The sequence below is a fragment of the Natrix helvetica genome (assembly GCF_964273705.1).
Source record: "Natrix helvetica genome assembly, chromosome: 10".
NCBI lineage: Eukaryota > Metazoa > Chordata > Lepidosauria > Squamata > Natricidae > Natrix > Natrix helvetica.
The window spans coordinates 1854853-2141094 of record NC_138561.1 but is presented as its reverse complement, the minus strand read 5'-3'; the positions used below and the strand labels follow the sequence as shown (position 1 = coordinate 2141094).

General features: G+C 44.7%; 8 protein-coding genes across 12 annotated transcripts in view; 6 read left to right on the top strand and 2 right to left on the bottom strand.

Moving 5' to 3' along the window:
* The first annotated feature begins 12058 nt into the window (after nucleotides 1–12058).
* LSM14A (LSM14A mRNA processing body assembly factor) lies at nucleotides 12059–35491 on the top strand. 2 transcript variants are annotated; one of them, XM_081963006.1, is made up of 10 exons: nucleotides 12060–12310; nucleotides 21323–21486; nucleotides 23174–23306; nucleotides 23700–23819; nucleotides 25623–25793; nucleotides 27056–27121; nucleotides 27859–28035; nucleotides 29221–29383; nucleotides 30497–30737; nucleotides 33730–35491. In XM_081963006.1, exons 1-10 carry the CDS (start codon nucleotides 12190–12192, stop codon nucleotides 33751–33753), a joined length of 1380 nt encoding a protein of 459 aa, XP_081819132.1. In that variant the 5' UTR covers nucleotides 12060–12189; the 3' UTR covers nucleotides 33754–35491. The 2 variants fall into 2 exon arrangements, with proteins under 2 accessions (XP_081819133.1, XP_081819132.1); XM_081963007.1 differs by lacking the exon at nucleotides 23700–23819 and having other exon boundaries at nucleotides 12059–12310.
* Nucleotides 35492–36520: 1029 nt separating this feature from the next.
* On the top strand, nucleotides 36521–47477 carry PDCD2L (programmed cell death 2 like). Its single transcript, XM_081963008.1, has 7 exons — nucleotides 36521–36685; nucleotides 37228–37391; nucleotides 38616–38685; nucleotides 41361–41719; nucleotides 42167–42280; nucleotides 44170–44321; nucleotides 46822–47477. The coding sequence occupies exons 1-7, from the start codon at nucleotides 36575–36577 to the stop codon at nucleotides 46950–46952; spliced, it is 1101 nt and encodes a 366-aa protein (XP_081819134.1). The 5' UTR covers nucleotides 36521–36574; the 3' UTR covers nucleotides 46953–47477.
* A 2675-nt stretch (nucleotides 47478–50152) lies between these two features.
* UBA2 (ubiquitin like modifier activating enzyme 2) lies at nucleotides 50153–68316 on the top strand. Of its 2 annotated transcripts, none has more exons than XM_081963578.1 (17): nucleotides 50153–50360; nucleotides 54146–54229; nucleotides 55054–55124; nucleotides 55875–55939; nucleotides 57794–57894; nucleotides 58000–58121; nucleotides 59333–59400; nucleotides 60357–60478; nucleotides 61569–61668; nucleotides 64370–64530; nucleotides 64804–64897; nucleotides 64988–65100; nucleotides 65177–65332; nucleotides 65499–65595; nucleotides 66537–66642; nucleotides 66855–66982; nucleotides 67400–68316. In XM_081963578.1, the coding sequence occupies exons 1-17, from the start codon at nucleotides 50214–50216 to the stop codon at nucleotides 67585–67587; spliced, it is 1923 nt and encodes a 640-aa protein (XP_081819704.1). In that variant the 5' UTR covers nucleotides 50153–50213; the 3' UTR covers nucleotides 67588–68316. The 2 variants fall into 2 exon arrangements, with proteins under 2 accessions (XP_081819704.1, XP_081819705.1); XM_081963579.1 differs by lacking the exon at nucleotides 50153–50360 and adding an exon at nucleotides 50567–50676.
* A 9120-nt stretch (nucleotides 68317–77436) lies between these two features.
* WTIP (WT1 interacting protein) lies at nucleotides 77437–143104 on the top strand. Its single transcript, XM_081963644.1, has 9 exons — nucleotides 77437–78384; nucleotides 95730–95831; nucleotides 118426–118493; nucleotides 130999–131061; nucleotides 136988–137118; nucleotides 137703–137754; nucleotides 138436–138504; nucleotides 138779–141699; nucleotides 141808–143104. Exons 1-8 carry the CDS (start codon nucleotides 77562–77564, stop codon nucleotides 138929–138931), a joined length of 1461 nt encoding a protein of 486 aa, XP_081819770.1. The 5' UTR covers nucleotides 77437–77561; the 3' UTR covers nucleotides 138932–141699; nucleotides 141808–143104.
* A 4564-nt stretch (nucleotides 143105–147668) lies between these two features.
* GPI (glucose-6-phosphate isomerase) lies at nucleotides 147669–170059 on the bottom strand. The gene is made up of 18 exons (XM_081963643.1): nucleotides 169900–170059; nucleotides 166459–166549; nucleotides 165555–165623; nucleotides 162799–162918; nucleotides 162075–162158; nucleotides 161838–161984; nucleotides 159700–159771; nucleotides 155644–155688; nucleotides 155480–155533; nucleotides 154114–154174; nucleotides 153036–153079; nucleotides 152562–152714; nucleotides 152170–152299; nucleotides 151660–151736; nucleotides 150505–150633; nucleotides 149085–149160; nucleotides 148914–148980; nucleotides 147669–148164 (listed from the first exon to the last, which is right to left on the bottom strand). The coding sequence occupies exons 1-18, from the start codon at nucleotides 170016–170018 to the stop codon at nucleotides 148041–148043; spliced, it is 1662 nt and encodes a 553-aa protein (XP_081819769.1). The 5' UTR covers nucleotides 170019–170059; the 3' UTR covers nucleotides 147669–148040.
* Nucleotides 170060–179158: 9099 nt separating this feature from the next.
* GARRE1 (granule associated Rac and RHOG effector 1) lies at nucleotides 179159–255818 on the top strand. The gene is made up of 14 exons (XM_081963426.1): nucleotides 179159–179342; nucleotides 213123–214390; nucleotides 237441–237647; nucleotides 239176–239322; nucleotides 239478–239573; nucleotides 239669–239830; nucleotides 245058–245216; nucleotides 246419–246516; nucleotides 246868–246993; nucleotides 248020–249035; nucleotides 249633–249798; nucleotides 250215–250349; nucleotides 252426–252504; nucleotides 253399–255818. The coding sequence occupies exons 2-14, from the start codon at nucleotides 213908–213910 to the stop codon at nucleotides 253708–253710; spliced, it is 3186 nt and encodes a 1061-aa protein (XP_081819552.1). The 5' UTR covers nucleotides 179159–179342; nucleotides 213123–213907; the 3' UTR covers nucleotides 253711–255818.
* Nucleotides 255819–264544: 8726 nt separating this feature from the next.
* SS18L2 (SS18 like 2) lies at nucleotides 264545–266774 on the bottom strand. Its single transcript, XM_081963114.1, has 3 exons — nucleotides 266621–266774; nucleotides 265760–265836; nucleotides 264545–265135 (listed from the first exon to the last, which is right to left on the bottom strand). The coding sequence occupies exons 1-3, from the start codon at nucleotides 266687–266689 to the stop codon at nucleotides 265042–265044; spliced, it is 240 nt and encodes a 79-aa protein (XP_081819240.1). The 5' UTR covers nucleotides 266690–266774; the 3' UTR covers nucleotides 264545–265041.
* A 1836-nt stretch (nucleotides 266775–268610) lies between these two features.
* KATNB1 (katanin regulatory subunit B1) overlaps nucleotides 268611–286242 on the top strand; it is a 25226-nt gene continuing 7594 nt past the window's right edge. Inside the window, exons 1-14 of one of the 3 annotated variants that reach the window (XM_081963003.1) lie at nucleotides 268611–268749; nucleotides 269006–269207; nucleotides 269456–269586; nucleotides 274023–274140; nucleotides 276030–276130; nucleotides 276758–276799; nucleotides 277344–277427; nucleotides 277566–277681; nucleotides 283294–283365; nucleotides 283539–283689; nucleotides 283983–284170; nucleotides 284270–284400; nucleotides 284870–284920; nucleotides 285610–285686. In XM_081963003.1, coding sequence (XP_081819129.1) covers nucleotides 269168–269207; nucleotides 269456–269586; nucleotides 274023–274140; nucleotides 276030–276130; nucleotides 276758–276799; nucleotides 277344–277427; nucleotides 277566–277681; nucleotides 283294–283365; nucleotides 283539–283689; nucleotides 283983–284170; nucleotides 284270–284400; nucleotides 284870–284920; nucleotides 285610–285686 — 1302 coding nt within the window. In that variant the 5' untranslated portion in view covers nucleotides 268611–268749; nucleotides 269006–269167. The other 2 variants (XM_081963005.1, XM_081963004.1) reach the window with 2 other exon arrangements.

Sequence of the window (286242 nt, the reverse complement as noted above, 5' to 3'; positions counted from 1 at the left end):
CCACGACTATCATGGAAACCTGGTTCCCCTCGTGGGGCAAGGCACGTTCACCGTCCGCTACAAGCGGATCACCAAGAAGCTGCAGGCAATCGTGGTGCAGGACAACCTCCAGAGCCTTTTTGGACTAGACTGGTTTCAGGCTCTAGGAATGGTCGTGGCTGAAGTCAATGCCCTAGACGAAGCAGGCCAAGCACCAACCACTGCCACCCCCGGGAACGCTGCAGAAACCATTTTTAGGGAGTTCGAGGACGTTTTTGCCTCCGGTCTGGGTGAGTACAAGGGGGACCCCATATCGTTTAGCCTAGACCCCAATGTGGCCCCAATTCGGCTCAAACCCAGGAGAGTGCCTTTCGCCCTCCGACCGAAAATTGACCAAGAAATAGACAAACTGGTGAGCCAGGGGATCCTCAAACCAGTTGATCACGCCTGCTGGGAAACGCCAATAGTGACTCCGGTCAAGCCTGATGGGTCTATCAGATTGTGTGCCGATTACAAATGCACAATCAACAAGGGGTTGCAGCAAAGTGCGTACTCCGTACCCGTAGTCCAACATCTGTTGCATTCCCTCGGCCCGGGGAAAATATTTGCAAAACTGGACTTGGCAGAGGCGTACCAGCAGCTGCCAGTAGATGGCGCTACCGTGGAGTCCCAGACCATTGTAATGCACAGGGGGGCGTTCAAGTGCAACCGCCTACAATTCGGAGTTAGTATCGCCCCGGGGCTGTTCCAAAGTATCATGGAACGACTGTTGCAGGGGATACCAGGAGTCGTCCCCTATTTTGACAACATATTGGTATCCGCCGCAAACGAAGCGCAACTTTTAAAAAGAGTTTGCGCTGTATTGGACAGAATCTGATCGAAGGCCCTCCGTTTAAAAAAGGAAAAGTGCAAAATAAACGTACCCAGGGTGGAGTTATTAGGCTACATGATCGATGGCTCCGGGATTCACCCGACCAACCAGAAAACCAGGGCCATTAGGGAAGCCCCCACTCCAAAAAATCAGACCGAGCTCCAGGCGTTCCTCAGACTCCTTAACTTTTATAGCATGTTCCTCAAGCAGAAAGCGACGGTTGCTGAACCACTGCACCGTCTGCTAGCGAAGAACACGGAGTGGACTGGGGGAAAGCCGAAGCCAAGGCGTTCGCCGCAGTGAAGGGACTTTTATCAGCAGACTCCTTCCTGGTCCAATACAGTCAAACCCTGCCACTGGTGCTGACCTGCGACGCATCCCCCTTTGGAGTTGGCGCTGTCCTAAGCCACCGGATGCCGAATGGCACGAAAGCCCCCATCACATTCTATTCAAGGACGCTGTCCGCCACCAAACGGAACTACAGTCAGCTGGACTGGGAAGCGCTGGCCGCAGTGGCGGGGGTAAAGCGGTTCCACAAATACCTGTACGGCAGGGACTTCAACCTGGTGACAGACCACAAGCCGCTACTGGGACTACTGGCTGGAGACCGCCCGACCCCGGTGTCACTCTCCCCCCGCATGACCCATCTTCCTGGCAGCATACTCATACCAGCTCATCCACCATCCGGGCACCACGTTGGGGCACGCAGACGCACTGAGTCGATGCCCCCTACCGGAGCTGCTCATCGACCCAACATCCAAGGCTGTGGTACTCCTGATCGACTGCCTAGACCTGTAGGTTACTCTCAGTTTACTGATAATTCAAATGCTGAACCAAGAAATGATCTATCCCACCAGTTTCATGTACACGTTGATTGTTGAATACAGAAAATAGCAAATGCCATTAAAAAGGCCATTAAAAAGCTTTAAAAAAAACAACCTTGGAAATTATTGTGACTAACAGGTGCAAATCACACCTCTTCTTTGTCTTAGACTACACCTGGCCACAGCTTAGCAGTAAAGCAGGAGCAGTTCTCGCTGGGCACAGTCTGAGGTCATTAATCTCCATTAAGGCCACAGCTGCAGCTGTTCTTTCTGATGGGCAGCAGCTAATCAATTTGCTTGAAAATGTATCTTACCTGTCCAGAAAAGAAGAAGAAAAGAGGCAAATAAGAATTGACTGGGGGGAGGGAGGACCAGGTGGAGCGTAATTGAATTTGATTTGCAAACATTTTGTAGATGCCATACTGTTCTGTTCGGCTCCTTGTGAAGATGGAACCTCAGTTCTACTCTGGAGGGACTGACTTCGGATTATAAATATATGCAAGCAAATTCATATTGTGTGTTATATTTTATGGTGGGACAGAGATGAAGAAGTCCAGGTCTCAAATTTTATTTGTTTACTTACTAATCAATGAGATTTACAGGCAAACGAATCTATTTAAATTTAGGTTTCATATCCTTATGAATGAGTACTTGAATGTCTTTCCCCCAAATGCTGGGTTGGTCTTTGTGGCTGTCACTGACTTAGATATAAAAGGACTCTGAAAAATGAATGGCAACAGAAGAGGAGAAAATCAGTGGAGCTTCCCACCAAGACCTGTTTTCCATTATCAAAAGACTATAGTAAGGCCGCAACAAATTTCACTCCAGGCTAAAACAAGAATGTTACCATTAAGTATACTGCAGCTGTCAACCAAAAGTTACATTGTTATTGAAAATATGATATCTATGAAACAAAAAACTAAATAAATAAGAATAATGGGATATATTGCTTAATAAAAATGGAAAACTTATATTTGGAATTTTTTATTCCATTTTTTTAGGGGGGGAAAAAACCCAAAACTAATATACCAAAGAAAAATAATGTAAAAACACTGCCCTCTAGTGTTGAATTTAATTACAACGAAAGAGTTATAAAGGGTTTCTACTTTTTTTTAAAAAAATGCAAAAACTTTTCTCTTTAACCTGAAATAACTAGTCTCAGGGAAACGGGGCTTGGTTTTCTGTTCCAGATCATGGGTAAGAGTAAGAAAAGGTCTCGCCCTATAGCAGCCATTTTGGGGAGGAGATCTCTGGTTCTCCTTTTTTCTGACTCTTCTGCGAACCTCTCAGGTAAACTGCCTGAGTAAAGGCATGGATGGTTGCTGGAACAGGAGAGGGAGCTGTGCCACTGGTGGGGGGGGGGAAGTGGCTGCAATAGAGTCTGGCAAATGGGAGCATTGGAGCTGACATATTCCGCATCTTGGTTTCCAAGCCATGCTGGTACCAGAGGAGCACGTCCATTCAATATTGTCAGCTCTCTCCCTCCCTCCCTCCCTCCTTCCTTCCTTCCTTCCTTCCTTCCTTCTCTCTCTCAAATTTTTGATGATTGACCACATTAATGTTAGGCACAAAGAATCAGGATCACTCATAAAGCTGCAGCATGCATTATTCAGACCTCTACACGAGACTCTGGTCAAGTATCAGTCAGGACTAAACTAACACTACAGGCGAGCCAACAGAATTCAAGGAAGGTTGTGCTTGGATATCTCGTGGCACCACAAGGACTCCACACTTCTGCCAGTTGTTTTTTTTTTTTTTTTGATGTTGCTAAGACTACAGATGGTCATTGAGAATGTTTGATCAGCTCCTGAAAGATAACTTCTCTTGATTAAATATGCACCCTGAAAGTTCTCTTGAAATATTTGTGTCTTTCTATGGAGATCCTTTTGATTACTGAAAAAATATCCAAATTTCTACTGCCAGTTCAGTAGGGTAAAACTGCCCTGTGGCTCTTCTGTCATTTTATTTGTACTTCTGTACAGAATTAATATATTATATTAATCTTTATTCAAAGGTGCACATGTTTTAATGAAGCTTCAAAAATGTTGTTGTTTAAAATCTCAAAAATATGTAATTAAATGTCTGTAAGTAAAAGCAATGTTCCAGTCCATGGGTGTTGCTGTATAGAAAACTGTTGCGTACTACAGTACATCTCTGCAAGAGTGAAAATTATAAAAAATATAACCTTGATAACAAATCAAAGGAACACAAGTCAAAAGGCATCAGAAAGGAATCCAATGTGTTTTCCTTTGGCTGCAAAATATGTTATGGCAACATGCAGCCTAAGAATCCTAGTCAGAACAGGAAGAATAAAAGAAATCCTCCGAGACCTGTCAGGCAAAAAAAAAGAAAAAGAATAAAAATAAAAGGGTAAAGAAAGGGCAGAAAAATAAAGATATCTTACAAAAAGGAATCATGAATCTTTACATGAAACACCCAAAACAATAAAGTTTCCAAGTTTTTGTTTATCATAATTTTAGTTTTGGATAATTATAACATTTCTTCTAGAAGCAATACTTTTAGGCACCAGGTGCCCTTCTGGGATTTTTCCCCCCCAAAACCACCTGAAAACTAAAAGGATGAGCAAATCTCATGTTTTAATTTTAATTTTTTAAATATTTTTTTTATTTTCAAACACAAACACACAAAACATATAACATAAAAACCTCTTCAACTGCATACAGTGTGTCGATTGGTTACAAGGTCTTTCTGCGTCCTTTCCATAGTCATCACTTGAGCTTTATCAAAAATCACATTGTCAATCAAATATATCTGCATACATCATTATTATACTTCATTTGTTTGCTTATCACTATTGTTTCTCCATTTTAAACAAGGTATTTTAAATATGTATCCATTTATATTATCACGATTCATCACATCATCTTCAATATATCCAATAATAAAGAATTTTTATATCCTATTCTAAATCATTCTATTATTTTAGCATTGATAACATTCTCTAATAATTTTCAATTCCATGTTTTTTCCATTATTAGTATCATCAATTCAATATACATGTATACAAATTGTTATAATTGTTAAACATCCATTAAGCATAGCTATTATTACATCCTTTTTATATGAAACATGTTAAATTTGAAGTAAATTTATATTATGGCATTTTATTACATCATCCTGAAATCATCCAAGGATATTACATCTTTATTTCTATATTCTATATAGAATTATTTATCTTTTATAAGAAGGCTTTTCAACATCATCTCCATCATCCTCACTTACACTTTCTATAAAATTTCATATTATCAATCTAGTATATGTAAATGCTTTATTTCATTATTAATAATTTATTTGGCTATAACTATTATTACTTTGTCTTATAAATAGTACTCAAAATTTGAATACATTTAACTAAGTTTTATTGCGACATTTCATTTCATGATCTTGTACCCTTCCAGAAATAGTGCAGTCCAATATATCTTGCCATTTGCAGAATCTGCATTCTAAGTGTTTTCTTGATAAGTCTTATGTGGACTTCTCTTGACAACTTGTTATTCATTGCATATCTTATAAAGATTCGAAACCCTCTATCTGTTCCTTTCATCAGCTTGACTTTTGTTATTGCTGGTGCTTCTGCCAAAATTACTCTTATTATTTCTGCCAAATTTTCTCCCCTTTCTTCATCTATATTTTGACATCTGAGATAGAGTTCCAGTTCATCAATCTCTCTTTTCTGTATTTCGCACTTATCATTTCCCTCCACTCTCGATTTGCTGTCAGTGTCAACAATTTTCTTATCACTTTCATATGTCTCTATGGTTTTTTTGAACTCAGTCCTCAAATTTCATCATTGCTTTTAAGTATTCTCAACTCTTCCCTCCGTACTTTCTGTATTTTGATCTATAATTTCAAGTCTCTTTTCAATTCTCTCTGTGATTATTAAGCTTTTTGAATTTCTAGCATAATTCTTTGCAATGTTAGTCCCTTTTTTCTTCATATTGGGCCATTTTTCCAGGTTATAGCCATTGCCATTAAAACATCCAAGGCTTTTGATAGATTTCAAACAAATTCAGTAAAGTTTTTCAGGTCAAAGCTTTCTCTTTCCTTCAAAGAAACACCTGTATAGCCACTGACCCTTTCAGTAAACAAAGCCAATAGCTTTGTATTATCAGATGTTACCAAACCTCTAGCCTCTAGATGGCAGTGTTACATTCTTTCCCTCTGTTTTTGCCTCTTTTTCTAAACTCTGAACTCCGGAACAGAAGAAAAAAAAAGTTTAAAGGTTACGATCTGGCTGAGCTTTGCGAGTAAATAAACTTTTAATCCACAAGTACGAAAAATGGAAGAAGTATAGAGGAAGAAGGGGAAAAAAAGACCAGTCCAGTTTAAAAGTAAGAGGCATTTGTAAAAAGTCCATCCATAGAAAACAAACAAAATTAAAGTGAAAAAGATAACACGATAGTTTTAAACCAGTGCTAATTCGCCCCTTACTTCCTTCTGTCTTCAATTTTATTTTAACTAAGTCTTTTGGGTTTTCTCTTCTCTAATAAGGATTTTTCTCACCATTTCAACACACTGTCTCTCCTGTTCTGCTTCCGTTTCAGGGGACCGTCCCAAACTTCTGCAGCCATTTTGACTCTCTTGTAGCCGGCAAAAAGAGCTTTCTCCTGCATCAATCAGGGACTTTGCGATGTCCCTGAGATCAGCAGAACATGCTCTTCTCGATCACCATTCCTTCAGAACGGTTTAGATCCAAAAAGGACCATCCAGCAACAGAGATATCGACAGCAATCCTGGAGCCCCAAGATTGCATGTCATGTCGTTGTGACGTCAAACCCCGCCTTTCATGTTTTAATTTTAATTTTGTTTTAAATTAGATCATCAAATCTTTTATGTTCTTGTCTGAAACTGCAAGGTATCATACAAGCGTCTCGTAAGATTTAAAAGAAGCGTGAAAGGTATTACATTTGGGGGGTCCATAGATGTCATCTTTTCCCAGTCTTGTTCTTTCGTTGTGTGCCCAAAACATTACCCAAAATCCCCAAGTGAAAGTCTCCACTCCATTATTGTTGTTTTAATATGACTGTACACCGCCCCGAGTCCCTTCTGGGAGAGGGCACGGTTTATAAATTAAATAAAAGTAAAGTAAAGTAAAAGTCCATTCCTGGCTTGGCTCAATAATCTTGCAAGATAGAATGAAGAGCTGCAGCCTAGAGAACGGTCTGATAAATAAAAGTCTGAGGGAGACGTGTGGGTGAAGAAAGTTCTCAGAAGCCACAGAACCTAGTTTTTGGAGAGTAAACATAAAGGATAAGAGAGGTACTTTCAAGCCAAGGGCAGAAAAATGGCTGCTACCAGTTGGGAAAGAGTGTGCAACGGTGCACAAGTGGTAGAAAGAGGTATGGTATGAGGATGGTGCTATTACCTGAAGCAAGGGTGTGTGAGGGTATCGGGGGGGGGGGGAGATGTAGCACAAGCATAGGAGGACTGGGAGAAATTTGCAACTTGTGATTTATGAAATTTCACAAGCAACTTGTGATTTATGCTGCTGGCTTCCCTACAGCTTTGCTTGTGAAAAGCTGGCAGGTAATAGCAATAGCACTTAAGACTTATATACCATTTCACAGTACTTCACAGCCCTCTCTAAGCGGTTTACAGAGTCAGCCTCTTGCCCCCAACAATCTGGGTCCTCATTTTACCGACCTTTGAAGGATGGAAGACTGAGTCAACCTTGAGCCTGGTGAGATTTGAACTGCCAAATTGCAGGCAGCTGGCAGAAGTAGCCTGCAGTACTGCACTCTAACCACTGTGCCACCGTGGCTCATAAAGGTGAAGGTAGCAAATCACAATCATGTGACCATGGAACCAAGCATCAAGATCATGATCATGATTGTGGGATGCTACAACAACTGGAGGTTAAAAAACCAGTATCCAACATAGTCGTAAGTTCAAATATTAACTGAGGACTACCTTTAACCAGCACAGTACAGGGAACAGTACAGACCTCCTATATTACTGTACAGTTAGTTTATGAGGGAATTGGGGAACCAGCAAACTAAATACCCACTTTTCGTACTGCAAACTAGACTGGCTGTAACTGGAGAGATTGCTGCAGATGATTGAGTGGGATTTTGAGAGGCCAAATCTACAATGCCTCATCTTGCAATGTAATATGATTTTTTTCAGATTCATTTATAGTGAAGCAATGAAAGCAGAGACACTCTGAACACCTTGAATGCTTTCCCCCCTATTTCTCCCCACCATGGCTAAACAGCTGTGGGTGAGATAAACTCTCAACCACCTTGTGGTTCTTGATGCTTCTCTTTGTATCTATTCCTTTCCACAACATCTCATCTTTGTACATCTTAAGATTTTAAAACCTCTTTGAAAGGGAACCTGCAAGCACCAAGAAATGAGCAAAACAATTACAGCTAGTTCTTGACTTATGACCATAATTGAGCCCAACATTTCTGTTGCTAAGCGAGACATTTGTTAAGCACATTTTGTTCCATTTTATTATTTTTCTTGCCACAGTTGTTAAATGAATCACTGTAGCTGTGAAGTTAGGTTGTTAAGTGAATCTCGCTTTCCCACTGACTTTGCTTGTCAGAAGGTCACAAAAGGTGATCACATGACCCAGGAACTATGCAACTATCATAGATATGAGTCAGTTGCCAAGCATCTGAATTTTGATCACGTAACTATGGGGATGCTGCCACAGCTGTCAGTGTGAAAAACGCTCATGCCATTTTTTTTCCAGTGCCATTGTAACTTTGAATAGTCACTAAATGAACTGTTGTAAGTGAAGTCAACACGTGTTTGTCAAAAACAGATCATGCCAGACAAATCTTATTGCATTATTTGACAAAGTGACTAAATTAGCGGATCAGGGAAATACTGCAGACAGAGTTTACTTAGATTTCTGTAAGGCATTTGACCGAGAAGACCACAGCCTATTTTTTCGTAAAGTACAAAAAAACCCAGGTTAGATAGCATCACCACCAGATGGATTCGTAACTGGCTGACCAACCGCATTCAGTATGTAATCCTCAATGGAGTTACATCTACATTTGGGGGACTGATGCAGGGGGTTCCTCAAAGTTCTCTCTTGGGCCCAGAACACTTCAACTTCTTCATCAACAATTTAGATGAGGGAATATAAAGGGAACTCATCAAACTTGCAAACGACACCAAGCTGTGGGGAATAGACAACACTTTGACAAGACTTGAATATTGGGCCCTGTCCAACAGTGGTTAGAAAAGTAAAACCTTACGTTTAGGCAAGAAAGACCAAATGCAGAGTCATAAAATAGGCAGTACCTAAATGCATTAACAGAGGGACAGATAGCATCGGGGTCACAAGAAGCAATAGTACCACTCTATACTACGCTAGTCACACTTGGAATACTGCATCCAATCCTGGGTCACTACAATACAAAAAAAATGCTGAAGCCCTAGGAAGAGAACAGCAACAAAAATGATAAAGGGTCTAGCGCAGGGGTGTCCAAAGTTGGGAACTTTAAGACTTGTGGACTTCAACTCCCAGCTGGCTGGGGAATTCTGGGAGTTGAAGTCCACAAGTCTTAAAGTTCCCAACTTTGGACACCCCTGCTCTAGAGGCTAAACCTATCAACATATGACGAACGATTGCAGGAACTGGATATACCTAGTCCAACAAAGAGAAGGACTAGGGGTGATATGATAGCAGTCTTCTAATATCTGAGGGACTGTCACAGAGAAGGCTCGACTTATTCTCCAAGGTACCGGAGGGCAGGATAAGAAGTAACAGATTGAAGAGTATCAAAGAGAGCTCCAACCTAGAAAATTCCTGTCAGTGGGACCAATTAATCAGTGGAACGACTTGCTTCCAGGAGTTGTGGGTGCTCTCTCACTGGAGGTTTTTAAGAAGAGATTGAACAGCTATTTGTCTGAAATATAGGATCTTCCGCTCGAGCAGGGGGGTGGGCTAGAAGACTTCCAAGGTCCCTTTCAAATCTGTTGTTCTATGATTCTAATATTCACCCAAGTACTTTCAAAAAAGCTTTAATCCTTGGTATGATGTTTCTAATTACTACCCTAGGTGTAGTAATTAGAACATAGACTACAGAATCATAGGGGCTGGAAGGCACCTCAGAGGTCATCTAGTCCACCCCCTGCTCAAGGCAGGAGCTTTATACAATCCCAGTGAGAAAAGGTCATCCAGTCTATTTTTGAAAAGCTGCAGCGATGGAACACTCACAACTCCAGTAGGTGAGCGGTTCCATTGATTAATTATTCTGTCAGGAAATTTGTTTTCTTGTTTCTATTTTTGGTGATTTAAAAAAAAACCATGAATAAATATGAAAATCAATTTCATCTCTATAATTCCAGAAGAACCAGGTCCTTTTCAGAACATCAAAAGTATTCATGGAAGGAAGTTGCCACTAGATGGTAGCAGTTAACACACAATATTGTGAGGAAAGTCTATGTGCAGGAGGATTCTGGGGGGCATCTGATGAGGGTACCCTACATATTAGATTGGAGTCCGAAACCCCTTTTACATATGACATTCATATTGCACCAAGCCATGGATTATTTTAAAAACAGTTGCTTTAATAAGTTCCCATTATGATTATTTTTTTCCTTTTCATTAAGCATTTTAAAGGAATATGTGGTGTGAAAAAGATTTTAAAAGAAAAGCAAAATAATTACGGGATAGTGGGGTTAATTTTTCTTACGCAATATTGTAATTTAGTTTGTTTTCTTATAGACTATGGCTTGTTGGGCGTGGCTTGGTGGACATGGCAGGGGAAGGATACTGCAAAATCCCCATTCCCTCCCCACTCTGGGGCCAGCCAGAGGTGGCATTTGCCGGTTCTCCGAACTACTCAACATTTCCGCTACCGGTTCTCCAGAACCTGTCAGAACCTGCTGGATTTCACCCCTGCAACTACCTTAACAATGCAGTGCTATGTTTCAAAATTAGTAAACAAATAAGGGTGGGGTGGGAGTGGGCCTGCAGGTGGGTGCTGTGGAAGAGCATGGAGTGTTGGGATGAGCAGGTCGGGGAGAGGGGTTGTGGAATACAGCAGGCATGCAAGGGGGTGTTATGGTCCAGTAAGGTGAAGGTGCATAAAATAATGGGGCAAAGGCCATCATGAAGCCGTTTGGAAAGAAATTTAGAACAGGCACTTCTTCACACTATTTATTCGTTTATTTGCCATGTCAGGGGTGTCCAAACTTGGCAACTTTAAGACTTGTGGACTTCAACTCCCAGAATTCCCCAGCCAGCTGGCTGGGGAATTCTGGGAGTTGAAGTCCACAAGTCTTAAAGTTGCCAAGTTTGGACACCCCTGACAAATGTGTATAAAGCCGTCCATCCCATGATTGTGTAGCTTACATCAAAACACTTCCTCCTAATCGATCGGTGCAAATCCATTCCCTGGAGGCTCCCACTGGTTGGGGGCCACTGGTCTACTGGGAATGAATTTGCACCGATCGATTAGGAGGAAGAGTTTTGATGTACGCTACGCAATCATGGGATGGACGGCTTTATACACATATGGCAAATAAACGAATAAATAGTGTGAAGAAGTGCCTGTTCTAAATTTCTTTCCAAATGGGCCGCAGCGCCATAGACAACTTTGAAGGTCCCAAAGGTGCTTTTTCAGGAGGCAACTGGACTTCCTTGTTTTTTTTCTTTGAAGACGTTTCGCTTCTCCTCCAAGAAGCTTCTTCAGCTCAGACTGGATGGTGGGGAAGGGAAGGATTGATACTCCTTGCAGACATTGGCGTCCTTTTTAGAGACTCCTTGAGGCCACTTGGAGGTTCCTCTGTGTCATCTCTTTCAGCCCCGCTGCTCTCCTCCCACAGGCTGCACCCCAGAACTCCCCATATTCAGAGGTAAAGGCCGGGGTCGAGAGGCCTGGCTCGGAGCCGCCCCCAGCCTCCTCAGGCCCTCCAGGCGCCCCGAGACAGATCGAACCCCCCACCCCGCCCCGGTCCGCCACGCGCCAGCTGACAGGGTTTCTCCCGCTTTACGACTCGGCTCTCCTGAGGCAAAATCTCCCCGCGGATAGCGTGGCCTCCTCCTCCTCTTCGCCCTGCTTCTCTGGGCGCTAGAAGGTCCGGCGCCCCCGCGAAATTCAGCCGGGCCCTTAGAGGACGAGCCGGGAGGAGGCCGGCCTGCTTAAGGGGACCGCGAAGCCCGGGACAGACATGCTCTTTCGGGCCGGGTCTGCGAGGGCAACACGAAGACCGTCGTGGCGGCGGAGGCCTGGAGAGGCCGCGCCTTCCCGAGCATCCTGCACACCACCGGCCGGGCAACCGATACGATCCCGGCTGGACTACAACTCCCAACATTCGTAGCGATGGCCTCCCGATCTCCCCGTCCCGCGTTCTCCGTTTTCTCCGCGGCTCTCGCGAGAGGTGGCTCCTCTTTCCCGGCATCCATTTCGTGGCGCTGGTGAAGGCGGCGGCCGCCATATTGGGAGCGTTGGGGCGGCTGGAGCCCGGAGGCCGCTGTCGCGGAGAGAGGAAGCGGAGCGGGAGGCGGCGAGCGAGGTCGGCGGCGCCATGAGTGGGGGCACGCCGTACATCGGCAGCAAGATCAGCCTCATCTCCAAGGCCGAGATCCGCTACGAGGGCATCCTCTACACCATCGACACCGAGAACTCTACCGTGGCCCTCGCCAAGGGTGAGGCGCGGAGCGGGCTCCGTGGGCCGGGCGCTATTCGGGCTTCCCGGGGCCTCCTTGGCGGGAGCGAGAGATGCGGGGCCGCCAAGCCCTTGCTTGCCCCCCAGGGGGACCCCTCCCTCTCCCCCCCCGTTTCCCCTGGTGGGAGTGGGGGGCTTTTGGCAGCCGCCCAAACGTTTCCTCTGGAGAGGGAAATAAGAACGGCTTTTGGCCCGTTGAAATGGTCCCTTTGCCTTCTGTGGTTGACGCCACGGTTCCCTGGCTTAAGCGCCAGCCGCCTTTGCAACGTTGAATAAAAACAGGTTTTGGGTGCTTCAGAACCGTATTATTTACAAAAATGAGCACTGACAGGGTACTTTGGACGTTGCTTGTTTTCAGAGATATTTTTCCCTACTTTTAATGATCCTTTCCTGGATCATTTCAGTGCTTGATCTTGTTTCTGCTTCCACTTCACATTATTGTTTGTTGAGTTTCATCCCTTTTGCTGCCTTTTAAAGAAAAGAATGCTCACTGATTCAGTCTTTAGATATTCTTAGGGTGGATAGAATAACAAACATCTTATGGATAAATATTTCTGTTCTGCTTTTCACTCCTCCCCGTTTTACTGTATGAAATACTTAGCGTCACTTTTTGGAGAGAATTCTTTGGTAGAACATGTGTTATTCATTTCAGAAGCCTTTTCAGCCCTCCAACATCTTCAGGTAGACATTCCCAGATTAATGTCTGAAGTTGGACATGAACATTGGGATCTTAGCTGTACCTAAGGAAGCTGTCAATCCAACAGCCCCTGTATGGGGCACTGGGACTCTTGCTGGAGGTAGTGATGTGAGTTGTACTTCCAAGTACAAGAACTATTAGTTTTGAATTTGGGGTTGATATCGACACTGTGAGGTAGACATAGCAAGCAGCAGACTGGCCTGAAAAAGAGAACTTGGGTCACTTCCCCAGGAAACATTAAATGAAGTCAAAATTTGATTGCAGGCAAAACATCTTGACTAAGTAAGCAAACTCTGCTTACCCAAATTATAGGACCCACAGTACAGTGTCCGACTGAAGCTTTGTAAAGGGAGGCCTGATGTTTAAACTGCTGCTGCAGGCAGAAGGTACGAAAGATGGTTCAGCTGAGCCTGTAAAAAGTTAGCCAGACATAGTCTGATTCACAGTATAACAGCTTCCGTAGTAATTCACATTTTCCAATTGTTAACAATTCTTTTCTAAATATACCGAAAAGTGGTTTTTCTCAGTACAGAATTTCTGTATTTGGCTGGTCATCTTGGTTGTAAGATATTTTTAAGTCTGGTCAGTATCTAAAAACGGTGTTAGCTTTTCATTGTGAAAGCATGTATAATATGCCAACATCAATTCCTCAAATTGCATTGGCCGATAAGCTAGTAACACGATTGTGATGGGGGTGGTTTCTATAACAATGGCAGCTGGAACTGATGAACTGCCACTGTAAGTGGGAAATGGTAACATGATTGTTCCCCTTATGGCCACGTCACTTAGCAGAGTTGCCCATCTGATGTTCTTGCTTGTGAGTTCTGGGTGGGACAATCCTGGAAAACTGGATCTGTAAAATTAGAAATCCCTCTTGTCCTTGATGGTTGTGTACAGATTGGGACAGGGCTACAGTTTTGGGCTTGTGCTTTTTTATGTAGATGCTACATTTAGGTTGTCTGATGTTTGGTAGATTTGATTAGAGACTTACCAGATTTCACAAATCATTTGGCTACACTGTTGAGATGTGGATAATAGAATAGTTTAGGGAATTGATTGTCTTCTATTTCACAGTATATTCTGACGTGATTTATTATGGTGTTTTAAAGGATTCAATTTGTCAGTCAGAATTTGAGATTTGGATTGTAAAATTGAATCGATGATCAAGAACAATTTGCAGAAAATTAACAACATGGAAATACTAAATAGCAGTTAAAATATTTCTGGGCAGTCGTGTGTTGCGTGTTGCGTCTCTTTGTGTATATAGGTAGTCCTCGAATTATTACCGTAGTTGGGGCTGGATTTTTAATCACTAAGCGATGCAGTCAAAATGCAAAGTCCCATGAACGCATTGCTTAGTGACTGCAATCCTGGCATTCCCCATTGCTGTCCTTAATCAAATTCCACCCATCATTAACCAAGGGTCCACCCCAGTCCAAGCCATTTCAGGCTTGGTCCCTCCCAGCCCCAAGCCTCAGTAAGGAAAAAGACTGCTTCTAATTGCCCCACCTGTCTCCCCCCCTCCCCCATCTCTGCCCTTTTGGGTGTCCTGCACCCTGCCTTGCAGTGCAAGCAGCGCCCTAAGTGTAAGGCTCTGGGGCTGCCTGCCACACTGTTGCTCAGTCGCTTCTGGTGTGCTGTGACTCTGAGGCTGCAAGAAGCCCTCAACCACAGTTTGAAGACCAGTTGCTGCAGCTGCACAGTGCAAAGTCAACCGTGGGATGCCACAGTGCATTGGCAGCGCAAAGCCACAGCAGCATTAGCCCTGTCTCCGCTACAGTCAGTCTGCCCACCCCAGGTCCCTGCCATTCCATTGGCCCAGCTGATCTTCCTGCTCCTGTTGCTGTCAAGGCATGCCCAGCCTGGCCTTTCATGAGACAATTGCTGGCCATCTTACCCAGGTCCTGTGAGGAAACTGCCGTTTGCAACCTTGGGAAGAAAACCTTATGGGGCTGACAGTTACATTATTAAGGACCTGTGATGACTCCCCCGGATGCTTCTCCAGACATATCTCCGGATGTCAGCTCGAAGGCACATCTGGAGTGGAGTTGGTCAATGGCTCCAAGCAACCGTCTGAGAAGGATTTGGCTGAAACAGAGCTGCAGCAGGACAGCCCTCAGATGGGGAAAGCATGCAGCTGGAACCGGCCAGTGATGGGGAGGAGGAACTGCCTTCTGCACTGATCCAAGAACACGGAGGGCAGAGAAAAGGCAGGAGCAGAGAAGGTCAGCCCGACTACTCGTGAGGAGGTAGCCGAGGCTCTTCTTGATGGGCTGCACCAGAAGCTGCCTATTTAGCACAGCGGACAGATGGGAGCCATGCTGGGAACAACATGTCCATTTCCTAGCTGTGGGTTCTCCGGTTGTTGTGATTCCTGCCTTGCTTTGGATTGACATCGTGCCTTGTGAACTTTGGGCCTTTCTTGCCTTGTGAAGTTGCCTCTTGTCTTGTGGATTTAATTTTGCCTGCTTATTTTGGTTGGGACATTTTCAAGTGCCCTGTGGACTCCTTGGCCATTGCTCTGTGGACTAGCATTGGTCTGCTTGTGACTGGACTTCATTGGGACAGTTCTGGGTTTTTGGTTGTGTGTGTGTGGGATAGCACAGGACTAGGCATGGCATCATCAGTGGGAGCAGGAAAATGGTGTCAGTGGGAGCAGGAAAATGGTGAAGGGCAGCAGGGGCTGCAGAGTTCAGGGAGCTAAAAGGGTATAGATGGGGGAGATATGTAGGTGGGAGGAGTTGTGACCATAGGTGCGGATGAGCTCTCAAGCATCCAAATTTTGGTCACTTGATCATGAGATGCTGTAACATCTGTGACTGCAGAGACCGGACATGTCTCTTTATTCAGCAATTTAGTGACGAACTACCTGTAACGTTTGGGTGAGGAGCAGTTGCCACAGCATGTGGGTAGTCCTCAACTGATCATCATTATGTTGTTTTAACCTTTTAGTTGTAGATGTGGACTTCTAAGTGTTTATCTACTGAAGTCAAAGGCAAAGCTGTGTGCTTAGTTTCTGAAATAAGGATCGCTTTGTTTAAGGATTACAATTTGAATCCGTACTATGTGACTAAACACAGATAGAAGTAGAACAGCTTGACCGATACAGAATGGGCACCGGCATCTGATGCTTTGCTAGCTAAGCTAGAAAATGAACAAGGATTTTTTTTGCCAAGCTTCAGACATCCAGGGCTGGAGCAGTCAAGAACAGTTATGTAGTATCTTACAAAATCGCAAAAAACAGTAAGCCATTTTTCGATGGGGAGTTTATCAAAGAGTGTTGGGTGGACTCTACAGCGCTACTGTGTTCCAAGAAGAAAGAGGTATCTGAGAATGTGCCCCTCTCCAATGAACCGTAACTAAAAAGATTGAGGGCATTGCAGGAAATCTGGAGTTTCAGCTGCCAAACAAAGCAGACAATTTTGACTTTTTCTCCTTGGCTTTGGATGAGAGCCTGGACAGGACACAGCTGCCAGAGCCTGACTTGACTCAGCATCTTCCAGTCCTGTGAGGCGCTTATTTACATTTGATTCCTAATTTCCAGTTGACCTCACACAGGCCAGGCAGGGACAGCCAGAGGGCTGGATGTGGCCTGGGGGACTATACAATGGCCAAATCATGAGAATTGTGCAGTTTCTTTTAAGCCAAATGGAGGCCAACATTCTTACTCGCTTGCCAGCGCTAAAGGAAGCCACACCAGATACTCGTGTTATTAAGTGCACTGTGTGGTGAGTTTCCAAGGCAATTTCAAACCTTCAGAATAGTTGAGAATGAAATGCACTTGACTTTTTCCTCCCTTAACCTGCAGTCTGGATAATACACCCAGCTATGTTCAGCTCAGATTCATTGACCTGCCGTTTGAGAGCACTTTTATGTCAGCATCACTGCTGGGTTTTTACTCTCCAAGAGGAGAACTTTCCATACATGAGGAGGCATGCGCAGAAGATGTTAATTCTCTTTGGATCTACCTGTGAACAAACATTCTCGGTGATGAAGTTCAACAAATCCAGATATAGATCTTCTCTCACTGATGGTCACCTGTCAGCTGTCCTTCGCATATCAACCTCAGACATTCAACCAGACTTCAGTGCCCCTGTTCCATCCCAAGACAGACTGGATTTTTCTCACTCAACGAGAAAAAACAGCTGAAAAACATCAAAAGCACTTACTGCTTTTTGTATAAAGTTAATTAATTGCAGGTCTTTTAACATACTGCAGAGCATATACATTTTTAGTATTGGGGTATTTTTTTGGTGAAGATTAGCAATTTGTTATGTTGAAAATAAAATGATACAATGATTGATGTTTTTACTATTTTTTACTGCTGTAATTTGAGATGCGCCACATTTTCATAGCCTAATCGGAGTCTGTATTCTTACCAATAGCGGCTAACTAAAACCATATAATTTACTGCTTTTTATAAAACAAATTAATATTAAGCAGAATTAAGTTCAGCCTATTGGTCCGGCCCTCCAAAACAGTCTCAGTTTGTTATGTGGTCTGTTGGGGAAATTAATTGCCCATCCCTGTTCTATAAAGACTTTCCCCCACACACAATACAAGTAGTTTTTCTTTAGTGACTGCCTCATTTAGCAATGGCAATTAAAGCAATGATGAAAAAGAAACTGGTCTCTCGCATTTTGGAACTTGGCAGCCCAGTAAAGCAGAGGAAAAGCGAAGTAAGGATCATAAGCATAGTCATGGCCTTGCTTGACAGTCAAGTTGCCAGTCCCACATTGTGATTGCTAAATATGGGCTACTTCTTGTTCTGAATCAAGTTTGTGGATCTAAATGGCACTTCAGGTGTTTCTGCAAGGAGTGTAGTTGACCTGCTTTTTCTCTAAACCAACAGAAGCATTGAAGAGTGGACAATACTGACATCCCTAGCCTACTACTCCCAGATGTTCCACCTCTATATCTATATCGACTGTTTGTTTTAAATTTAATTTAAAAGGAAAGATTAAAAATATTGGCACTGTAGGAAAATAAAATTATATCCACGTGAAAAGGCAGGTAGCTTGCAAGCCTCCTTTTTTTTGTAGCCTTGAAATATATTTTATTATTATTAATAATAATAATAATAATAATAATAATAATAATAATAATAATAATAATAATAATAATAATAATATTTGATTAGCCGCAACCCTCTCCCGAAGGACTCGGGGCGGCGTACAATCAAAACGGATAAAAATACACATAAGACAAACATATATACAAAAAGAACAGAGACATATACATATGTGCATGGAGGAGAGTTGACTTATAAGTGAAAGACAGTTAAAAACACAATTTAAAATCCCCTTAAATAAAATTACTAAATTAAAAAACCCATCAGGAGCGATACGAAGTTATGGTTGAGCCAGGCCAGCTATTTGGAAAAGGTGGGTCTTGAGCTTGACACGGAAGGAGCGGAGGTCAGTAGTGGTCCTAATATCCGGGGGGAGGTCATTCCACAGGGCTGGGCCCGCCACAGAGAAGGCTCTGTTCCTAGGCGCTGCCCCATGGCACTGTCTGGTGGACGGCACCTGGAGAAGTCCCTCTCTGTGCGAGCGGATGGGTCGTAGGGATGTATGGGGCAGAATACAATCCCGCAGGTAACTAGGTCCTGAGCCATGGAGCGCTTTAAAGATCGTAATCAAGACCTTGAAACGCACTCGATAGACCACAGGAAGCCAGTGCAGCTCGCGCAGGAGAGGTGTCACATGGGAGTACTTAGTACTCCCCATAATCACCCGCGCGGCCGCATTCTGGACCAACTGCAGTCTCCGAGTGCATTTCAAGGGAAGCCCCATGTAGAGAGCGTTACAGTAGTCCAGGCGAGATGTCACCAGCGCATGGGTGACAGTGCGTAGGGCGTCCCGGTCCAATAGGGGGCGCAATTGGTGCACCAGGCGAACCTGGTGGAACGCCCCCCTGGCCACGGCTGTCACATGTTCATCCATGGACAGCCTGGCATCTAGGAGGACGCCGAAATTGCGCGCCCGCTCCACGGGGGCGAGTTGAATGCCCCCAATGGCCAGGGATGGAATTATCTGGTTGAACCGGGGAGCCGGAACCCACAGCCACTCCGTCTTGGAAGGGTTGAGCCTGAGTCGGTTGTCATCCATCCAGACCCGTACGGCTTCCACACACCGGGACATCACTTCGACGGCCTCGTTGGGGTGGTTCGGGGTGGAAATGTACAGCTGAGTATCATCAGCGTACAGATGATATCCCACCCCGAAACCACGGATGATCTCACCCAGCGGCTTCATCTATGTGTTGAACAGGAGTGGCGAGAGGACTGACCCCTGTGGCACCCCACAAGTCAGGGGGCATAGGGTTGACCTCTGCTCCCCTGCCAACACACGTTGCGTCCGGCCAGAGAGGTAGGAGCCGAACCACCGCAAAACGGTGCCCCGGACCCCCAACCCCTCCAGTCGGTGCAACAGGATACCATGGTCGATGGTATCAAAAGCCGCCGAGAGGTCTAATAGGACCAGGATAGAGGAACAGCCCCTATCTCTGGCCCTCCAGAGATCATCTACCAACGCGACCAAGGCCGTCTCTGTGCTGTGCCCAGGGCGAAAGCCGGACTGGCGCGGGTCTAGATAATCATTCTCCTCCAGATGTCGTGGAAACTGAGAAGCCACCACACTCTCTACAACCTTCGCCAAAAAGGGAAGGTTGGAGACAGGACGATAATTGGCCAGCTCCGTAGGGCCCAGGGAAGGCTTCTTGAGCAAGGGTCTCACCACTGCCTCTTTCAAGGCGGCCGGGAGAGACCCCTCACCCAACGAAGCGTTCACTAGGCCCAGGAGCCAGTCGCGTGTAACCTCCCAGGATGCCAGTACAAGCCAGGAGGGACACGGGTCCAGTAAACATGTGGTAGGTCGCAGTCGTCCACGCAATCTGTCCAAATCCTCGATGACAACCAAGTCAAACTCCTCCCAAAAAGGTTTCTCAAGACTCGCCACTGGCGTCTCGACTGGGCCACTGAAGGGGACCCAATCCTTCCGGATTTGAGCGACTTTATCCTGCAGATATTTCCCAAACTCCTCTGCCCTACCCTGTAGAGGGGCCTCCCGCGGCCTCTGAAACAGAAGGGAGCGGGACACCCGAAACAGGGCGGCAGGGCGGTTCTCTGCGGATGCAATGAGAGCGGCACAATATTGACGTTTGGCCGTTCTCAATGCCACTAGGTACGTCTTTTAAACAGGCTCTGCTCTTATCTCAAGCTACTATTAATTAAAATGTTTGGTATTCTGAATATTTTTCAGCTATTCCTTTCTTTGAAGCTGTTCTTAATTTTCTCTTTAGGGTATCACTGTTTTAGTAAGAATTTGTTTAGTTTGAACAGTGTTTTCTGATAGAATCTCCAGATAGAGTGGCGGGAGATGTTAAGCGGGGGCCACGCTTAGAGTCCTTGCACTGCAGAAAGCAGCACACACCTGACCTCTAGAATCTCTCAAAGCCTAACTGGCCGTTCCACAGGGAGTGATGAGATTCTTGTAACTCAGGTGAATAATGATAAAGCTTCTGCTTGAGACTACACTGAAGGGCTCTGGTTGCTCATATCTGATGAACCATTGGTAGCTAGGCATGATGTGATAGATTTTTGTAGATTCATCATCACTGCAAATGCTGAAATAAATAAGACATTCTTTCAGATTGAGATGCCTCTATTTAGCTCGCCTGTATTTTTGAGAAATCATGTTCATTTGAGAACATTGGCATAGTAGACCAAATGTATGAGTAATATTGCTCTAGGATGTGCTTAGAGCAAGCATGTCCAACCTGCAGCCACTGCATGCAACCCTGGGCAGCTAGTAATGCTGCAAAACAAGATGGTAAACTTTAACATTAATATGTGATTTATGTACATTAACTATTGTTCAAAACGATTCTTCACTCAGTGCAGTTGGACACCCGTGGCTTAGAGCAGGGGTGTCAAACTCAAGGCCCGGGGGCCGCATCCGTCCTGTGGGGTGCTTAGATCTAGCTTACGCGGCTGCCCTGGAAACAGTGAAAGACCGAATTGAGGTGCTTCTGCCAGTGAAAATGGGCTCCTGGGCTCCGTTTTCAGCCACCGGGACCTCCTGCAACCCTCTGCCAGTGAAAACGGACAGGAGTGATGTCGAGCTGGACACACCAACCTGGCCAGCCCCCCCTCCCCCCAAAGATCAAACAACCCTAACATGCCCCTCAATTAAATCGAGTTTGACACCCCTGGCTTAAAGCAAATACTTCAATGATTCAAATTCTGGAATTGCTTGCATATAACATTGATATAAAATTGTTTTGTTTCTGCAGTTTGTTCATTTGGAACTGAAGACAGGCCCACTGATCGGCCTATACCACCTCGTGATGAAGTATTCGAATACATTATATTCCGTGGAAGTGATATTAAGGATTTAACTGTTTGTGAACCTCCTAAACCACAGTGTTCTCTTCCCCAAGATCCAGCAATTGTTCAGGTATCACACTATAACACACTGAGTTTTATGAGAGTCGGGTCTAATTGTGAAAAGTGTGTGTGCGCGCATTAAAGTGCATTGAATGTTACTGTACATAAATATTTGCTGAATATTTCCCTGAATTTGAGAGAAAAACACCCAATACCTTTGCCTAATGGATTTTTCACGTCCCTCTATCCCAGTGTTTCTCAACCTTGGCAACTTGAAGATGTCCGGACTTCAACTCCCAGAATTCCCCAGCCAGTTGCTGACTGGGGAATTCTGGGAGTTGAAGTCCGGACATCTTCAAGTTGCCAAGGTTGAGAAACACTGCTCTATCCCCAAGAATAGAACTACAAATACTTGAGGCAAAGTGAAAGGCATTTGTTAAGGGAATGGGCAAGTCTTTATATAAGGTACAGAAATAAATGATACATACACTTTATATATGCAAAGCAACAAATCAAACAAATAACTGGTGTGCAATCAAGGCTTTTGTTTTGTTAAACATGAAAAAAGGTAGAAATCCTTAAAGTATGTTATATCTCTTCCTTTTGCCCTTGGAGGTTTGTTTCTTTAACACTTGCAGCTTTAATAAAGGACTTCAGAGGACACTTCTATTGTTTGGTTGCTGAAAAGGCTAGATTTTATACATCAAAGGAAATGGCTTTGGCTCAAAGGAAACACATGATTTCCTAAACTTTAAAAAGAGGCATGGATGCTGATTATTGCTAATTTATAAAATTGCTAATAAAGCTTAAATTTCATATAACAATTACCAACAGGATATCATGAATCTTAAATAATTATTATTAGTAAAATGATCAAGGTCAGTATCTAATATGTAGTCCTTGACTTACACCTGGTCATTAATGACTATTTACAGTCACGACAGTTTCAGAATGGGTTCAGTAAGGCACTTCTGACCAGTGTAAAACACTATGCTGTTACCTACTTCCCATCACATGGACGCATTTCAGGTGTCTGACAGCCTGCTTGCATTTACAACCAGTTGCCAAGTGCCCTGCAATCAGGTGATCGCCATTTGGAATCTTCTCTGCCAGTTTTCCCAAAAAGTCAATGGGAAGCCAGCAGGGAATGTTGCAAGTGGAGAGGGCATTAAATTTGAAGCCTCTTCCTCCAATGCTTTGAGGGATTTCCCCTCCCCTCTGGGCAGGGAGGGGAAATCCTCCTGCACACTAGAGGAATGGACCTCAAATCAGGTGAAAAACTAACAAGCTCCATGGTTCAGAGCCTTTGAACAATGTTCTTTCCACATCTCCATAGGGGAAAACACTAGCAAATGCCTTAGCAAGTGTTTATAAATCAACAACGCATGTGCAAATGATGCGAGAAAAACCTCACTCGCCATGCTGCTAGAATAACAAAACATAGAACAAGAGGGAGTGGCCAACATAACTTTAAGAGTTTTAGTGGACATAGCCTCGTATTCAGGTTGAAGTCATTGTTATTCCATATTTTATTATCTTAATGGCTGATGAGTTGATGAAAATTAAAATTATGTATGTATCCAATGAATTTTTATGAATGCACAATTGCATTTCCTGCACGCCCCTGATTGTGAAGACTTAAAAGAAGAACCTCTTTTGTTCTTATTGCTGATTTCTAGAAAACAGCACAAAATCTCTCTTGGGGCTCCATTTTACTCTTGTCTTGATGAGTCTCTTCCAAATATTGTTTTCTTCAGTCTTCTCTAGGATCATCTTCTACTTCTTCATTCCAGTCTGTGGGATCTTATGGTCCTTTCGGCAGAATGCCAGCCTACAGTCAGTTTAGTCCAAGCCCCTTAGTGAGTCAGCAGTTCGGGGCTGTTGGTGTTGGTAAGCTGCATTGTTTTTTTTTTTCTTCAACAAGCAAAAGAGATGTTTGCACAGTAGAGCAGAAGTCTTCAACCTTGGCAACTTTAAGACTTGTGTACTTCAACTCCCAGAATTCCTCAGCCAGTGAACCTTTGCTGGCTGAGGTACTCTGGGAGTTGAAGTACACAAAGTCTTAAAGTTGTCAATGTTGGAGATCCCTGTAGTAGAAGGGTCTTATGGGCAAACAGAGGGATGCCTGTAGCTCTTTGAGCTGCTCCCTTTTGGATGAGTTGTGCTTCTGAGTAGCCTTCAAGGGCAATCCCATATAGAGCTCACTACACATAGCCAACACCCAAGGTGTCTGAGTAACTTCATCTGTTAAAAAAAAATGGTTTTTTTTTTATCTTGATGCAGGAAATTCATTAACATCGTTTGGGACAGAAACTCCAGCGAGTACTAGCTTGTCCCAAAACAGTGCAGTTGGTTCCACTTTTACCACAGATTCAAGATCACTAAAAACACAGCTCTCTCAAGGTAGAGAATTAATCCTTTCACATTCCTTATAATTGTTATGTATTCCACAATGTAACAGGTGTTCTATAAACCAGGGGTCTCCAACCTTGGCAACTTTAAAACTTGTGGACTTCAACTCCCAGAATTCCTCAGCCAGGGAAGCTGAGACAAAGAAGCCTCATTAAGTAGTTAAGTGGAAAGTAGTTGGGGGGGGGGGAGCAGGAGACCGGTGGCAGGCAACCACTTTTCGGGAGAATGAATGTTTCTGGGTCCCTGACTCTGCAAAAGAGGATGGGTGCCTGAATCTGCACAATATTATAGCACCCAGGAATGTCCATTCTCCCCATGAAAAACATTCCCCCAGCCAACTCTCCTCTCCCTTCTTCAAAAGCAAAGAAGCAGGGAAACGAGAGAAGATAGAGGTTTGCAAAGTAAGCGAGTCCTTGTTGCAAGAAGGGAGGGAGGAGGTATCTTAGTGAGTTGGGGAGGTCTTGAGGGTCTGTTCTATCACTAGGACCCCCATGGTCTTCCCCACCCTGAGATATCTCATGGGCACATTGGTATTGTTGAATTGTGAGCTCTTAGGAAAGTAACTCCTTGTGTGTTGGAAACAACTATTTCCAGTGGCGAAAACAGGACAAAGCAAATGGGGGAAAATAGTTTCCTTTGTTATATTTCCAGTCTGAATTAGACCATGGCAGGGTCCCTACAGAAGAGCTCTTTTAAGGATCATCATGTATTAATAGAAAAGCTACTAACTTAGTTCTGTTCTTAAATGCTAAAGCTGTTGCACATAAAAACAGAGGAGCTCTGATCAACTATCAGAGCCATCATTTTGACAGTTTTGCTGTACTGTAGTCTCCCCATGAAATGCAAGCATGGAACAAACTGAGCCTGGTTTGTTCTTTTTTTTAAGTGGCCACAAACTACTAGCAAAAGTGGTGTTTGAGTACAAGGCAAGGAATGTTTCTCCTTTTGCATTTGAGCATCCAAGAAGGGACAGGAAAGACAAAAAGAAAGGAAGAGGGGAAGAGAGCAAGGAAGCAAAAAGAATGGAAGATGGGAAGGAAGACAAAAGAATGAAGAGGGAAGGAAAAAGAAGGGACGGAAGGAGATTATAATGAGAGGGAGTGAGGGTGTGATGTAAACCCTGCCTTAGCACTTGATCACCAGCAGCACTGCTGCCTTTTACCATCCCCTTGTCTCTTCCTCCTGACCTCTCCTGGTGATCTCCCATCCTATCACTGAGGATGCTTTGGTTACAAAGCCAAGCCTCGTAAGGAGAGGAAGTGGGCCTCCCTCTGACCCACATACTTTGCCCTCCTGCACACAGCATGGGCAACCAAGGAGAGCGAGGACAGCAGCCGTGGGAGCTGGCCACGCCCACCCTAGCCCCCGAAGTCAACCACAATTGCTCCCTCGTTGAAATTGAGTTTGACACCCCTGGACTAACAGATGACCTGAGTGCTGCATGTGTTGCTCTCAAACTTACAAAGTATGAGCCAAGGTTAGAAAAATTATCAGCATACATACAACAGTAGAAGTCACATTAATCAAAAGCATGCCAAATGCAAACGTTTATCTTTCAATAAAAAGGTGTTTGCATCATTAAAAGCGCTGTTATTGTGGGGGGGGGGAGGTTCAGAGAAAAGACGTTAATGTATGAGATGTTTTTCTAAACTAAAACATCTTTATTCAGGTTAAATTGCCGTGTTGGCACTCTGAGATAAATAAGTGGGTTTGGGATGCGGTTTTGGCATTGAGTCTCTAAAAGATTTGCCATGACTGGCCTAAGCTAATACTGTATTCCTGCTTCTGTTTCAGCTCGGTCCACCCCGCCTCCCTTAGATCACTTGAGAAAGAGTCCAACTCTGGAACAAGCAGTGCAAACTGCCCATTTACCTGCCTCAGTCTCAGTTGGGAGAAGCTCTATTTCAAACCGACCACTTGGATCTATCAACCAAAAGACATTAGATCACCAGGATCACAGGAGAGGTTAGAATATGACTTTAGCATGATATTGCTGCAACATTGTGTTTTAGACATTTTGGTCTTTTTATTAGTCTTTTGAAAGTCCATGTAATTGAATCTTGATTTATCTTATGTGCTAAAGTGGAATAGATATTATCTGCCTGCAGATAAATGTCAGGCCTTGAGATAAAATGATAGGGGCCTCTTTCTGTCTTGTATCTGGGGAGATACCTCTGGCAGCAGAGAAGTCTGTTCTGTGGTGGATTCCAGCTTGGAAAAAATTGTCCTTTTGTTCTGGGGTGTATGCAGAGCAGAAAACTTAACGGTTCTTAATCAGGAAACAAACCCATCACATTCTGAGAGTTCCACTAAACCTTTAGAGTCAGCCAGAGTTTGGCAGAAATGAAACCAGGATACTTTGATTCTTCCCAAGCCCCAGATGAGACAAAGCCTGATATGGGGCGAGGAGGGCAAGGCTGGCACACACTATCATGTTTCTCTCCTCAGGAGCTAAGAGCGCAACATCTCTCACCTGCCCCCATGGCAGTGGCTTCCAACCCTGACCTTCCCAGCACCTTTCTTTCTGCCTCTTCAGCCACTGCTGCTGTATCAGTGCAGTCCATCCCACCAACCTTGACCTTTCTACTGCCAACATACAGGTAGTCCTTGCTTAAAGACAGTAGTTGGGGACAGAATAGTCATCCCTAAGCAGTGGGGTTCAACGGACCATGCCACTTAGCGATGGCAATCAGCAGGCCCCCGTCACTAAGCAAGGACCTCATGTGATCCCAGCTTCCCCATTGCCTTTGCCTGTGGGAAATCATCAGGGAAGGTCACAAACCACAGTGATGAGACACTGTGATGGGTGGAATCCAGGCTCATTGCTAAGCACCGGAACTGTGATCATGTAACCACAGGGGCTCTGCGACGGCCATAATCCTGAGGACCATTCCTAAGTACCACTCATTCAGCACCATCAAATGGCCAGGGAGCAAATGGTTGTTAAATGAGGACCCCTTGCACTTTATGCAGAAACCAAAGCATACCCTGACCCTGTCTGTTCTGTTCAGGGGTCAAATGGCACAGGTCCTGTTTCAGCTATGGACCACTTCAAATGTGCACAGAAAACCTTGTACATCTGCATTTGAAGCCGTGAACAAGACGGCTTTCTAGCGAACCCCAACTGCATTGCTATCAATTCTGTGGTTTTGTGCTAAACAGAATTATTCATCTTTTTTATTGTAAGTATTTATTATAAGTATTATTTGCATTTCCTCTATTTCTAGCTGAAGCACAGAAGATAACAAGATGCGAAGCAGAACATCTAAGAAATGAAAACAAGCGACAAATAGGTAAACGGAAATCTCTGTTGAAAATAAATCATTCTGCCACAGGGTGGGCTAAACTACGATGCCATAAAAGTTCTTCCCAGCTTTAAAGGTTTGAGATTATAAGAATACCCCCCCCCCCATTTTCTATTTCCTTTGGACATGAGACAACTGGATAGAACATCTTGCATTATATCCCTGAATACAGAGAAGGTGGCTTGTTTCAGCCAGTGCTGATTGGAACAAACCAGGACCAGAGTGGATCTTAGTTCTGATCCCCAAACAGCTAGCTCCTTATTCAGACATTACAAGGATGTTGTTTGTGAAAGAGAAAAAGCAACTTCTTCCCTCTCCTGAGAGATTTGGAGGGGGGAGGGGGGCTTGCTCACAAGCTTGCTTTCTGAGGATACTTAATATGTTTTCATCACTGATGACTTTTGAGTTTGTGTGCAAGTATGCAAATATTTTTGATGCTGAAATGATTGAGTAAAACAATCTTCAGTCTTATAAAACACATTAATTCAGGATTTCTGTGACTTTTTATGCTAATTAATCCAAAATAAAACATTCAGTATGTCTTCAGTAAACTGATCTTATCTGGTGACATCAGATATCCGTTGTTTCACATGACTAGTATTGGCAAACAGAACCTTGCCCATGGGTCAACGTTGGATGTCATTTCAGGATGTTTACCAAAACCTGAACGTCTGTGGTGCCTTTAGACCCTGTTTTTGTTGTTGTTGTTGTTGTTGTTGTTGCAGTTCCAGGCGCACCTCCACGGAGGAGCCGGGGAGGTCATCGGGGAGGCAGAGGAAGGTTTGGTGTTAGGCGAGATGTTCCCATGAAGTTTGAGAAGGATTTTGACTTTGAAAGTGCAAATGCACAGTTTAATAAAGATGAAATAGATCGTGAATTTCATAATAAGCTAAAACTGAAAGGTAAGTGATGAACATAACTTTATTTTTATTTTTATAAGGCTTACTGACTGGAGTTAAGTGTAATGGGTGTTTTTGTTGAAGAGAGGTTTCATTCAAAGTCTTTTGAGTTTTCTCCTACATAATTACTACCTAGTTACTTGCGGGATCGCATCCTGCCCCATACATCCCTACGACCAATCCGCTCTCACAGAGAGGGACTCCTCCGGGTGCCGTCCACTAAGCAGTGCCAAAGGGCGGTGCCCAGGAGCAGGGCCTTCTCTGTGATGGGCCCAGCCCTCTGGAATGACCTCCCCCCCGACATTAGGATTACTACCGACCTCCGCTCCTTCCGTACAAAACTCAAGACCCACCTTTTCCAACTAGCTGGCCTGGCTCAACTATAGTTCTATCTCTAATCCTCCTGGCAATTTTAAACTTTTTACACTTTAAAATTTTAAATCGGGGTATTTTAATTTTTAACCTTATTATTATTGTTGTTTTATGTATTGTAACAATTGTTGTGACTTTATACCTCCTCCGTGTAATGTCTAATCGTGTAACAGGTGATTTATTTATTGTACGCGGCCCCGAGTCCCTTCGTGGAGAGGGAGCGGCTAACAAGTCTAATAAATAATAATAATAATAATAATAATAATAATAATAATAATAATTATTATTATTATTATTATTATTATTATTATTATTATTATTATTATTATTATTATTATTATTATTATTATTATTATTTTCCTTTTCCCTAAAGTAATTAGCAAAGTTGTCTTGCATTCTAAAATGCAACTGTACTTATGCACCAGATTTAAGTAGCCAAATAGTCTGAATGAATAGAATGTAATTATACAGTTTCCAGGGGGGGTCAGTTCATACCAATCATGCTTAGGTTAGATTGAAAATCATCACGGCATCCTTATTTCAAGTGGTTTGATTCTAAATGTAACTAAATCTGGATCTAGCTGATTGTCCTGGTGTAACTTTAGTTTTTGCTATTTACTGGAATGTGGTAAGAGTACAAGAAGAAACAGAAAATTAAAAGAGCTATTTTGTGTTTCTTCTTCTTCCCAATCATTGAACTGTTCTGCTCCAAAGCAGCTGCATCAGGCAGCGATGGTGAATTTAAATGGTTATCTGCCTTTTATTTTCCTAGAATGGTCATTGAGGATGGTCATTTTCCCCCTCTTGATTTTCTAGAGGATAAGCCTGAGAAACCTGTGAATGGGGAAGATAAAGGCGATTCAGGTGTTGACACCCAAAACAGTGAAGGAAATGCAGATGATGAGGACCCACTTGGACCCAATTGCTACTATGACAAAACCAAGTCTTTCTTTGACAACATTTCCTGTGACGACAACAGGTACCAAGTTTTTTCTGAGCAAGCTACACATGGCATTCCTTTGACCCTAACAGGTAGCGTGCCTGGGCTAGAATTTTGCATGGGAATAGAGAACGGAAGTTTCTTTTTCACATTAAGCAGAATGAAGGCAGTAAATGAACTGGACTAATCCATCATGTAGGTGGGGGCAACTTCTGATTGCAGTGTCTGCAATTAAAATGATTTCTATCATGCAAATACTAATAGCTTGTTTTATAAGTATAATCTTTCTTCTGCATTCAGGCATGCCACAGTTCATTCTACCCTACTCATTTTGCTGCAAGACATATGAGCCATAGATAGAGACTTCGAGTGTCGGGCTTGTCCCGATTTGAGCATTTAGGAAAGAAAGACTCTCAACTCCATTTTTGAAGTGATAAAGGTTTAGTTTTACTAAAGTCAAGTGGTTACAGCATAAGCAAAGTTGGATCTGAATATTCCCATGCAAAACTGACATTTTTCCCTCTTCCCTGGCCCTCCCCCGGTGTCCAATGATATTTGGTGCCTCTTTGGTGGAGTTTCGCAGTCCGTTCTCATGGTTCTGTCCTTGATTGGCCGGTCTATTCCGGATTGACACTTCTGGTTCTTATCACCCTGTCATTTCCCCCTCCTATTTCCCCAATCTCTCCCCCTCTGCATTTTATGGAAGGATGCCAGCAAAGCAGGGTATGCAGTGCAGACCTGGCACTGAGATTCAAACTTCTGCTAAAATCAGGCAGGTTCTCTCAAAATCCATGGCTGAGGCAGTGGACAAGTTTGTTTCATCATTTTTCTCTTGCAGAAAGGTGCAAACCATTTTTAAAAAAACATTAGAGAAATTTCTAAGCACCGCATCAGTTTATCAACAGTTTAATGAATTCCTTCTGATCTCCGTTCTCTCCCAAGTGGAACTTAATGAAGATGTTGGCATTTGTAAATCCACCTCTGAGTGTCCACTACTAAAGGTTTGAGAAAGGGGTTACATAATATGCTACAATAGACTTTTTACTTTCCATTTTGCTAACTAACCCTGGCATTTCTAGTAGTCATTTGCTGGACGCATCTTTTTAGGAAGACATTGGTCATAATTTGAAGCAACAGCAACATTTCTTTCAGAAACCGAAGACCAAACTGGGCAGAGGAAAGAAGACTGAATGCAGAGACGTTTGGCCTTCCACTGCGTTCAAACCGTGGTCGGGGGGGATTCAGAGGCAGAGGGGGAAGTGGAGGAGCTGGTGGCTTCCGGGCAGGTAGAGGACGTGGAAACACAAGAGGACCCTTCAATGCTCCTCGGGGTTTTCGTGGTGGATTTAGAGGTGGCCGTGGTGGCAGGGAGTTCGCGGATTTTGAATATAGGGTAAGGCACTTACCAATATTACTTTATTACTAATAATAGTATCTGTAAATTGCTAATTATAGTGCTACTTAACCAAACTAAAATACTTTAGATAATTCACTCACTTTTTTTCTTTAATTATGGTACCATAAGAACCATGGTGGCACAGTGGTTAGAGTGCAGTACTGCAGGCTACTTCTTTTTTGTTTTGAATTTTTTTTATTGTTTTAATTAAACAAAAACACACAAAAAGAATCATTGTTCATTACATCTTGTAGAAAGCATGTCGATTGGTTACAAATAGATTTCGTGCGTTACTACCATAATCATTATTTATACTTCCTTCATAGTGAATTGTACATTTTAAATAAAAAATCTTTATGTATTTTACTATCAATGTACCATCATTCTCATTTGACTAGAATTATTTAAACGTGCTTTTATCTAGAATCATTTGTATTTTAAGACACAACCACCTATTGGCATTCATTAGCTATTTCAATAAACCTCCAATAATTACCCTTTTATAACATATTCCTTTCCCCCCCCCCCCCAACTCACTGTTCAAGGCTTATATCTAATGGCTTTTACCAATTTTACACGTGTAGAAATCATTAAACATTAACATTTCCTTGTTGTTATAGTTATCTAAATTTTTTTTACTATTTATATCACATCTCTCATCCAACCCAAGAAAGATTACATCTTTATAGCAAAATCTAAACAAAAAATTATTAGTAAAATTGATACATCTTTTTTCCAGGTCCCAATTTGTAGTTTATATCCAAATTGCTTTTACTAGTTGAAATTACTATTTCATTATTATTATCATAATGAATTATTTGTTAACGAATAAACATTTAAAGAAACATTCTAAAAACATCTACAAAATCCTACTTGTTAATCACCCAAAATTAACTAGGTTTTTAATTATCAACATTATCAGCCTATATCTGTCCAGTAACAAAACAATTTTATCTCTTTTGCCAGTTGTTGCGTCAATTCTCTTATTAACTTCTTTATAAGTTTTTTAAAAACTTCTCTCCACACTTTTTTGCTTAAAAGATCTCTCATATAGTCTGGTTACCCTTGACCTAGTGTTGAATTTAACATATCTTTGATTATCAGACGTATTTCTGAAGCTGTTTCTCATCTTAATTCCATCATCAAATCCATATCTTGACAAGAGGGATAGAGCTCCAGATTAGCAAATTCACTTTTCCATATTCCCTTCTTTCCACTTTCACTCATGAATGTTCCATTAGTAAGTTCATCTGTTATCTTTATCTTCTATATCTTCATTCTCTTCTTTAATTTTTGGGGCTCCAACCCCTTCATCTTTTGCTGTGCAAGACAATAGTCTATCTAACTTCTTATCAAATCTCTCAAATTCTTCCAATATATTTTGAATTCCATCCAAAAAATCCTGGAAACCTAGGGTTTCCTCATCTGCATATTGATACATATTCCCCAAAAGAGAAGAAAGAGTCTAAAATCCATTGCCACTCTTGCCTTCAATGTCTCTTTTGTGTATAAAAGTACTTTTATTTTGAATTTATTTAAACACAAGATTCTTTTAATTTTTTCAAAAATGAAGGGTTCTATCTTTTTCTTTTCTTTTCCTTCTCTTGCCCAAAATATTTTACAAAGACACCTGCAAAAGAACAGTCTGTGTCCTTGAGTCCTTATCAGTCTCCGCAAGTAAGCTGCAAACCCTCCAGTTACAATGTCAGTAGAATCAAAGGACAAAGGATACATTGTTTCAAAGAAGAAAAAAACAAGTTCTGGCTTCCGAATGGCAGATTCAACTTTCTCTTATTCGTTTCAAGCTTAAAGAAAACAAAAGTCTCTAAATGTCTTTAATAAAATTTAGTAAGCAATAGAAGGAAGGATTATTAAAATAAAAAAGGTTTTGGTTCAGCCAAAAAATAAGGTAGCAAAGAATACAAGAAAAAAAATCAATTCATTCACTTAAGAGGAGAAATGGAAAGCGTTACAATCACTTCAATCCACAAAACATTGTTGCAAAGTAAAAGGGAAAAAAAACTTTCTAAGGCAGTCCAATAGAGATAAATTTTGCCGCCTTATTCTTTTGCTTAAAGGACTAATTTATCTTCAAAAAAGGATTTTCTTTGGGCACTCATTCTCAAAGAAAAAATCTCACCAGATGGACTCACTTTCATTGCCTTCTTTCTGGAGACTGCCTGTAGACTGGCAGACAGCCTGGAGACTGCCTGTTTACCGCCGGCTTGGAGAGCTTCCCTTGAGTCAATCAGGGACTTTGCGGTCCCTGAGACCAGCAAGGATTTGTCTCCCTGTTCACCGCTTCTATGGGACGGTTTAGGTCCATATGGACCGTGCAGTGGTAAAAGTATCAACGGCGGTCTCGGACAATCGAGACTGCGCGTTGTCTCATCGCAATGTTGGCTCCTCCAGAAGGCTACTTCTGTTGACTGCCGGCTGCCTGCAATTTGGCAGTTCGAATCTCACCACACTCAAGGTTGACTCAGCCTTTCATCCTTCTGATGTTGGTAAAATGAAGACATACATACATCCATCATACATACATACATACATACATACATACATACATACATACATACATACATACAAATAATAAATGGGCTACAAATTTATGGTGAAGTTTCCTTTTTATCAAGTCAGACCACTTCTCTGTCTAACATCATTAGCTATACTTCCCAGCAATAGCAAGGAATTTTCCATCTCTACCAGGCAATAAATTGGGACTTTTCACAGCGCTAAAGGAAGAGGCATGGCTTATTGTTCTATTCCATTCATATTTTGATTTACAGTAGTTATCATTATTGTAGGAGCTTATTTCAGTTATAGCTGGCAGGGTCTAGTAATGAAACTCATTTATTCATTTTGAAAATTTGATGACAAGTTTATTATTTATCAAATTTGTATGGCTGCCCATCTTTCAAAATGTTGATCAAATTTACTTTATACCAGCTTAAACTAAAAGTAATGTTAATCTTGTATTGCTTTTTAGAAAGACAACAAAGTTGCAGCATAATCTACAAGGAATTTGAAAGCAGGTGGACTTGCTGATCTTCATGGTACCAAGAATGTGTTGGTTTTTGCAAAGAATTATGTTCATTTGCTGTTAAAACTTCACCAGCACTAGTGTTTGTTTTTAATTTCAAAGGAGCAGTAACCTTTTTTGAAAATATGGCCATCTTCAAAAACAAGAATATTAAATATATTTGAGATAGAAAACTTAAATAATTTCTTACAAATAGTTAAAAGTATAAAGCAGTACTTCAGTGGAGTTTTAGTATTTTTTTTCATTACAGAAAGGGTTTTTTGAATTAAAATTGTATTTTATAATTGCTGCAGGCTATAAAGACAATTGTATGCAGAAGGCCGTCAGTACTGTGAGTGTGTTGATCCAGTGAAGGTTGTATTTGAAATCCTATAATCTCTTTTCAGATAGTTGTAATTTTTGTCAAATAGGATGCTGGGCAGTAAAAAAAATTGGTTTGTCAGTAAATAAAGTATAAACATGGAAAATGCTGTTTCTTAGGCAAAGGAAGCTTTTTATAGTTGTATAATTCCATGATTATCCCATTGCCAAAGAAACACTAGGGATTTTGTATAGCTGTATAAAAAGCAACTAATTTTTTAAGAATAAACATTTTTAAGTCTACAAAACTGCCGTGTTGAAATGCTAAACACATGTTTGGAGGGTTTCTTTCTAGCTTTTCAGCTTTAAATTTGTTTGTTTTTATATTTTGACTACCAATAAATATTTGAAATGTTCTTCCATTATTCAGAAGGATTAAAATATTTCTCTTGCAAGAAATCCATTTTCTAGTTTTTGGTCTTGCTGTTGGATTGGACCACACTAAGGGACTATTTAGATAAAGATAAACCTTTAACACTTTATGCAGTTTGCAGGTCATGTTACGATAGTAAGTGAAAAAAGAGCCAGTTACTGACTTCTTGTTCCTGTTGATGTGCCTGGAATAAAAATGAAATGTTTCCATGTGCTGATTCTTAAAATGTTGTTTTGTATTGTTGGCATACTTGGAGACATTGACTGTTCATTTTTACCCCAGTATCACTAGGGTGATTTTGCTTGGAGTAACTGAGGTTAATTCTGAATAGCTAGTTATGACTTATTTTGCTATTAAGTTATAATTAGATACAGATCTTTAATAATTTGTATTTTTATGTATATCTGAAAGCCGCAAGAATAAAGGGATCCAAAGATTAAAATATTTTATCTAATTTGCTGAATTTTTGTTCATTTTCCTTCGTGTTCAGTAGTGATAAAATGTGGATAAATGCACTGTTAGCAAATGGGAATATTCAAGTGATAGAATGGTAATTTTATATTTTTTGTATAGCACTATAAGGAAGTATTTTGTAATTCATTTCCATATGAGGTCAAGTAGAATTAGATACGATTGTTTAGTAATATTCTGCATGTTAACGCCTTTTTGGAATCCACAAATCATGATACTGAACAGTTTGGAGGAGACTTTTTAGAGAAGGCAAGTGCTGTATTGTTGCAATAACTATGTATACTGTATAAGGTGTCCCAAACTTATTTAAACCAGATAAATTGTAAATACCAATGAAACATTATGAAGGTATGATTTGGGTTCGATTTACCCATCAGTTATTTGAGTTTACTAATTGGGGTGTACTGTACGCCAACGAACAGCAGCATGACATCCCTTCAGTGTATCTTGCTACGGAAAAGTGGGCCTTATTTTAAGCCAGAATAAAACCATTCAATAAGAAAAGTAATCTTTGTGAAGTTTCTTTACAGCTCAATCATATTTCAGACATAGATATTTGGGCCACTTCTTTTGGCTCACTTGTTTTAAGTCCACAGTTTTGCCATATAAAGTTTTATCAATTACACCTACAGCCTCACAGCTTTGGATGGAAACATGCTTGGTATTAATTTTAGCCAGGCTAAATTTTAAATTTTTGATCACTTTCTTATATTACATCTTACTGGTCCACATTCTTCTATTACCATTCAATGTCAAAAGAACAGAGAATAGGTTTGCCGTATCAGGATCATCTAATACAAGGGTCTCCAAACTTAGGAACTTTAAGACTTGTGGACTTCAACTCCCAGAATTCCCAATTTCTGCTTTTGAAAACCTTTTGACTCGGCCCATAAAAAGCGCAAGAATGCTCCCTCTCGTCCCACGGATGCCGTTTCTGCACATTCATATTTAAAAAGACGATTGTGGGCCGCACAATCAAAGATTGGATGCCTGCCTTGCATTGTAGGAAGGCAGATGCTGTTCAATTGCCAATGCTTAGCAGGGACCTTAATCTCAAAATGGGACATGATTTCAATTTGCCTCTTAAACCGACGCCTGCCTGAAATTAGGAAAAAGGGGGATTCCTTTTTTTTGTTCTTCCTGGCTTCACCTGCGAGGGCTGCGGGAAAGGGGGCTCCCCCGCTTGTTGTCTTTAGCAGCGACGGAGGCGGAATTCCCGTAGCCGCAGCCGGTCAGGAAGATGACGCGGCGCTCGCCCGCTGCAGCATTTATATCCGCGGCAAGCCCATCCCCCCTGCCCCTTCCCATCCGGGAGGCAGTGCCCCGCACCTCCCCCGGAGAAAGCGAGTCTTTCCCAGCCGAGCTCGGTCTCTTTCCTGCCTGCCCTAATTCCTCGGCCGGCGGCCCAAGCAGCTTCCCTCCCGCACGAGAAGCTCACCGGCGCCCTTTCGCCCCAGCAGCCCGGCTTCTGCCTGGAAAGGGACAGCTTTGTGCGTCCACATTTGGCCGCCCTCGGCTGCCGTCTCCGGAAGTGGGGTCGCTTCCGGTCGTCCTGCCGCTTCCGCCACGTGGGGGGCCCCAGGCGCCATGGCGGCCGCTCCGGCCCGAGTGCTGCTGGGGCTGCGCGACGCCGCCATCCCGCCGGGCAGCGATGGGCTCCCGTCGCAGGGCACCCCCAGCAAGCTGGGCGGGTCTCCGGTGGGTTGGGGACCCGGAGCCGTTCCGCTGGGCGCCGCCGCCTCTTCCTCCAGGCGGTCTGGGTGGGAGCCCCGGCTGGCAGCGCTGGGCTCGGTCGGGCGAGGCATGGAGGGGCTCTGCCGTCCCTCTGCAGGCGCCGCAGTTCAGCCGCGCCTCCTCGCTCTTGCCCAGGTGCTGGGGGTGGCGAGGCGGCCGCTGGAACGGGACGCCCTGCCGGTCCCGCCTCTTTCTCGGAGCGCCAGGAGGAGGCGCCGAGTGGGGTAGCCGCGTGTCCTCCGTGGGTTGGAAACCATCGGCCGAAATGGGCCTCGCCAGCTCTATGGCGCTGGGCCGTTGGGGGGAAGCGGGTCGCCGGCAGCCCAGCCTTTACAGGGTATCCGCAGGTGTTAGACCAGCTGGCTGGAGGCCGGGCTAAGCAGCACCCCTGGGCGCTTTCTGTGGCCCTGCTTGGCAACAGGAAGGAAGGAAGGAATGAATGAAGGAAGGAAAAAAATCCTCTATTGAAGGTTAAACAACGCCAGGTTCTTTTTCTTTTCTCCTAGGATTGGAGGCTCTCGGTCCCTGTGATCCACCCGTCCTGTGAGGTTTGCGGGGCTGGTTTGCTGCACGTGGTGCAAATCTATTGTCCCCTTGAAGCCTCCCAGTACCACCGGGTCATCAATGTATTTGCTTGTGCCAGGAAAAGCTGCTGGGGGAATTCTGAAAGGTGGTTTGGGTTTTATCTCGGCTTTTGAGGGGCAGAACCTCTTGTGCTTAAGTGAAATCTGTGCACATAACTAAGAAGTAATGCAATGTAATACTTCATTCTGTCAAGTTCTTAATATTTTCTGCGGTCTCCAAAAGTGGACCCTTCCTATTGCAAGAGTTTGCAAGAGAGATATGGATGAGCACCTTCCTTGTATGCCAAAGACCTCAAGTGGCAAAGAATATTCCAGAGCTCCTGCTATTTGGTTCAGGGACCCCAGCAAATGATAAATATTGTTTACAGGTTCAGCAACTATTAGAAGTTGTGACACTGTTGAACAAGTGGCACGTGCAACTGGTCCTTGAAGTTCCAGCTGTCACTTAAGGTGATTGCAGCATCCAAGAGTCACATGATCATCATTTGCAACCTTCCCCATGGCTTCCCACAATCAAAGTCAATGGGGAAACCGGCAAAGAAGGTCATAAATCACTCCCATAAGCCACTTCCCCCTGCCTTCTCTCCCTATTGTACATTTGCCTGGCCAAGCTTGTGCAGCACTCCTGTCTGCCCACATGCTGTAACACTTACCTGCCAACTCGCCTTGTGAGCCAACTGGGACTTGAGATTTCCTGCCAGCTTCTCCACTGATTTTGCTTGTGGGAAGTTTCAAGTCTTGGCCAGGTGAGATCCTTGCTTTAACAAACAGTATTTATATGTGATCTACATTATATGGGGGGGGGGGGGATTTCTTTGTATAAAACTTTTTCAATAAAAATTAAAAAAAAAAACAATCCCCATCCTCATTTAACAATGGCAGCTGAGACTGTGGGAATTGCAATTGCTGAGTGATGAAGTTACATGATTTGATTTATGATGGAAATTACCATCATTAAGTAAGAACTGCCTGTATGGCTTAGTATGCTGTGTAAACCCAGCCATTGTAATTTATAACCCATAGTTTATTTTTTACTTGTTGGGGTAATCTGTGGTAATAAAGCAAACTGTATGTTGCGTGAATATTGTGCAAAGCAAAATAGACTATAACCTGTTTTAGAATTGGGTGGCATCCTGCATTAGTTCACCCAGTGAGAACATGGCAGAAAAGGAATACAAATCAGAAATTTCTTGATTTATGCAGGTTACTTTTTTGCCTTAAACTATCAAATCTAGTAAAGTTACTGTGAAGTAACTTTGTTAGCATTAATTTGTGTCACTTTTGCTATTGTCTGTACCATGTTTTTAAAGCTGGAAGGTGTTACGATCCCAGTATTTGCAAATCCCAAGAAAAGAAATACAAGACTGCAGACGGAAGCAGGTAACATGGGTCACAGAGAATATATTCTATAACTAGTTGCATGTGGCCAGGTCAGTTTTCTAACTGGAGGAACTTCTTATGTAGAAGAACAAGCCTTTGCGTTAAGAAGTTCACGTTAGAATTGGGGCATTTAATGGCTACTGAACTAGTCGCTGAAGTAGTCTTAAGTATCAGTGAAACATAGGGAGAGAGAATATTATATACATTAGTCTGTTGAAACACAAGGGTTGCTTGCAACATTCTACAAGATAATATGTGTAGTCTTCATCAGAATATATTTATTATATCTGTGCACTTTGCCTCAATATAGCTACTGTATATAGCTCAGTAGAGTTATATGGAATATTAATGGGAAGACTAATGTGCCTTTTTACATCAACTTCCCAGTCTGGATGCAAGGGCAGGCAAGCATTCTCTGTGAAGCAGAAGTATTCTGCTATGTGTTTGGTTATAATAGGATGAAAAATGTTCAAATTGTTTAAAAAAACATGCCTAATTTATTCTTTTTCTTCAAGTTTGTTTCTTAATGTGGTGCCTGCTCCAGTTGGGATTGGCATATTTCACTCTTGGGGGATATCCTTTATTTGCTGAAACAATTCAGAGAGAGTTTAAGAAAAAAGGAATCGATGGTTCCTTTCCATGCAACCTCTTGCCATCCCAGCTCCACCACAGGTCATTGACAAGGGTAATGAAGGCAGTCTCAAAACACAAAACCCATCCTTAAATTTACAATCCATTAGAGTTTCTCTCCAGAATATCATTAAATTTGAGGGGTCCTTGGCACTCACTCAGCTTGGTGGTTTTCTTGAAGGTGTTTCATTATCCAAACTAGGTAACATCCTCTGCTAGTAGAGAGTGGATTTTGCTTTTGTTTTGCAGTGATGGAAGTGGTCTTGGAGGTTCTTTGGTTGGGCTGTTTCCTGGCAGCTTCTTGTTTGGAGTATTAACTTAACTTTATTCAATTTCTAGACCGCCCCTCTCTCAAAAGAGACTCGGGGCGGTGTACAGTCATATTAAAATAATTGAACAATAAATATACATGGTATAAATACAAAATAAATAAATATAGGACTGGAGGAGGTAGTAATGATTCACTGTACAATTTAGTTAAGTTAGATTAAAATTTTAAAAATTATAAAAACATTTACCCTAAAAACTATCCCAAAATAAAATATCCGCCAGGAGGTAAGAGTAGAACTATAAGTGGGCCAGGCCGGCTAATCAGAACAGGTGAGTCTTAAGTTTTTGTCGGAAGGAGCGGAAGTCGGTAATAGTTCTAATATCGGGGGGGAGGTCATTCCAGAGGGTTGGGCCCATCACAGAGAAGGCTCTACTCCTAGGCGCCGCCCGTTGGCATTGCTTGGTGGACGGCACCCGGAGGAGTCCCTCCCTGTGAGAGCGAATTGGTCGCAGGGATGTATGTGGTAGGATGCGATCCCGCAGGTAGCTAGGTCCTGTGCCATGGAGCGCTTTAAAGATGGTGATCAACACCTTGAAACGCACCTGAAAAACCACAGGCAGCCAGTGCAGCTCGCGCAGGAGAGGTGTTATGTGGGAGTACCTAGTAATCCCCATGATGGCCCGCGCGGCCGCATATTGTTTATTTCTTGATGGTTGGTTGGTCTGATGTTAATCTTGGCATTAATCTTGGCTCATCTGGCTGTTGATTGCTGACAGGAAGCTGTTTGGTCTTTTTGTTCCCTTTTTGGCTTGTTTATTGTCTCTTTTGCACAGTATTAGACTTTTATGTCTTATGTGTCTATCAATGGCCAATTTGTGAAAACGCCAATGGTCTGAACACCCAAGGAGAAGTCAGATGCCATGATGAAAACTCTTTAATTTCACAAAATATGGACAGACTAACCACAGTTTCAGCTGGAGAACTGTGACCATCCTAGACCAAGCCAAGTCCAAAAATGCTACAGAATTCCGGGAAGCCTGGCACTCTTAACAAATTGGCCACCAAGAGTCACATGAGCAACATACTATGCAAAAGAGGCGATCAATAAGCCAAAGGGAAAAAAAGACCAAAACACCTTCCAATCAGCAATCAGATGAGCCATGTTCAATGCAAAGATTAACATCAGACCATGATGAAGAAGTAATCAGTACCCCAATCAAAGAACTGACAAATAAGCTAACAGTAAACAGCCTAACCAAAGAAACTCCCAAGACCATTTCCACCAACGCTGATGGGACAAGCTGCTAGAATACAAATTGAGAGCAGATCCGATTCCTTACTAGCACTGATGTTGTTACCTAGGTTGGATAATAAAAAATCTTCATGAAAAGTTCAGAGAGCATCAAGTACCCCTCATTTCAGCCCCAAGCTGCAAATATTCTTTAGCATTTTAAATTGTCTGTTTCTATAGTCGTGTGTTCAATTTCAAAGATGTTTTCAGCTGTGCAAAATCCCGACTCTTCCCTAAAAGGAGCATAAAGAGGTGCAGCTCTGTTCTGCAGGCAGAAGGGTCCAACCAGATATATTTATTAGTTAAGTTTATATAGCTGCCCATCTCAATATGGCTCACATTGGAATGAACAAATAATATAAAAATATTCTGACTCCTCAAAGTCTGGGAAAGTCTCCAGCTGGATGGATTCAAGCAACTGCTTTATAACTGCTTGGGTCTGGTTTCTTCATAAGTCACTTCTGCATCCCTTGGTTTGATTAGGAGCAAGAATGGACACAAGCAGCCACCGACTGGTGCCCTGGAGCAGATGATTGGGGAGAAAACGGTGAAGAGGCACCTTCTGAGCTGTGTGGGACTTTCCACTCTGTTCCCAGAGAAACACAATGTGCAGCTCTATTGCAGAGGATGAGCCTGGGAAAGAACACAGGGGATTTTGGTGACGTGACTCAGGAAGAGCCAATCAAGCCCTCCAGCTGTGCCCAGGAGTTCCAGCCCTACTACATCAGTGTAGTGGAGGAAGAAGACTATCTCTGTTGGGAGGACCTGGAGGATGCTCAGAGGCTTCTGAAGGAGTATCAGCAGAGGGAGGATGTGGATATGGAACACCTGATGTCAGCAAGGTGAGGCTTGAGTCTGAAGGTTTTCTCTGGATTGCGAAGAGTGGCTGGGAAATTGGTACCAAGCAACAGACAGGTCTGCAGGTGTGGAGAATGAACAGCATAGAACCGAATATATTCAAGAGACTTGCTGTTTAAATATTTATAGTTTTCTATTCTAGGCTTCAAAGCGGCTCACAAAAGCACAGACCATTCAGATAATAAAATACAAATGTAAAAATGATCAGGATCAGCCGTAAAGTCAGCAGCATAAAAGAGCATAGATAAATCCTCCTCCAGGTAGGATAAACCAGGCACAGCTTCAACCCTGCTGGCAAGGCTTTTAACCACATCCTGTGGCTATCCCAGTCCATAGTTTCCACTTTCTCTTCACTAGAAAACACTTCTGAGTTGGTTACTAATGCAGTAATACTGTGATTGGTGTAATATCAGTGTCTCCCTTATGCTTAGTTACACCCCTGATGGTTCTGGTGAGAAGTATGAGAAGAGTGAAGCTGAAAAGAGAAACCAGATATTCTACAAATTCATGAAAAGAATTTCCTCCTGCCAGGAACAGATCTTAAGGTAGGTTAGGCCCATTTATTTCGCTTCTGTCTATTAAAAAACAGATTGTGTTTGGAAATAAGCTAGAATTTAGAATATCTTTGAGCCTTGCTGTCAACTGTCCCACGCAGTTCATTCAGCAAATAAGGACTCCTGGGCTGGCTTCATTTTCCAAGAATACAATTTACTGAGCTGACCATGGATACAGAAATAGCAAAGCTAATTTAACGGATTCCCACACAAATAGCATAATTAAATCCCCCCCCCCCAAATCCCACAGTCATTTTATTTCCTCCAATCCACTATGTTCATTTTGTTGGGGTAACGGACTGAACTTTCCCAGCTGGTTGACCTCGAGGTGCTGGCTGTCAGACTGGCCCCAGCTTTGCTCCTAGGAAAGCATGACCTTTGGCTCCATAGCTGTAGAGGAAAGGCACTGAGACAAGCGCTGAGGAAAATCTGCATGAAAATTACATTTTGAAAGCAATCCCCATGTCCCAAATCCTTTCCCCCCTTCGGGAGAAGTCCAATCAGGTATCGTTCCAATGTTTTGCCTCTGGCAGGGTTGTAAATTCCTTTCCCAGAGTCGGTGGCCTTGAAGGCAGGAAGATAGCTCAGTTTGACACCTCTAGTTCCTTATTTCCCACAGCATTCCTTCACACCTCCAGATCCCTTCTCTTCCCCAACACAAACACACACACACGGTTGTGGCAGTTGCTAGCCAGTTTCAAAGAAAGCGAAGTGTTTTATATACCTGCTGTAAGCATTAAAGTATGAAGAAAAAGCAGTGGCTGCCAATGGGGATGTTGCATTGAATTTTGGGGTCACCCTTTCTGAGCAGATTCCCTGCTGATATGGGAGGCACCATGGGGCCCCTTCAAGTAAAAATTAAAAACAGTTGGCTCTGATGAACTGAACAAAACTAAAAGGTGGACCTATCCTAGTCCGAAGCAAAAACTTTTCTCTATGTGTCCTTGTAAAGTCCGTGTAACATTAAATCAAGATCAGAGATTTCAAATAATGCAGGGATTCCAAACTTGGGAACTGCTGGCTGGGGAATTCTGGGAGTTGAAGTCCACAAGTCTTAAAGTTCCCAAGTTTGGACACCCCTGAAATAATGTATAAGCTAAAAATTTGGCAATTTCTGTAGGATAAAATTTTCTCCATTGATCTCTCTTGGTTCATCCAGCTGTGCTGTAACGCTGCAGTGTCTGTTATTGTTTTATAACAATATGCCATGAAATACAATGACGGTGGAATACAGGTAGTCCTCAACTTACGGCCACAATTGGACCCAAAATTTATGTTGCTAAGTGAGACATGTGTTAAGTGAGTTTGGCTCCATTTTATGACCTTTTTAATGACCATTTTATGAATTTTGATCACATGACATAGGGATGGTGCAAGAGTCATAAGTGTGAAAAAAAGGTCCTCACTTTTTTCAGGGCCATTGTAAGTTTGAATGGTCACTAAGAGAACTGTTGTAAGTCGAGGACTACCTGTATTATTAAACCAAGTATCTGAAAAGATGGGAATGGGTGTTTGGGGATTGGGGGAGGTCCGGAAGGGCCATGGTGGCCCAGTGGTTAGAAGGCAGTGTTGCAGGCAAACTCTAAACACAGCCTAGAGTTCAATCCTATCTGGGCTCAAGGTTGACTCAGCCTTCCGTCCTTCTGAGGTCGGTAAAATGAGGATTGTTGGGGAATATACGCTGACATTTGTAAACTGCTCAGAGAGTGCTGTAAAACACTATGGAGCGAGCAGAATATAAATCAAAGTACCACGGCTATTCTATTGCTACTGCTATCGTAAGTATTCTTACTGTATTCTTTGTTTAGCTGCCTAGGGAGAGCTTTTTCCCTAAATGGAAGCTTGGGGTAATAATAGGTTTGGGACCTTTTGCCTCTTAGATACTCCTGGAATGGCCAACCTTTATTTATAACCCACCCACCTGCAGACTTCCAGACAAGAGTCCCACCCTGTAATAACTGCAAAAGTAAGAGAATCTTTGAATTCCAACTGATGCCAACCCTAGTCAACATGCTGAAGACCAGAGAAAATGGTAGGCAGCCTGGATTAAGATTTTGGCTTGCAATTAATTAATTGGGGGAGCTTTTCCTCCTTTCTGTGGTGTAAATAGGGAAGAGAGGCTGGGTAGAAAACTGGAGGCTCTACTTCACAATGGATGGCTGTTCTGCTAATTCCTGCCTACATGCTGCTTCTGTTTGCAAATGCCTTGTCAATCTGGTTTGGCTGTTCCATTACTCCTACAGATTTCTATTACAATAATTATTTTTCCCCGCACACACTTGGACAAAACCTGCCAGACTAGCTAATCATTGAGATGCTAACAGTTTGCGGGCAATAAAGTCCCATGGAGATTTAACTTCCAGATCCTTGCAATTCAGAAGGTGCAGTCATATCCCATCTCTTAAGTACCAGTATCCCGGCCTCTATCTGAGACCTTTCAGGCTTCTTGCAAGCATATTCTTGTTTTGCTTGAAGCCTTTCTTAGTTTCCTTTTGCTCTTTGTAAATTATTTATAGGATAGCTAGGAATTTAGATAAATGTAGCAATATTTACAGCTGGTCGGGGTTTCTCAAATCAATATTAGGAAGGCAGGAAGGGCCAGTGGAACCCCCTGCTCTGTGAAGACTATGCTCTGCCTCTTTTTGATAAAGTTGCTTGGGGGATCCCATGGAAGTGACTGAGTAGAGATTCAATTGGTTGGTCCTGAAAAAGTGGGCGAGGTCCTTGCAGCTGGCCCAGCTGTGGTCTGGGTGGTCATGGCTTCCCAGGAGGTGGACCATGGGTTGGTGCAGATGGTGGTTAATGCCTCTTTGGAAGAAGCTGTGGTTCTCCCTGTTCTCACAAGGTCATCTTTGTGGATCTGAATATATTGGACATTTGTCCAAGACTCCCAGCTTCTGACAAGTTAAACTGCCTTGGCGTCTGGGTATAATTTCCGGAGCTGCTTTTCATCATTGAAATCCATCTTGACGTAGGATCTGGTTATCTGAGGGACTACGCCTCCCCTTCTGGTTTCAGTATGTTGAGGCAGAGGAGCTGCATTCAGGTGACCTTTTATTAAATGTTACCATCTTGTGGGACACAGGAAACAGGCCCTGGCTGTCTTGCCCTGAACCACTGGAACAGCGATTCCAGAAGTACAGATGGCGTGCATCTCTTAAGAGTTCTGAAGAGTTCTTAAACCTGGTTTGGGGTTAGTGTGTTTGGGGGGAGGGGGCGGAATGCTGTCGTGCTGTGTTTTGTTTTTAACTTCTCACCAGGTTTTGCAAGCTGCCCAGAGTCTGTTGGAGTAGGTGGCCATAACACATTCAACGAATTACATGCATACATCGACAGAATCCCACTCGGATGCCTCTGCTGTATCTGGAGGCTGGAGTGGTCTGGGTGGAGAGGTGCAACGTGGGGGAGAGGGCTGCTGTAGAATTTGGGACTCATAGCTGCAGTTGAAGAGCAGGTGACAGTCATGCCCACGGGGCCTTGGCATGAATTCACGTTGTGCTCCGGTTGTGTCCACTGCTTGATTGGGAGTCCTGACTCTTATTGTGGCCGTCTCTCATTGGAACTACTGCAAAGTGAAACCACCTGGAAATTTCAAGAGGTCCAAAATGCAGCAGCAGCACATGCAATTCTGAGCAGCCTGGCTCAGTAGGGTCACAACAGGGAGCTTCCTATTGCAGCCCAATTTGCACCAGCGTCCCATTTCTTTCCAGGTGCTGGGCGTCATTTTTGAAGCCCTGCATGGCAGAGGGCCCAGGGGGGTTGAGGGATCAATCAGCTCTCCTTGATGACCACCTACCAGTCCCACTAGATTGGATAAGGTGGGCTTGCTCTAGCTCCGTAATGTGGAGCCATATTTGCCAGCATGGCGGCCCTCAGCTTCGGCGTGCATGTGTGCACTGGCCAGCTGATTTTCGGCCTTCCGGTGGTCCAGAAGAAGCCATTTTCGCCCTCCCAGGCTTCAGGAAAACTTCCAGAGCCTGGGAAGGGCAAAAATCAGGCCCAGCGGGTCAGACCTGGGCCTCTCTTTCGCCCTCCCCAGGCTCAGGAGGTTTTCCTGAAGCCTGGGGAGGGCAAAAACTCTCCCCCTGCGCTGGGAGGGCTGCACGTGTGAGGGGCAGTCATGTGCACATGCACAGGTGGGAAGGCACACATGCACACAAAATGGCACACAGACACACAATTTTGCACACCTTTAGAAAAAGGTTAGCCATCACTGCTCTAGGTCTCTTCTCCTAAGTGTAATTTGATAGGATCTAGGAAGGGAGCATTCTCTGTAACCATGCCTACCCTCTCCCCTGAAATACGGAGGGCTCAGTCCCTCCTCAGTCCCTCTGTTAAGACTTCTCTCTTCCCTCAGGTGTTGGGGGGGGCACTTTTTGAGAGACTACTGTTATGATGCCAATCGTGGGGAGGTTGAATTTTAATCTTGTGTTTTTATTGTTCCTCTGTTAGAAGGGCGTTAAATTATCTTTTTACATGCATTTGTGATGAGGGCAATAACCCTGAAAAGGCTCTTCTTCTTCTTTTGGCAGATACATCAATAGAATTTGGAACTGCAGTAGTATACACGTGTGAGAAAAGTTGTTGGGCAACAGGTTGTTCTTCACCCTTGGAAGAATTTATTTTCGTACAAGAAGATCCAGACCAGAGATTGTTTAAATAGATTCTGTTTAGTTCTTTGACTGAAGGCACACAAGAAGAGTGAAGCAGATATGAAGCCCTGTAGTTTGTCCAAAAGAGAAATGTTGGCTTCCACTGGTCCTACCTGCCTAACCTTGTCCAGGCTAAAATGCGCACCCATGCATGGCTCTGTAAAGCCCTTTATGTTGGATTTCTGCATCTTCCCACTACAGCTGGGCTGACCATTCTGAGAAGCAGCTATTTGTTCCCAATTTCCTGAAGGTCATGGGTGTAGTCCTGGAGGCACTGCCTTTTTGCTGTTGGAGTCCAGAAGGAATGGCCTTAACAGGTTCATTTCTCTCTCACACATTTGGTCTGCCTTTCAGAACAAGCTTTTCCAGGCAGCTTTTGAGACCTGCTTTCCTATGTTGGGCCTGGGTTTTATTGTATTTTTCGGAGTATGAGACGCACCAAGATTTTGAAGAGGCAAATTTTAAAAAAAAGTTTTTGCACTCTGCAGACCTCCCAAAAATGACCTGATTTTTGTGAAAACGGGCCTGTTTTTTGTTTTAAAAAAATGGCATGCATAGCCTTTAGGAGGCTTATAGAGTGCTCCTGGAGGCTGGAGGGGGGGACAAGCAAAAATGGCCTGTTTTTCACTTATTTTTGCCCTCCCCAGCCCACAGAGCACTCTGGAAGCCTCCTAAACGCTATGGCATGGCCCCATTTGCAAAGGGGGCGGGGTTTCGGGAGGCCAAAAATGCTGTATTCAGTGTATAAGACAGGGGTGTCCAAACTTGGGAACTTTAAGACTTGTGGACTTCAACTTCCAGAATTCCCCAGCCAGCATGGGTGGCTGGGGAATTCTAGGAGTTGAAGTCCACAAGTCTTAAAGTTTCCAAGTTTGGACACCCCTGGTATAAGATGTACCCAGATTTTCACTCTCTCTTTGGGGGAAAAAGGTGTGTCTTATACTCAGAAAAATACAGTAATTATATTTATCATATCATAATACTGTATATTCCTATCTTGTCAGCTACCGAGTTATATAACTGCAACATGCTATAAATTTGATTAACAAATACTGTGACTGTTGTAACGATTCCATGTATTTTTTACTCTTACTGTAAGTGGGGGTGGGGGTATGGGTATTATGGGTGTAGTTCCATTCTCACCCTTATAGGTGGGATGGGTTTTCCTCAACCTCCGGTCTCCACCAAAGGTGGTTTCTGCAGTGTCTGGACAGAGAGTTCTAATCTCATTTTTGGGATTGTTAGAGCCACCCCCAGCTTAGGAATCACAGCCCTGAGTGCTCCTTCTACTTTGGCCTTGACTATCCACATCCTCTTTGGTTCCTCTTTCGGGTCCTGGTATTTCTCCAGGTTCTCATAAACGCCACTGTCCTTTGCGTGTAGTCCACTATCACAGTGTCTGTTTGGTTGGCCTGTGTATCTGCCAGTGTGCCGGTACTTCTTTAAATCCAAGATTTCTTTTTATATAAAATATAAAGTACAAAAAACAAATTAAGGGCGGGAAAGGGAAGGGCAGAATGGGGTTTTCAGGAAATCCCATGACCAGTCTGGCATCACCAAGACGTTTTGGGAAACCCCCGAGGTATTGAGCCTGGTGAAATTCCGCCCTCAGATAAAATGGCCTTGAAGATGTCAGCATCTTCCGAAGTGCTCTGCTCTTCTCCTGCTCCAAATCAACCGTTTCTCCCCTCCCCAAATTCCCCCCATAGAAACATGAACAGCTTAGCTAAGGTGTGGGCAGAAGGAAGAGGAGAAAGAGAATTACAGCCCTACTAAAGGGAAGGGCTTTTGACTATCCAGGTAGTCCTCACTTAGTGACTTCTTGTTCAGCAACCGTTTGAAGTTACAACAGTGCTCAACAAGAAGACTTCTGGCCGGTCCTTGAAGTTGTGGCTCTTGCAGTGTCCCCACAGTCACAGGATTGCGATTGGGGCACTTGGCCCACAGTTCCAATGGTCACAGCTTCCCACAGTCACATCCTCACCCCTTGTGATCTTCACTGCCAGATTCCCATAAGTCAGGGGTGTCCAAACTTGGGAACTTTAAGACTTGTGGACTTCAACTCCCAGAATTCCCCAGCCAGCATGGCTGGCTGGGGAATTCTGGGAGTTGAAGTCCACAAGTCTTAAAGTTCCCAAGTTTGGACACCCCTGCCATAAGTCAAGTCAATGAGGAAACCAGCCACCCCTGACGTTGTGCTTAATGACTGCACAGGATTCCTTCACCACCACAAGCTGAACTGTCATTGTACACCGAAGACCGCATTTAATTTCGTTGTACAAGGTGCCATGACAATAAAAGTAAACTAAACTAAATGGACCTAAAACCCTCACGGGGGTCATCAGGTGTTCAGCAGAGCGAGCGGCAGGAGGGGAGAGCCCGTCGTGGCGTCTAGTCGTTCTGGCAGGCGATGCATAGGAATCGTTATCCAAACTGCCCGGAGGGCATTGAAACCAAGGCAGCGGCTATAATAAACCACGATCTCGCCGGAGAAGTCGCCAGAAACTGCGCTGCCTTCGCCAAACTCCAAGGGCTCCAGGTTTCCCGGGGGGAAAAGCGCCGCTGCTCCTGCCTGGAATCGCTTCCCTTTCGGAGGAGGAAGGAGGGAGAGGGGGGGCATGCGGCTTTGCACCCCCTCCCCAACCGACCGCCTAGCGGAGGACTCAGCCGCCTTCGGAGCTGCCCCTCCTGCTGCCCCTCCCCCCACGCCTGCCTGCCTGCCGGGACCTTCCCAGCGTCCCCAGTCTGGGCGGCTGCGGCGGAGGGGCGCCCGGGGGATCCTGGGCCGAGAGTGCTGCGGCAAAGGGAGGAAGCCTTGCGATGCGGTTGCCCAGAGCCGACGCCGCCTTGCAGCCTTCAGGGAGACCTGCCTGGGCATCGGACGGGGCGGCTTCTCCGGCGGATGCCGCCTGCGCCTCTGCGGCTTCCAAAGCTCGGCTGGAGGCGGAGAAGAGGCCGGGCGAGCGGGCAGGCTTCCTGCTGCCGAGCCTTCCGGCCGGTTGGCATAAAGCAGCGCGGGGCCCCTCCAGCCGGGCGCCCTTCTCCGCGCTGCGGGCAGCCGGGGCAGAGAGCCGGCGAAGGGCGAAGGGAGACGCGCCGTCGCCTGCCGGCCACTAGGGGCAGCCGCGCAGCCAGGGCCGCGGCCGCTCTGGGAATGCGCTTCCCGCTCTACGGTGACGGTCGCCGGAGGCGGCCTGAGGAGCGGCGCATGCGCGGCGCCTGGCTGGAGTCCCTCGCCGTCCCTTTTTCCCGCCCGCTTCCTCAGTGCTGGGATGGCGGCGGCGGCGGCAGTCCTAGCCCTGCAAGGGGAGCTGGCCCAGGCCGTGGCTTCCGCGCGGGTGCTGGTGGTGGGCGCCGGCGGCATCGGCTGCGAGCTCCTCAAGGACCTGGTGCTCACCGGCTTCGCCCACATCGACGTGGTGAGGCCTGGGAAGCGCGCGGGCGGGCGTGGGGGGGAGGGGCAGGCGCTCGCGCGGCTTGGCGCCTTCGGGCTGCCCGCGTCACACACACACACACACACACACACACACACACGGGAGGGGCGGGGCTTGATGGCGGCACGCGAAGGGAGCATCTCCGCCGGCTGTGCGCGCGCAGGCCTCCCGGCGGGCTCTCTGAGGGGAAAAAAGGCGGCCGAGGGGCTCCGGCGGAAAGATGCGCGAGGCTGCGGCCGAGGGTCCCCGTGAAAGCAGCCCTCCGGGGCCCCGCAGAGCATTCCAGCAGGGACGCTGGAAGGTGGGAAGCTGCGAGCGGTGTCCGGTGGGAACCGGCCTCCCTTGCAGCAGAACTGGGGGGGGGGGAGGGCTGACCCTCCCTCCCTCTCGGCAACTGCCCTGATACCCTTCCCTCCCCCCGAGGGATTTGGAGCCCGTCCCACAAGGCTTTTGCAGCCGTTCCACCTCACAAGGCAGTCCTTGTCTCCCGGTGTGGTGGCTGCTGACGGTGGAGCCTCCCCGTAAGAGAGCAGGCTACTTTTAGAGCAGCGTTTCTCAACCTTGGTAACTTTTAAGTCCTGTCCACAGGACTTAAAATCGCCAAGGTTGAGAAAGAACTGCTTTAGAGCCTGGAAAGAAACAGCAAAGAAAAATAGCGAGTTCTTTCATGATGGATTTTCCCTTGGGCTTCTGCCGGGGAGTTGGATGAGTGGTTTGTATTTTGATTGCAGCGCTTCTGTTCCTATCTGGAGTCTTACTGTGTTTATTCACTGGGTACTTAAGAGATCTTATGAAAGTTTGTGGAAGATAACTAACTTTGTTATAAATAAACCCGTTTGCCTGGATTAGCACATTGCAATTAACATTAACACAACATTAACACAGAGACCTCCCCCCCCCCCAAAGTTAAAACTAGTGGAACATAATATGTTGTGTGAATGCATTTAATGGCTCTTTATACTTAGTTTGCCTGTGGTTGCTGTAAGATTGTCAGTTCATAATTGAGCTTTCCCCCCCCCCCCTCTTCAAAATATATTCCCTGCAAAGTTGAAGGGTCAAGTGTTTTGTTTTTTTGCAAAACTCCTTAAGATTGGGAAGAGTCCTTTTCAGTGTTTGTGTACTGTGTCTTTGGTAGCACCTAATTGTAAAAATAATAGTGAATTAATGTTTTCACAGAAGGACTTGGGATATGCTGGAAATATAAAATACTTAAAATTTCAAACTTTAATATAAAGAAAGAATACAAAAACTCTGGAGGATTTCAAATAATATTTTCAGACATCCATAAATAAAACTCCTATATTTCTAGCTTAGATAAGTGTACTTTTGCAGCTGTATGGGCTGGGTACAGGTAAAAAAAAAATTCTGCTAATAAAGCTTAGTTTAGCTAAGTTTTATTGCTTAATGTCATCCTATAATTTGACCTCACCAGGAGATAATTTATAATTATTAAGTTTGTATATTGTTTTATTGTGGTCTGTACACCGCCCCGAGTCCCTTTGGGGAGAGGGGGCGATCTATAAATTAAATAAATTAAATTAAATAATGGTAGAACAGGCAACAGAACTGATTTTATTTTATAATGCAAAGTAAAATAAACTATTACTTGTTGATTATTGCAAAGTAAAAGCTTGGTAATAGAAGTATCTATATTTTTAATATGCATTAGGTTGGATACAGGTTTAATTATGCTCGGAGCAAATCCACTGATACTTTGATTAGCTCAAGTCTCACTGATTTCAATTCTTCTTCTTTAAGTATTACTAAACATGGACCCAGTTCATTCTGTTTGCATTCCAATAATTGTGGGATTATCAAAGCACCTATATGAAGCTTTGAACATACAAAGAAGAGACCCATTTGACACTCATGAATGTATAAGATTATTGTGCACATAGCAGACAATATTCTGTGAGATATATTCTTTTCTGAACTTGGACTGCTAATTGAAGCAGGCAGTTGAAAAGAATTGAGAATTGATTGAGAAATACTACCGTGTTTCCCCGAAAATAAGACAGGGTCTTATATTTTTTTGACCCACGAAATATGGCCTTGGGCTTATTAAAGGGGGAGGGCGTATTAGTTTTCAGGTGCAGGAAGCAGCAAGCCCACCAACCCCACCCTCTCCGTCCCACCATCTGCTTGCCCGTTCTCAATGGCCCAAGTTCTCCTTCGCCTGCCCTGGTTGCTGCTCTGGCCTTGCGGTGGGGGGAGGGGCTCTTCCTGGCAGAACGAACGAACACACACACACCCTCCCCCTCCAAGGCAGTCACATCCCTTCACTAACTTGCTTTCTAGCTCCATTCTCCGCTCCACGTGCACGACAAGAAAAGTAGACTGTGTGCCTATGGTAAAAAAAATACCAGAAAATATCTTCCAAGTTCTTGGGGGAAAAAAAAGACCTCGCGAAGTTGGAAGTAGTCCCACAAACTACTTTTCTTGCCCTGCACATTGGGAGGGGGGTGTTAGGGATCTCTTTCTCACACACACATACACACCATCCTTTCCTTGGGAGCTCTGCACAGACGCAGAGAAGGCTTCGGATAGAGCATTTGTGGGATGTGCGTCTGCGCTGAGATCCCAAGGAAAGAACGATTGCCAGGAAAAGGGGGGGGGGGATTTTGCCTGAGCTGAGCTTCCGAACAGGATAAGAGGAAGGAAAATCTCCCCTCCCCATTTTCAAGCCGTTCGCAAAAATGCCTCATTCCGAGCCTTCAATCCTGGAATATGCTGAAGGCTCGAAATGGAATGTTTTTGGAAACCGTTTGAAAATATGGAGGGGGATATTCCTGCCTCTCCCCCTGTTCTGAAGGTCACAGACTGAAAACAGGATAAGAGACAAAAATCCTCCCTCCCACATGCCTTCAATCCTGCAATCCTGGATAATGTGAAGGCTTGGAATGTGGTGTTTTTCAAACACCTTGAAAATGGGGAGGGGGGATTTCGTCTCTTATCCTGTTCTCAGTCTGTGCTGACCTTCAGAACGGGGAGAGACAGGAATATCTCCCTCCCCATTTTCAAGCCTGGTGAAACTCCTCTTTGAAAGGACGATCTGCAGGTGGAGGGGGAGATTTCCTGCACTTCGGCAGCTGCGTCTCCTCAAACGGCTTCTTCCAATGTCCTAGGTGTATTGATTTCCATGCCTTCTTTTCCTGCTCCGTGGACGGAATTGCGAGCTGACTGTCACCGTTAGGCAAGGAGGGCATGAGGCATTTGGGTTGTGTTGCTTGGCGTCCGGCTTCTTTTCCAGCCGCAATTGGCTGCAAAAGTGACGGGTGTTTGCTGGAGGCAGAGGCCTGAACAGCACCTGCAAATCAGCTGTTTTGTGAATGGAGCGACCCAGCTGATCTGATTAAGGGGCCAAGAAGCCCTAAGGTGACCGGGGAAGGGAAGGGCTGCCCCCTGTTCTGGCTAAACCCACCCCTTCACTAGGGCTTATTTTTGGGGGAGGGTTTATATTTTTGCCCACCACGAAAATCTGGCATGGCCTTAGTTTCAGGACATGTCGTATTTTCAGGGAAACACAGTATTTCTTAATTTAATAATGTGTATTCCACAATGACCCAAATCCAGATTGGTGTTCAGCTTCTAACATGAAATAGTAGTATCTAGCTACATTTTTGGAGAGGACTGAGGTGAAAGCCAAGGGGTGGTCTATCTCTCTGTGTCCTTCCGCATTCAATGATTACAGAGCTTGATCTCTGATATGCATAAAATATGCTTTTGTTAATTCATCTGAATAAATCTGGTAACAATTACTATATTTCTAGATTGATCTGGATACCATTGATGTCAGTAATCTCAACAGGCAGTTCTTGTTTCAAAAGAAGCATGTCGGGCGATCAAAAGCTCAGGTAAGATGAATCCTAAGTATATGTCATTTCTTATATTTTTCAGCTAATTAAAATTATTCACCATTTATATCCTCCCTCCCTCTCTTAGGAAATCATTTTAATTTGTTCCTCCCCATTTTTCATTGGACAACAGTTCCTTAAATATTCATTAATTTTATTCAATTTTGTGGCTTCCCAACTCACATATTGCAGCCTTTGGTTAAAAGCAAGTAAACAAGAAATATTAAAAATTTAAAAAGCAGACAAAAAATTACACCTCCAAAGCCAACAAGATCTGGGCACTAAGTAAAATCATAACTTGTTTAGGACTTAGAGCAGAGGTCCCCAATCCCCGAGCCGTGGCCCAGTATTGGGATGCAGCCAGTTCAGAACTGGGCTGGGCAAGCGGCAGAGGAGGGTGCATGCGTAGCTCCATTTGCATGAGCAGCAGGTGCCTCTATTATTTCATATATCTGTTAATAAGAATGTAGTCCAATATAGCTGACCCACTAGTTCCTTCCTCTACCTTTTGGATAATAAAGTTGTCATTCTACCACTTCTGCCAGTGATCTTTGCAGTGCCTCTCTTTCTCTCACCCTCTTCCACACAAATCTTCATGTAGCAACTATTTTGCTTAATGACCAAATCACTGGAAAGGACTGCCATCACTAAGTAACAAGAGGGTGTATATACGCCAATCTTCTGCTTTTCATCTCGGTTTGGTTTGTGTCTGCCTATTCGTCTTGTAGAATTATTAAAAAGCCATAAGGTCATTTCGACTTACTGTATAAAATTTAGATTTCATTGGTTCTTGAGTATCAATATATTTTCTTGATCTCTTGCAGGTTGCCAAGGAAAGTGTGCTACAATTTCACCAGCAAGCTAATATTATTGCTTATCATGACAGCATTATGAAGTATGCCTGGTTCTTCTTAAGATTCTTAGTGCTTTTATTGTCTTAGCCTTTATTGTCATTGAACATCATGTATACAACGAAATTGGTTTTAACCTCATTGATGCAATTCATGACAAAAAATACAAACAACATAAATAGTATAAAGAATAAGACACCAGGAGCTCAAAGCTGCAGCATCTACCCACGCAGCCATCTTGGAACCGGGTGCTTTTTTAAAAAATTTTTTGTTTTTTTGGAAATAATTTCTGTTTGTTACACACACAACTGGATTTCTTCCATAACTTGAGGGATTGTAATATATCAGACAATTTGGATTTTCTTTTTCTACTTAATTCTGATTTAGTAACAGAATACCTGATAGCTACTGAAACCTCATCATCAGCTGTACAAATTCCAAACAAAGACATATTTCACTAGACATCTGCCTAGATAATAATGCGGTCAATTTTATTCAGAAAATAAAATGTTTTTGTTTGGATCCTAACTAACTTTTGCTTAAAGAAAGAGGTTGTGGAAAGAGCAGCAATCTTCTATCAATTGGCTTTCCAGCTAATTAAAATAAAATAAATTGAAATAAAACATTTTTCTTCAAACCGTTTTGATATACTAACTGAAAGAAAGTATTTTTGAATTATTTTTTAACCAGTAGAATTACAAACTTAGCGATGTGATGTTTGGAAAAGATTTTATTCATAAAGGTTTCGCTTCACACGCTTAATTAAAACAGATATATGTGCTCTTTTTCTGCAGCGCTGATTATAACGTGGAGTTTTTTCGACAGTTCACCCTAGTAATGAATGCCTTAGATAACAGAGGTGAGAAATCTCTCTGCATCTTACATTTTTAACTGGGTCCCCCACACAAACACTCAAATAACCTCCAATGTCTCTTTCAATGTATTTCATAATAAGATGGGATGCATAGATAAACATGAGAGCAATATTTAAGAATTCATGTTAAATGCTCTGATTGCAAACTGCTATTTTAATGGTTGCTCAGTGATTAAAGTGAAGAATATCCTCTTGTAGAGGGCATAGGGAATGGCCTTGAAGGACAGAACGGCTCAGGCAGTAGTCAGAAACTAATTTGAGAAAACATCAGACAAGCCCCTCCCTAAAGAGCTGTGGTGGTGATGGTGGCGCAGTGGTTAGAATGCAGTACTGCAGGATTTTATTTTTATTTATTTCTTGGATTTCTAGACCGCCCCCTCTCCCAAAAAGGGACTCCGGGCGGTGTACAGTCAATGCAGATAAAAATACAATCATAAAACAATTAAATGCATTTGGATGGAGGAGATAGGCTGTACAAGAAATAAATATATTCTAAAACCCTAAAAACATCCCCAATTAAAAACCCAAACCCAATTAAAATAAATCCCCGGGAGGTAAAACTAAGAAAGTGCCAGGCCAGCTGATTGAAATAGGTGAGTCTTTAACTTTTGACGGAAGGAACGGAGGTCGGTGGTGGTTCGAATGTCGGGGGGGAGGTCATTCCAGAGGGTTGGGCCCATCACAGAGAAGGACCTACTCCTAGGTGTCGCCTGCTGACACTGCCTAGCGGACGGCACCAGGAGGAGTCCCTCCCTGTGTGAGCGAATAGGATACGTCTGCTGACTCTCATCTGCTTGCAGTTCTGCAGTTCACATCTCACCAGGCTCAGTGGGGACTCGGATTGTCAAGGGCAATAAACCGACTCTGTAAACCACTTTAGAGAGACCTGTAAAGCACTGTGAAACGGTCTATAAGTCTCTTCCTCTGGATTGTGTTGCTTCTTGTCAGGCCCCCTTTCTTGGAATGTGCTCCCTCTTTTCTAGAAACTGTTACGCTACTGTGGTCCATCACGCTAACCCTTCCATAGGCCCCAGCCCTCAACATTAGCCTAAGTTAGAATAATGAAGTTGGAAGGGACCTTGGAGGTCTTCTAGTCCAACCCCCTGTTTGAGCAGGAGACCCTATACCAGTGATGGCTCACCTTTTTTGGCTCGTGTGCCAAAAGCGGGGGGGAGTGCAGGGTTGTCGTGCATGGGCGTGCCACAACCTTAATGCCATGTGTGCGACCCCAGCGCACATGTGCGTGTCCTCTCCACCCCACACCATCCCCGCTTTTGGCGTGCTTTTTTTGCCCTCCCCAGGCTCCAGAAGCTTTCTAGGAGCCCGAGGAGAGCGAAAACAGCCTTCCCCACCCTCCCCAGAGACCCTCCGGAGGCTTCAGGAGCTTCCCTGAAGCCTCCAGAGGGTGAAAAACGGCCTCAAAAGAAGGCCGAAGTGAGCTGGCGCTCTGGCTAACAAATGGTGCCATAGGTTGGCCATCATGGCCCTATACCATTCCAAACAAATGGTTCTTCAGTCTTCTTGAAAAACCTCCAGTGATGGGTCACATACAACTTCTGGAGGCAAGCTGTTTCATTGATTAATTGTTCTCACTGTCAGGAAGTGTGTCCTTAATTCTAAGTTAGATCTCTTCTTTTGATAATGTTCTTGCCCTGCCCTCAGGTACTTTGGAGAATAGGCTGACCTCTTCCCTGAAGCCCCTTAAATATTGGAAGACAGCTATTATAGTCAGGTCTGTCTCGTAGGACTAACATCACTGTACTTTCGGGATAAATATGGCAGTATTGAACCTAGCACTTTTGGTTCTTGGAAGTCAGTAATGGTCATCTCTTTACCCAGCTGCCCGTAACCACGTGAACAGGATGTGTTTGGCTGCTGATATCCCTCTTATAGAAAGTGGAACCGCAGGCTATCTTGGGCAAGTCACCGTTATCAAAAAGGTAAGACATTGTCTTACTGGTCTCTGCTGCTGCAGCATTACAATCCTCAAAATGTATCAATACTCACTCTGCAGTAATGTTTTGTTCTGATTTTTTCTTCAATAGGGAGTGACAGAGTGTTATGAATGTCATCCTAAACCAACCCAGAAAACGTTTCCAGGCTGCACCATTCGGAATACTCCTTCTGAACCCATCCACTGCATTGTGTGGGCAAAGTATTTATTCAAGTAAGCTGCCTCTCTTGAAAGGAAAAATGCCATTCTCCTGTGGCAAACTTCAGAAGAGCTCTGCTACTCTCTGCTCGTAACTTCTTGAGCTGGGGTTCCTTATCTGGTTTATATTGATTTATCGGCTAGGACTATTGTGTGGATGACCCCATCTTATAGAAGAAACCTGGACGTACAAATCGTTACAGTTAACATGCTGTGAATGTAAACACAAGGAAGACACGTTGCCCTGTCCTTCTCAGTTGCAGCTGCCACCAGTGCCTGTTTTCTGTGAAAACCTCTCTGACATTTTTGTAGTAATTCTTCAGTGATTCTTTTTTTAACATTTGCATTGAGTGATGAATACCAAGAACACTATAACCAGCAGGGCCCTTTTGGATAAATTCCAGTAGTTGCAGTTTGGTACATTTGGCCTTGAGAAGACAACTCTGAAAAGGATACAGGGACACTTGTGAAACTCCTCTAAGGATGACACACAGGACCAAAAGCTGTCTTTGTCACTGCATGAAATAATGGATTAAATTAGAGGAAAGCAAATTCCAACTGAATGCCAGTTAACAATAAATATATTTGAGGCTAGAGCTTGGAGGAGATAGTAGACTGCTATGTAAAAGAGGAAGGTTTACTACAGGTAATCCTTGACTTGTGACCACAATTGGAACTGAAATTTCAGTCACTAAGCAGACAATTGTTATGAGAGTCATCAGATGAGCAAACCTGATTTTACCAGTGCTTTTACTGCAGTTAAGCAGGTTGATAAGTGAATCACAGAGTCATTAAGCAAGTCCAACTTCCCCAATTGACTTTGCTTGTCCGTTGTCTGCTGAGAAGGTTGCAAATCGTGATCGCTCGACTACAAGGTGCTGCAACTGTTGTAAATGGAAGCTGGTTGCCAAGCACCCAAACCTCAGTTCTGACTCCGGGATGGTGCAATGCTTGTAACTTCAAGGGCGGGTCATAAGTCACTTTTTTCCGAGGCTGCCATAACTTGATCATTAAACTTACTATGGGGTTTCTCTCTCTCTCTCTCTCTCTCTCTCTCTCTAATTCTTAAAATAAACACTTGCCTGTGTGTCATAGTTGTTAAATTGGACTAAAGTCAGCAAACATTCCAATAAACCAAATGGATAATTGCTCTTCAAATGTTGTATTTGTAAATAAAAAAAATGTGTATGTGCATATTCACATCCTTCGTATGTTTGAACCCACAGCCAACTATTTGGAGAAGAAGACGCTGATCAAGAGGTGTCTCCTGATAGAGCTGATCCTGAAGCTTCTTGTAAGTGTGAAATTCTTCTTCGTTCTTGAGTAAATGAGCCCTTTACTCTGCCTGTCGGAGGCCAAGAACCTTTCACTGCTTCTCACCAGACTTTTCACCCAGAGGCCAGCCGAGCGTGTTCCATTCTCCTTGCCACAAAAGCATCACTCTCCGGACCATCCAAGTCTTAGCCCTTTCCTTAAAAGGGTTTGGATTAGAATAACTTTTTTGTCACTTTGATTGTACATTAATCGGCATACATTGAAAGGAAATTTAGTAGCATACAGATCTCAAGGGGTCACCACTTCCAATATATACTACATAAACATGACAAGATAATTACAAAATTATGCATATACCCACATATATTATTATATGACATAGAGAAACAACACCGTCTAGTTTGGATGCATACATGTACATGGCGAGAAAAACGAATCTTGCAAGTTTACCAGATGGGTGGCATAGGAAGCAAAGCTGTTACAGAATCTGGTAGTTGTGCTAGAAATACTTTGAAACCTCCTCCCAAAGGGGAGCAACAGAAGCAGATCGTGATGTGGGTGTGTGGTGTCTAAGAATGTATTGAGCTCTAAGCACATAGCACTTATAAACAGTACCCTGAATGACAGGAAGCGAGCTTTCTATAATCTCCACTGTCCTTACCACTCTCTGTATGGACTTTCTATCTGCAGCCACCAAATCAAACAATGATACACTTCGTTAAAATGCTCTCAATCATGCCTCTGTAGAAAGTGGCCAGATAGAAGGAGAAATATGATCTCTTCATCCAATGCAGGAAATGCAAAAAGTAACATGTCTTCAGAATATTTCATATGTCCAACCAACTTGGTAATCTGAATGATAACCCACAATCACCTGTGTGGGCTGTCTTCCTGAGAAGTACCTGCTCTTTGCCCAGTAAAAGATCTTGGGCAAAATATCCTAGTAATGAGTGTGAAATATTCCATTGTTGACAGGGGAGCCAGCAGAAGCGGAGGCTAGAGCAAGAGCCTCAAATGAGGATGGGGACATCAAGCGGGTTTCAACAAAGGAATGGGCTAAATCTACAGGCTATGATGCAGTTAAGCTTTTCACTAAGGTAGGGCAAGCTCTGTGTTTATATCTGTACAAGCTGAAGAAAAAGAGAACAGTGGACTTCTTTCCATGGGGCCTATTTGTATACTGGGAGGTAGTGAAGAAATTAAATGAAACACAGAACCACTATAGTCATCACTTTTTAATTTTAAAAAGTTGTACATTTTTAAAAATTTAAAATTGTAATGCACTTCAATGTACGCTATATTGCCAAAAGTATTCGCTCACCCATCCAAATAATCAGATTCAGTTGTGAGGGAATACTTTTGGCAATATAGTGTATGTATTAGTGATGTATCCTCTATACCTGGTGAATCTATATAGCCCAGCTTGGTTGCTGTGGGGCATTGCCAGTTTTGATCAGCTGCATTTAAGCTGTTTTGATCAGGGGCATTTAAGAGAAAGGAAGCTGTTTCCATACTGTAAAATGGGTCCCCAACCCCCGGGCCATGATGGGGTAGAGGCCTGCGGCCATGTACTCGCAGCTCCATTTGCACAAGTAGTGGGCGTGCACACGTGAAGCTATATTTGCCTTGCTCCCTTACTGTCCTCTTCCTCCTGCGCTGGTAAAGGAATGTGAAAACTCCAAAGGCTCCCAGCTGCATTCACACTCTTCATATTGTTTTAGAGAGAGTGCTGTTTTTCATGGTAACAGGCCATACATTTGAGAAGGGAAAGCTGCTAAAATAGCAAGAAGGTGGACAAATGTTTGTATCAGGACCATTTTTGGTCTGGGGGCCGTATTCTATACCCAAGGTGTGCAGTGGGATAAGGTGGGGATTGACATGACCTTTATTACATTTTTTAATGGGCCATTAGGCTACTTCAGTTTATGTTAAACCTTTAGCGTTCACAAATAGAATATAGCATGTTTACTAATTTTGCTGTCTTTATCAAAGTTACACAAGATTGCACTCAGCAATTTCAGATATTCCAGAAATTTACTATTATCAGCAAATGTCAAGATTCAGCATATCTTTGAAAGAGCTCTGTTGTAATATTCCCAATCAGCCCTAACCAGAGAGCTGTTAATATTTCTAACAAACAAGAACATCACTTAATATTAAGCTTCCTTTCCAAATCTGGTTTTCTAGCTTTTCAAAGATGATATCGGGTATCTGTTAACAATGGATAAGCTCTGGAGAAAAAGGAAACCACCTATTCCTCTGGACTGGAATGAAATACAAAATCAAGGTAAGCATTTTTAGATTAAGAGTTGAAAATAACTGAATCAGCCAAACAGTATTTCAATACTGGCCTCCAGCAGAACTGATCAGTGTATTTACATCATTTATTTAGTGCTGATTCCAGAATATTTGAAGGATGTGATCGTATCAATTTAAATTTGACAAGTTGCTCTTTAAATTTTTATGCCATCCAACTCCCAAAGGACTTTGAGTGGTAACAGATAAAAAACATCAAAAAAGAAAATACAATCATCTCATATACATGACTGGCTAGCACGCACAATTTCACAAAAACCAAACCATCAAAACAATTGAAAAACAAAACCATCAAAATACAACTAAACTGGTTAAAAACTATAAATAAAAATAAAATGTGGGAAAGTACCTTCCAAAACTTACAAGCAATTAAGTTTTGTGCGTTCCAAAACTTTAAAACATCTTGCAGCTTCATATTTTGATTGAATCCTTAGCTGAATGACAAGACCAGGTTGTCCATAAGGTCAGGTTGGAGCCAAATTCGCCTCATCAGGGATGATGTTCCACAGGAAAGATGCCATGACGGAAAAGGCTCTCCTCCTCTCGGGTTCTGCCAGATGAAGCTCCTCGGCAGGCACAATCCCCCATAGTGCCCTTCTGCTGGACTGGATGGTACAGGTGGACATAACCAGGAAGTGGCAGTCCCTCAGATAACCTGGCCTCGTGTTACGTAGGGCTTTACAGGTCACAACAAGGCACCTTGAATTGAACGTGGAAGAAGACAAGCAACCAAGGCAGATTGTGAAGCAGAGGGATGGCATCTACTGTTCTAGGGTCATACATCACTGCCCAAGCCATTGCATTTTGCACCAGCTGCAGCTTCTGGGTGCTCCTCAAAAGCAGCCCCCTGTGGAACACATTAGACTAGTCCACTTGGGAGGTGACCATGGCGTTAATGACTCCGGGTAGATTGCAAACTGCTATTGTTGCCCAGTGATCAAAGTGAGCAAGACCCTCTTGTAGAGAGCGTAGGGAATGGCCTTGACGGACAGAAAGAACTTCTGCTTGTGCAGTTGCACAGGAGCCCTCCTAGCAACACTTGCTCCTCATGCTGGAGTCATAAGGTCAAAAGGACCCCCAGATTGGACACTGGGTCTATTTGGAGTCGTGCCACCCCACCCAGCACCAAAGATGGCCTAGGTCTACAACTGACAGGCCCCAAAACAAAGTAACTTGGTCATGTCAAGGTTGAGCTGAAGCCTTTCTGTTCCCCACCCAAACTCACACAGCCTCCAGATCTTGAGAAAGCTCATCAACAGCACTGTTTAATTTGCCATGGGTGAAGTGGGGGCCCACGGAGTCATCCCCTCAACCAATGTTGACTGGAACCAGCCCCAGAGGAAATGGGAACTACCGTAAACAGTGTTTCCAGTCTCTCACCCATGGAGCTGGCTCAGAAGAATATAAATACAAACACAAATAAAACAAATAGAACAGAAAAGAAATCAGCATATATTAACATGAAATTTTATTGCATTCAGCTCTCAAAAGATAACCATTATACACACACACACACACACACACACGACACAGAAAAATGTTAACATCTAGTTTACATATACATGGCTGGAGGGGGTGGTGGAATCCTATGAATTTACAAGATGGATGGCATTAGGAACAGAGCCACCCAAATTAGGAACATTACAGAATCTAGCAATCATGCTATAGATACTTCGAAACCTCCTCCCAGAGGGGAGCAACCGAAACAGACCATGAAGTCGGTGTGTGCAGTCGCTAACAATGCTTTGCGCTCTAAGCACATAATATTTATAAGCAGTATCCTGAATAACGGGAATGAGCTTCCTATAATCTTCTTGGCTGTCGTTACTACTCTCTGTATGGACTTTCTATCTGATGCTCTGCTAACATCAAACCAAACAGTGATGGAGTTTGATAAAAATGTTCTCAATTGTGCCTCTGCAGAAAGTGGCCAGGGCAGAAGTAGAAAGATGCACTCTCCTCATTCATGCAAATGCTGGTTTGCACGCTTCGCTAAGCTTGCATACTTCCTCAATAGCACGATTGATGGTTTCAGAAGCCACTGAGAAATCAGAAAGCACAAGGGTAAATACACCACCTGCATCCTGATTTCACCCCAGGTCATCTATAATTGAAGTGTGACCAAAGCTGACTAAACACTAAATCCCAGCCTGAAACTGGACTGGAACAGATCTAGATGATTCATTTCCTCCAGGGTTCTCATCAGACTGACCACCACCTCAACAATCTTCCCACAAAGTTATCAAAAAACATTGATTGAAGGACTTCCTCAAGTTGATTGCATTTCACAAGTGCTGGTGTGAAAATGTTGAAAATGTTTGTGTTATAGATGTTATGTATAAAATACTAAATACAGTAAGGCTTCAAGTTAATGAACTTCAGAGCGGAGGGGTTTCAAATGAGGCAGTTGTGAAGATCACTTTTGGTTGCCTTCCCAGTGTTGGAACTGTTGTCCTTCGACTGTTTGAGGGTCCATTTTTCTCTGTCAGCAAAGAGGTTTGGATCACAGCAGAAACTAGGCTGTTGGCTTCAGACGTGCATTAGTTGTAGAGTTAGTGGAAGCCTCATTGTCCTAATGTACAAATAATACGTTTGATGTGAAATTGCATTCAGTTTAGAATGTTTTAAAGAACAATTTGCTCAGTGTTTCTTTTCTTCTTTTTCATCTGAAGACAACAACACGTCTAATCAGCAGAATGAATCTCCTTTGGGCCTCAAGGACCAGCAGGTTTTAGATGTAAAGAGCACTGCACATTTGTTCGCTAAGAGCATAGAGACCCTGAGAGTTCAACTGGCAGAAAAAGGTGATGGAGCTGAGCTTGTATGGGATAAGGTTAGTTCAGCAAATGATTGAGAGTCTGTTGAATGCAGAGGAGTAAACCAGCCTTCTACCTAAGAAGTAGCATTGCAAACTATTGAACAGAGCCAGGAAGTGCCATTCAAGATGAAACAAGAGTCCAAGGTTGACTTGAAGTCTGATAAATGGATCGAAACGTTCTTTCCTGGATAAATATATGAAACTGAAAAAAATGACCATATAGTTAACTTTATATTTCGTGATATATAGATATTTTCTTGTTAACCGAAGGTAGAATCTTGATTGCAGGATGAGCCTTCTGCCATGGATTTTGTCACTTCTGCTGCAAACCTCAGGATGCATATCTTTAGTATGAACATGAAGAGCAAATTTGATATTAAATGTAAGTTCTGGTTTCCCTGATTTTTAAAAATATTTTCTGTGCCAAATTTCCACATACAGGAAAAGCATATTATTTTTGCTTCCTTTTCAGCAATGGCAGGAAACATTATCCCAGCTATAGCTACTACCAATGCCATAATAGCTGGTCTGATAGTGCTAGAGGGACTAAAAATTCTCTCGGGAAAAATTGAGCAGTGCAGAGCGGTAAGTGTGGTGCAACTAAGTACTTTTCTCTTCTTCTGGCCCTCCTGAATACATGGTTTGTTTTCTCTTCTCTAAGATTTTCCTGAATAAACAACCTAACCCCAAAAAGAAGCTGCTTGTTCCATGTGCTCTGGACCCCCCCAATCCTAACTGCTATGTTTGTGCAAGTAAACCAGAAGTGACGGTGAAGCTTAATGTCTACAAAGTCACTGTTCTAACCCTGCAAGACAAGGTAAAGCAGCTGGGCTTTTTCCATTCAATTCCTGCTTGAACAGCGTTGATAGAATGCTCCTCCCCAGAATCTCTGCCCCAAGACTGATTTTTAACATTCTTGTTTTTAATTTAGAGAGAAAGGGAGAAAGAATCTTAGCATCTGAAAGTATATTTTTATCTAACAGATAGTTAAAGAGAAATTTAATATGGTAGCGCCTGACGTCCAAATAGAAGATGGAAAGGGAACTATTCTCATCTCTTCAGAAGAAGGAGAAACGGAAGGTATGAAATTAAAGCTAAAACCGGAGGGTGAATATATTAAAAAAAACATGAAGGAAAAAAACACTTCTCAACTCTCTATATGTTACATTTCATCAGTATTATTCTGTCCAAACTCCAATTCCGCCACAATGGAAACAAACACCTTATTTTTTTTTTCTGAGAAGCACATTACACTGTATTCTGGTTATAATTAATTTAACAAACATATTCTCTTCTCAATTCACCTTTGCAACTGAACTAACTCAAGGAAAAAATTGCTGCTTAGCCAGGTCATCATCCCTTATTTTCCTTTTCCAAGAAGCAAAAGAGAACGGGGGGGGGGGGGGGGGAGGGGCTGCCCTTCTTCAGCTACTTTTAAAGCAGGAAAAATTCATAAACACAAATGAAAGCATGGACGTTCCTTTTTTTCAATGGCTTCTTTGGGAATCCAATTCTCCTTGTGTGCTTGCTAGAAGTGTGAGATGCAAGGAAAACGGTATTTACGATGGGAAAAATGGAAGGGGATAAATGAGGATTGGACACTGACTCACCTGGACAAATATAGAAGTGGAAGAGATAAATGAAAGAGTCCATAGGAAAGAGTTCTGAAGTCCTTTTATCCTGAGCTGAACTATAAAGAGGAATGCATATTGGGCTGAAAGATGGCATGCTTGAAGTTAGAGATGGGGGTTGAGTAAGAATGTATGTTTAGTCACTGTTAAAGCAACTCTCTATGCGGACAAGGAAGAAGTAATTCTGAAAACACTGGCTTTGGTGCTTCCATAAAACCTTTCCTTTTTTTTGTCCATATTCTTTTCTCAAATATGGTACATGCATCTCTCTTTTTTTCCAGTCAGGTAAAAAACTGACTTTAATTCAATGTTTTACCAGCCTTAATTTTGTAGGTTGTTTTCATAAAACGTTGCATGTGTCCTTTCTCTGATTTCCTTTCTTGCTTACAGCAAATAACCACAAGATGTTGTCAGAATTTGGGATACGAAACGGCACTCGGCTACAAGCAGATGACTTTTTGCAGGATTATACCCTACTGATCAATGTGCTACACAGGTGAGGAAGGTCAAATCCAACTTTATGAGGCATTGCTGAAATCAGAATTCCAGCGGAAAGAATGACAGATATTTTGCTTGTAGAGAGATCAAATCTGTGGCCTTTCTTGGCCAATTACTGGAACCTAGAGGAGGTTCAGAAACACGTCTTCTCATTAACCATGCGGCAATGCCCATATAGAAGCTTATTCTTGTCTGTATCTTTCTGAGCAGCGAAGACCTTGCAAAAGATTTGGAATTTGAGGTTGTTGGCGATGAAATCATTGGTCCCAAATCAGAACCGTCCACCAAAAATATCACCAATGGAAGTGATGATGGAGTTCAGCCTTCAACATCTACAGGTAAGAAAAAACAATATTGCTGATGTATTTTGGAAGTTTTGGCAGTCATGTTGCACGTTGAAATGGAAGCTGTTTGAAGAGAACTAATTGTTTTGTACATTTTTTAATATTCTTTAAAATACACAGATTTTACTTAATCCTCTGAATAAGGATTACACCAATTTCTTTCCTACTAGGCTGGTCTTGTCCTCACAATCATATGTCGTCTTCTCTCCTTGGCCAGACATTTTAGGAATTAAAGTGGTTTAACAATTCACATCCTTCACTGCAAATGTCAGGTTGTGACATATTCATAAAAGATTGTTCTCGAACAGCAGAAAGTACTGATAGAAATAAAACCGCAGATTCTTGCGGTAAACTTGCATTTTAAAGAACTGTAAAAGCCAGTTTGCTCTATGATGCTTCTTTCTTTTCCAGCTCATGATGATGATGATGATGATGATGTTATGATTGTTGAGACTGAAGAAGGTCCATCAAACAATGCCGATGACACAGAAGCTAAGAACCGCAAGAGGAAGCTTGATGACAAAGAATACACTGGTGCGAAAAGAATGCGATCCGAGCTGCCAGATGACAAACAGGATGATGTGATAGCCCTGGACTGAGGGCTGCCGTGCCGGAGGGTGTGCCAAAAGGCCAATGGAAGGGAGGTGTGAATAGCTGTATCAGCCCGAATTGCAGAATCTCTGCCATTGTCATTCCGTCATATTTCGATCTTCCCCAGTATGCTATTTGAAATGTACTGGATTATCTTATCCACTCAAGCACAGTCACAAAAATTAAGCAGAATGTTCGAAAGCTGAATTGATAAAGGAAAACAAAGGAACCCCAGATTAGTGAAGAGTTTATCAATTGGTAAATTTTCAGAACATTTCAATTCTGGCTTAAAAAAACATTTCTTAGCCTAGTTCTTGCAATTTGTCACACCTTCAGAACTAAATTTGAAACTGAAGGTGAGCTGTGTTTCAAGTAGTCGTTGGACACCATGTAAATTACTGTAAAACAATTTACTCAGTCAGCTGGTAGTGCCTGCTGTGTGAAAAATGGATGTTGGTGTAGTGTTAGAGTTTCAGATTATTTATATAGGATGTTATGTAAAACTTAACTGCTACTCTACCAGCCATCTAATGGACCAAGTAGATACACTAGCTGTAAACTACATCTGTTTGCACAGACCATCTCTGTGCTGACCTGAGGATTTGTAAAGTGACTTCATAATACTGTACTAACTTTGATCTTAAGCATCCACAAATATATTGCAGGGCTTTTGAAAAATATTCTTTGTTGGTATTGAAAAGGGAGGGGTTTTTTAAATAAAAATTTTTGTCACTGATTGTCAGAAAAAAATCATTATTTGCCATGAGAGCATTTAAATCAACTTCTTGAAGTGATTTCACAATGACAAAAATGAATGTGACACCAAAAAGCAATTCCGTTTATCTCTTGGGAGATGGCAGATACAAGTAAGACTTCTCATCATTTTTCTCTCCCACTGTGTTCAAATCTTAGAATGAGAGTTCACACACACACACACATACATATGTAGATCTTGTTTACTAATTGCCTCATGCAACAACCATTTAAAATTATAGTGCTGAAAAAATATTTTGCAACCAAGGTTCTCATTTATCGCCTTTGCAGCATCTGTTACATACATGCCATTACAGTCAGTACACATTCTATACCTCATCATTTTTCCCCCTGCAGAGTGCAAATGTTAGAAAGGAAGGGACTAGAAGAGAGTAAACAGGCACATATGGGGAATACTCTAGGAAGAGGCACAAGCACATTCTTTTCAATATGTATTCTCCATTGCTTACTTTCTTCTAATCCCTTCCTCTCCAATGAAATGAAATACAAATATTAATTCCCTTCGTGCTAATTTCCCCAATATTAGGAGTAAGCATTACAAAGGGTAGAGACGTGGGAGGAAAGGAAAGCTGAAATAAAATTATAAGCATACTCGTGATTTTCCATTAGTAACCCTGTCAGCAATTTAGTTACTAATCCCAATTGTGGTCATTAAATGAAGAATACCTGCAACCTCTTCATGCTGGGGAAAGCTGTCCTTTATAGATGGCTTAAAACTCTACTTAAATGGTACCATTGCCACCTTAATTTAATAATCAGGAGAGAAGAAAGTGCTCCAGACCATCTATGACCTACAAAATGTGGTCAGAATGAAACTGCAACAACAGTAGGTCACAAGTTTATACAGGCCATGCTCCCTGACAGGAGTTGGAACAGATAAATATCCTGCTTCTCCTGTTTGTTGTGCCTTGTATAATCCCTCTTCGATCTCTCTCGTATACTACCCCATTAAAGTTAAATCTAGCCACCCAAAGTCACTCAAGTGTAAGACAGGCAGCATACAGATTTAATGATTAACAGTTGCTGTATCCCCATAACACGTTGCTACAGGCTATGACAATAGTTTGAGTTTCCAACATTCTAAATCGCAAACTACAGATACAGATCCATGGAGTTGGAAGGGATCTTGTAGGTCATCTAGTCCAACCTCCTGCCCAAACAAGAGGCCCTACCCCATTTCTGACAAAAGGCAGTCCAGTTGCTTCTTGAAAGCCTCCAGTGATGAAGCTCCCACAACTTCCGAAGGCAACTTCTGCTCCACTGGTTGATTGTTCTCACTGTCAGAAAAATTTCCAGGTTATAACCGGTACTCTGCAACGGGGCCGGGCGTCCACCTCGGGCACTCACGCTGCGCACGCCATCACCCTGCGATGCCCCAGCTGTTCGGCGGAGGTCACGCAGGCACTGTGTGTGCGTGCACAATTGGCCCATCTCCCTCAAAATGTAAGGAATGCAGGTGGGCCCAACGAGCCATCGTTCTGGTACGGGGCCGCTGCTCCCAGTACCAGGCAATACCGCCCGGAATCCACCACTGTTCCGTTCCTCTCAGTCCCTGGGGATGAGGGCAGAATCTGGCCTGCACATGGCTACCTGATGTGACTGAAGAAGCTGCACTCCATGAACGCACATGTGGAGCTTAATCTGCAGAGAGCTGAGAACTTGATTAACCTCCATTCTCCGTGTTTTTGTTAAAAGATTTGGATTTTAATAGACTTGTTGGGTGGATTAAATAAGTAAAGAGCAATCTTACTTCAGAATGACAGAATGTGAACTCCATCTCTTTAGCTGCCACCCTTACGTCAATGTCTCTAAAAGCCTTAAATCCCAGGGGATGGCTCCATCTATCTAGTCTTAGGTATTTATGGCATGTCAATCATAGCTGAATCTTCTGGCTGCTTATGCAGCTGGTGCTTGGCTGTATCAACATTCAACTATTGAAAGAATGGTAAGAATCTCAATTGTATTAAGGCTGGTTGGCAACAAAAATGGTATGCAAGTTATCACTGAAAGTCAGTAAAACAAAAAAGTATTTTTTTAGATTTGGGTCAACAATTCCTAAAATCCTGGGGAGAAAATTACTCCTCTCGTGTGCCCAGCCAGGACAGGTGGGAGATACGTCCTCCAGGTGAAAAAGGGTTGTTTGCATATCAATCACAAAACTTTTCTTGAATAGGTTTAGGATAGCAAAGTATATACATATGTAGACTTGGAGAATGCAATGGGCTTTTTCAGGGCTGTACTGTAATGACAGTCAGTGTGACTGACACAGTGGTCACCCACTCTTCAGCATCCAGAAAAGTTCAAAACCATCAGCAAAATATTTAAATCAAAACAATTAAATAGCAGATCAGCCTATCCTTACAAAAGCAGCCACTGTTACACTTCTTGCACAATCACAAAGTTAGAAGGAGACATTAAAGTCACTTGAGTCCAACTGCCTGTGTAAGCCACAAATCCCAATTAAAGCATCTGTCCAAATCTCCAAAGGTTTGAATACGTCCAGTGATGTCTGCCCACCATCTAGCCACGTCCACGATCCTGTTATACAGATTTTTCTAACTTGCAAAGTAAGGTTTCAAATTCTATAATTAAAACTTTTATATATTTGCTAAAGAAGAATAAGCACTTTTAGGCCACTCAGATAAATCTGAGCGGCTCAAGAAGTAAAACAGCACATTATCCTTGATTCTGCCCTCTTGATCCTTGGTCTTGTCCTTCTGTGTAGCATCCTTTTGGGTATTAGAAGAGGATCATCACGTTCTGTCTTTTTCTTAGAACTGAACTGATCCAGTGCTTCAAATATCCTTAGCTGGTGATCAGGTACAACATCCTTTTCACATGTACTACGTGATGTTAGCTGCGTTTTATAGCCACACATTTTATGTCATTTTCCTATGTGAAAAAATTTTCATCCGTCTGTTAAATTTAATTCTGCTATTTTACATTGATTTGTTTAACCAGAAGATGGCTTTCTTTCTTATCTTCCAGAATACTTACTATTCCTGCCAATGCTGCCTTCTGAATGCAATGATTAAGCATTCCTTCCCCCTCTCATGAAAATATCACACCATCTAGCACTACGCTCGGTGCATTGTTTCATATTTTTTTCAAGAAAGCTATTTATGGAGCCATTTAATCCAGGCATCGGGCATTATTTTCTCAAATGTTTTGCTTTGCAAGTTCCATGAAACTTTGGGTTGCTTAATTATAGTTTGCTGAGTAAATTTTCACAGCTAGGGTTAAGATGGGGGTTAAATCACATCACCTTAAACCATGAACTGTTTTATAAATCATAAGAATACTGTACATAGTACTTCGAACCAAAGCCAAGTAATCCATAGATTAGATTGTGTTTGGGGGGGGGGGGAGACATGGCAGGAGGGCTTCAGCCTGACCACAGTGGTTCTATGACTGGAATACCAACCTTTCTGGGTGTCAACAACATAAACATATTAAGTTTGGGGTGGTAAAGGCATCATGCTAGAAACCGGTGGTCATGAGTTCTAGTTCCACTGTGGACACAAAGCCAGCTAGGTGGTGACCTTGGGCTAGTCCCCCTCTCAGCTCCAGGAAGGAGGCAAAGGCAAATGGCTGCCAAAAACCTTGCTAAGAAAACGCCATCGATTTTCCAGCCAGTCCCCGGAGTTGGGACTGCCTCAAACAAGAGATCCAGTTTAGCATAGTAATGAAAGTGTTCCAACTAGAAGCCAGGTGGTTTTGCATTCTAATTCTGCCTTCGGCATGGGGGAATTTGATCCATCCCTCTCTCTCCACACAAACCTCACAATGTTGTAATTGTGGAGAACATAAGACAGAGTGTCAGGCTCAGGAGTCAGGAACAAGCCTGAAATAGAGCATTAAATAAAAAATAAAAGCAAATTATTAAACTAAGAATTATAATTCCAGACTTCAACAAACGGGCCCCTGCCACGTATCAACTGCCGATAAGAAAGACAAAAGTGTGTGCGTAGTGAATTTGGTACCGTTTCCCCGAAAATAAGACAGGGTCTTATTTTCTTTTGACACCCCCCCCAAAAAAAGCGCTTGTCCTTATTTTCGGGGAGATCTTGCTATTTTTGAGGCGCAGGAGGCGGTGAGCGTGGTCACCTCATGGCTGCTGCTACATTGCAATGTTTTGGGGGAGTGCTTATTTTAGCGCATGTGTTCAAAAGCCCAATTGGGCTTATTATCCGGGGAGATCTTTTTTTCAGGGAAACAGGGTAGTATCTGAAGTCAGCAGAATGGGTGAGAAACAACTGGAGAAAATCACAAAAAACAAAGATCTGCAAATAGAAGTGAACCGACCGGGGCAAAAGAAAGCAAAGAGAATACCAAGAGGGATAGGTGCCTTGGGTGCAATCCTAAAAATGAGCACAACTTGAGCACCATCCCCATTGACAAAATTCCCATCACTCAATTGCCAAAGGCAGATTTGGTGGGAATAGCTCCATCTAGTGACAAAACCTCTTAACACCATCCAACACCCAGATCTGCCTATCCCAGAATAGGTGAATAAAGATGCCAATCCAGATTAAACATCTGGCTATGTGATGCGCTATAATCATAAAAGGCACTGCCATGCCTCCAGAGAGGTGCTATCTTGACCTCCATGACACACTCCTTTGATGTAGTTTTGTAGGACTTGTGTTCTCTGAGGAAGATGGGAGCTATGACAGAGGTTCAATTATATTGGTCAGGTCTCACTGGAGCAGGGGTCTTCATTCTTGACAACTTTAAGCCTGGCGGACGTCAACTCCCAGAATTCCCCAGCCAGTGGGCTGGGGAATTATGGGAGTTGAGGTCTGCCAGGCTTAAAGTTGCCAAGAATGGAGACCCCTGCACTAGAGGAGCCAAAGAGTGTCTCTCCCATAAAAAAATATGGTGTTTTAAAATTTACAGAAATGTCTACTAAATCAGTCATCTCCCAGGTGAACAAAAACTGCACTAGGTGTTGGTAGCAAACAGGTTACAGGACTCAGGATTGTTGGCTGACCAACTAGGGCCAGCAGATACATAATTACTGGAAGAATAGGTGTTTATTTGTAGGTGATATTTGTATAATGCAAATATACATAGATTAAAAACAAAGAAATGATGATATATCAAATCAAGTCCAAAAAGAAGAGGATATTTGAAATGAATGGAATAACATCCAGAATCAGAAATAACAGAACAGAGGCTAGCTGATCGTTGTTGATTTATAACACTAAATAAATGTTATACATCGAACAGTTTGGCTTTGGGAATCCTTCAACCCTATCAATATACATTGTTTATCACAACTTGGAGAAGAACTAGTCACCCACCTAGAAAATGTTATTAGGACCCTGGTAAAACAAAAACAGGTGAGAAAAAGGAAAGAATTGGAAGATAAAATTCAAGCGTTAAAGACACACTCCAAAACCTCTGTGAACTTGGTCCATAATTTATTGAGCAAACAATTAAGCCAGGAAGAATTACGAACACTTCAACATGATGAGAGGTTGAACACAGGAGATGCCACACCAAGAGAAGCATTAACAGTCCATACTCAACAAAGTAGAGAAAGAAGAGCCAGAAAATCATGCCATCAGACAAAAAAAGTATTGGCCACGCTAGTCTCACACAAACCAAACACACGCAGCCCAACAGCAATGCATCCTGAAGGATCTGGGACAAGAGCAAATTATTATTTTAATAGCAGATAAGCGGCTCTCAACGGTGGTGATGAAACGAAGGCATTCGCCTTGCTTAATGGGGAAGGGCAATGCATTGCCTTACAGCCAGTGGCACACTTCTACAAGATGGTGGGTACTGGGCACCTCCCAGCACCTACTAGGTTGCCCAAGGCACCACTGCAAATAAAACTTGGAATACAGTCGTTGAATGGGGTGGTGGTCATTTGGGCGCCTTGCTTAATGACCACAACGACTTACAATTAAAATTCTGGACTCAATTGTGGTTGTAAGTCGAAGTTTACCTGAAAGGACCTGCTCCAGCTGGTCCCTTGGGAAAGTAACAGTCTTGACTCCATTGAATCGGATCAAAAGACCTTTTACTGGGAGGGTGTGGTTGCGCTAAAGTCAGGCAAAATCTGAAGAAGCCCACGCAAAGTACAAAGCAACATGATGCCACAAGGTTGTTTTGAGAATGCTGAGGTGCTAGGCAGATATCAGTTCACTCTCAAAGCACAACGGCCTTGGAACCAGACAGGAACCGGCTGGGATGGAGACTGCTCCGTCTCTGAAGACAATCCCCCTCCCTAATTCCCAAGCAGTTGCAGCAAAAGCATGGGAAAAATGCCAGCAAGTCATCCTCCCTGCCCCGCCCCCTCCCAACAGAATGATGTGGAGCTGACACTACCTGTAACCTGCAGAAAGGAAACAGACTTCCTCAGAAGGTGAGCAGAGTCAGGGGTAGGGTCTATCATGGATGCTGAAATGAAGATTGTTGTGCAAGGTGAAAGACTGTGGGAGATAATTAACAGAGTTGGAAGGGACCTTGTAGGTCATCTAGTCCAACCCTCTGCCCAAGCAGGAGACCCTGCACCATTTCTGACAGATGGCAGTCTAGTCTCTTCTTGAAAGCTTCCAGTGATGAAGCTCCCACAACTTCCGAAGGCAACTTCTGTTCCATGGGTTGATTTTTTTCACTTGTCAGAAAATTTCTCATTTCCAGGTTGAATCTCTCTGTGATCAGCCTCCATCCATTATTCCTTGTCTGGTCGTCAGGCGCCTTGGAAAATAGCTTGACCCCTTCTTCAGCCTGTCAAATGTTGGAACTCATGATCTCCAAGGTCTTCCAATCTTTATAGTTTATGAAAATCAGGATACTTTCCCCCTCTCCTACATGCATAGGTCTCAACTTACAACCACAACTGAGCCCAGTTGTTTGTTGAGTCATCATGGGACAAGACTCCAATTTATGACTCTTTTTACAATGGTGGTTAAGTAAGTCACTAATCACATGGCTTGTAAATCCAAATCCATCTTATCCAATAGGTGTTTTATGCCATTCGTTTTGCCGGAAAACAGCAAAAAAGTCACAAAATGCAATCATGTGACTGTGAGACAATTCAACCGGTCGTAAATGTGAACTGGTTGACAAGCCACCCAAAATCCAATCACCTGACCAGGAGACGGCTGAGGTCATTAACTTCAATGAGTAACTTTTTTGAGTCTGTCTTAATTTTGAATGGTTGTTAAGAAGTTCAGAAGATATAAATCAAGGATTATCTACATTTGGAGGTGAAAAGTTCACTGAGACTGAATCACTCTACATGCTTAGCCAACAGTTGGCTGATTGGCTGGGTTGGCCTTCCTTTCCCCTGCATCCAGATACTTCTGCTGCTGCCAACCAGGTTCCTGTCCCACCCAAATCACTTGCATCATTGTTTTGGCAAAAGAAATCCAATAGGAACGTGACATGCTACAGGTAACCCTCGTTGTAACAGCCATTCCTTCCACAATCATTGGGCGTTGAACTGGAAAAGTTGAACTGTTCCTCGAAGTTGTGGTTGTGGCAGCGCCCCCTGCAGTCACACGATCAAAATCTGGGCGCCAGGCAGTCCGCCTACATGTTCCACCACCGCATGTGCTTCAACTGCCATTCAACAGGCCCTGTTATATGGGGCTGGGGCCTGATTCTTGGCATTTGCATCTAATATGCATCCAGCTGCATCGAGGAGACACAACTCAAAGCAGCGGCTAGAAGGGGTGGCATTTCAGAGGCCGCCTGCCTTTCCTACTTTCTGCTCTTCTATCCCCAGAGCAACCTGGAGCCAGAACGAGAAGGCCAGCATTTTCCACCCTGCTCAGGGCCACTCTCAACACACACGGAAAAAGAGTTGAGAGCGACAAGGTTCTTTCCACTGCAGAACGTGCCTTTCTTGATGCAAGAGGCTTCTTGGGGATTAGGGGGCTGATGAGGATCGGAGTTCCAGAGCTCCTGTAGCAATCTGCTTTTCCTTAAAATCAAAGGCAAGGAGGATGCACAACACACAGACACCTCAGACAGAAAGGGTGCCCAGACTGGTCAGCTGTTATGGGAAAGCTGCACCAGCTCCGATTGCTTGTTCCTCTCCCCCAGGGGAGGGGGGGAGGGGAGCCTTCTGAGAGCCACTGCAAGCTGCTTGGGGGGCTGTGGTAAGAGAACACCCCCCCCTCCACTGCTCCCCAAGCCCAGGGCTGGTCCTCCGGGTCTCCCCCTGTCCTTTGGCCACCTCGGCTGGCAAGGCGGCTTCCAGGTGAGGAAAGGGCCTGAGGTGAGGCTGCCTCTTCTTCCTGGGCAGGCTCAGAATTTCCGACTTAGGATCGCTTTCTGGGGACTTTGAATGGAGCCTAATGGCCATGCATGGAAAGGAGATTCTCTGAGGGTCTCCGCCTCCAATACGCGCTACATAACCCTGACAAGATAAAGAAAGAAAGGAAGACACAGAAAACGATGGATCCTTACGGGAGAAGCCCCGCTCTGCCTCCTCCTTCCCCGGAGCCTGGGCTGCTGAGCGAGCGGGACAAGGCAGCGGAGGGGAAACTTCGCCTTCGGCCACTCAGAGGCGGGACCCTCCTGCGGGGGTCTCTGCTCTGGGCCCTCCCCAGCCCCGCAGGAGGGAAAGCCTCGGTCGGTCGGCCAGCCGCGGAGGCGAAGGATTCCACCGGCGCGAGTCCCGCAAAGGACCTCCTCCTGCTCGGACTTCCAGCCTTCGTTCCTGCCGGCCTCTGAAGCGGGCGCTGCGCTGGCACAAGCCCCCGCCCCCGCCCCCGCCCCCCCGCGTGCCGTCGGGCCAGACCCCGCCGGTCCAAGGCGGGCGGGGGGGGGGGAGAGCCGCAGGGGGTCCGAGGAGGGAACTGCCCCCCCTCGCCCGCGGAGGGAGGCGGGAGGGGCGGAGGGGGGGCGGGGTCCTGGCCACGCCCTCTCCCGGTTCAAGCCATTGTCTGGCTCCGCAGCGGAGCGCATTCCAGAGGGACGCAGCGCCCTCGGGCTCCTCCGCGCATTCTTGCCCCGCACAAAGAAGTTCCTCCGCCGCCGCCGCCGCCCGCACAAAGGAGGCGCCGTCGGGGGAGCGCCGGACGGGGCAGCGAGGAGCGGAGCGGCCGGGCGCGAGGCGGACCTTCCCGCGGCGCCTCCCCAGCGCGTGGCCGGGCGAGGCCGGGATGCCTGGCGGCGGCTCCTGGCATCGGGACGCGGGGCGGGCGCGGCGCTGAGCGGCCGGCCGGAGCGCGTGGAGCCCATGGCGGAGCCGGCGCTGCCCCAGGAGGGCGTCGGGCGGCGGCTGCGGCGTCGGGAGCAGCCGCTGAACGGGCCGCCGCCGCCCTACCCGTCGGGGGAGCCCGCCTGCCCGCCCCCGCGCGCCTCGCCCGGCGAGGAGGCCCCGCGCTCGGAGGTGGCGCTGCCCTGCTACAAGCGCTACTCGGCCGAGGGCTTCCCGCGCGGCAAGGCGGCCGGCGGGGCCAGTCCGCGTGGCTCGACGTGCTGCGGGCCGGCGTCGGGGAGCGGCGGCGCCCTGGCCAGCCCGCGCGGGAGCCTCTCGGCCGCCGAGGCGCCGCTCAGCCCGCGCTCCAGCTACGCCAGCACGGCCAGCGACGCCAGCAAGCCCTCCTCCAGCCCGCGCGCCAGCCTGGCCGGCTCCTCCGACGGCAGCAAGCCCAGCAGCGCCCGCACCAGCGGCATCAGCATGGGCTACGACCAGCGGCACGCCAGCCCGCGCTCCTCCGCCGAGCTGGAGGCCGCGGCCGGCCGGCCCCTGGCGCCGTCGGGCTTGGCCGGCGCCGCCTCCTCCCTGGCCAGCCCGCGCTCCAGCCTCTCCAGCCACAGCTCGCGCAGCTCCCGCGGCTCCATGGGCGCCTACCCGGAGCTGCCGGCTCCCTCGCCGCGGGCCTCGCTGCTCCCCGAGGAGGCGCCCCCGGCCGACGCCGAGCCCGCCAAGCTGCGCCTGCCCTGCCAGGTGACGCCGGCCCGGGAGAGCGGCCCCAGCCAGGTGGAGCGGCGGCTGGAGGCGCTGACGCTGGAGCTGGAGAAGGAGCTGGAGCTGCACGTGCGCAAGGAGTACTTCGGTGAGTGCGGGCCCGGGGGAGGCCGGGGGGCTCCGTGGGAACCTGGGCCGCTTGGCCCCTCCTCAGGCAGGGGCCCCCGGGCGCCCTCGGACCGTGGCGGGGTCGCCCGGGCAAGGAGGCCGCCTGGCGGTTTCAGATGCTGAGCCCACGCTCGATTCCCCTCCGCCGCCGCCGCCTCCTCCTCCCAGCTGCCCAATGGCTCCCCTGGCTTGGAGGGAGGGGACCGTCCTCCCCGCCTCTTCCAGTGGGTCAGGCGAAGATCAGCCAGGGGCTCCCTTCGCCCCCCAGGCGGAGCGAAGCCCCTTCCCTTCGGGTGGGAAGGTTTTTCTTTGTGCGGCCCCGACATTTTGTGACCTCCAATCTTCTGCTGCCGCCGCCGCTAGATTCTTTTGGAAGCGCCGGTGAGATGAGAAGGAGGCCTTTTCAGTCCCCCAAAGTGTCAGGTCATCCCTCCTTGGGGAGGGGGAGGGGGGAGGGAAGCCCCTCGGGTGTAGCTGCCTGGATTAGGGGCTCCAGAGGGAAAGAAGAGGGGGGCCTCCTCCCCCTTAGATCCCCCCCCCCCCAGTCTCTCAGCCAGAAATTAGAATTTGCTGGGATTCTTTTTCACGTAACAAGAACTACTTTGGGGGCTTCGGTTACTTTGCCCCAGTTGAGCAAAGAGGAGCTGCCTCGAGTTAAAACTGCAAGTTTGGAGCTGAGGGGTCTCAACTCCAGGCCCCCTTGAGAACCAGAAGGGCAGCTGCCTTGCCAAGAAGGCCTGAGGGGAGTCCCTTTCTGGGCCTTGCGAGTTTCCTGCAACATCTGGCCAGCTAGAGGTAGAAGTGGCCAACTGACAGATGGGGTGGCCCCTTTGCACCACCTGGCAGGAGTTTTGGCTGGTGTGCCGATCTCTCCATGGGGCAGCCATCTGGGGCCTTCCACTTCCAGAATTCCCAGCCATCAAGTATGGCCAGTAGGGAGAATCCTGGAAGCTTTAAGTCCACTTAAAACCCAGGTTGGGAAGCTGTTTGAATGCTGAAAATGCCCCAAGGAATCCAGGCAGGTTTTGGATGTGGCTACCTGTACTGCCAAGGGTATCCTTATAGTAGCCCCAAATCACACTTAATGGCATTTAGGGGAAGGAAGGCTAGAGATTTCTCATCTTTTAATTGGAAGAAGGCTTGCAGTTTTCCTTCATAATTTTCTTGTGCCTCTTCCAGGAGTTCCCTTCTAGTTTTTGGAGCTTCCACTTCTCCATGACAGAAAACGATTGCCGGTTTCCTTGGTGAAATGGAAGTCCGTGGTCCAGAAAGAGTTCTCCAGGTCTGCTTCTGAGTTGATGAAGTTTAGTGTTTCTGAGGTGTGAAATGAGAAGGATCCTCTCTGAAGGTCGGATCTTTGTCAGAAAAGACCAGGCGGTGCAAGTTTGGAGAGTTGCATGTCATGTCTTAGATTCATCAGCAGAAGTAGACTGTCAAAAGCAGAAGTCATACTCAAGTTACGTGTAGAATATTAGGCCTAGCTCTAGTGCAATATTGTAGGACAAACTGGACATAGAAGACAGAAACCAATAATCGGGAAAAAGAAAGAAAACAGTTGAAGGTATTTGATACCATTAGCCTGAGGAAGAGAAAATTCCAATGACCTTAGAGCAGACCTGGGTATTCTACGGCTTGTGGGCCACAACCGGCCCTTTGATGGTTCCTATGTGGCCTTTGGGCGCTGCCAGGGCAGGGAGAAGCACTATTGGTTCGACCCTCCACAACAGTCCCAGTTTCATATATGGCCCCTTGGGAAAATTCATTGCTCACTCCTGCCTTAGACTATCTAAAGCAGGGGTGTCCAAACTTGGGAACTTTAAGACTTGTGTGGACTTCAACCCCCAGTAGTCTTAAAGTTCCCAAGTTTGGACACCCCTTATCTAAAGGATTGCCATGTAGAATTTTGCAGCAGAATTCTGCAGAATTGTTTTAGAATTAGAAAATTCAGCTACATCTTACCAAAAAGTGGATCAGGAATAGCCATTCCATGATGGTATAAGCTTCCTCAGAATATTTCATGGGAAGGTCAGTGACCTAGAGTTTGGGGATCCCTGATTTTAGGTCCTCTGAGAGCCTTTTTAACTCTTCCATTCTATGTTTCTGGGAAGTTTCAATCTCTATATAAAGAACTTTTACAACCAGAAACATTTATTGCAAATGCAGTCAGTTTGGTGTAATAGTTGGACAGCAGGCTGGAACCCAGAAGAGTGTGAGTTCTAGTCCCTCATTAGGCACAAAGACAGCTGGGCAGCCTTAGGCCAGTCACTTTCTCTCAGCCCTGGGAAGGTGACAATGGCAAATCACTTCTGAAAAATCTTGGCAAGAAAACTGCATGGTCTTGGCCCGTAGTCTGCAAGAATCTGACAGGATTGAACGGAATTTAAAAGAAAAACCACACAGGCGAAACCCACAGGGATGGGTTTTAACAGTGCGGTCTCTTTGTAAAGCCTGAGTAATTTTAAAAAGCATGGTTCTACACTTTTCTTGTGCTGCTCAGAATTCCATCCTCCAGTTTAGAACCTTAGTATAATGATTGAAATAATACAAATATACGCATTATACTTTTCCTTTCAGGGAAAGCATAGAACATGGTGAGTCTTGGCTGTTGAAGCATTCTAAGAGCATTCTGTTGCCAAGTGCTGTGATCATATGATCATCATTTGCAATCTTCCCTATTGGCTGCCCCAGAGAATCAATAGCAGGGAAGTTTGCAAGTTGTTGGAATAAGTCTTCACCAACCATGTGCCCTCCTCCAATCCCTCTGGGTTTCGGCTGTCTACTAGCACACACACGCACACACACCTTGCTGCACTTTCCACTGACCTATGCACTCTCCCCGACCTGCATCTCTCTGACCCTCAAGTACCCTCCCTCAACCCTCCATTACTCACAAATTCTCCCCAATTTGCATTGTGCCTCTTTGTGTACCCTTGCTGGCTTGAAAATTCTAGGAGTTGGGAATTGCCAAGTTTGAAAAACACTGATGTAGACCAAGAAATCAACTTCATTTCAAGGCTAAAATTGTTTTTCTTAATTTTGGCCATAGTAACAGAATCTTACAAGTCTGACTATACTTTACTCTCTCTCTCTGCCCCACCCTGCCTGAGACTCATATTAATTAGGGAAGTATCTGTCTGCGTCTTTTGCCTATGTGATGGCGAACCTATGGCATGCGTGCCACAGGTGACACGCAGAGCCATTTGTCAGGGCACGCGAGGTGCTGCCCTGTCAGCTGGCCAGCCCACATGCACGTGCTGGCCAGCTGAGTTCACCATTTTTAAAAGCCATTTTTCACCCTCCCCAGGCTCCAGAGGCTTTATAGGAGCCTGGGGAGGGCAAAAAAGAGCCTCCCCCACCCCCCCAGAGGCCCTCCGGAGGGCTTCCCTGAAGCCTTTGGAACGCTTAAAACAACCCTCTGAGCAAACCGGAAATGACTTCCAGTTTGCTCGGAAATGACTTCTGGGTTGCTCGGAGGGTCGTTTTAAGCGTTCCGAAGGCGTCAGGGAAGCCTCCGGACGGTCCCTGAAGCCTCCGGAGGGCCTCCCGGGGGGGGGGGGGACGACGCTCTTTTCACCCTCCCCAGGCTCCTATAAAGCCTCTGGAGCCTGGGGAGGGCGAAAAAAGCATGTAAAAATGGGGGGTCGCGCCTGTTGTGCGCACATGCGCACTGAAGGTCGCGCATTGCATTATGGGTGCGGCACGCCCGCACACGACCCCCCCTGCGCTCCCCCCACTTGTGGCACACAAGCCAAAAAAGGTTCGCCATCGCTGGCCTATGCCTTCTTGTTTCGGACTTAAACCATGTTTTTCCCCTGGTCATTTTGGTAACAGATATGGTCCCCCCATGTTAAGGTCATCTGATTCCTTATTAATGCTCTTGTAAGTCAGCTAGCAGTGAAGAATATGGGAGAGCTGCCATAAGGCCCTGAGAGATACCGACACAGGAAAAAGAAACTTCTGCTTGCTACAGTTCTTCTGTATCAACCACACATTCTCATATTTAGAGTTCTAGTAATCTATGTTGCCACTAGGGGAACTTAGAAGAGGCCACCAAATCCACTATTTGGCTAGCTTGTTTTTCAGGTGCTATTTGAATGCATCCAGTGAAGGGAGTCCCTCCCCTCCTCGGTTTAATTCTTGCTAAACTTCTTTTAAGATTGTACAGGGATACAATCCAACTGAAAGCTACTTTCTTGTAATATTCACTCATATTCTGTGCCTTCTCTTGGGATTGATGGAGAGCAGGTTTTGACTTCTGTACAGTATTTTAGATATGGGAAGCCTTATTGTTTGAGATTTTCTCAAGGCTAAATACAGTCAGTTTGCTCAGTCTATACGCTTAAGACTTCGCTCCCAGTCTTCTTATCATTTGCATGCGCTCTTCTCTTTTTCTTGTACCTGTCAGGGTGGTAATTGAGTCAGAGACTAAAGGAGAATATAGTGGGGCTCTTACTCCCCAGGATCTTCAACCACATAATTAAATTGGGCTTTTTCACTGCTGGAATCCATTCCACATATATGTATATCACACTATTGTCTGTAAAACCCGAGTCCCTTTCGGGAGAGGGGGCGGTCTATAAATATGAATAATAAATAAATAAATAAATAAATCATCTATGCATGTATGTATCCACTTTGCACCTTAGTTCTGTACATCTGCATTTGATGTTATTTTTTGTTAATTGAAGCCTGTATTTCATACCGTTATTTTCAAACCATTCCTCTAATTTAGCTAATAAGTTTGAAGTTGCTAGTTATTTGTGAGTTTCCATGTATGTTCCACCCTTCCCATTAGTTTTAATATTTTTGTTTTTAGTTGCCAGAGGTTATTGAATATTCCTGTTCTGTACTCTCACTTTGCGGGTCATGTCCTTCTCTTGGCTTCTCCACTATTGTCTGTAAAACCTGTCGTATTTAGACCAGTTCATTTTCAATATATTCTGTAGCTCAAGGTTGAACTGTGACATTTTTGGTGCTCTCTGAGCTTGGTTGTTTGCTTGCATTGGTTCATTATTCAACTAAATAACGTAATCTGTGCATTGATGGTGTTACCTAGTCTGGTACTAAAATGTCTGCAAGCAAGCAACTAAACTCAGAGAGCATCAAGGATTCTCCAGTTCAATTTGTTTCTCATCCTTCTAAAACTTCATTTCCCTTTTTGAAGATTTGTTTTAGAACAGGGGTGTCCAAACTTGGCAACTTTAAGACTTGTGGACTTCAACTCCCAGAATTCCCCAGCCAGAGCTGGCTGGGGAATTCTGGGAGTTGAAGTCCACAAGTCTTAAAGTTGCCAAGTTTGGACACCCCTGTTTTAGAATATTTAGTCAGCAGTGGGATGACCCTTGGAAAATGCTATCAAATATTGGGCGGGGGTGGGTGGGGGAGGAATTCCAAGACTAACCCAGCCCTTGGGATTTCATTTAGCAACCAGTCCAAAGCTACTGTGTTTTCTTTGTGCCTTGAGATATTCCCCATCTGATTATTTTTTGTAATTTTTAAAACATTTGGATTGTCTTGCAAGGGAGCGACATCTTTGAAAGGACATCTTTGAAACAGATACCTGAGTATTAGTTTAAAAAAATCAAAGCAGCTACAAAAGAAAGCTTCCACTGTGATATGCATAGGAATATGTTTGTTGTAAATGAAAAATATTTCAGTTATTGGAATTCTCTAACCCTGTGTCTGTCTTCTCCATAAATTTTGCAGAATTGACTCATACTTGGAAGGAATTGCTTTCAATTTTATGCACCTGCCAAACAGCCTTAGAGATGTGCCATGCATGCATAAACCATATATGATATTTCCCGGTGCATTTTTATGATAGACACGGAATGCTGCATCTGTGTGCCACATTTTAAGAAGGATATTATAAATTGGAATGTGTCCATTTCGTGATGACCTAAAGATGGGGAGGCATCTGGAAATGACAGAAAGGGCTAAAAAAATTAGTCTGTAGAACAGTAAGATTAGACATGAAAGCCTGCTTTTGAAACAATGCTATGTAGAAGTGTCTTGTGGTTACTGTGGAGAAGGACTAGAACCAGGAGGAAGAAATTGCATGAAATAACAATTTCAATTCAACTTTGGGTGAAGCTTCCTAGAAATAACTGATATTGTAAGTTCTGATTTGCTTGAGGGAAATTAAAGAGGCTCTGTTGTCCCATCCAATAATGTGATTCTTGGAAGTTAGGTTACCAGATATGCTGCTGTGTTTGAAGATTTTTTTCCAAATGAAGACTTACTAAAATAAATGTTCATTAATGTTCATTATGTGAGCATGTTAGTGTAAGGTTGCACTAATTTCAGAAACGGAATTACCCGTTGGTAAGTTACTTTTTTACCCAGGCAGAATTTTCACACTGTAGTGCCTTGAGTTCAGGCTGGTTACAGCTAGTGCATTCCTCTAGAAGAGCGTAAGGGATCTTGTCCCCTACTGGTTGATCCTATGAAATTCCTGCTGCTCATGATTGTATGAGTAAATCTAAGTGAGCTGTCATAGTATTTGTACCTGGCTAAGAAACAGGGCTATAATAGTTGGTCTTCACTGTTAATTCGCTAGGTGGTTTTAGGAAAGTCACTGAAATTGTTGTTGTTGTTACTGGTAATAATACAATACAACACAACACAGAGGTCTTGTAAGAATTGCAGCTAAATATGTGAAGAGCTTTAATGTATGTTAATGTTTCTATAGTAAATTACAAAGATTAAGTAATTTTGTTATCTGAATAAGGGCATTTTGCTGGACTCAGATTGGGAGAATTCTGTCAATGCAGAAGAATGCCTCGGTTACTTTTTTCTATCAAAGGAGAAGAGACCTAATCTCTTAACTGGGGAGGTGGACGGGGTGGTGGTGATGGTGGTGGAGTATTCACTAGACACAGGAAATTACTGATATGTATGTAAACATGGTATTAATTGCATGTTCTCAAGATGTTTGGAGACTACAACTCCCAGCTTCCTCAAAATTGTGGGGATTGGAAAGCCAGGACTTCTGGATGGCGCTCACTTAGGAGAAATTCGGTGTTTAGAGTCACCAAGGGATCATCTTGATAAACTACGTCTTTATGGATCTCATAATTAGCTGATAAAATTCACTGTCATTGTGAAGTTACAGAGACAGCTTGGGTGGCTTGACTGTTCTAAATCCATGGTGGGCAGACACAATAACTGTACCAAATGACCTTGATGACTGAGGGTCTCCAAAGACATTTACAATAACTGCGCTTGATCGCAAACGTTCTCTACCTTGGAAAGCGCAGAGGTAGGTGCTAAAGGGGGAGAAAAGGAGCCTCATCTAAGGCCCTGTATAGGGGCACCTGAGCAGATGCCGCTAGGAGTGGGTGCCGGGTTTGCATAGTACACCAGCACTCTGTGAGGGGAGTGGGAGGGGCAGGGCATGGAAGGTAAGGCTGACCGAATCACTTTTTGTTGGTCTTTTTAATATGCTTGTCCCAAAAAGGGGGCTGTAGCTTCTCCATAGTGAGGGGAGGAGCATCCAGGATGGGTTGACCTTGTCCTCTCTTGATTGGACTGAGTCAGATAAGCTCTTTTAGCCACGCCTTGGTCACCAGGCTCCACCCAGTTATCGACTCAGTCCATCAACGGACTGCTGTGTTCATCCTGAGATCCTGAAGAAACTTAAAGGAAAAATTTTACATTGCTGCAAAAGCGATCGAAATTGCCTCCATACTGCCGGATCAATCACTAGAGGCTGAGGAAACCCCAGCGGGGGTAGAACGCCCACGCAGCAACTGCTAAGGCGGCGCACAGCCCAGGTCACAGAGCGAGACCCAGAGCACTGAGTGAGGACTCTCACCAAAGACAGGCAAGCAAGCTCCGCAGAGGCCTCTGCAGCAAGGGCAATGCCCAAGGAGGCTCTAAGGGCGCCGGAGCGCTCCACCGCTCCCCTCCGGTTGAGCGATGAACCGCGGCGCTTTAAAACGCCCCGGAGCGCCCTCGCTGCGTGGCAGCCTGCAAAGGCACAAGCCGCTTCCACGTGCTCCAGCAAAGAGGAGCTTTTGGAATTTGGAGCCGGGAGCCATTTTGAAACCACATGGTCCAAGATGGCGGCCCCCAGCAGCTCAGAGGAGGCCAGCAGGAGCCAAGCACTCAGTCCTGCAGCCAGCAACCACCAGAGGCACTGAGGAGCCCTTAAAAAGATTAGAAACCATCTTGGAGGCATCAACCAAGGGCGGGGGAGGCAAGGCAAAGGCCAAAAAGGAAGCATATCTCCACCAAGGGGGCTAAAGAGGCAGGCTGTGGATCCAAACCCCCCAAGCCTAGCTCCAAGTATGAAAGGCAGAGGCACCAAGCCTTGGAGCATATCGGCCACAAGGCCAGCAGCAGGAAGGACCACTCCCCTCCCTCGCCTGGAACCTGAGGAAAGATTACCAGGTTTCTCTTCACCTGGCAGGGCTGCAGAAGAGGACCCCTCCTTCCAGGTGAGGATTCCCTTCGACACCTCGGGCTTTGTCATCCTGTGTTCCGGCAACCTTGCTATCACAATTTATGCAAGCCCTATTCAATCCTTTTCTGAGTGCCTGACTAGCCAGCGAAGCCCAGACAGGGCAACGAGGCTCAGATTGCTTCTGAGGCTTTCCCTTTAAAGAAGGTCTTCCCTTTAAGGAAAAACTTTCCCTTTAAGGAAGAGAAAGGAAAGCAGCTGGAGGAGGGGGCCGCAAGGCTCTCAGCATGCTGCTGTTAACAGCAGGAGGCCACAGGAGAGAGTGGGGCATCTCTTAGTAGCACAAGCCACTTTTTCAAAGCCCTGACCGGCAGGGCTGTTGTATTTGCCGCGCAGCGCCATTTGAAAAGAAGGGGGAGGAGAGTCCCCATGTGGCCCAAGATGGCGGCCTCCTGCAGCTTGGAAGGCACAGGCAGGAATCAAGTCCTCGCTTCTAAAGCCGGCAGCCCCACTGGAAGGGCAGAAGAGCCTCCAATCAGGTTAGAGATTACCCCTGAAGGTCCATCCAAGGGTGGGGGCGGCAAGGCAAAGAGCAAAATGAAGCACACCTCCTCCAGGGCCGCTAAAGAGGCAAACTCCAGCTCCAATCCTCCCAAACCTGCCTCTAAATATGAAAGGCAGAGGCATAAATCCCTAGGGCGCATCTGCCAGAAGGCCATCAGCAAGAAGGCTCCCCCTGGTCTGGAGCCTGATGTGAACACAGAGGAGGATCCCTCCCAGCAAGTGAGGATTCCCATTGATACCTCAGGCATCTGGGGCTCTATCCAGGGATGGCAGTCTCCCTCACTACGGGACGTTCTCCTCAAGCCTCCCTTCTACCTCTGCAGGCATGGGGGTGGGGCAACCACCCGAGGCAGAACAGTGTAAAGATGAGGTTATTTTGAGCTCCCCTCGAGTAAAAGGGACATTGAAGTTGAATCCCAAACTCTGTTTGCAGTCTAACTGAAATCAGCTGCCGGGATTTCCCCCACTCCCTCATGGAGCAAAGAGGAACATCCCATTTCAGTGAGAAAGGCTGATTATCTCTCCTGAGATGAAGGACTCTGTTGTGATTAAGAAAATATGTTAAAAAGGGGGCAAGAGTTGCATGAGAAATGCAGCATCTACCACCTAGCTGATTCAATCTGCTCTGAAAAGCCTGTTTTTGTTCTTCTTTGATACACTGAGAAAGCAGATCCTGCAAAGTTAGAAAAGCATGTTTCCTCTCTCTCCTTGTTTGAAAGCAAGATCGACCTTGTTTCCATCTAATTGAGCTCCAGGAGAAGGGATCCAGGAATCACATGATAAAGCAACCCCACCCCTTCCCAACCTATGTAATCTGATCTGCTGTTGTTAAGGCCAAACACATGTGCCTTAACAAAGAAAGATTCCAAGCCTTACTCCTTAAGTGGTTGTAAAAGCCTCATGGAAAGATCTCCATGGAAATGAAACTTGAATGAGAAAGAGGTCAGCTAGCCCAGACCCGACCTCCCAAATCCTTTGAACTTTAATGATAAGTTGTCCTGACAACGAGGGGCAATAAAGATGCCCCAACCATCCCAACATCAGCTTACCTTGTGTGTGCAAAGCCTTCGGGCAGCCAAAGGGCCAAAAGGCAGATGTAGTTCAGCTGAAGAGATTGTTATGCTCTTGTGAATTGGCTACTATTGTTTATTTGGGAAGGGCTCAACCCCTATAGAAGTACCAAACCAGCCACGTCCAAGACGGATTCCGAGTTCGGGTAAAGACCTTTAGGAATTCCAAAATTGGAGAGTCAGCTTGACAAATTTAACCAGCAGAATAGCCTTGGCAACTAGAGCCGAGGTGGCACATGAGTTAGAGTGCAGTACTGCAGGCTACTTCAGCTGACTGCTAGCTGCAGTTTGGCAGTTCAAATCTCACTGGCTCAAGATTGACTCAGCCTTCCGTCCTTTAACAGCAAGGAAGGCGCCATTACCAATCACTCCAAACAGTAGGCACAAGCAGTGCCCACTAGTGGCTGCTCTACAAACTGCAATCCAATATTTCAGGCCAACACTTGCAACGGCTAGTGGCCGACAAGTGATGTGCGCCTGCATCTCCAAAGCATTGCATCATACCCTAGTGGCCAACTGGTGAACTGTACCTGCATCTCCAAAGCCCTGCAACGCACTCTAGTGGCTGACCAGTGAACTGCGTCTGTGTCTACTGAGTTTTGCAATGCATTCTAGTGGCTGACACGTGAACTGTGCCTGCATCTACAAAGTCTTGCAACACACCCTAGTGGCCGACAAGTGAATTGAACTCAAAAGAATTCATAATACATTCAAAAAAATTTCTGAGCTAATACTAGTCATATAATCATAGCAGCCTTCTAGCCATAGCAAAAGGGTCAGACAGGCTGGTCCCTATGCCTGAACCCACCACAAACTCAGAATGGGATGTCCGACTATGGGAAGTCGCAGAAGCACCTCAGATAGCCTATGACCTTAGACAGCATTCGCTGAAGGCAGAACATATAGCAGGGGTGGACAACGTCAGAGCCGACTGGCTCAGCCAGACCGAGGTGGACAATTCGGAGTGGAAGCTGCAGCCAGCAATCTTCGAGGTAATAAGTAATAAATAAAGGTTTGAAACTAAAATAAAGTCTAGAGTGGATGACACAGCGAGTTGGATAGAGTTCTTCGCCAATAACTGGGTGGAGCCTGGTGACCAAGGCGTGGCTAAAAGAGCTTATCTGACTCAGTCCAATCAAGAGAGGCTAAGTACCAACGCCCTGTTTCTTCATTCTTCAGATGCTCCAGAGCCTCTTTGAACAATTTTCCCAAGTGAAATAGCATCTGTTTAGTGGAGGGAAATGACCGCGATCTGCTGTACACAAACGTTCTCCTAAAGTACTAGAATTGTCCATAGGCCAAATTTTATTTTCAGTACATAACTTTGGCAAACAATGCAGCTGTGTTTTCTTCCAGTGACTCGGCAAATGCTCCTCTTTGTTCGTGTTCTCTGGTCTCATGTAATAAGTATTCCTTCTCGCCCCTTGCCAAGAGTTCCTTAATTCCATTCCTAAAATATAAGAGAACGTGCTAAATGTACACATGCACAATTTGCAAGTGGTGCTTTCTTACTTTATTACAAGAATCGGCATTTGCTTCTCGTGGAATTAGGGAACGTCTTTGGTTTCTGCAAGAGTTGCAGGGCTCATCCGAAGGACCAATTCATTTGGCACCAGTGACATTGAGCAAAGGCTCTTCTGTGGGTCTCCAGTGGAGGTGAAGGGATGGACCTGACAGGGTTTCCTCCCATCCCTCGGTCCCTGCTGGAAGTTGGGCAGCCCCCCTTTCACACCCACATTGGCTGAGTCAAATGGCTGTCAGGGAAGACGAAGGGAACAAATCCTACGAGATCAGGATTGGATGGCAATCCATCAAATCTTTTATTACAGTCACAGACCAGAATAAGGAAAGTGGGATAAATTGATAATTTTTAAAAAACAAAATGTTAAAACAAAATTTACACAAAAATTAGAAAAACCACATTTAAACAGTGTGCGTTTGTGTGTGTTTACATTTATAGAAAAATATGTGACTCGGGGGTTTGTATCCACCAGAAAGCTTTGTTTTCCCCAGCTTCCTCTCTCGCCACAATATATTGATCCAGGAAACATGGACTGTTCACTAACTTGATGTTAAATTCACTCATTCTCAATTGGGGCAGACCTGGAAGTTCTAGTCTCCCCTACTTTATGTGTCATATCAAGTCAAATCGTTTGCCATGGCAGCCTTAGTTCAATCCAGTCAATTGGTGATAAATGCTTATATGCCCCAGATATAAGGGATTGGAATAATAATACAAGGTTTAGAAAGCTCCTAGTCTAACTCCATGCAAAAAGCAGGAATCCATTACTACAGCATTTTCAATACAACAATATCAAGGGAAGCAATGTTGGCCTGTCCTAACCATTTGAAGGCCTTATTTCATGTTTATTTCTGTCCATGCTCAAACAGCAGTTCAAATAGTTGAAGAAATTTAATTTCTTATAATTTACCTGTTGGTTCGTATCCCACCTTTACAAATACCCTGATGTGGCAAACATATCCAGCACACCTTCCTCCTCCTATTTTCTCCACAATTATGACCCTGGGAGGCAAGGTGAGCAGAGAGGGAGAGTGGCTGAACCAAGGTCACCCTTTCATGGCTAAGGTGGGGCTTGAACTCACACAGTCTCTTGCTTTCTTGTCTGGTGCCTGGACCAAACTGGCTCCCACCATCTTTGTTTCCCACGTCTGGGTGTCCTTGTGTCCTCAGTGTCCTTCCTAAAACCCATTGCTGGATGCATATTCCAGGAACAATGACTTCTCTGGGCTTGGCCCTCTTCCACTCCTATCTCTGGCTTGATGCAGAACATTTGAGGTTCATGTGGTGAGGTCAACTAGTTCTGTACCTGTGTAATGGTGATACAGTCCTGCAAGGACTTGTCAGAGTGTGTTGCATTCCTTCTCTGAAATCACCTGCTTAATTATTTCATGGTTTTGCTCGGTATTTAGCCTGAAGACATGTATTTAGCCAGAATCTCTCTTGTCCCTTTTTTGGAAAATACAGTAGGAGCAATATTTGCCCATTACTAATCCCCCCATCAAAAGGGACATGGTGGCTCAGTGGCTAAGACGCTGAGCTTGTTGATCAGAAAGGTCGGCAGTTCGGCGGTTCAAATCCCTAGCACCGCGTAACGGAGTGAGCTCCTGTGACTTGTCCCAACTTCTGCCAACCTAGCAATCCGAAAGCATGTAAAAAATGCAAGTAGAAAAATAGGAATTACCTTTGGTGGGAAGGTAACAATGTTCTGTGCTCCTTCGACAGTTAGTTGTGCTGGCCACATGACCACAGAGACGTCTTCGGACAGCGCTGGCTCTTCGGCTTTGAAACGGAGATGAGCCCCGCCCCCTAGAGTTTGGAATGACTACCACATATATGCGAGGAAAACCTTTACCTAATCTCCCCATCATTTGTTTCTAACCTATCAGTTTTTCCAAGCAGTAGATCTTCCCTTATTTCATATGTACATCTTGTTTTGTTTTGTTTTTAAAGCTCCTTTTGTAACCATTTTTTAAAAAAAAGTCAACTCCTCCTTTTTTATATAAACTTGGTGCATGGGGCCAGAGGTGGGGGATTCTTTCATTTTTTAAATTAAAGTTGAATTCCAATAAAGAGCAAAGTTTACCAAGAGGCATACAACAGTGTTTATTTAAAAGAATGAAATGTTAATTTAACAATAGTCTGATGAAAAAGAATGTCTCCCTTACTCCCTCTTGATCATTCTGCCAAAATTTGGCCATAAAGCCACCCCTTCAGCTAATTTTGCCTGTGATTTGTGGGGGAAATCTTGCCCTCCAAATCAGCTGCCCCAATATTTTCCCTGCAGCTCACGGGTGCTGAAAAGGGCCAAATGTACACCCAGAAGTTGGCCTCTTCAAACCTGGAGCAACAGTGCAGAATCTGTGCCAACTCCGTCAGTAACTGAGCTGTCCCAGCTTCCCAAAGCAGCCCCTGTTGAAGGTGTCTGATGTGGCAAACCAAGGCCCTCCCAAGGTGCTTTCGGGGAAGAAGCAGGTCGAACCCCACCTGTTGGCTCCTAAACCAGAGCTTCTTTTCTTACATAATTTCTAGGGTGAATATTACATCCTGGAATACTGAAATCAAGAGACACAGGTTTTTATTTCCCCATAATTCTATCTAGGAATTGTACACTAAAAGTGTCTGTTTTTCCTTCTTGGATACAGATGGGGGAGGGAACATATACATCAAATTTGTGTTTAAGTGGCTTGGACAGATGTTGGCATAGGCTTATTCCAGGATTCCCTCCCAGCCCAAGTGTTTCGATCAGGCCTCACTACCCGGTTTCTACTTCCCCAGCTGTTGGGCCTTGCAGGGTTGGCAAGCCTTGGAGGCAGGGTAGAAAAAAGGAAAAAAAATGGATCCACAGCTGGGAATTCCTCCTGACAGCAAGTATGCCTGATTCCCAGTATTTTAAGAAAGGCAGCTAAAAATATTGTTCACCCACCTTTCTTAAGAGACGTGGACTCTAATCTCCTCTTCCCACCTCCCATCTTTCTTAAGAGGCAGCTCTCTTTCTCTGACCTGGTACTTTTAAAACGAGGGCAGCCTTCAAAAGCCCCTCTGCTCTCTCTCGGCCCCCTGGCTCTGAGCTGCAGCGTCATGTGAAGATGTAGTCGCCCCAGAGCCCCCCTGCACTCCAAGGCCCTGCTGGCCTTCACCATCTTCTGGGGCAGTTGAAGGTCTTAAGTGCGAGGGGGCTGCCAAGTGCCCAAATTTTGACCAGATGATTTGGGGGGGGGAGTGCTGCAACGGCTTTAACTGAGGGTGGTTGCAAGTCACTTTGTTCAGCGCCATCTTGACTTTGAACCATTGCTGAACAAATGGTCATAATTCGAGGTATTACCTGCAGCCATTTATTTCTTGGCCCCTGTCTGATGATCTCACTTTATTCCTTACTCTTAGGAAAGTGTTCTCAAGCAGCATCCATTTAACTTGAAAGTGTTATTTGTTGTCTCTGCTTCATTTTTATTAGATAATTTCTCATGGGTGTTTTTATCATGGTTTTTAAACTTTGGACTAGTTTTTTTTTTTTTTTTTTTTAGTGCTTAAAGTGATATACACGTGAAAGGCAAGATATCAGTTTCTACATATTTATGTGCTGCCTATCACACTAGAAAGCAGCTGTGGGTAGCTAAATGTATTTACATTATATTTATATATTTATATATAAATAAAAACGACAGTTGTAAAATATTTTCTTAGCTTTTGTGCACTCATGATGCAATGTCATCTGTTCATCCAAGGGATACGTATTTTGCATAAACTACGTCAGGAATAATTTCAATTATATTGATGACTTACATGCTGAATGTTCTAGAAAACACTTCTTTTGACCTGGCAGTCTTTTTCGGTGATTCCATTTTTTAATCAAATGCATTGCAGATATCAAGAACTTGCTAATAGTTGAAAGGTTGAGGAGGCAGATAAAACACAACAGGCTCTCGTACAACACTGTTTCCCAGGAGAGGAATATGCATGAATTGATTGAGGTGGGGTGGGGGGAGGCAAGAGCTGGCCATGTTTTATGAATGAGTTTGCAGAAAACAAGATGTTTCATTAAGGATGTTTGGGCTGAAACTCAGGGAAACAGTTTCTATTGTTCTGAAATGTTAACAAAGTCAGTTAGTCAGAGTTGTGCTCAGATTCTAAAAGTTGGAGGAGCGAAAAGCTGCCCAAAGACCTTGGAAGAATTGTTAGCATTATCAAGACACTTAATTCAAGGGATAAGGGGTTGAACTGAAACAGGGAAGATCAGTGCTTACTTTCTCTGTAGGGCTGAGCCCCAGTCCAAACACAAGGTAATATTTCCTTGGTGATTTTCTATAAATCAAAAATGGTATTTTTCATTTTGGGAAGTTATTTGCACAGAATTTTAAAATCTTCCCATTCCTTCTGAATTGTTAAAACTAGGTAATTGAATACCAACATTTTACTCCATTTGATTTACTCTTTTGAGATACCTTGTGCTCAATGTTGCTGCCATGTGATGATGTGAGTTCTCCTTTGCTTCCTTTCAGAAAGGTTAGGCAGTCACTGCCAAAGAACTTCCAATGGATCTTGTTTTGAGCAGAGAGTAGAGCAGAGGTCTTCCAAACTTGGCAACTTTAAGACTTGTGGACTTCAACTCACAGCATAGCATAGCTGGCTGGAGAATTCTGGGAGTTGAAGTCCACAAGTCTTAAAGTTGCCAAGTTTGAAGACCTCTGCTCAAAGCAGGAGTTACCAAGTTTGGGGACTCCTGGGGTGGAAGATGGGTTATATGACCTCTGTGGCCCTTCCAATTTGGTGGTTCTATTCTTCTCTTTATAACTAAAAGGACTTTCTTTCTAATCCCAGTTTTGCAATATGAGGAGTTATATTCCAATGTACAGGTGGCAAGAAAATATATTAGGAAGAGAACTAACGGATTATCCTCTCTGCCTCTGGTAATACTAGAACTTAGATTTTGCCTGTTTCCAGACAAATGAAATAAATCCATAAATAATGTAGTACCGTCTTCTGATATTTTTCAATAGGTTACTGCTATAATATTTCCTGGTGGGCTCTCATCCATATCCTAACTAGCTCCTACCAAGCTTTTGAGATCAGCCGAGATAGCCTAACAAACCACATATGCATAAGAGTTCTAACAAATCTCTGGGTAACCCCCCCCCAACCCCCCCCCTTAGTGTCATTGATGTGCAAATTCTGTTTTGAGCAGATAGGAAGAAGCAATACTGTATTTATCCAAAAGAAGAAAACCCCAAATTTAACCCCCCCTCCCCAAGGAAGAGTAAATAGAAAAAAGCTAATCAGAAGAAATTCCTGTCCAATGTCCAGTTTCCTTGGTCACTTAGGGCAGCCAACTCCAGTGAAAAGGGCTGCATGGAGTTCCCATTTGAAGCTACTCCCCCTTGTCCCCCAATGCCAAGAAAAAATAAATAATAAAAGCAATAGCTGGCAAGAAAATGACTGGCCTCTGAAATAAGCTACTCCTTGGCAACAATAACTGATTCCCATTTGAGTTTAACAGCAGTAATGGTCATTCATGCACAGAAGCACGTAAGTGTGAGCATGTTAATAATGCCCATCTCGCTCCTTCCAGCAGAGCAGGGAAAGATGGAAAGAAAAGGATGGGGACGAGGAAAAGAGTGAAGAAATTAGAAGTGTATCGCAGGGCATTTGCATCCCATGGCTCTTCTGATGTTTTCCTATCAATAAGAGACCTGCAGATTTCTAGTGGGGAGGGGTACCTGCAGACCATTAACAAGGTCTAACGTGCCTTCTGTTTTTTTTTCTCTCCAAAGGTATTTGTATCAAGTGTGGAAAGGGGGTATATGGGGCCAGCCAAGCTTGCCAGGCCATGGGGAACCTTTACCATACCAACTGCTTTACATGCTGCTCTTGTGGTAAGTTCCACATTTATACTTGGACAACGCCTATACAATTCTTGCGTCTCGTGCCCCCGTTAAAACTGAACCCTGCCAGCACTGATGGTTCAGTGTGAGATTTGATTCGTGCAAAAGCTCTGACCTGAGAATGAATGAAGGGTGAGGTCATTTAGAACAGTGTTTCTCAACCTTGGCGACTTTAAGCACATCTGGCTGGGGGATTCTGGGAGTTGAAGTCCACAGGACTTAAAGTCGCCAAGGTTGAGAAACATTGATTTAGAAGGTGTGCAAATGGGAGCGATGTGCAAAAGTTGTGATTTGGCCAGAAATGGAAAGGAATGCTAACTCTGGCGAGACAAGTAGCAATATATGTACCACAATATTTCACATTTTGTACTTTTGTGTGCCCAGTGAGAGAAGTACTAAGGAAGAGAGCTTACACCATGAAGTAAGAACGCAGGCTGAGTCGTCTTGCCATTGCTGTGGTGGTTAGGATGTGGGGCACTTTGGAATGGGCTGAACATGATCTGAAACAAGGACAGTCCTTATCAGGGCTGAATTATGAAGCTTAAAGAGAATGCAGAGAAACCTTCAAAGAATATTGACAGAGGGAAAGTATCTAAAGGGAAGGGCCTCCCCACCTGTATCTCCCCACGTGTACCTGGAGATTTTCCTTAGAGGCCTTTTTGTACCAGTGGAGTTGGAGGGTGCTACTTAGGAAAAACGTGGCCTTTTACTGTACAGGCAGTCCTCGACTTAACAACCAAAATTTATGTTGCTTAATGAGACATTTCTTAAGTAAGTTTTGCCCCACTTTACGACTTGCCCCAGTTGTTAAGTGAATTGTTCGCTTTGTTAAGTTAGTAACAGGGTTGTTAAGTGAATCTGGATTGACTTTGCTTGCCAGATGGTCACAAAACAAGGTCACATGACCCCAAGACAAGGATCCGAAGTTTGAACATGTGACCATGGGGATGCTGCAATGGTCATAAGTGTAAAAAATGTCACTTTTTTCAGTGCTGTTGTAATTTTGAATGGTCATTCAAATGAACTGTTGTAAGGGGAGGACCAACTGTATAGTGACTGTCACACAGACTCCAAAGGGAGAGAGGACGAGACCTTCAGATGGGCTTGCTTCTCTCAGCTGATCTGGAAGCTTCCTTGGATTGTACAGAATCTCGAATAACTTTTCCCCAAATGTAAGGATGCTTCTTTTCTTGAAAGACCCAGGTGTTCTTTGGGGTGTTTGGGGAGCAGAAGCGGGGTCACTGGAGCAGCATGTCTTGAGGGTTTGTTGCGTGATTTCTAATCTCAAGGTTGTGACAGATTGTAAAACATCGAAGGGGGTCCCATTGGATTAAAAACACATTTCAAGTAAAGAAGTATTTGAAAATGAACCCATAATGTTTGCAAATCATTTGTAAAGAGACACTGCAACGAAGACATAATATTTCTGAAACGGAATAAGAAAGTGCTAAAAGAATGGTACATGTTTTCCTTGGAGGAAAGGGAAATCCAATCAGTAAACATTTGGCAGAAAGCACATTGGAAACATCTGTTCACTCTCTACTTTGGATCAAATGTTATTAAAGTGTTGGTCTAGAACTGGAAACATCTGTGATCAAAACATGCTTAATTGGGAAGCTCAGTGGTAATCTTGGGAAAACTACTGTCTCCTAGCCTAAGCTGACTTTTGGGGTTATTGAAAGAATAATATGGCAAGCAAACCATGTATAGATGGTGGCGCAGTGGTTAGAAGGCAGTGCTGCAGGCTACTTCAGCTGCCAACAGTTTGGCAGTTCGAGTCTCGCCGGGTTCCAGGTTGGCTCAGCCTTCCATCCTTCTGAGATGGGTAAAATGAGGATCCAGATTGTTGGGAGGGCAAGAGGCTGGCTCTGTAAGCTGCTTAGAATAGAGCAGTGAAGCTGTGTATAAGTGCTGCTGCTATTGCTTTGGCTTCAGGGATCAGAGTTTCCATAGCTGAGCAGTATGGCTGTAAAGTGTGAGGCGACTGCATTGCTTAGTGACCTGGTTGCTGTTGAAACTCCAGGACCACGGAGGTTATCAAGAGTGACGAGGCAGGCAAGGGGTACGGAGGAGCACGCATGGCAGGTACGCGTGGGGGGCTAGGTTGTGGGTGTGGACCAGTGGAGAGCTCAGGCAGGCAGTAATGACTGTGTGCCAGGGAACAGCGACGGGCAGGGCTGCTGCAGGTGGGCAGGGCATGCTGGGATCTCTTGGTAGCAGGGCTCCTTGGGGGGAAAAGTGGCAGGAGCATCTCACAGATGCAACCTGCAACCTTCCCTGCTGACTTCCTCATTGGCTTGAACCGGAAAGAGTGCAGAGGAGAGTGACAAATTAAAGGAACTTCCGAGGTTTGGCCTAAAAAAGAGGCCAAGGGAAGACTTCATAGCACTTTCCCGATCTTTGAAGGCTGTCACAGGGAAGAAGGGGTGGGCTTCCCATAACTCTCCAAAGTCAGACAAGAATGGAGAGCAAAAGATCCAAACTCAAAATAAGGAGGAATTTTCTAAGCTGTATCAAGTAGTGGGACAGCCTGCCTCCTGGGCTCAGGGAAGGCAGCATCATTGCAGGCTTCCAGCTGTGGGGGTGGGGGCAGTATTTAAGAAGTTGGACGTTGCTCTCCTTCTCACCTATCCACCTCTATGCAGCCCAGCAGGCAAGAGGGGGGGCTGAAATGTCAGGCGCTACTGATGAGGCTTTGGGCTACATACCTGCTTTTTCCTCACTAGGATAGACAAAAACCCCAAAATGCAAGAAAAGACTGCTCATATATTTTAAAATTAATATAATTAATAATATTTGGATTGGTGGGATCCATTGTGCTCTCTGAGCTGGGTGGCTTCCCTGCAGATGTTTCATTACACAACTAGGCACCCTCCACAGTGCTGGAAGGGGAGTGGGGTTGCCCCTCTGTTTATAATCAAGGGGCTGAAGGAGGGTCTTCCTGGATTAGGTTGTTAATGTCTTTGTCTGCTATTGATCCTGATATTACTCTCTGCTTATCTGAGCGTTAGTTGCTGGTGAGGCGATATATCTTGAGGGGTTGTTTGTTTGTTCGTTTTCTTTTTTGCTTTTGAACTGTGTCCTTTAAATGGTATATAGATGTTGTTCAATCCTGAGCTACAAATATTTTCTTCTATTGATACATTTGGGTTTCTTGTTGAAAAATGTGGATTGCTTGGTAAGAGAACATTTTAGTCTTATGTAGTCTTTGGCCAGTCTTTCTCTGCATTCCATACAGAATGCTTATTTTTTGCAATGATTTGTATACAAACAACCTTTTAAAAGAATGCTCTTCTACTCCCTTCCCCCACATTTCTTCCCACTGCCCAGAACTTACCGTATTTTTCAAACTATAAGATGCACCGGAGTATAAGATGCACCTAGATTTTGAAGATGAAAACAAGAAAAAAATAGTCTTTGGCCTCCATACGTCCAGTTTTTGCCCTTCATGGCCCCCAGGAACACACTGCAGCCTCCCAAACGCTTCATGCATCCCGTTTTTGCCAAAAATGCATTGCGGGGGGGGCAGAAACAGGGCCATATTCGGTCTATAAGACGCACAGACATTACCCAATTTGGGAGGGGGAGGGCATCTTATAGTCTGAAAAATACGGTATATTTTTAACATTCTTTGGATGCTAAAAAAAAAATCTATCTCCAGCAGCTGTGGGAACCAAAACAATGTGGGACACAAATGTCCCCGTCTGGCTGATCAGAGAAGTTTGGCATCAAGCCTGCTCAAACAGCAAATTCCTCCTGTGAAATAGAAGGTTTTCCATCTGATGCTGTCCAAAGAAAATTGTCATTGGAAATCAACGAAAGAAGGCTGTCATTGCTCCTCACGTCAGCTCCGTGTTTGATTTTCCTCCATTCTTAATGTCGCAAAATGGAACTGGATAATCCATAATCCATAATCCATAACATGATGGTTGAAGCTGCTCCAGTTTTGTCCTTGGTTGACGTGTGCTTCTCCAGCTCTCCTTGTAGCCATTTTGACAAGCTGGTTTGAAGAATATACTAGATTAGGGAAGAGGATCAATCCAAGGGGGATAACGTTTGGCAACGTTTCCCTCAGGGTTCACCGCAAGGAATCCTGGTGAAAGCCATGATGCCTTGGTGGCCCAAAGGTTGCCTATTCCTCTCAAACGGTATGCTTTCAAGGACAGCTGCACCTACGTCCTCTGGCATTGCAGAATTTTTAGGTCAGGTTACTTGATACTTGGCTCATAGGGAGGACGCACTCCCTTTTGCGGAGCTGAGAAGCACTTCAGGTGCACCTGGCAGAAGAGCTCATACTTGTAGATTTGAAAATTGCCCTGATGGAGGCTCCTATATAATGTAGTTTGGTGAGTGGGAATGAATCCATACAATGAATATATCTGCAGTTCCTATATAATTTAAGCTTCTGCAGCAGGGGTGTCAAACTCAATTTCATCAGGGTTGTGTTTGACCTCGGAGGGGGGGGGGCTGGGGGGCAAGGGGCGTGTCACTCATGTTGGGGGCACCGGTGGTAGCCAAGCGCTAAGGCAGGACTTCCCTCAAACCCTCCCTCCCTCCCTCCCATTATAATCTATCTCCTTCCTTTTCTTCTTTTCCTTCCCTCTTCATTCTCCTTTCTTTCCTTCTTTTTCCTTCCTTGCTCTCTTCCCATCTTTCCTCTCTCCCTTTCTCCTTTCCTGTCCCTTCTTGCATGCTCAAATGCAAAAGGGAAAACGTTTCTCTCTCTCTCTCTCTCTCTCTCTCTCTCTTTTTGGTTCGTTTGTTCCTTTTACTAGCTCTCTGCCAGTGAAAACGGAGCCCAGGCCCCGTTTCAGTTACAACAGTGTCCTGCAGCCCTCCGCCAGCGTCCTTTGCTTTTTCCAGGGCAGCCCCGTGGTCCAGATCTAAGCACCCTGCGGGCCTTGAGTTTGACACCCCTGTTCTACAGGATCCTTGGTACAGGTTCTTGTCCTTTGGCCGTAGTTCAGCTAGCTTAGGGCATCAGCAGGCTCCATTGCTGTTCTCTGTGCTGAGAGGCATTTTAAAATCGGAAGAAGGAGGATGGGGCAGTCTGCGTAAAGGGCACCCCAAAGGTTGTGCAGATGTTGAGATCTGGGAGGCTGTCTTCCTTCTGGAAAATGCCTAGTAGGGTGCCTTTTTGTGCAGTCGTATTCCTGGTAGTGGTGAATCGGGTTCCTTTTGTCTTTTAAGAACTGGTAGAGCCGTTAAAGGCATTCAGGGGGTGCAGAAAAATAGTTCCTGGGGTGACCCTGCATAACTTGGAATTTTGCTTAAGGGGGAGTTCTGCTGCTCGGACACACGCATACCCCAAGTAGGGGACCTGAGCAATCTAGTCCTGTTTGAGATTCCCGTGGTCATTCCCCACACATTTTCAAACAAATCAGTGGAGGTGCATGAGCTAAAACTCGCTCTAATAAAATAATTGAATTTTTCAAGAAGCTGCACATGAAACAATATTTTTGGGACCTCAATATTAATATTAGCAGTGATCGATGCTGTTGAATAAAGCAATGCACCTTTTAAGAGATGCACAAAGTACTAACTTTGGAGAATGAATAATAAATATAGGAATTAGATATCAAATGTAACGTGTGTGTTACTTCATTCTTAAAGAGGGATTTTTCCCCAACCCTTCAGTGTCTTAATATTAAAATAATCTTTACTCAGGTCAGTGTGCAAACCTTTTCAAAGAACAGCTTGCATTCTTCAGGGCATACATGTATGTGCATGCTGTGAGGTGCCGGGAAGGGGGGGGGGGTGACACAGGACTGCCTCTCCCCTGCTTAAATTGTCAAATTGCAGACGGGGGTGAAATATAACTGAGCAAGTCAGTGACCTCAGCCTCCAAGAATGCTCCTTGTTTATGTAGCACTCCTGCTACTTTAGCAGGAAGCCTTTTGTTCTGGGCAGACATGGCAGGCAGGGTTTGTGTTTATTGGCCAGCCGAAAGCTTGTGCGATATGAGATTTGCATCCTAATACTTGTTGTAACAGGACGCATGCAGCCCCTCAAAACCACAGTGCTGGGATCTTTTACTGTGTCTTGGAGATGTGGGGTGGTTTTTGAAAATACCTGCTGCAAACATTGAATTCTTTCTTTTGCAGAACTCTGATTGATTGATTGATTGATTGATTGATTGGAGAATTGCACTGGCTTCGTTTTGTTTTAAAAAGCAACTTTTGCCTCCAGGTTCTGCTTTGATTAGGCAGGAACATTATTACTTAGAGTCCTGAGACTTCTAAAGTATTTTGGGGTCTCTTGACGTACTGAACGACTGGGAGGCACTCTGCTGTAGTGCAGAAATTGTGAGAGTGTGTGTAGACTTTCTCCTCAGGATTGTCTTCCCCTTCACCACAAAAGGCCTAGTATCCGATGGGTCTCCACTTCCATTTGAAGAAGGAGTGGAAGTGTTCTCACTGGGCTGCCCCTGCAACAACCTTAGCATTAAACCGGGGTGCCAAACTCAAGGCCGGGTGTGGCCTGAGGAGTGCAAAGATCTGGCCAGCGAGGCTGCCCTGGAAACAGTGAAGGACCTGCCTGTGTTGCCTCTGCCGGCGAAAATGGGCTCCCAATCTCCTAACATGACTAAGCTCCATTTCATGCTGAATAACTAAATTATTAATGTATCTTAAAAAGACAAGTATCTTTAGATAGACTTTTACTCCAAAAGCATTTTATCAAAATAAATTTAATTTTAAAAAATCCAATTTAAATTTTAAAAACCCGATTTTTAAATATATATATATTTTAAAAATCATGATTTTTTATCCCTCCTGCTCTAGAATGGCCTGTTAAGAGTTCCTTTCACATTGTGGTATGAAGCTGTTGAATTCATTTTATGGTAGTCTAATCCAGCTGCTCTTGCTATCTTCTCAGTTTTTCTTGTTGCCTTTACTTCATCCATGTAGTTCTTTTACAGAGATATTTTAATTTGTTTACTTCTATATAGCCCTTCCCCCATCTCAATCTGACGCTTTTCAGATATTATAATTCAGGGGTGTCCAAACTTGGGAACTTTAAGACTTGTGGACTTCAACTCCCAGAATTCCCCAGCCAGCATGGAGTTGAAAAGTTTCCAAGTTTGGACTATGCTGGCTGGGGAATTCTAGGAGTTGAAGTCCACAAGTCTTAAAGTTCCCAAGTTTGGACACCCCTGTTATAATTTATAAGTGGGATTTGCTGTCTGGGATGAATTATAAACCCAGCGTTCCTCTCTGCTGGGTCCCCCAGTTGACATGCTTCCTGTCCTGGAACAGCTTTTCCAGCCTCAAGTAATTGGGAAAAATAGAGTGGAGTGGAAGAAATGGTGACTTGATGGGATTTGGAGTTTTTTGGTGCCTAAGATATCATATGTTTCCCCCCTTTCTACCAGTTCACACACGTAACTTAAATACGGGTTGTCCTTACAACTGAGCACAACCACAAAATTTCTGTTGCTAAGTGAGAGACCGTTGTTAAGTGACTTTTGCCCCATTTTACGATCTTTCTTGCCACAGTTGTTAAGTGAATCACTGCAATTGTGAATCGCTACAGTGTCATGATTGTTAGGTGAAACTGGCTTCCCCATTGAATTGGCTTGTCAGAAGGTTGCAACCTTGGGTCCAGTGACCCAAGGAAATTGCAACCGTCATAAATCTGAGTCATACATGCCAAAGCACCTGAATTTTGATCATGTGATCCTGGGGGATGCTACAACGGTCGTAAGTGTGAAAACGGTTCATAAGTCACTTTTTGTCAGTGCCGTTGTTAACCTCAAACGGTCAGTAAATGAATGGCTGTAAGTCAAGGACTTCCTGTATCTCAGTCCCCTATCTCTTTATTTTTGGAGGTTGCTTGCCGCTAAAGCATTTTGGTTTAAATAGCCTTGTGAATGGATTTTCGTTTTTTGTTCTAATTGCCCTACATTGCTGCTGGTCTTGTAAATGGGCTTTTGCCTATGAAGGCAAAATGAGCTGCTCTGTAGTTCTCCACCTAGAGTGGCAGGTGTGAAATGGAGAACCACATCCATGAATTCCCAAAAACTGGTCAGGCCACATTGCTACGCCAGAGGTTGTAGCCAGGTAAAACCACAGCAGGAGGAAGGAAGGAAGGAAGCCCTGCATCTGGAAAACACTCTTATAGGTGGAGACTTTAACAGGAGCAGGAACTTTCTTTCTGGAATAATTGAATTCTTAGAGCAGAGGCATTGTGGGACTCAACCCCAGGCGAAGAGTCTCCCAAAGGAGTCTGTGGAGGGCAGGAGAGCTTTCTAGCCTTCTTGGCAAGGCTTCTTCTGTTTCCCACTCGGTTTCCAGTCCAGATGTTAGGCCTGCTCGCTTGGCACTGGCTGGCTAAAATGGTGGACAACAGAAGAAATGAACTTGCCGATATTGTATTCAGGTAATGAGTCTGCAGCTGTCCTTTGCCATTTAAATGCCAGAGGTTCCCCTAATTTTATGGAAACTCAGGTGTAAGAATATCTCAGCAAAAGTAAATCCCATCCTCCTAAATTAGTTTATAGCAGGGGTGTCCAAACTTGAGAATTTTAAGATTTGTGGACTTCAATTCCCAGAATTCCCCAGCCAGCATGGCTGGCTGGGGAATTCTGGGAGTTGAAGTCCACAAGTCTTAAAGTTCTCAAGTTTGGACACCCCTGGTTTATAGAGATCTTTCAGTTCTCCTGTATGTTGATGACATAGTTATTCTCTCATTGTCCTTAGTGATGCAAAGGGCCTTAAAAAGGCTTTCTTCCATAGTGTGAAGAAAAAAATGGGTAAATTACCAAATTGAAAACGATGGCCTTAGCAAGAGGTCTACATTGAGTAGCTGGTTTACTAAGCGTTTCAAGTGGTTTAGAGGGTATGCCACAGCCATTATTGTCCTTTTATTTTTCTCAAGGTGGACACTGTATCCTTAAAATTATTTGAGGCAATAACAATATGGTTCTCAGCTGCCCAAAGAATTCAGGATATATAGAAGCACAAAATGATATACCATATTTTTCATAGTATAAGACGCACTGGAGTATAAGACGCACCAAGATTTTGAAGAGGCGAATTTTTTAAAAAAAGTTTTTGCATTCTGCAGACCTCCCAAAAGCGGCCCGTTCTTTGCGAAAACGGGCCCGTTTTTTTTCCTTCAAAAAATGGGCATGAGTAGCCTTCAGGAGGCTTGTAGAGTGCTCCTGGCCGGGGAGGGGGGCAAAAATGAGCAAAAAACAGCCAATTTTTCACGGAAATGGGCCCTTTTTGTCAAAAAAAGGGCATTGATAGCCTTTAGGAGGCTAATAGAATGCTCCTGGGGGCTGGGGGGGGGGCAAAAATGAGCAAAAAACAGCCAATTTTTCACGGAAATGGGCCCTTTTTGTCAAAAAAAAGGGCATTGATAGCCTTTAGGAGGCTAATAGAATGCTCCTGGGGGCTGGGGGGGGGGCAAAAGTGAGCAAAAAACAGCCCGTTTTTCTCTCATTTCTGCCCTTTCCAGCCCCCGGGAGAACTCTGCAAGGCTCCTAAAGGCTATGCACAGCCATTTTGGTGAAGTGGGTGGCGTTTCGGGAGGCAAAAAATGCTGTATTCGATGTATAAGAGGCACCCAGATTTTCAGCCTCTTTTTTGAGGGAAAAGGTCCTTCTTATACTCTGAAAAATACGGTAGCTATCCTTGGTAAGGTGGGTAACTTGAAATGGCTGAGCAAATAAAACATATTTTTCAAATAGACAACTATTTAAAGTTACAACTGCCAAAACATCTTAGGGAGATATTTACACAAGCGAGATTTGAACAGCTTAACACAATGGTCAGATATGGGAGATTCCATTCTATAGCTTACAATGGACATCTCTGCCTTTGCAGAGGTAGAAGACCTGGCTCACATCCTATTTGATTGTTGCCTGTATAAGAGAGCGAGAGACAGGTACCTTGCTCTGTATCCTAAACAAATGACCCATTGGGATCCCCATATCAAAATAGCTTAGCTTATGGGCGGCCAGAATCTGAAAATAACATTTAACACAGCACAGGACTTAAGCAAAATGGTTCAGTTGAGATTGGCATGTGTGGGACTGATTGGGATAGATTGTAGGGATGACACCGGAATATAATTTTACTATATTTTATGTAGCTATACATTACATTATTATATTTTATTCCAATTCCATTTTAAATTGTTGGATTTTAGTAATAATTTGTGTCTGGAACTCTGCACTTTGATGTGGTCAAAGGGCTCATCAAAGAAGTAAACTTTTAAAAAAACCACCTAAAACTAAAGTAATATGGTTCTCAGTTAGGGTCTTATAACAACCTAACTGGCATAGAGGGTATTCTCCTTTTCTGCCATCAATTATGCAAGTTCTTAGAAGTATCTCCAACAAAGTTTTAGGATTATAATAGAAGAAGAGAGTATCTGTAGCTCAGGGCTGACCTGTGGAGTCCTTGGTGCTCACTGAGGTGGGGGGCTGGATGGCAGACTTAACATCACTGCTGCTGAATCTGGGGGGGGGGGGTTGCGCCTGTTTATATTACAGCAGCTTGCCCTATCAGTGTTGGGGTGGGGGATTTCCTCCTTGGTGGTTCTTTAGTTAGGATGTTGTTTTCTGCTTGATGATGGTTTGCCTCATGTGAATCCCTGCTTATCTGGATATTAGCTGCTGATCTTTTTGTTTCCTTCATAGCTTTTTTTATTGCCTCTTTTGAAGAAGTATAAATATAGTTTGTCTATATCTATAGAGGACTGGTTTGTCTCAATGCCATGCTTTCTGCTTCCCACTTTTCGGGATTTAACTTAGTAACTTAGCAAACAACCAAGTTAAAATTAAACAACCAAGTTTTAGGAACCACAAGACACCAGGAATGCCATTTCAAACTACCAGTCGAAATTAATTTTTAGCCTGGTGGTTGATCAATAACTTTCAGTCAGAGGAAAATGTGCTGCCAGTGTTTTCTCTAGTGAGGAAATGCAGAAAATGAGACATGTTGAAACAAAACAAATATTGGGGGTGGGTAATGGGTGGATTCTTGACGTGGGATGGCCGTGAGTGATTGGCGTGGCACCAAAGGCGTGCTAGACCAGCTGATGACTGCCAATCCTTAACAAATTGTAGACATCCAGACCATATGCCCAAGTTAGTTTGGATGCACTGCCAGGTAGTTCATAGAACCATAAAAGTTGAAAGGGGCCTAAGAGGTCATGTAATCCTCCAACCCACCACATACTACAGGATATGTTACACCATCCATAATGGCTGACTCCCCAGTCTCCACTTTATTTTCTGAAAATGACATATTTTTTTTTATTAAAAGAGTTTTGTACAAACAAATTTTCCCCCTTTTCACCCCCCCTCCACACAATATAAACCTCATACAAATGCTATACCCAACCCCCCCGCAAAAATTCACATTCAAATATTATACCAAACACTTTACCCCCTCCCCTCCCCCCATCTTAAAATAGATTACTCATAACCCCTCTCCTCCCAGCAAACACTATATAAATTTCTCTTAAATTAATAATAACACATTGATCATTTTCTAAGCTAATTTAACATCTATAACTCTGAAAATGAAATTTTAATTAGAACTACGACGATTGGTTTGGCGTGAGGTATCATCAATGTGAGATGAATACCCAGTTATACATGTCTGTCCGTAGCTCTCCGAGGGAAGCTCTTGAGGTTCTTTCCCAACATCTGGTGGTTGTGAGTCTGGCTAGGGAAGAAGAGGTGCTGCTCAATCTGGCCAGGACTAAGGGATTATGAGCTTCAGGTTTCCCAGATCTGGGAGCTGAAGGGTTTCTGTCTTTTGTTCTAGATGGGGTGGCAGTCCTTCATTCAGACGTGGTGCACAATCTGAGGTTTTTCCTGAACTTGTCACTTCTGCTGGAACTGCAAGGGACAGCATTTGCCTGGGGGTGCCTTAGGACCACTGTACCTTGTTTACTAGTTGCTTTCATTCCTGAGGGCCCCACGCATTGTCACACATGCCTCGGACACCTCCTGATGGGATTGTTGCAAAACATGGGGATACCCTGGAAAATTATCTGGAAGCTTCAGTTGGTCCAGCATGCAGCAGTGTGAGAAGTTATGGCCCCATTATGTGGCAAGTTGCAGTGGCCTCTGCAATAAAACTTGCACGGAATACTTCTATAATGAAACACAAATAAACTTTAATCCCAGGAAAATACATTTTAAAAAATTAGAACTAGGAATGTGAGAAAAGAGAATTGGAGGAAGATTCAGCCCCCTTCATGAGAAATTTGAGTTCCATCTGCTTAGCCATACGTTGGATGAAAATGATTGAATTGGTTTTTTGTTGATGTCTATACAGAATGGAATTCTGTGGGGATTTTTTCCACAATCACCCATGTAATGTAGACCCATCTCATTTTGTATATGAGAAAACCGGTTATTCTCCTCAGCCTCCCCTCCTTCACTTCGTCTACAAGCAAGCTCTTGCCTGCTCTAAGCTTCCGTATGGGTGTAGATCCTAAACAAGTCCCTACAAGCCATCTCCGCTTAAGGGCATGGTAGAGTTGGGGGGGGGGGTGGAACGGGAGACAGGACGGGACTTTTTAAGTCTGGGTAAGAGAAGGCCTGAGCAGCCTTCTCCCTCCTCCCTCCCTCCCCCAACTCTAAAAACATTCTTCAATGTAGTCCAAATTCCAGTAGCTTCTCTGATTCTTGGCAGGAGAAGGCAGAGCAGATGATAACAACAGAGAGAACAGGGGTGGGGGGTTGGAAATTATTGGATATAAAGTGAAAGCTTCAATGTCATTTCAGAAAACTATAAAATAGTTCCCTCCCTCCCTCCTTTCTGCAGGGTGGGCAAGAGATGTTGGGTTGAAAGGGTCCCTGACTTTTTCCAAAGGGAATCTGTGTCTGGGAAAAACAATTCAGGACAATGGCTGGGGGAGGGTTAGGAACAGGGCATGGATGAGTTGGAAAAAGGAGCATAGGGCATCTTGGCAACTTTGGGGATCAAGTGATCCCCACATGTTATAAGTGCCATACTTGGGACTGGAATTTCCATGGCTAAGCAATGCAGCCATAAAGTGTGACCGTGCATAATCCTGGCACTCTCTGTTGCCGTCACTAACCAAGAATTACACATGGGTTAGCAAGTACTCCTTCCTCCCCCCCCCCCCCGCCATCTCCAACACAAGCAACCTTGGTAAGATAAGAGGCTGCTTTCTCTTCAGCTGGCCTCTCTTCCGCCTCCTCCCCCACCTCCCCCTTTTGACCCCCCTCAAAATGCCTGCCTTGCAGACCAGAACACACAGCTCGGGGGCTGCAAGAAGCACAGAGCTGCCGCCGCAGGAAGCACCAGCGCCGTAACAGGAAACCATAGCAGCGTGAAGCCCCACCGCCCTTTGGGAGGCCATTTTCCCTAGAGGGCACTTCATTCCCACCCCCCCACCCCCCCATGTCCTTTAGGGCCCCTGGACTCCACAACCTGGGGAACCAAAGTATTTCACAAAGGGCTCCGTGGGTGGCTGGGTGGCTGGCATGCTTGCTCAGAAGTGGGAGCAGAGAGGATCAAGGATCATGGAGTCCAGGAGCCCTAAAGGGGGTGGGGGGTGGGGATTGAACTGCCCCTGAAGTCACAGATGCAGCTGGACTTCCGAAGACCTCAATTTTGATTATAAGGCTTTGGACTTATAATCACTTCGTTCAGCACCGCTGTAAGTTCAAACTGTTAGTCGTAACTCAAGGACTACAAAAAAGTCCCTTTCCCCAGGGAAGTAGAAGGAATGGACTTGGAGCAGGCCCTGCAGGAGAGAGCGGGTGGTGGTGAGGATAACTTTGAAAGCAAGGCGATGCTGTAGCCCTGTTGCTCTCTTACAGCTTCTTCTTCAGCTCATGGGGGAGCGTGGGGGGGGGGGGTAGGTCTTATGATGACTTCAGCCCAAAGTCATAAGATTTGTTGTCACGAGGTATGGTTTTTTTTTTAACTTCTCACTACCCACAGATGGCTGCATGTCCTAGGAAGATCCTCTGCAAGTAGAAACTTGCTAGTTTGACTTCTAGAATGTTCCTTTATGGTAACCTTCCCCAGCTTAGTGTCTCTTCTCAAGCAACATTGATTGAAGGACCTCAGCATTGAAAACAAGAATCTTCCAAAGATCTCTCCATAGAACACCTTACATTCATAAAATACATTGCATTATTTCACCAATTAGGTAAACAGATTAGTCAAACTGCTGGACATCCTACAGGCGAAACTCGAAAAATTAGAATATCCTGCAAAGTTCATTTATTTCAGTAATGCAACTTAAAAGGTGAAAAGGTGCGTTGACCCTGGGCTTAATGAAGCACAGTGGTCCAAAGTCCTCTTTTCTGATGAAAGCAAGTTTTGCCAAAAACACCAAAACCTGGTTCAATGACTGTGGGATTACTGTGCTTGATTGGCGTCTCCATTCTTCCTCCATACTCTGGGTCCTTGGTTTCCAAATGAGATGCAAAAGTTGCTCTCATCAGAAAAGAGGACTTTGGACTACTGAGCAACAGGACTTTGGACTCTTTCATTAAGACCAGGGTCAACGCAGCCATCTACCAGGAGATTTTGGAGCACTTCATGCTTCCTTCTGCAGACGAGCTTTATGGGGATGCTGACTTCATTTTCCAGCTGCCCACACTGCCAAAAGCACCAAAACCTGGTTCAATGACCGTGGGATTACTGTGCTTGATTGGCCAGCAAACTCGCCTGACCTGAACCCCATAGAGAATCTATGGGGCATTGCCAAGAGAAAGATGAGAGATGTGAGACCGAACAATTCAGAAGAGCTGAAGGCCGCTATTGAAGCATCCTGGTCTTCCATAACACCTCAGCAATGCCACAGGCTGATAGCTTCCATGCCACGCCGCATTGAGGCAGTAATTGTTGCAAAAGGGGCCTAAACCAAGTACTGAGTACATAGGCATGCTTATACTTTTCAGAGGTCCGATATTGTTCTATGTACAATCCTTGTTTTATTGATTGCATGTAATATTCTAATTTTCTGAGATGGTGGATTTGGGGTTTTCATGAGCTGTACGCCATAATCACCCCAATTATGACAAATCATGGCTTGAACTATCTTGCTTTGCATATAATGAGTCTTATCTCATATATTAGTTTCACCTTTTAAGTTGCGTTACTGAAATAAATGAACTTTTGCACGATATTCTAATTTTTTGAGTTTCACCTGTATATATGACTTGATAAAATTTGGGTACATTTAAGGAACTGAAATAATTTGAATCTGAAAGTTTTAGGTAATACTGGTCAGAGTGATCAGAATATTTAATTAGGTGTGGAATTAGAAGCTCATGGCAAGTCCCAATATAAAATGGTCAGTAAATTTGAACACAAATTGAAATAGGGAAGAAAATGGTAAGTGAGCACCTGTCTACCCTAGATGAGTTCAAATCACCAGGACCGGATGGATTACACCCCAGAGTTCTGAAGGAACTAGCAGACGAGATCTCAGAACCACTGAATTATATCTTTCAGAGATCCTGGAACACCGGGGAACTACCAGAGGACTGGAAAAGAGCTGATGTGGTTCCCATCTTCAAAAAAGGGAAAAAAATTAGATCCAGGAAACTACAGACCTATCAGCCTAACCTCAATACCAGGAAAGATTCTGGAAAAAATAATCAAGCAACGAATTTGCGAACACCTAGAAGCAAACAAAGTAATAGCCAAAAGCCAACATGGATTTGTCAAAAACAGATCATGCCAGACTAATCTTATTGCATTCTTTGATAATGTGACAAAATTAGTGGACCAGAGGAATGCCGTTGATATAGTTTACTTGGACTTCAGTAAGGCTTTTGATAAGGTAGACCATAACCTACTACTAGATAAAGTAGAAGAATGTGGGTTAGACAGCATCACCACCAGATGGATTGGTAACTGGCTGACCAACCGCACTCAACGTGTAGTTCTCAATGGAACTGCATCTACATGGAGGGGAGTACCCCAAGGCTCTGTTTTTAGGCCCAGTACTCTTCAACATCTTCATCAATGATTTGGATGAGGGAATAAATGGGGAACTCATCAAATTTGCAGATGATACCAAGCTGGCAGGAATAGCCAACACTCCAGAAGATAGGCTTAAGATACAGAAGGATCTTGACAAACTTGAACATTGGGCACTATCTAATAAAATGAAATTCAATGGTGAAAAGAGTAAGGTTCTACATTTAGGCAACAAAAACGGAATGCACAGGTACAGTATAGGTGATACCTTACTCAGTAGTAGTAACTGTGAAAGGGATCTTGGAGTCCTAGTGGACAACCATTTAAATATGAGCCAGCAGTGTGCAGCAGCTGCCAAAAAAGCCAACACAGTTCTAGGCTGCATCAACAGAGGGATAGAATCAAGATCACGTGAAGTGTTAATACCACTTTATAATGCCTTGGTAAGGCCACACTTGGAATACTGCATTCAGTTCTGGTCGCCACGATGTAAAAAAGATGTGGAGACTCTAGAAAGAGTGCAGAGAAGAGCAACAAAGATGATTAGGGGACTGGAGACTAAAACATATGAAGAACGGTTGCAGGAACTGGGTATGTTTAGCTTAAGAGAAAGAAGGACTAGGGGAGACATGATAGCATTATTCCAATATCTCAGAGGTTGCCACAAAGAAGAGGGAGTCAAACTATTCTCCAAAGCACCTGAGGGTAGAACAAGAAGCAATGGGTGGAAACTAATCAAGGAGAGAAGCAACTTAGAACTGAGGAGAAATTTCCTGACAGTGAGAACAATTAATCAGTGGAACAGCTTGCCTCCAGAAGTTGTGAATGCCCCAACACTGGAAGTCTTTAAGAAGATGTTGGATAGCTATTTGTCTGAAACGGTATAGGGTTTCCTGCCTAGGCAGGGGGTTGGACTAGAAGACCTCCAAGGTCCCTTCCAACTCTACTATTGTATTATTGTATTATTGTATTATTGATTCCCCTGAGCTAAGGAAAAACCCAGAAGGTCCCATTTTTTGTGTATTGCCTTGACCCAAGAGAAAATAAATTTGTCAAAAAGTGGGATTAGACATGCCAGGGAGAAAAGTAGCTTCATCCAATATGTGAAAATATATATCCAGGCAATGGATTAAGTCTTGCTAACAGAAGGTTATCTTTGACATAGGATCATGTTTGAGACGTAATATGAAACTTGAAATAAAATCTTGAGGAACTTAGTCCAAAGGGGGAAAGAATGGTAGGCACCTACCTATCTGAACCCCAAACAGTAATTGCACCCAGACTTGGGCTGAATGCATTAAAAGTGCAGCAGGAACATTGAGTATAAAAGAATGTTTCAAGAACTATATCAGGTTTTTGGGCTTTTTGAATGACATATTTCATATGCAGCCTACATTTGGTTGTGGCTTGAAATACAGGGCTAAGATATTTGGATGACGTAATCTGCTCAGTTGGAGTATTTGATTCCTGGGTGTGTTTAAGGTATTTTGTGAACATCAGCAGTTCATGTTACTGCACAGTACTTAATTTCTAGGACTTCTGCATTACAATCTTCATCCAGGGCTCAGAACGCTCCATCCTGGTTTCCCAAGTTGGGAGAATAGTGTGAATGGAATAAAGAATTAATATAACCCTTAAATATGAATGTGTCCCTACTAAACTCTGTCAACAGGGATTTTCTTGGAATAGTGATCCTGAGAGTAGTTGCATCTGATTTTTGGGGTTGAGTTGTCATAGAATATGTAGACAGGTGTGAATAACAGAATGCTAACAGAGTTGGAGGGAACCTTGTAGGTCATCTAATACAATGCCCCCCCCCCCGCCCAAGCAGGAGACCCTACATCATTAATGATAGATGGCAGTCCAGTCTCTTATTGAAAGCTTCCAGTGATGAAGCTCCCACAACTTCTGAAGGCAACTTCCGTTCCATCGGTTGATTGCTCTCGCTATCAGGAAATTTATCCTTATTTCTAGGTTGAATCTCTCCTTGAACAATTTCCATCCATGATTCCTTGTCTGGCCTTAAGGTGCTTTGGAAAATAGCTTGATCCCTTTCCTCTCTGTGGCAGCCCCTCAAATACTGGAAGATGCTATCATGTCTCCCCTGGTCCTTCTCTTCACTAGACTAGCCATGCCCAGTTCCTGCAACCGTTCTTCATATGTTTTAGTCTCCAGTCCCCTAATCATCCTGGTTGCTCTTCTCTGCACTTTCTAGAGTCTCAACATCTTTTTTATAGTGTGGTGACCAAAACTGGATGCAATACTCTAGGTGTGGTCTTACTAAGGCTTTATAGAGTGGTATTAGTACTTCGTGTGCTCTTCTGTCTATGTTGGGATTTTGGAATTTATGTCAAAGATTAGAGTGGAAGTGTAGGTCATGGGCCACTGTAAAATCTGTGAATGCTGCATATAACTTCACAGCTATATTTTGAAGAGTATTTCTCTACCACATTTTGCAGAATAACAACGTGATCAAAAATAAAAAATCAGTTTTAAAAACAGTTTTAAATCCAGTTTGTTCCTTGACTAATTATCTATGTCTAACCAGTCCTAAAACTTTAGGGATAGGTTTCTGACATATATTTTGCTGGTTGTGCTCAGTAGACTGATGGGGCATGGTCAGTTGGAAGATTCTGATTACCTTCCTTGCAAATAGGAACTGTTAAGGCAAGACCTGAGCTTTTGGGAATCGTCATGGTATGATAGATAGGTAGATAGATGTAAACAGAAAGGCTAATACCAGAATCCACCAGTCCAAATTATTTTAAAGAACCTAGCTATAATAAAATCTGTGCCTGGCAGCTTGCCTGGGCTGAATTATTTGAGTCCTTTGCAACTTCAGCCCCCGAGCATAAGTGAACCGTCAATTTAATTGAATTCTGTGTCAAATGGAAATCATCTATCGTGTATAGGATTCGAAAACAGTTCTCCCACTTGACACTGGTACCATATTGATCAGGGAGCTCAGGATGGTTTAATGCAGGGGCGTCAAACTCTGTTTAATTGAGTTCTGGGTTCTGTTTGACCTGGAGGGCGTGGCCTGTTTGACATCACTCATGTTGGGGTGCCTGTGGTGGGCTGAGTGCTTTGCCAGCGAAAACGGAGCCCCAAGCTCTGTTTTGGGCTATGACTGCCTCCCGCAACCTTCTGCTAGCAAAAACGGAGCTCAGGAGGCCTCCCGCGGGCTTCCCGAGCTCCATTTTTGGTGGCAGAGGCACCACGGACTAGTCCTTCATTGTTTCCAGGGCAGCCCCAGGGGCCGGATCTAAGCACCCCGCAGGCTGGATCCGGCCCCTGGGCCTTGAGTTTGACACCCCTTCTCTAAAGCAGTGGTTCCCAAACTTTTTCAGTCCACCACCCCCTTGGTGCTACAAACTGATCCTCAGTGCCCCCCCCCCCCAGTGGTGGAATTCAAATTTTTTTCTACCGCTTCTGTGGGCGTGGCTTGGTGGGCGTGGCTGGGGGGGTCATGTGACTGAGCTGTTTGCACGACGAAAGGAAGATAGTAACAGTAAAATTCAAAGCTGTAACAATTAATTGCACATTTATTCAAAATCAATTTTAAAACCTTTTTAGTTAATGTTAATTCAACAAAATTGTTGAACATGATCCAGTGATATCAGGTTTTCAAAGTCCGATAGTCATTTATCAAGAACCTTAGTGACTAGTAACTTAGTAACTCAGTAAAATTTAGTAACTACTTCACTGTTCAGTAAATTCTTAATGTGATGGATGGGCTTGATGAAGTAATACCAGTTTCCTAATGTCTGGTTTTAAGTCACTTAGCAGGAGTCTTAAATCACCACGTTCAGTAACGAGTCGATTTCTTTGCTTGGAGAGAAGTTGGATGACCACACTGAAGCCACGTTCCACCAAATATGATGTTGGAAATGCAACAAGGAGCTTCTTAACCACAGTCCATAGTGCAGGATAGCGATCAGAAATTTCTTTCTGTAACCAAAACTCTTGGTACCATTTCTTAAACTTTGGCTTCAGCTCAATGTCATTTTGCAGCTCTATGAGTTGTTCCTCCACTACCCCATCTTCCTCAGTATCTGAAAATGGATTTATCACCCATCTGGAATTTCCATCAAAAGAAGATCCTGATATCGCTCAGACATATCTTTATGCAGCATGTCCAAATGGTCACAACAAACTTGAAAGATCATCTTCTTGTATCCCACCTTTCTCTTCTAGCTCAGAGAAGCTCGGAAATTGGTATAGCTTGCAACGGCCTATATTGCGCTTGAATAGAGTTAACTTTGAAATAAACGTAGAGAAGACAGGTTTGGCCTAATTTCCTTGCAACTGCAAATTCACTTCATTGAACTTTGCAAATAGTTCTGATAAATAAGCAATGTCATGCCTGATCTCTTTGAGTTCATCACAGAGCAAGGCATTCTTCTCTTCAAAAAACGACAACAGTGTCAAAAAGATTGTAAAAGCGTCTCACACAGTTGCCTTTTGATAGCCAACGAACTTCTGTATGAAGCAGCAAAAGATCAAAATCTTCATCATTGAAAAGGTATTGAAAAAGTGACTTATGACCACTTTTGACAGTTAGGACCATTGTAGCATCCCCATGGTCGTAAGATCAAAATTTGGATCCTTGGCAACTGACTCATACTGTATTTATGATGGTTTCAGTGTCCCGAGGTCGTATGACCATCTTTTGCAACCTTCTGACAAGGCAAAGTCAATGGAGAAGCCAGATTCACTTAACAACATTAGTAACAAGTGCAGTGATTCATTTAACAAGTGGCAAGAAAGATAATAAAATAGGGCAAAATTCACTTAACAAAAGAAATTTTGGGCTCAATTATAGTCATAATCTGAGGACTACCAGTAGTCTGCAGCAGGAGGGAAAAGGCTTTTCAGAGAGCAAAGAGATAGCAGAGTTTGGAATGTAGGCAGGAAGAGAGCAAGTTTGTATCTTCCCTAGCAATTTGTGAAATACAGGTGGTCCTTTTCTTACAACCATTAGTTTCGTGACAGTATGAAGTTACAATGGCACTGAAAGAATTGAGTTATGACTGTTTTTCACACTTATAACCGTTGCACCAATCCCATGCCCATGTGATGAAAATTCAGACACTTGGCAACTTACTCATATTTATGACGGTTGCAGTGTCCCGGGGTCATGTTGATCACTTTTGTGACCTTCTGACAAGCAAAGTCAATAGGAAAGGAGGAAAAATGCCACTTTATAGCTAGTACAACTAATGATTAAAGATATTTCACTCATTACTGGGAATGAGATCAGGGCAATGACGATTCATTTTGGGGGGAAACACAAGGATGCAGTCAGGACATGATGTTAAACTGCACTGTAAGCTACTTTTATTAGGTGTGTCAATGCTTGAGAACCACTTGTCTCAATTCCACAAACTATTCTGAACAAGACGTGCCTCCCTCTTTCAGCAGATCAGCCAGCCAGCTAATGCTATAAAAATTATTACTAATTTAAAACACATTTTCTGGAGTATTTCCAGCAGTGGGCAAGATTGTTTATTAATCCAGATGATTTTAAAAAGTATCCTATTAACAATACTAAAACTATAGAAAAAAATGTGCATCTATGAAGTAGTTGCAAAATCACGCCCTGCCCCAGCATGAAAGGATTACAATCCACAACCTCTTTTGTATGCTGTTCAATCCTTATTTACATAAGAAAGTAGTTCAAGCGGAGTAGACGCTCTTCCTCTTAGAATCACATTCCAAAATTTCAGCTTCCCCTGCAATTTTTTACGGAGGCAGCAGCTCAGTTTCTACACAGCATGACAGACCGGCCGAGGGTCTCCGTGCGCTCATGTTGGGTGGAACAGGACCTTCGGCTCTTGTGAAGCTGTTCACCCACACCCCCATTCATTAAATAACAGCGGGCCACGGAGAAGGAAGGTGGCAAAGCCAGCGAGAAGCAGGGAAGACAACTCCATCGCTACATTTAGGGGTTCAGCTGGAGGAGCAGTTTTAACTGGCCAGTCTCGCCTGACGAAGAAGCCCTTCCACCCATTGAAGGCGCGTGGGAGACCCAAGCCTTCCCAAAGGCATGGTGTCGCCAGTTCCTGGTGAGGCGAGACTGAGCCGCTACCTCCACACAAGCTGCGCGGGGAAGGACTCTCGCTTTCGGTCCCATCGCATTCCTTTCCACGCCTGCGCACTAAGCTAGGCGAGTTGGGAGTACAGTACAGCAGAACACCTCCAGCACTCCTCTGCCACCTCCCTTGCCTCTTAGTGCCCCCCTCCCGCCGCCCCCTTGCCTCTTAGCGCCACCCTAAGTTGTCCCACTGCCCCCCCCCAGAGGGCGGTACCACCCACTTTGGGAACTACTGCTCTAAAGCGTTGTAGTAGTACAAGCTTTTGGAAGTTGATGAACATCTTGTCCGAGTCCCAGAAAGCTACAAGATCAAATTGTTTTCATTAACTTCTAAGTAAACTTAAACTTCCTGAATGACATAAATTTATATGACTGCATTATATTATATATATATGGCATTTTTCCCCTTCTGTTATGTGAAAAATTACTTTTATACTGAAAACTGAGTGGAAACTCCTGAAGCCCTCGGTTCCTATCCATTGTATTGTTACTAATCCCCATTTGTTAATATCCCCAAAATATTAAAGGTCTGACAGTGTAATATTTTTAACAGGGAGAAGATTACGGGGGAAAGCCTTCTACAATGTTAATGGAAAGGTCTACTGTGAAGAAGACTTCCTAGTAAGTAAGATTTTAGGCATCTCTGAGTCTTGTAGGAAATTAATGTAAGTGTGTACAAAGCTCACAGGCAAGCTATATGTTAAATGAGGCTCCATTTCATTTGTGTGAATTGCAAAATCAAAGACAAATTGTGAATAATTGGTTAAATCCTTAGGAAGTTGGGTACTAATAGTAGCAATAAATTATTATTTTTCAAGTTACCTTGATTATGCACCTCTGAGGAGCAGCTGTAGGGCTTAAGAACCAGAAAGGTGCTGGTAAAATCCAGTATACTAACCTTATACCTGCCACCGTGTGAATTTGTGCACAGATTTCTCCTTTTTTTAAGTATAAATTACAGAACCATTTTTGACAAATTGGAGATAGAAAGGAATCTTAGATAGCATCCACAAGATTTCAGGCTGGTTTTCCACCATAATCCTGTTTATTTGCTTAATTGTATTGCATTTGTGAACTAATTGTGGGATGAACACAATGTCCCCTCCTCAGTCTTTTCCGTCTTGTTACTAAAGGGAGTTGGCTGGATGGTAGCTTCCTATGTGTGGCGGTGTGTAAAAGTCAAGATAGCCATGCCCCATATGGTGGCACCGTGTTTCTTTTCACATGGGTCACAGAGGACATAGCAGGGTCATGGCCACCATCCTCACATTTTCAATCATCCCTGCATGCTGAACCTTTCCTGTTGTGTGCACAGCCTGCACTATAATCTCATGACTAAAAGGAGGAAACCCCCTTTTAAGCCGGCTCTTGTAGAGCTCTAAACGGCTGGTTGAGTTAGCCATGAAAGCCAACGGGGGGGACTTTGGGCCAATCACCTGGAGATGGTAGATTTGTCCCACCTTAGCCATGAAAGCCAGCTGGGTGACTTGGGCCAATCACTAGGACAGCGATGGCGAACCTTTTTTCGCTCGCGTGCCACAAGGGGGGGAGCACAGTGGGGTCGTGTGCAGCCGTGCCACACCCATAATGCAACGCGCAACCCCCCAGTGCGCATGCGCGCACAACGCACGACCACCCCATTTTTACATGCTTTTTTCGCCCTCCCCAGGCGCCAGAGGCTTAATAGGAGCCTGGGGAGGGTGAAAAGAGCCCCCCCGCCCCCCGGAGGCCCTCCAGAGGCTTCAGGGACCGTCCGGAGGCTTCCCTGAAGCCTTCGGAGCGCTTTCCGGGTTGCTCGGAGGGTCGTTTTAAGCGCTCTGAAGGCGTCAGGGAAGCCTCCAGACGGTCCCTGAAGCCTCCGGGGGGGGGGGGAGGAGGCTCTTTTCGCCCTCCCCAGGCTCCTATAAAGCCTCTGGAGCCTGGGGAAGGTGAAAAATAGCTTTTAAAAAGGTGAACTTAGCTGGCCAGCGAGCACATGCACGCTGGCCAGCTGACAGGGCAGCGCCTCGCGTGCCCTGACAAATGGCTCCACGTGCCACTTGTGGCACGCGGGCCATAGGTTCGCCATCACTGCACTAGGAGATTGTGAGTTCTAGTCCTGCCTTAGGCATGAAAGGTGGCTGGGTGACTTTGGGTGAAGTCTTTCTCGCTCAGTCCAGCCACCTCACAAGATGTGGTGGTTGTGGGGAAAATACGAGAAGGAAGTTGTGTTGGATATCTTTGCCGTCTTAAGTTATTTGTAGAAAAGGAAAGGTGGAATGCAGATAAGTAAGCATTTCGATTGTCTTGGAGCAAGAGATAAATATTAACAGTGAACTAATGGAAGATCAATTATTTGGATAAATCCTGAAATCCTTGGATCAAATGTTGGGAGTAACGATAACAGGCACAAATATGCCATAGAACAGGGGTGTCCAAACTTTGGAACTTTAAGACTTGTGGACTTCAACTCCCAGAATTCCCCGCATGGCTGGCTGGGGAATTCTGGGAGTTGAAGTCCACAAGTCTTAAAGTTCCCAAGTTTGGACACCCCTGCCATAGAAGTAGTCATAAGATTGTGGGGCTTGCTTACCCAATTGATAGACCAACTCCCTAGATTGGGCAATTTAGGCATGGAAGGCAGCTATTTGGGGACAGGCAGATGGCCATTTCATGGAGGTAGCAATTAGGTTGCGTTACCCGCTTAAAATAATCCTGAGTTAGGAGATGATGTAGGGTCCAACAAATCTAATTCTCTGCTCCACGTAGAAATCTAAATTTAAACATGCATGCATGTCATGTAACATACAATCATAATCTGTCTTCTTGTAACATAAATCTATAATTCTGGTTTTTTTTTTTATGGTGACATCTTTTTATGTATTTGACAAATGCTATTCTGTCTCTTCCCAGTTTCCTATTTTCAAGTCTTTCCAGCTTTTTAACATGTCCTCATAGGATTTGATTTGATACCCTACGATTGTCCTACTTGTTTTTCTCTGAACCTTTTCTACATTGTTTGAAACAGTTCGGTCACTTAAACTGATCATAATACTCAAAGAATGCTTAGATAAATGTTATAATAAAATACAGGTAGTCCTTGTTTGGCGACCCCATTTGGTACCAGCAATCTACAGTATTGCTAAGCTATGCAGTCACTAAGTATCAATGACTGACAGATTTACCTCACTTCCCATGTAGTTGTTAAGCAAGTCACCGCAGGTTGTTAAGTGAGACATCAAGTGACTGTAATTTGCAATTTTACTGCCCATTCCTCTGTTGACTCTGCAAATGGTGACTATGTGACTGTGGGATGCTATGACAATTATAAACAGTCATAAAGTTGCTTCTTCAGTATTGTCACATCTTTGAATTGTCACTAAACAGGACAGTTGTAAACAAGATTTATGTGTAGAACTTTTACTTCCATTGATACAGCCAAAAATTGGATTTATCTTGTTTGTGATCAATTCAAATCAAATGGCCCCATGAACAATTTTTTTAAAATTTCAGCTACAGAATTTAATGGCCTCTTCGAACCCACCATTATTCTAGCCTCTCTTCTTGTCCTTCTCTTAATAATACTAGTCTAGTAGAACCCAAATGTTGAATCAAAGATAAACTAATTAAAGCCATCTTAGAGAATAGATTATAAAGTAATACATGTCTATGGAGATTCTCAGTCGTCCGTGGTCACGGTTGTCCCAAAGGTGCTTTTCCAAGAGGCAGCTGGACTTTCTGGTTTTCTTTGAAGACGTTTTACTTCTCATCCAAGAATGAGAAGCTAAATGTCTTCAAAGAAAAATCAGAAAGTCCAGTTACCTCTTGAAAAAGCACCTTTGGGATAATGTAATACAGTTCACAAATCAGTAGCATTTTTGGCTATGAAAATTTAAAGTCGATGGGTCAAATTGTGCTCCCACCCTTGCCCTCAACATATTTGTATTGCTTGTGGTATGCTTGAGATGTGAAGATAGACAAGCAATCTTATTTTAAATTTTGGAAAATAACATAAATCATACTTCTAGCTGGGAAGGTCCTGAAATATCAATTAAACTGCTCAAATGTTCTCGTTGTCTGAGTTGACACAATCTCCTCAACCCCTACCTACATTAACAACAACAAAAACTCATGTTTTCATACAGACAAACTATTATGGCTGCAGGGCATGGCCTGGTTCACACAACCTCTTAAAACAGTTGTAGACCTTTAGCAGATTAGCACAGTGTAGTCTAGGATTCTGTGTGAATCCAGCCACTGAGGTTTTAAGAGATAAAAAGAAAGAAAACATACTTCAAAATGAACACGAGAAGCCATCTATTTCCAAGATGTGTAACCAACATAATATTTTGTCACGATCTAGATCCAAATTCCAGTAGGAATGAGAAAGTAGTAGGACATCTTGGGCTGTTTTCAAATCCAACAGAAGCAAAGACTGTCGGGATGATGTCGAAAGATAGAAGAAGAGCGGCAAGTTCTCTCATGGAATTTGCAGCAGAGCTTCTAGAAGATGTTACAAAATTTGGGAGAATTAGAAGGTTGTCTGGTGGCCAAAAAGTTGGGAACTGCCAAGCCCGTCTCCATGGACTGAATGCTTTGAACGGAGAGTAAGGCCTTGATGATTCACACACTGGTTGGTCAGCAGGCCTCCTGGGAGGAAGTCCTGAGAGGTTAGGCTTCAGAGATCAGTGTGTGTGTGTGTGTGTGTGTGTGTGTGTGTGTGTGTGTGTGTAGGTGGCGATGATCAGGCCCTACAGTTCAGTGAGAGCTCAGATTAGAATTCCTGTAATAAGAACTTGGTACAAAAGATGGAGGACTCACCCGAGTGGCTCCCAATGTCTTTGTCTGAAATTAAGTCCCTTATCAGCAATTCATCAAAAAAATATTTAACTTAACAATGTGGTATCATAATATGCCACCTTTATAGATTTTAAGGCAGCTTTTGGTCCTGTATCCAAATAATGGGAGAAGCTGGAAGCCTCATCAATCCATCAATGAATTGTAAGCTTCTTGATTTAATTCACACAAATATAATTTTTAAGGTCAGGTGCAGTATGCAGGGGGTCACTCAAAGCCAGTTACAGCACAAAGGGGAGGGGAGACAGGAATTTATCCCCCCCCCTCCCGTTTATGTCAATAGCATGGTGAGATGTCTACATGGGCCAAAGTTCCATCCCCTAAACCTCTAGGATGGGAGCATCACCCTTCTACTCTACACCGATGAAGCCGTAGCTCCCTTCAGACATCAATAGGTCTCAAAAAAGCTCTGAGAACTTTGGTCCAATGTTGCAACAATGATAATCTGGAAATGAACTTATCAGAAAATCAAGATTGTAGCTTTTATCAAAAGGCCGAAGCTCATTTATGGCACATTAATGGTTATAAAATAAAACAAGTGATTAGCTTTTGTGTATTTAGGAGTCGTCATGCCTGCCACTGGCCCATTGCAAGTATGCTGCTGCTACTGGACCAAGAACTGCCGATGACACCCTTCTCTGCTGGTCCAAGGGAGAAAATTAGGTTCCAGACTCACTTCAACTCTTTCAGGCTAAGCCACTAGCTCAGCTCCTTTATGGGACACGAGTTAGATCATTGGTCCTCCAGCTTCTTAGGAGGGCGTCTTAAGAAAAAAAGAGATCATGGGGGCAACAGGGGAAGAAGTCCTTTTGTGTTGCGTTGCACAATTGTGGGCCTCTAATCTGAGTTCTGCTTTTGCAAAGAATCCTGGAGTAAAGCTGAAACATGGTTTTGCCAGCCACCAGTCCTGCTGCACAAACTCTTACCGCTGGGACTGCATTCAGTTAGGATGATCCTTTCTCCTGCCTTTTACTCACATAAATATTCCCAGCCAGATCTTCTTCCTCCCATTCAATGATAAATCGCAGCGTTCTTTTAGCCGAAGAAAATAAAGCCCTGCTATTTTTAGTTGGGAACAATCTGCTCTCCCTGCTGGCCTTTGAATACCATGTTAGAAAAGGGAAAAATAAATCATTGTTGAGCTGGCAAAAGATTTAGGAGAAACATTTCCATAACTTTAGAACAGTTTGGTCCATCCTGGGAAGGTGACATGAGTTGTGCGGGACCAGAGCAGATTTTCTGGTTTTTATACCGGTAGGTTGCCAATATGGATTATGCAGTCATTTTTAAAGCTATGACATTTGGAAAACAAAATGTTAATGACGTCCCAGCAGAGTTCCTGCACTGGGCAGGCACAAGGCCTTCTTTGATTGACTTACAAGGTACTTCTCTTCCTCAGTTCTTCAGTTTCACATTGACAACCGGGTGTTCCCTATGCTAGCAGGTTGCTTTTGATGCCCCTTGTCACTCTCTTTTTGAATTCCTATCCTGTCCCATCCGAGGGTATTCCTAGGGGACAAATGCAAACAAAATTGATAGGTCAGATAAAGGAGAAATGGATTCAAATGCTTTCCACCAATGAAGTGCTTCAATTATGTACAGCTATTGTGGATAACAAGTTCCCTGAACAGACCTCCATGGCAAGTTGACCTTCTTCATTCTCTCTACCTATCCATCTAGCATAGGGGTGGGGAACTATGGTCCTTTTATGACTTGTGGACTTCAACTCCCAGAATTCCTGAGCCAGCCATGCCCGTAAGTCATCAAAGGGCCACCTCTGATGTAGCATGAATAAGAATCGGAGCTCCTTCAAGCAACCCTGGTTCGACAGTGATTGTTGCCACACAACTAAGAAACCATTGCCTGTTTCAAGGATTCTTTCTCCTACTCAACTCTCGACCTGCTGCTGCTTAAGAGGACATATAAACAGATAATTACAGCTAAAGAAGAGACGGGGCCTGATACAGTTTGGAACCAATTAATCTGCTACTCATTCCAAGAATTCAGCTCTACTCTGGGAATGTATGTGGCTCTTTGATCTGCTTCCCCTTACTGACCTATTCTCACCCTGTGTTCCCATTGAAGTTTCAGGTGGCTGTTCGCACAGGAGGAACTGCCACACCCAAAAGAGAAATTAGAATATGAAGCCCACCTCCTGCCCCCCTGGGTCAGGCTCTGAAATTACCAAAATGATTGAACACCTGAAACCAAACAAAACTCCAGAATACAATTTTATTTCAGCAGAGATGATGCAAAATAATCTAGATCGGCAGGTGCCCTGCGGGCTTCTTTATTCACCTGTATCGATAACCATGCCGAGCTTCCTGGCGATTATGATCCCATTGTATAGAAAAGGAGGCAGAGAGAGACCTACCCGATGACCATCTCACCTTAGTGCTTTCTCTCTGCTATCCGCTACTTCCTTGATATCTTCTCTCATAGGTGAACCAATTGTTTCCTTGGCTTTTTTCTTGTTTTTTTATGTGTTGAAAGAAACTTTCTTTTATTATTCATGACATTTGTTGTAAGTTTTTTCCTATCCGACCCTACTTCGCATTTTAAAAAATTCTTCTGGCCAATCTCTGCCAGATTTTTCAGATAGTCATGATCATTACCCTGTGCTTCTGCTTTCTTCTGATTTGATAATCATATTTTCCCACCCCTCATCCAACTTATTTATAAATATCTTGAACAAAATAGGGCCTAGAACAGAGTCCCGGGGTAAGCACTCGGCAGACCTCTCGAGATCACTCATTCCCTTTTTGTACAATTATTCAATCATTGAATCCATTCCTTGGTAACATAGTCCAGTCCACATTTTGCAGCCTTCTGTACTGGAATCTCACCCAGAAGATGTTTTGCTCACGTCAAGGTACATTATACATAACCACATTCCTGTAGTCAGCTAAACAGGTCACTCTTACAAAAGAAAGAGATGAGGATGGCTTGCCATGATTTATTTTTGATAAACCCATGTTGTGTCCTGCCAAGTAACGCATTCTTTTCTAAATGCTCCCAAACGAAGTACTGAATAATCTATTTATTTATTTATTATTTATTTCTTAGCGCTTATAGACCGCCCCCTCTCCCGAAAGGGACTCGGGGCGGTGTACAGTCCGTATTAAAATACAGCAAATTAAAATTATAATAAATAGATACATATATACGTATATGAGAGGAGGATAAAATATGCAAAACTGTACAGCTAAGTAAATAAATCAGAATATACAAAATTTAAAATCCCAATATCATGTAAGATTAAATTTAAAAGAGACAGTCCCTCTAAAACCAGTAAAAAATGTGTATGCCAGGAGGTAGACGTTATAAATTATGCCAGACCAGCCAGTCGGAACAGGTGTGTCTTCAATTTCTGTCGGAAGGAGCGGAGGTCAGTAGTGGTTCTAATATCCGGGGGGAGGTCATTCCAGAGGGTTGGGCCCATCACAGAGAAGGCCCTACTCCTCGGTGTCGCCCGTTGGTATTGCCTAGTGGACGGCACCAGGAGAAGCCCCTCCCTGTGAGAGCGAATTGGCCGCAGGGATGTGTGTGGGAGGATGCGATCCCGCAGGTAGCTAGGCCCTATGCCATGGGGCGCCTTAAAGATGGTAATCAGAACCTTGAAACGCACCCGAAAGACTACAGGCAGCCAGTGCAGCTCGCGCAGGAGAGGTGTTACGTGGGAGTACCTAGTACTCCCCATGACTACCCGCGCGGCTGCGTTCTGGACTAGCTGCAGTCTTCGGGCGCGTCCCAAGGGAAGCCCCATGTAGAGAGCGTTACAGTAGTCCAGGCGAGACGTCACCAGTGCATGAGTGACTGTGCGTAGGGCATCCCGGTCCAGAAGGGGGCGCAACTGGCGCACCAGGCGAACCTGGTGGAACGCCCCCCTTGCCACGGCTGCCACATGATCATCCATTGACAGCCGGGCATCTAGGAGGACGCCCAAATTGCGTGCCCGTTCCACAGGGGGCAATTGTTCGCCCCCTATGGCCAGTGATGGAATCAGCTGGCTGAACCGAGGTGCCGGTAGCCACAGCCACAGCCACTCGGTCTTGGAGGGGTTGAGTTTAAGTCTGTTGTCCCCCATCCAGACCCCGACGGCTTCCAAACACCGGGACATCACTTCGACAGCCTCGTTGGGGTGGCTTGGGGTTGAGATGTACAACTGAGTATCGTCAGCGTACAGATGGTACTCAACCCCAAAACCACGGATGATCTCACCCAGCGGCTTCACATATGCGTTGAACAAAAGGGGCGAGAGGACCGACCCCTGCGGCACCCCACAAGAGAGTGGCCTCGGGGTCGACCTCTGCCCCCCAGTCAACACACATTGCATCTGGCCGGAGAGGTAGGAGCCGAACCACCGTAAAACAGTGCCTCCGACTCCCATCCCCTCCAGCCGGCGCAATAGGATACCATGGTCGATGGTATCAAAAGCCGCTGAGAGGTCTAATAGGACCAGGATAGAGGAACAACCTCTATCTCTGGCCCTCCAGAGATCATCAACCAACGCGACCAAGGCAGTCTCTGTGCTGTGCCCGGGTCGGAAGCCGGACTGGCGTGGGTCTAGATATACGGATTCATCAAGGCGACGTGGAAATTGCTGCGCCACCACATTCTCAACAACCTTCGCTAAAAAGGGGAGGTTGGAGACTGGACGATAATTAGCTAGCTCCGTTGGGTCAAGTGAAGGCCTCTTGAGTAGGGGCCTCACCACCGCCTCTTTCAAGGCAGTCGGTAAGGAACCCTCACTCAATGAGGCGTTCACCAGGCCCAGAAGCCAGCCTCGCGTCACCTCCCAGGATGCCAGTACCAACCAGGAGGGACACGGGTCCATTGAACATGTGGTGGGTCGCAGCAGTCCACGCAACCCGTCTAAATCCTCGGGGGCAACAGAGTCAAACTCCTCCCAGAGTGGACTCACAAGACTCACTGTTGACGGCTCGTCCGGTCCACTGGGGGGGGCCCATCCGCTCCGGATCTGAGCGACTTTGTCCTGCAGATATTCCCCAAACTCCTCTGCTCTTCCCTGCAAGGGTGCCCCCCGCGTCCCCTGCGACAGGAGAGAGCGGGTCACCCTAAACAGGGTGGCAGGGCGGTTATCCGCAGACGCAATGAGAGCGGCACAATGTCTACGTTTGGCCGCTCTCAATGCCACAAGGTAGGTCCGTAAATAGGCTCTTACCTGTGTTCGGTCAGACTCGGAGCGTGAGGACCTCCACCTGCTCTCTAGACGTCTCCTATGGCGCTTCATCCCCCTTAGCTCCTCGGTGTACCAGGGAGCCTGGGTGGGTCGCTGCCGTAGGAGAGGTCGCAAAGGCGCAACCCGGTCCAAGGCCCCCGCCGTCGCCCTATTCCAGGCGTCGACTAGGTCCTCCGACCGAGCGCGGGTCAGGGCTACAGGTAGTGGCCCAAGCTCCGTCTGGAACCTATCTGGTTCCATCAAGTCCTTGGGGCGGTACCAGCTTGAACATACTGGCTCCGCCTCCTCGCGGTGGAGGGTAGCGCCAGGGAAGTCCAGCCGGAGACATGAGTGATCTGACCATGACAGGGGAATAATATCTAAATCCCCTATTCCCAGATCACTCGTCCACTGCTCAGATACAAAGACAAGGTCCAGTGTGTGGCCGCCTTCGTGTGTGGGGCCCTGAATTAATTGGGTCAGGCCCATGGCTGTCATCTAATATCTAATAGTTTATATCAACTGACTGGTCTGAAGTTACTCTAGTTCTCTTTTTCCCCAATTTTTTTTCAAGATGGGAACAACCTTTGTTCTTCTCCAATCTTCTTGATCTGACTTTAAAGACTTAAATGCATTAATGTTGGCCAGGGACTCCTAACCATCTCTTTATTCACCTTGGGTTTTCACTCCCTTTTGCCAGGTGATAGTTTCCCTTTGGAGACAAGATTAAAGCAGAGTAATTGCTGAGAGGTTCTCCCTCTTCCCATCACCTGTCACTTCCCTACCAACATTTGCATCATTGAGTTTCACTTGCAAGCATAAGCTTTTTTACGTTTTCTCATACTCGTTCTGCAAATATAAGTTATGTGCAGCTCCTCCTCCTTGGTGGTTACACTCGTTTTCTGTCCCTTGAACTTGGGTAAAAGCTCCCTCCACCCAGAATGGCTTCTAAAGCTCCCTTGTTCTTCATTGGTATGGGGTACAATTATGTATCACAAACATATTTTAAGAACTCTCCAGCCCTCCTAGGTCCCTTAAATATGGGGATTTCAATACATAGGCATATAAATCCAATAAAAAGAAAACAAAAACAAAACAAACAAACCTAGTATTCCCTCTGTTATAAGGTTGCTTAAATTTCCTTCTTGAACCTGGTAGCATAGACAATTGTGTAGCGGGTTTTCTTTCTGTTGCATCCCAAGAAGACATAAGTCGCTTTCTGTCAAGGTCCCCGCAGCTTTTGCCTCTTCAATCATGCTTGAATGAAAATTTTGAGGGTTTTGTTTGCCATCTTGGCTGAGTTGGTTCTCCAAGAGTTGTCCAGGTGATTTGACATAGTAGAGTGTTATCTAGAGCTTCTGCCTGTCTTGATTAATACCACCTCCCCACAACAGTATTTTTGTTCCTTCCCTTTCCATGCGTTCTTGCAGGAACTTAGGTTCAGATTCCTGCATCTCGGAACACATGTTCCCTTTTTTCAAATGAAATTTAATTCCTTCATTCAGGCTATTTTTGTCTTTTCTCTTCCCCACACATGCATGCAGCCGTATTTTGGCTACATTCGCCTAACATCCCCTTGCCAGGTATATGTTCTTAACACCCAATCCTTGCATTTCATCCATGAGTTTCATCCTAGAGCCATGATGGCAAACCTGTGGCACATGTGCCGGAAGTGGCACGCAGAGCCACCTCTCTGGGCAGACAAGCTGTCTCCCGTTGCACTTCCGGGTTCCGTTGCGCTGACCAGCTGGTCTTCACCTCTACGGGAGCACTGGGAACCAGAAGAGCAGCTGCCAGGTGCACATGTGCGCACCGGGAAAGATGATCTTCCGGTTTCCACCTGGTCTTTTGGTTTCTGGCGCCCAGACGCACACGAAGACCAGCTTCAAAGACCGCATGCACACCAGGCGGCTGCTCTTCTGGTTTCTGGCATGTGCGCCCACACTCCCATTTCGGCCCTCGGTGCCGAAAAGGTTCACCAACACTGTCTTAGAGCAGGGGTGTCCAAACTTGGGAACTTTAAGACTTGTGGGCTTCAACTCCCAGCAGTTCCCCAGTTTGAAGACCTCTGTCTTAGAGGATTCCGTCACAGTGACTAAGTCATTCTTTCTGCTTGCTCCTCACATTTGCCAGTTGCACCCAGGAACTCCTGGGTCATGTAAGATGATCTATTTCCATCCTGTATTGATGTGCCTATTAATGACTGCCTCCATATTAAATCTATTTGTTTTTAATTTTTGAGATAAAAATACTTTTATTAGCTTATTGCACTTGACCTATGTATCTCCTATGATGCCCTTGTCATTCTTTCATGCCATGTCTTCTGGCTTAGTGAGATTATGGCACAACAGAACATTAGCCAAAGTGAGAACAACATGGATGAGGAAATATTTTTGAAAGCAATATCAGAAAAATCACCCAGAGAAATGGGCAATTTAATATCTTGCATATTTAGTTTTTAAAATGTAAATTACTTGCAATTTCTAATTTAAATGAAGCTGATATTATGGATATGTCTTGATAGAATTGAGGATGGAGGAGAATTTTACGATCATCATTTGATTCTATTATGTCTAAATAGCCATTTGGAAAAGATCACAGAGATCCAACAATTCCACTCTCTGGTTGTGACGAAGTAGAGGTATTGGTTTCCTTTTGTCTGCAGTGGCAAATTGAAATTTGTGCTCATGAAATTGAAAAAGATGGTTAGAGGCAAAACAGGATTCACACTTTCTGTTCTCACCATCGCTTGGAGTTTTGCCCATGTTGAGTTAATTGAGTTTTCGGCTTTAAATATCACAGGTATCTCCTGATTGAGCAACAGTTTCATTTTAACTAGGTGAAAAAAGTTTCGGTGCAAGTTTGCAGTTCAAATTGAAATGCTTGGATCAAAAATCTATCCTCTTCAGTGCTATTGTGCCAATGTTGGGAAAGTTAATGTGTGAAGGACTTCCACAGTCTCGTTTCCAGTTTGGTAGTTAATCGTGTATATTTGCTTGATTGCTGAAAAGAAAATGTGTTTGTGACTTTAACAGGATGGAAAGAGAAAGCCTTCTAACTGCCCCCCCCCCTTTTTTTTTAAAATTTTTTTTTATTTTTTATAAACAGTATTCGGGGTTTCAGCAGACGGCAGACAAGTGCTTCATTTGTGGGCATCTCATCATGGAAATGGTAAGAACCCTGGCTTCAGAAAAAGGATGGCCCCTGGGTCAGTCGGGCTGCAGCCTTCTTTTTCTCCTAGGCACACACACACACGGGGTCTGGATGGGGGACAACAGACTCAAACTCAACCCCTCCAAGACCGAGTGGCTATGGGTACCGGCACCTCGGTTCAGCCAGCTGACACCATCGCTGGCCATAGGGGGCGAACAACTGTCCCCTGTGGAGCGGGCGCGCAATTTGGGCGTCCTCCTTGATGCCCAGCTGTCACTGGAGGACCATGTGGCAGCGGTGGCAAGGGGGGCGTTCCACCAGGTTCGCCTGGTGCGCCAATTGCGCCCCCTACTGGACCGGAGTGCCCTGCGCACGGTCACTCATGCGCTGGTGACGTCTCGCCTGGACTACTGCAATGCCCTCTACATGGGGCTTCCCTTGGGACGCATCCGGAGACTGCAGCTAGTTCAGAACGCAGCCGCGCGGGTTATTATGGGGAGTACACGTTACTCCCACGTAACACCGCTCCTGCGCGAGCTGCACTGGCTACCTGTGGCCTTTCGGGTGCGTTTCAAGGTATTGATCACTATCTTTAAAGCGCTCCATGGCATAGGACCTAGATATCTGCACGATCGCATCCTACCACACACGTCCCTGCGACCTATCCGCTCACACAGGGAGGGACTCCTCCTGGTGCCGTCCGCTAGGCAGTGTCAGCGGGCGACACCTAGGAGTAGGTCCTTCTCTGTGATGGGCCCAACCCTCTGGAATGACCTCCCCCCCGACATCAGAACCACCACCGACCTCCGCTCCTTCCGGCAAAAGTTAAAGACTCACCTATTTCAATCAGCTGGCCTGGCACTGTCTTAGTTTGACCTCCCGGGGATTTATTTTAATTGGGTTTGGGTTTTTAATTGGGGATGTTTTTAGGGTTTTAGAATATATTTATTTCTTGTACAGCCTATCTCCTCCATCCAAATGCATTTAATTCTTTTATGATTGTATTTTTATCTGCATTGACTGTACACCGCCCCGAGTCCCTTTTTGGGAGAGGGGGCGGTCTAGAAATCCAAGAAATAAATAAAATAAATAAATACACACACACACACACACACACACACACACACACACACACACACACAAAACACCCTCACAATTGAGGCCAGGTTTGCCTCTTATGCGGAACAGGTTCAGGAAGGTGCCAGCAGCTGCATGTGTACAACTGGCCAAGCTTGATTAGTTTTAATCATTAATTTTTTGTAATGTTCTAAGAATCTGGCCTATTCGCTTTCCATTTCAGTCTGTTGTGTGCAGCCAGAAAACAGATTGGGGCTGTAACCAAGGTCAGCCTGTTGTGTGAACCCAGCCAGTCACAGGTATTGTGTCTTATAGAACTCCTCCTCCACTCTGTGGCCCCAGGACACATTCCAGATTGTTCTGAAAGAACTGGCAGTTCTCTTCCTTGCAGGCTGACTTTGAGCTTCCAGCAGTGCCCGAGTGCGCCAATATACATCCCGTGGGGGGGGGATATTTGCCTCATGGCGCTGCATACAATCATAAATCAGGGGTGTCAAATTCGATTTCATTGAGGGCCGCATCAAGGTTGTGTTTGACCTCGGAGAGCCAGGGTGATGTGTGGGTAGCCCTGGTGGGCATTTGACACAGGCTCAAGAAGCACTTTTCGCCCTTCTTTCTTTCTTTCTTTCTTTCTTTCTTTCTTTCTTTCTTTCTTTCTTTCTTTCTTTCTTTCTTTCTTCTTTCTTTCTTTCTTTCTTTCCACATTTCTTTATTATAACCATTTTCCTATCTCTTCCACCAGATATTACTGGCAAACATTCATTACTTATTCTTCATACTTCACTAAACCTTTTATTTCTAAATTTATACCCCATTGTTTTTTTCAGGCAAAAAAAGCTATTTATACTATTGTATTTTTATTATTCAACTAATAATAAAAATACAATAGCATAAATAACATGATAATAAGAGATCTAGCCGTCAGAGTGCTGCAGGAAGCCAAGGGGGGCTGAAAAGGGGCTGCGGGAGAGGCCGTGTGCGCCATCCCCTGTGGTCCCTTTTGGCCAGCAGAGCGTGGTCCCTTTGGCCACCGTGCGATGATCCTTTGATAGTTCCTGGCTGGCCAGATTTAAGCACCCTGATCCTGCTCACAGGTCCTGAGTTTGACACTCCTGTCCATGAACGAACTAATTTTCTTTCCCTTCGTGGACAAAGAAAGTTGGCCCCCAAGGGAAATCCTGCCAGCAATACAGGTGTATTAATAAAAATATTTCTGCTTCTACTTTTAAACAGTCGCCCCAGTGTTTGTTTCTTCGAGAGATGGCAGGAAAGTCTTCCAGATGGTGCTGGGTTTGTCTGTAAAGAAGGTGGAGCAGTTCCTCTTTGGACAGTCCTTCCTGACCCCTGGAAAGAACGGGGCTTCTCCCCAAACCTTTGGCTTCACAGATACCATAGAAATCTGTGCTTGGCTTTGAGCTCTAGTTTATTGTCCAATGAAAGGAAGGACCAGGGGAGACATGAGATCCGTATTCCGATATTTAAGGGGCTGTAACAAAGAAAAGAAGGGGGTCAACCTATCCTCCAAAGCACCTGAGGGCAGGACAAGAATCAACGGATGGAGAATCATCAAGGAGAGAAGCAACCTAGAACTAAGGAGGAATTTCCTGTTAGGGAGATCACTTAATCTCCAAACGCTGTGGGTGCTCTTATCACTGGAGGGTTTTGAGAAGAGATTGGACAGCCGGTCTAAGTTTGAGCAGGGGGCTGGACTAGAAGACCTCCATGATCCCTTCCAACTGTTATTCTGTTTAGCCAGATTGGATTGTCCTTCAGCAAGGGTTGAAAGATTAGGCCAGGAGGCCTCTTTAGAAACAGGATGGAACAACTCCAACTTGCTGTGGGACAATTCAACAATTCAATTTAATTATTTTAAATATTTTAATTTTTGTCATTCACATTTCATTCTGTCCCTCCTTTTGCATCTTTAATGATTCTATTCCACTGTTTCTTCAATATTGTGTGACTCTTGTCCTACAGCTAGTTGCAGGCTTAGGGCAAATTGTTCTAGAGCCCTTTAGGAATGACACATCCCTGGGGTGTCTCTGCAAAGTTGCCAGAATCAGATTGCCTCCTCTCTCTTTGTGGCAGGGTCTCTTGTCTGCTCTTCCCCCTCTCCTCTGCCTCCAGCGCCCATTTGGCTCTCCTGGGGCTTCTCCCTGGGGATGCCCATTTGAGCTTTCTGCTCTTCTCTGGCCAGCTCTCTGGGAAACTTTGGGGAGGGAGTGACGGTGGGATTGGGAAAAATAGCTCTCCCCCCCCCCCTTCCACTTTCCTTGAAGCATTTATACACTCACCATTCTACTCACAAGCATTCAAGCCAACATTGCGGCTGCAATAATTGGGGGATGCTGAAGGGCCAGAGGCAACCTCGCCGATCCAGGACCTTTTGCTTACAAAAAGCAAAACGCTAAAAAAGATTTGGAGGAAGTGGAGGCGACGCCTGAAAACTGGCAGCTCTTTCAAGGGGGAAAGTCAACTGCTGGGACCCCAAACTGCAGTGAGCAGTACTTTGCAGGGAGAGGAAGAAGACACCGAAACAGCAGCTCTCATTGCAAGTCATGGAAGGACTTTTGGAAGGAGGCGAAGGTTGCATTCTGCTTTGCAGATTATAACCTTTTGCTTGAACCAACCATTTAAGGACTGAGCATCAAAGACTTATTTAGATGGCCACCTTGCAAGTTCTAGAAGGGTGAGGCACAACAGCCTCTAGTGGGGAAGGTTTGTGCTGCAGTAAAGCATTGTGTCCAGAAATGCTAAGTGGCAGCTCTAGTCATGGACCGCAAAGGACCCTCACAGCGCAGCCACTTTCTCCGCTGCCTTCGCTATCCCTCCCTTTTCATTTTTTGCAGATTGCATTAGAAGAGCCCTGGTGGCGCAGTGGTTAGAGTGCAGTATTGCAGGCTAATTCTGCCGACTGCCAGCCGTTCGATCCTGACCAGCTCAAGGTTGGCTGAGCTTTCCATCCTTTTTAGTCAGTAAAACGACGAGGACCCAGATTGTTGGGGGCAAGAGGCTGACATTTGTAAACTGCTTAGAGAGGGCTGCAAAGCACAGTGAAGCGGTATATAAGTCTTAAGTGCAATTGCTAAGTGCTATATTTGGTCATTTGTTAGGTTTCCCTCCTGCCTTTCATTCAGGAGCTCAAAGCGTAGTCTTCCTTCCTGCCCTTTTTCACCCACAAGGAGCCCTGTGAGGCAGGTTGTGTGCGACTGGCCCACAGTGACACCCGTGAACTTTTGTGGCTTTCGGTCCTTAGCGCAGGGTTGAAAGGAAGGAAAAGAGCCGTCTTTATTGTTGGGATCTGTTGTTTCTCTCTTCCATTTGGCAGTCGGAGAAAGAAAAAACTCTGACTTGAATTAATACCTGATTCAAAAATGTTGAGGATAAAACTTCACCCCAACTTGTCTGTGCCCCCCACACCCGCCCACCCTTGGCCTCTGCACGTCTGGAGCCATTCGCAAAGGCCGCTTCACACCCTTCTGGGGATTGCCCTGCCTCCAGCGATGAAGCTCCCACAACTTCCGAAGGCAACTTCTGTTCCATGGGTTGCTTGTTCTCACTGTCAGAAAATTCCTCCTTACTTCCAGGTTGAATCTCTCCTTGGTCAGTTTCCATCCATTCTTCCTTGTCTGGCCTTCTTCATGACTCTTGTAAACCAACCAGTTCAATTCCATATTCTAGCCTGCAGGCATAACCAGAGGAGCTGCTCTGGCCAGGATCTGGTTAAACCTTTCCTCTTGCTGCCTCCTCAGCTGCTACCACATGTATCACAGTGATCCACAAACCATTGTTCTTGCAGTCTGCTGTTGAGGTAATGAAATAATAGCAGCGGAAAGTGTTAACCTGAAGTGCTGCTGCTGCTTCTGCTGGCTTAGGCATTAGTCACCTTGTTAGATCTTCAGAAGAAATGCAACCACACTAGCTATCTGGCAACAATTCCACTGAGGGGACAACCAAAAGGGATTCTGGTTGAAGATCAAGGCCATAGAGCTGGTCCTGGGCTTTTCACCAAAGAGGGTTTTTGTGTGCTGAAGACAGTCCCAGGGCACTCAATAGCATTGCCTTTCATCTCCAAATCTCTCGTTTCTCCCTTAGGGGCGCTTGAGATGACACACCTGGCCAGCTTCCTGAGTCTGATCTAATTTTCAGTGTTGTTTTCTTTGTTCGGTTCTATTTTAATTATGATTTGGAAGAATCTTTTTTTTCCCCTCAAGACTCTCTGAGACAATGTACCTCCAATTACGTTAGTTAATACAGGTGGGGGAATGTCACCAGTGTCTGAACGAAAGCACGACAATAAGAAAAGAGAGTGTTGACTCACTTGGTAAGCATTAGCACTTGGAAATTCCTTTAGTTAGCATGCAATACAAATCAAGAAGAGGCTTAAAAAGATCAAGGGATCATTGTAGTCCCTCTGCCAATCAAAGGAGTTGGGCTGCCCAAGGGAACATTGGGGGAATCTCTCTCTTTCGTCTCTCCTGGAGCCATTGCCACAAACAAAGACAGTGTTGAGGCCTAAAGCCTCCAAGGAAGGCTGGTTGCATAGTCTTGGTTCTAAACTTTGCAGAAGAGCAGAGTAGAGGGAGAAACAGTCATCCCTACTGGTTAGTACTTGGATTGGATTGGAGAGGTCTAGGAAACTCAGCACTGCTGTCTAGGCTGGGAAGTTTTAAAACAGCCCGCAGGCAGAGGGAAATGACAGCGGTATTGTGGCTTCTCAAGACGGCCAGTTACTTCCAGGGGTCCATTCCTAGCAATCTGAATGATTTCCCCAAGCCCGGCATTCGCTGTTTCCTTGATGCATGAAGCAAATTATCGACAGCAGGAAGAGACTTTGCATAATTTGTCACCTGTGATTCTTTTTCAGATTTTGCAAGCTCTTGGGAAGTCATACCATCCTGGCTGTTTCCGCTGTGTGGTGTGCAATGAATGTCTGGATGGCATACCCTTCACTGTAGATATGGAGAACAACATTTACTGTGTCAAAGACTATCACACGTGAGAATGCAGAGCTCTGCAGGGCAAAAGAAAAAAGGGAGACACACACCCCCACCGTTCAGATAATGAGGAAGGGTTGACTGCTGCTAAAGGAGATGGTATCCGGATTCAAGTCCAGTTAAGGACAGACAACAAGGCGATCTAGTGGCCAACATTTCTGTATATTGTATTGAAAAACGTAACAGGAACCGTGGTTATATTGAAGGAGATCACAGCTGTTTTCTTTTTTCTTTTAAAACTTTTCCATCAGTAATATTTGGGAAATGAATTGATGGTACATGGGGACCAAATAGATCTCACTAGATGGCAGCCATTCATTTGGGGGGATTGTCTGAGGTTAATGGGATCATTGTTTTGTTTTGCAGTCCTGCTTAGGCTAGAAGGAGGGTTATTCTTAAATCCATAGCTGAATTTAGATGTCATACCGTTGTGGTCTAAAAAAATGCAACACAATCATGGGACGGAGTTGGGATTAGCTAACATTGTTTGCTTCAATTATTAAATGCCGCCTGCCATTCTTTTTCTTTGCTTCTCAAGAAAAATGTAACTTATTTTCCCCCTCCTTCCCCTCTTCCCAAATCTAGGGTTTTTGCACCCAAGTGTTCTTCCTGTAACCAGCCTATTTTGCCAGTCCAGGTATGTTCTTCTTTGTCATTTGATTAATCCTTTGGCTTTGGCACAGCCATTACGTGCTGGCCACAAGCGCAACTTTTTGTCTCTGCAGCTGAGTTCTCGCCATGCTCCAATCCTAGTAATTAAACTGCTTTGACTGCTTGCTTCTCCCTCTCTTATCTGTCTGTCTGTCTGGCTACCTATCTGTCTCTCCTGTCTGCCAGTCTATTTATCTATCCATCCATCCATCATCCATCTATCTTCTATCTATCTATCTATCTATCTATCTATCCATCCATCCATCCATCCATCCATCCATCCATCCATCTAATCTATCTAATGTATCCAATCTATCCATCCATCTAATCTATCTAATCTATCTATCTAATCTATCTATAAAATGAGGGCCCAGAATATTGGGGGCAACAGGCTGACTGTAAACTGCTTAGAGAGAGCTGTAAAGCCCCGTGAAGCAGTATAGAAGTCTAAGTGCTCTTGCTATCTTCAGGAACCATAATTTCTGCACTTAATTTTGCAAGGAAGGAAATCAAATATTTGGGAAATGGAAGGGGTCTCATTGTGGCACTTATATGATGAGGGATTTGTATAGTTACAGAGGGTGGTTTCAAAGTGCCTATTTTCCTTGAAAGCCAACGATGGACTCCTGTCCGATTTTCACCCTCTTTCGCTGTCTCTCCAAACCAGGGTTCCGAAGAGACCATCCGGGTGGTATCAATGGACAGGGACTACCATGTGGAGTGTTACCACTGCGAGGTAAACCTTAAGAGCTGCCGAGGCAGCCCATTTGAAGGGAGGGAGCAGTTTGGGACTAGTCCTCCCCCAGGAAAAGAAATCTATTCAAAAGGGTTGGTGGCAACATATGCCTGGTATTTCTTGCTTTTATTTCCTAATTTGCCTCAAGCCCAACCACGACCCAGGTGACTTGAGAATCTCCGTAGACATCTGTACCCCTCATGTCTTCCTGAGGCTTCCTTCAGGTATCCTAAGTCTACTGGCCACTAATGGATGGCGATCTTCTTTTTCTTAGGATTGTGGACTCCAGCTGAATGACGAGGAGGGCCGCCGATGCTATCCACTGGAGAGACACCTGCTCTGCCACACCTGTCATATCAGGCGCTTGAGCAGTAAAGTGTCGGCACACTCCGCCTCTGGGTACCCCATGCATATCACGGAGCTCTGAGGCTTCCGCTTCCCATCTACTGAAGACCAGGAGGAAGACCCCCGCTGGGGAAAGGGCTCAACAGAGGACTCTCCAGAAAGACAAAGCAGCCACCATTATTTATTGCTTCTAAGATTGGAAAGGAAGGGGCACCTCTCGGGTTGGCTCTGGGTGCAATTCGCCTAAGTGATTCTTTCCACGATGCTGGTACTTGAAAAGTTGTGCACCCCATGGATTGGATGGGGAAAGGGGCATGATGTCAGGGCTGTTAGGATGACTGGCCACCCGTTAATACTGGCTTGTTGCCATTTTTATGGTTGATTGTTTGAGCTCCCAGGAGAAACATTAGCTTTCCAACAGGAAAGAGACCAAAAGACTTTTGCCATGTCTGAGGTCTCCTTTCACCCTTGTGGTTCTCACAATTTGAGAGGCACAACGGTTGTTGCATGCATCAAAAGAGGGAGGGCAAAATTGAATGTGACTTAAAAAAGGAATAACTCTGTAGGGGATACCTGTGGGCCTTCCAGCTTGGCTTTTTCTTGGGTTACTTTGCAAAACAAGAATACACAAGACACCGTGTGCTGGGAGCCCGCGAAAGGACAGAGAGCATTCCTATTCCGGGCTGTGTCCGGCACGGTTCTCAGGTGCTTGGCAAGGATATGAGAGTTTGGTGTTTCCAGCTGAGCCAGAAGACACCGCTAAGGGGAGAGCTGCAGGCTCTCTGGGAAGACCAGTCACCTCATAGCTTTCTGGGATCCGATGGGCAGCAACTGTGCAGAGGAGCCTTGCTGAAAGCAGGGTTGCAGAGGGGGGAAAGGGGCAGAAACTTCTCCATTCCCAATCCACCGTTGTTTTTCTTAGCATTCTTTTGCGGCAGAAATGCGAATGTGTCAGAATGGGAAAATTTTTACGTACAGGTGGTATAAGCCTATTCATTAAATTTAATTCAGATTTGAATTCAGCCAAATTAAGGTTCTGTCCCATCCATTTCTTTGGACCTGCCACCGCTTATTTTTGAAGGGAATCTTCCCAGCATCCCAAAGTCCAGAGGCAGCCTGGAGCCTGGAAATGATTCTGCTCCAACAACCGCAGAACCTGCCAGGGCCAGCCAGGTACCCTGGGGCTCCCTGCAGAAGCTCTGCTAGTTGCTCTCTCCCCCTCAGTACAAGGAAGGGGGATTCCTGTGCAGGATCCACCAGGTGGCTGCAGGCAAAGAAATGGGGTCTCTTGTCGAGACGGATCTTCTGTATACGTCAAACTTCACTTGGCACTTCTCCAAGTCACTGTTTTGAAACGGACTTCTGTTCATAACTTCAGCTTGGAGTGTCTGCAGGAAGGATCCAACAGATGCTGATTCCAGCTGCATGGTGGGGGCCATTGTCTTGGCTCTTGCCACCCCCATTCTCATCACCTGAAGAGATCCTGACTCTTGCAAAAGTGCAACACACCATTCCCTTCCTTTCGGTTTAAGGGATGGCAGCTGTGTGCCATGACTTGCAAACATACTTCTTCTTAGGGGTATTTTTAAAACAGTTGCTTCCCTATTTTTGCTTTTTACAACTTGGTGATAACCCAGCTTTAAAGGCCAAGTTACTTATACTTGAATCCCCAGCACTTGCATAATAATTCCCATGGCCTCTTGACCATACAGAGCGTTTTTAGGTAGGTCACAAAACAGTTTTTAAAAGTCTCAGGAAACCATAGTCTTTTTTCTAGGCGTTTGGATGTAAAAAAATTGGCTCAGATGTATAGCAGGGAAATACCTAATTTGGAGCATGGAGGAAATTTTTTTAATTAGCAAAATTAAAACCTATAAGACATAATGTGTTAAGTGTTACCTATTTTGGCTAGACTTTTAAAGCACATTTCCAACTCTGGGAAAATCTGTGTTCCATATGGAAAATGTTTACCTTTTCTATTAAAAAAATAAGCTGCGTTTTGATTATTTGAGAGGTGCCATTAATTAAAAACTGACCACATCAGTTGACGCTTCAGGTTCAGCCATGTTGTGTTAATTCCTTGCATACATTGAGCTTGAAATCGTTTCAACTCGCTCCTTCTGATAAAACCACCTGGATCAGCCCTTTGCAGGCCGAAAGCTGTTGGTGCACCAGCAACTTCAGTGAGAGTCCGTTTTGGGGATCGGATGGAAATAACATGGCTAAATCTGTTTGAAGAGTGCAAAGAAGACCCCTGGTGGAAGAGCAGCCAGGCTGACTTCCCCCAGACTGTCCAATAGCCCTGCCAGCTGCAGCAGGGACCTTTCCCAAGTCTGAAGGGCTGGGAAGAGGGAAGGATCAGGTGAGTCCGTGCAGAAGGAATGTAAGCAGTTCATTCCAAATGGGAGCACGATGGGACGCTTTGAGAGGAGCCCCCCTCCCCATCCCATCAGATCAGCCCTTTTAAGGCTGTTCCACATGGATGGCCTTTTCATGTTTGGAAGTTTCCAGAAAGCCATTGTAATTCCTTTGATTTCACTGCAAAGGTTCCACCTCTTTCCTTTTGCAGATGGCTTTCTGGTGCCTTCTGGAAAGTACCTCTCTCCTTCCTCTGTTCTTTATGGCACCTTGATGATTTTAGTGTCAAACTTGTCCATTCCTGCTACTGCCTTAATCTCCCGCAAATACCATAACAGCTAAAAATATGTACGCAGGCTATGATTTTTCAAGCATACCAGGCTATTTATTTCATTTGTTCAAAATATTTCAGGGGATTTACCTTTTAGATACTTAAAATAGATTTGTCAACCTGGTGATTTCCTTCGAAAACATTTTGCGCTCTTAATTTTTGTTTTCCCCCCATTGCTTAAATCAGGGGTGTCCAAACTTGGGAACTTTTAAGACTTGTGGACTTCAACTCCCAGAATTCCCTAGCCAGCAAGTCTTAAAGTTGCCAAGTTTGGACACCCCTGGCTTAAATATAATCACTGCTGAAGAGTTCTCTTTTCTTTCAGTGCCTTTTCTTTTCATTTTAAAAATATGGTCTTCCGTCAGAAAGCAGCTAGAAAGTGTCATACAGCAAACAAACAAAAAGTCAGATTCTGCAAAAAATGTGAAACCTGCTACCTCCCATCAATAGTGGCTGAAGTGTGGAACCCCGGGCCCCTCAAGGCCTGGCCTGGCCTGGCCCTGCTCCACAGCCTTTCTTGCTGAAAGCATGGGGAGGGAGGGCACTTCCCCACCAGTGCTGCCAAGGGAGCCTTTCTCCTTGGCAGGAGTTTCTCCACCTGGTGCCCAAGTACAAGGAGATGCCAGATGGTGGAAGCTGTAGACCAGGGGTGTCCAAACTTGGCAACTTGGCTCTGCTGGCTGGGGAATTCTGGGAGTTGAAATCCACAAGTCTTAAAGTTGTCAAGTTTGGACACCCCTGCTGTAGACCCATACTGGGAGTTGAGTGCCACCTCTACATTTACTTCAGAGAGTTTGGCTCCACAGGGATGAAGTGCTTTTAACATTTGTGCCAAAATATTTATGGGATTCTTTCCTTTTTCTTTCCACCGATTCACATCCGCCTGAGCGAGGAACGCGAAATAGATGCACTTAATGAGCACAAAGTAAATATTTGGGAGACCATCCTGCCCCAGAACCTAAGATTCCAAAGGAGATGAAGAGATTTAAGGATGGGGAAATATTTATTTCAAAACAAGTGAATGGATGTCTTATAATTTAGAAATTTAAAAAATTGATGGGAGAGTTCCATTGAGTTAACCAAAACTGCAGAAGATAAATCTTTTCTTAGCCCCATTAAACTCTTTTGATTCAACTAATGCCATAACTAGAGTAAATGATTTGACTTAAATTAAGTTTGTTTCTTGAGAAATATTTGCATTTTCTTTAAAAGAATATAGGTTTTATTTCCAAGAACTTGGACCAATGTTAATTTTTCTTTTGTAGGAAATTAAAAAGTGGCCAATTTGTATATTATGTGTCTAGTTTACATCTGCAAACATATTAGTTTAACCATGTTTGTATATATCTTTCTAAAATGTCAGACTTTTAGTTCATAAACTTGTCAAAGTTTTTGTGTTACCACATGGTTTCTATGATTGTTGAAGAATAAATGTTGGGAAATATAGATTTATTTATCTAAAAAAACTACTTACTATTATCCTAAGTTATTTTAATATTAAAAGTCAGAATTTCATTTAACCTTAGATGTTATAATCTTTTTTTCAATAAAGACATTTTGTAGTTACCTCTTGATTTTATAGTGTATTACATACAAAAAAAATTGCCATAACAACTTACCTGTTACATGACCCCATATTAACATTCTTTAGACTTATTTTCTGTCACTGGGAATTAGTTAAATTAGCCATATAAATTTTCCTAATAAATATTTTTTGTTTCTTTGAATAAACCTGCACATTGGTTTATAATCATTTCAGCCCAGAAACCCCAAGCAATTCTAGAAAAGTAAACAAGAGGAGGGGAAGGATCGACTAATCTGTTAGAAATTTCAAGCAGCTGCTTCACGGGAGGATTGCAAGGGATTTTGCAAATCCCAATTGGATGTGATAGTGGAGGCTGAAGGGAGAGACCACTTCTAGTGGAGATATTTAAGATACAAAATTAATTCCACTCCTTTCTGAATAAGTTCTTTAGCCCTAGTAAGTTGTTTCATTCTTATTTATTTATTACTTGAACTTATTAGTCGCCCCCTCTCCCCACAGGGACTCGGGGCGACGTACAAAAGTATTATATAGCGTACAGAGGAGGTAAGACATCATTTTTATGTCACCCTATATGCTACAGCAGAATTCCCCAAACTTTGTGGCTTTGTGGACCGGGGGTGGGGGGGGGGGTTCCACTTGAGTGGTGGGCAAGGGCACGCAGCTCAAATTGCACAAGTGGGCACACGCACCCTCTGCTCACGCCAATGGAGTGCACATTCTTACAGCTCACACAAGTGGGGATGTGCACATTCACACTCACCTTCCACTTCTGAACTGCTCAAGTCTCTTCTTAAAAGCCTCCAGTGATGGAGCACCCACAACTTCTGAAGGCAATTTCTATTCCGCTGTTTAATTGTCCTCAGTACTAGGAAGTTTCTCCTTAATTCCAGGTTACTTCTCTCCTGGATTAGCCTCCAGCCATTCTTTCTTGTCCTGCTTTCTGGTGCTTAGAATGTTTTAGACTACAATAGAGCTGGAAGGGACTTTGGAGGTCTTCTAGTCCAACCCCCTGCTCAAGTAGCAGCTCCTATGCCATCTCAGACAAGTGACTGTCTAGTCTCTTCCTAAAAACCTCCATTAATGAAGCACCCTCAGCATCCGAAGGAAACGTCTGTTCCAGGATTGCTTAGCGGTCTCTGCAAAACAGACACGTAGCTACTTCCGGAGAACTGTTCTTTCCAATTGTGACAAGATTATCTGGCTTTAGTTTTTATGATTTCTCTTGTCTGGAGGCAGGTTGTTTCCAGTGTCTGTTTAATACATTTCCCATCTCACAAGAAGTTATTCTGGGCAGAATGCAAGAAAAAATGTAAAACAATTAACATGTCAAAAGCATATTAGAAAGGCAAAAAGCATAAAACACCTAAGAGGTTAGATCAGCAATAGAGAGGCTTGTGATCTCACCCCAGAGACGCAGTCTGTCCCACAAGGCCTGATGATGTAGCCATGTGATGAGGGGGCTTCCCAAAAATTAGTAGGGATAAACATTAACTTACTGGGATGTGTGTGTTGGGGGTGGGGGGATTTCCACAAGGCAGGCATCATGGACGAGAAGACTCACTTGCCTGGGCCCACCAAGAGTCATTCCCTGACAAGCTGCATTCCTCATGCTGCATCAGATGGGACAAGCAGAGGTAACCAGGTTGAAGCAGATCCTAAAATAACCCAGACCTTTGCTAATGAACCTGCAACTAGAGAAGCCTGAAGAACATCTGCGGGCTACAGCAGACTTCCCTCCCTTATTGAAGAGAAATAACAAGTGACAGGCCACCTGTATGTGTTCTACTTTGAGAAGAGATCAGTCTCTTCGACTGCTACCTACCCCATCTCAGGTACACTAACTAGCTAATTTTCCTACACCAACCTCCCTCCCCCTGGGCCCTCCACCTCTGGTGATCTCAGAAAAAGATGCGTGAGGTCTATTTCATAGACTAAAAGATGAAAAGCACCAGGCCCAGACAGAGGGACTCCTTGCTTGAAGACGTGCTGAACAAGGCCCCCTCTCCCTTCATACTGTTTTGTTTAAAATAAATTACTGGACACGGGTTATGTCCTTTCTTGCTTCAAACACTCTACCAGTTAAAGACTCACCTATTTCAATCAGCTGGCCTGGCACTTTCTTAGTTTTACCTCCCGGGGATTTATTCATTTTAATTGGGTTTGGGGTTTTAATAAGCTTTTAATGTATTATATTTATTATTCTATATATACAGTCTTACAACCTCCTTCACCTACGTATTTAATTATTTAACTGTTTTATGTATGTATTTTATAACGCATTTTAATGACTGTACACCGCCCCGAGTCCCTTTCGGGAGAGGGGGCGGTCTATAAATATGAATAATAAATAAATAAATAATAAAATACCATCCCCCATCACGGAGCTGAATGATTACAGGCCAATTGCTCCGACATCTGTGGTTATGAAAACCTTTGAGAGGTTGGTGCTAAGGATGCTGTGGATTTGACTTGGCACTACATCTCGAATTGCCTGAAAACCTATGCCCAAGTGCTTTTTGGGGACTCTGCCTCAGTAGTCAATACCATCATTCCAGAAATTCTTCACTCTGAACCGATTCAACTCGCAGTGCCTGTCCATACAGCAACCCCAAAATAAAGACTCCAACAGACAGGACTGCAAAAAACAACCCCCCCCCCAACTGCAACCACCCTGCCTTCCTTAGAACTGTATGTTGTGCAGGTCAAAAAGAGAGCTAAGAAGAGATCTGTGCATCCCACACATGGAACTGCTTCAGCTTCTTCCCTTGGGATGGTGCTTTAGGGGCATTGCATGCCAAACAACTAGACACAGGGGCAGCTTTTTTCCCTTGTGCCATCTCTCTGCTGAACCCCTAATTCTTACAGTGCTGTCTAATGTCTATGTATATATATTTACTCATCTAGTCTGGCTGTAGTATTGTTCTTTATCCTTCTTATCTTCTTTAGTCTCGCCTTTTGTTGTTGATGATGATGATTCCATTGTTTTGTATGTACACTGAGTCGTTCTGTACTGGAGATAAATTCCTTGTGTCATATCCACCAGCTTCTGCCATCAATTGGGGAGGAAAGGGAGGGACAAATGGGCAATAAAGCTGTATACCTTTATGATGGGAAATTGACAGCTGAGAAAGAACAGCATGCTGTCTTTGGAATCCAGTTCCTGTTGGCGCACTGGCAACTTCAAGGCCGTTTACCCTGAGAGTGGAATTTCATGAGCACAAACACCTCAGTGTTTCCCAAAACATCTCGGTGGTGCCAGATTGGCTACCCACGGACACATTATTGGGGGGGCGGGACGGTTAAGTTGTTCTGGGACAGGTTTGACATTAAGTGGAATCTGCGATTGTTGTCAACCCAGAGAGGACACCACCTCCACTGTGAGGACCATGTCTGCTATGTCTGCTCAAGGGAAGCAACCAGGAGATTGAATGCTGGAGGGAGGCTTCATTCCAGTCTGGACTGGATCTCTCCGACTGGACAAAAGCTGTGGAGAGCTGTGGCGATCCACCAAGACCTAGTTTATTTACTAGTTTATTAGTGCAGTGGTTTGAATGCAGTACTGCAGGCTAATTCTGCCAACTGTCAGGAGTTTGATTCTCATCGGCTCAAGGTTGACTCAGCCTTCCATCCTTCCGAGGTTGGTAAAATGAGGACCAAGATTGTTGGGAGCAATATTATGGTGACATTTTAAACCACTTAGTACTCCATAGTGCTTTACAGCCCTCTCTAACTGTAAGGACTATTGTTCTTATCTGTATTTCTGTGGGGTGTATGTGGGTCAGTGGTGGGTTGCAGGTGGTATTCCCCACTACAGGTGTACCAGAGCCTTCCCGGAGCACTGGATATCGTTCTGGTACGGAGCTCCGGAGGGCCCACCTGAGCTCTTCACCGGTCTTTTAAGTCTTCGGTGCTTCTGTGCAGGGCATGTACAGCGCCTGCACGACGCTCTGCTGAGCAGCTGGAGCATTGCGGAGGCGCTAAGATGCATGCGCATGCTGCGTGCATCCATATGGACGCCACCGGGCCCATTCCAACTGTACAGGTTAGAACAGGATCTGGAACCCACCCCTGATATGTGTGCGTGTCTGTGAGTGACAGAGAGAAGGGGTGGGTGGGAGCTCATTCTTTTTTGACCAAGTGGCTCTTTGGAAATTAAGAGAGAGATGAAATTTGATGCCCCCAACCTGGCCTGCAGACCATTAGACATTCTTAACCTTTCCTCAAAGGGCAGAACCAGAGAAGAGAACAAAGGTGAGGGGGCTCGGGGGGGGGGGCTACACTCCCTCAACATGCCACCTTTCCAAGAAACCTCTGAATATTTGTGGATTTGTGTTACAAACCTCACCTGACAGCAATTTTTCCCTTTGCGACGACTTCTGATGTCAAAATTGACTTAATAGGAGCCATTCATCAAAGAGGCGTTCCATAGGGAGACTATCACAGATCTCTGGACTGGGAATCTCAAGGTAGCATGAAGCCTTTTTTCTGAGGATGAAAAATCTAACTTTGCAGGGTCTCAGGATACAGAGGGGTACACAGACCACGATAATTTACAGTCCAAGTAAAGAAGAACAGAAAGAGAAATGTGGTGATTAATTCTGGTTTATTTCAGTGCATGTAAGGCTGGGTCTTCACAAGACAACATGGAAAAGTTTTAACCACCTTCTACAGGCTGCTCCCGCCTCCACAGCAGGACCAGGCACGGGGGGGGGCAGGGGGAGAGGCGGCGGCACTGACACAGAAGGGATGCGGTGCTCTACACATCACAGTTGCCATGAAACAGTCACTAGGTCAAGTTTCTAGGTTTTTTAAGGGTTCCTTTGCAAACACTGCTTCCCATACAACAAAGCTAACCATGAAGAACAATGAGGCCAGAACCCTTGAGAACTCTGGCCTGGGCTAACAAAGCAGCAGCTATAACAGTGATCTGGGCATCAGCCACACGGCCTGCTGTGTTCAGGCTCGGTTCTTCTTGATGAAGGCGATCAACCCATTAGTGGAGGCATCGTGGGAGGTGACGGGTGCATCAGTTGCCAGTTCAGGCTCAATTTTCTTGGCCAGTTGCTTTCCAAGCTCAACACTTAAGAAAGCAAAAGAGGAGGAAAATTCAGGCTCCAGAGTGAAAGCTTTAAAACAGGCACCAAACTCCTATTCTCACCATCCCCAATTGTTGCAAAATCCCCTTGTGATATAACAGGAGAGGATAGCTGGGCCTGATGTCAAAACCAGACTGAAACATGTTTTGTTGTGGGAATCCAACCACTCTTCCTTGCAATCCACAGTTTATGGCTTAGCACACTGTCACAAACGTTTACAGGACAAAAACCGTAAGTTCACAACTACACAAACATTAAATGGCAAAAAGTTACCCAACTAACTTCTCAAACGTTGAGAAGAGATTTGAATCTTTTCATTAGAAATTGACTGGGTCATTCAATCTGCTAACCTAAAGTGGGAGAAAATGAACCCAAAAGAGGCTTTATGGCCATTTGTGTTGCAGGGAAGGTGTCAATTCGCAAAGCCTTCCAGTTAGGGCATCGGTCAGAACCCTGACAGCAGACACATTGGATCTTCAGTAAAGACCCTGTGAAATGGGCCCAGATTCAATTCTTTTCCTCCAAACCAGGAAGCTTAAATTCATTTTGCCTTGTAAGGAACGCAGAACATGAATTGATTTGATTGCTCATTGCCCAGAATCACTTGTTTGAGATGGGCAGCCAAACAAATTGAGCTGACTAAGTAAGGAAACTCCCAGGAAAAGCAATGGATACAATCTTAGTGAGTGGAAACAAACAAACCTTAATAATTTGTATATGGTAGGACACTTACCCCCACTGGTCATAGCTATTAATATCCCACACAATTCCTTGAACAAAGATCTTGTGTTCATACATTGCTGGAAAAAAAGATTGTTTTTCAACGGGAGAAGTGTTAATAATAAGTCTTTTGAGACAATATATTTAAGTCAAGAAACAAAAATATGGAAGAGGAAAAACTTACCAATTAAGGATCCAAGAATGAATGGAGTAAGTTTAGTAAAGACAATGGAATTGGTTGGGCGGTTTCCTTCAAAGACCTTTCAAGAAAGAGACAGGGGTGAAGTTTCAATGATAAAACACTCTATAAACACAGAGTTCTCTGTTCCATCCCCAAAGTACCAGAAACTGCCCATTTTTCATATCTTGAAGTCAAGAAAGTTTAGGATTGGCTTCATAAACATAAACTGTCTTCCCCAATGTTACTACCTCCCCATACAGAGAAGCTCCTGGTTGCAACGCCTTTGGAACAGACTCTCACAATTCCTCATGTCCCTCTAAAGCAGTGTTTCTCAAATAGTGGGGCGCGCCCCCCAGGGGGGGCGCAAGGCTCCGTAAAGGGGGGCTCGTTCGACCTCGTTTGACTGTCAGGAGCGAAGCTGCCATGAGGTGACCACGCTCACGAGCACAACTTCTTCTCCGCCTTCCAAACTTCAAAACTCGGCTGCCGAGTCTTCCAGCAGTGGCTGCTCTAGGAGTGCGCTCTATGGTTGTGGGCTGGCTGCTGGACAGAGAGTCTTTTGGATATAGAGTCTTCCAGACAGAGAGTCTTCCAGCAGCCAGCCCACAACCATAAAGCACCCTCCTAGAGCCACCGCTGCTGGAAGACTCTCTGCAGCCGAGTTTTGGAGTTTGGAAGCCAGAGAACTTTGTCCTTGAAAGTGGTAATGTCTTTCTATCAGAACATATGTAACTATTTGAACAAAACTGAAAGTTCATTCTTTTCCCTTTGTTTTATATCTACAATCCTAAGCCTATTCAAGTTCCACTTTTTAGGCCTTATCAAAACAGTGCTAAACTAACTACGCTTGGACACAAAGCTATAGTAATTCTGCAAAGAGCAATCATCTATAGTGGATAGAATCTTCTGAATATTTATTCAGAGAGATTTAATCTCTCTCTCTCTCTCTTTTCTGCTACAGTTAATAAAGCTATTCTTTGTTGTAAATTGATCCACATTTATTTCTTTTTTTAATTCTCTTATACGTTAATAAGGATACAGTGTTATGCAGAGGTGTACTTATAACAATTTTATAGACAAATGATACTATTTACAGTCGCGCGGGGGGCGCGAAATGTTTTCTTCTTCCTAGGGGGGGCATGACAGAAAATAATTGAGAAGCACTGCTCTAAAGCAAGCTCAAGCTTGACGTAGCTCACCAATCTCAGGCTCCGCCCTCTATCCAGGTGGGTTAAAAGGCTCATCCTCTGAAAGCTCCTAATTAACAGCAGCAGGCTAAATCAGCCTATGGTGTCTAGGGCACAAGTCTTGATCCCTTCCCCTTTGAGAGGACCATCCGATCCACCATTCGTTGAGCAAACGGAAGGAAGGCACGGAAAGTGGGCTCCCACTGAGATCTGGAGGAAACCTGGATTCCAAGTACCTTATGTGGAAGCAGCTTCTCCAGAGTCTCTCCACTCAATCCAGCAGCCTGTAACTCCTGGCGGGCCTCCTCTGTCGTCTTCCCTTTCATTAATGCCTCTGTTTGAGCGAGAAAGTTGGCCAGAAGAATCTACCAGGGGAAAAGCCAGAGGTTAGAATGGCAAGTTGGGCACCTGGCCTACTGGGCAGCTGGCTGGGACAAACAACTTCTCTGTCAACTCTGCAGAATTCAGAGGTTCTGCTGAAGAGCAGCTACCAGGCCTGTAGGATCACCAGCTAAACAGGGAGGTGAAAAGATGCCCGCCGCGCATTCCAGGGCAACGAGGCAAATGCCAAAAGGCCAAACCTAAATCTGCCCTAAGTCCAGCCTGAGGAAATTAGGAAAGTGTCCAATTTGTATGCAACTCCCTGCACTCAGCTGTCTTGTACTTTTCCCTGAAAACAGGAGAAATGGACTCACTAGAAAAGAGGGAGACATCTAAATATGGCAGAAGTACAGAGATGTGTGTCTTTTCTTTTGGTGTGACTTTGGGGCAGAGGGCACATTTTCACATGGGATATTTGGGCTTTATGGTTTCTCAGCTTTGCTAGTTAAAGAAACATCTTTCTCCGGCTAAAATTCCAGAATGCCAGGATAGACGGAGGGGGACCTGACACAGGTTGAGGTGCCTTCCTGAACTCTGCTGGGTCACAACAGGGTGTTTACAACTGCACGGATCCACACCCTGCCTTGGGTTTTGCCTTTCCAGCAGCCAGACTCTCTTTCAAATTCTGCAACTTGAAATGGGTCCACAAATAAGTCATGACTGAAATAGACAAATTACGGCAGTCGATTGTTGCTGAAGGTGTGTAGATTGTACACCTTACAATGGCAGCAACATTGTATTGAGAAATATTATAATTTCTCAAAACAACAGAGAAAACGCAGGGTCAACACAATATTTTATTATTTTATTATTTTCAATATTTCTAGACCGCCCCCTCTCCCCAAAGGAACTTGGGGCGGAGTGGGGGAAGTCATCCCTGTATAAAAGAAGGAGTCTCATGAAATTATTGGAGGCAGGAAGGTTGCTTGTATAAAAGGCGATGGACTCTGGACAACGATTAGCACAAGGAGGTTAGTTGGGAAGTTAAGGAAAAGGAAAAGTGGGCTTACCTTGTGATGCAGGCCATTTCTGATTGGATTCTGGGTCTGGGCTGGAATCAGAAAGTCACAAGGGATCATGCGAGTACCTGCAAAAAGAGGAAAAAGCCATTTTATAATAGCAGGGATACGGAACTCCTGCTGGGCTACAGGTCATCTTATCCCATCTCTGGTCACCGTCATGCAATCTGCTGGTGAGGCCAGCTGGAGCTCAACAAGATCTGGAGGGCCAGAGTTCTGATCCTATCACGATTGCTGTACAGAGAACATCACACAACTAGATTGGCCATCAAGAACTTTGCGGACAAGTTCTATGCAGTTAAACCATACAGCTTTGTATTCTAAACGTTAGCCTACACTCACTCAACTCTCCCACAAACTAACTTGATGGAAGGTACAGCCATTTGACCCTGAGGAACTCCCATCGAAGTGAATGCTTTCCTACAGCGGCTCCAGACAGATTGGACTCCGACCTTCTTTGATTGGCTAAGATGGCTTTAAAAACCCACCCCTTCTCTATACCTTGGTGAATCAGCTGATAGAAGGCATGCTGTCCATTGGTTCCAGGTTCGCCCCACACGATTGGTCCAGTATTATAGTTCACACGGGTGCCTTTCCTTGTGATGTACTTCCCATTCGATTCCATATCCCCCTAATCAAGAACAGCAGAAGGCCCTCAGGCTCACTCAGGCCTTTGAAAGGACAGGAGAGCGTGGACAAGGCCAAATTTTGGGGCCAGAGATGACGCAAGGCCACGGGAAGCACATGCACCCCATTCATGCATGCGACAACGAGACTGCCCCCCCCCAAAGGCTCAAAGTGGCTCAGGACCACCCTCAAAGAAGCATGGCCCTCACCCCCCCCTCCCCACCTGGGAACCCCTTCTGCTAGAGAACACAAAGGAGTCCCCTCACCTGCTGAAAGTAAGCAGCAAAGCGGTGCATGTACTGGTCATAGGGCAGCAGTGCATGGGTCTCTGTGCCGTAACAGTTGATGTACCAGACCCCCAACATCGCCAGCAGCACGGGGACATTCTTCTCCAGGGGAGCTGAGCGGAAGTGGTTGTCCTTTTGGGCGAGGAGCATAAAAACAAAACTGGATTAAGAGGACAAGCTGGGCCCCTAGAAGGCCCAGGGCAACTCTGATGGAATACAGAGGTTTTAGGGCCTCCCAATTCAGATCAACTGCTAGGAGAAACATTGGGTTTTTTTTTTTTAAAGCTGAGGCTATTTTAACCAGGGGGAATTCTAACCTGGGCCCAATAGCTCAGAATCCTGTCCGTGGGCAGCAATTTGCTTGTTACCCTTTGGGAGTGTAACTCGAGGGCCACATATAACCCACAGGCACCTATTTCCCCCAACTCCAGATCAGAAGATTCAGGGACTTACCATCCAATGGGCTCCTGCAAGCAGTTTCTCAAAATTGTCAAAACCTAAATAAAATTGTTGTATTATTATGTATATATCATTTCAAGAACGCAGGCCTTAAAAGTCCAAGGCCAAATCCTATGTGCTGCTGCCCAAATAATTGCCCTCAAGGAGTTTTGAAGTAAATGCTCATGTGGCTAAAAGACCCCCCCTCTGCCTGATCAGAAGACTCTTGGTCCCCCCCCTCCAGACCATCTGCCTCACCAGGCAGGAACCTCCTACAGGGACCTGGAAGGTGCAAATCACAGGAGTTTGTTTTTTCCCCCAGCTGTTTCTCCTAAATTGGTGCTTCACCTGGCATTGCAATATCAAGGAACCTGGCTTTTTTCTTTTCCACAAGCGTCTTGTGGGCTGGATGGCTGTCTCTTTCGATCCAAAAGTCCCACATGACCTTGAATTGCTCATTTTCAAGAACTTTGTGAATTTGGTGTTCCCAGTCATTTTCGCTGCATTTGAACTCCAACTTCTTCCAATGTATGAAAGTCAAGGTATTGTCTCACTGGGAGATTATTGCTATTGCCATTATTATGGTTAATCTTCAATTGGATTCACAGTCTGGGACTGGTAAAAATTTCACAGTCCAAGTCCTACCCAAGGACCTAAGAGCTCTTAAAGGGAGCATCTGACTACATAGGCAGTTCCAAGGAAGTCAAAGTCAAAATATCCAGGTGTAATAAGTTCAAAATGTCCATGTACCTAGGCAACTCTTTGGGTATTGCTCCAATGACTCCTATTGCTATTGGCACCATTCATTTATTCTTCCACCTCCTCCTCATTACGGCTGCTTGGCATGTGCATTGAGCGCTTCTGTACAAGCAACAAATTTCTGGTGTTGCTAATCCCACTTGGCCAAATAAACAATTCAGGTAAGCACGGAAGGGCAAAAGATTGATGGAATACAACCATCTTCCAAGGTGTTTTAAAAGCATTTCTTTCCTCGGGAGATGCTGCCTTAAGAAAGACCCAATCAGTTATTCAGCTAAACTAGCTTTCATCACCCCCCATGGAAAAGTCAGTTCAGAGGGAAGCAGATACATACCAATATGCAGAGCAATGGAGAGGCCAATGGCCGACCACAGCGAGTAACGTCCACCGACCCACTGCGGAGGGAAAGGGTGGAAGGAGAAACAGAGGTTACATTTACCTGGGGCATTGGAGTGAAAATGGAAGCTTTTTTGGGGGGGTGGGCAAAGTCTAGAAGAGCCCTTTTCATCAGGCATGAAGAAGCACCCTGTGGGCACCTTTCCTGCTGCTGCCGCCGCCAGAGGAGAGCCAGCTCTGGTGACAGATAATTCTGCCAAGGGCTCATTCGAATCAGCACAAATGCTCCTCCAAATGACGAATGGCCAGATGGGGGAGAGGGGAGATGCTTTGCTGATGGGCTTTGCCAGGGCTTCGCTCTACCACTGATCAGCTGCAGCACCCAATTCCATTACACCCCTGGCAGAATACTTCTGAATCCCCAGTGAGGAGGGGGGAAGGGGGCATTTCTAGCACCCAAGTTCAGCCCGTCCTATACGTGAGAAGACGACAGTCAGGTGGGATACCTGATATGTTACTAAGATTAACAAGCAGGAAAATAAATACTGCAACTGACAAATATTCCCTGCCTTCCTCCAAAAGGCAGATTACTCAGAGCCAACCTCCGAGGGCCTTTGCACATGAGACGGTCATGGCGCCCAATTTAAATGATTAGCCCTACAATCAAGATTGCACTTCTGCCCACGTACCCCACAGCTTCCCAAAAACTTCATCGCCAAAGCCACTTTGCTGCAATCGCTTGGGAGATTCAGGGATCTCCAACAAGATGTGACCTTTAGTGGCCCAAGTGACAAGTTTTCACAGGCAAATGTCATGGCTTATAATAGCATCTTTGGATTGGCCTGAAAGCAATGAAAGCTCTTTTTACCCAGCAGCTGTTTAAGCCAAGATGAGGAGCAGGATGGGCCTGGCCACTGAGGAGCCCCTGGCAGGACAGCTGAGGAGCAGGAGGCTCCATGCTTCTGCAACTGCCCTGCCCTGGCAAATCCCATCTGCCCCTCTTGGCCCTTCTGCCCCACATCCACTACTGCTCCTGCAACGGAAGCCACAGCCCAGGAAAGGGGGGGGGGGGCTGGCAAAAGTCTGAGACCAAGTTCTTTGAGCGTTGCTGCCAGGGGACGGGATCCATTGGGGCGGAAGTGGATTTATATTCCAAAATGATAAGAAAAGATACGTGGGGTGGGAAGAAAAGCTTCCGCACAGCAGTATTTCAACTGAATCATGGTATTCCAGGACCTGTGTTGAATACAAGGATGCCACCGCATGGCCGTGGAGGGGGCATAACACCTTCTCCAAAAGATGCTGGTGGTGAGAGGGAAACACTGTCCGAGTAATGAAGGTGACCCTACACAGATTTTACTTACATCCCAGAACTCAAACATATTTGCAGTGTCAATTCCGAAGTCTTTGACTTTAGGCTGAAATACCAAGAGAAGAGAAAGCACATATGGAGGTTTGTAAGGATGGATTTCCCAGGCCCCCAAGGACAGGCATTCGCAGGTGAAGGCTCCCAGCAATACGTACTCACCCCATTGGTCGAGAGGGCAGCAAAGTGGTTGGCCACAGCAGAAGGCTTTAAGTAAACAAACCAAACCAATGAGAGCAACGTTACAAGTTTTTAAACATAAGTTTTATGAGAAATGTTTAAAACCAATAAAAGATGAACACGAAAAAATATAGAAAATTAAGAAAAGATAAAGTACAGTAAATAAGGAAAGGAAAAGAAACGTTTAAAGAAGCAATTTCTGATTTTTTTCTTACAGCAATTACAAACACATTGTAACTCCTCCCCCCCCATCAAGGCTCACTTTGTCAGTGAACCTATTCAGCCCTTTTCAATCAGCAAATCTAGAAGTCACTTCTTTTTCCTTCATTTTCAACAAAAAGTGCCAGCCCTTTTCCTGTCTTTTATAAGAAAGTATTGTTTCAACTTTGGTCAATCAGCTCAATTTTGTCTCTTCTGCTAATCCCATCATCCTCACAGTCCAAGCCTCCACGGAGGGACCTCTGCATTTTTTCATCTTTGTGCACATAAATAACAGCCTCCCTTCAATCATCATATATAAAACCAATTTTCCATGAGTCTTTTCTACTTGGTTCTCTGTGACACCCAATAGAAATAATTCTGGTTTCATTTCCATATTAATTTTGACAATTGATCTGCATCATTACCTATATTTTGAGCCAACATTTTTCAACATTACATCTTCTGAGGAGCAAAGGATCCCTCTGGAGCAGCCAGCAGCTGCTTCTGTGTTGTGAAATTTAAGTCATGCTTAAAGAAATTCCTCCAGAGAAGGCAAATCATAAGAAAAGCTGCTCTCCGTCTCAGTCTCGAGTCTCGGCAGCCCATGGGGGATGCTCACCATTGCACAGTGAAGGACATCTGCCCTCCAGAGATGCTTCATCCCCATGAAGGGAGCCTTCATTGTTGCTCTCAAAAGAAAGTATATAGCTACCCATAACACACATATATACATGCTATAAACCAGGGGTGTCCAAACTTGGCAACTTTAAGACTTGTGGACTTCAACTCCCAGAATTCCCCAGTCAGTTCTGCTCTGCTGGCTGGGGAATTCTGGGAGTTGAAGTCCACAAGTCTTAAAGTTGCCAAGTTTGGACACCCCTGCTATATACATACATATATACCTAAACCCATAGATGATAGATAGGGGATAGATGATAGACAGACAGACAGACAGACAAATCATTGTCCATTTTGAATACATAACGGAAAGAGGAGAGTTCACAAGGTTGATACTACCGTGTTTCCCGGAAAATAAGACAAGGTCTTATTTTCCTTTGACCCCCGAAATAAGAGCTTGCCTTATTTTCGGGGAGGCCTTATTATTTTTGAGGTGCAGGAGGCGGCAAGCGTGGTCACCTCATGGCTGCTGCTGTGTTGCAATATTTTCGGGGGAGGGCTTATTTTAGTGCATGCGCTCAAAAGCCCAATTGGGCTTATTATCCGGGGAGGTCTTATTTTCAGGGAAAGAGGGTATATGGAACACAACTGACTGAACCTAGATGCTCTGCTTTGGATAGGAGGGAGGCAACAGAGGTCCTAAGAAATTGATCGTTGAGCTAAATCAGATGAATTAGGAGGATTAACATGACATCTGTGGGGAAGTGCAATGCGTGCTCCACTCCCACATGTTGAAAGAACCCAAAGTTTCTAGGGAGCAGGAAGGCCCACTGCCAGCAGGCAGCCTGGCATGAAAGACTACAAACTGACTCAAGATGAAGGCAGGGGAGCAAAGGCCCTGAACAAGCGAGAGGACAGGCCTGGATGAGATACCCCCCAACTGTTCGGAGGCTCCCATAGATGGGTCCCTTGGCAATTTACAGACTGTTGTGGGAATCAGGAATTCTTCCCCCTTTTCCATTCAGAGGGAGTCCAGAAAGCTGGACACAGCCACAGCTTCCCAGCCAATTCAACTGCTGGGCCTTCCCAGCTGCCAGCATGCATTGTGTACTTTGGCATACAGCCAATTGGCGACCAGGAAGGCTGCAAACTCATTGCTGGAAAGTGTGTGTGTGTTTAGGCTGTTGTTGGGGAACATCAGGGACACCCCAATAATACTGCTCCTGTTCTGAATGCAATCTGGAAGCCACTTCCGTTATGCCTTCAGCTGGACAGTATCACGTAAGAGTCCTCCTGGGTCACTCTAGGCCAGGGGTGTCAAACTCTATTTCATTGAGGGTTGTGTTTGGGGTGGGCGTGGTTTGTGGACCAGATCTAAGTACCCCGCAGGTCAGATCTGGCTCCCGGACCTTCAGTTTGACACCGCTGCTCTAGGCTATATAGTTCCGTCCCAGAAACCCATTAATGGGTCCTCATTGAACCCTCTGCACTTAAAAATCGGGTCTTTTGTCCAGCCTGCTATCAGCTAACGAGCCCTGCCAAAGAGAGTTTGAGAGGATACAGATAGCAGAGAAGCTACTGGAGAATAGAAGGAATAACTTGAGAAGCCTATTTATAGACCGTCTCTGAAAAGGCCACCCTCCCTCTGGCCACAGTCCAAGGAGAAGCATCCAAGTCACCAAAGCATTCTCATGTTCTCTTGCCGCATCACAAGCCCCTCAATGCTGCAAGGCGTTTTAATAGAACAGCTTGGGTGAAACTGGGTCGGCAGACGCCCATTTCAGGAATGGGTGCTTCACCCCAAGCAAAATCCCCTTCAGTGCCAAGTTTAATCTGACCGGGACGAATAGTTGGCTCCCTCCTAAAGCAGAGCTGGGAGTCCATGGTTTGGATACAGCTTTAGCAATGGATGCCCCTCTCTTCTGCATCTGCACTCAAGGTGAAATCAGGAACTTTGGCTTGAGAAGCAAAGGAGGAGGGGCAATGTCATGCCTGCAGCCATCTTTTCTTTAGGGCCTTTAGCCTGCCACACTTTCCATTATTCTGCTATGCATTTTCTATTGTGGGGAAATGGGAGGGGGGATTGAAAAGGAGTCACATATTATGTAGCCAAAACAAAATTCTTTCTAGAAAGCCAAGGTCACCCTTTGTCTCTGCACCTGGCCAGAACTGGATGGGTGGAAGCTGCCAGCATGGCAGTGGAGGATTGGACCATGGGATGGACTTGTGGGTGTGGGGGCAAGATCTTGAACTTTCAACTGGGTGGTGGAAACCGGGAAGCTTTCAGATTCAGGTTTCCCCAGATGTGCCAACATGGCTCTCTTAATAAATTGGAACTTTGAGCAATACTTTGCCTCGGACTCTGATTTACTTTCGGGTGCTATTTATTTATTTATTTATTTATTTATTTATTTATTTATTTTTACCGTGCTTCTAGACCGCCCCCTCTCCCGAAAGGGACTCGGGGCGGTGTACAGTCCATATAAAGAATATATCAAAATACAATAAATAGAAGAATTAAATATGTACAGTTAAATAAGGAGGAGGTTAAAATAGAATTAAAAGAACTGTACAGAGCCAGTATATATAAATATAGTATATATTTGGAACCCTGACAGGCAGGTTGATTTGACTTTGAATGTAGACATTCAGGTAGGATGCCAAAGTACCAACAAACCCTTGAAAAATTCAAAAATTGTCCTTCTGAAGACTCAAAAAAGGCCTGTATATATCCACACACCTTTTATAGTAAGAACTGTTTGCATGACACCAGACAGAAGTTTTGCGGTGGTGGGTCCTATCTTGTTCCCAATCTTTAAATCATTCAAAGACAAAGCCAGGCAAATTATGGGATGCCCCCAGGTAAACTGAATACCCAGCAACAGTCAAGCGAGATCCCAACTTCTCACAGGCTGTAGAGCAATCAACAACCTTCTCAGGGCGCACAGCCCCTTTCTCAGCTCTAATCCTGCTGGCATTTGGAAGCAAGTTAAAACCATCTTTTGGCTCTTAGTTCTTCCTGGCACTTTTTTTTCGTTATTTCACTTTTCTCATTTTGTGTTATATCTTTTATTGCTTTGTTACCCACCCAGAAGACTGGGATGGGAAATGTTGGGGGGAAAAAACAAAGCCACCCATAGTCACTCTGGACAGCTAGATAGGTAGCACATAGATTATAAAATAAAATAATAAAATCAAATCGAATCAACCTTTACTTACATCTTTAGCAGCCTGAAGGAACCATTCTTTGGCACTTTCAGCATTCGTGATGGTTTCTTGAGTGGTAAAAGTCTAGGAACCAAGAGAGAAGAAGAGCGAAAGGCCAGGTTAGGTCATCTAGCAACTCAGTGCCTAGTCCAGCAAAGCCAGGGAGAAGGTCCCTTCAAATGGGCCCTCGGGCTTCTTGGGACAGAATCAGTTGTGCAGCAGTCACAGAGACCAAGGTTGACAATCTTGGTAACCTGACTGGTTGCAGAGGGGAGAATGGAGAACTGCTTAATTTTGAATCAGGTTAGCACTAGCATAATGAAGCACCTTTGTGAACAGGCCAAATAAGTTTCTTTTCAACTACTTCATTACCAAGGCCTCTAAGGAAGAGTACCCTGATTCTACAGAAAGACAGGCTAAATTCTGTGCTCACTCACTGATAGGATGATTGCATTTTTGGGTATTTCGTTTAGGTTCTGTCAGTCACAGAAACGACAAAAACAATAGAACTCCAAAACACTACAAATCAATGTCATTCTGACTCCTTAGCGATTCTGCTTCGACCTGCTTAAACAACATTTTGCATGTTTTTAGTTCTTTTGACTTAATTTGATACTTTAACTATTAATTGCAAACATACTTGTTTATTACTGGGAGAAGGAAACAATCCATTTGGAACTCTTCATGCAATTGGGGTAAAAGCCATTAGAGCCCCAAGACTTATTCCTGGAGAAATGTGTGTAGCCCCATCCTCTAACAGCTGCTCATTGGTAACAACTTGGAATCATTGATGGCTGCCTTCCCCCACCCATCCACCCACCCACCATTTAAGCAGGCAACTTGGCTATTGAGTTCCAGCCAATCTGCTTATTAGCCAAACTTGGCCTACATCTTCTCCTTGTTTAGCAACTGCAATTCCTTAAGCTCACTTTTTCTTCTGCAGCTGTGTCTGTGTCACTCTCATTCTGCCATGTTGTTGTTCATGCAGAAAATTGGTTGTAAGTGCAGGCACCAATCAGATTTTTTAAAAAAAAAAATACTGTTGAACTTGTGAATGAAGTAAGCCACTAAATGAGAAAGGAGTGTTTTTTTATGACATAATTATGCAGCTGATTAGGGACCAATTTTCTCTACGGGATCTGCTTATCCAAGCACTCACATGCAACCCTGGGGACTAATATTACCTCTTCTCCCAAAATAGGGTTTTTTTTTTAAAAAAAAGCAAACTTAAAAAATGCCACTCATACCTTTATATACCTATCTAGTTTTTCAACAATGACAAGATAGTTTTCCCAATGAAAATGTAAGGCCAAATATTTTAACCCATGGAGCCATCGTGGCAAAGTGCTTAGAATGCAGTGTTGCAGGCTGATTCTGCCCACTGCCAGGAGTTCGATCTCAAGGTTGACTCAGCCTTCTATCCTTCAGAGGTCGGGAAAATGAGAACTCAGATTGTAGGGGGCAATAGGTTGACTCTGTAAACCCCTCAGAGAGTGCTAGAAAGCACTGTGGAATGGTATAACTTTAAAAGTATAAACGTGTAAGTGCTATTGCTATTGAACCCAAATGTACACTGTGAAGTTCTCTTTATATATCAGCCTCCAAAACCTAATTATTTCCAAGAAGGGATTACAAGGAACATAGCAGTGCACAAATTACATTTTGCATCCATCACACTTCCCAAAATATTCGAGTGCCTATATCCAGAGTTTTGGTATCGTTTGAACCAAAGATGAAGCAAAGATAAACAAGATGCCTCATCCTCATAACCCTCAACAGAGGGACTTGGCTCTGGCTGGATGGCCCCAGACAATCTCAATCACCATATTATGCTCATCCCCAAAACAGCACTTGGTGTCAAAAGACCCCAAAAGATGTCCTTTTAATGACTGCTCCTTCAATGACTGAGCTGGCCACCCTGGAGAATAAAGCAGGAAGCAAGCCAGTTGCTAATCCCACCTTAGTCTTCGTATGGATGAAAAAATGAATGCTTAGGGCTCACCGACACTTTGAACCTTTTCCACCACATTAATGATCCGGAGCTGCTTCAGCAAGGCTCACCTTCCAGATTGCCAAGAAAGGCAGAGACCGCCCTCACCTCTCCTGATGAAAGAACGGGGGAAAGTCTCCTTCCCCAGAGCAGGACATACCTTGGAGGCAATGATGAAGAGCACTGTCTCGGGATTCAGCTCCGCCAGAGTTTTGGCCATGTGAGTGCCATCAATGTTGGACACAAACCAAACACGAGGGCCTCCCTTGGAGTAAGGCTTCAGCGCTTCGGTCACCATGAGGGGCCCCTGGATGAAGAAGACAAGCCTTGAACATTGCTATGCTCCAGAAGTCACCAGTCCTGCATAGGCAGGTGCTGCAGAGACTCACTCACTCACCAAATCAGAACCACCAATGCCAATGTTGACCACGTCCGTGATGGCTTTTCCAGTGTAGCCCTTCCAGTCTCCGCTACGGACTTTCTGTAAGAAAGAAGAGAACAGCCCGTTCAGAAATTATGTTTGCCTCTGGGGCACAGGGGGGGGGCCATCAGGTTCTAAAACTTTGCTTTAAAACCCTGCTGAGCCTTTTGAATGAATGCCTTACTATTCTGAGACTGGGGAAGTCCAATCTGCTCATTTGAGTAAACCTGCAAGATCGTTTTTACAATTCTATGGTCCCAATTTTACTCCAAATCTTCAATCTGCGATTTAGCCTGTTTTCTTATTCTGCTTTTTTATGCTAGAAATTTTCTGTGTTTGATGCTTCTCTCTGTGTGGCGCCTTTTTGCTGGGCTGCTGGGCCAAGCGGGGGTAGCTGTGGCCTCCTTCCCTGCCCCCCCTTGTGCTCAGGCCACACTGCAACACCCATCAACCTGTCCTGAGCCTCCAAGTCTGGAACTGGGGCTCCGTCTGCTTAACCAGCAATTCTCGCTTAACAATGGTGGCAGCTGGGATTGTGGTTGTTAAGCAGAATGCCCACATGGCACCTCAACCATTTTACCTAGTGACCAGTCCCAATTGTGTCTGTTAGTCAAGGTAATGCAGGTATAAGTTATAGCAGTATACCACCAGCATATGTAACAGAGATAGTCCTCGATTAATGACAGGAAATGCTTTATACCTGACAGAATTTCTTCATCTTCTCCAATACTTGGTTGACTTCCGGAACAACATCTTTGCCTTCGACGAGGATTGGAGTATTGGAGCGATTCCGGAGAGCGATGTGAAGCACAGCTCGGTTCTGCAGCAGGAAGTGAGGAGAGGAGAGTGAAAGCAAGTTCAGCCCCCCCCTTCCCCCCCTTCCCCTGCAACTACCCAAGAGAGACCTGCAGCACAAATGCCACCCTGCTGGGCATTCACCCAGAATAGCTGTTGATCTAAAAACCAGCGTAAGCCAAGACTATTCCCTCTTCCTGTCACCTCACCATTCCCACAATCCCCATAGGAAAGACCGGGGGTCTCTTTGGCCTGCTTCCTCCTGCAGCCTTTCTTCATTCTTGACCTGTGACCTCCCCAGAGAGGCTGCTTGCCTGTTTTCCCTAAAGGCAGGCTCCACACTTTGTTTAAAAAATATAAATGTAATGTAACTCAAAATTGCTGACAGCAAAGCCAGTCACAGCTTTCTGCGATGCCAAGGGCTGAGGGAGCTGAGGCTGCACAGGATCATAGCGGCCAGAGAGAACTTTGGCCTGTTGCAGTGACGGGGGCCTGAGCGAGCCCCCGTCCCTTGATGCTCTCTCAAGATCACGCTGAAGTAACCTGGCATTGCACCAGGCATGATTGGTGCTGTGTCGGTGTCTGGAAATTGTGACAGCTGAAGGGCCAGGAGGGAATGCCAACCGCTAGACTTGGGTAGAATGTCTCCCGATAATCAGACAGTTGCAGCCCCCTAAACTAGCTTGGAGAACAATGGCTGCATGAAGGTTGATAGCTTCTCTCTGTAAAGTCTTAATAGGTTTTTCCAAACCAAACACAAACGTTTTAGAAAACATAATAAAAAGCATTTCACTAAGAGATCAGTAGGCAGCTTGTGGTCAGCCAGCAATTTTTATTTTCACCAGCAATTATCTGAACTGAACAGGGCTAGCGTATCCCATCACCTGCACATTCTGGCCCACAAATCCGGAGGCTTCCCATTGGAAGAAGTCTAGGTTACTGGAGAGTCTTCACAAAGTATTTAGACATTGGTTTTGCTGCTCTTGTGCAGCTATTACACAACCAAGTAACGAACGTAAGCTGAGGGTTATAGAAGAGGAACTCCAGTGGATTCCTCTGCCACCACTGAGGAACTTGCTTTGCTCATGTAATTCCTCTAAGAAGTATTTTAAGCTGCCCTCCGCCCTCCCAAAGAGCATCGGGTCATTTGGCTCTGCAGAAGCAAAGGGTTTCGTAACAAGTCTTTCCACGGGCATATTTCCACAACTTCTAACTATCAAAATGACACAATTTTGCTCAGATGACAGATGACACCAGTCGGCAGATTTTATGTATTTCATATACAATAATACAATAGTAGAGTTGGAAGGGACCTTGGAGGTCTTCTAGTCCAACCCACTGCCTAGGCAGGAAATCCTATACCGTTTCAGACAAATAGCGATCCAACATCTTCTTAAAGACTTCCAATGTTGGGGTTTTCACAACTTCTGGAGGCAAGCTGTTCCACTGATTAATTGTTCTGTCAGGAAGTTTCTCCTCAGAAGTTCTAAGTTGCTTCTCTCCTTGATTAGTTTCCACCCATTGCTTCTTGTTCTACCCTCAGGTGCCTTGGAGAATAGTTTGTCTCCCTCTTCTTTGTGGCAACCCCTGAGATATATGTAATTAATAAGCTGCCCAGTCAGCTTGTAAGGGAGATGGGTGGCATAGGAATTTAATAAATAAAAATAAAATAAATAAGTATAAAAATAGTTGTATCCTCATAATGTGTGTGTGTGTGTAATAAACCTATTTACTCTTAATCTCAAGCCTCCAAAACCAGAGCATAAATGTTATTTCCTCTGCTGATCTGACCACTGCATTATTTGTGGTCTCTGCATTGGGACAAAAATGCCCCAGGGAGGTTGTGCTTCTTGACCTGATGCCTTCTCCTCCTCCTCCTCCTTCCAAACTGGAGTGGGAGAAAAAGGAGGAAGTATTATACCACCTGAATGTCATGGGGAGGCATGTCTCCACACCCAGATTTTAGAGGCTCACGGGATGTGCAAAACAAGGCGGGGGAGGCAGGAGAGGCGGCTTCTGCATTCTTTCCGTCTCCCCTACCTCCAGCAGGGACAGCAGGCTGCAGTTTCCCTTGGATAGCCAAGTACCACACTGTCCCTGGGCCTGCCGTATGCATGCGCTGCTTCTCCTCTGGACCAGAAGGGGCCTGGGACAGAGCAACTGCCAGCAGCCAGGGCAGGGCGTTTTCTCTGTATGGCTGCTGGATGCCTCTGGCCTATTTCCAAACACCTCCTTGCTTTTGCAGCTCTCCCCCTTCCACAAATTTGGCCTTATGCTCTTCAGTTTGAGGAGAGTTATCTTCCATTTTTTTCCCACACCTTTGTATTTATATCTTGGTCCTTGGGATAAAAATACCCAGTGATGCTAGACACCAGTTTCCTCCCCCCTCCCCCACCCCAAGGAGATCACGTTTCATAGATAAGCCCCCAGCCCTGGGCCAGACTGGCCTCCCACGTTATTTTTCTGTACTACTTAAGAACCCAACATTGTTCTAATCCAGTTGCTTACAGCTATTAATCCTTTAAAAGAGTTGAAATCCGCTAATTGGATGGGCTGATAAAGGCAACCAAATTATGGCACACCTTTCTATCCCGATGCCTAAAGGCTGCTATTTCACAAGCACGAAGAACCTTCAGATCCCGGTATAAGAACAGCCCTTACCTCAGTGAAGTTGATTTTTTCTCCAGTGAACATTTGCTCTCTAGCTTTCTCAACACCTCTCGATTTGGCCTGAAAGTTAAAGGAACCGTTTAATGTAGGAAATAAAAGGCTTTCCAAATCCTCCATAGATGGTCCATCTTCCATACATAGACAACTATCTCCAGGTAGCTGAGCTGACCTTTTGTCTGGCAGCTCAAGGGAGCCCTATGTAGCTATTCTCTTTCTCATTGGCTCCCATAACAACAACCCTTCCAGGTGGGCTAGGCTGAAAAACTGGCACAAAGTCAGCCCGTGCATTTTCCACAGTGGAATGTGGGCTGGAACCTGAGTATGCCAGGTGCAGGTCCAACCCATCCCCATTGCTGGTCATCAGGGAGTCTGGTGCATTAATGGCAGAGTTCTTTTCTGCTTCTTCATTTTCTTTCAATTAGAACTGGGCATATCACAGACTCCTAGTTGAAAAGAGGGCACTGAATTCACCCCTTTCTCATGGCAGAAATCCAAATTCCCTGACAGAGAACCACTCCTTGTGGTCCATGTCTAGGAAAGGGGAAAGTAAAATATCTCTTAGGAAAGTCAGGTCAAAAGCCCCCACCCCACCCAAAAAATACCTCCTATCGTCAGGGTTAGTGGAGACAAGTGGCAGATGGAAGGGTTTATATAAAGAGGAGCACCTAAAGCCCAACCTGCCAGAGCCTAGAAATATGTAAACACTTCCCTCTATCAATTCATCAATGTTTGTATCTGGAGGAGTTTCGTTTTAGATAATTTATAAGATGAGCTGGCTGTTGTGGGGATTTTTGTTTGCTTATGGTTCATTGTAAAAAGCACATGCAATGCAGATCATACATAAATGTGACCAAAAGTTATAAAACATTATTGAAGACGTAACGGATTAAATTACCAGTTCCACCAGCAGCTTCATAACTTCTTCTGTAACAAGATTCTTCGAATAGTCCACCAAGATGTCCCCATGCTCTGTCTTCAGGGTCACACTGCAAGAGAGCAAGCAACTCCATTGCATAAACGAATATCCTACCACTTGCCTTATCTGAGAAAGGAGGGTATGGAACGAAGGAAAATCCTAATAATCCGCTAATCCAAATAGGAGCCTAAGAAGAGGCAGCAGACAAACGATAGTAAACATTTTGCTGTTGTACAGATAATTTTTAAAAACAAGCCAGTTTTTCAGGGAATATCCACACGTCAGTCCATAGGGAAAGAAGAACCAACATTAGGAATGAACAGTTAACTCTTCAACAGTTCCTCTTCCCAAATCAAGAAATAAAGGCAGCCAGCAGCTGAGGTACCTCTAAAATATCCCCGAAGGGAAGGGTGAAGTCGTCATTCGAAATTTCCAAGGAAGGCTCTTACACTATGGCAGAGCAAGTGAAACACTGGGGCAAGACATTAAATAGAGCAAGCAGCTGGCTTTGAGGTCAGCTCAGGACAATACCGCCAATGAAGGCTACTTGCATAGGCTCTAATGCACCCATTGATTTGGAAGGGTAGGAGAGATGTGGGGTCCTTGGTGCCCTCTGAGACATTTCAATACCCAAAGTAGGTAACATCATCAGTGCAAACTGCATTCCTTGCTAGCACCAATGCTACCTACTTTAGGTAATGAAATGCCTGCAAGAAAACAAGCTCAGAGAGCACCAAGGTCCCCTCATTTCAATCCTGAGCTACACATATTCTCCATTCTAGGGCAGGTATGGTTTTCTATTGCAAGCAAAATAGAGTGGGACCTGAAATCAGAGAAATGATGAGGAATACAAAGGAGTCCCGGAGTTAACCAAATCCCAGAGGTTATTCCTCTCAGTCTCTAAAGGTTTACACCCACCACCACCACCACATACTTCCTTCTCATGCTCATTTTCCCATGTACCCTCCAAGAAACCGAGCGTTCAGAGAAAAATAAGCATGTCATGTATGCCACAGGCACACTGAAAAATCAGGAGCAACTTGTCTTTCTCCAAGCTCAAAAACTCTTCTGCTACTGAGGAATGTTTGCCTTCACTTGAGGAAAGATAAGGAAATGTGTCCATAGAGCATCAAACAGGAACAGAATTCACTGGGAATCCTGGGCCTTTGGTACCAAGGTGTGCCCCGCAAAGATACTGTCTCTGCACAGCTCCTGGTCATTCTCCTTCCAAGGTCTAGCTGGACTTGAAGCTGCTCCCTCCTATGCAGTTCAAAAATTTTGAAAATTAGTGTACAGTGTTGGCTGGAAACTTTTTTGTTAGGGTTTATGGATAAAATAGTGGAAAGACCGCATGGTGTTTTGTTGTTATGTAAGATAATAGAAACACAACTTTTATTTGCTCAGCTTTGGAAAGATCCTATGACATCTGCAAATGGTTAATAAAAACAGAACTGGCAACTGCTCTCATGATAAAAAAATAATCAATGAAGAAATTTATAATTGGAAGCCCTTTTTGTAGGAGATAAATCAAATTTTGACATAACGATCTGTTGATAGTTAAAAGTTAAAAGAGGGAAACAATTAATATTTTCCTTTCTCCTTTGGGGGGAAATGGACATTTTATTATAATCTTAAAAATTAAGAGTCAATTTTAAGCATCCTTTCTATCCTTGGAAGAAATCCTAAGTCATTCTTTTTATATTGGTGTTTTCTTTTTTAATACCTTTTTCACACTATATCTATTCTCTCTTTACTCTTATAGTTTCTATTGTTACGTAGTTTGTTGTTTTTTACACGTATATTTTGTAAAATGTAATAAAATTATTTGACAAGAAAATGTAGCTTGCTATGTTGAAAAGTTACTTTATAAGATATAAAATATAAAGATATAAAAAAGTGAGTAAAGAAAAATCGTGAGGAAAAGATGTTCTTTATTGTATCAAAAGTTCTAATGCATTTCCAAGGAGCCATCTTTCATTAGGAAACCAAATGAACTGGAGAGCTTGTAAAAAAGTGGGTACTCATTTCCTCCTAATTTTATTTTGTGGCTATTTCCATAAATAGATCAGTCAAAACAGATGACTGGGCCAAAGAAGGGGCATTTAAGAAAATGCTTTATTTATACCTCACCAAGACACTGACTGCACCTCTTACTCAAGGAGGGAAAACATTCCACAAAAACATTCAGTTCAACCATAAAAAATGTATTTCAAACTAGACATGAGAACATGAGAATCCAGATTTTCTGGATGGGCGGATATTTTCTGTGTTCCTTCAGGTTATGTTTCTGGCAAAAGTGGTTTGAAAGCGCTTTGTCCTTGCCTGCTTCTTCTGGCAGTTTTCAAGGTCACCCAGGTGGCTTTGGGCCAAGCAAAGAACCAGAATTCTAGGTTTGTAGCCTGGTGCCTTAACACCACACCCAACTGACCCTCTGGATAGGATAAGGCAGAAGAAATCTCTCAGCAGGCAGAAAACCAGAAAAAAGAGCTACTTCCTGATTCTCTTTAAAATTTTGAAAGCCATTTTGCAACTTAGGTAGAGGAAACTCTACCCAAAACGAGTTCAGTAAACAGGTGAACGTTTCAAGAGGAATGCAAGATCAAGAAGCAGTGAGCCATTTACTGCAAACTGACCACACAAAGAGGAAAGCAAAAGCGTTGCTTTGGGTGTTTATTTTGCTCTCCCAGATTCTCTATCATCAAAGGCTCAGAGCTGCTGGGAGTCCAAGGACAGAATCCATCAGGTTTCTACAGAGCAGCGGAGGAAGCAGCTTCACACATTCATGGAGGCCCAGATTCTCCCTTTGCACAATCCTCTGAACTGTGACAATCGGGACTGACACTAAGCGAGTTGAAGCCAAGGCAGCCGCGGGGTCTTCTCGGGGATGGTCCCGGTGGAGGCGCTGGCGCAGCTTCCACGGGGCTCTGCGGGCCCACCAAGGAACGACGGGCAGAGGCCCCCATCGCTCTCTGGGCCCGAATGGGGGCAAAGGACCCCCCCCCTCCCACGCCTGCCTGTTAGCAGCGGCCGAGCCCCAGCCACGCACAGAGGCCCCAGCGGGAGGAAGGGCCCGAGCAGAAGCGGCGGCCACGCAGGGCGCCCTTCCCGGGGTTCCCTCTGGAGAGGCCCCCGCAGCGTCTCTCCCCACTGCGGAGCAGAGCCGACCCTTCGCCCCCGAACCCCTCCGGCCCCTCTCCCTGGAAAGCCCCCCACCCACCTACCCAGGCCGCCCTTCCGAAGCCTTCTGCAGCGCCTGGGCTCAGCCCTCCGCGCCACGGGCCGCCCGCCCTCCCTCCAGCCCCGGGGGACTTTCCCCAAAGCTGCCCCGCTTTGCAGCCGCCACCGCGCCTGGGTCAGCCCGGGGAGGGGAAGGGGGGGAGGCCGGTGGGGGGGAAGGCCGGAGCGGCGGGGGGCGCCCACCTGAACTTGTGGAAGCGCTCGGGGTCGACTTCGAAGAGCTTCCGCAGCACCAGCTGCCCGGCGTGGGCCCGCTGCCATTCGGCCAGCCGCTGGAAGCAGGGATCGGCGGAGAGCGCCATGCTGCGTCGGGGAGCGGAGGAGGAGGAGGGGGAAGTGAAGGGGCGCGCGGGCGCTTTTGGCCGGAGTCTAAGCTCCGCCCCCTCTCTTGCCACGCCCCTCGCCCCGCCTCTCCGGGGACGCTGCTGCTGCTGCTGCTGCTGCTGCTAATACACGAAGAGGAGGAAGGAGGAGGAAAAGGAGCGCGGGCGCTTTTGGCTGAGGCTCCGCCCCCGATTCGCCACGCCCCTCCCGGGACGCTGCTGCTGCTCTAATGCGCGAGGAGGAGGAGGAGGAGGGAGCCGCCCCGCCCCGCCCCCAGCAGCGGCTTTCGAGGATCACGTGAGGCCTCTGGGCCAATCCGGATCGCCCTCTCGTCGGAACGGACGCTCCTGGCTCGGCTTCGCGTGTCGTGTGGATCCCCGTGGCGGTTTGCTCGATTAAAGCTCCATGCAGGGGTGTCCAAACTTGGGAACTTTAAGATGCGTGGCTGGCTGGGGAATTCTGGGAGTTGAAGTCCACAAGTCTTAAAGTTCCCAAGTTTGGGCAGCCCTGGCTTAATGGGAAGAAGAGCTGGCGAGTTTCCGTTCCGCCTGAGGGAAAGAGTGCGGATTGTCCTGCCAGGAGAGCCGCTGGCCTGGGAGGGAAAGACGCCGCCTGTGTCTCTAATCCCCAAACGGGGCTGGAGCCCGAGATTGGAATGGAGGAAGGCCTCTGCCAGGCTGGGAACCGGCCTTGGCCGCAATTGGCTGCCATAACAGTCGGTGTAAGGAAGAAACATCCCAGCTCCAAGCCGGGAATGAGATGGAGGCTGATGGGAAAGAAGCAGAAGCACCAGCAGTCTCTGGTTCTGGCCCAGCTGGGCAAATGGCTGAATGAATGGATGGATCTTTATAGTTTCTGTAACCTGGCAGTTTGGGATGTGTGCAACATGGGCTTTGTGTTCTGAGAGGGTGTTGGGTAGTTCTTACTGTGGTTGACGGCTATGACCTGTGTTAGATGTTTGGGTGAGGGGCTGCTTGCTCTATTCTGATCACTCTGCTTTTTTTAGCAGTTAAACTTTGCCCTAAGGGGTTTCAAAATATCCTGTCTTGAATGGACTTCTGCCGGCAGTATTTGCTTTGCTTATGAATGGAGCCATCTAGACAGTTGGCTTCCTCATTCAATAAGCTTGTTTGGCATCTGCAGTTAGGTTCTTCTTACAATGTTTTCTTTAGGTGTCTGGATGGATTGTGGAATGGTCTTCAGGCAGTTTTTTTTATTAGTGAATTGGTCTTTTGGCTTTTCTGAGGCTTTTCCTTACGGCTAATATTTTATTTGGGATAGGAGGTTTGATTTATTCTTACAGTAGTTACCGTACTCTAGAGACAACCCCTAGGAACTAGGACCAAAAAAGGTAATTTGTATATAAGGGCAGGGGGTGGTAGAATTAGAGTAGTGGGAGATGTAATCAGGAGCAGAGATAATGTATTCACTTTAGACCCTTTGGATAGGTTGAGACGGCCTGGGCACTCAGCCAGTGAGGAAAAGGTGGGAGGTAATTTGGGGAATACACCCTGTTTCCCTGAAAATAAGACTTCCCTGGATAATAAGCCCAATCAGGCTTTTGAGCGCATGCACTAAAATAAGGCCTCCCCCAAAAGTAAGCCCTTCCTGAAAATATTGCAACAAAGCAATCATGAGGTGATCACACTCGCCGCCTCCTGTACCTCAAAAATAATAAGACCTCCCTAAGGCTAAGCACTTATTTCGGGGTCAAATTAGGATAGGAGGCAATAAGGAATATAAGGGAAACCTATTGATGATTTAAGGTGCATCCACTGTACCAGTTTGTGTGCGTGCATGCGTGGGGCACCCTCTTTGCAAAGTAGTAAATAAAATGACCATTGTTTTCTCTTGAGAGTTTTGGCTGGTGTTTGTTTACTTCAAAACTAGACAATGAAGCCCACAATTCTGTTGTGGTACCATCTGGCCTGCTACCATCCGAAGGAGAAGTCGGCTTGGCAGTCTTTCAAATCTCCCTCAGCCGATTTGGAAGGGAAACGGAGAAGGAGTCCTGGGTGCTCTCTGAGCTTGGTGGTTTTCTTGCAGATGTTGATGCTAGTAGGAGTGGATTTGCTCTCACTTCATCTTGAATAGAAGAGACTTTGGAGATCTTCTAGTTCAGCCCCCCTAGTCAAGCAGGAGACCCTATACCATTTCAGACAAGTGACTGTCCAGTCTCTTCTTAAAAGCCCCCAGTGATGGAGCACCCACGATTTCTGAAGGCCACTTCTGTTCCACTGGTTAATTGTCCTCGCTGTTAGGACGTTTCTCCTTAATTCCAGGTTGTTTCTCTCCTTGATTAGTTTCCATCCATTGCTTCTTGCCCTCTGGGGCCTGTGGTTGGTGCTTGAAGTTGAGGTCCATTTTCTAGAGGCTTCCCCTGTCAGTGTTGGTGGAAGTGGCCTTGGAGGTTGTTTGGTTCGGCTGATTAGCTGGTTGGTAGTTCCTCGATTGGGGTACTCTTTACTTCTCGATGATGGTCTGATGTTAATCTTGGAGTTGATCTATGCTCACCTGGGTGCTGATTGCTGGTGGAGAGGGGCTTGGGACTTTGTGTTCCCTTTTGCCTTGTTTCATATCTATAGCATGTAGATATTGTTTATGGCATACCTACCTATTTGTCAAGAGGGCCAGATTTCTAGAAATTCCCTGTCGTTTTTGGATTTGGCTTGGTCTGGGATGGTCACTTTCCCATTTGAAACGATGGTTAAGTCTGTACATATATTGTGAAATTAAAGAGTTTTCATCATGTCTTCTACCTGCTAGTTGTTTTCATGGATGCGTTCTGCTCATCTGCCTGTTTGTCCTATGTAGTGGCTGCTGCAGTCATTACACTGTTGGTTGTGGGTGAGTCCTGTTTTTTCTTTGGGGGCTGCTGGGTCTTTTGGCTTACTTAGGGTGTTTTGGAGAGCTTTAGTGGTACACTGATTCCATGTGGTTGTAATAGACTGTTGATACCGTGTTTCCCCGAAAATAAGCCAGGGTCTTATTTTCTTTTGAAACCCCACCCCCCACCCCGAAATAAGCACTTGGCTTTATTTTCAGGGAGGCCTTATTATTTTTGAGGTGCAGGAGGCGGCAAGCGTGGTCACCTCATGGCTGCTGCTGGGTTGCAATATTTTCGGGGAAGGGCTTATTTTAGCACATGCGCTCAAAAGCCCAATTGGGCTTATTATCTGGGGAGGTCTTATTTTGAGGGAAAGAGGGTAGTTTCTGATATATTTTTGAGGCGGCAGTGTTATTCTTATTACGGCTTGTGTTGGTTGTACTATATTGGGTTTGAGTGGCCAAGCACTTTTTGATGAAATTGCTTGGATATTAATTTTGTTGGAAGACATTGTATAGATGCACACTTTCCTTTTTCTGTTGTTTAGGGTTGCTGCAGTGTGTTACTGCTTGTTTAAATAGAGTTTTTATGCAGCTTCTCTTGTGGGAGGTTGGGTTATTGCTTTGGCAATGGAGCACTTAATTGGTGTGAATGGTTTTTGCTACACTATCTTGTGTTTCTAGTTTGCCATCGATATCCGAGAAGGTGTCGGCCTCTCTATCGCTTTGCCATTGCCTCCTTCTGGGGCTGAGAGAGGGACTGACTCAGAGTCATCCGACTGCTTTTGTGCCCAAGGTCTCCCCGTTTCTAGTCTAAAACCTTAACCACTAAACCAAGCTGGCTCTTGAAGAACTGAATTGCAGTTCACAAAATATTATGTCTTTTAGTACAATTCGTTAGATGCCAGCGAAGGGCTGCTAATGTGGGATTATGTGTGTGAAGCAGTCCAAGAATTGAATTGGTTTATAATGCTGTACTTGACTTGTACAGCAGATGGCAGTGCAGAGTAGCACACGGGCGTTTTTCAGCAGTGGCTTTTTCTCTGTCTTCACCTGAGACTGGTCTGCCTAAAAGAGTTTATAGCAGGGGTGTCCAAACTTGGGAACTTTAAGACTTGTGGACTTCAACTCCCAGAATTCCCCAGCCAGCATGGGGAATTCTGGGAATGCTGGCTGGGGAATTCTGGGAGTTGAAGTCCACAAGTCTTAAAGTTCCCAAGTTTGGACACCCCTGGTTTATAGGTAATAAAAATAAAACTGATAAAAGGTTTAATTCTATGTCCTGCACAACGTTTAGCCCTCTGGTGGTTCAAAATAACAAGCAGCATAGGTTATTTCGCAGTTAAGACAAGCTGGTTACCCTTTTAGTTTCAGGTTTAATGCAGTTTGTTAGAACAATTTGTTATTAATCTGCTGTTAAGAGTCGTTTAATACTGCTGTACACACCTGTATCACACCTCAGTCTGCTTATATTGGGCAGAATTTTTAAAATATGGTTTTTATTTAAAGTTTTTAAAAATATAAAACTACGACAAACTAATATAAACAAAGTAAGGGAAAAAAGGAGGGGAAGGAAGGAAGAAAATAAAGAGAAAGCAAACTGCAAGAAAAGAAAAACAAGTAGAAGAAAAAACAAAAGAAAGATACAAAGTAGCTTCCAATATTCTTCACAGCCATTATACAGTAAGTACAACTATATTTTAGCCTCTCTATCTAAAGTTAAATCATGATGCTCTTCTTTCTAAACCCGTCTAATCATCAAAACCATGAATCATGTTTTTCCCCTTTTTATGCAAAATGTCTGCAATGGCTTTCCAGTCACCAATGCATGTAAATGCTGTTTCTTTCTCCAATCAAGTCAATTTAGCGATTTGCCTCCTGCCCACCCAGCAGTCCGAAAGCATGCAACATTGCGAATAGACGAATGGAGGCCACTTTGGTGGGGAAAACCTAGCTGAGTTCATGTGTGCGGAGAACGGAAGCTGGCAATGGACTTGGCCGGACAAAAAGCATCGTGACACAAGGCGAAGCAAGGCGAGACTGGGGGAGGAGCCCAGAAAAGCCAGCACCACTATCGTACTCAGCTGGTGTAAAGCTAGTTCACTCCCCACCATGCACCAAGGACAGGCGCATAAGCACGGAACAGAATGAACCAGCAATTTAGGCTCTCAGGAGGACTGCATTTTGTGTCTAGCATGTGTAGATTTCCCTGACATTGTATACCATACACTAAATAACTTTCTTTCAAACTATAACATAAATTTCCATTCTTTCAATCACATATTCTCATTGTTCTATTTGTATATTAGAATCAATATTGTAGCCAATTTAATCTTACATCCTTTGACCTTTTTTCTTTTTAAATTTCAATAAAAGCTTATACATTTTAGCAATTACCCATCATTTGTACACAATTCCATTTCAAATCCTTACATTGTTGAATAACATGCATGTTTTGCCTCATTTTTTCTGATAACTAAGTAATGAAACCATTGGCAACAATGTCCCTCTATCATCGGTGTTCTCTTTATTTTGGCATTTCATGATACGTTAATTCTCTTTGCCTATTGTGTATGAAATGCTTCTTGTGCTGAAATTCATAAGGGTGCTTTGGGCACAGCCTGGTTTGTATCTGTTCCTTCTCAATATGGCACATTTAACATAATGATTTATGTTAATTATTTTGACATGGTTGTATTATAAATAGCCACGTCACCCAAATCTCAGTTCACGTCCTACTAACACTAAACATCTTTTATTTCTCAGGAATACCCACTCTTTCATTGCAACCAAACAACAAGTTGCAAAATACACTTTCAGATCAGGTAAAGGTAAACCCAACCCTCTTCTTTCCTTTCCATGTTGTAGACCTTTATACTTGGCTCCTAATTTTTTCCCTTGCGACACAAGCTTAGATATATTGTTTTGCAGTTACAAGGAAAAAAGTAAAAGGGAAACTTTCTGCCGCTCCTGCCCCCCCCCACTCTCCCCCCCCCCAGTTTTGACTTTGTATCCTTAATACTCATTTGACATTTATTTGAGTCTCATTTGATACTCTGTAGTTGCATTCATTCAGTTGCATGTGGAAGCAGTCAGCGTGAGCTAAATGGACTCCAGAGGATGGTAGAGGACAGGAAGGTCTGGAGGAATGTTGTCCATGGGGTCGCAATGGGTCAGACACGACTTTGCAACTAACAACAACGTTTCATTCATACTCTCTGTTTCATATTACCTTTATCTCTTTTGTTTTGTAAAATATACAAATTGCCTGTGTTCTGTAACATTAAACAACGTTCCTATGAAAATCCAATCCACTGGTCTATTTAATATTTTCAAAAGCACTTTTTGCCAAAAACATATTTCAAAATTACTGTTCTTTTTACATCTAACCCTTGTTAAGGTTTTTGCTAACTATTACAATCCTTTAAAACAATTTTAACTTTCTTTGATCCAGAAAAACAGTAGATTCACCAAGCAGTTTTCCCTTATTCTGCCAATTGGAAGATCTTTAACTGTAAATTTTTTATCTGATAATTGTTAAAAAAGGACGCATGAAGCTTTGGAATGACATGGAGGGAAGTATGCAGTGGGGTACCCTAAGGCTCTATCTTAGGCACAGTATTCTTCAACATCTTCATCAATGATTTGGATGAGGAGATGAACTCATCAAATTTGCAGATGACACCAAGCTGGCAGGAATAGCCAATACTCCAAGAGGTAGGCTTAAGAGTCAGAAGGATCTTGATGGGCCCTATCTAAGAAAATGAAATTCAGTGGTGAAAAAATTACATTTAGGCAAGAAAAACCAAATGTACAGGTATAGGATAGGTGGTACCTGGCTCAATTGTGAGAAGAATCTTGGTGTCCTAGTGGACAACCGTTTAAATGTGAGCCAGCCATGTGCTGCAGCTGCAAAAAAGGCGACACAGTTCTAGGCTGCATTAATAGAGGGACAGAATCAAGACCACGTGAAGTGTTAATACTACTCTATAAAGACCCTCGGTGAAACGACCCTTGGAATTCTGCCTCCAGTTTTGGTTGCCCCATACAAAAGTTGTTGACACTTTAGAAAGAGTACAAAGAAGAGCAACAAAGCAATTGGGACTGGCAGCTAAAACATATAAAGAACGTTTACTGGAACTGGGTATGTCTAGTTTAATGAAAAGAAGGACCAGGGGTGACATGATGGCAGTCTTCCAATAGCTCTGGGATTGCCACAAAGAAGAGGCAGTCAAGCCCTTATCCAAAACACCTGAAGGCAGGACTTAGAAGCAATGGATGGAAACTAATCAAGCCTAACCTCAGAGAGGTAGGGCTAAAAGCTTTGCTACTGAGGGAAAAAAGACATTACATACAGTTATAGCTTAGAACTGGCTTTTAAAGCCAGTTCATCTCAGAGATTTTCGCTGTTGGCAGAAGTCCTTTCTGTCAGATTTCATGGTGGTGGCAGAACAAACTCCACACAGAATATTTTGCCACATTGTTGACTGCATAATTCTGGCACCTTCCTCACTGCTGGAAAGGCAGCCTTCCTTCTGTAACGTGGTTCAGGAATCTCCACAGGGCTTGTTCCAAAAGTCAAGATGGGGCTCTCCTGCTGCAAGAGAAGCTCCACCCATTATCACATGCATTGCACTTTCATAGCCAAGATCCTCTCTTTTTGACCAGACCCTCTGCCTGGCCCGTTGTTGATGATGTTAAAAATAATTAATTGGTAGCAACCAGGATAATCCAAGGAGAGGGCAGGAAGTCATCTGCTTTCTTCCCAGATGGTCTGCAGAGTAGGGGCTACAGCTGGATCGAGAGTAGCTTTGCTTGGACGGAGGATGTACCAACTCCATGGTACCTGCAGCTTTGCTCCAGCAGTTGCACCTGAAGCAGGATCAACTGTGCGCCATCAAGTTGTTATCAATTCCTAGCAACTGCATAGATTTTTTCCCTGTGATTTTCCCCCCAATCTTGTCCATAACCTCTACTTTCAGTTCTCCTGTGACGCCCTCATCAGTCCACCCACCTTGCTGCTTCCCTTCTTTCCCCTTCTATCTTTCACAGCATTAGAGCCTTTCCAAGGTAGGATAATGTGAGCCATTTGTGCCTCAAAGGGCCACTACCTGTCCTCAACTTACAACCACAATTGAGCCAACATTTTCTGTTGCTAAGTGAGACATTTGTTAAGTTTTACCCCATTGTATGACTTTTCTTGCTGAATCCCTATAGTTCTTAAGTTTGTAATGTGATCGTTAAGTGAACCTGGTTTCCCCCTTGTCTTTGCTTGTCAGAAGGTTGCAAATGATGAGCACCTGACCTTAAGATGCTGCAACTGCCATGAATATCAAATCAGTTGACATGATTTGATATTTAGGGTCACACGAGGAATGCCGTTGAAACTTCAAATGGTCACTACATGAACTGTTGTAAGTCGAGGACTAGCTGTACTGTGCAAACATTTCAGAAGGCAGTTGTGCAAAAATGCCGCAAATTAAGAATGCTTTCTGAAATAGCAGTGCTTAGTTTATTTTCTTCTAATCAATTACCATCATGGAAAGTATATGAGCAGAAGAGATGCCCAAATAATTTAAACATTTGGGGTGGCCTCTTAGTAAATTGGGAGTCTCAGTGCTGGAATAACCACAACCACAATCACTCCTCTCAAACATATGACTAGTTTTTCTTTTTCTTTCATTTTCTTTTCTCATAATTACTTGTATTGGGATTATTTTTTATTATTTATGTTGTTTGCATTTGTTGTTATGGATTTCCCCAGTGAGGCTAAAACAAATTTCGTTGTATTTAGTTTGTGCAATGACAATAAAGGCTATGCTATTACTATACATCAGGGGTGTCCAACCCTGGGAACTTGAAGACTTGTGGACTTCAACTCCCAGAATTCCCAGCCAGCATAACCCAACCCTGGGAACTTGAAGACTTGTGGACTTCAACTCCCAGAATTCCCAGCCAGCATAGTCCAACTGTGGCATAGTCCAACCGTGGGGAATTCTGGGAATTGAAGTCCACAGGTCTTCAAGTTCCCAAGTTTGGACACCCCTGCTATACCTAATAAAGAAGAGCACAAGAGTTGGGAGTGATAGCCGTCCTCTTCAAAAGAGAGAAGCGGGCGTGGAATCCATTCTCCTCAATCCCGGCCCAGGCACCTGCCGGCCTGCCTCCTCCAGCATCCCGAGACCAGCGGGCTACGCTGGACGAAAAGAGCCGCTCCAGGCGCTCCGCCGTTTCCGGCCGCCCCGCCCCTCGCCCCGCCCCTCGCCTGTCAATCCAGCGGAAGCCCCTCCCCACGCAGACCCCTCCCCTCGGCGTCCGGCTGAGAGCCACCGCTGCCGTCGCCGCCGCTCCTCCGTTTCCGGGCCGCCGCCGCCGCCGCCCAACCGCCCGCCCGCCCGCCGCTCCGGAGCGCAGCCAGACCCCCGCCCGAGCCCGCCTGACGGGCAGAGCGCCGCCGGCCTTCAGCGCGGTGGCAGGTGAGCCAGGGCCGCGCGCCACGGGGCCTGGGCTCCCTCAGGAGGGCCCGTCCGCGCTGGGAAGGGGCGCCGCTGCCTCCGCGCCTGACGGGCCGCCGCCCAGCCCCGCGGACGGGAGGGCCGAGGCGGGGGTCCGCGGACGGGAGGGGGAGAAGGGAGGGCCCTGCCCGGAGGGCGAAGGCTGAGGGCGGCGAGTGCGCCTGCGCCGGCGGGGCCACGGAGGATCGCGCCTCGGGACCCTCGGCCGCCGCCGGGCGGGGCGGGAAGCCCTCCGCGCCTGGAATCCCCGGCTGCCCCGGGGGAGACAGGGCCGGAGGCGAGTGGCAGCCCGGCGGCCTCGGCTGGGGTGGGCCGCCCTGCGTCCCCGCGGAGGGCCTGGGCCGGTTGCCTTCGCAGCAGCAGCAGCAGCAGCCGCGGCGTTGGCTGGGAGTCTCCCGGGGCTGAAAGGCGGCCTGGGGCCCTTTTAAGCTGGGCTGCTTTGAGTAGGGAACGGCCCCCTTTGGGAGAGGGGATCGCGTCAAACGGAGGACGGGATTCCGTTGGTTTTGAACCTGGGAAAGAAGCCGAAAGTGCCTCGGTTTTTGGGGGGTGGATCCGGCCCAGCCTTGGAAAGTTCATGGGCTGCGATCGCCAGCATCCTCCGAGAAGCAGGAATGCAATCATGGGTCATTTCCAAAGCTTAGATATTTCACCAAATAGTAAAAAAAAACCACCCAGAAAGAATAAGCCAGCATCTGAAAAGAGAACATAAGGAAGGAGCTTCATCTTTTTTTGTTTTCAAACCTTCTCAATAGGATTGAATTTTCCAGAAAGACTTCCAATAAGCAAAGCACCGTCCCCTCTATTGTAAAATTGTTATTTTTAGTTTATTCCTTGGTGTGACAAATTTGCCATTAAGTTACAAGGTTACTCTTATATAGAGTTTCTAATTGTGCACACCGTAATATTAAACTGCTTGTGGTATAATATCTTGCTTTAATGCAGTAACAGTATTAAAATACACATGAAGGCCCAATAAACAAAAGTGTTGAATATGAAAGCATGTTGAGCTAGTGTGATAGCTTTATCTCATAATTTTGAATGCTATAAATAAAAAAGACACCTATAAAATTGTTTGGAATAGTTCTTATATTTTGGGATCATATATTTGGGCTATTCGTACATAGATTATCCTGCTGCAGCAAAATGTTTAGAGTTGTGATCCTTCCAAGAGTATAGTAACAGTATAGTATCGTGCTATATATTGCATGGACTATGTTATCCTTCTCATCCAGTCCATGAATTATCTCAGTTCAGCTGGTTTCATAGGTTCAAAGAAAAAGAAAAGGCAAAAATAATAGAAATTTACCATTATGCAAAAGATCGAGCAGAAACACCTTTAATTTAGAGTTCAGTTTGTTTCAACAGGCTTATTTGAAGTATATTTAGTTAAGAATGTTTCTCTCAAAAGAGCTGTGGAAAGTTAAAGCTTGCTGTTTTTACATCTGTTGTTGATGAATCTTATATCCTTTAAATGTGTTTGTTTGAATTCAGAATTATTCTACTTGTAACTTTCAGATTGTATTTATGCAGAAAAAGGAAAGTTTATAAGGAAAAGGCATGAGTTAGTACAGGGGTGTCCAAGCATGGCTGGCTGGGGAATTCTGGGAGTTGAAGTCCACAAGTCTTAAAGTTCCCAAGTTTGGACACCCCATAGTACATACTATGAAACTGGTCTGTCTTTGAATGCAGCTTAACTCACAGGGTTGTAAGGAGAACTGAGAAAAAGAGTTTTATACAATATTTGGTATCTTCACGTACTATAGGAATGATAGGATAAAATGTACTGTGTGAATAAAATGCTCAGCAGTACAGGTAGTCCTCGACTTACAACAGTTCATCTAGTGACGGTTCAAAATTACAATATCACTGGAAAAAGTGACATGACCATTTTTCACACTTACGACCATTGCAGCATCCCCATGGTCACATGATCAAAATTCAGACATATATTTTTGATGGTTGCAGTGTCCCAGGGTGACCTTCTGACAAGCAAAGCCAGATTCAGTTAACAAGTGTGTTACTAACTTACCAAACTGCAGTGGTTCACTTAACAATAAGAAAATGGAGCTTCACTTAACAACATAAATTTTGGGCTCAATTGTGGTCATAAGTCGAGGACTGCCTGAACTGCTCTTCTAGCAGTATCTGTATTAGATTCCCTGTGTAGTTTCTACATTAAACATATTTTTTTCCAAATTCCATGGTATATTTTTTTATATTATGTCAATTTGTGCTTCATTTTCCTGCAATTGGAAGTATATTGCAGTCTATATGTATGTAAGACTGCTCTTTATTTTTCTAGCAGTACTGTTCAGTCTTTATATTGCTGAGATGATTGTTTTACCTATGCAGCCTTAATAAATTTAATCCTGTGATGCTGAAATGGCATATATGCCAGTGTTGCAGATGGAAATGCTGACTTCAAGTTTTTAGGGGCCGCAGTAGAAGTTGCTAATTAAGGAAAGTCATTGTTCAGTCACTGGTATGACATGAAGTTGATATGCGGATTGAGATCGCAATTGTGCTGTTAGTGAATGGATTTGGATAAGTGACTGGTTGGATTCACACATTGTATTCATCTGTAATATGGCCTGTTCGGCCACTGCTGAGTCTGTAATGTGAGCCACCAATTAGGAGTTGTAGACTATAGTTTGTCAAATAATATAACTGTACATCCAACTAATTATGGGTTAGTCAAAGAATATAGTTAACGCAGTATGTGAGCCATCTGTTTTTTCCTATATTATTGAAAAGTTATGAAAATGACTTTAATAGAATTTAATAAAGGCATTAAACCTGTAGTGTGGCATGGCAAAAATTCCAAGAACTGAGTAGCATTTATAGAATGGTTTTCTTCTCTAAATGACCCACAATGTGTGCTTGCCTTTATGAAACTACTGTTGAGATGTGCAGTCAGCCTCTCGGAAATTTTGTGGCTCCAGGAGGTGGGACGGATATATTATTACCTTGCTCTTCTGGATTCACAGATGTTAAGAATTGTCCTGGTTAAAAGGAAGAGAGAAACAAATAGCCCAACAGGCAAGATTATTGCAGTTTTCTTCACAGCCGTCTTTGTAAACAGCTTGTTTTTGAGCATAGATGTCCCACAAGATATTTTCTTAGTAAATTATATAATCCTTTGTGTACTACTTAGTGTTGCTGGTTTGAATAAACATAGCTGTCTCATAGTCAACGCACATATTAAGCATGGTTTATTAATAAACCACAGTTAGCTGGCTTGCCTAGTGTGTTAAAGATACAAGCTGTGTTTTATAGATTACAGTTGTTAGGTTCACACAAGCTAAGCAAAAGTCAACAAATCATATTTAGTCAATGTAAAGTTCTCTCAATTATGGTTTGTGAACCATGGCTTATGTCTTATTAAAATGTGCAAATGCTGTAGATGCAAGAATCTTCTTTGAAAATATAAACTATGGCTGCTGACATCTATATTTAAAGATATTACATTGTTTTAGTTAGTGTAATTTGTGAATATAACCAGAACTAAGTTAAAACCATGTTAGATTTGATGCAATATTTGAACTCAGCATCTATTCAAAGTCTTATTAACTAGGAACAAAACTTAGTATAATGTGTGAACTTGCCATTATGCATGCATCAAAGAGCAATAAAGGATTGTAATTGTAGGAGAACTCATGTTACAAAATCTCTTGTAGACAATATTATATTCTGGATCCTCCTGTATCTATTGTACATTTTCAGGTGTTAAACAGGCACTTGATTTATGAAAATGAATCGCGCTGATGCATAATAAGGTTAAAGCAAATATGTAAACTTGCAGGTCCAATCCTAAATTTCAGTTATTCCGCTGACCTACCATTATAACAAGAGCCTGTATCTTCCTTTTGATGCAAAAAGTACTCGGTAGTATTTGTGCACAGAATTATATTTCACTTTCAGATATCTGTGTTTTGAGACACTTGTTACAGAGAGGCATTTTCTGTGGATTCTGCACAGGGGACAAAAATACTGTTATAGAGATGAGGTTTGGTACATGTTATAAATATTGTGGTTATTGCCTATCCAGAAATGTTAAACGGATATTCCTTATTAGTATAAAAAACAAACTTCAGTTGTTCAAAATATTAGTATAGTAGTTAACCATGATTAACCCAGTTGGATTCACAATCAGAAAAATTCAACCTTGGTACATAGAACATACTAAGTTGAAACTACCTAAACCATATCAAAATACAAAATAATAGTTGGGAGGGACCTTTGAGGTCTTCTAGCCCAGTCCCTGCTCAGGCAGGGTATATAATCCCTGCAGACAAAGGTTTGTCTAGTCTCTTTTTAAACACTTCCAGTATTGGAGCAGCCACAACGTCTGGAGGCAAGTTGTTCCACTGATTAATTGTTCTAATTGACAGAAAAATTCTCTTTAGTTGTTGGGTGCTTCTCTCCTTGATTAGATTAGTTTATTAGTTTCCATCCATTGCTTCTTGTTCTGCCTTCTAGTAAATAAGTTGACCCCCCCTTCTTTATGGCAGCCCCTCAAATATTGGAACATTGTTATCATGTCACCCCTTTTCATTAAACTAGACATATACCCAAATCCTGCAACCTTTCTTCATGTTTTAGTCTCCAGTCTCCTAATCATTTTTGTCATTCTTCTCTGTCCTCTTTATAGAGAGTCAACATCTTTTTTACATCGTGGAGATTAAAACTGGATGCAGCATTCCACGAATTTCACCAAGGCATTATAAAATGGTATTATGTGGTCTTGATTCTATCCCTCTGTTCATGCAGCTTAGGACTGCATTGGCTATTTTGGCAGCTGCAGCAGATTGCTGGCTCATATCATTAGCTAGCTGTGAACTTGTAATTACAATTTCTTACATCATGGAGACATGTTGGCCTGGTTCACAACAGTTTGTTTAAACACCGTTTGTCCAAATTGCCATTCATTCAAAATGCTAAAAGCCATAATCAAGCCAACCATATTATAGCTTAGTTTGATTGATTGGTAATTATTGAGAGGTCAAAATTTATGAAAATTATGAAAGCTTTGCCTTTTATTTATGAAATTAGTGCAATACTTCAGATGAGTATCTTATAAATATGTACAGATGAGAATACATGTATGCAATGACCTTAAAATGTGAATTTTTCTAACCTTAATGTCAGGCCTACAGCCATCTTAATGTGATTTAATTGTATACATCAGCCGGTTGAGAATGAAACTTGTTAATACAAATTAGTTATTAGTGAAAGCTAACTACTCAATGCATGCTTAATATAATACTAATTTTCTGAAATTAAAACTTTAAATGAAGCCAAATATGTTGCTGATCATCCTCTTTTCTTTTACCCTTTCCAACATTTTTCAGAGAGCTAGGTATTCATAAAATGTGTCCAGGGTAGGATAATTTACATATAATAATTTTTATCGGATTACATTTTGGTTAGCTATTGACCACATTTCATAGTTTACTTTAAATTCACCTTATTGAATTGCCAAAATTGCTGGATCCATAAGTGTAAAACCTTTATGTAATTTATTGATTTTTTGCTTTGGGCATAAATCCAGCTACTGTATTTTTCGGAGTATAAGACGCACCTTTTTTTCTCAAAAAAGAGGCTGAAAATCTGGGTGCGTCTTATACATCGAATACAGCATTTTTTGCCTCCCGAAGCCCTGCCCCCTTCACCAAAATGGCAGTGCAAAGCCGTATGGAGGCTTTCAGAGAGCTCCTGGGGGCTGGGGAGGGCAGAAATGAGCAAAAAACGGCCTGTTTTTTGCCCCCCCCCAGCAGCACTCTATAAGCCTCCATAAGGCTATGCATGCAAATTTTTTGGACAAAAAACGGGCCCGTTTTCAAATAAAACAGGCCAATTTTTGCTCGTTTTTGCCCCCTCCCCCAGGAGCACTCTGCAAGCTCCCCCAAGGCTATTCATGCCTTTTTTTTGAAAAAAAACAGGCCCGTTTTTGCGAAAACGGGCCATTTTGGGGAGGTTTGCAGAAACTTTTTTTTTCCTGGCATAGGAAAAAGTGCTGTGCCAGCAGAAACAAAGTCTTAGGTGCTGCAGATTGTCAGCGATTTCCTTCTCCAGCACATGGATAAATACACCTGGAAACATCTACCTACCTACCTACTCTCTCTCCCTCCCTACCTACTGTATTTCTCTCTCTATTTCTCTCTCTCTCTATCCCTTTATCTACCTACCTACTTACCTAACTACTTTCTCTCTCTCTCCCTCCCTACCTACTGTATTTCTCTCTCTTTCTCTCCCTCTCTATCCCTCTATCTACCTACCTATTTTTTTAAAATTTGCCTCTTCAAAACCTTGGTGCGTCTTATACTCCGAAAGGTACTTGTGTTTGTTCAGGAAACAGTGGCTAAAGCGAATATAGTTTAGCATAATGCATGAACTCAGTTACTAGGTCTGTATGTAATATCAAGCAATTAAAGCCAGAGTTTATAAACCGGATTCGCGTGCTGAGCTAAAACAGCATAGGCAGGGATGGGTCCCGGCAGTCACTACTGCAGGTTCGCTTGTGGCTATGCTGCCCGTGCATGCACAGTACAATAAAAATTGCTCTGCGCATGCACAGAAACAAAAATAAGACGGTGGCGCCTATGGTGCCGCTGGGAGAACCGGTTTGGGGGCGTGGTAGGCCTGGGTCGCTGCCAGTTCCAGCGACCCAGACCGCCAAACGACTACTGGTTCAGCTGAACCGGTAGGAGCCCACCAATGAGCATAGGACTGAACCTTCTTATGGTTTCCATGTTGCACGAATAAGCATTACTTTCCCCATTATTTAGTCCTTAAACTGATTGGTTGAGTTTTCAGTAATTTCAGATCTCACTGTAGTCCACAAGTTATTTGTTAAATGATGGAAGTCTAATAATAAAATAAAATCTCTCTCTTTAAACAGATTGGGCTTAAAATTAGAGATAGAAATAGACTCTGATGAAAAAATGTAAAAGTATGTTCAAACTGAGAAATTTGACCCTGATGTAATGAATTAATGGTCAAGATAGTAGATTTAGTAGGTAGCAGTGGGGGACAGATGAAATTGTCATTTGGATACTGCAGCTTAATTCCTCCTCTTCTTTCAGACTGGGATCTGGATGGGCGGTGAGCTGTTACTCTTCAATGCTGTGAAAGATGCATCTCATGTAGGCTTGTGCTATTGTTTATGTACGGCACAGTTGCATAGCTACCCATAGCAACATTTAGAGTTCTTACCTGTTGTGGGTATTCCATACCCTCTTTTTCTTTCCTGCATATTTTCAGACCAAGGCTATTTCCCCCTATTTTTGAGAATGTTACAGGAAATAATTCCAAGCTGCAGGGTTGAAAGAATGTGTGGTCAAATGGAGCACAACTGAAACTGGTGACCATTAAGACAAACAGCTTGTTTTTTAGTGAGTGCCATTACTTTGTTTTCCTCAGAATTCCATAGCCTTATCATTCATCCATGGTTTCCTTTTGCAGATATATTTCCCCGTATGTAATCTTTATTTGAAAAATGATAACAGTGGATAAATTGTAGTTGAACTTCAAACAGAACTATTTGGAATCTACCTGACTTAAAGCATTTATGTCTTTCTTCAAAAGGAATATGGGAAGACCAGTTGCTATGAATACTATATGACACGAATGTTCCAGGAGCCAGGTCTGACAATTTCAGTATTTCCTGTGAGGTGGAAAGTAAATTTGGGAATTTTACAGTTAGAAAAAATAATCTTTTTCCCATTGACAATAGAGCACATTATAGAAGCTTAATAATTAGAGAAGTAAAAGTAGAATGACTATATCTTTCCTTTATCCCCCATGCATGTTGGATTATAATTCCTTTATTCTATGGCCATTGGACAATCAGATTTAGAAGCAGAGTGTTTATGCTCCAACACAGTTGGGAAATGTAGTCTATAAAATCACTGAGCTGTGCTCCATTGCCTATGACAATTACGGTCACTTTTAAGATAGCATGACAGAATAGAGCAGTGGCTTTCCTTTTCTTAACACATGGGGCTTTAGCAGTTTGTGCACGCCTGGCATTGTTGTTTTTAGAAATATTGTTCAGTAAATGTTAATAAGTTTACTATATTTTGTGCCTTTGCAAATTTATGGCTGTCTTTTCAGAATTTTTAAAGCTCTTTAGCTTTAAAGAGCTATATTGCACAATCCAGAAAGAGAGCTGAGAAAACATCCACAGACCCCTAGATATAAACTGTTTCAATTTCTTCCCTCGGAATGCCTCTCTAGGACATTGCATGCCAAAATAACCAGACACAAAAACAGTTTTTCCCCATGCCATCATTCTGCTAAACACATAATTCCTACAACACTGTTTTATGCCTAAGCATATCTGACCATGTAGGGAGACTGTATGACTATTATCCTTCTTCTCATCTTTCTATTACCTACTCCTTTCTTACGATTATCACTTTGTTGGTTGTATCTTATCTGTGATTGTATCTTATGATTTATCACTTTCATTGCTCAGTGTATGTACACTGAGAGCTAATGCAACAGAGACAAATTCCTTGTGTGTCTGGCCAATAAAGAATATTCTATTTATGTTTGAAGAATGTTTTGACTGAGTAACACAGCTTTGATTTAACTATGAATTAATAAGGAGTGACTCTTCAAGTAGTTTGAGAGTTATCAACCAGCATTCAGATTCTAAAACCAAAACTAATTGCTGTTTGATTTTGAGTTTTTTGAAATTATTATCTTGAAGTAAAAGATACTTATTTTGGTTATTGAGATTTTCAAACATATTTGGTTCACAAAGGATTTATCTTTATAATTTTGCTAGCATTGATAAAGTTTAGAAAAGCATTAACTGGAAAGGACACAGAAATGGAGATATAAGGATTTATGTGTGGATTGACACTAGACATGTCTCTAACATACTAAGGTCACAAGATGTAATGTTTCATATGAGAAATAATGTCTCATAAGACAAAATGGGTTCACAGAGGTCTGTAGCCTGTTCTTATCTTGGCTTTGTTGTTTCTTAACCTCAACCCCTTTAAGTAGTGTGGATTGGCAAGCTGGCTGAGGAATTCTGGGAGTTTAACTTGACTGAAAGCTTTTATGGATATGTTGTAGGATGTACGGTTCCAAGTTGCCTTGTGCAATTGACTGATGGTGAATTTGTCAATCCTAAAGATGTTCAATCAAGTGGTGCTCCAATTGTTTTGGAATTGCACCCAAGGCATCTATGACTTGGTCCTGCTGCCTTTGCTTTCTTTTGTCAAGGTCATTTGATTTCTGTTTGCAGATCTTGGTATTTTGTTATGTTTTCCATTTCCTTGCAGAGGTGGCACGCACTATCTGTTGCGGTCACAATCTTAATTCTTTAGTACATTAAACCTGAGCAAAATGGCACACTTGGGATCAGTTCTAAGGCTTTCTGACATGCTATTCTTTGTGCAACCTAATAATTTGAATTGTGTTGTTTTGCAATTAATTTGTTGCTTGGTTTTGTGACTTTAAAAATATCTTGACCTAGTTAAATCATGTTTGCCTTGTATTTGTGGCTGAAAATATCATCTGATTAATCTAGTCAAACTGCTAGTGATTAATTTCTGATTTTATGGTAAAAGTATGTTGCATTTTGTAGTCAAAAACTGGTGTGACTAAGGAAATTTATGATCAAGATAAAAGTTTTCCTTTAAAATCTGAGCAAGTAAAATTTTTATCTTCTACTTAAGTGATTTTATTTTATTGCATAATAAAATAAACTAGCTTTAATCAATGAAATTTAACACATTTTGCCTGTTCATCTCAAAGAATGTAAATTCAGTTAACTTTATAAGATAAAGTAAGTGTTCCTTTGTTAGTTTCTAGTTTTCTTACTTTATATTGTGAACAAGAAGTAAGGTGAGCTCAGGCTATATTTCTTGTGTGGTAAGAAATGTTGAGCAAACTCAACATTTAACTCAATCCGATTATTAACAAACTTATTCAAGAAATTAAATATATGGAGCTCAATAGTGAAGATACTTAACACTCATCAAATATGTTGAGGATTGCAGAAATGGTAAATAAATGGAAATATATTAGAACAAGGTGCAAGTTCATTTCATTAAGCAATGCAATACTTGTATCATGAAAGAGAAGACATTTGATCATGGTTGGGGGATGTGGTAGTTCAGTGGTTAAAGTTGGTGAGTAGTATTAACTTTTTGTAGTAACCTTTTGGATCATTCATGTGCAGTTTGCTTTTTCTCTCAGACTTTTAACTAAATGTCAGGATGGATTTAAAATGTTTTAGTGGATCTTTAATTGCACATTAAAATAATATAGTGGGTTTGTTAATAAGAAACTGAAAATTAAGATTGAAATAGTTTTGAGTTACCAGTATTCCAAAATGATAAACCAAGATTTGATAAATGTATATGTTGCTTGTTCATTTACGCAGAAAAGCCCTTTAGCACAATTGCATATTCATGCAAAATGATAGCTTGGATTTGAAAAGAATTCTCATTTCTTCTTCAGAATGGTGGGCCTATGTACAGTGGCTGATTTGTTCTCACTTGGCAGCTTCTGTCAGTGGGTGCAGCTACAATGGGTAGAAACTTTCCAGGGAGAAAGAATTTAACGTTGCATTCTAGCAAGGGCTTCAGGCATTCTTCTCCCAAACAAGCCAGTAATAATGGGAAACCAGTGTTAGACCCTGGCTTTAGACTCCAGCTTGGTAGTAAGTAACTTCAAAGTACAGAGGGTCCTTGCTTACCAACCAGTTGTTTGTTCAAAGTTATAATGGTCCAATGAAAAAATAACCTAATGGTCCATTTAGGACCTTCACAGTTCTTGCCAATCATTTTATTGCCATTGCAATCAGTATGCGTTGTTTTGTTCCTGACCTGTGGGTCTGCACATTGAAAGCAATGCAACCATGCCTGGGGCGGAGGGCTGCAACGCATCATACAAACAGCTTACGGCTTAGTCTTGCAATCTTCTCCTCTTTGTTTGCTCTGAGGGGGTTGGGGGAAGCAAGTGTAGACAATAGTGGAGAGATTGGGGAGGAAGAGATTTCCGGAGGATAAGCTGTTTGCTTTTCCACAGATCAAAAGGAAATGTCCACATTTGCAGTGGGAAAGGATCAGTGAAAGGGATTTCAAGAGAGTGCCGTAATGTGTTTATTCAGCACTCCTGCCGTTCCCTGCCCCAGGCTGCCCTCTGACCACCTTGCTTTCTATGTATACAGGACAGGAGGCAGGCAGGCATCAGAGCCTTCCCAAAGAGGCAAAGGAGAGGAAGATGTGAAACTGACTAGTTTGGTCTCTTTTCATCCAGAAAATACAGGTAGTCCTCGACTTATAACAGTTCACTTAGTGATCATTCAAAGTTACAACAGCACTGAAAAAGTGGCATAACCATTTTTTTTTTTTTTTTTTTTTTTTTTTTTCTTTTTTTTTTTTTTTTTTATTAAAAGAGTTTTGTACAAACAAATTTTCCCCCTTTTCACCCCCCCCCTCCATACAATATAAATCTCATACAAATGCTATACCCCCCCGCAAAAATTCACATTCAAATATTATACCAAACACTTTACCCCCTCCCCACCCCCCATCTTAAAATAGATTACTCATAACCCCTCTCCTCCCAACAAAAACTATAGAGATTAGTCTTAAATTAATAATAACACATTGATCATTTTCTAAGCTAATTTAACATCTATAACTCTTAATATAAATTTCTCCTAGCCTAACAATGTTTCATTAGTCCCATCTTCTAATTTATTCATACATATATATTGCCCCACCCTCCACCCTAACCCTCCCCCACCTCCCGCACAAACCCACCCCCCTGACTTCCGCTGTATACCACTCTAATAATTCCAAACATCCCATATACTATTTACTCTGATCATCTACGGTCTAAACATTCTTACCTAAAGGCTAGATAATAACTCCTAGTCTGGTATTTATTCTGTATATAATCAATCCATTTTGCCCATTCCTGTGTGTAATCCTCCTGTTTCTGAGCTTTTAAGAAAGCTGAAATTTTTGCCATTTCAGCGAACCCCGCCACCTTCTGAATCCATTGATCAATTGTTGGCAAAAAATCTTTTTTCCAATGTTGCGCAATCAACAACCTAGCTGCTGTAACCATATACAAGGCCAATTTTGTTTCCCCTTTGGTAAAATCCTTAACTATACCCAATAAAAACATTTGTGGAGTGAATTGTATTCTTTTCTTAAATACATTCTGCATAACCCACCATATTTTTATCCAAAAAGCTTTAACCTTGTTGCAAGTCCACCATACATGAAAAAAGGTAGCATCTAGACACCCGCATCTCCAACATTTTGGTTGAACATTTGGGTACATGCATGATAATTTTTTAGGATCTAAATACCATCTGTAAAACATTTTATAAAAATTCTCCCTTAAATTCTGTGACTGTGTAAATTTAACATTCTGAACCCATATTTTTTCCCACGTTTCCAACATAACCACTTCCCCAAAATTCTGAGCCCATTTAATCATACAATCCTTAACCAATTCACTTTCTGAGTCTCTTTCTAACAGTACATTATATATTCTTTTAACTTGTTTTGGACCAGTCTCTTTTATCTGCTTAATCAGTTCCACTTCTTTATCCATAAAGCCGACCCTGCGATCTTCTTCCCATCTCTTCTGAAGCTGTATGTAATGTAACCAATTTAAAGTAATTCCTTCTTCCAACAGCTGTTCCAAAGTTTTTAACTTCCATTCGCCCCCATCAGCAATAAGCACATCTTTATATAAACAACCCCCGAGTGACTTAATATTCATAATCCCCATGGTGTCTGCAAGATCCAACCAAAGCGGTATTTTATAATCCCAATTGGGCCGGTGCTTCTTCCATATTCTCATCAAGGCACTACGGAGAACATGGTTGTTGAACACTTTATCCACCCTGTCTTCATAAAAAAGATATGCATGCCATCCCAGAACAAGATCATGGCCTTCTATATTGAGCAATTCCATTTTTGTTTTCCCAAACCAATCTGCTACATGCGTTAATACCGCAGCTTCATAATACAATCGAAGGTTTGGGAGTCTGAGGCCACCTCTTTCACGTGTATCTTGCATAATCTTCATCTTTACTCTCGGTTTTTTCTCCTTCCAAACAAATTTATTTAATGTTGTTTGCCAATTTAACAAGGTTTTATCTGACTTGAGCACCGGAATCATCTGGAATAGAAAGATAAATCTAGGTAGAATGTTCATTTTAATTGCTGAGATCCTTCCAAGCAAAGACAATTGTAACTTTTTCCACGCTTCAAGATCTTTCTGTATCTTTTGCCACAACACTTCATAGTTATTTGAGAAAAGTTTTGTGTTTGATTCTGAAATTTGTATTCCTAAATATTTAACTTTAGAAACTATTTCAAAACCTGCTAAACTTACAAGTCTCTTTCTTTGAGTCTCTGTCATGTTTTTAACCATCATTTTCGTTTTGTTTTGATTTAGTCTAAACCCAGACACCATGCCAAATTCTATTATGATATTTTTCATCTGGATTATTGATTTCAAAGGATGTGAAAGGGTAACAACCAGATCATCGGCGAATGCTCTAGTTCTGTATTCCTTTTGCCTGATAGCTATGCCATCTAAGGATTTTGAGTCGCGAATTGCGTTCAACAAGACTTCCAAAGTTAAAATAAATAACAATGGGGATAATGGGCAACCTTGTCTTGTGCCTTTTTGTATCTCGAAAGTTGTTGACAAATTTCCATTAATAATAAGTTGTGCATTTTGTTGCTGATAAATTGCTCCAATCGCCTGCCGCAATCGTGGTCCCATATCCATCTTTTCCAAAGTCTTGGTTAGAAAGTTCCAATTCACTCGATCGAAGGCCTTCTCTGCATCCAAGAAAACCAGCACTGCAGAGATCTGCTTATTCTTATCAAGATAGTCAATTAAATCTATGAGTTGCCTTACATTCTCCTTCATATGTCTGCCTTCAATAAATCCTGCTTGATCATGATGAATAATCTCTTGAATAACCGGCATCAATCTGTTGGCTAATACTTTAGCAAATATTTTATAATCTGTGTTCAGAAGAGATATCGGCCTGTAATCCTCTGGTTTCTTAGGGCCCTCTTTATCTTTAGGTATCAATGAGATAAAAGCCGCTTTCCATGAGAGAGGTATTTTACCTCCTTGTTGTATATTACAAAATAGTTGTGTAAGATATTCAATCATTTCCAGTTGTAAAGTTTTATAATACATTGCAGTCAAACCATCAGTCCCTGGAGCCTTAGCTAATTTAAGTTGATTTATAACTAAAGTGATCTCATCAGCGGTTATAAGACGTTCCAAATTTGCCTTTTGAAGCACAGAAATTTTTGCAACCCTTTTTCCTTCCAAAAAATCATCTATTAACTTGTTCTGTATATTATCCTGTACATATAGCTTAGTATAATAGTCCACAAATGATTTTTTAATCAACTCTTGTTGATATACCATCTTCCCTCGAAACTCAATTTTATCAATAATTCTATCATTCATATTCCTTCTCAAAGTATATGCTAACCATCTACCAGGTTTATTAGCGTTGGCAAAGGTGTTATGTTTAGCAAATTGCAAATTGGTTGCTGTTTGTTCTGCTATAAGCATCTGAAATTGATCTTTCAACAGCTTTAGCGCCATCTGGAGCGCCTGGTCATTCGGGTTTATTATAAGCAGCTGTTCTTTACGTTTTATTTCATCTTCCAATTCCATTCTCCTTTTCTGTCTAATTTGTTTGTGTTTAAAGTTCATATGTATCAGGACCCCACGCATATAAGCTTTACTTGCATCCCAAACTATTTCAATGGGAGTGCCCTTATTCATATTAAAACTGAAAAATTCCTTCATGTGTTTTTTAAGTTCATCAACATTTTTTTCATATCTAAATAAATTTTCATTTACTCTCCAAGACCTTCTTGGCCTCATCCCTAATTCAATTTGTAACCACACCGGACTATGATCGCTAAGTGACCTGGCGAAAATCTTGGATTTCTTGGCTTTAGGAAGTAGATCCGGTGTTAACAAAAAGAAATCAATCCTTGAAAAGGATTTATGTCTATCTGAGTAGAAAGAAAAATCCATCTCATTTAGATGTTGTGTCCTCCAAACATCTTTTAATTTCAAATCGTCTTGTAAATCAAAAAAAGCCTTTGGTAATTTGGTAGTGAATTTCGTCTTTGTACTCTTGTCTATCTTTGGAGAAATCACTCCATTCCAGTCTCCCATTATTAGAATACTCTTAAAGTTCCAGTCTAAAATTTTTAAATGGAGCATCTTATAAAAACTTTCTTGGCATTGGTTAGGAGCATATATTCCTAGCACCAAAATGGAACCGAAGTCTGTATCAAATTGAATTGCTATATATCTACCAGCGTCATCTGCCTCTATAACTTTAGTTGAAAATCTTTTATTTATATATATCACCACACCATTTTTCTTTACCAAATCAGAGGCAGCATAAAATGTTCCCAGTTTTGAATTCACTAAGTACTTCTGGTCTTGCAGCCTAATATGAGTCTCTTGAAGGCAAACAACATCATTATTAAATTGCTTCAAATAATAAAATATTTTTTTCCTTTTTTGTGGAGAGTTCATTCCATTCACGTTCCAAGATAATAGCTTAAGCATCTTTAGATCTGGTCTGAAGCGCTAAAAGCATTTGCTGAAGATCTCTCTCCACAAAACCAATCTCCAGCCCTGCTCCTCCCATGGCTCCGGTTTGCTTCTTAGCTTCTTTCTTAGCACATTGTATTTGAGGGTCGACGCGCTTATGAGATTCTAACATTTGTCTAGTCGTGGATCTGGTAATACGTTGTTCGACAGGTTTAAATATCGGCATTTCAGTGAGAGACTTAGAAGGTCCTTCTTCCAAGAAGGAGCACAACAGAGATCCAGAGGGGTCGACTCCACCTACAGCACCCTGCCCCTCCTCCTCTTTTTGTGTCTGCATTCTTTGCTCTTCTGTCTCTTTCTCAAACATCCTCTGCTCTAAGACATCCAAATCTACTGGTGTTGGTGTAGATGTACGTGGGGGGGTTGCATTTTTCTTGAGTATTCCATGATAAAAGTCTCTGGCTTTATCTATTGTATTCAGACGGTACCTCACCCCTTCGTAACTAAATATAACACCAATTGGAACATCCCATCTATACTGTATCTCCCTCTTCTTCAATTCCACTACCAAAAATCCAAAATCCCTTCTAAGCTTTAGCATCGCTGGGGGTAATTCTTTAAAGACTCCGATCGTTTTCCCATCTAATTGTAAAGATGAATAATAAGAATTTTGCAGAATATCATTTCTAAGATTTCTCTCAGTAAAGTATATCACAACATCCCTTGGTAGTTGCCTTTGTGATGCAATACGTGAGTTAACTCTGTAAATTTTGTCAATCCTTGCAAAAATCTCAGAAGAATTCTGGATCTTCAATAACGTGGCCAGAGCATCAGCACAAACTTTTCTTAAGTCCTCTCTAGGGTTTTCTCTGATACCCCTCAGTCTAACAGCGTACTCCATAGATCTGAATTGCATCATGATAATCTCCTTATCCATCCTCTGCATATTCCCCTCCATTTCAACAAATTTCAAATCTGTTTCCTTCGTTTTAGTTTCCAAATCCAAAGCCAGATGATTAACTTTGCTGTCCACCTTAAGAACAACTTCTGACAGACCTGTAGCTAAAGTGTGTAATTTTTTATCAAGTTGATCATGTTTTTTAATGGTATCCTGAACCATTTCTTTAACCTCCTTAATTTCTTTGCGTAAAAAAGCATTTTCTTCCCTTATAAAGTCCTTGAAATCCTGATAATTTATTGTGGCACCTGGTGAAGCTTTTTTTTCCGTTGCCATAATTAATAATTCTTACAGCCGCCTCTAGCTGTCACCATTCAATTAACTTTCGTTTTCCTTAGGTATTCAGCTGTAAATTAATACTTGCAAATGTTTCTTTCTAAGTTGCTCGAAATTAAAACTTTGACATTTAAGTAGTTCAGGTTATGTAAACTGGCTTAAAGATTGTTAATAGTTAGGGTTGTTTCAGCCGTTCCGCCTTTATTGCCCCGGCTATCAGCAGGTAATTAGCTTTCGTTTTCTGTAGGTTTTCAGCTATAAATCAACGCCATTTTGAATCCTTTGTTCTAAGCCCACGCCTCTCGAACTCAGCAGTAGTGTTCTTTTTAAAGAGATTTCTTTTTTTTTTTTTTTTTCCTCCCCCAATTAAAACTTAGAATACTTGCAAAAGTCTTGCTTCCTTCTTGGGATGTTAAGATGTTAAGATGTTAAGGCTGTTCCCGGCGACTGGTTCTGCTTTTTTAGCAGAGGTTATCAAAAAGGCAGGAGAATACAACAACTGCGAAGGGGGGCAAACCTCGTCAGACTCCGGACTCCGGAGGGTACACAAGGGCTCAACCCAGCAGCTGAATCTCTCCCTCATAAATTCCAAGAATTTACGAGTGTCCGAGGTGTTAAAGATCGTAAAAAAACACCTCTAACTGTCTCTTGATCTGACAGGCTAAAAAAAAGCCTGCCATCGGCACCGGGAACAAACCGGAAGCCCAAAAAGTGGCATAACCATTTTTCACACTTATGACCATTGCAGCATCTCCAAGGTCATGTGGTTTACATTCGGATGCTTGACAACCGACTCACATTTATGACGGTTGCAGTGTCCCGGAGTTACATGATCCCCTTTTGCAACCTTCTGACAAGCAAACGGGAAGCCAGTTTCACTTCACAGGCTTGTTACTAACTTAACAACTATGGCAAGAAAAGTCGTAAAATGGGGTAAAATTCACTTAGCGCATGTCTCACTTAGCAACAGAAAATTTGGATTCAATTGTGGTCGTAAATAGAGGAGTACCCGTACAGTCATGGCCACCTGCTTTCCTAGTTAGGGGAAATGCTTAGTACAATTGTGGTTCCAATTAGGGTTGTTAACTGGGTATCAAGTTTAATTATGATCAGTGGTTTGATGGGAAGTGGCAAACCAGGCATCATTTTTTTCTGATCAGTTTCTTTTTTTTAAGTTGGGAAGAACTAAGCCAGGGGTGTCCAAACTTGGCAACTTTAAGACTTGTGGACTTCAACTCCCAGAATTCTGGGAGTTGAAGTCCACAAGTCTTAAAGTTGCCAAGTTTGGACAGCCCTGAACTAAGCAGACTCAATAGGACAACATAAATTAGTATGCTGTAAACCATAAGATACGTTTCACCTGATAAAGGAGGAGAGGCCCTACTTTTTCAGTAACTCCCTCCCCCCCTTTCTTTAAACTATTTATCATATACTTATGGCCGCCCATCTCACCTGATGTGACTCTGAACGGTGTACAAACAGAGATACTCATGGACCTGTAATCGTTCATTGCAGAGCCAGAGACGGTGAGTTCTTGTAATGGAATGTGTGGGTGACCTTGGGGAAAGGAGGGGGAAGAGAGGCTGCCTGGGAGCCCCCGTCAGAGAAAGAAACTCTGGAATCACCTGCCATAATGGATCAGGCAGGAGCTGTGGGAAGTTTGGACTTTCAAAATTCTGTTAATGCAGTCTTCCAAGAAATTAGAATTCACTCATTTGGTCATGTTTTCTTTCTGGTTTACCCGGAAGGGCTGACGGTTGTAATCCTGCCTTAAGCACAAATCCAGCTGGGCGACCTTGGGCCAGACACTTCCCCCCACCTCTAGGAAGGAGACAATGGCAAATGAAAAACTTTTCCAAAAAAACTGCAGTCCGGGCGGTCTTTGAGATTGGGCACAATTGGATGCAAGAAAGAAAAGATCATGCTTTGCCTATAGCCTTTTCCCCTCCATTATCCTTCGTCATCACCATAAATAATTCAACAGGTATGAAGGATATAAGTTGAGAAACTTTGGTTGCTTTTATGAAGGTCCATACAACGAGACTGAAAAACCAGCTATAGCTCTGAAACAATGCACATATTGTATATATATATGAGGACAAAAATACAATTCATTTCAGTATAGCTCTTAATTTCAACTAATTTGCAACTAATTTCGGAGCTCTTAAAATACTAAAATATATGTTATAAAATATATTTTAATGCCAAATTATGTTTCATAATATTTTAGGAGCTGATCTAAAGATTTTTAGAGTAGTCCTTGGGAGCAAGGATGTCAAAATCCGTAGAAAGAAGGGAACTTCAAAGCAAAAAATAGCCTAGATTTAAGGCAATAGAATAGTAGATAATCTCTCATTTTGATTAAACAGCAGTGCTGGAGAAGGGTATTTAATGCTTACTTTTTTTGAAGAAAAAGCAGCAATGGTTGTTACCCTTTATTCCTGTCCCGGTGGTACAGAAGCAATGCAGGAAGTTCTTTTGGGAAGAAGCATAAGCAAATTATGCTCTGATCCAAAAGAAAGAAAAATAGGAGGAAATCCATTCTTGTTTCTCCCATGTCACATGATCTTTGACTCTGAAACAAGACAGGTATAGGTTCTCCTGCATGAGCAAGGGGCTGGACTAGAAGACCTTCAAGGTCCCTTCCAGCTCCTATTCTATTCCATTCCATTCTTACATATACATTTCCCCATAACACTTTTTTTCATCAAGACAATTCCAAGTTCTTCTTTATCAAAAGATGCTTCCAAGGAAGTGGTGCATTGTGGCTCAGGAAGGTTTGGGTTTGTCATGCAGAAGCAGTGGTGGACATTAATTTATTCATTCAATTGATATGATGCTTGTCTTACTGTTTCGAGTGATTCTGGGTGGTTTATAATAGTATAAAATATACATATAAAACTTTAATAAAATTTAATAAGTAAAAGGTTAAAACCAACTACACAAACGGTACTGGGGTGGACATTTTTCTCTCACTCCATCAACCATCTCCATCAGAGGATGCCCCTCTGCTGGAGATGGTTGATGGACTATCTCCATCAACCATGGAGCCAAGTGGCAGAGCCAAATTTGAAGGCTCTTCCAGAAAGTCAGAAAGGTGGAAGCGGATCTCACCCCAGGAGGCAAGAGGTTCCAGAGGTGGAGGCCACAGCAAAGAAGGCTCCTTGATCCAATTAGTTGAAATGTTGAGCAATTCAGTTGCATCAATCAGTTCTCTATTGGCATTTGCTCATGGTTCTTACCCCTCTGCTCTTCCCTTCATTGTATCGGTTAATGTTCTATTTCATTTGTCTTCATGAATTCACACTGATTGAATAAAGGTGTTTGTTTCCAAAATACAGTGAGTTAATGAGTCCAAAGTAAGACAATTTGAGCCTGGTCATTTGTGCCTCAAATGAGAATTCCGGGCTGGGTTTGTTTGATGACCCTCTGGTTGTTTTCTTGGCTCTCTATGATATTCTCAGAATCTTCTACAAAACCCTAGTTGAAAGGCAAACTGTTAGTATCTTGCTTCTTCAGAGTACAACCTTCATTTCCATTGAGTGGTACAGGGAATATATATATATATAATCAAAGGGGTTATTTTTGATAATCTTGAATGTTCTTGGATGAGCCTTTTTCCTGTACACCGCTTGGAGAGTCCAAGCAATGTTAATTCAGTCTGCTTGCCCTTAGGACTGAGGAACTATTTTTCCTTAAGCCACACCTCCTCCTGGTGTGCTCAATTCCCCAGAATTCTTCCTCAGTCAGCCCGTTTGGACGTATTTAGTTAGAGCTCTGAGCTAAATTGATCCTTTTTTTGGCTTGGACTCTCAAATTACGTTTAAAGTTTTTCTCTACTATTCCTCCAACATCGTGAGACGTTTCTCTCTTAAATTCTGCGACTTTCTTCAGTACAATCTGCACTTGAAGGCCAGGAGGTAAGCTGGAAGGTGGTGGGGGGTGCCCCTCAGCCGATCCTCTTGGGACGGCTTCGGAGGCCTGCCGCTTGTCGTTAAAACGGCGCGGCTGCAGCGGCGAGGTTCCTAACTCCCCAGGCCCCTCGTTTGTTATTTTCGTCGAAGTTTTTTCGCTCCCCGGCCTGCTAGAGGACCTCTGCCGCAGGGAGGAGTGGGCGATCGTCGCCATTGCGAGGCGCGTTCGCCCCTCGCTCTCCCTTAGCCCCACGCTGTTGCGGCGGCCATTTTTAGGCGCGAAAATAGCGCGCCCAGCCATGGCCGCCATTTTGCATCAGCCTCGTTGTTCAGGAGGCCGCTGGAGGTGGCAGGGCCTAGCAAGGGTTTCTCGGGCTAGGATCGCCACCTTCGCCTTTTGTCTATTTTTGCGAGCGGCGCTGGTTCCTGTGCCATTCCAACGGTCATCATACCGGCTCAGGGAGGAGGTCTTAAGTAAGCGCAGGCCTAAAGAATTTTTTCTATAGTCATTCTCCTCCCTGCTTCTCCTGCGGAGCCTTGCACCCCGGTGCAGGCCCCAATCCTACCCCTGGGCCTCCGACTGGTGTGAAACATGGGATGATTTTATAGTATTGATTCGATTAATTGTATATATGGCAATTTTAACGATCATTTCGTTTTGTTTCCCATTACAGCACCCAGTCTATATCTATCCTTCTGCCTTATCATAGCCTTGCTCCATCTCGTGTGGTCATTGACTATGGACCTGCCCAGTCCTCCCGATTCCCAAGACGCTAGGCCGAGCCTCTCGCAGGCCCCTAGCAAGGGTTCCTCCTCTTCGGGGAGTGGGGGTGCGGGCAAGAGTGGTGGGGGTAGCTCTGGGAAACAGCGTTCCAGAACCCCTTCGGTAGCTGAGGCCAAGGATGCTGAAAGGCGCCAGCGGGCCCTTGACAAGCAATTCGAGAAGGCCAGACGCCAGGCAGACAGGGTGCAGTCCCTTTCAGGAGCCCCTCTCTCCCGGGAAGATCTCCAGTCGGTCCTCGCCGAGGAGGTGGAATCCCAGGACCTATCCCCTAATAGGTCATTTGCAGAGCCGGCTTCCCCGGTCCCTTCCTGGGCCTGCGAACAGGTTCCTCCCCCTGGGGATGCTAGCATAGACGATATGCAGGGTGAGGCTTCACCCCCCCTAGTAGAGGGCTTGGATCCCGATTCTGACTCTGAGGAGTTATCGCCCCGCATGCAGGAGCTAATGGCCCGTGCCATTGCCAAGGGCATCACGGAGGCCATGAAATTTAAAAGTCCTACCGCAGCGGCCCCTAGGGGTCCCAAACCCGATCAGGCAGCTCCGCCCCCAAGCAAGCGTGCTCGCCATCCTTCCCTGGAATCCTCGGTGGTCAGCGAGGCCTCTGCCATTGAGGACCCTGACCCGGAGGTGCTAGGCCTCTCGGACGACGAGGACCTTCCCCCCGAAGCGCCCGCCTTTGCGGGTCTCTTCAAGCCCAGCCTTTTTAAATCGGTCCTTCACAAGGTCAAGGCTGCCACCAGGGTGGGGATCAAGCCCAAGCCGACCGCGCCGGCGGATGATGCCCCTCCGGCTAATCCCAATGCGGTCATGTTTGATGTGCCAGCGCCCCAGCAAGAGCTGGTTCCGGTCCCGGGGCTGTTCCTCGACTTAATCCAGCGCCAGTGGGCTCAGCCAGCCACGCAATCCTCTCCCAGTGGGGTAGATAGGAAGCTTTATACTATGGAGCCAGTGTTGGAGGACCTTCTGGCCCTTCCCACTGTCGACCCGCCCATCGCTGCGCTCACTTCCAACTCCTCGCTACCGGCCGACCTCCTGGAAGGCCTTAAGGCGGAGGACAAGAAGGCGGAAAAGGCGTGCCACAAGACCCATCTGGCGGCTGCCTGGGCCATCAGGGCCTCTTCTTCCGCCTCCTTTTTTAATAGGGCCTCTGTGATCTGGCTGCGCGAGCTCCTAAACAAGCTCCCGGCGGGAGACATCCGTCTCCACCAGGACGTGTCAAAAATAATCGCGGCCTCCCAGTATGCCGCTGACGCGTCCCTCAATGCCACCAAATTTGCCTCCAGGGCCCTCGGTTCTAACATAACTTCCCGTCGACTGATCTGGCTCCGACATTGGCAAGCGGACCAGAAAAACAAATGGAAACTGGCTTCCGCCCCTTTTAAGGGGTCCAAATTGTTTGGCGAGTCCCTGGATCCTCTCCTCATTGAGTCCAAGGACAAGAGGAAGATCCTACCCTCTTTAAATAAAAAGCAGGAACGTAAGGCCGCTCCCTACTCTAGGAGGCAGTCCTTTCGTGCCTCCGAGCCTTCCACCTCTGCCTCTTCCTTCTCTCCCTCTAATAGGTCCTTCGGCCAGCAGGGCGACAGGTCCCAAGACAGAGCGCCTTTTCGGGACAGAGGCAGGCAGCAGTTCGGCTTCCGCAAGTATAACCGCGGTGGGGCCTCCAACAGGCCGTTCCGTAAGTCAAAGTGACTGCCAGGGCTTGGCGCCCATCGGGGGTCGCCTCCAGCTGTTCGCCTCTCATTGGGCCCAGAACACCGAGGATGCTTGGGTTCTGCAGACAATCAGGGAAGGCCTCTCCCTAGAATTCCTGTCCCTTCCCCCTCGGACCTTCATCCGGTGCCCTGTCCCGTCCTGCCCCAGAAGAGGCAGCGTATGGACCAGGAAGTCCGTCATCTCCTGGACATCAGGGCCGTGGAACCAGTTCCCCAAGGCGAAGAGGGGAGGGGGTTTTACTCCATCCTCTTCCTGGTACCAAAGAACTCGGGGGGGTGGAGAGCCATCTTGGACCTCAAGAACCTCAACAGGCATATCGCCTACCGGAGGTTCAAGATGCAGTCTCTGCAGTCCATTCTGGCGGGGATTCGACAGGGAGATCTTCTCACATCTATAGATCTCAAAGAGGCATATCTCCACATCCCCATCCGTCCTCAGCACAGGAAGTTCCTGCGCTTCTTTTATGCGGGTCGCCACTTCCAGTACAAAGCTCTTCCATTCGGCCTCTCGTCCGCTCCTCGGACGTTTACCAAAGTGCTGGCGGTAGTGGCGGCTCAGCTAAGACGCAGGCCCATAAGGCTCCAGTGCTACCTGGACGACATCCTGATCCAGTCGTCGTCCAGGCAGCAGGCCCTTCGGGATCTCCAAACCACTATGAGATCCCTCAGAAACCACGGCTTCTCTCTAAATATAGAGAAGAGCCATCTCACCCCAACCAACAGACTTGTACACCTGGGGGCGGTGATAGATACCAACTTGTGCAGGGTTTTCCTTTCCCGAGACAGGTTGACCGGTCTAAGGTCCATGACCCACAAGGTGTTGAGCTTGAGGCAGGCTCCAGTGGTCCTTCTGTCGCAGCTGCTGGAAAAAATGATCTCCTGCATTTCCATCGTGCCGTGGGCCCGCCTGCATTCCAGGGCTCTCCAGTGGCTGCTGCTGCCGCACCAGAGGGCATCCAGGAGCAACTCTACCAGGCCGATTCGAGTTCCCCCGGACGTGAAGAGGTCTCTCCGCTGGTGGGTGTCTCCGGCCATCCTCAAGGGCCACCTATTCAAGGAACCCGAGAGGTTGATCATCACCACAGACGCCAGCCTCTCCGGCTGGGGAGCTCACATGGGGTCCCTGGTTGTTCAGGGCAAGTGGTCCCAAGTGGAATCCAGCTACAGCATCAACCTGCTGGAACTGAGAGCTGCTCGCCTGGCCCTGCGCCATTTCAGCCGGCCCATCCATCGCCAACATGTGCTTCTGATGACGGACAATGTGGCCACCAAGGCCCACATCAACCGCCAGGGCGGCACCAGATCCAGAGCACTGATGAGAGAGGCGGAGTCCCTGGGACGCTGGGCGGAGCGCCATCTGGAATCCCTTCGCTCCGACCATATCTCCGGAGTGGACAACACACAGGCCGACTGGCTGAGCAGGACGACCATAGATCCTGCGGAGTGGAAACTGGACCCTCGCCTGTTCCACCAGATGTCCGACAGATTCGGGACTCCGGCCGTAGACCTGTTTGCGTCAAGGGACAACAAGCAGCTCGACCGCTTCTACTCCCGGTTCTTCACCCCGGGGGCGGAGGGGACAGACGCACTGCGTTGCAAGTGGCCCCGCGAGCTACTGTATGCCTTCCCTCCCCTGCCTCTCCTTCCTCAATTCATCTCCAAAGTCATCGCAGAGGGAGCAGAGGTCCTTCTCGTGGCCCCGCATTGGCCCCGCAGGTCGTGGTTTGCCGACCTTGTCCACCTGTCGGTGTCTCCTCCGTGGCGCATTCCTCCGGACCAGATCTCCCTCAGCCAGGGGGCCGTGATTCACCCAGAGCCCCAGTGGCTCCAGTTGGCCGTCTGGCACTTGAGGGGGACCAACTGAAAGGCCAAGGCCTGTCGGAGGAGGTAGTGAACACCATTCAGGCGGCTAGACGCCCTTCAACCACTAGGATTTATGATGCGTCCTGGGCCGCCTTCGCCAAGTGGTGTGAGGAGCTGCTCATCGAGCCGACGACCGCGCCTGTTCCCAGAGTGCTTGACTTCCTTCAAGCGGGACTCAACAGGGGCCTGGCCCCGAACACCCTTCGACGCCAAGTGGCGGCTTTGTCTACTGTCTGGTCGGGCGACCACCTTTTGCCTCTCAGCAAAATCCCGAAGGTGCGTCTTTTCCTCAAGGGCGCTTCTAACCTTCGCCCTCCCACCGTTCATCGCTATCCTACTTGGCAGCTGTCCGTGGTCCTGCGGGCCCTCTCTGGCCCTCCATTCGAGCCTTTACGCACTACTTCTCTTCGATTCCTGACGCTGAAGACGGCCTTCTTGATTGCCATCACGTCAGCTCGCCGGATTTCGGAGCTGGCGGCTCTCTCTGTTCGCCAGGATCTGTGCGTCATCCACCCTGACAGGGTCATTTTGAGGCTGGACCCGACCTTTACCCCCAAAGTAAACTCATGGTTCCATAGAGCGCAAGACATTGTGTTGCCAAATTTTTGTCCTCATCCGTCGCATCCCAGAGAGCGATCCTGGCACAATCTTGATGTCAGGAGGGCCCTGAAGGTCTACATCGCTCGTACTGCGGAATTCAGGAAGTCAGAGGCTCTTTTCCTCTCCTTCCAGCCCGGTTCCCTAGGGAAGAAGGTCACTTCCTCCACAATTGGCAGGTGGCTTCGCGCTTGCATTGCGACTGCCTATGAAAGTCAATCCAAGGCCGTTCCGCGCGGCATCACTGCACACTCCACACGAAGTGCTGCTACCTCAGCGGCCTGGGCCACCCAGGCCTCGATCCTGGACATCTGCAGGGCCGCTACGTGGTCCTCTCCTTCTCCATTTGTGCGACACTATAAACTGGACATTTTCGCCTCGGCTGAGGCGTCTTTCGGCAGGCGTGTGCTCCAGGCGGTTGTGTCAGAGACCGAATCCCGGGAGCCTTCTTCTGCCCACCCAGATGGACAATAACTTTGGTATGTCCCATTGCTTGGACTCTCCAAGCGGTGTACAGGAAAATGACCATTGGCTTACCTGAAGGGTCCTTTTCTGTACACCGCGGGAGAGTCCAACCCACCCTGGCTCTCAAGGCCGGGATTCGGGTTCCTCGTGTCAACAGTACATCATCTTGGACGCTTCGCTCCGTCCGCACGAACTGACTCCTTCAAAGAATTCTGGGGGATTGAGCACACCAGGAGGAGGTGTGGCTTAAGGAAAAATAGTTCCTCAGTCCTAAGGGCAAGCAGACTGAATTAACATTGCTTGGACTCTCCCGCGGTGTACAGAAAAGGACCCTTCAGGTAAGCCAATGGTCATTTTCATTTAGGACTGATTCCTGTGGTTCTAATTATGTTACAACATAAATGGAGCAGTGTTCCTCTTAACATGACTCAGGATTTGGCCCTTATGAAAACAGGGATGTCTACTTTTGCCTATTTATTTTGGTAAATTTCCTTGGTAAAGGAAACAAAAATGACATATTCTCCCCCCCCCCCCAATACTCCTTTCTCCATCTTTTTTTTTTTTGGGTGATCATGTCTGCAGATCTGAGACAGAATACCTTTGTTGAGCATGAAAAAAGAAGGGAGTTGAAGTTTTTTCTGGTAGGTAGTTTTTCCAGTGTTTTTACTAAATAGTTAAGAAATATTGTGATTTTTTCCTGATTTGGAGAAATTAATTAAGCTTGCCTAAAGAGAGGTGTGTGTGGGGAAAAAAACCACATAGCTTTCTGAAAACTTCCAACTCTTTGCACTGCATGTTACAAAGGAGACTATTTATAATTAATATTAGTGATAATGAACAAGGTAGGCCTGTTCCATATCCAATTCATGTGTGTGGCAATGTTGTAGAGTAAAAAGATGCATTGTACTGGCCTTTTTCTGTGTCTTTTGGGTTTTCGGTCACACATGAAACATAACTGTAAAGTCAATATGATTAAAATTAGAAAACTATATAATTAAAATTTATTCACAGTTAACATTCAGGAATTTTAACTCCCAGTTAAAACGTGGCAGTTTCTACCGTTTTCCTAACCGTATGTGTATTTAGCACAACTTCCTGGGAAGAATATTCCACATTCCATATTCCCATGATGGTGACCCTATGGCACACGGAGCCCTCTCTGCAGGCACGTGGGCTGTTGCCTTGGCTCAGGTCCTTCATGCACGCCTGTGCGCCTCCCGCCAGCCAGCTGATTTTAGGGTCTCTGGCGTGCATGCGTGGGGGCAGGATGCGTGGGCCGTTTGTATATGAGCCATGGGTGCATGCACGGGGCGGGGCGCATGCGGTGGTACTGCGCGCACATGCACAGGGGGGCAGGGGGCGTACGGGGACGGACAGACGCACATTGCCTTTTGGTGATTGGGGCACGTGCTTTGGGCACTCAGTCTGGAAAAGGTTAGCCATCACTGCCTTAGCTTGAGAGTTATACTGGAGAAGGCTATCATTTGGTAGGCAAGAGGGGCGTTTGCCAGTGGCTTATTTCAATTGGGTAGGTTAATAGGAAGAAGAGGTGTTTATTATATATGTGGGCCCTAAGCTGTTTAGGGTTTTAAAGGTCAATGCCAGCACTTCAAATTGTGTCCAACAGTTGGTAGAGAGTACAAGTTTTTCAGGACTGACACTGTGTGATTCCTGGTACCAGCTAGCAGCCTGCATTTTACGTGACTGGGGAGTTTGGATACTTTTCAAGGCTGGCCTCATGAAAAGCTCATTCCTCAAGTTGACCCAGGCTGCTAATAGACCTGTGAATGGAGGCCTGCAAGTCTAACCAGCTCAGGAAAGGTGGCAGCTGGCTGAGAGTTGTGAAACACACACAGCTCATGGCAGAATTCTATGGATTCAGTGAAAATGAAGGTTAAGAAGCAGTTCCTAACTGCAGATGCCAGATAAGTGGCCCTTGGGCTGCACGTGGCCTAGAACTTTCTGAGGGCAGCCCAGATCAGCTCAAAATGCAACAGGGAAATGTTTAACAAAGTAAAATACAATAAAACACTGATGATATTCTATTCAATCAGAAGAGAGCTGGGGAGACCTTCAAGGTCTTCTAGTCTAACCCTCTACTCTAGCAGGAGACTCTATACCATTTCAGACAAGTGACAGTCCAGTCTCTTCTTCCAGGGATGAAAAGCATCCACAAGTTCTGATGGCAACTTCTGTTCCACTGGTTAATTGTCCTCACTGTTAGGAAGTTTCTCCTTAATTCCAGGTTGCTTCTCTCCTTGATTAGTTTCCATCCATTGTTTCCTGTCCTGCCCTCTGGCGCCTTCAAAAATAATTTCACCCCCTCTTCGTTGTGGCAGCCCCTCAAACACACTGGATTCCTGCTATCCTGTACCCACTAAATCCTTCTTTTCTCTAGACTAGCCAAACCCAAATCCTGCAACCGTTCTTCATATGTTTCAGTCTCCAGGCCTTTAATCATCTTTGTTCTTCTTTGGACTTTTTCCAAAGTCTCAACATGTTTTTTGTAATGTGACCAAAACTGGATGCAGGGTTCCAGGTCTGACTTTACTAAGGCTTTATAAAGTGGTACTGATGCTGATTTTGATTCTAGGCCTCTGTTTATACAACCAAGGATTGCATTAGCTTATTTAAGTGAACATCCACTAAGACTCCCAACTCCTTCTCACAGTTACTGTTTTTGAGCCATGTTTCACCTTAGACCTTTGGTTTTTCCTGCCTAAGTGTAAAACCCTGCTTTTCTCCACATTAAATTTCCTTTTGTTGGATAGGGCCCATTGTTCAAGCCTAAATCTTTCTGGATCCTGAGCTTGTTTTCTGGGGTGTTGGCTACTCCTGCCAGTTTGGTGTCCTATGCAGATTTGATGAGTTCCCCTTCTATTCTCTCATCTAAGTCATTTATGAAGGTGTTGAAAAGTCTTTGGCCTAAGACAGAACCTTGTGGTACCCAACTGTTTATTTCTTTCCATGTAGATTAAGGATAACTAGTTGTGTATAGTTCATCAGCAGTTACAAATCCCTCTGTTGGTGATGTTGCCTACCTCACGTTTTTCTACCTTACCAACAAGTGGTTTGTGATCTACTTTGTCATATTTCTTACTGAAGTCTAAGTATACACAGTATTTCGCTGGTTTACTAATTTAGTCACTTTGTCAAAGAATGAAATAAAATTGGTTTGGCATGATCTGTTTTTAACAAACCCATGCTGGTTTTTAGTTATAACTTTCTTTCTTTCTAGATGTTCACAGAAATATTGTCAACTCTGAAGCAAACCTGGCTGAAGCCATTGTGCTGCCTCATAGTTGCCACAAACTTTTAGAGGGGGCAGGGAGGGGGGAAAATAGATATGCTTGCTAATAGTCAAAACAAAATGTTTTCTTGTGTGAACCAAGGTCATCTCAACAGGTGGCAGTTGAGGGAGGAGAGGAATGATCAAGCACCGTGCCAGCTACTCCCAGTGGACAATGTGACTTATGACATCTGGGGAGGGAAGATTTGCTTTTTTAACTAGGGAAAAACCACAGGAACTTTTTGAGTTGGCTTTCACTAACTGTGCCGATATGATGTACTGTATCTAATAAACATATTCTTTGAGGAATCTACCTGCCTTGAAGTTCTGATTTTAGTGGATGCGTTACTCAGAACGCTGACATATGTTTTTTGATGATCTTTTCCAGTATCTTCCCAAGTATTGATGTTAAACTGATTTGGTCTGTAGTTTCCTGGATCTGTTTTTTTTCTCCTTTTTTGAAGATGGCAACCACATCAGCTCTTTTCCAATCCTCAGGAAATTCCTGTTCTAGGATTTTTGAAAGATACGGTACAATCGTTCTAAGATAACGTCTGCCAGCTCCTTCAAAACTCTGGGATGTAATCCATCAGGTCCCGGTGATTTGTATTCATCAAGATCAGATAGGTGTTCTCTAACCATTTTTTGCTTATTTTAATTTTAATTTCTAATGTGTCTTTTACAGGTATGTTTTGATAGGTTGGGCTATCGTTTCTTTTTGTATGGAGACTGATGCAAAGAATGAGTTAAGCAGCTCTGCTTTCTCTCTGCTGCCTGTTACTTCCTTGCCATCTTCTCTCTTTAGTGGACCTACTTGTTTCCTTGTTTTTTCTTTTCTTGTTATTTATAAGTTGGAAGAAACTTTTTAAAAATATATCTTTGACTTTTGTTGCAAGTCTCCATTCATTATGAGCCTTTGCTTTCCTGACTTCCAAAACAGATTGAAATTTCCTCTTTCCAAAAAGGAAAGATTAATTAATATCTATTAACTTTTGGACTGCACATAGTTCACATTTTATAATTAAAGTTGAAATCAACTTAGAATACCTTCAGAGAAGAAGGAAAGAAGGTAAAAACTGAAAGAGAGGGGCAGTCTTCTTTTTTCTTTAATTACAATATTAAATTTGGAAAGAAAAAGAAAATAAATTTAAATTTAAATGCTTACAAACTATTGGGAGAAATGCCGTCTCATGAATAGACACAAACATCAACTCATGGGGCTGGATGGGATCTGAGAGACCTTCTAATCCAACTACTTGCCCAAAGCAGGAGTCCTTATTCCATCTTTTCTGGAAAACCTCCAGCAATGGAGCACTAAGAACTCCGGGAGGCAAAATGTTCCATTGATTAATTGTTCTCATCATCAGGAAATCCCTCCCTATTTCCATTTGGATCTTCCTCTGACAAGCTTCCGCCCATTGCTTCCTGTCTTGCCCTCAGGTGCTGTGGAGCAGCGGTCACCAACTGGTAGGGAGTGAGCAAATTTTGCTGGTCTGCAGAAAAATTATTTGCATTTTTTATATTGCACTAAACCAGGGCTCCTCAAACTACGGCCCCTGGGACGGGTACATGCAATGGATGTTTGTGTTGCTGCAGAGAGTCTCCCCCTTCAGGGTCTTTTTGTGCGGGTCGGAGAGGGGCAGAAATTCTGATGGGGTCTGCTTCAGCTTCCTGGTGGGGGGCTTTGGGCGAAGGCTGGAGGGGAGCGCTGCTGGTGGCAAAGAGCCGGAGGGCCTCGTTCCAATGGGACCGCATCATGGCCTGGAACTGGCTGACTATCACAGCCCCCTAAGCCTCCAGGTGCCGGTACCTGGCCTTGCACTCCCGCAGGTCTTCCCTCTGCTTGGAAAGCCTATGCTCATAGTCCTCAGTGAGGTGCTTCTGCTGAGCCTCCTTCTGGGCCAGATCTAATTTGAACTGAACCAGCTATTTTGCCAACTCTTTCTCATGGTGGCTGCTTAGCTCCAGCAACTGCTTGCTCTTGGGGCCCTAAGGAGCCCGGGCAGGGAGGCGAGGAGGGGCGGGGAGGGGAGGGTCGAGGGGAGGCTGGCAAAGCACCCCTTGACGTGAGTGACATCAAGTTGACCACGCCCATTCAGTCACATGTCCATGTAGCCATGCCCACCTAGTCAGTCATTAGGCAGATCATATTAGAGGTCTGTGGGATTTAAAATTATGGATGTAGTGGTCCCTGAGGTCCTGCTGTGGAGACTAAATCATCACACTCTTCCCTGTGCCAGCCCTTTCTATCGTTAGGCGATAGCTACTATGTCTTCCTTAAGTCTTTCTTAGGTTAAACATACCTAGTTCCCTTAGCTGTTCATTGTACTGTCTATCCCGCATTATCTTAACCAAGAAGTAGGTTGTGATCTACTTTGTCAAATACTGAAGCCTATGTACGCTAAATCCAAAATGTTTCCTCGATCCACTAATTTAGTCCCTTTGTTGAAGAAGGCAGTACAGTTTGTTTGGCATGATCTGCTTTTAACAAACCCAAGCTGGTAATCGGCTTGTTCATTCTCGGCACTCACAAATTTGTTGCTTGATCATCTTTTCCCAGATAGCCCAATGATATGCCATGTAGGGCTTTATACGCAACAATCGGCACCTTGACCCACATCCAGAAGCCTACTAAGAGTCAGAGCAGTGGCATCATAAGGGTACGAGAGATGCCAAAAACTGCCTGAACTGGATCGGTTACAGCTTCCGAATGCCCCTTGTAGTGTATCTTTGTAATACAAAGCATCTTAGAGTAATCCAAATGGGAGGCGATTAAGGTAAGAGTTGCTGTGTGGAGTATGAGTTACTGTGAGCAAGGCTCCCTGGTCCAGACCTGATGGGATACAACCTGTGCAAAGGTCTCCTTAGCTGCGGCTGCTCTTGGAGTAGGAGCTCTAAGTCCAGAAGGAACCCCAAATTCCCTACCAAGTTCCCTGGGGAAAGGCATCCCTGGGCAGAGTTAACAGTCACTCTGTCTTCTCAGAAAAGCCTGCAATCCTCCATTAGACCCACACAGGCCCCAGACAATAGGGAAGGACCGTTTTGATTGGCCCAGAATGGAAGTGTGCAACTGGGAGGAAGTCCAGCTTTTGCATCCCCTTCCTTTGTAAGTCAGCTGGTATTGATATGATTTACTTTTTTATAACTTATAACCCTCCTCTGGAAAGTGAGCAAGCTCGAAATATTTTAAATAAAGAAAAAGCTCCATAATTTAATAAAGATGCACTATGCTCAAATTACTGGTTTCTAAGTTCTCGGGTGATTTGCAATGACATTGGAGAACCGGAAACAAGTCGTCTTAATATTCTTGGACTTAACTCTTCGTTTTTATTCCTTTTCCTTTCTTTTTGGTGTTTCTAATGGACTTGAGAGCCAGGAATGTGGCATTATGTTTTAGGTGTAAAAGTGGCTTGCAGGAGCAAGAGATTGTAGAGAAAGAAAGAAAATTTTTCTAGGCCTTATCCTGTATTTTTTTTTGTTATAGTTTCTGACACCTATACTTGGTAGTCTTTGCTTTACAACATTTCGTTTAGTGACCATTCAAAGTTACAACGGCACTGGAAAAAGTGACTTATGACCATTTTTTACCCTTGGGGCCATTGGAGCATTCCATGGTCATGTGATCAAAATTTGACAAGCAAAGTCAATGGGGAAGCCTGATACGCTTAACAACTGTGGTACTCACTTAACAACTACAGTGATTCACTTAACAGCGGTGGCAAGAAAAGTCGTAATATGGGGCAGAATCCACAGTGAGAACCGTCTCAGTTAGCAATTAGCTCAATTGTGGTTATAAGTCGAGAACTGCCTGTATATGCATTCAGAGGTGTATGTATACAAGTGTGTCAGATAAACAGATTTTTTTTTTAATCCAGCCGGAAGGTCTCCAGTATTAATTTCAGTTGAAACTGGTGATCTAACTGAGAAGTGGCAATGCTGGGGGTTTTACAGTATTTCTAAGTACTCTTCAGCAAGACATTTCCTTAATATCGCTCACATTTAAATACCATCTGACTTCTCTCAAAGCATTTTGCAAGACAGAAAGTATAAACAGAGGAAATGTTGAATATCTGGACTTTAGATTGGACTATAAGTGACAAAAGTTGTGATATCTTGAATATATTTATTGTATTTCAGTTCAGTTTACAAATAAGATACATAAGTGTTTATGTGATAATCTACTATCCAGATTATTGTCAGACTGGTAGGAGTTAACTTTTTATAATAGAACATATTACTAAACAATAAACTTTTTGCAATTTTTCCCTTGCCAGGAAATGACCTAGAGGCCTTACATTTCTGCATCCTATATACTCTACAATCAAGAAAATTGAACCCTGAAAGCACCACTTAGTAATATTAAAAGGAAACTACCTCAGCACCAAGAAGCAAAAGTGGAAAGGCTTGCAATAAAAAGAAAAGAAAACATATGTTATGAATAAAGTGTAGTAGCAAAGACTCTAGAGAAATATATGCTTTTTTCAGTATTAAGATGGGATTTGACTGACGGGCTCTGTCAAATCAAGAAGTTATTTTGTCTGCTGATGTTAAGACTCAGTGATTCTTCAAGAACAGTCATAGTCTGCATTACTCATCACTGTTGAGCAGTGATTTTGCTTTTCCTTTCCTAATACTAACTGAAGAAAAATATAACAATGGTACTAATTTTTAAACATGAGTTTTCTTCAATTTAAAACAATATTAACACCAGGTGTCAGAAATGCACTGACAGGAAAACTACAGCAAATGGTTTTTGTGTCTTGTACATTGCAGCAACATTTTGGGTGCCCACTGTAGGATGCCTAAGGAGGAAATAGTATTTTTAGTTACCACCACTTGCTTTTATGGTTATAATTTGTAATTGCAGCAGTGCTGCATTCGAACAGTGAACAGCTGCCATTTTCAGTACTGACACCTAGTACCTAGATTTTTTTTTTCAAATGCCTTTTCTGAAAATTATGTGAATGCTCCTCTGCTATTGCTACACATAGATGGATTTCCAAGAGAGCAACTCATGAGAATGAATTAATTCAAAAAACCCTTGGCCAAGTACTTCCTTATGTATTGCTGCAGTGCACAAGAAAGTAAAATGGACTATAAGCGGCGCTTTTTGCTTGGCGGGTCCAAGCAAAAAGGGCAGCAACACCAGCAGTATCAAGTGCCAGAACTGGGCAAGACTCTGGGCGCCTCCTTAGCATCTTCAGCTCCAACCTCTCCTCTGGTTTCCCTGGCTGCTGCTGGCAGCTGCAGTCACGCGACTCCAGTCGCAGACCTCCAGCAGGGAATCTCCAAATACCTAGATGCACTCAATGTATTTTGTCGTGCAAGCACTTTCCTCACAGACCTTTTCAGCAGTGTATTCCGGAACTCGCACTATTCTAAGGCAGCTATGCAACTGAAGGACGTGCAGGAACATGTCATGGAGGCAGCAAGTCGACTCACAGCAGCAATAAAACCAGAAATTGCAAAAATGCTCATGGAACTTAGTGCTGGAGCAGCCAACTTTAAAGATCAGAAGGAGTTCAGCCTACAGGACATTGAGGTAAGTTCCTTCCTTCCTTTTAGGCAAGATATGCTAAGAGGTTTTAGGGTTGCAGTCAGGTTAGACATATCCAGTAGAAATTAGAGAAACATCTGAGCTTTTCTTTGGAAAAATAATGGTTGTATTACTATGAAATGTTTAACAAGTGGACTGATGCTGTCATAACACATACCTTTCCAAGTAACTAAAGGACCGCTAATAAATGTATGACAAAACAAACTTTCATGGGGTTATGGAAAAATGGCAAGCTAGCTTTAGCTTAATACTGACATTATAAGAATGAATGCAATTGTTGTTTTTAATTTCCCTGGAATCTATGGATCCCTTTTCTTTTATATCAATCCCTGTGCCTGTAGGAAATAAAATGCAAAAATTCACCAACGTACCCATCTATTACTGCAGTGACATTTCAAAAAACAATTGCGTTATAGTGTAGAGTTTGGAAGTTTAAACTGAATCCATATGTTTGAGTATGCTGCTTCTAGACATCGCCTCTAAGAAGATGACATTGATCTAAGATTAAGTTTCCAACCCTTTGAATCTTTTTTGAGGTTTGGTACATTATTCAGAAATAACCGGTAAGGTTTATGACATGCACCGAATTCCTGAATACCTTATGAAATTTCCAATTGTTATGGCTCCACTTTAGAATTTAAAAGGTGGTAAAATACTTGTTTTGCGGTGTGGTAAAGTTTGATTGTCTCTTCCAGCAGCAATCAATGTATATCAAATAAGAGCCACCCATACCGATAACACACCTTCTGTTTGGAATAATAATTAGCTCTCTTGAATTGGTAAAGCATATGATAAAGCCCAGTCCTGAAAAGATGGGCCATCCTCTGAACTGTGGAGAGAGAGATTGAGCTAATTTTGGATGGTGCCATATTTTTTAGCATTTTAGGCTTGCCGAGTAGCTTTTAAAAATGGCTCAGAATACAGAATAACAGAGTTCTATATAGGGACCTGGGAGGTCGTCTATTACCCTTCCCCCGCTCAAGCAGGAGACCCTACATGATTCCAGACAAATGGGGGGTCTAGTCTGTTCCTAAAACTTCTGTGCTGCAGTGCCCACAACTTCTGGAGGCAACCCATACCACTGATAGTTTTCACTGACAGGAATAAAATAGAAGAGAACAGAGCCGGAGGTCTTCTAGTCCAGCCCCCCTTGCTCAAGCAGGAGAACCTATACCATCTCAGACAAGTGACTGTCCAGGCTCTCCTTAAAAACCTCCAGGGATGGAGCACCCACGATTTCTGGAGGCCAGCTGTTCCGCTGGTTAATTGTCCTCACTGTTAGGAAGTGTCTCCTTAATTCCAGGTTGCTTCTCTCTTTGATTAGTTTCCAACCGTTGTTTCTTGTCCTCTGGTGCTTTGGAGAATAATTTGACCCCCCCTCTTCTTTGTGGCAGCCCCTCAAATACTGGAAGATTGCTATCATGTCGCCCCTAATTCTTTTCTTTAGACTAGCCAGACCCCAAACCTGCAGCTGTTCTTCACATGGTTTAGTTTCCAGGCTTTTGATCATCTTAGCTGCTCTTCTCTGAACATCTTTTTTGTAGTATGGCTACCAAAATTGGTTGCAGTATTCCAGGAAATTTCTCCTTGGTTCTAAAATGGATATCTCTCCTTGATAAGTTTCCATCTATTACTTCTTGTCCTACCTTCAGATACTTTGGAGAATAATTACCACCTCCTGTCTGTGATAGCCATTCAGATGTTAGAAGACTGCTATTATGTCACACTTAGGTCTTCTCTACATCAGACCAGACATTCCCAGTTATGGCAAACGTTCATCATATGCTTTAGCTTCCAGTCCCCTAGTCATCTTGGTTGCTCTTCTGTAGGAGATGATCAGGCTGAGCCCGAGGAAGAGTCAAATGCGTCCTAAGTCACTAGACCCCGCGTCCCCGCAAGAGATCTAAGGCCAGCCCACCTTGAATGCTGCCTTAATTCCTGCTCAATTGACCTTGACTGTTAATAGCTGAGGTTTTTGTAGAGAGCTTAAGCTTGCAATAAACCTTTATACTCATTGGAACTGCCGGAATCTCCTGCTTGTCATTTGAAGTTCCTTGGTAAAACCATGATGCTTTACAAAATGTGTGGCTGTGTTGAGAGTCTACGGGGGTGCGGTCTGGTCCAAGGCTCCTGTGGCATGCTCATTCTAAGCTGCAGCAAGAGCCTTAGCTGAACTCTGGGGGAAATCCCAGCTTCCTCTGAAACGGCATAGGGTCCAACAGTCCCTACCGCCTAGGGTCAATCCCAGTCAGTCTTGGAGTGGGCTGATCAAATGAGGGACACCTCTCTTTAATTAGGAGCAGCCACGACAGTGAACTCATACCAACATTCCTAAACTCCAGATCACAACACCACAGCCCCAAGACAAAACAGGCACAAGGTGTGACCTCCCCCCCCCCCAATATGAGTCAGGCCCTGAATGTCCATGATCCTCAGCGAAGTGACCTCCTGTCCATTTTTCTTGGAAAAAGACTGCACATTCCATTTTAGTCATGTATCAAGAGCCTGACAACACATCCCTTCATCCTACACTTAGGCCTTTGATTTGTTTTCACATCCAAATGAAGAGCATGTGTATTTCTCTCATTCTAATCACCTTATTGGTTATAGCCTCCCCCCCCCAGCTTTTCAATAGTTTCCCAGACCACAGCCTACTTTTTAGTAAAATAGAAAAATAGACTACCTCACCACCAGATCAGGGGTGAAATTCAACCAGTTTGGACCGGTCTGGGCGAACTGGTAGAGACGATTTGAAGTGGTTCGCCGAACCGGTAAGAACCACCCCTGGTTGGCCCTGCCAGGTCAGCCGATTGCCCCTTCTGGCCGCTGCCCCGCCCACCCACCGACCCCCTCCCTATATATGTTGCCTTCGCCACACGGCCCAGCTAATCGCCTCACCAGTCGCCTCGCCCGCTCAGCTCACAGAAGGTAAGCAATGCATACCACCTGCTCACCCTTCACCTTGGCTTAGGAGCCAGGGCCCAGGGACATGCCATTCCCCGAGGCCCCGGCGCTGCTGCCCACCTCGACCGGGTCGGGGAATGGGCCATTCTCCAGCTCTGGCCTTGCCCTGGAGCTGCTGCCCGCTTGCTGCCTGCTTGTCCCCCCTCCTGCCTCGACCGGGTCAGGGAATGGCAGCCTTGCCCCAGAGCTGCCGCCTGCCCGCATCTCAACCCCCTTGTCGTGAGATGCTTGCAGCTGCCATCTTTTTTCTTCGGTGCAGCTGGACACTTTTTACACTGAAAAAGAGATGTGGTTGTGCAGGCTTCTTGCGGCGAAAATTACCAGAGCTGCTCTGCTTCTTGAATGCGCTGCCACCACCGCCCTGTTCCATGCACCGGCCATGCACACACACACACAGTTGCCTGCTGCCACTGTGGGGAGAGACTTGCCCAGACAATTCTGAGTGAAATGGCACAGCAGGCAACGGAGTGTGTGTGTGGGAGGCCTTTGACAGATTAGGCCAGGCCTGGGCAGAAAATAGGTAGAATAGAAATTCAATTTTTTTCCTACCAGGTTCTGTGGGGGTGGCTTGGTGGTGGTGGGTCATGTGACTGATTAGGCATGGACATGAGTGATGTTGAATTGGCAGTGCCCACTCAGCCACAGCACCCCCCACCCCACCAAGCCATGCCAATAGGACCAGTAAGGGAAAAAAATTGAATTTCACCACTGCACCAGATTGATTCATAACTAGCTGACCAACTGCACTCAACATGTAGTTCTTAATAGATTGTATGTAGTATATGATCCCCAAGCTTAATACGTATCATCTGCAAATTTGAAAATCATATTTTTGACTGTGCTGTTTAAAATATTTATGATTTATAAATATCACAGAGCTTCTGCCTGACAGTCCCCACTAAGTTAAAACAGGCATACTAATCATTGATTTGTTTAATACAGTTGTTCAACTTTTTCCAGTCTTATGGTAGTGAAGTTCATAGCACACAGTTTGCCCTCTTCTCACTCTCACTTACTCACTCACTGATAAATAGATCTTTTATTAGCAAGTACAAATAGAGCCAAAATGTATGGTACAATTTTATATTCCAAATTACTTTACCAGAATTGATTTACTGATTAGTTGTTTGGGCCCTGAGCTTGATCTTGATACTATCACCTTATTCTAACCTGGTCAGATTCGTTCTTTTTTCTTGCATAAATGCTTGCTAAACAGCAAGATTATGCCGCTCCAGCTTAGTGATGTCTCTCTTTATATTGTCAATAAGCTTTCTTCACATCTTCTTACGCTACGTGTTGCTTCATGTCCTCTGTGTTTTTGTAAGAGATACCCCTGGTAAAAATATTTCATATTCTAAATTTGCAAAACTCTCCTGTGCAACTGGTACTGTTAGCTAAATTCTCTGCATTCTTGTTCTCTATATCCATCCCAGCACTTTGCCTCAGGCATTTCTGTTTTAAGTAAAAGTGACAGGTGTCACTTTATTTTTATTGCATAGTGGCTATTGCTGATACCACATGTGTTACCTTGCCATCTAAGCATTAGGGACTACACAGTCAGAAGTGTATTTTTCTTTTAGCATAATGCTAAATATACTTACATAATTTATAACTTGGGGTTTGTAAGTATATACAAATGAAGTTACATTGGAATATATTTCCCTTATTATAGATAGGCGTGATTGTTCTTCTGTGTCTTCCTGTCTGAGTTTTTGTGTAAGATGATTAAAGTATTATTTCCAGTCCTCAGAGCTGTTAAGCTTCTATGGTGTTTATAGTGAGGATAGCAAGCAGCATGTATTTTACTTTATACTTAAAGTAACTTCGAAGTTTAGGTTAAAACATTCTGCTAGTAAAATCTGTCCAACAGTTTACATACAGAGGCTATGCCCGTTTTGGGAGGTTTTTAAGGAAAGGCGGGAGATCGTCTCTTGAGGATGATTTAGCAGGCTTTCTGGCACAATTTAACAGAAGACAGGAGATTCTTGACTTACAACAGTAATGGAGCCTGCCTATTATTTTCAGAAGTCAAGTTATATGTTAAATGAAATGCATAATTAGTGGCCTCCCCGTCCCTGCTTTCCCCAATGCATTGGTTAATGAATGAATGGATCGTTGGGTAGAGCATTGAGTGACTTGGGTTGGGGAGGCCTAGTGCAGGTGGAGGTGCACCTCACCTTCTGAGATATGCTCTGCTTCCTGCTCCTTGGGTTCCCCAAAGCCCTATGGGCCTCCTCTCTACCCTGCCCTGTCACAATCACACACTTACCTTTTGAGCCCAGGAAGCTGGCCTAGGGAAGGCTGCTCTGTTGCTGGGCTACATGGCCCAATCCAGGAGAAGAAACACTGCTGCTTTTGCTCCCCTTGCAAAAGGCGAAGAATGGGGCATTGGGAAGGAACGGATTGCAGAGGGAGCAAAAGCAGCAGCGTTTCTTCTCCTGGATTGTGTGTAAAGGTTCAACTCTGAAGCTGCCCTGACTGAGGCCATCTTTGAGGCTTCAGTGTTGCCACAATGGAGATGAGGGTTAGGGAGGGGGAAATAGAGATAGCTGGGGGTTTGTAGCCGGAACAAAATGCTTTCCCCTGGGAGCCAAAGACATTCCAACAGGTGGCTAAAGAGAGGAGGAGTGATGTTACCAAGCAACTGGACAGCATCCTGATTAGACCGTGTGTCTGTTTGTTTGGGAAAGGGGGAAAATTTTTTACTTTTTAGAGTCTGTTTTCACCAGCCTGTGCCAATATGATAGATCCAATAAACCTTTTCTTTGAGGAATCTACCTGCCTCGGAGTTCCGTTTGTTATGGGTATATTGCTTGGAACCTTGACAGTGGTGTGGCTGGCACTGGGGAGGACAGGATTGTGAGGGCAGCAAAAGCCGAAGAATTTCTTCTCAATTGTGTCACATGGCTCAGCAAGGGAGCCGCCTTGCCTACTCTGACTTCCGAAGTTCTGGATATCTTCAAAAACTTAAGTGAGCGAATGGTGATTGGGGGTGGAGAGGAGTGGCAAAGCAGGTCCAGGGCCTTTGGGGACCTGGCAAGCCAGGATGTGGGGGGAGGGAGGGGAATAAGGGGACGAGTGTACTGCACCATCTCTGTGGTTGGTCATAAGGCTGAATGACTGCGGGGTTACTGCAGGGGGTTGTAACTTTGAAACGGGTTCATAAGTAGCTTTTGGGGAGGGTGTGGTAGCTTCAGGCATTCGTTAAATAGCCTATTGTACCTTGAGGACTATCTGCCAGAGTCACTTTGAATGCAGTAAGGATTGTCTGGCATGATCTGTTTTTAACAAACCCGTGTTGTCTTCTAGTAAGGCTTGCGTCTAGGTGTTTGCAGGTCTGTTGCTTGACTGTCTTTTCCAGGATCTCCCCAGGTCTTGATGTCAGGCTGATCAGTCTGTAATTTCCTGGATCCGTTTTTCTTTTTCCTGTTTTGAAAACTGGAACTCAAACAGCTCTTTTCAAGTCCTCTGGAACAGACTTTTCCAGCCAGCCACCGAGAGTGAAAGAGCTGCTTGGTGGAGGGATTGCATCCCATGTGGCATGAAATCAATCTGGTAGGAAGCCCTTTTGCTCTTAAAGAGGCTGCTTGAAAAAGTCCATCTTGAAATCCAAGCAATATGTGGGCATGGAGCGTTTGCAGCACGGGGGGTTTGCTGCTGCCCCCCAGAAACAAGAGGACTCCTGGCTCCAAAGCCCCCCATGCTGCAAACGCTCCATGCCAAAAAGCTGCTTGATTTTGGAACTCACCTTTTCCAGCCAAACCCAGGAACCAGAGGGAGCCATCTTGGCATTAGCAATGGCTTGCAAACTTCTCTGCTGGCTTCTTCGTTGACTTTCCAAGGGAGGGAAATGGTCACACAGTGGTAGGTTCCTGCTAGTTCAGACCAGTTTCCCCAACCGGTAGTGGTTTGGCGGCTGAGTCACTGGAACCGGCAGCGACCCAGGCCTGCCATGTCTCCGAACCGGTTCTCCGGGCGGCACTGTAGGCACCGCCATCTTGCTTTTCGCTTCTGCGCATGCGCAGAACAGTTTTTATTGCACTGTGCACATGTGCGCATCAGGTGCACGCCCACAGTGCGCCCACAAGCAAACCAGTAGTACTGCCTGCCGAACCCAGCCTTGAGATCACACGATTGCAGGGCATAAGTGTAAAAGATTTGCCAAGTACCTGTATTGCAATTGTGTGATTGCAAGAACATTGCAATGGCCGTAACTTTGGGGCCGTGTTGTAAGTTTCCGTTCAGCACCATCATAATTTCAAACGGTTGTTAAGCGAGGATTATCAGTAGTTGGTGATTCTGTAGAGAATTTTGCTATATGAACAGAAAATAGTTTGATATTAACCTTGAAAGGATCCTAAAAGCCTTCAGGCCTGCTATAGCATATAGCAATGCTGGAAACGGTGCACGGGCACACTCTCTCATTGTGGCCATGCTCCGGAAAAGCTGAACTTCTGGGTTCTAGCGCACTTGCGCACCCAACAATCAACTGGCCGGCATGCATGCGCAAATCAATTTTCAGCACTGCCACGCACAAGAAGGACAGCTGATGGCCGTGCACACATGCACGCCAGAAACCCAGAAAACAAACAGGCAAGGCTGTGCATGCCGGGAGACATGGCTTCACATGGCACTTTGGGCACGTTTGCCATCACGGGCATATAGTGTTATGGGAAATAGTTATTTTATGTATTTCATTTATTTCCTCCTTTTCATTCAAGAAGCCCAAGGTGATGTATGTGCTTATGATTGTATCCCTCACATTGCATCAAAATGAAAGTTGAACTTTTCCTAAGCCCTTGTGGGGGGCTATTGCTAAAACATACTAGCGTGCCAGTCAGAAGAATTAAAACCATTTCCAAAAATCATTTTGTTTCTTTAAGCTACTGCAGTTCCTGGAGAGAAGTATGAGGTGCAAATCAACTGAAACTTTTGATGCAGGCTTTGGAAATGTTTTGTCTGGAACTTGTAACGGTGCCTCCTATCTGCAAGCAGAGGACAAGTTAGGGCTATTCATATACCAACCTGCATTGACCCTTTAACGTTTGCTCGGAATCTTATTCAGAATTGCATCCTTAATATACGCTTGCTTCCTGGCTGTCACCTCTTGCAAGCTCCCTAGATGCTATTCTTAAGCAAAACTGCAACAGATAGCCAAGCTGGCTTCTCCGTGATGAATGCGTTTAAGAATTTTCATATCAAAAGAAAAAAAAGAAGCGCCAGAAAAGAAAAATGAAAGTTAGGAAATGAATAAATTACTTCCAACCTTTTTTGAACAGATAAATTACAATCTTATTGTTCCTCCTCCCTCTTAAATATTTTTCACATCCCCATCCTTCCTCATTTAGTCTGAATCTTTTTCGGTCTTCAAATCCAACAATTCGTTTTTTTATTCAACAAAAAAATCATTTTAAGATTTCCATCTTTCAAAAAAGTTTTTGTTCTTTGTTCTCTCACTAAACAGAGAACATTAACATCTGTATGAAAAGTTTCACCATTCCTCCAAATTCTGACATTTTCACAATCCCCTCCTCCACGGTGGGAATTCCATTATTCTCCCGTTGTTGTGCATACAATAAATCTTGCTGCAATTACGGTATAAAATATCAATCTGCCATGAGTTTTTTCTAATTTATTGTCCATACGTTCCAGTAAAAGAAGTTCTGTTTTTTTTTAGCACTATTCACCTTTTAAGATCCTTCGCATTATTATATGAATTTGTATCCAAAACTTCATAGCTTTCTCACATGTCCACATGTATCCTGATGGGCCTGTCTTCCATCCACATTCAGGGGCTTAGCAACTGCCATAGGCCCACTCCTCTAAGGTTACACACACTGGGGGGTAATTGAGAAAAATGCCATCCCTTCCACTATTACAATCTCTGGGTAAACCTAAGACACTTTTATTCAAGTGATGATGGTTTGTGCACATAGACAGTCTTTTAACATAAAAATCTTCTTGCATCTCAATCTGCAACATTTTAAAGGAAAACCCGTATTTTAAATGGATATAGAGTTGTATGTTCTGAAATTTTGTAAATTAAGTCGGCTGTGTTGACAGCCTGCTCTATAATCATAACTTGTTTTTATTTATCACAGTAGGCCAAACTATGGAGCTGCAAACTTCTTTGTATTATCATGTGCCCTTTAGTCTGATATTTTCAAAGTAAATATGAAAGTAAATATATGAAATACATTACTTTAAATAAAACGAATTGGATTCAAAACCAATGGTTTTGTTTCTTTAAGAGGTTTTGTAATTTTTTTCCTGCTATTTTCTTGTTGAATACTTAAAATAATGAAACTTCACAAAGAAGTCGGCCAGCATACCTAAGCGGTTAGGCTTAAACTTTGTAGGAGGAAAGGAAATGATTGAATTGCAATGGAATGTCAGAGGAGACGGGATGAAACGAGAAGGAGTCGTCAGCCATTACCAGTTCTACTCAAGTAGAACCTTTTCTGACCAATCCTTGTTAATAAATAAATAAATAAAGTACGGGGAAAGGTTAAGGACCGTAGGTGATTTGGTCTGTGAAAAGCGTTTGATCGTCATTCTTTTTTTAATCATAGAATCTTCAAAATACTGGTGTTAATTTGATAAAAAATACACTTCAGCCAAATAACTTTCCTAGAAAACTCTCTTCCAGATTCCATTGGCAACAATATCATGGATAAAATACAAGGGTTTTTTTTTGGGGGGGGGGGTGTTACATAAGTAAATGGCAAAAGTAACTGAAATTATTTATGTATATTTAATGACTTCTATAATAGGATAATCATCTGAAACTTTACTAGAACACTTGAATTTTATTTAAATTTGCATAGGAATCAAATACTGAAAATAGGACTAGCTGACTTGTGAGTTGCTTATAAATGTATGAGTCTATGAAAAAGAATATTTCTTCTAGGAAACAGTTTCTGAGCTATAGCTATTAAAATGTTCTCCTGACAACTTCTTAGTGTATCAAAAGGACTTTATTTCAAGACTAATAAAAACCCTGCTGATCGATAAGCTTTCCACAGATTGATTGATTTGATTTAGGTCCTACCCAATTACAGGTCAACTTGAACAAATAAAAATATATAATCTAACTAGGAAATGTTAAATAAGATGCAACACAAAAACCCGTGCCACACTCGTGCCACAAGGGGTTGCAGTCATCCCAGGTCAGAGCCTTGGAGCACAGCCAGATTGTTAAATCCACAGGAGCACCAGGATGGTGGGAGCCTCATTCCAGAAGAGACTAAGATGGTTCTAGATAGATGGCACTGCTTGATCAAAGGAACCCAATTCTGCCAGATTGAATCTTCTGGATTGACACCAGAAGAGATCGGTAGAATCGGGTAACGGAGCCCTGTGCATTCTGGGAAGTGTTGCTGTCGCTTTCTGGACCAGCTGAAGCTTCTGAGTAGTATTTCAAAGCAGCCCCATGCAGAGTGCTCTGCAGTGATCAAACCATGAAGCGACTGGGGATATGCAGGTAGTTCTCGGCTTAGCACTGGAATTTCCATCACAAAGGGTTGTGATTGTAAACAGCAGTGCCACAGGACTGCATTGCTTAGGAACAGAAATCCTGGCATTGCTGTCATTAATTGAATTAACACTAGTCATTAACTGAGGACTCACCCCATCAAAGCCGCTCTGTCTTAGTCCCTCCCAGTCTTGAACTTTGGTAAAGTAAGGGGCTGCCTTCCCCTCCCCTCCCCCATCTTATCTACCCTCCCCCATCCATGTCCTTTTGGCCACCCTCCAACCTCCTTTGTGGGGCCGCGAGCAGCTCCAGAACTGGGGAACCTGTTGCTGCTTGTCATCCTGTAGCTTTTGGGGGACTTCTTGGTGTTCTGTGGCTCTGGGGACTTCTTGACATGCCGCTGCTCTGGATGGGGCTGCGAAAAACACCTGAGCCAAAGCGCAGTGCAAGAAGCCACAGCCATGCCTGGAAGCCTCAGCCCTCATAGCACCCGGCACAATGTTGCAGACCAGATATTCCCTGTGATTTTATTTTATTTATTTATTTATTTATTATTCATATTTATAGACCGCCCCCTCTCCCGAAAGGGACTCGGGGCGGTGTACAGTCACTAAAATACGTTATAAAATACATACAAAACAATTAAATAATTAAATACGTAGGTGGAGGAGGTTGCAAGACTGTACATAGAATAATAAATATTAAATATAGTATATAGTGTATTAAAAACTTTTTAAAACCCCAAACCCAATTAAAATGAATAAATCCCCGGGAGGTAGAACTAAGAAAGTGCCAGGCCAGCTGATTGAAATAGGTGAGTCTTTAACTTTTGCCGGAAGGAACGGAGGTCGGTGGTAGTTCGAATGTCAGGGGGGAGGTCATTCCAGAGGGTTGGGCCCATCACAGAGAAGGATCTACTCCTAGGTGTCGCCCGCTGGCATTGACTAGCAGACGGCACCAGGAGGAGCCCCTCTCTGTGTGAGCGGATAGGTCGCAGGGACGTGTGTGGTAGGATGCGATCCTGCAGGTAACTAGGTCCACTGCCATGGAGCGCTTTAAAGATGGTGATCAATACCTTGAAACGCACCCGAAAGGCCACAGGTAGCCAGTGCAGCTCGCGCAGGAGAGGTGTTACGTGGGAGTAACGTGTACTTCCCATAATAACCCGCGCGGCTGCGTTCTGAACTAGCTGCAGTCTCCGGACGCGTCCCAAGGGAAGCCCCATGTAGAGAGCATTGCAGTAGTCCAGGCGAGACGTCACCAGCGCATGAGTGACCGTGCGCAGGGCACTCCGGTCCAGTAGGGGGCGCAATTGGCGCACCAGGCGAACCTGGTGGAACGCCCCCCTTGCCACGGCTGCCACATGGTCCTCCATTGACAGCCGGGCATCAAGGAGGACGCCCAAATTGCGCGCCCGCTCCACAGGGGACAATTGTTCGCCCCCTATGGCCAGCGATGGAGTCAGCTGGCTGAACCGAGGCGCCGGTAACCACAGCCACTCGATCTTGGAGGGGTTGAGTTTAAGTCTGTTGTCCCCCATCCAGACCCCGACGGCTTCCAAACACCGGGACATCACTTCGACAGCCTCGTTGGGGTGGTTTGGGGTTGAAATATACAGCTGAGTATCATCAGCGTAAAGATGGTACTCAACCCCAAAACCACGGATGATCTCACCCAGCGGCTTCACATATGCGTTGAACAGGAGAGGCGAGAGGACCGACCCCTGTGGCACCCCACAAGTGAGTGGCCTCAGGGACGATCTCTGCCCCCCTGTCAACACACATTGCTTCCGGTCGGAGAGGTAGGAGCCGAACCACCGCAAAACGGTGCCTCCGACTCCCATCCCCTCCAACCGGCGCAATAGGATACCATGGTCGATGGTATCAAAAGCCGCCGAGAGGTCTAATAGGACCAGGATAGAGGAGCAACCCCTATCTCTGGCCCTCCAGAGATCATCGACCAACGCGACCAAGGCTGTCTCAGTGCTGTGCCCGGGTCGGAAGCCGGACTGGCGTGGGTCTAGATAGTCGGATTCATCTAGGTGTCGCGGGAGCTGCTGCGCCACCACATTCTCGACAACCTTCGCCAGAAAGGGGAGGTTGGAGACTGGACGATAGTTAGCTAGCTCCATTGGGTCGAGCGCAGGCCTCTTGAGCAAGGGTCTCACCACCGCCTCTTTCAAGGCGGTTGGTAAGTATCCCTCACTCAGTGAGGCGCTCACCAGGCCCAGGAGCCAGCCTCGTGTCACCTCCCAGGCTGCCAGTACCAGCCAGGAGGGGCACGGGTCCGTTAAACAAGTGGTGGGTCGCAGCCGTCCACGCAGCCTGTCCAAATCCTCGGGGGCAACAGAGTCAAACTCCTCCCAGAATGGTCCCTCAAGACTCGCTGTTGGCGGCTCGTCTGGTCCACTGACGGAGGTCCACCCGCTCCGGATCTGATCGATTTTGTCCTGAAGATATTCCCCAAACTCCTCTGCTCTACCCTGTAAGGGTGTCTCCCGCGCCCCCTGCGATAAGAGGGAGCGAGTCACCCTAAACAGGGCGGCAGGGCGGTTATCCGCGGACGCAATAAGAGCAGCACAATGTCTACGTTTGGCCGCTCTTATTGCCACAAGGTAAGTCCGCAAATAGGCTCTTACCTGTGTTTGGTCAGATTCGGAGCGCGAGGATCTCCACCTGCTCTCTAGACGTCTCCTGTGGCGCTTCATCACCCTGAGCTCCTCAGTGAACCAAGGAGCCCGGGTGGGTCGATGCCGCAGGAGAGGTCGCAACGGCGCAACCCGGTCCAAGGCCCCAGTCGTTGCCCTATTCCAGGCAGTCACTAGGTCCTCGGAACGGGAGCGGGACAAGGCTACAGGTATTGGCCCAAGCTCCGTCAGGAATCTATCAGATTCCATCAGGTGCCTGGGGCGGTACCAGTTTATAGAGTCTGGTTCCGCCTCCTCGCGGTGGGGGATAGCGCCAGGGAAGTCCAGCCGGAGGGATGAGTGGTCTGACCATGACAGGGGCGTGATAACTAAATCCCCTATTCCCAGATCACTCGTCCACTGTTCAGATACAAAAATGAGGTCCAGTGTGTGGCCCCCTTCGTGAGTGGGGCCCTGCACTAATTGGGTCAGGTCCATGGCCGTCATGGAAGCCATGAACTCCCGAGCCACCTCGGAAGCCGCTCCCGTTGACGGCAAGTTGAAGTCCCCCATGACCAGAAGTCTGGGAGTCTCAACTGCCGTCACTGAGATTAGCTCGAGGAGCTCGGGCAGGGCTGCTGATGCATAGCGAGGAGCCAAGTATACAATCAGCAAGCCCCACTGCCTCCCTGGGCCCCAACTCACACCAAGGGACTCACACCCGGGTATCTGAGGAACAGTGAACTCCCTCGGCTCTAAACATTCCCGCATAACCACCGCCACCCCACCACCCTCCAACCTCCTTTGTGGGGCCGCGAGCAGCTCCAGAACTGGGGAACCTGTTGCTGCTTGTCATCCTGTAGCTTTTGGGGGACTTCTTGGTGTTCTGTGGCTCTGGGGACTTCTTGACATGCCGCTGCTCTTGATGCTCTATGCAAGTGAAAGTTGGGCTTTGGAGAAGCAAGATAGGAAACGTACGGACGTTTTTGTACTCTGGTACGAAAGAAGATTCCTAAGAACAATATGGACAGCCAAAACAAACCAATGGACCATCTGACAAATCAACCCTGGATTTTCACTTAAGTCACAAAAGGCTGAAATTGTACTCCTTTGGACAGATTATGTGAAGACCTCTCTCTCGGGAGAAGGCTCTATGCTGGGAAAAGTAGAAGGAAAGAGTTTTAGTTTTGATTTTAGTTTAGTTTATTAACTAGCACGACCATATTAAATACAATAAGATAAATAATGCTGTGTATTGGGATATAAACATATTCAGTGAAATAATCCTGTAGGGTCATCCCCTTGGCATCGAACTCCAAACTAATCTAAACTGGAAGCTCTCAAGTTGAACGGTTTTAGCTGTAAACATGGCAGTATTTCTTAGCGTCCATGAGCCTGTGCCTTGGCGGAGGTAAGAGCTTATTGATGGGTTCCTAAAGGGCTATCTTAGTGACTTTAAATGCTATGCTCTGGCTGAAGCATTTAATGGACATTCAAAGGGGATGTGAGTGATGTCCTCTATTTGCACTGGGCCACATCTACATCTCTTTTCTGGATTGAGGTGCTTGATGAAATTGTCCAGGTTTAAAGTCAAGATGCTCAAATCTTGCTCTGGTTAGGACTATTGTTTGATCTTGTATCACACCATAGTTAGATATCTTTCTGTTGTAACAACCTTCTGAGCCAACCATTTCAAAGATTTAATGTTGGTAAATGCCACTTTATCAACGTGAGCACTAGTATTAAGAACCCTCTGTTTGAACATGTCCTTGACTTGGCCAACTGAGATTACAGTAATTATGGACATGAACAACCCTGGAGTGAGATGGTTTTGGTAAACTGATTTTAACATGTTGATAAGATGGAAGATGCCAGACTGTTCAACAAGATACTTTTTGATAATTTATTATGATCCACTGAAAGAACCTTCAATCAGTAGAAAGCTTGAATTTTTGTAGAGCTGTGGATGGAGTGGATGCCTATTTAAGGTCTTATCTGCAGAGGCCCAGAAGGAACACATTTAAGAAGGGAGAGTGGCTTTATTCAGGTAATGACATTTGTGGCAGTTTTGCACCATAGCTGCTGCTTTAGCCTTACACAGATGTTCCTCAGGTTGTGACGGCACTTTGGGAACAGAATTTCTGTTGCTGATTGATAAAGCTCATTATCATGTGACCACACTGCTTAGCAATGGCAATCCCACAGCTCCCGTTGCCATTGGAACCCCAGAGCCAAACAGGTTGTTAAGTGGAAAAGAAAAGAGCCCCGGGTAAGCGGGTGGTGGGCACTATAAATGGGTAGGCGGTGCTCTGGGCAGGAGCCCCGGAGCCTGGTCAAGAGAGAAAGCAGTGGAAGCATTGAGTTTGCTCGTGGGAGGCTGGCGGAAAGGATTTGCAATGCGGACCATGTGACAGCGGGACTCTGCGCCTCCTCCCATAAGGGAGAGTTGGTTGCCAGGCACCCAAATCGTGATCACATGACTGGGGAATGTTGTCATGGTTGCAACTTCATGGACTGGTTCTAAGCCTCCCTCCTTCTGGGCCATTGTGATTTTGAATAGTTGCTGAATCAATGGAGGTAATCCTAGCGCTGCCCATATTGATTTTTAACCTTCAACTCTGGGAGGGATCTAGGTGTCCCTAGTCGACCACCATTCAGGTAGGAGCCAGCCTTGTGGAAAGCCAGTGCTGCCCTGGGCTGCTGCATCAGCAGAGGGATGGCATAAACATGGCGCTGCTCTATACCACACAGGTGAGGCCACATGTGGAATATTACATCCAGTTCTGGACACCAGAACTGGGTTGTCTGTATCTAGTTTTAGGATCTGTATGGAGAACAGATAAATTTCCAGTCATATTTATGCAAAAATATTAGCAATGCAAGAGTTTGTAAACTTTTAAGTGCTACTATGCTGCACAAGGGCAGGCTTCTTCCTTTCCCAATGTCCAGGAAGCATATTTGAATAGGTGACCTGCTGCCTGGCGTCTGCTCAACATTTGAACAAAGGGAGCCCGAAGGATTGACTCTGCTGCCCAGAAAAATGGGGGCTGAAAAGTTGCTTTTAGCTTGTAGCCTTTGAATGGATTCAGTACCCAGACCTTCCAAGTGGAGATAGCAGCAGTTCCTAGCCTCAGCGATGCCCGTCTTCAGCTCCCCCCAGATGAGCCCCTCACATTTATTGGCTTCAATTCATGGCCTTCCCATCAAAAGGTTCCACGAAGGCTCAGCCCCAAGAATTCCTTTTCAGTCTTAAGCTGCTTCTTTATTGGTCTGGGGAACTAATCAGATCTGGGTAAAATGACCCTGTTATTATTTCTTTCTCCTCATTCTGAGAAATGAAAATAGCAAAGACCCCCTTTGTGCACCTCCCAATCTTGGTTGAGTTGGGTCTCCAGCAGCTGAGTTTCCTTTGATTGCTGCATTCCTACCTGAAAGTCCTGTAAGGAAACCCAGGAGGGAGTTTTTTTCAGAGGATCTGGTCTCTTGGCCATTTATGGCCATCTATTCCTGCTCTTGACTCCTGCTAATTTAGCCTCGTGTGTTCCTGGCAAGGTTGTGCCCTTCCATCTTTCAAGACATTGCGTGTTACTTGACTACAGACTGATTCAGATTATGGAGAGAGAGGGGGGGGGGAGAGAAAGAGAGAAAGACTTTGTCTCTTTGAGCCACTTTTTTCAGGACCTTTTTTGGTTTGAATGGTCACTAAATGAATTGTTGTATGTCGAGGACTCCCTATATATGCTTTGCAGTTGCAGTGTGAAGTTTTAATACTGTGAACCATGGTCTTTCAGTATAGAGAAGGAATGCTGTATTAATTTCAAAAATATACATGGGATAGTGAAATAACATTTTTTCTGTAGAGTTGAGGAAGGGGTTACTCGTGGGTGTAGTCACAGCCTGATTGGTCCATAGACTGAGGGAATTTTCTTAAATATTCCACTATTTCCTATTGGCTCCCAGTTTCCTCTCAGTCTTTTGGTCCAAGAACTGCTTTGGCTCCTAGGTATGAAATATTTAAAATTCATAAAAAATTCATTGGATATTAATTTGACTAATTGATTATTCTAAAACATTCAATATTCCAAATGAACTGCGCTGCCGCCCCTAGGGACAGTTGTTTCTGTCTTGCGTGAGGTAGGAGAGCCAGGTGGGCAATTCCCTCCTGCCTCGTGGGGCGAGGAGCCCTGACCAATTCCTGGGCTGATGGGGGTGTCGGGCTCCACAAAACAACTGTAAAAGAGCGAGCAGAGGGCTGCGATCCAGGCACGACTCAGCTGAGCGTGCCTCCTTAAGGAAAAGGCGCACCGTGACTTTAAAGCAACCAGAGGCTTTTCAGCGCCGGCAGCCGGTCAGAAGGACCCTAGCAAGCCACGGACTTCAAAGATCCATTCAGCGGCTTTCTGATGCTCCAGAGCTCTTAAAGCCCCCAACCTAACGTTTCAAAGCTACAGCTGATGGGCTCGAGCCATGGCTATTAGAATCAAACCGCGATCGTAATCCTTCTCGTTGGCGTGATCGGAGCATTCGGTGGCCATTTTACCGTCCACATGGAGGCAGCCATTTTCCGACGCCTTGTGGTCTACCGCTTCAGAACAGATCGTGGCAATTGATAGCAGTTGAAGATTGTTCCCTGGGCCCGATCCATCCCTGGGTCAAGCACCGGCTGAATCACAACTGGCCAAGTTCCCTGCAGGACACATGAGTAATTGCCATGGCTGCAGCCAGGCCTGATCTCCCACAGGTCTCCTCTGAGACACAAAGCCACAATAGAGAAGGGGAATACGATAGACCCAGAACCAGGGCCGCAGCTGCCAAGCCTTCAGCCGAACAAGGCCCCTCCAGAGCAACGACTAGAGACAAATTGAGAAAAGACAAAGGGCTCTGGAGAAGACTATTGCTAGGGCGGAGAAACAGACCCAGGGCACCAGGCCTCCTCCCAGTAGATCCAAGTATCCCATCAGGCCAGCCTCTCTCCAATCTGGCTCTCCCCCCAGGGGATTTAGTCCTTCTTCCCCTTCTGTTTCTCCTGTTAGCCTGCTCAGGCCCCCTGAGCCTCCCAGACAGCTATCAGAGATGTTGGGGGGGACCCCTTGGAGGGCTGCTCTAGGGATTACCGTTCTTCCATTGGGTTAGCTCCCGAGGGGCCTCCAATTCCAGGTCCACCACAGGAGGAACTTGAGGAACTGGAGCTCCTTCCCGAAAGCATTAAAAGACTCATTTCTACAGCTATCTCAAAGGGCATTGGCACAAGTCTGTCCCAGAGAGATAAGGCCCCTCAGGGTGACAGGTCACAACTAGACCAACACTACCGGGGGTTCCTCGTCTGCGACACATAGGCAGGATCAAGTTAGGCCCCCTTCCTCCTCCATGGTTAGCGAAGGTTCCATCCTGGGTGAGGAGGCACAGCAGGACATGGGATTCTCGGAGGATGAGGACTTACTTTGTCCTGACTCTCCAGCCATTCACGGGCTCTTTCCTTCGGTCATGTTCAAGACTCTTGCACAAAGCCAAAAAGACCACCAAGATTGGGACGGGAGACCTGGCGCTCTCTCAACCAAGGGACCCTAATCTAGCAACACTGCAGCGAACAAAGAGGAGGTGCCCGCACCACCGTTGTTCCTAGAGGTGGTCAAGAACCAGTGGGCCCATCCTTCCACCTTTCCCAATCCGGGGAGCAGCGATCGCCGCTTCTACAACATGGAGCAGGCCTTTGCTCAGGCCCTACAGTTACCAATGATAGACACACTCGTGGCTGCTCTGGTCTCCTCCTCCGTAGTGTTGTAGGATGCAGCTGACAAAATGAAGCCAGAGGACAAGCGTGTGGAACTTACTCTCCGTAAGAACTTCAACGCCTCTGCTTCGGCAATTAAATCCGCCACAGCGGCCTCTTACTTTAACCTCACTGCTGTCATGTGGTTCCGTCAGCTACAGGACTGCATCCCGATCCAAGGTGAGCAGCTTTTGCAGGACATCACTAAGATTATAGTGGCCACCCAGTTTTCTGCTGATGCCACCCTAGACTCCATTAAATATGGATAACAAAGCTAAATGGAATCTGGCAGCTGCCCCGTATATGGGCACCAATCTCTTTGGGGAGGCACTAGATCCAATCCTTGTAGAAAACAAGGATAAGAAAAAGGTTCTTCCCTCGAATGCTAAAAAGCCAGATTCTCATCCAGCTCCTTACCGTAGGCCCTCTTACAGGGCGCCCGATCCAGAACAACAACATAGGTATCCTCCTTACAGATCTGATAGGCAGTACCAACGCCCCTTTTACCAGGACAGGAGTAGGTACAGGGGCTAGTCCAGGCGGCCCTTTCGTGTGGGGGGGGGGGGATCCCTTCCGCAAAGGGAAATTACTCCAATCCGGATCTTCCCATAGGCAGCCACTTGGTGTTATTTGCAGATCAGTGGGATCGGATAACATCCGATGCCTGGGTCAGATCCACGGTCAGGAACGGTCTCAGACTGGAGTTCCTCTCCTCTCCCCTGACATTCTTCTGGACCTTTCCTCCATCCCAGGACCCGGAAAGATGCTGCCATAAATCATCTGCTGGTGATTCAGGTGATAGAATCGGTCCCACGGGCGGATCGCGGGTTGGATCACTACTACAACCTGTTCGTGGTCCCGAAGAGCTCGGGGGGCAGGAGGGCGATTCTGGACCTCAAGCGCCTGAACCGATTCATTGTTTACAGGCGATTCAAAATGTCGTCCCTCAGGTCCATTCTCCAAGGGATCCGTTGGGGGGATTACCTGGCCTCCGTGGACCTCACGGAGGCCTACCTCCACATCCCAATTCTGCCAGCCCATCGCAGATACCTATGGTTCTCCCACTGGGATCGCCATTACCAGTACCAAGCTCTGCCCTTCGGTCTAGCCTCAGCCCCTCGCACATTCACGAAGGTCCTGGCAGCATTGGCAGCTCGCCTGAGATCTTCCCTGGTGAGACTCCAAAGTTATCTCGATGACGTGTTAGTTCAGGCTCAGTCCCTTCCTCAGGCAGTTCTCGACCTCCAACTCACCATCCAGACCCGCCAATCCCTGGGATTCTCTGTCAACTTCTCCAAAAGTCACCTTTCCCCCTCCACACGGATCCTCCATTTGGGGGCGGTCATAGACTTGGTAGCGGGGGTTGTCCACCTTTCTCCAGAGCGCCTGGTCAGCCTGCAAGAGCTGGCAACCTGGGTACACAGAAGTCGGTCAGTTTCCATCCTGACCTTGTCCAAACTCCTCGGCAAGATGGTGTCGTGCATAGGGATTGTTCCCTGGGCCCGTCTCCATGCCCGATCTCTCCAGTGGGCTCTCATCCTGTACCAGCGGAAGAGGATGAGCAACTCCCTATGATCCATCCTGCCAGCGGAAGTACAACTGTCTTTCCATTGGTGGCTTTCTCCGGTCCTGAGGCAGGGTTGCATGTTCTGGGAGCTGGAAAAGATGATGATAACTACGCGAGTTCGGTTGGGGGGCCTTGATGGGCTCCAAGCTGGCGCAAGGTTGTTGGACAGTCTCAGACCTGCGCCACAGCATAAGCTGGCTAGAACTGAAGGCAGCCCGCCTGGCCCTCCAACACTTCAAAGGCTCGATCGTAGGGTGTTACGTACTTCTTCTGACAGACAATGTTGCCACAAAAGCCCACATAAATCATCAGGGGTGTACCCATTCTCGGAGCCTCAATTGGCAGGTGGTTGAGACAGGCTATTGTTACTGCCTATGAGGCAGCTGGTCAGACTCCTCGATCGATCACGGCCCAATCCACGCAGAGCACAGCCACCACGGCGGCGTGAACAACCAGGGCCCCATTTGAAGACATTTGTCGGGCGGCCACTTGGTCATCCCAGACCCCCTTTATCCAGCACTATCAACGGGATGTGTTTGCATCTGCAGAGGGGTCCTTTGGACGTAGAGTTCTGCAGCAGGTAGTGACCACCCCTCCCCCTGGGTCTTAAGTTCCCTCCCTGGGACTGAGCTTGGGTATGTCCCACGAGTAACCCCTCCCTCGACTCTACAGGAAAAAGAACGTTGGTCCTTACCTGAACGTGTCTTTTCTGTAGAGGAGAGGGAGGGGTTACAACAACCCGCCCTAGTTAGCTATAGACTTAGCCAGGGGGAGGTCTGGGTGGTCCTGTGGTCTGTCGTTCTTTGACCTCAAGGAAACTGGGAGCCAATAGGGAATGGTGGAATATTTAAGAAAATTCCCTCAGTCTATGGACCAATCAGGCTGTGACTATATGCACGAGTAACCCCTCCCTCTCCTCTACAGAAAAAACACGTAAGGACCAACGTTCTTTCTCTCAAGATGAGCTGGATTTGGGGTGATTTTGTGAACAATTGCATGGAAATGGGCTGCCAATGAAAAGCTGAATGTGCTTGGGCTGGTTCATATTTGGGTAAAAGGCCACTGGGAAATGACATGGTGGGGGGAAAAATCAAGGACGAGATAATCAAACATTTTGCATGTAAAGATCTAGTTTGAGTACAACACACACAAACCCTCCGCTGTTCCTGAACCTAGTGGTGGTCTATTTTTTTTTCTTTTTTCTTTTCAATTTTATTAACAAACATGTAAAATACACACCCACAAAACTTAGACGTACAACACATTTACACAATGCAATACAAACAGGAGCTTCCTGTTCTTTCTAATAGCAATTATCAATCAATACCGCTCATCTTATATTACTTCCCCTTCTATTGTATTTCATTTGGATTTCACCATTCATAACTCTCTTGTTTTACTCATAACTATTATTTTTGAGTTTTGTTATGTTCCTTCATTGATTCTTGTTTCTTTCCTCCATCCACCTATACCATTCATCCCATATCTGATAGAACTCTGATTCTTCTTTTCCCTGAATTTCTTTAGTTAATTTGTCCATTTCAGCACAGTCCATAACCTTTCTTATTATTTCATCTTCGCTTGGAGTTAGTTTGTTTTTCCATTTCTGGGCAAAAGCAATCCTTGCTGCCGTAATTATATGTAGTATTAAATACTGGATCTCTTTTTTGTATTTCGCAGACATCATTCCTAATAAAAAAATTTCAGGTTTCCATTCTATTTTAACCCCCATTATTGTCTCCAGCCAATTTTTGATCTTTTTCCAAAAAATTTTAGCCTCCTCACAGGTCCACCATAAATGATAATGTGTTCCGTGTATCGATTCGCATTTCCAACATTTTGGGGAGGTATTTGTTGAGATTTTAGCTAACCTTGTTGGTGCCAGGTGCCATCTATAAAACATTTTGCACTGGTTTTCCTTGTATGCAACTGATAATGTCATTTTTAAGTTTGTTCCCCAAAATGTTTCCCATTTGTCTAATTCAATATTATAGCCAAAGTTCTGTGCCCATTTTATCATTAGTTCTTTCACAATTTCCTCTTCCATTTTATACTTCAGGAGAAATTTATATATTCTCCCTATCATCTTTCTATCTGAGCTTTGAATAATTTTATCCAATTTGTGTGGTTCTGTTTCAATGTCATATAATTTGGTATCTTTATTGTATTTCACTTTGATTTGAAGGTAAGTTAGCCAATCAACTTTCATGTTCTGTTCTGCCAATTCTTCAATTGTTTTTAAGTTTCCCTGTCTATCAATTAAGTCTCTATATCTTAGCATTTTGTTCAAATCTATAAAATTTGGATGGGTCATCCTTTCTGTCGGTGATAGCCAATTCGGAATTTTCACAGTGGATTTTTTTTATTTTGAGCCATTTTTGCAATAACGCTCTTCTAATTAAATGATTTTGAAAGTATTTGTGCGCTTTATTTTTATCATCCCATAGGAATGTATGCCAGCCTGCTTGCAAATCATGGCCTTCCAAGGTCAAAATTCTTTTATTCTTTAGCTCTATCCAATCCTTCACCCATGTTATTGTTACTGCTGATGCGCATAGATCCCAATTTGGTAATGCTAAACCTCCCCTCTCCTTGCTGTCTTGCATTGACTATTTTTATTTTTATTTTTAACAGGTACTTGGACGCTGCTTTTTTACCGTGATGCAGGTTCATTTTCAGTTTCTATCCCAGGCTTTGCAGAAAGTCCAACCAGTGGCTCAGTCATGCTTCATTGAGGCTGCAGCCCAGGAAAGAAAAAACTCTAGCTTGAGTGAGACATCCAGCGCAAACCCCCCGACCGAACTGGATGAAGCAGTGCGGTCATGGAAGGGAGCAGCAGAGGTAGGACTGGGCCGCTATGTGGAGATGTCAGGAGTTCTACATTCAGGCCTCCATCTTTAATCAGGATGTGGAAAATGTCTGCCTTCACCTATCACAGGATTGATCTTGGCTTCCTTTATGGTAGCTAGTTTTCCATCTGTAGGAAATGTTCTGATGGTCACATTCAGAAGACCTGTTTAATTAGGTTAAAGAGTTTAGTGGGCGACAGGAAATTTGACCCAGCCAATCGAAATTAAAAGGAGGTACTTTTAGTTCCTTTATCCACTCAGTTGATAAAGTAATTCTGCTTTATCAACCGAATGGATAAAATAGCTCAAGAGAAGGATAATTAAGACTTCTAATTTTGCACCAGGGGCAGAACCTTAGAATGCTGTATTAATAACAATCGCAATAGCATTTAGGCTTATATACCACACTGTAGCACTTTGCAGCCCTCTCTGGGCGGCTTACCACTGTAGAAGCATTATTTGCATATTGCGCCTAACAATCTGGGTCCTCATTTTATGGACCTCGGAAGGATGGAAGTCTGAGTTGAGCCCCGTTAGGATCGAATTCCAGGCTGTGGGCAGAATGTGCCTTCAATGCCACGCTTTAACCACCGCACCACCAGAGCTCCTTCATTTTTGTGGGCATTTGTGGATGAGCCCAACAACATTTTATTGTTGATCATCTATATTTCAAGAATCTTGTCAGACGATCTGCCTTCCTTTGGGAAACAGATATAGACTAGAGCAGGACTGTCAAACTCCCGGCCCATGCCCACGCACGGTTTAGTGAAGGGGGGGGAGTCCAATACATCACGTGATGACGTCATGACGATGTGAGCTTGACAGCCCTGGACTAGAGGTTTGACCTGAGACGTTTCCTCCCTGAATGAACTCTAAGTTGGGGCGTCTCATCACCCTCCGGGCAAAGCCCCCTTCCCTTCAGCTACTGGTTGTTCTCCCAGTTCCACCCCAACCTTTTGCCACTGTGGCCAAGGCAGAAGCTCCTCACTCCCTTGGCTGCCTGCTTTTGTTGCTTATCTGCCTCCTTTGAGGTCCCAGCTTCTACTGGGGCCATTTGCTACACAGGGCTAAAGCCAGGCTGGGTTTGGAAAGTTTAAAGAAATAGCTGGCGAAGATGAGAGAATTATTAGAGATGGCAAAATTGACTTGTTTATTTAGAGAAACGACAATAACTAACATTCATTAGTGATTGGAAATGCCTTTTTTTTCTTTCCTTTCTTTTTCACTTATTGCTTTCATTTCCTTTCCTCTTTCAACATTTGTACTATTTTTGTTTCCAAAATGTTTTAAAAATAATACAAATGAGTTACATTTGTATAGTTAGCCTCAGTGCCTATCACGATGAGGTGATCTTTGATCAGAATTGTGTTTGCAAAAACAAGGCTGCAGTGTCTCTTTCCTAAACTTTGGATAATGTCCCAGTACGACATACAAATTATGAAATGTAACTTAAAAACGACACCATTCAAAATTGCTTCTGTCACTTTGTCACCTTCACCTTTTCTGCCATCTATTTAAAGGCCACTTCACGGCTTCGAGAGAAAGAGGGAGGCCGTGATGGCGGTCTGGCTGGAATCAAGGTCCAGCAACTCTTCTGCTCTCAGAATGTGGCCATTCCCGAGCACCAGCTAAAAGAATTGAACTTGAAAACAGACAGTGCTTTGCAGGTCAGTTTCCCCCGTGGGGCTATTTTCTTTACTGTCTAGACTGGGCACAGCCACAGGTCCATGTTGAGGAGTGGGGTGGTTTTCCTTTGTGGGGCTTTATGGGCAGTCTGTTCTGATATTTATCTCTTATGTGGTGCTTTTTATACATATATCAGGCATATAAGATTGCTTTGGAAAGTTTGGGTCACTGTGAATATGCAATGAAGGCCGGTTTCCACTTGAATCCAAAGGCAATTGAAGAAAGCTTGCAGGTAAGAGGCTCTTTCTCTGGATCTAGTCAAGAGAGGCAAACCTGCTGGGTAGCAATTGAACGGCTGTGTTTTGCTTTGGCCTCTTGCGTCCTCAGGGCTGCTGCAGTGAAGCTGAAGCTCAGCAGACGGGACGGAGACAGACTCCCTCTCAGCCTATTCAGTGTGAGCTGCCGACAATTCCCATCCAGATAGGGGCCCACTTTCTGAAAGGAATATCCTTCAATGAATCTGCAGCAGATAACTTAAAACTGAAAACGGTAAGTCTCTCAATGAAATAGTTTGCATTGCCAAATCTTTTCCTGCTGGGAGGAGAATCTTAGGTGCTGGAAACACATAGGTAAGAGAGCAGGCCTTTGGAAATGTGTCTTTCTGGGACAGGTCTAGTCATGAAAAAGTGAAGTCAGATTAGGGGCAAAAACCAATTCTGTGTTCAGCTAAGAAAACCTCTCTGGCCTTTTACTTGGGCATCTTTTCTGCTTTCTGTCATGCCATCCTCAACTTCTCTGGCAATTTCTTCTTGCACTCGGAATGCTTTGTGTGATCGTGGTTTGCTTAATGTCTATGGAGATTCTCAGCCATCCAGGTCATGGTTGTCCCAAAGGTGCTTTTTCAAGAGGCAGCTGGACTTTCCAAGAAGCTTTTTCAGCTCTGACTGGATGGTGGGGAATGGAAGGATTTATGGAGGTGAAACGCAACGTTTTCAAAGAAAAACCAGAAAGTCCAGTTGCCTCTTGAAAAAGCCCCTTTGGGGCAGTCATGGTTTGCCTCCTTGCCTCAATTTGGGCAGCACATTTTTACCTATAGTTGCAAGGAAATCCCTCCTAACGTCTCATGTGAACTTAACCTCTGTGTCCTGGTCTAACCTTCCAATTCCTGCTGTGCTCCTCATCATGGTGGCAGGGGTGGAGGTGGGGACAGCAGTGAACAAGGTACATTGTTAATTCTGGCAACCCTTTAGGGGCTTTTTGCTGACATGAGAACTGAAACGATGGTGCTTTATAAGTCATCTCTTATCTATAAAACACCATCTTTTCAGTCCTTATGGGATAAATGGGATAAATTTTGCAACCTCAGAAGAGGTGAAGGAGTCACTGAATTTGTTTACACTTATGATGAAGATTGGAAATTGCATCTATTTATATATTTCTTTATTGTATTCTTACTCTTTCTTGCATTTTTACTCCATCTTTCTATTGTCTTTAACTTTAGTTTGTATTAGATCTTACTATTATAATCAACATTCTTAATAAAAATTGTGTGTATATGTGTGTGTGGTTGAATAGCATAGTGGTTAGAGCTCTGTCGTTTGATGTGGGAGACTGGGGTTAAATCCTCGATAGTATCTAGTTTACCAGTAGGGATCCTTGAGTAAAGACCCCCAAATGTTCACCTCTCTACTTTGTTTATGAGAATGAAACAAATTAAGAGTTATGCCGGCTCAGATGTTGCTTAGATTTACAAGCATATTTGGGAAACGAACAATCTGTCGATAAGTGAGCTACTGAAACACACCATATATGGATGAAACAAGAGAACCTGAAATTGATGAAATGCTACGATAACTGCAGTCCTGATCAGAGGAGACATACAAAAAACCTACTATAAGGCCCTTACTCGGCTGTCTTCTCAGGAAAGCATGACTCTTGAAAGAAATAGTATTTCAAAAGGAACTTTTACTGAGAGAAGTGATTGCAGAGAAGTCTGAAGGTTCCTGTAGTGAAACATTAAGCTAATTCCCCCTGTTCAGCCCCCACCCAGAGCCCCATGTCCATCAGTAGCCAATATGATGCCGCAAAGGTGTTTATGAGAACTCGGAGATGGGACGGTGATAAAACAGGTCATCCTTGGGACTCTGCAGCCTTGGATAACAGGCTAGAACCAGCTGGGAGGGAGTCCATCCTGACGGCTCAGTCCCCCTCCCTAATTCTCATGCAGTTGCAGCAAAAGTGAAAGCATTCAAAGCAATCGGCCCCAAGAAGCTTCCCGCCTCCCCTTCGGAAGGGCGGCTTTCCAACGAGGCTGTCACATACACTTCTCTGAGGAACACCCAATGCTTCAACAGTGAAGCTGTTCTCACAACTTGAGGTAGATCAACTATGTATTACATTCCTGGTTCAAAAAGAGTTGGAAAAACAACTGCATGTGCAACCAACAACTGAAGCTGGAACATTTCCACCCCCTCCATTACAGAGCACAAATGCCAATATGGAATATAAGAACGTGGATAAATTAGCTGCAGTCAACTTTCAAGACCAGCTACCAAGACTCTAGTGGAGAAGTGCCCTTAGATAGTACACGAGATGTCAGAGCCCTTGTGCCAATCCTTATTGCCATCACAATTTAACCCAGTGATAAGCTACAGCTGCTGTAATCCTGGAGATGATTGGATGCGTAATAAATTTAAAAGACACCCCTCCCCCCCCGGAAAATGAGGTTAGAAATTTTGATGAAGCCATCTCAGAGGGAAATTAGTCAGTTGATAGAAGATTATGGAGATTAAGGATAAGACTTGATTACTGAAAAAACACAAGGGCCTGACTATCTGAAGCCTTAGAGCTGTGATGGCAAACCTATGGCACACATGCCACAGGTGGCACGCAGAGCCATTTGTCAGGGCACGTGAGGCGTGCTGGCCAGCTAACTTCGGCCTTCTTTTGAGGCCATTTTTCACCCTCTGGAGGCTTCCTTGAAACCCTTTGAGCAAACCAAAAGTCACTTCTGGGTTGCTTGTAGGACCGGTTTTGGCCCTCCGGAAGGCCCCTGAATGCTCCGGAGGGCTAAAACCAGCCCTACGAGCAAACTGGAAGTCCATTTCCGAACTTCCGGTTTGCCTGTAGGGGCGGTTTTTCACGCTCCGGAGGTTTCATGGAAGCACCTGAAGCCTTCGGAGGGCCTCCGGAGCCTGGGGAGGGCGAAAAAAGCACACCAAAAATGGGGGGGGGGAGTGCTGGTCATGTGCGCTGGGGTGCGCATAGCATTATGGGTGTGGCATTCCCACACACGACCCCCTTGCGCTTCCCCTGCTTTTGGCACGCGAGCCACAAAAGGTTCACCATCACTGCCTTAGAGAATGCTGAACCAAAGCTTACGGCACTGGCTACCAGGTTAAGGAGATATGCTAGAAAAGCAGAGGCTAAGAAGATAATAATAATACTTTATTTACAGTCACAGACCAAAACACGAACAGTACAAAAGAGACACAGCAGCCAGTCGCCAAAAGCCCAACTAAGGGAGGTTACAGCTCTCTCCTCTAATGGTCACAGCTCTCAAGAAAAACCTGGAAACCTGAGAGGTGATGTACGAGGAGACATCCCCAAGGCAATGCACAAACAAATCACAGCCATCAGGTCCAGAAGGGACGGTTTCAGGAAGAGAGGCTAAGAAGATAAATGGCCAGTTCTCCGAAGAATCATCCAAGGTGAACCAACTGCAGTTCAATAACAGAGAAACAGCAGAACCACCAACAGCAGAAACTCAACAGAACTGGAAGAGCATCTTGGAGAAAGAGAAGATGGGTCACAGCAGTGTAAAGCGGCTGCAGGAACTGAGAGCAGAGCACAGCAGTTTCCCAGAACACAAATCAGTCACCATCGCAGTAGCAGTAGCGGACACGTCCCTCTCTGAGGGAGAAGGGTAGTTCAGAAAGGTGAAAAATAAATAAAAATAAAATAAGCAATGGGATCAAGAACATGAATACCTCGTCTGGACATGAGCCTTGCCTACAAACCCCCTTGGGCCAATCGTAAACAACAACTAGCAGCACAGATGCTGCTAACTGCCGGCTTCCACACAGGGCAGGGCTGATTATGAAGGACCCCCACAAGGAAACAAACCACCCAACTACTATGTTTCCCCAAAAATAAAACTGCGTCTTATATTAATTTTTGCTCCAAAAGACGCATTAGGGCTTATTTTCCAGTTAGATGTTATTTCCGGGGAAAATATGGTACTAAATGCATCCATCGGGGACTTAACTCTTAGCTGGGGCTCATTTTTTGGGTAGGGCTTATATTACAAGCATCCTGAACAATCACGATAGGGCTTATTTTCCAGTTGGGTCTTATTTTGGGGGGGAAGGGTACCGGTCAATAACCCTTTCTCTCCACAACAAGGAAAGCCCTTTTAGACCTTCAGGCTGCTGTTAGAAGAGACAAGAAGCAGTATTACAACATCTGTAAAGACACTGAAGATAGAAACAAACAGAAAAAAGCCCCTCAAATACTAGAAGATAGATAGATACAGCAGAACCACCAACAGCAGAAACTCAACAGAACTGGAAGAGCATCTTGGAGTCCCTTCGGGAAGAGGGGCCGGTCTAGAAATCTAATAAATTAAATTAAATTAAATTAGATACAGTGCATCACTCTTAAGTCCTTCTCTTTGCTAGAACAGACATGCCCAGTTCCTGCAGCTGTTCATCCTACGCTTCAGCCCCCAGTCCCCTAATCATCTTTGTTGCTCTTCTCTGTCCTCTTTTTGGAGTTTTTAAAACAGAATGAAAGCAATTTTTGTAGCTGCCAGTAACCTAAGATGAAGTCTATCTGGCCCCATGGCCTACATTTCTTTAAATTGGTTACATTCTTATATTCCCCTTACCTAGCCTCAGTTTTCTCCAATGTCATAATATTGGTCAGCTAGGACTCTAATTTCCTCTGGTTCAAAATAGAAATTAAAAGTTCTGTCTTCTTGCCATCCATCACACTTTCTGGAACTACACCAATTAGGAGTTCGTTCTGTTAGCGTAGTCTATCTTGAATTCTCTGTTCCTATCAATTGGCATAGTATATCTGAGCTGCAGGAAACAAGTAGTTTTCATTCAAACGTGAAAAAGTTGCTTCTTTTCATATTCTTTTTATATTCATTCATTCATTTTATATACATCAGTTATGGCCTTGAAACTTGCATAAATATCTTAATAGGCAGAATCTGTTCTTGAATAATTTAATATCATCCGATAGAAAGCCTTCTCTCTGCTATTCCTCTTGGTTTGTGAGATTCCTATCATTGGGAGAATTTCGAATGAAGAGAGCAGAGCTCCACTTGAAATCTCATAGGCTCTTGTTTTCAGATATGGAAAGTTGGATTTAATGTCAAATAAAAATTAAAGCAAAAGCCTCTCTTTAAACTATCCCCAAATCTCTCCAACAGGATGATTTCATGCATTGTTTCTTTCTCTCCACTCAGTACCACTTTCCAACATTCTCTTGTACTGCTTCTGGATGCCATTGGCATTTCCTTTTGATCCTGTCCATGTGCACATCGAATAATTGGAGCTGGAACGGGGGCGTGGCAATGCCTGGAAGCAGTAAGTTTGTGGGAAACTGGTGAAGTTTGGCTTGGGCCATCATAACTTGAGCAACGGTACTATAAGTTGGAATGCTAGATATCAGCAGTGCAAAACAGATTGAGTTGGAGTGGGCGATATTTATCTTGCTTGTTGTTGTTTTTTTTGCTTAACCCCCTCCCCCTTGTGTATATTGACAGCACACTATGATACAATTAATTAAAGAAGCTGGCTACCATAATGGGATGACTCCAAGAGATGACTCTCCCGTGACAGAAGTCCTGAATCAAGTTTGCCCTTCTACATGGCGGGGAGCCTGTAAAACGGCGGTGCAGTTGTTGTTTGGACAAGCTGGGCTGGTAAGTTGTGGTGGATTGACAACTGCACGAAGGTGGCCAGAGTTAAAGGAAGGCAGGTCGTGTAGTCCCGAAAGAGTAACGTCAATTTACAGCATTTGGGCCTGCAACAAAACGATGGATTCAGGGTTTCTGCCAGTTTATTTTCTTCATTTTGCTCCTCTCAACCGCTTTGTCGCTCTTGAGGCGATCACGCCTATGGTTTTCTGTTGATTTCTCCCCTTCAGTTTTTTGTCTTTGATCTTTGCAAGTATTGCCGATAGCACCTCTTGTCTGTATAGGTCAGGGGTGTCCAAACTTGGCAACTTTAAGACTTGTGGACTTCAACTCTCAGAATTCCCCAGCCAGCTCTGCTGGCTGGGGAATTCTGGGAGTTGAAGTCCACAAGTCTTAAAGTTGCCAAGTTTGGACACCCCTGGTATAGGTAATTCAGTTTGGACTAAGTTTGCTTTTGGCACATACAGTAGAACCTCTGGTCATAAATGCTTCTGACCACGACGAGAAAATTCACAAAGTTTTTGAATAGTTGACTGTGCTGGTGAAGATCCTGTTTGCTGGGTGGTGGAGGAGGAAACATCTGTCCAGCAAGAACAATGGCCGGAAGCCATTTCCCAGGCAGGGGTGTAGAAGGTTAATTGGCTGGGATTGAGTCAAGTTCGGTTGAAGAATAGGCCGGTTGTGTGCTTGTTTCCTCTGAAAGAGACAGTGGGTGTCTACCACTAAAACCTGCTCTCTCGGAGTGCACATCGTTTGAGGCCTTTGAGGGATGAGAGCGAAGCCTTTCATGCAAGGGACCAGAGGGTGGTCAAGATTTGTTTTTTTCCAATCTTGTCCGGCAGTTTACAGGACAAAGCAGGATTGAAATGGATCCCCTGAGTTCAAACGTTTATACCTTTCCAAAAAAGCATGAAAAGGAAGATGAAATTATCAGCTGATGAAAAATGCTTAGTGAAATGCTCACCTCTTAAATGCATCCTGAACTTACTTAGCTATTACATTTCATGTTTAACATTTCAGTACCTCCTCATAACTCTAAATACCATTCATATATATCTCTTTTTTTTGATGTTTATATACACTTGGTCAGTGTTTAGCTCCCCAGGGGCCATGGTGGCTGCAACAAAATGATTTGTTGTTAAGTTTGAAGAGGGACATCCTAGTACTTTTAAAGTGGCGGTTGTTTACTTATTTTTCTTTGCAATTAGGTGGTTGTAGACACAGCACAGAATGAAAACAAAGAAGCTTATGCACCACAAATCAGCTTGGAAGGCTCCAGAATTGTGGTTCAAGTCCCATCAACTTGGTAATTAGAATTTGCTACTTAAGGAAACCCAGAATAGCATTGTGTGTGTGCTTTGGTGTGTGGAAAAAGTTAAGAAATCTTATTAAAAATACCAGTGTGCTTCACAGTATCATCCAAACTATCCTTTGAAGGATAGTAAATAGTTTGTCATGCAGTTGATGATTACAGTGGTCATAAGTCTTGAATGATCTCTGGAAGCTTCACTTCACACGGAGAGCCTGCCTAACCTTGGTCAGAGGACTGTGCCCTGATCAGAACATTGGTTATCTGATCATTCACTAGGAATGCCAAGTAAGGCCATTAGTAATTCCATTAGTAACCCGGGAATATCTGACTCTCCCTCTGCCCCAGGTGCCTGAAGGAAGACCCTGCAACAATGTCTCTCTTGCAGAGAAGTCTGGATCCAGAGAAAATGTTAGGACTGGTGGATGTACTTTATACGGCCGTCTTTGACCTAAATCGCTGGAAAGAAGGAAGGTAGGTAGGCCCGGCTGTGGCTGCGGTTGGTGCAGAATTAGCCTTGCATAACACACCTTGCTCAGGTGAAAATGACTGTGGGAAGCTTCATCTAGTTCAGGGGTGTCCAAACTTGGGAAGTTTAAGACTTGTGGACTTCAACTCCCAGAATTCCCCAGCCACCCAGGCTGGGGAATTCTGGGAGTTGAAGTCCACAAGTCTTAAAGTTCCCAAGTTTGGACACCCCTGATTTAATTGTTGAAGCCACTTACGCTATGAATCAGAATTTCTGGGCAGCTGCATTTGACATGGTAGGAAAACCATGGTGGGTTGGGTTTTTTTCCATACGCATCTTAGCTTCCCATTTTCAAGGGCATCTTAGATTGATAAGCCTCTGAGAAATTTGCTTCAACATGTAGCTTTAAAATGGGGGTTGGATGGGAGTGGACACAGACAAAGCGGATGGGATCACTCTATAGCGAGGGACTGATCACCCAAAACCCAGATCAGAAGACCCCTACCCCGAGAGAAAGACTAGATCTAATGTGTGACCTCTCCTGTGGGTTGGCTCTGCATAAGTTGTTCCACGTCCGTGGTGTCCATGAACTCCTGAACCAGCCTTGTTACCAGGTTCAAAGAAGGCAGCCTGAAGTTCCCCAGGACCAAAAGCCCTGGGACCTCCACTGCCCACCTAGCTCTAGAGTTGTGGATCTCAGGCAGTTGCTGCTGTCCTGCAAGGAAGCAAACAGAAATCCCAACTGATCAGTCTCACCCAGTAAGTCTCCCTTCCAGCTGTGTCTGGAACAGCACACCGGAAGGCCTTTGGAAACAACCCTCAGTCTCCATACCTGTCCTGGAGTCTTGGCTAATGCCACATCCAAACCCCAGGGGTGCACATTACAGAGAGGAGGCACAGACACACCTCCTTTCCGTATTAGAACCAGGTGGGCCATTTGTTTGTATTTTGTTTGTTCCTGAACTGGATGTTTATCTGGTTTTCTGAGCCATTTTTAAATCTGAGCTAGAAGGTCGTTTTTGTTTCCCCAGGGAACAGGCGTTGCCCTACATCCAGATCCAACTGCAACGGGAGAGCTCTGACTTTGGAAGTCACACCGACTTACCGTCTGGAAATGGCAGTAAAGCAGCAGGGGGTTTGCAGAAGACTTTCTCAAAGTTGACATCACGATTTACCAAAAAAACTTCTTGTACGAGTTCAAACAACAGTGGAAATTACTCCATTCCTAATATACCTTCTAAAGCCCATTTTATAGCTAACAGCTCAGAGGACAAAGCAAAACTGCCAAGTAACGCGGATGCACGACTGCAGAGCATTTTGAACCTTGGCAACTTTCCGAGGGTTCTGGAGCCTGCCCAGCTGGTGCAGAGCTCAAACCATCACGGGGTCAACGGCCTCCTTGAAAGGCCGGAGGGAGGCATGGTGGAAGATGGTAAGGATGCCAAGGGCATGAATTTACCAACTGACCAGGAAATGCAGGAGGTCATTGATTTCCTTTCGGGTTTCAACACGGGCAAGTCCCAGCAGTCTTCTCCGCTGATGAGAAGGAGAACCTCGGTTGCCTCTGCTTCTTCTTCTTCTTCTGCTGCAGCAGAACAGAAAGCAGCTGCTGTGCAGCTGCCATCACTACAGTCATCATCTCACACCCCACTGCACCACCTTCAGCCCGGGATGCCCCAGCAGCCCCACCCCCAGAAGCCCCAGCAGCAGCAGCAGCAGCAGCAGCAGCAGCACTATCAGCCCTTGCGCCAGCCCATTGGATCGCAGCAGCGCCTGCCCAGTAAGTGGCCAGGGGGTGCCAGCCAGCCCCCAGGCCAGACTGTTGGGCCAGGACTCTCCTCGCTCCCTCAGTGGAGCAGCCACGCCTTTTCCGACCTGAGCTCCGACCTCTACAGCCTGGGCCTTGTGAACAGCTACATGGATAACGTGATGTCCGAAATGCTGGGGCAGAAACCTCAAGGGCCGAGAAACAACACGTGGCCAAACCGTGACCAAAGTGATGGGATCTTTGGGGTGCTGGGAGAATTTCTACCTTTTGACCCTGCAGGTGAGTTCAGCTAATCCGTACCTTATTTCACAGCGTATTGAATGTCTCCAGGTGTTTTTGAGTACCAGGTGGTTCTCCTGAGCTAGCTTTCTCCTCTCTGATCTGCTGTGGGGGCAGCCCGATTTTGAATTTAACCTGAAACTTTCTTTCCTCCTTTGACCTGAATTGCTTTGCTTTGTTCTTGCTTTTCGGCATGGTGAGCTAATTTGTGTTTATGCTTTTGATAACATAACTGCTATTGTAAGCAACCAACAGCAGCTTTTTATGATGATTGTTTTATTTGTATTCCTTTTCCGATCAGCAAACAAAGTTTTCCTTTAGGGGTCTGTGGGCATCAGGCCATCACTGCTCCCACTATGCTGGGCCTTGCCTGTGTTGCTGCTTTGCTCATGGCTTGCATTACACAAAGACAACTTGCCAGGAAAGCACTTTTCTGTGAAGTGCTGAATATTCAGCATTCAACAAACATTCTGGACTACTAACTGGTTCCTTATGCATGTCCATGGATGCAGGCACACGCCCAGCATAAAGGATTAAATCAAGGGATAATTGGGGAAGAAATAGCTGACTGATAGAGATTCCTTTTCTTCTGCCCAGTTGGCTCAGATCCAGAGTTTGCCCGCTATGTGGCTGGGGTCAGCCAGGCCATGCAACAGAAAAGGCAGGCACAACACTTTCGTCGCCCCAGCAATGCACGTAGCAACTGGTCTCATCCTGACGACCTCCACAGGACCTGGCCCTTCCCAGAGTATTTCACAGATGGGTAAGGAGCCTCTTGGTAACTCTGCTTTGTGCACTGTGTTGTGCAGACTATTACAGAAATTAAGTAAATTGGTTTTAATTGATTGTTAGGAGGGTGTTTTATTGATCCAGTACATTTCATTTTTTAGATTAAATGTTCATGCTGCACTTCTCTTAGGTTCAAAATGGTACATATAGATAAGCAACGCCTCTATTTTTTCCTTTTAAGAGCGCAGGATATTTAGCTAAGAATAATCCCAAACATAGGAATTTAAGCTATAAGATAAAATCTGTATTTTACCCTGCAATCTAGTGAATTTGAAATTGTCCCTTGACATCTTGCCCTCTCGAGATTGACTCTGAAGAGGGAGTGCAAGAACCCTGTTTCCCCCCGCTTCCTGGGCAGCACCACTCAACCATGACTTGTTTTTTTTGCAGGGAGATGACCAGCAGCTGGTCAGGGACTCAGGGGGACTCTGCCAGCTCCAGTGACGAGACCTCCTCAGCCAATGGAGACAGTTTGTTTTCCATGTTCTCAGGGCCTGACATTGTGGCTGCTGTCAAGCAAAGAAGGTACGTCACACAAGGAAGGTTGGCTTTGCAGAAGAGCTGGCTGTCTTAACCGTAGCTTTTTCCCTGGCCCTAGCAGGAATCCCAAAAGCAGCTCTGTTTTGAAATTCAGATCTCTCTCCTTTCTTACTGCCCCTGAATTGATTCCCATGTAAGTTGGTGCTACCTCAACGTACTATATAGATTTACATCGTGAATGAAGGGCAGAATTCAAATAGGTTGATGGTGCATACATGGACCAGTGGCGATGCCCCTGCTTTTGCCGAGTCAGGATAATTGCTGTAAAGAAATTAGGAAGAGAGTCTGTGTGGGAATGTCTCACCTGTCCAGGTAACAAAAGAATGGAGCTGGTATGAATTGGCTATGGCTCCAGTCTTGGGTCAGAGCCAGTAAATGTGTTCACACAATCGCTGGATGCCTCCTAAGGGTAACCCAATGACCTGGGTTTGCATGGCAGCTTGAATCTTTGCTTAGATATCCAGCTGGTCTTTATTAAACATACTTGAACTACCGTGTTTCCCCGAAAATAAGACGGTCTTATTTTCTTTTGGAACCCCCCCCCAAATGTTGCTTGGGCCTTATTATCGGGGAGGGGGGTTATTGGTTTGGGGTTGCCGGGTGGCTGCTCTCTTGCAAGCGGGCACCCGAAGAGCCGGGCACAGCCTCAGGGACAAACGGCTGTGTTGCGCTGTCGCAGCAGAGCAACACAGCAGCCATGAGGTGACCACGCTCACGAGCAGCCGCCCGGCAACCTCCCTTTCCAGCCGGACAGAGCGCCACTCACCAACCCAGTAATATCCCAAAGGCGCTAAGCCGCATGGCGCTCTGCCCGGATGGAAAGGGAGGTTGCGCAAGCGCCTGTTCCGCCCCGGCTCGCGTGCCTCCCAGCTTCACCATGCCCTGGCCCAGCTCTCCCTGCAGGGCCAGGGTACCGCCACCGCCGAGCTCCAAGCATAACCGGCTTCCAAACTCTGGAGATGCGCTGCCGAGTCTTCCGGCAGCGGCAGCTCTGGGACTAGGCTCTATGGTTGTGGGCCAGCTGCCGGAAGACTCTCTGTCCCACCAGAGTCTTCCAACAGCCAGCCCACAACCATAGACCGTAGTCCCAGAGTGGCCGCTGTTGGAAGACTCGGCAGCGGATATCCGGAGTTTGGAAGGCGGTTATATTCGGAGCTCGGCGGCAGCGCAGCAGCGGGGCACCCTGGCCCTGCAGGGACAGCTGGGCCAGGGCATGGTGAGCCTGGGAGGCACGCAAGCCGGGGCGGAACAGGTGCTCACGCAACCTCCCTTTCCAGCCGGGCAGAGCGCCACATGGCTTAGCGTCTTTGGGATATTAGTGGGTCAGTGAGTGGCGTTCTGTCCGGCTGGAAAGGGGGGTTACCGGGCAGCTGCTCGTAAGAGCAGCCACCCGGCAACCCCCCACTCCATCTGGGCACAGCGCCACTCACCAACCTAGCGGTATCCTGAAGACAGCAAGCAATGTGAGTGCCTTTGCCCCCCCTCTCCTCCCCTGGCTCTTGTGGATTGGCGCATTCGGGATATCGCTAGGTTGGTGAGTGGCACTCTGCTGGCCAGGGAGGGGGGATGTCCAGGGGGCTTATTTTCAGGGGGGATTTATATTTTTGCCCAGCTGAAAAATGTGGCAAGGCCTTAGTTTCAGGACTGGTTGTCTTTTCAGGGAAACACGGTAGATGAATTATTGGCTGAGTCCAGCGAGCTGATAGGGGGAGCAAGTACAACTTCCCAGTTATTCCAGAAGAATTCTAGGGTACTAATTGATGGAATGCTGAATTCTCAGAGTGCTGTGTGTGGATAGGTGGGTTGGTATCTCCACTGAATGGAATCAGTTAATGGGGCATATTTGGGGGTGCCGTGCCTTCTTTCAGTGTGGCTATAGAATTACTGAATACAGGATTGCATAGATTAAACAGTTTTTTTTCATTAGGCTATCATGACATTTTCCCTTCATTGAAATGAATACATGTAAATCATTTATTGCTTGTAAATTGCTTTGAAGAGAGATGGGCGGCAAACAAATTTACTAAATCAATCAACCTTTTTATTTTTTTTATTTTTCAGGAAACACAGCAGTGGGGAACAAGACACAAGCACACTTCCTTCACCGCCACTCCTTTCTACCGTGGATGATCATAACCAGGTAAGTCTTGGACTTAAAGAGGCCGAGAGCGGAAGGCCTGCATTGAATGTTGGCTTGCGGGTCAGTTTTCAAAAGCAGCCTTGACCAAATGGAGACTCAGATTAAGCCGCTTTCTTAAACAAACTTCCTAAATTAAAGGCTGGTGACTCCCCATTCTCTTTGAGTGAATGGAATTTATTTCAGGTTGCTTGCTTTTATTTTATAAGCAAAATGTACTATGAGGTTGCTTATAAGGTTGCTTCTTTAGGGAATTGTCTTTGTTTTTCCACAGCCAGATTTGGGGTTTGGCAGGAAAACCGTCTGGGGGAGGAGCTTAGATGGCTGATACCGCTAGGAAACCTTCATGGCAGCAAAATACCCAGCCCCATGACCGCTTGGGTGCATTTTCTCCCATAGCCAGAGAAGGCGAAAAAGAGGGAGCCTTAAACGCAGGAAGGGGAGAATGCTCAGTGGGAGGGCAGGAACTAAGGCGAGGGATGGGCATGAGCAGACGTCTCTTTTGAGAAACCTTCCCAGGAATCCCCCCTTCTGTGTGGACCCTTAAAAGGCAGCCCAGGGGCACTTTTACAAGGAGCCAACAGTTCTGTGCTCCCTCCAAGAGAAAGTGAGACGGTAGGGCTAATATATAACCATCTTACAAGGCAGCTTTGCCTGGGGCCAAGATGGCTGAGGGGCAGCTTTATTTTAGCATTTCATACTTTTTCCCCAGAACTGTACAAAAATGAGCCATTAAGCAGTTAATTGTATGAACAATATTGTGAAAGGCTGCGTTAAGAGCTGATTTAAGATCCCGTTAAAAGACTGGGGGGGGAGGGGTGGGGGAGGGTGTGGAGTCATTTTCCCCTGTCCTTGGGGACCGAGTGTGAAGCTCAGACGTCCTCCTTGCTCTTGCAGGACAATAAAACGAAAACGTGGCCCCCGAAGGCTCCTTGGCAGCACACGCAGTCGGGCCCAAATATGTCTCTGTATCAGCTAAGCAGCCCTGCCAGCCACTGGAACGACCCCATGCAGATGCTGCCGTCTCCCGTCTGGTCAGCCGCCAATGACTGCCCTCCGCCCACAGGGATGGCCTCCCCGTTTGCCTACACCCAGCAGCCTCCGCAGTCGCCACCATTGCCCCTGGCTCAGCACAAGCAGGGGCACAAGGGCTTTAAACCTTTTCCGGGCAAGCACGAGCGTCGGCCATCCTATCTGCCGCAGTACTGATGCCCTTTTCCCTCCTGGCCGGAGAAGCAGCAGCCGAGGACCAAAGTCTTTGGTATGATCCGGACTGGCTTGGTTTCTGCCTGCTGGGGGGGTGGGGGGTGGGAGTGGGGGAGGGTCGACAGCTTTGGTAGTGAAGTTTCTCGTTCCTGGCAGCCCTTGGCACACGGTGTCTACACAACAGCCTAAACTGTGACCCTTTCAAAGCCTATGGATGCCCCGGTAACAAACGGGGACACGCTTACCACAGAAAACACTGTATTTTATAGCTATTTTTTCATATAGATTTATAGTTACCATTTCTTGCTAAAACAGATTTTGAGTATTTTTAAGCCAATCTAGCAGTTTTGCTCAACGCTCATTTTCTTCAGATTTCTAATTGACAAAATTATAAAGTCTTCGCTCCGAATTTCACAGGCTGTGATAGTTTTTTTTTAATGCAGTAGTTGTTAATATGCTGCAAACTTTGAAACAGGAGTGGGGCAAACGACGACTGAAAACCTCAGTCTTTCCAGTTATTTAGTTTGTGTAAAACAGCTGGAACCGCTCAAAATCTGTGAAAAATGATCTGGCCAAGCAGTGAGCACCGTCCACCTCCACGAAGCCCTTTTGGTGGGTTTATGACACTACATTTGGCCAAAGGCATTATCCATACAGTGCTCCTTAAATATATGAAAGAATAGTTAAGACTGCTTGCAAATATAAGTCTTATTTCAATGCTAGACTTAGTGTGTAAAAACATGAGCTGGCTCAGAAGAGAGAGAACTTAAAACACTATTTTTTGTAGTGCTAAGAATTAAAATAAAGTACTTACAGTCAATATGTGCCATTAAATAAATGAACCTGTGGAATTAGAGATATCTTCCAACCAAAGTGGATCTGGGGAATGACTGGTGCTTCAAATGGGAAAAAGGTAAATATGTATAGTGATCCCATTGTATATTAATTGAAGTGAGAGAAGTCTTTATAAAACCTATTTAAATTTTCATATTTCATCTTTGAAAGAGTAATTATAAACCACAATATTTTCTGGTATAAAGGTTTTTGACAGTATTAATATTATTTTTATATTTTCTTAATTCATATCATTCTAATACATTGACAAGTAAAATGGGTTATTAGTTATAAATACACATAGTTTTTGATGAAGATAAAAGCACATTTAAGTTCCCATTTTCTACAAACTTACATGTGTATATTAAAGATACCAAATTTATATATATATATATGCATATATATGTATATATATATATACATATATATATGCATATACACATACATACATTATATATATATATGCATATGCATATATTGAAAGACACTAAATGTTGGGGTGGATAGCATAAAAGCCCTTCCACCCTCTGCTTGTGCGCCGTTTGGCGGGCCTAAAATGTTACTCTTTGTGCTGGTTAAGGATGCCAATGTTGCCTGTATTTATGATATTGTCATCTTGTTTCCTGAAATCCCATCCTTACCATGTTTACAGAACTGTTTGCTGTGCATAACTTTACAGTCATGTGCTTTGCACAATCAGTGTGGCTTCTGTCTGTACATTGTTAATGTTCTGTACTTTCTGCTAAAATGTTGGTGAATTTAAAAGTGATTTTGAGTCTCCTCAAGTATACAATTGAAAACTTGTATTGGACCTAAAATTGATTGCAGTTGTATGCCACAAGGCTTTCAAGTACAGATATATGTTGTGTTGAAATTTCCTCTAGAGCATTTAAGCTGCTGTTGCAGTTGAGTGACAAATGCAAACATTGGCAATTTTCTAAAATTGAAGTTAAATAGTGGAAACGCAGGTGAGTCATTTTTTGTCTGGTAGGTGCTGCATCACCCACTGCTTCCAGTTATTCTGAACACCTATAATTTTCCCAAGTATTGGCAAGCAAGGTTTTGCACAGCCAAGTGCAAGGGGCATGGTGCTTAGTCAGATTATCTTTTAATGCAGTACTTATGTGAATAACTAATGCTTTGGAACTGGAACTGTACCTTTTGTTTTTAATGTTGAAGCACCTGTAAGTAAAAACTACCCTATTTGCTTTATTAAAGATATACCTTTAATAATAGATTATATCTTCTTAAAATAAGATATATCCAAAAGATAACAAGTACAGTTATGTTGAAAGTTATTCTCCTGCTGTAGCTGGAGAGAATCGTTAGCTGGGCTCCTCCTCATTCTGGCAGACAGGAACAATTTTGGAGTACCCAAGGTGGGAGTAAAAGACTTCCTCCTACTGGAAGTTGGGAGGGCAGCCCCTACTCCATGGGTTCTACAGTACAATTGATTCGACCTTTCCAAGGCGGGAGTAGGGGGTCTACCTGCCAGATATCTTCCTCCTCCACAGCAAGAGCTTCCCACTAATCTGTCTCCAGCCTTTCCATTATTGTTCAATATTTTGGTTTTATGGATTGTGGTGCCCTTTAAAAAGCTTGTAGATCCTGTAACCATCTTGAATACTTCAGGAGACATCTCCGAGCGATGGCTTCATAGGGCTGGCCTTCCAGCAGCTACCTATCCAGGAGGCCCAGTCACCTCATCTGCCAGGCAGCATTCTCTCCTCACATCCTGGGGGTCTTCCTTGGAAAGCCCAGGGCAGATTCCTTAGGAGTCATGGTATCATCCTTGACCCCTTTGCCCCCGTCATGGACCAAAGGGGGAATGGAGTGTTTTGTTTAAAGAAAAGGAACATTGAACGCCCAGAGAAGGGCCCCTATGGCTGACTCTCTCCAGAGAAATCTCTGGTGGATTTCTGCTTCTAGGTAGGTGGGAGGGGAGGGGGAGGGAGAGCTGTCCAAGGAGCCGATCCCCACGAAGCTTCTATTCCAATCCAGTTTCTCATAGCTGAGAAGAATTTGTTTTATAAAATTCTCCTTTCTGAAGAAATCCAATCCTAGCCATCCACTAATCCATTATTGAATCTGGTGACTGAAGCCTTCCCAGTAGAAAGCAGCCCATTCCATGCCCCTTCGTGGAAAGCAAACTACCAATCAAAGCAGCAGCGGTCCAGATCCCAAATAACAAAGACTTCTCAAGATCTTTTTTTTCCTGTTGGCCTAAATGACCCACAGTATCATAGATACCTGGGCGCTTTGCTGTTTTCCATAGCCATATTATAGAATTCAAGGCCCTCTATCACAATGGGTTTATAACTCTGCCCTGGTGATAATGGAAAGAAAAATACAAATCATTGGACATATTCTTGCCACCAAGGCCATAAAGGCAGTTGAGGCAAGAGTCTCAATTTATTACATGGTTTGTTTTCCATAGTACGTAAGTCAGTATGCGAGTCCTCCCTATTTCTTATGGACATACAAAATCCCTTTCAGATTGCCTTCAGCCTAGAAAGTATTAAGCTTCTTGGGGAAAATTACATACATTCTTTGCCTATTCCGAATTCTTGAGATATGAATATCAGGGATGCCTCTCCCCATGTACCCTCCCTCCTTTTGAGGCTGGCATTGACTTCCAGAATGTAGAGAGACACCAATCTACCCAATTCTAGGTGACCTCATTAAAAAGTCATGCTTTCTACTTTTAAAAAAGACAAACATAACATCCAGAATCCATTACCTCTCACCCAGTCTTGGCATAATTTAAATATCTTTACCTAACAATGTGCAAGCTACTGGAAACAATTTCAGGTAGGTACCTGGTTCTCCCAGATAACAGAAATTATAGGAGTTATCAGGTTAGAATTGCATGTCAATTAAACGGAATAATCTTGGTTTATGTCCAGGGCCTCATCATGCATGGCTTGAGTTCACTCATACCCTGCTTGGGCAGGGGGTTGGACTTGAAGACCTCCAAGGTCCCTTCCAATATAACAACCTTTTCACAATGAGTGCTATTTTCCTTCCAGAAAGCAATAATAGTGGAAAAACACGCTATGATTCCACTGAGCCTTACACATGGAAGAGTCCTTTGAATAGTGGATATTTAAGGCTGTAGAGAGGAAATCCCACCTTAGAAGTATCCCCACTCATTCTAATCACCACCAAAGTTAGTCTTTTTATTTATTTTTTATTTTTTTATTTTTTATTTCTTGGATTTCTAAACCGCCCCCTCTCCCAAAAAGGGACTCGGGGCGGTGTACAGTCAGATAAAATGCAGATAAAATACATGAATAACAATATAAATAGTATAAAAACAATTAAATACTAAACATTTAGATGGAGGAGAAGAGACTGTACAAGAAATAAATATGCTATGGAAACCCTAAAAAACATCCCCAATTAAAATACCCAAACCCAGTTAAAATATATCCCCGGGAGACAAAACTAAGAGAGTGCCAGGCCAGCTGATTGAAACAGGTGAGTTTTTAATTTTTGACGGAAGGAGCGGAGGTCGGTGGTGGTTCTGATGTCGGGGGGGAGGTCATTCCAGAGGGTTGGGCCCATCACAGAGAAGGACCTACTCCTAGGTGTCGCCCGCTGGCATTGCCTAGCAGACGGCACCAGGAGGAGTCCCTCCCTGTGTGAGCGGATTGGTCGTAGGGACGTGTGTGGTAGGATGCGATCCTGCAGATAACTAGGTCCTATGCCATGGAGCGCTTTAAAGATGGTAATCAATACCTTGAAACGCACCCGAAAGGCCACAGGTAGCCAGTGCAGCTCGCGCAGGAGGGGTGTTACGTGGGAGTATCGTGTACTCCCCATGATGACCCGCGCGGCTGCGTTCTGAACTAGCTGCAGTCTCCGGATGCGTCCCAAGGGAAGCCCCATGTAGAGGGCATTGCAGTAGTCCAGGCGAGACGTCACCAGCGCATGAGTGACCGTGCGCAGGGCACTCCGGTCCAGTAGGGGGCGCAATTGCACCAGGCGGACCTGGTGGAACGCCCCCCTTGCCATGGCTGCCACATGGTCCTCCATTGACAGCCGGGCATCAAGGAGGATGCCCAAATTGCGCGCCCGTTCCACAGGGGACAGTTGTTCGCTCCCTATGGCCAGCGAAGGTGTCAGCTGGCTGAACCGAGGTGCCGGTAGCCACAGCCACTCAGTCTTGGAGGGGTTGAGTTTGAGTCTGTTGTCCCCCATCCAGACCCCAACGGCTTCCAAACACCGGGACATCACTTCGACAGCCTCGTTGGGGTGGTTTGGGGTTGAAATGTACAGCTGAGTATCATCAGCGTACAGGTGGTACTCAACCCCAAAACCACAGATGATCTCACCCAGCAGCTTCACATATGCGTTGAACAGGAGAGGCGAGAGGACCGACCCCTGTGGCACCCCACAAGTGAGTGGCCTCAGGGTCGACCTCTGCCCCCCTGTCAACACACATTGCTTCCGGTCGGAGAGGTAGGAGCCGAACCACCGCAAAACGGTGCCTCCGACTCCCATCCCCTCCAACCGGCGCAATAGGATACCATGGTCGATGGTATCAAAAGCCGCTGAGAGGTCTAATAGGACCAGGATAGAGGAGCAACCCCTATCTCTGGCCCTCCAGAGATCATCGACCAACGCGACCAAGGCTGTCTCTGTGCTGTGCCCGGGTCGGAAGCCGGACTGGCGTGGGTCTAGATAATTGGATTCGTCCAGGTGTCGTGGAAACTGCTGCGCCACCACATTCTCAACAACCTTCGCCAAAAAGGGGAGGTTGGAGACTGGACGGTAATTAGCTAGCTCCATTGGGTCGAGCGAAGGCCTCTTGAGCAAGGGTCTCACCACCGCCTCTTTCAAGGCGGTTGGTAAGTATCCCTCACCCAATGAGGCGTTCACCACGCCCAGAAGCCAGCCTCGTGTCACCTCCCAGGCTGCCAGTACCAGCCAGGAGGGACACGGGTCCATTGAACATGTAGTGGGCCGCAGCCGTCCACGCAACCTGTCCAAATCCTCGGGGGCAACCGAGTCAAACTCCTCCCAGAATGGTCTCTCAAGACTCGCTGTTGACGGCTCGTCTGGTCCACTGACGGAGGTCCATCCGCTCTGGATCTGAGCAATTTTGTCCTGCAGATATTCCCCAAACTCCTCTGCTCTTCCCTGTAAGGGTGCCCCCCGCGTCCCCTGCGATAAAAGGGAGCGGGTCACCCGAAACAGGGCGGCAGGGCGGTTATCCGCGGACGCAATAAGGGCGGCACAATGCCTACGCTTGGCCGCTCTTATTGCCACAAGGTAAGTCCGCAAATAGGCTCTTACCTGTGTTCGGTCAGATTCGGAGCGTGAGGACCTCCACCTGCTCTCTAGACGTCTCCTGTGGCGCTTCATCACCCTTAGCTCCTCAGTAAACCAAGGAGCCCGGGTGGGTCGATGCCGCAGGAGAGGTCGCAAAGGCGCAACCCGGTCCAAGGCCCCAGTCGTCGCCCTATTCCAGGCAGTCACTAGGTCCTCGGAGCGGGAGCGGGACAGGGCTACAGGTATTGGCCCAAGCTCCGTCTGGAATCTATCCGATTCCATCAGGTGCCTGGGGCGGTACCAGCTTGTAGAGTCTTGTAGAGTAATTGGGGGATCCTTAACCATGGCTACGTAGGCAGTGGGCCACACAAGGCTCGAGCATGCCATAGAATCTTAGTGGGCTGGAAAACCAAATCTGTAGAAACCTGAGTTACCTTGAAATACATTTATTACCTTGACAAGGTCGTCTTTTTGCGGAAATGGACACATACAATACATGAAGGCAGAACCAAGTCCTAATCTGTCGCAAGAGAAGCTCTTAAGAAATTGGAAAGAGGTGGGATTTCAGTTTCTGTTCTTCTCAACAGAAGACATCTAGGGCTCCTTCAGTTCCAAAGGCAGATTTGGTTTAGCTGGTCTGATGTGGAACTGGTAGAATCTGGAACAGGGATGTCAAACTCACGGTGTCACGTGACATATCCTGACTTCTTTCCCCTTTGCTAAACTGGGGGTGGGGGTGGCCAGTGTGTGACGTGTGCGGCCCACAGGCCACGAGTTTGACAACCCTGATATAGAAGAATGTTCTCCTGTTGAGCAGGGGGCTGGACTGGAAGACCTCCCAGGTCGCTTCCAGTTCCTATCCTATCCACAAGTTTTTCAAGAGATCACCACAGTTCAGAATCCTTCAGTAGATCTCTTTCCACTATAAGCCACCTGCTGCCTGAAAAGCAGCCTCTTCATGGCAGTAGCCATAGATGTTCCCAGAGGGTCTTCTGTGTCTAGCCTCGCTCCACTCTGCTAACCCAGATGCTGCATTTGATTCGTCTGAAGACCACAACTGATTAAGGAAAGCCTGATGTCCAAAGTGATCCAACTGCCCAAACACCCTACTTTTCACACTGAATGCCCTTAGCCAGTGAACCCCACTGCCCTCTCTGGGCTCCACTGCTGGGTCCTGAAATGTCTGCTCTGCCCACGTATTTGAATCTGTCTTAGTAGCAAGTAAACCTCCTCCTGCAAGGTGAGCTTCCTGGGCTGGTTGGACAGGCCTTCGTGGAGCCACTCACATTCCTGTGGCATACAAGGTCTATACTGGCGGTGCTTCTGTTGACATCTAGAGCAGCAGTGACGCAATCAGCATGCCCTTTAAAGCCCATCTTATCCCACGTGAGCTCAATACCTGTGTGGTGCTCAGGCCTTGTCTGCAGGTGTCCCACCAAAAGCAACACAAGAATTGTGTGCTTCTCCATTAGTGCTTCTCTGAGCCACATATCCAAAGCAGGAAGATAATCCTTCTACATATATATTGAAGTCCTTGGAGTCTGAAGAAGACATGCCGTCAATCAATTCACCTGTGCAGTCCCGCTTAAACTCCAGGGTCTAGCACAGCAGGGCACTGGAAGTCCATTGTTTTAGCCACTGTAGGTGTTATTCTGTGATGCCATTCACAATTTTCTACTAATGAGGGGAGGCTTCCATAGCGCAGGGCTTGCCACGGCTTCTGCCAGCAAGCTGTTTCCAGTTCCCATTGTTTAATATAGAGGCCTCTCCTTCAATAGAAAAGCGCTGCATCCAGCCTATTCAGCAAATAGCTCCCTCCCCCTTTGCAATCTCTCCAAAGTTCTACCCGAAACTTCATTCCAATCACAGAAGGAAAATAAAACATTGGACTTAGCAATGAATTGAGGATACCTGCTCTCCTCTTGCAGATGTTTGATTTTGCTGGCCAGAGAAGTATATGTACAGTATGTTCCACCTACTGTCTTTATAAGAGAGAGAGAGGTTGATTTGGGGGGGGGGGGAATTGGGTAGAGAGGAATATCTGTCTTATAGTTCAGGGGTGTCCAAACTTGGGAACTTTAAGACTTGTGGACTTCAACTCCCAGAATTCCCCAGCCAGCCATGCTGGCTGGGGAATTCTGGGAGTTGAAGTCCACAAGTCTTAAAGTTCCCAAGTTTGGACACCCCTGGTATAGTGCAACTGTCTGTGAAAATTAGTTTGAATCTTACTTGTTTGCCTCTTTCTCTTCATTTACCATTCCCTTGCTTTCTTCCCATCCGTCCAGTTTTCTTCCTTGTTCTCTCTAGTTCTCTTCCCACATTTTCCCTTGCAGCATCTCCATCCTATTCCCCCCCCCTTTTTTTTTTCCTGGCTGTTTCTGTGTGTATTTGTTTTCTTATGTGTAAGAAAGAATGGGTGGTACATGCAGATGGGAATATGCTAATTTAATAAAGGGAATGCCTTATTTTACAAGTAATACACTTTCATCAATAGGCTTGCATTCATAAAAATAATCATTTTCTCCTTGCCCTGCCCACTGTTAGGCTGTGGATTCTGCCACGTATATTTACTTACCACATGAACATACAAGCCATTTATTGGAGCATATGAATATGCAGTATAAGTTTCATCTAAATATACTAAAGTTGTGTTTTAAAAAGCTGTCAGATTACCAAAGACAGCGTGTCACAACTATTGTGAAATGGATGTTCAGGCACTGCAGTGCTATAATGTGCTGAACTTTCAGATTTGATTGACCTTTCTTATCAACTCAACTGGTAACTCAAATTCAATAAGTTGCTCTAAACAATAGTTTATTTAATTGAAATCCTTAATAAATGATTTTGGAATTTTAATACATTTATAATAATTTTACAGTGATTTAACACATTCTAATATATTTGTGGATTCCAAACTACAACTAGAGGGCAACGTCACTTGTATTTATGTTCTAATTCAACATTAGCCACAGGAGAGACCGAAAAGAGAACTAAGGACTCCTAGAACTAAGGAGAAATTTCCTAACAACGAGAAGAATTAACCAGTGGAATGACTTGCCTTCAGAAGTTGTGGGTGCTGGAGGGTTTTAAGAAGAGATTGGAAAACCATTTGTCTGAAATGGTATAAACGTTAAGTAGGGGCATGGACTAGAAGACCTCCAAGGTCGCTGCTTCCACCTGTTATTCTAAAGACACTGAAGAATATAAATTTTTAGGGTTTGTTAAAATCCTAAATTTTGGGGAATTTTGAAAATTATTATCAGATGAAATTCAAGAATCTTTAATTTAAAAAAAATCTTACAAATTTTTACATGCATTGATTTTTTAAAAATTCTGAATATTTCAAATGTTTTACAATTTTTAAATTTTTGATTTAAATGTTAATTTTTTGGAATTTTTTGAACATTTTGAAAACATTTAATTTTTAAATGAACTAGTTGTGAAAAGAAACATAGTCATGGAAAAAGCGCCTGATGCTGTTGTGATTTGTAAAATCGTGACCTGAGCTACAGATGTACCAAATGTAAACCATGAATTTCTTGTAGAAAAAGTAAAGCGTCTAGCGGCAACTCTAAGACTCAGCTTACAAAATGAGAAACTCCAACCAAAGCAAGAGGACTAGACCCAAATTGAACATAATAAGGAACAAACTACTACCGGAAGAAATGAACCTGTACATGGCAGACCGATGGCAACAAGTCACTCAGAGAGGGAAACAAAAACCTAGAGCAAATTCCCTGCTACCTAGTAGTAAAGCCCCACTGGAGCTGAGCAATCGCTTTCATATCCTCCCCCTAGAAAAAAGCATGCAGACCCCTGGAGAAAGACCTCATCAGCTGTTCTGTGATAAGAAGAAGCCCGGACTTTCCCAAGAAAAAAATGGTGAGTGGTGGTGATAAGAGATTCACCTCTCAGGGGAACAGAATCCACAGACTGCAGACCGGACAATCAATCTAGGCAGGTATGTTGTCTCCTTGGAGCAAAAATCAAAGATGTTGCTGGGACCCTTACTAAAATAATCAAGCCTACAGATTACTCTCCCTTCTCTTTCAATATCAAGAGACTATGAGCAGCTCCGTAAAGGAGTTAGGAACACAAGTGGTGTTTTCATCAATACTTCCAACCAAAGGTCAACATCCAACAGGGGAACAAAGGATTTTAGAAATAAACCTCTAGTTTAAGAGATGGTGCCACTAAGAGATCTTTGGATTCCTAGACCAGAGTCTGCATTACCTAAAGGGCTTCTGGCAAGGGATGGGCTGCACTTCAAAAGAACCCGGAAAAATGTATTTGGAAGACCACTGGTTCAGCTTATCCAAAGGGCTTTAAACTAAACCTGGGGGGGGGGGGGTGACCAATCTCTAGGATTTTTAGTGCCTAATCCTGAGTTTAAACCCCAAGACAACCAACCAAATGAGGGAGGGAATGAAGAGGAAGGGGATAAGGAAGCAAAAGATGTAGGTACCATACCCAGAGTGAGCCATAAAGAACTCATGCTTATACACTAACACTCAAGGTTTAGGGAACATACAGGGTGAATATAAAAGTAGTCATATAAGGGCAGGCATTGATACAGTTACCATTACTGAAACTTGATGGGATGAAACACGAATGTACTGTGGGAAGGATATAAACTGTTCAAAAGAAACAGACTTAACAAAACAGGAGGCGGAAGTGCATTATATGTAAAAAATCATTACTACTTTACAGAATTATAAAACCAATATAATAAAAAAATTACTTAGTTTTATTAGCAGGGAACATTGCAAGACTGCTAACAGATCTCAAAAGAACAACAAAAAAGCCACTTGTAAAGCACATTGCCCTGTTTGGATCAATCCCAGTTTCACTTGAAAGTTCATTTACATTTTTAGATTGCCATGTACATAAGGACTAAAGGTAATTCCAGGTGATTTTTAAAATAAATTATAGTGTACAATCAAAACTTAGCATTCTTAGCATAAGAGAAAATGAAGAAACATGAAAAAACCTCTGCCTGTGAAAACTATGATCCCCAAGACTCCCCATAGTGAAATGTTACTGTAACTGACTTCAATAGCATTTTCTTTTTGCATACAGAGAGAAATCAAACAGTATTTACTGATCATGTAAAGGCATGTCCTCTTTTACAGGAAGCCCAGTTCTGAGTTTCTTCAGGTGCAGCTGGCCGTCTCTTCCTTCGCTGATTCATTCTCTGTAAATACAGATGTGTTGGGAATGGTATCACTCTATGACCATCTTCTCTACATTTGGGGAAGGAGATGCATCAGCAATAGTAGCCAAATAAATAAGATTTCTGTGCAATGTGTGCTGGTGCCTGTAGGAAGAAAAACAAAGAGGCAACTGAATTTTCAGAACTGCTATTCTTGTTTCTCAACAGCTGTCAAAGACTTCTGGGGGCTTCTCCTTAAAGCAAGCTCCATCCTGTTTTCATGGGATTGCAGTTGATGCCTTACCGCCCCGAGTCCCTCCGGGGAGAGGGGGCGGTCTAGAAATTTAATAAATTATAAATTATTATTATTATTACACTAAGCTGCTTATTTGTACATTGATTTCCCAATTCCAGGAAATGTAAGCCAGTCTAGAATTCATTACTAACCTCCATCTGAAATTAAATTCCAGTTTGATTATTCTCATCCCGTGGAATGGGACAACTAGTCACAGCCATCTTACTGTGGAACAACTAGCCACAGGACAACTTAACAATTCAATTTAATTATTTAACAGTAACCCGGCCCTTTGAGCTTATCAACACTTTCATGCAAGAGATTTCCATTGGCAGAAGCACACTTGGGGCCGCAGCAGATAATCTGGAGCACATGACATGGATGCCACTCTTCACCGGAAGGGTTAGCGTGGTCAACCTGCCACCAATGGATCCAGGCATGAAAAATGAGTGGGATTTAATCATGCGTCCCTCTGTCAAAATAAAAATTCTTACTGCAGACATTCTGCAGCTCTTCCTTTATTCTGATACTCCACAATGCAGCGGATCAGCTGATCGTTTTCTTCCAGCAGCTGAAAGTCACAAGAGGCAACGTTATATGCAAATGCAGCTCCTTCAGTAGAAAGTCAGCACACACACACAGTCATAGAGAATGAAATATTTTGGGGAATGTTGAAAAGGCAGGAGAGAGTATTTCCCCTAAAGGAGAAATTGGGGCGGGGGGGGGGGGATCTTAAGGGAAGGCGTCCGTCTCCCTGCCCCAAGCAGAAACGGCCAGTTCTTACAAATGTAGATTTGGTAAAGACTATTGAAAAAGACTGGGTCAGACGGAGACTCCAGATAAGCAGCACGATTAGGCAAGGGAAAGGTTGCCAACATTAGCTCAGACGCACCTAGGATTTGCATTTCCCCTTTGCCTCTAGAGCCAGCCATGACCCCTGAATGACCCCACTGGAACCCAGAAGGTATTAAAAACAACCCTCTACTCTCAACCCCCTTTTGTCGGCTGTCCCTGAAGTGCCGGCCTGGGTGTGCGTTGGTCCTGCTCCTCAATTAAGCAGCCTCCGTTTCATTCCCCGCTTGGACCTGGGTTTTCCTTCCAACGCTTCCTCGCGGTTTCCTAAGCGCCCCCCGGGGCTCCCTCCAGCACGGCCTCCTCAGTCCCTTCAATCCACCCCGTAGGTCGCCTGCCGGGGCTGAAGCGTTCGCCCCTTCTCCGCCGAACAGCGGCCAGGCCGAACAGCCGCCCCAGGCGGGACTCAGCCGCAGGAAGGAAGGGAGCGCGGCCCAGCCGGAGCCACGGGCCCGGAGGGAAAGGGGCCGTTTCCTCCCACGCGGACTCCCTCCGCCGCTCACCCGTCGCAGCGTCTCTTGGTTCACCTCGGCTTTGCCGCGCAGGCGCTCGGGGACGAAGACCACCGACATGGCGCGACCGGAAAGCCCGCCTCCACGCCGCAAGGCCTGCCGGGACTCCCCGCTACGCGACCATTGGCTGCTCTCTGCGGCGCCTGCTCCGGAGGCCCCTCCCTCCCACGGGCACTAGAGACGATCGATAATGTAGACGGGCTCACCTCGATTGTCTTCTTGGCTTCCGGGTAAATTGTTTTCCCGACCCGCGCGGAGCGTTTGGGTGGCTTTACGTCATTCGCGCCACTGAGTTGCTCGCGTCGGCTGGCGAGATGACGGACGGTCCGAAAACAGGTGTGAGCGCCCTCTGGAGGCCTCGAGTGCGTCTTCTGGCGGCCCCGCAACGCTCAGCTGAGGCGGCGGTTGAGAAGGGAGGCCGGGCCCCTGCAAAGACCCGTGGGAAGAAGGGTGAGGGCAGACGGGGCTGCTGGGGGCAACACGCGGACTCTTTAACCCGCTTAGCGCTTCCAGCCCCGTGAAGCGGCATATAAAGCGCCCTTGCTATTCCAGTGGCCCCATCCAGGAAGCTTCTTCAGCTGTGACGGTGGTGGGGCATGGAAAGATTTAGCACCTCGCGGCAAATAGAAACAAAGCAACACAGACGATCATATAATTGCAACTTGTGATTTTACTTCGTTTATATTGCTTGCTGCAGATGAAAATGCAAATGGCAATCACGGGGCCTTCGAAGGCTGGCAATATTGCATCTTAAATGCAAGATTGGTGGCAAAGTTTTGAGGGGCTTAGAATTCTTGAGACCAAAGGTCATCTAAACTTGACAAAAATTTAAAGTTGCGTTAACTTTGAACAGTCACCAAAACAGTCAGTGAGCAGGACTATCTGTACATGTTCCTTTCTAGTTTCTTCTGCAACTCCCAATTTATGCTGACTTTGTTCAGTGGGTCTCCAAAATGTTTTTTAAAGCCTCTCCTGTGATAATGAAATTAAGAGACGACAGGCTCCACCTAGAGTTTACTGCTGCAACTCAGTTAAATTGTTGGGCTATATTTACGCATTTATTAAAATTTATATGGACCTGCACCTGACACAAAGTGATTCTGGGTAGCATGCAATAAAATCAAAAACCAAAACATATAAAACCAGTTAAATACATAGCATTCCCACTTTTTTGTTTTCCCATCTGCTGCCATTAACTGGAGTCCCAACAAACATACATTGTAAAAATAAAAATCATAAAATGTCAATTAAAAAAACCTTTTATTTATTCAGTATAATCTCCAGCATCCAGTTTTTTAACAGCTTTCAAAACCATTGCCTCAGTAAGATGGGAAGAGTAGAAGTTCAATAAATAATGTTTGGGCCACTGGAGCATTTGCTGGAGATGGAGCCATCAGAAAAGGTTCCGAATCTCAGTATTAGGGAACCAGAAGCAGCCTCTCCAGAGGCACCCCTGGCTGGAGAGGGCAGCTCCAGAGGAGGAGCCTAGCCGTCCAGCTGCTTTCCACAAGATTTATTGGGCACCTTTTGTTGAAATTGACCCAGAAGGATGAAGCATCGTCCCCAATTTCACCCCCTGCAGAGCTGGCTGGGGAATTCTGGGAGTTGAATTCCACAAGTCTTAAAGTTGCCAGGTTTGGACACCCCTGATGTATCCAGAATCCTGTTTAGGCGTATCTGCGTTGCCTAACACGCGCTTAACGGAATCAATCAATCCGGCCGGTTTCCTTCCGGCGGCTCCGAGCGACTCAACGTCAGGAAACGACTGCTCGGTCAAGCCCCGCCTCCTCTAGGCGCTTCCGCCCACAGCCCCGCCCTCCGCAGAAGCCGCGACGCTGCTCCTGGGCGACTCTTACTTTTCTTAAGTCTGCGGGAAGCGCAGCCTTTCTCGCGCTCTTCAATCTCGTAGCGATTGGTCAACGTCTCCGGCAAGGGCGGCCCTCGCTTTGATTGGCACGTCTGCAAGCCAAAGAGAGAGCCAGATAGGCGTCCCCGGGAGGGGCCTCTGGGTGCGCTGTCTGTTGCCAGGGCGTCGGTTGTCCGGCAGCGGCCAATCGGGGCGCGGGATGCGCCGAGGGCGCCCGGAGCCCTTCCCCGCAAAAGCGCCGCCGCTGCGCCAGGTGGGTCTTCAAGCGGCTCGCGGGGCCCGGCTGGATCGGAGGCGGCGGGGGGTTTCCCGGCCTCAGCTCTCCGAGGGTTGCCGCGCCGGTCCTCGGAACTCCCCGCCACCAGATGCCCAGGCGGCCCGAGCCGAGGGCGGAGGTCAGGCCGCAGCCACGGAGGGAGGGAGGGAGGCCCCCAAGGAAGGCCCGGTCTCTCCTCAGCGGCCGAGGCTGAGCCGGGCTTCCCTTTCAGCCGGTCTCCTCCCGCCTGCAGAGCCGCCTCCGCGCGCCTGGACGGGAGAGGGAGGCGCCGCCACGGAGGGTTCCCCGCTGACGAAGCCGCCGCCGCCGCCCTCTCGGAAGCGGGAGCCGAGGCCCTGGGGGGCTGAGCCCCCGCGCTGCCGGACGAGGCCCCGGTCAGGACGGGGAAGCGGCCATGGCGGCCGCCGTCGCCACCAAGACGGCCTGGAAGCTGCGTGAGTGGAGTCCCCGCTTCGCCCCATCTCGGCCTCCCCGGAAGATGGCTGGAAGGGAGGGGGAAGGGGCGGGCGGGCAGGCCGGAGGGGTCATCCCGGAGGTCGAGCAGGGCGGTCAGCGGAGGCCACTGGCTGCCGCTGCGGCTGGAAGCGGCTCTTCCTTTGCCTGGAAGCCCCAGTTCCAGCTTCCCCCAGGATGGGAGAAGCTCTTGGTGGCGGAAGAAGCTAACCCCTTCCTTTCCCCCCAGAGGAGATCATGGCCCACAGCAGCAACGTCTCTTCCCTGGTCCTGGGCAAAAGTTCAGGCCGGCTCCTGGCCACGGGTGGCGATGACTGTCGAGTGAATATCTGGTCAGTTAACAAGCCCAACTGCATCATGGTAAGATCTGGTGACCTTCTTTGTGATGATGGAAGAGATGGTGCCTTTGTCCCCCCGTCCCCCCCATCCTATACTCCTGTAGTCTATAAAGGGGAAAAGAAATGTACTTGGTAGACATACACAGATTGTGCTGTTGGAATATTATGCTGCCTGATTCTGCCCCAGTGGAATTCCCACAAATGCACACCAAGACTCTTCCTGGTACTGATATTGCCATGCCATTCCTGAGACGCTTTTGACTGTTGGGGGGCTGAGTGGTAGCCAGGTGGTCCTTGGAACAGGAAGTCCTGTGTCTTTTTTAAAGGGTGAGAGCATAGCATCCTCCCTGGTGGTCCCCTGTCCTTTCCTCTGTAGTATCCAAAGGAAAGCAGCCTGGGGGAGACCTTGACCTGAGTGATCCCCATGCCAAGGATACGGACTTCCCTGCCTTGGCCCATGTCATGCAGAGATCTAAAGCCTGGGCGGAAGCCATGTATTTCTGCACCTGATCAGCCTCAGGTTCTCTTGCGAATCTTGGAATGTCACCTTAGGTGGGAGAGTTCTGTAGTGGATCCAAGAGGGAAGTTCTGCCTTCTCTTGGCTGGAGCTTGAAGCCTCTCAACCACTGACCATCCATTATTATTGTGTAGACTTTGTTTATTTTAGGAAGGGATTTGTACCAGGTGATTCTGTGAAGCGCTCAGTGCATGAGTTGTGAAGTGAAGAAACAAACTTGACAAACCAAGGGCTACATTATTTGAGGGGAGAAAGTGACCCTACACAGGTTTTTGTCACTGCTCTAAGAAAGAAATTATTCTGCTGCCCCTTTTGGCTAACAATATTAATGTTTTGTTTGTCTTGGCTGACTTACCATCTTTTCAACAATGGGCGAATTTTTCACACTATAAGACGCTCCGGACTATAAGATGCCCATTAGCTTTAGAGGAGAAAAACAAGAAAAAAAAATCTGCCTCTGCCTCCCAGCATCCATCTGGCTAGCATCCTTGCAACAAACAGCCTGCCTCATCCATGTCTGCTGCCTCTGCCGGGGAGCACTGGAGCCTTCGCTGCCAAGTAGCTGATTGATGGTTGGATCGACCTCCCGGAATACCGCCGATCAGCTGTTCTGGGCAGCGGGGATCACTGCCACCGCCCGCTATTCACCATGTTCACTGCCGATCGCCACCGCCAATTGGAGACAATCGATGGTGGCAGTGATAGGCCTAGAGTAGCTGATTGGCGATATTCCAGGAAGCCGAGTCAACCGCCAATCAGCTGCTCGGCACCTATGGCTCAAGTGTTGCCTGGTGTTCACCGCCCCTGCAGCAACCCCCCTCTCCCCAGTGCAATATTCACTCTATAAGACGCACAGACATTTCCACCCACTTTGGGGAGTGGAGTGAGCCTTATAGTGCGAAAAATATAGTATATCTTAAAGAATTCACGTTTAGATTACCATCCACAGCAATGTTTTTTATCATCAAGTTTTTCTATCAGTTTTCCTAACTGAAAGTTCTTGGCCAAAATAATTATTAGCTGCTGTTTGATTTGCACTAGATCCCCACAGCAGAACGGTTGAATCTGTAAGGTGAAAAGCAGAGGGTCTCAACCCCCCTTTTCCCAAAAGCCCTCAAGGAGTTCCAGCACTTGCCCCAGGCCTCACTTGTTCAGTGGCATGGGAGTTCCTGCTTCCACCCACAATCTCCCCCCCCCGCCCCCAAAAGGCTGTGGGTGAAGGAAGTTGCTAACAACTTGTACTGCCTTTAATCACCAAAAAAGTTAAAATGGAGACAACGAACTAATTATAATGCAACCTCCTAGCTATTAAAATGTGCTGGCCAGAGGATTCAGATTTTCTTTCCTTCTCCAGTGGGAGATGAGCCAATTTCATAAGAGGTAAACAAAGTTAAATTTTATTAGGAAAAAAAGACACAAGGATCCCTCCCTTTTTATTTTAACACTCATTAAGAAAGAAGGTAACTTGCGGAGCTGCCCAATTTCACAGAAGTGTGTGTGTGTTTGTTTTCAAACTAGTCTTGACTCTTGGCAACTACAAAGTCCATGTAGTTTCCTAGGCACGATTTCTGGCAGTAGCTTTGCTATTGCCTTCTTTCTAGTGCTAAGACGGTGATTGATCCATGATATATCTAAAGCAAGACGAGAACTCACAGTCTCCTGGATTCTGGTTCAACACCTCATTGCACTGATTTGGCTCTCTTTCACACACAGACACAAAACATAGCAGAATTGAATTGAATTCTTTATTGGCCAAGTGTGATTGGACACACAAGGAATTTGTCTGATGCAGATGCTCTCAGTGTACATAAAAGAAAAGATACATTCGTCACGAATCATAAGGTTCAACACTTAATGAGAGTCACAGGGTACAAATAAGCAATCAGGAAACAATCAATATCAATATAAATCGTAAGGATACAAGCCACAAAGTGACAGTCCTGCAGTCATAAGTGGGAGGAGATGGGTGATAGGAACGATGAGAAGACTTAAGAGTAATAGTAATGCAGCCTTAGTGAATAGTTTGACAGTGGAGAGGGAATTATTTGTTTAGCAGAGTGATGGCGTTTGGGGAAAAACTCTTCTTGTGTCTAGTTGTCTTGGTGTGCAGTGCTCTATAATGTCATTTTGAGGGTAGTTGAAACAATTTATGTCCAGGATTTGAGGGGTCTGTAGATATTTTCACAGCCCTCTTTTTGACTCGTGCAGTGTGTACAGGTCCTCAATGGAAGGCAGGTTGGTAGCCATTGTTTTTTCTGCAGTTCTGATTACCCTCCGAAGTCCGTGTCTGTCTTGTTGGGTTGCAGAGCCAAGCCAGACAGTTATGGAGGTGCAGGTGACAGACTCAATAATCCCACTGTAGAACAGAATCAGCAGCTCCTTGGGCAGTTTGAGCTTCCTGAGAAAGAACATTCTTTGTTGTGCTTTTTTGATGATGTTTTGGATGTTAGGTGTCCATTTTAGGTCTTGAGATATGATAGAACCTAGAAATTTGAAGGTCTCTACTGTTGATACTGCGTTGTCTAGTATTGTAAGAAGTGGTAGTGTGGAAGGGTTTCTCCTAAAGTCTACCACCATTTCTACTGTTTGAGTGTGTTCAGTTCCAGATTGTTCTGGTCGCACCATGAGGCTAGTTGTTCAACCTCCCATCTGTATGCGGTTTCATCGTTGTCTCGAATGAGACCGATCACTGTTGTGTCATCTGCAAACTTCAGTAGTTGAACAGTTGGATCGTTTGAGATGCAGCCATTCATATAGAGAGAGAAGAGAAGTGGAGAGAGAGAGAGCACACAGTCCCGGGGGGGGGGGCTCCTGTGCTAATGGTGCAGGTATCTGATGTGATTTTGCCTGGCTTCACTTGCTGCTTCCTGTCTGTTAGGAAGCTTATGATCCACTTACAAGTGTCTTCAGGTATAACCATTACTTGGTTTAAAACAGAAAAGGGGAAATTCCCAAAAACTTACGTTATACTTCTGGTAAACCACAAGATGGTGGTTTGTTTTACGGGCTGCTTCAACAGATTTTTGGAAAATTTAACCAAACACTTTGCTGGAAGAAAAGAGAGGCATCCACTAAGTTTTGCTGATTTAGCGTGCCTCTAAACTAAACCCTTAAACTAATACTTTGCTGAAGCAGCTTTTGATTTTATGACAGCATTCAGTCTTCTGGGGTAGGAACCTATGAGCATGGGACATCTTCATTTGGGGATCTTTGCCCACTCTTCCTTACAAAAGCATCCCAAATCTGCATAGGAGATGCCCTCCAAATTGTGAGCCCTCTTCAGATCATCCCACAGATTTTCAGTTGGATTCAGATCCAGGCTCCGGCTGGGCCATTCCAAAATTTTGTCTCCTTCTGGGAAGCCATTCTTTTGTTGATTTGGAGGTATGCTTTGGTTCATTGTTGGAATACCTCTGCATCTTCTTCAGCATTTTAGCAAAGGGTGTATAGACTTTCTACATCCACTCTATATGTCAGCACGGCACCCAACCCCATATTCCCTTCTGGGTCAAAGAAATGGAACTACTTTCCATTGGTCGACATTTTGTCTCCTGGCTACCCCAGATGTCCCTGGAGCTGCACATCCATAGATGCTCTTTTTAACAGCGCAGTCAGAGAGATTCTGCCTTTCTAGGAAGAGAATTCAGAAGCAGAAATAGCAGCTGGTCAAATAGGAAAAAAACAAAGTAATTTGTTTTGCAGTCATCCTTTAAACTTTTCCACACACAAAATCAGGAAGGTGCTTATTATTTACTAAGACTAGCAAATTGACATGTTTGCATAATTTTGACCTGTCTTGCACCAAAAGACAAAAGGAAGCCTACCACAAAAAAACGTCATGTGCTGCTACTGCTCAGATCCTTATTTCATGACCAACTTAATTGTGGCTAGCACCCCTCCCTTCAGTTGGCTGACTCTTGTGTTTTTTTCATCTTGATCAGAGTCTAACCGGTCACACGACGCCTGTGGAGAGCGTGAAGATTAATACAAATGAAGAGCTCATTGTGGCAGGATCTCAGTCGGGCTCCATTCGGATCTGGGACTTGGAAGCAGCCAAAAGTAGGTTTGAAAGACCTTCTGGCACCTTCCCTCGTCTAGCCGGCCTACAGAAAGGAAGCCAGAGATCTTAAGTTTTGCCCTGAGGGTTTCCAGGGCACTTTACTTCTTTCGTCTTTTTCAGTTAAAAGTCTGTAGTTGACGTTGGTCTGTTCTGAATGAGAACTGGGTCTCCCTGGATTCTCCCATGGGGGCCACAGAGAATGATAAGGAGTTTTGAGCCACAGATTTCCTTTCTGGCCACACAGTAGCTTTGCCTTAAGGCAGGGGTGTCCAAACTTGGGAACTTTAAGACTTGTGGACTTCAACTCCCAGAATTCCCCAGGCTGGGGAATTCTGGGAGTTGAAGTCCACAAGTCTTAAAGTTCCCAAGTTTGGACACCCCTGCCTTAAGGAATCATAACAGGAAAAGCAAAAATGCACATGGCCCTCAGGTTTTCCATTGCACATAGATACTTATTGAAAAACTGATTGGTGGGCTTATTTAAAATTAAGTCTTAGTTAAAAGGGCTGTCATTAGCATAACTGGTTCTCCTTCAAACAACAGAGAAAAGTTATACAGTACATAGATTGGGATCTCATTTGATAAATATGCATAATGCAGACACACAATTCAGCAATCATCGCATTTTAAATGCCTTGCCATTTTATATGCTTATGTGTAATATCGGCAGGGTACCACTTTTCAGAAAGCATGAAAATGCCTTGCTAGCATCAGTCCCATAATGAGAGCCAGGCTTAATTAGGAAAACATGATTCTGTGGCCGCCTTAAAAGAGCAGGTGATATTTCAAAGAATGCAGAAAGGACTCTGGCCTGTAGGGTGGTTTCTTGGGACATCGGATCTTTTCTGACTCTACGTTTCACCTATAAGCCATGGCTAAGTATAAAACTGTATATAAATGTGCAATCATATAGATATTGCAGCTATAGCAAGAACTATTTGAAAAAGAATTAGAAAATGGGGAAAAAAATGATGTCCTAAAATGATCTCATAAAAGGTGTTGAAGAACCCAGAACTTCATTATGTTTTGAAATAAAAAGATAACTCTGCTATGTTGGTCAATTGCATCCCAAAAGCAGCAGGCATCACCGGATCACCTACTCGCTCAGCCTGTGGAGGAAGCAGCCCTGTGTGTGTGTGTGTGTGTGTGTGTGTGTGTGTGTGTGTGTGTGTAGAAACAAGCACTGAAAAAGATGCTGTGGAGTCAGGGAAGGTTTTTCCCACCAGCCTGGCTTCCCTCCAGTTTCTCTTCCACCCTTCTCCCCCAGTCTTTTTCTGGGCGTGGGCAAAGGCTGCCTAGGCAGAAGTTTTGCTCCTGCTGAGTGCAAAAGTTGGCATTGCTTACAAGCATCTGGAAAGTCAGTCGCAGCCACCAGCAGCTGAAGTGGCCTTGGTCTCCTTACGATTTACCTCCACGCTGATGGGAGAGAGAGCCTTGCGGAGGAGAACGGCTTCTGCCACCGGCAGTTTTCCCACCCCTGTAAAATCCTTTCAGTCCTTGACTGTTGCCTGCTAAGTTTGACTCGTCGGTTGATTGAGAAGTTGCAGCTGCACGTTTTTATCATTCATCTATTCTAGGAAGTAGAATGTGTTTGCCTGGCCTTCAGTTCCATTTTGCACACAATATGTGGCCTCCTGTGACGAGTTTGTACAGGTTTCATATCCTTCTCTATTGATTTCTTCTGTTATAGAAAAATGATCCTCATCTGACCGATTCACCTTTAAGAAGCCACATTTTGATTCAACTTTATGATAAACAATTTCACAAAGAAAACTTAACTAAATAAAACACAAAATTATACCAGCCATGCTGTCCGGCATGCATTTTATCACTGGCAGAATAATGTCTCTTTAAATCATAATTTTCTTTCCCTAAATTTCCTCTTCAGTCCTCCGCACATTAATGGGCCATAAAGCAAATATTTGCAGCCTCGATTTCCATCCTTACGGAGGCTTTGTAGCTTCAGGCTCCATGGACACCAATATTAAGGTAAGGCCAATCCCTCTCTCCCCCTCTCTCTCATTCTCTCCCTCCCTCTCCCTCCCCTCTCCCTTGTCTTGTGGAAGGATGATGAATGTTGTGACGGGCAGAAGCAGATTAAACGAATTAGTAGTCAGTGTAGTCAAATAGCTGCTTGGAGTTCTTGTTTTTGAATGTGTGTTTTTGCCACTTCTTAATTCTGGCCCATGTCTTGGTCATCCTTTTGGAGTCTGCATTTCTTCAGGAACTAAAGATGGGGAAGAGTTTTGCTGCTTTTCAAAAGCGCCCAGAGATCTGAAAGAGATGAACATTGTTCTGGGTAACCCTGAACAAAGATACTTTTCCTCCAACTTGGTGACAGGCATCCACTTGTAGAAGCTACAGCCAGATCTGTGCACCATTACAAACCTCAGGAGGAGGAGGAGGAGAGGCATGCAGAAGAAGTTCCATGAAAAACAGAGAGATACTTCTTAGAATGTGCCAAATATCCCTTTCACATTTTACTAGCTCCGTGCTCTGAAACAGTTGCTCAGTCCCAAGTCAGAAATCAGGACGTCTTAAGACAAACCTGGATTGATTAGGACAATTAAATGTTTCCTTCTTTTAAAAAGAAACACCGTTTTTTCTTTCACGCAGCTTTGGGATGTAAGAAAAAAAAGTTGCGTCTTCAGGTACAAGGTAAGAAGAAAAATGCCTCTATTTCACCTGATACCCTGAAACTCCCTTGTGCAATGCGTAGCATTTCCTGGGACAATTTGGAAAGCTTTATGAATCAGGAATGATCAATATACTTGTCTTCTCATAAAGAGAAAACAAACTACCAATCCATTTTCCTGTAAGATAAAGCATTCCGTTTTAATTACACTTAGCAGCCATTCTGTTTTTCGTGATGTTTCCCCTATTTAGCCTGCCATGAAATCCAGAGGCCGGGGGAGGGAGGGGGCAGGAGAGGCAAGGGAAGCCGTCCTTTCGCAGACCTTGCCCTGGGATGTCCAGGGTATCATGCGGGGTCTCCCCTCCTTCGCTCTCCTTTGCTGCCTTAGCTCACCACTACCTGGAATTTCTCTGGGTGTGTCATCCTAGGGGATGACTTTGGCCAAGACCTTCCTTCTCAGCCCAGCCTCTCCCTCATTGGCTGCCATTGTCTAAAGATGGGAGAAGCAGATACTTTGAATGTTGCCTTGAAGGAAGGGCCGGATGCAAATCCCATTTCCTTCTGCAGGGCCACACAGGAGCCGTTCGCTGCCTCCGCTTCAGTCCGGATGGGAAATGGCTGGCCTCTTCCTCTGATGATCACACGGTGAAGGTAGGTGGTCCCTGCAGCCTCCTCCTCTCTCCCCGCTCCCTTGGATGGCAGCCTGAGCCATTGAGCAGCTCAGCTGGTGGGTGTGAAATTTGCAAGCACTGTGGCAAGAAAAGCTCTTGTGGTTCTTTCCCTGCCTAGTTGTGGGACCTGGCGGCTGGAAAGATCATGTTTGAGTTCACGGGACACACGGGACCAGTCAACGTCATTGAATTCCACCCCAATGAGTACCTTTTGGCCTCAGGGAGCTCCGACAGGTAAAGTCAGCTCTGGCTGGGGCTGGAGATGCTGTCTTGAGGGGGGAGATTTGCCGAGGGCTTGTTAGAATAGGTCACGAGGGCTCATGGTTGGCCTGCAGGCTTTGAATGCTTTTTTTAGAAGTTTTTTTTAATTTTAATTAAACAAAAACACAAAAAAATAATCATCCTTCATTACATCTTGTAGAAAGCGTGTCGATTGGTTACAGATAACTTTCGTGCATTTCTTCCACAGTCATTACTTATAGTTCATATTAGATTATGCACTTTAAATCAAAAATCTTTGTATATCTTACTATCAATGTACCACAATTCTCATTTGACTACAATTATTTGAACGTGCTTTTACCTCAAATCATTCATACTTAAAGACACAACCACATAATGGCGTCCATTAGCTATTTCAAAAATCCTCCAATAATATTACGCCTTTATGACATGTTCTAAGTAAAAGTCAATTAATAAAGATTCTAAACCTTCTTTTTCCTTTTTTTTTCAATTCGCTGTTTAGAGTTTGTATCCAAGTTTCTTTTGCCAAAACCAGAGCATATATATATTATTAAACAATATCCATTGACATTCCTTTGTTGTTATTATAGTTGGCTAAAAATCATTTACTATTTATATCCAACCTCCTCTTGTCAAACCCCAAAAACATTACACCTTTATGACAAGATCTGAATAAAAATTGGTTAATAAAATTTATAGGTCTTTTTCCCAGATCGCAATTTGCAATTTATATTCAGATTTTTTACTAGTTTGCCAGTACATGTATATATCATTAAGCTGTATCTATTATCATTTCATTATTGTTATTATAATTAATTATTTGTTAACGAATAAACATTTAATAACAATCTAAAACCATTTAAAAAGTACTAAATTTCTACTTATTGATCACCAAAATTAACTTTTTTTATTATCAACTTTCATTGTCAACCTGTATCTTTCCAGTAACAAAGCAGTCATATTATCTCTCTTGCCAATTGTGGTGTCAGTCTTTTTATGTCCTTTATAAGGTTTTTATAGACTTCTCTCTGCACTTTGTTGCTTGAAGGATCTCTCAGGTAATCTCGTTGCCCCCCCCCATCTGCTATTAAAATTAGCTTGTCTTTGGTTGTTAATCGTGCTTCTGAAAAAAAATTTCTTCTTAAATCCATCATCATTTCTCTTTTTTCTTCTTCTGTATCTTGGAATCTGAGGTAGAGCTCCAGTTCGTCAAATTCCCTTTTCCATATTCCCTTCTTTCCACTTTCACCCACATTTGCTCCATTAATAAACTCATCTATTGTCTTGTCTTTATCTTCTGTATCTTCATTCTCCCCTTTAATTTTTGGGGCTCCAACCCCTCCATCTTTTGCTGTGAGGAACACTAGTTTTTCCAACTTCTCAATTCTCCCATATCCTTCCAGTAGATTTTGAATTCCGGCCAAGATATTTTGGCATTTTAAAGTTTCCTCATCTGAGTATTGAACCATGTTTCCAAAAAAGGAGGAGGAAAAAGAAAAACTAATAACCACTGCAGCTCTAGCCTCCCAGGCCTCTTTTATTTTTTTATTTTAGATTGATTTAAACACAAGTTCTTTCATGCTCTTCAAAGGAGAAGGGTTCTGTTTTTTTTTCCTTTCTCTCCCCTGCCAAAATAGTTCTCAAAGAGCACCTGCGTAAACAATTCGTGCCCTTGGCTCTTTATCAGTTTCTGTAAACAAATTGCAAACCCTCCAGCTACAAAGTCAGTAAGATCAAAGAGGAAAAGAGAAGAAATATGTTGTTTCAAAAACTCCAGCCTCTGACCTCCGAGTGGCAGTGTTGCTACCTTTCACTTTCTAATATTTATCTCTGGCTTAAAGGAAACAAAGTTCTTTAATGAAATTTAATAACAAGTAATAAGAAGAATTGTTAAAATAAAAAGGAAGGTTTTAATCCAAAAGTCAAAAAATAAAGTAACAAAAAACAGAAGAAGAAAAATTAATCCATTACTTTAAGAGGAGAAACAAAAAACGTTGCGAGCACTTCAATCCACAAAGTATAGTTACAAAGAAAAAAAAAGCTTTCCAGAGCAATCCAATATAGGTTAATTTCGTTGCTTAATTCTTTTGCTTAAGGATTTAATTTGGCTTTTTTAAAAAAAATCTTTGGGCAGTCTTTCTCAAAATAGAAAAAATACCTCACCAGATGGACTCACTTTCGCTTTTCACTTCCTTCCTTCCGGAGCCATCCCAACTTCATCAGCCTGGGGCTGCCTATTTACTGCCGGCTTGAAGAACTTCCCTTGGGTCCATCAGGGACTTTGCGTTGCCCCTGAGACTAGCAAGGCTTCGTCTTCCTGATCACCATCTTTGTAGGACGGTTTAGGTCCAAATGAACCGTCCAGCAGCAAAAGTATCAACGGCGGTCTCAGAGTGTTGAGACCACACGTCGTATCGTCGTGACGTTGGCTGCTCCTTCAGGCTTTGAATTGTTGATGTTGTGCGTGGAAGATGTTCCTGCTTTTAGGGAAGCCTTTTTTTCACCAGCCTGAAAGCTGGTGCTTCAGAAGGAACTCAGGATTTGCCCCCTGAGGTCCCCGTAATGTTTTCCATAGTGTTGAAGCCTCCATGAAGCTCCTGAGAGAGGATGTACTTGCTCCTGGAGCTGGTCTCCTATTTGTGCTCAAACCAAGCATTTCTGCATCTGCTGCCCTTCCTTCCTCCCTCTCTCCCGTGAAAATTTAGAATCCCTCAGGACTTTCTCAGCTCTCAGGATTCAATAACTGTGGCATAAACAGAGGCATTGATGTTGCCTGGCCTGTTAAGTTGTCTGTGTGTAAAATCTTTCCCGGTGGGTTGGGGTCCCCTAAAGCAGAGTTCCCCAACCTTTCCAGCTTTGCAGAACAGTGGGCTGTGGGGGCCATGGTTCCTTGTGAGTGGTGGGCAAACGTGCACACACAGCTCCATTTCCATAAGCGGAGCGCATGTGCTCGCACAAGTGGAGCACCTGCCCAGCACTTCTGTGCCCCGGTTCAGAACGGCTCAAGGCCTGGTAGTGGGCCACGGCCTGGGCATTGGGGGACCCCTGCCCTAAAGTATCCAGGATCAGCTGTCTGGCTACTTCTTGACTCAGACCCAGCAAAGTGTCTTCTTCCTGCTGTAGAAGAGGTGGTGGTTCTTTCCCCCCGTGGGCCCCAATGCATGCCAAGCGATTGTTGGGAGAGCTGGCAGCAAAGCTTCCCATGTTTTTTTAGCCTGCTGCTCTTCTCCAGGGTCTTCTCCGGGGTCTTCTCCAGGGTCTTCTCCAGGGTTGTGTGCCCTAGAAGTCTCGTCTTCTGCCCACTTTTGCCACTTACTGGCTTTCCTCTTGAGTTGTGTAACTTGGCTACGACTTTATTATTTTTGTTTCCTAGATTGGCCATTAAACAGGATTAAACTGTAGAAATATCCTAAGTATTTAAGTCAATTTCTTTTGCTGATTCTACATTTTCCAAAGCATTTGTATCATGAAATCTTAGGCTTCATTTCTTAGACAGTAGCTGCTATCTTCTTTCTCTGACTCAAAACCAAAGGTTTCACTCCAGATACGTTTTCCTGATTTCCTAGCAGTATATTCGGACATACTATTTCATATTTCCTGATGGTCATATATACATAGATACATACATAGGGTAATGTTTTTTTTAAAAGCCAGAGATCCTTATAATCTTCCTCAAAGATTCTTTCATTAGGAAATATTAGCCTGGATTAAAAAATGAAGCATACTCCGGGATGTTTTTTTTTATTAAAACTTTTTAATAAATTTTACAATTATCACCCCCCCCCCTTACCCTCCCCTCTTCCCACCCTCCCAGAGCAAAATACAGGATATAAACATTTAACAACCATACGCTAACATAAGCTAACTAATTTTAACATGTTACTATTCTTGTGCTTTAACTCCCCCTTTATTAAACTAACTTTGAATAAATTGTAGCGTTCCTTATGCCTTCATTCATAAGCTAACTGAAATTTTTTAGTCCGGTATTTGTTTTGAATATAGTCAATCCATCTTCTCCAGTCCAGCTTGTACTTCTCATCCGAGTGGTCCTTCAGATACGCTGAGATTTTGGCCATCTCTGCTAAGTTTACTACTTTTAACGTCCATTCTTGGATAGTGGGCAACTCTTCCTTCTTCCACTATTGCGCCACCAACAATCTTGCTGCCGTCGTTAAGTTCAAAATCAGATTAGTCTCTATGACAGTACAGTCTGAAACTATGCCTAACAAAAACAACTGGGGTGTGAACTTTATCCTCTTTTTCAAAATATTTTGAATAACCCACCATATTTTTATCCAAAATGCTTTAACTTTTTTACAAGTCCAACAAATATGGTAGTACGTGGCACCAGCACAATCGCATCTCCAACATTTAGATTGTAGGTTCGGATACATACAGGCTAACCTTTTTGGATCTAAATGCCATCTGTAGAACATCTTGTATAAATTCTCTCTCAAGTTCTGGGCTTGTGTGAATTTTACATTTCTTAACCAAATCTCTTCCTGTGTTTCCATCATTATTGGTTCTTCAAAATTTTGTGCCCATTTTATCATACAATCTTTAACTAATTCTGTTTCTGAGTCTATTTCTATCAATACATTATACAACCTTTTTATGTGCATTTGACCCTGGTCCCTAATTTGTTTTATCAAGTTATCCTCATTTTGGATAATACCAGATTTCTGGTCTTTTTTCCATCCAGCCTGTAACTGACCATACTGGAACCAGGTTTGAATTACCCTTTCGTCTCTTAATGCATTCAAAGATTTCAACTGCAGTGCACCTCTATCCATACTAAGGAGTTCTGCATATGTAGTTACATCTTGTTTTTGTTCTATACTTATGTTCTCTATAGCGTGTCTGGGCACCCCCCACATAGGTATCTTGTCATTTAGCCTATATTGATATTATTTCCAGTAAAGCATTCCTTAAAATAGGACTTTTAAAGATCTTGTCATATATTAAATAATTCTTGTCATATATTAAATAAGCATGCCAGCCATATACCAAATCATAACCCTCAATATTCAATATTCTATCCTCTGTTGGTTAATCCAATCGCTAATTGTTAAAACTGCTGCTTCATAGTATAATTTTAAGTTAGGCATTTTTAAGCCTCCTCTTTCACGTATGTCTTGCATTATTTTAAGTTTTATTCTCGGTTTCTTTCCTGCCCAAACAAAGTTGTTAATACCTTTCTGCCATTCTTCCAAAATTGCGTCTTTTTTAAGTATTGGTATCATTTGAAAGAGGAATAGAAACTTGGGCAAAACATTCCGGGATGTTGATAGGAGAATGCAGAAGTTTACTTGGCAAGAGAAAAGGCAAAAGCTGTTTGAAACCCCCACCCAAAAAGCCCATGCTCTTTCACAGTTCACCCTGAAGCTTAGAGATTGTTCTTGCTCCTTTAGATGCTGGAAACCTGTTTAAGGAGAGGTGGGTCAGCGTTCCTCACTTTAGGGATTTGAGCAAGTGGCCAGAAATAGAGAAATGAGATGTAAAAGGAAGTCAGAGCTGGGCAGTTGGTTGTGGCTAGAAGCAAAGAAGGTGGGTTTGGAGAGAGTTTTCACTTCCATTGTCTTTGCTTTTTTGTTTTCGTGTAGGACAGTCAGATTCTGGGACTTGGAGAAGTTCCAGACAGTGAGCTGCATTGAGGAAGAGGCCACGCCTGTCAGGTAAGAGGCAACAGGTGTTTGTCTGCAGGAATGGCAGTGGGTTGTTTCCACCCATCCAGGGCTTCAGCTGGCCAATTTCAGGCTTTCCTTCGAATTTGGGGTCTGTGTCAGGTGGAATGGCAAACTCTTCTTGTTGCCTTTCTCTCTCTCCCCACCCCCACTCCCCTTTGCAGGTGCGTGCTTTTCAACCCTGATGGCTGCTGCTTATATGCTGGCAGCCAGGATGCCCTGCGAGTGTATGGCTGGGAGCCCGAGCGCTGCTTTGAGGTGGTCTTGGTGAATTGGGGCAAAGTGGCTGATTTGTCTATCTGTAACAATCAGTTGGTGAGTGGAGGAATGTCAGAGTCAGATTTCTTGGCTGATGGCTGGCACCAGTTGTTCTGCTGCTCTCCAGGGCTTCAAGGGGGCCGAGGCAGGAATGGTGGGGCTCTCCCCCTCTCCCCACTTGTGGCTTGCCAGGCAGCTTCCCTCCCCTCTTGTGGCAAGCCTGGCAAACTCATAGCCCTGTTCTCCAGGTATCTTTGAGGTAGGGCAGCCAACCTGGTGCAGCCAGAATCTTTTTCTAGATGGTGCTTGCAAACACCTAAGATTCTAAGATTGTGAGTTCTTTCCATTAGATTGGCGTTTCTTTTACCCAAAGCACCGTCTCCTCCTATGTTGTGGACCTCAGCAGAATCACAAAATGTGGGTCTGGGCTCCATGGGCTGATCAGAGATGACAAACCCCTGAGTCCGCCACCATCTCTGGGCTCCTCTCTACGGCGGATCTATGAAAGGCCAACCACCACCTGCAGCAAGCCCCAGAGGTGAGGGGGGCGGGCCTTTCAGGAGGGCGGGTGAGCAGTGGGCTGCTGGGTGGGGGAGGCTCAGCTTCCTGGTCCCTGTCGCTGCCTCTCATCCCTCAGAGTGAAACACAACTCAGAGAGCGAGCGGCGCAGTCCGAGCAGCGAGGATGACAAGGAAGAAAGGGAATCCACTGCAGAGATCCAGAACTTGGAGGATTACAAAGAGATATTCCAGCCAAAGAACTCCATCAGTGAGTTGGGCTTCACATTCCTGGATTGCTTTGGCTTGAGGTTCCGGCGTGTGCAGCCTCAGCTTTATGAAGAATGCCTGTTCCAGGAAGCCATAGCTGCTTTGCTAAGCTCCCCCCCCCCCCCCCGAAGCTTCCAAGGGGCATCTTGTGTCTCCAGGTTGCTACGAAAGAGCCGACCCAGCAGTTATTCAGGTGGCTGGAGAGATCATCCCATCTGAGTTCCCAGGTGGATCTTCCCCTGAATGCCCTGTTGGGAGGTAGAACCAGGGATGGGTTGGAGCTTGTATTGCTCAGCTCCTTGTGCCCGGAGTCTTTCTGGCGACCTGGAGGTGGGAAGAGTTACTAGGGAGCGCAGGGCCGTCGCTTTGGAGTCAAGCTGCAGAAATCTAGAATGATGCCGTTTCTTTTGTAACCTCACAAAAAGGAGAAAAAGTTTCAGTTGAAGTTAGGCTTTCATCTGTCTTTGTAGCACGGACTCCCCCCAGCAAGAGCGAGCCTTTTCCTGCCCCTCCAGAAGACGGTGAGTTCCCAGCGTCCAGAGAGGCTTCCCTGGCGCCTCTTTGGGTGTTTGTAAGCGGCCAAGGGGGACTCTGGGTGGGGCTGTGGGATTAACCTGTGGGATTCCTTGCAGTCAATGAAAAGAATAGGGGGGTATTCAGGATAGTGGACAGTTTGGTTCTTTGCTCCCAAGACGGCCAAAGGGGAGTCAGCTCAGGGCAAAGGGGAGCAGAGGCCTCCCTCGGTAGCTCGGCCTTCAGAGATTCCTGGGAGCAGTGGGGGTCTCAGGGAAGCCCCCTACCCAGATGCTCCTGCCCAGGGTGTGTGTATGTGTGTTATCTGGCCTCCCCAGCTGCAGCCCTAGATGGCTGCCTCTTCTCTGGGATTTTGCTCCAGGGGTCAGTTGCCTCTCCCTCGGAAGCTACTCACCCCCAGGGACCATTGCTCTGTTTTGTGGGACTGAACTCCACAAGGCCCCTGTGCTCTGTGAGGAAATACTCAAGAATTGGGCCGAATGGAAACTCCTCACCTGCTGTTATCAGGCAGTGCAGCAGTTTACGGACTTTCGTCACGCGACTTTTTATGCAGCACCTTTGTAAGCGTCAGGAAGTCCAAGACGCTTGTGCCGACCTCCTGCTCAGCAGCCTTGCTTTGGTTAGGGTTTTTGTTTCCCCTCTTCCAAGAGACCCCTCCCCTTCTCCCTCTCCCCAGAGGCGGCACCTGCGAAAGAAGCCTCGCGGGCTGGTCAAGCAGCAGACGCCACGCCCCCATTGCCAGGCCAGGAGAGGGTAAGTGCCTTCCCACCTGCCTCTCCGGATCAGGGCTCCTCCTTAATAATATAATAATAATAAATTTGGATTTATTAGCCGCTCCCTTTCCAAGTAGGACTCGGGGCGGCGTACAATGGAGCATATAACATGAAACATATATAACAACACCAAACGTACATACATATACAGCACACGTACATACACGGAGGAGGAAGCAAGTTACATCAATAGACAGTTAAAAATCTACTTTAAAATACCCCAATTGTAAAAACCCAATAAAATTAATATTTAAGAACAATTTAAAAAACAGTTTGGAGGAAAGGGAAAATTACGATTGCGATTGAGCCAGGCCGGATAATTGAAAGAGGTGGGTCTTCAGCTGTACACGGAAGGAGCGGAGATCGGAAATCATCCTGATGTCACGGGGGAGGTCATTCCATAGGGCTGGGCCCATCACAGAGAAGGCTCTGCTCCTGGGTGTCGCCCCCCGGCACTGTTTGGCGGACGGCACCCGGAGAAGTCCCTCTCTGTGTGAGCGAATTGGTTGTAGGGATGTGTGGGGCAGGATGCGATC

Bases quoted from the DNA above. Each gene is read 5' to 3' on its own strand.
- LSM14A (XM_081963006.1), top strand. From the start codon at position 12,190: ATGAGTGGGGGCACGCCGTACATCGGCAGCAAGATCAGCCTCATCTCC. The intron at 25,794-27,055 runs GTTAGAATATGA...CTCTATTTCTAG, and splicing joins TCACCAGGATCACAGGAGAG to CTGAAGCACAGAAGATAACA. The intron at 30,738-33,729 runs GTAAGGCACTTA...ATTGCTTTTTAG, and splicing joins TCGCGGATTTTGAATATAGG to AAAGACAACAAAGTTGCAGC.
- PDCD2L (XM_081963008.1), top strand. From the start codon at position 36,575: ATGGCGGCCGCTCCGGCCCGAGTGCTGCTGGGGCTGCGCGACGCCGCC. The intron at 42,281-44,169 runs GTAGGTTAGGCC...TTTGCCTCTTAG, and splicing joins TGCCAGGAACAGATCTTAAG to ATACTCCTGGAATGGCCAAC. The intron at 44,322-46,821 runs GTAGGCAGCCTG...TTCTTTTGGCAG, and splicing joins GCTGAAGACCAGAGAAAATG to ATACATCAATAGAATTTGGA.
- WTIP (XM_081963644.1), top strand. From the start codon at position 77,562: ATGGCGGAGCCGGCGCTGCCCCAGGAGGGCGTCGGGCGGCGGCTGCGG. The intron at 118,494-130,998 runs GTAAGTAAGATT...TTTTATAAACAG, and splicing joins ACTGTGAAGAAGACTTCCTA to TATTCGGGGTTTCAGCAGAC. The intron at 137,119-137,702 runs GTGAGAATGCAG...TCCCAAATCTAG, and splicing joins TGTGTCAAAGACTATCACAC to GGTTTTTGCACCCAAGTGTT.
- UBA2 (XM_081963578.1), top strand. From the start codon at position 50,214: ATGGCGGCGGCGGCGGCAGTCCTAGCCCTGCAAGGGGAGCTGGCCCAG. The intron at 57,895-57,999 runs GTAAGACATTGT...TTTCTTCAATAG, and splicing joins AAGTCACCGTTATCAAAAAG to GGAGTGACAGAGTGTTATGA. The intron at 65,333-65,498 runs GTAAAGCAGCTG...TTTATCTAACAG, and splicing joins TTCTAACCCTGCAAGACAAG to ATAGTTAAAGAGAAATTTAA.
- GARRE1 (XM_081963426.1), top strand. From the start codon at position 213,908: ATGTATTGCTGCAGTGCACAAGAAAGTAAAATGGACTATAAGCGGCGC. The intron at 239,831-245,057 runs GTAAGTCTCTCA...GTATATTGACAG, and splicing joins ATAACTTAAAACTGAAAACG to CACACTATGATACAATTAAT. The intron at 252,505-253,398 runs GTAAGTCTTGGA...TTGCTCTTGCAG, and splicing joins CCGTGGATGATCATAACCAG to GACAATAAAACGAAAACGTG.
- SS18L2 (XM_081963114.1), bottom strand. From the start codon at position 266,689: ATGTCGGTGGTCTTCGTCCCCGAGCGCCTGCGCGGCAAAGCCGAGGTG. The intron at 265,837-266,620 runs GTGAGCGGCGGA...TGTGACTTTCAG, and splicing joins ACCAAGAGACGCTGCGACGG to CTGCTGGAAGAAAACGATCA. The intron at 265,136-265,759 runs GTAAGAATTTTT...TTCTTCCTACAG, and splicing joins AGAGCTGCAGAATGTCTGCA to GCACCAGCACACATTGCACA.
- GPI (XM_081963643.1), bottom strand. From the start codon at position 170,018: ATGGCGCTCTCCGCCGATCCCTGCTTCCAGCGGCTGGCCGAATGGCAG. The intron at 162,919-165,554 runs GTAAGGGCTGTT...TTCCTGCTGCAG, and splicing joins AAAAAATCAACTTCACTGAG to AACCGAGCTGTGCTTCACAT. The intron at 155,534-155,643 runs GTGAGTACGTAT...TTGGTATTTCAG, and splicing joins CTGCCCTCTCGACCAATGGG to CCTAAAGTCAAAGACTTCGG.